This window comes from Sturnira hondurensis, unplaced genomic scaffold (genome assembly GCF_014824575.4).
Source record: "Sturnira hondurensis isolate 20B ecotype Veracruz unplaced genomic scaffold, ASM1482457v3 Scaffold0010128, whole genome shotgun sequence".
NCBI lineage: Eukaryota > Metazoa > Chordata > Mammalia > Chiroptera > Phyllostomidae > Sturnira > Sturnira hondurensis.
This window is the reverse complement of record NW_028082759.1, coordinates 40,538,609-40,826,966: the sequence shown is the minus strand read 5'-3', so window position 1 is coordinate 40,826,966 and position 288,358 is coordinate 40,538,609. Positions and strand designations below refer to the sequence as shown.

Below are 288,358 nucleotides of genomic sequence, written 5' to 3'. Positions count from 1 at the left end.
GTCCACCCAAAATTCATGTGTTGGAATCTGAACTCCTAATGCGACTACCTGGAGACAGGGCCTTGAAGGGGGGTAATCAGAGTTCCATAAAGTAATAAGAATGTGCCCTAATCCAATAATACTGTTGTCCTTACAAGAAGAAGAAGAGATACCAGAGATCTCTCCCCCCCAACTCCACCCTCTACCCCTCCACACAGAGAAGGGGCCGCAGGAGGATATAGCCAGAAGGTGCAGTGTGCAAGCCAGGAAGGGAGGCCTAATCAGAAGCCAACCTTGCTGGCATCTCAATCTTGAACTTCCAGTCTCCAGAACTGTGAGAAAATACATGTGTGCTGCTGAATGACCCAGTCTGTGTCATTCCGTTATGGCAGCCCAAGCAAACAAATACCATGGCTATAATTTTTAAAATGGAACATAGTAAGTGTTGGTGAGGGTGTGGAAAAATTGGAACTCACCCTAAAGCAAGAAGAAGAGAAAGGGAGGTGAGGGTGGTGAGAAATTGAGGGGATTCAGTTCTTTCTGTGAAGCAGAAGGCGAGCTCCACCAGCTGGATGTAGCAGGGGAGTGAGAGGGGACACAGAGGTTTAAAGGAGCAGAAAGGATTTGAAAGAATCACGTGGAAAACTCAACAGAGGAGCGAAGGTGGAATGTCAGGCCTGTTGAGGGGTTGTTGGAAATTGGCCATCTTGACTTCATCTTGCGCCACTTTGCCCCGGAGTGTGACTTTCTGCAACACTGCTCAGCTCCCGGAGCCAGATACAGAGAGGGCACAGAGAGAGGGTCTCCCTGGGTCAGCGCTTTGCTGGGTGGTAGGAAACTAGAGATGCCGGAGAGTTTGAAACTGAAGAGGCAGGGGCCACAGCAGGGTCCAAGGGTGCCCAGGCTTCTGGAGGTCGGGGAGGAGTGCCCGGCAGGGGCAGGGTCAGTGAGTAGAGAGCATCACTGTGTGCCACACACACTTGTCAGGGGAGCTTCATTAAGGCCCAGTTCCAATCATGGCCTTCCCTTTGAACTCACCGGCACGACAAAGGCTGAGCTTGTATTAAAAGCCTTCCCCAGTAGGGCCCAGAGACATTGCTTGGACACATCTCCAAAACCTTCTCCATCATCTTCTGTTCCTCCTATTCCTCGTGGTGTACCTACCTGGCATGGAAACAAATTGAACCACAAGTATGTCCACTGCCTTCTCACCTTTGTGCCATTGCCTATGTATTTAGCTCCCTCTGAAATGCCCTCTGCAGGACATAAATCACTCCTTTACCAGTGTTCTTACGGTACTTAATGTACATTTCTATTCTTCCCTTGTCACATTCTGTTATAACTTTGTGTTTATTTTTATACAGGGTGTCTGTATTATTCATCTGCCCAGCATCCCTTCCTCCATGGCCCCTCCTGTCTTTTGGTAATGGGTTCCCTCTGAAGTTAGAGAATTGCCCTCATTGTGGATCTCATGCGGCTCCTAAATGTGGCTCCAGGGTTGCCTGGCTGTAATTATGGGCATATGACCCACATCCAGCCAATCAGTGTCTCTTCTCGGCATCCTATATTTGGAAAGTAAAAAGGTCTCTCTTGCTTCAGGTCTCCTGAGGTGATGTAAGCCAGAAGTTGTCCGCGTCCGGTTTGCACACCACGACTCTAACCACGACCACAGAGAGGAAGCCCGATTGTCATTAGGAAAAAAGAGGAGGCTGAAGCAGGGATCCCATTATGTCACCTCTGAGATCTACTCGTGCCTAATGCCACTTACCTTCCTGCACCTTGCCACTGCACAACTCATTTAAGTGACTCTTTTGCTTAAGCCAGCAGGAGTTGGTTTTGTTTACTTGTCTCCGAGAGGGTTCTCGATGAATGCATGTTATCTCCTCTGCTAGACTCTAAGCCCTCGACTGGACTCAGGCACTTTGCATCACAACATTGAGCTTTGTGGGTGCTCAGTAACGTGAACTAAATGCTGAAATCCTAACAATCACTCTAGGTCTAATTTCATTTACTTCTATAAAAATTTTACTGAACCGCCAAACCAATTAGGATCCTTCGCAGAACTTGAAAGCACTTGCCTGTGACTTCCTGGTGGCACTTTATAGATTCAGCTTCTCATTTTAGTTGTTTATGCTCTTGGCCATCTCTCCCTACCAGATAACAAGCTGCAGGGTTTATGTCCCTTTAGTAGGTGCTCAATAAAAGTTAACTGTTCTAAATTGTGCTCCTATGTGCCAATTGTGCAGAGGGCAAAATAGTTGAGACTGTGCTTTTGGTCTCAATGTGTTTGCTGCACCAGTTCAACAAATAATGTTGCAAATTGCCTTGGCCTGAATAGAAAATGAATAAAGGAGAAAGAAAGTAACATATATCCCTTTTGGAAAAACAAAGCTCTAGACTGAGAGCAAAAGATATTTTTATCAGGAAGTGTCAAAAGAATGCAGAACCATTTTATAAATAGATCAGGAACCAAATATACTGGATATGTAAAACCCTCACAAGTAATGTCAAAACAACATTTGCCTAAACATAACTTAGCAACTGTAGGAGTCACTAAGTCCTCTCTCCATTTTCTTTACAACTAAATAAGGGTAAGTTAATTTGATCCCCTGTGTGTCTAACCCTGGTAAACACAAGGACTATAAAACACCCTGCTTCTCCAGAGAATGCTCAATGAAGCTATTTCCGTTCTATGTTAAACATGGTGGAAGAACTCTGTTCAACTCTGAGGCCCCCCCTAGCCACTCACACAGAAACTTGCAATGTGCAGATATTCTGGGAATGTCTGTTGAATGAACGCAAAGCAAATCTCCCTGAAGGTTGATCACATCCAACTCCTTCACATTGTTCCCTCTTCAGCCCCCATCACAAGTTTGAGTCCTGCCCTGGTGAGCCAAACTGAAGCAAACGTTCATGCAAGAATCCAGGAATCTTAGTCTAATCTCTAGCAGTCTTGGGGGGATAGGGCAAAGAACATCCAGGGAAGGATGCCCACATCGATTATGTCATCTCAGCAGTAATGGCCTCAGTGAACTCAGTCACCTGAAAGTTTGCCCATTGCAGTTCAGAGACAGAGAGACCAGCAGGCTGGCTGCTCAGTTGGATGTCTTCACAAAGCGGCATAACCAACGGGAGGCTCCAAAAGGCTTAGAACTTCAGCTTTAATGGATGAGAAACTTGATTAGACCTACTCTCTCCAGATAGGTATATTGAGTCAGGGTTTTCCAGAGAAAGAGAACCAGTAGGACATACAGAGACATGTAAGAGGGGATTTATTCTAGAAAGTGGCTCCAGTGGTTATGGAAGCTGAGAAGTCCCACAATCTGCAAGATGGAGAACCAGGAAATCTGTTGGTGTCGTTCCGAGTGCAAAAGCCTGAGGATGGGGGAGAGGAAGTGGTGCTCCCGTCTCCCTCTGAGTCAGGAAGCACAAGAGCAAGAATCCTCGGGACCCGGGGTCAGGAAAAGATAAATGTGGAGGGAGCAACCTTGACTTGAGGGAGCAAGTCACTCCTCCTCTGCCTTTTTATCCTAGTCAGGCGCTCAGCCGACTGGATGATGCCCGCTGCATGGATGAGGGCACTCTTTCTCTACTCCGTCTACTGATTCCAGTGCTAATCTCTTCCAGGGACATTTCCACAGACACACCCAGAACTACGTTTTGTTTTGTTTTTCTAACCAGCTATGTGGGCATCCCTTATCCCAGTCAAGCTGATACATAAAACCAACCATCGCAGTAGGGGTGATCAGACTCCGGGAAACTGAACTGTACGCCCCTTAAAAACACTTCCCAAGGGGTCAGAGATTCAGCCAACCTGAAATTCAGTCCTTCTGTACTAGGGAAATAAATACAGAAACTCTATGCACAACAAGGTAAGGGGATATTTTTTGTGTGCTTATAAGAAGAGGGGATTGGTATGGTATGCTTTTACATAGTTTAAATTTTATAAGTCTTATTTTTATATTAAAATATCACTTTTTTATTATTGCATCAAACCACTCATCGGTGCGATCAGCTTTTGGTGCTGCGAAGGTACAGACCATGTCTTGTGCTGCCCGGCCCCTGTGCCTCCAGCAGGCAGCAGAGTATCTAAACCACTGCAGGTGCCAAATAAATACCCAGAGAAGCGTGTTTTGCCAACCTATCCTAAACAAAAAAGTGGTCACCTTCCTGTTAGTCAGGAAAAGGCCAACTATGTGCAGACCAACAGAGTCTTCAGACACTACATGGTCCATAATTTCCCAACTTGCAGATGGTGGCTATGAGTGGTGTGTGAAATCAACATAGTAAGTCACAACTGGCTCTTTAAAAAGTAGAATTCAGTAGGAAAAAAAAACCAGTGTACATTTAATAAGGGTATTGTTTCATGAAATTTTGTTTCCGTTTTGCACATACTGTGGTGATGTAAAACGTATTTCTTAACTCTAGGTTGTGGTAAAACAAAAAAAAAATTGAGAGCCACTAATCTTGTCTAACACACACAAACCCTGGCTCTCCAGCCAGAAAACAAACCACTTTCAGTTCCTCAGAACACATGCATTCTCTGCTGTAGAGGACTTGGCACTTCCTGTTCCCTTTACCTGAAATGTACTTTCTCTCCTTGTCTGGGGGCGGGGGCGGGGCAGCGGGGGCGCGGGAAGCTGGCTTACTCTTCAAGATGCTGCTCAAGCACCTTGCCTGCGAGCCCTCTGTGACCCTTCTGAGCAAAGCCAGACTCCTTCCTGCTTGCTTCCACCTCCCCTTCCACCCGATTCACCCCAGTGCTGCACACTGGGCAGTGGTCACTTCCACGGGGGGACTGCCTCTTCTACTGGTGTGGCTCCTGTGAGCAAGGGCTTTGTGGTCCTCCATCTTGGTGTTGCCAGACCTCACATGATGCCTGTAGCACTCAGTGCATGATTTTGAAATAATTGCCAAGGAAAGCCTTTATGATAAAGAAGGCAGCTCTTTATGTAATGAAGTAGAATAGCCTCCAAATTTGAGCATTCAAGTTTTTCAGCAGTAAGTAAAAAAAAAAAAAAAGCAAGGTGCAGTGCTTATGCACAACCTGACATCATGCACATGTGTGTGTGTGTGTGTGTGTGTTTGATCACAGGGAATAGCTTTGGAAGCATACACAGGAGACTGTTAACAATGGTTTACTTAGGACGTGCACAGAAGGGAGACTAATATTTCGCTATCTGCCTCTTCATTTTTGTGCGATNTAAAAAAAAAAAAAAAGCAAGGTGCAGTGCCTATGCACAACCTGACATCATGCACGTGTGTGTGTGTGTGTGTGTGTGTTTGATCACAGGGAATAGCTTTGGAAGCATACACAGGAGACTGTTAACAATGGTTTACTTAGGACGTGCACAGAAGGGAGACTAATATTTCGCTATCTGCCTCTTCATTTTTGTGCGATGTGCATGGGCCACCTATCACTGAAATTAATTAGTAAATATTTCTCCAAAATATTGTATAGGCAATGAATGTAAGAAAGACAAGATTTATGGCTTCCAAATATCCCATCACGTATCACTAGAAAGACATAGTTGTTTTCTATTGACTGATTTTTTAAAGAGCCTTTACTGTCTATGAAACTTAAAGGTAAACATAGACTTTTTCTGATTTATAGCAAAAAGGAGAAGTGGCCTCTTCCTCTAACCGGGAGAGCAGCCTGGGTGTAAGGAGATGGGGGTGGATAGAGCTGTAGTTTCTAAGAAATAAGCAAACCTCCCGTCTTTATGGAAAACCACACATTATTAGGAAGGCCTGGCTAATGAACGCTTGGCAGTTGTCAAAGAAGGCAACTGTAACAAAGGATGAGCTAATTTTGTAACCATTTGGAGAACAAGGTTCTTCCTCTGACAGTCCTCTGGCTGGGCTCTCCAAATACTTCACTTCATTAAAACATTCTTTTATATAAGCCTAATTGTTGGAATTAAAAGCACTGCTTATTACAGACCTGGGTTTCTATAGCAACAGTAAAATAAAAGCCAAAGTGTCTGAAGCATTGAGTAAAATAATATACACTAATAATAGGTAGCCCTGTGAATCCCTTAATAAAACAACTCATTGGGAGTCAGCTACTCTACGTGTTGTAACAAGAACGGCTGAGGAGCTCTGCAAATTTTTAAAAACCCAGCAAAATGTCTCCTGTTAGTCACTGAAATGTTTTAAGTCAAAAAATATTCATGGCTACTTTAAGGATATCATCAGGATGTGCTAAGCATATCTGTTAGTAGAAGCAAAGATCATTTTCTCTTTTACAGTTTATGCTCAAAATCTGTCTCTTGAATTCTCTCTCTCTCAAGTGCCTACTGAAATGCTGGCAGGTGACCTTGGCCCTGGACCAGGACCTGCCCTGGGGCTGCCTCTGACAGCACAGGGGAGCTTGCTCCCTTCGGCTGCATCTGCGGTGTTGCTCTCGTTGGAACAGAGGGTGAATCGGCAGCCAGCCCTCAGATGGGCCCTTTCTGATTCATGTATTCAAGCACATGTTCTTTTCTGAAATAAGTTCTTTTTTTGATGTATTGTAAAGCAAATGGCATAATCCTTTATATTAGTTTGCTAAGGCTGCTGTAACAAAGTATCACAGACTTGGTGGCTTAAACAACAGACACTTATTTTCTCCCAGTTCTGGAGGCTAGAAGTCAAAGATAATGACATTGGCAGGGTTGCTTTTGTTACTGGTAGGACACCTTCTGTTATCAGTGAAAGTGGGCCTCTTGCGGTATTTAAAGGAAAAGAAGTCCCTGAGACCCATGTGGGAAGATGTGGCTCTGTGGTACGTGTACTGATGACATAAAACTAAGGGGGTTCCCCTCCTGGCTTCCCAGGGTCCCACCTCCATTCTTCTCGCTCTAGAAAACACCCACATCTTATCTTCAGTACAGCCAGGATGAAAGCCACTGCCCAGAGTTTATGCTCCATGTTAAAGTCCAGGCCAGCCCAGCATCCAGCTGGCTTGGTGTGTGTTTCCAGCAGCAGTCCATCTCAGGCTCCCTCTGAGCCTGCGCGGGGAGTTGCACGGCCATGGGCCATGTGGCTGCCAGGAGGACTACGTGGCCATTGAGAGAAGACACACGAATGCACGGTACAAGTGAGAGCAAGCTCTCCAGGCAAGAGAGAGCTTAGAGCTTTTTGCAGCCACATCATCTGCTGTGGGCCCGGAGCTGCCAGGCCCACATCGTGGCATGCTCGCCGGTGAGAGAGCCCCTGAACAAACCGATGAACCCATCACCAGTGGGCAAAAGAGGGTGAGCTTCTCTCTTCCTCTGGGGTTATATTAGCCTGAGTGTGGGACGGAACAGGTGTTTTCTCAAAATGACCAATCAAATCCCCAAATTTTCACAGGATCCACGTGGTTCCACCTCCCAACCAATCCCTTCTTTCCCCAAGCCAGACTGGCAGGCCTCTCTGATCCAGCGTGTCCCCTGTGCTATTTTGAGTTCTGTTGTCATAGTGCCTGCATTCCCCTGCTCCCACTGGTCACCAGGTACCTGAGGGGAGAAGGGAGGAGTGTAAATCCTTGTGGCAGAGAAATGCTGGGATCCCCGGAGGCGTGAAGCTGTAGCTTCCGGGCTTCTGCTTCCCAGTTTATTAAACTCAATGTCTAGCTCCCTTTGCTCCCCTTTCCCAGCTAAATACCAGCAGTAACAGTTTCTCCTGAAGCCTCTCTCTTTGGCTGCTGATAGCCATTGGGGGGGGGAGGAAGAAACTTTCCTCTGCCTTCACATTTCTTTCTGCTGGTGGAATAATGAACTAAACCTGAAACAGATTAATGAGCGAAAATAGCCCAATCAAATCACATACATATATGTGAAAACTCTGCCCACAGGAGAGACCCCCACATGCACGAGAGGTCTGGAGACAGACAGGGAAAACGGAGACCTAGACATTTTGACTAGGGACTGAGGTAGTGCACCCCCCGGGGCCTCCAGAGGTCATTGCTGGGAGAGCACAAGTTCAGTAATTAGTAATTTTCCCTGCCCTAAAACGGTTATACCTGGTAATCTCTTATTAAGGGCGAGGCCCCTAGTTCAAGTTCTAGGTAGATAAGGGAGGGGCAGAAGTTCCTCTTGAGCCTGCAGCTTAAGTTACCTTTTTTTTTTCCACTGGATTTTCTCAGTTCTAAAGTTACCTTTAACTCAGAAAAATCTGCATACCACAGAGGCACATCTTGGGGTGACTCGTTCTGAACCCCCACACCATCTTCTCCTCCCTGAGTTTTTACATTATCTTCCCTCTGTGTATATCCCATTTCCCTCTTTTTATAAAGCCACAAATCCTGTTGGACTAGAACCCACCCTAATGACCTCATTTTCATTTAATTGCCTCTTTAAAGACCCTGTCTCGGACCTGTGAATTGGAAGGGCAGGGCACACCTCAGCTTCTTTACAATACGGCTTTGTTGTCCTTCCCTTCATGGTGAGCCCCACCCAACGTAACTGGTGTCTTCATGAGAAGTCGAGGTTAGTCGAGGTTAGATAGACAAGGAGGCATAACACCCCTGGAGATGACTGTCTACAAGCCAAGGAGAAGGGATTGGCCCAAGAAGAAATCAGTCTTGTCAACATCTTGATCTTGGACTGATCACCTCCAGAATTGTGAGAAAAAGCTTTCTGTTAAACCACTCATCTGTGGTATGTTGTTATGGCTGCCCACACAGACCAATACACTTAGGGAGCGGGGAGAGACTGTTACAGCTACTTTTTTCCACAACCTGCCTTAACCCCAAGACCTTAAGCCCCTTGTGGGTTGGAGTTCTGTTGTTCTTGTGCATCGTCAGCATTCAAAAAAATATTGCTTGTTATTAGACCTGGTTTTCAAGGCAAGAGAAAAAAGGGAAGGTAGAGATGATGGTGAAGGATCAGAGAAATAACAAGGGAACCAGACAAATGTTTATGTCATGGTGTCACCCACAGTGTTGGCAGCGAAATCGGACTTCGGTTCTTGAGTTCAGCAAAGAAATATTTCAGAGCCGAGAACCCAGTTATAAGAGAAAGTTTATTTAGAAAGTTACAGAGGTAGTAGAAGGGAACCAGCTGGGCTGCGTGGGGTCAGGAAACAAGTTACAGAAGCAAAAGAAGGGCCTTTGGGGGCTTAGGAGAGGGAAGGGCAAAGGTGAGGGGGAAGGGAAGGTGCCCTGTGCTCCCAGGAGGGAGCGCCACGCTGGGTCCTTTGTCTTGCCAATTTTAAAGGCTGGCAGATTAGGGGAGGATTGGGGGAGGATCTCAACAGTATAGTCACCAGCTTTCTGCTGAGATTTATTCCCCTGATTTCATCCACCCTTGTGTCCTTGCGGTTGGTTGGGACAAATGGCACGAACTGGACTTTTGTTATCTATTTCCCTGAGTAAGGTGATTTAAGCTATTTACTCTCCGGTTGGGGAGGACAAGTTGAACATTTGCTCTTAGGTGTCCTTGGTTAGGGAAGATAGGACTTGGCATCCACCAGATGGCCGTAAACTGCCTGGCCATCCAACTATCTGTTTCAGTTTCCCTCTTCCACTTGCTCTGCCTGACTAGCTTGTCTCAATGGAAGCCAAAGGCAGAGAGAATCTTGGGGAAGAGGTCTTTGACGATTTCCAATCTGAAGGAGGTTGGGGACTGAGAAGGATGTGAAAGCCCAACATTCCACCTTGTGGGAGGGAGGGGCTGGGATTGATTGCAGGGTAGAAGTCAGTGTGGGTCAAGACCTTTATATTTTTACCATATATTTCTACTGCCTGAAATAATTTACCATAAGACTATATCCACATGTAAAAGTTTTGTTAATAGAGTAATTTTTAAAGGAAGCAAGTCGAAATCCTTTCTGGGCCCCCTTTTGGAAGTACCCACTCTTAGGGGAGGTTTAGGGCCCATTCTCGTATATTGCTGGGAGGGCAAAATGGCACAACCCCATCAGAGGGCAATTTTGGGGGAAAAACTATCAAAATTACAAACACAGTAAATTATACCTCAGTAAAGTTGTTTAAAAATATTACAGATGCATGACCCTCTTAGATATACTCACACATGCAAAAAGGACAATATATGCAAAGATATTTACTACAACTGTATTTGTTATAGAAAAAAATCTGGGAATAATCCAAGAGTCTCATAATAAGGGCTGGTTAAATAAACTGTGCTACAGCCACACAATGGGATCTTGTGTCATTAAAAAAGAAAAAAGAAAAAAAAAAGAATGAGGAAGCTGTCCTTGTACTGATATGGAAAGATTTCCAAGATAGATTAAGTGGGGAAAAAACAAGGTCCAGAGTGGTTGTATGCTCTGCTTATATAAACAAGGAGGCAAAAGAATACACCTAAGTATAATGTATATACAATATATTTTTAATTCACTTACATTTGTATAAGAAAACTTTGGAGGGATAAGAAGCAAATAGAATTGGTTATCTAGAGAGAATGGTGTAGATAGGGTGTGATTATTCAAATGACTTTTTCATTTATATAACCATTACATTCTGCAGTAAATCTGAGGCAAATATTCTTTCATACGTGTGAAGACTAGAAGGACTAAGTCACTTGCTTGCCCCGTTTACCAACTTACACAGCTGGTGACTATGGAGCCTGATCCCAGCCTAGCTCTGCCTACCTCCGAAGTCTATGTCGTAACTGCACTCACACTGTCCTCTGAATAAACGTGGGCCCTGGTCTTCGTATTTATGATCTAAAATAAATAACATCAAAGACAGAATAATCAAAAGTCATAGCCAAATATATCTTTACCGTGTTTATACAAATACAGGGAACTAGAGACTGGGAGATATTTTTTATTGTCTGGGCTGGTTTTACTGGCGGTTTGTGTTTATTTGTTCCTTCGTTGACTTCCTGGATTTTTTAGATGTCTGTTTGGAAGAAATATGTGGAGGAGGGGATGGAAAAACGATCTACTTCGTATGGTACATACAGTTCCCTTAGGCAAGTAATTTTTTTAGTGGGGATTTTGAAGTGTAGAGTTTTTGCTGTTTAGCTCCAAGATATGTTGTCCAAGAAAGTGACTAGAGATACAGGAAGGGAAATAAAAGGCAAAGCAAAGCCCCTTCCTGGACAAGGCTTTTGCTCTCCCTGCTGCCAAGTCTCCCAGGTGGGAAGGGGCTTCTGCCTGAGCACCTGCAGAAAAATCTGGAGTCCATCCATCTGCGAGAAGGCTTCGACACCCAGTTGAACTCCTAGATCTCTTCTTAACTAACTGTGTTTGTCACTGTCATGTGGAAATCTCTTTTAAGCCAGACTTATTTTCCAAACGGAAATATCCAGGCTTTGAACAAAGCAGTTCTTGCTCTGAGCAGTACAGACCCTAAGTTCCATCAGTTACATATACATGGTTGTTACTCATGTGTCCCTCAGAGAAGTTCCAATGAGACCTCTGCACACGACAAAGATGTTTATTAAACCATTGAGTGAGAGAGTCTCAAGAACCCACAGTAGAAAATAGAGAGTCCTCTCCTTGGATTACTCCCTGCGCTCATTTCAGAGGCCGTGGCACTGGTTCACCATAATGCCAGCTTGGGCCAAACTCTTAAGTCCTTTCCCAGATGGAAAAAATAGGGAGCAGTTGCCTCTTCCTGAGGTCGGTGACTCCTGTCCCCATCACAGTGACTTACAGTGCCAGGACCACACAAAATTATTGTCCTCATTTCAAACCACCTTATGAATGATTTGCCTTTGTGTCGCAGCAAAGCTGACCTCCCAGCTTGTCCCACAGGCCCTCCGTGCTCCCAGCATGACCAGACCAGGCCTTATGATGCCTTTGCTCTCAAAGCCATGCCTCTCCTTGGCTCACCACAACTTACAGACACGACGTCAATCTTAGCCATGACACTGATAAAGTCACAACAGAGTAAAACTTTCCCTCTTTGCACTCTTTTTAAAAAATTGCTTTTATTTGTTTTCATTACCATTTAGTGCCCTCCCTCTTTGCACTCTTAAGGAGAATCAAGAACCATTGTGATCTGCAACACTGAGGGAGAATTAGCTCTCCCTTGGTGGTGGAATAAGTATAACAACAAAATCCCCTACTCACTATTAGCATAAATGCAAGACCTGACCATGTTGGCTGGTAAAATGGTTTATTGGCTGGGTGAAGGCGTCTCATCATTCTTACTAGTTAACCCCCAGTTAATTAGTTTCACCACTTATCCGTTCATTATTCATTCTCACTTAGGGAGGCAGACATTGGATTCAGCACTGAGATTACAAAACAGAACAAGACAGAAACAATCTGTGAGCTCAAGAAGCTGACGACAGTCCAGCTATTTTTCCCACCCCCTGTCATTCTCAGGGACTTTAAAAATACAGTTATCAGACCTGTTATCAGACCTGCACGCACACAGCTATAAGCAGCTCTGCCTCTCTGGTCTGTATAAATGGCAGTCATCACTGGAGAACTCTTAGTATATCAGCTTTCAACTCAAGGAAGTAATGAAATCTAAAAATAATTATCACTGTATGGTTTGAAATACTTCTGTTACTTGAAAAGCAACTTGTTTGAAAGCCACGGCATATCTGGGCGGGGAAGGAATTATTTCTTTTCATTTCTTTTTTCAATGACAGTTTTATTGATATATAATTCACTCACTGTACAACTTACTACCGTCAATGGTTTTTAGTATATTCACAGATTTGTGAATATAGCCACATCACAGGCAATTTTAGAACATTTTCATCATTCCAGAAAGAAACCCCATCCATACCCATTAGCTAACATATCAGTCCACTTTCTGTCCTTATAGATTTAGCTGGTCTGTACTTTCCATGCAAATAAAATCATATATCACACGATCTGTTGTGTTTGGCTCCTTTCACTTAGCACACTCTTTTCAGGGCTGGTTGGGGTTGTGCACGTGTCAGTACTTCAACCCTTCTGTGGCCGAGTAATATTCTGTTATGTGGATACTTCAGATCTTAATTACCCATTTGTTACTAGATGGTATGTTTCATTTTATATGTGAACAAGCTAAAGCAATAAAGGGCTGAGGCGAGAGCATTTAAAGCCAGGTTTCAAGTGCTCATTCCATTTAATCCATTAAGTCCCAAAACTTAAAAGGACATGTTCACGTCCACTTTTGAAACGCATACCTAAAAAAAATTCTGCAATAGTAATGAAGCTAAGAAATACAACATAGCTTCTAAGACTGCCTCCTAGGTGACTTAGGAAGTTTCCTCATTATTTGCTATTGTTATTTAAGAGCTTTTCCCATTTTCTACAGAAAAAAGAAGTTTGAGGGTGAAACAAGTCAATTTAAAAAATGGTTCTGGCCTGGCTGGTGTGGCTTAGTGGATTGAGCACCAACTTGTGAACCAAGGGGTGGCTGACTCAATTCCCAGTCAGGGCACATGCCTGAGCCAAGTCCCCGGTGGGGTGCACGTGAAAGGCAACCACACATTGATGCTTCTCTTTGTCTCTTTCTCCCACCCTTCCCCTCTGTCTAATAATAAATAAATAAAATCTTTAAAAATTTTTTCTTTGTGGAACATAGCCCTCACCATTGCCCCTGCCCATTTCTCCAATTCTATGTCTCTCTTCTCTATTGTTGTCTGTGTCCAAGCCATAGGTTATTAGAATGGGCTTCTGGGAGTTGAAAGAGAGAGGGGATACATTCCTGATCAAAAGGAGTACATTAGAGGCCAAAAACTGTCTCCATTCAACTTCAGTTTACCAAGGCACAAACTCCAGGCTTCATAGGCCATATGCAAATGTTATGAAATTCATTCTGATTACTCTTGCCTCCCTAACAGTTTTACACATTTAGATGAGGTGGAGGAATATCATAGTAGTATTTACTCTAATAACTTTTTCTGTATTCAGAGATTTTACTTAAGAAAATGGTGTTAGATAAAGATTTGACCACATGGCAAAGCAAATCTGTTCAGCTTAACAGCAAATTCTAGGAGCAGCCAATTTCTGCCCTTGCTGGTGCAGCTCAGTGAATTGAGTACCAGCCTGCAAACTGAAAGGTTGCTGGTTCAATGCCTGGGGTGTGGGTGAGGTCCCCAGTTGGGAGCATATGACAGGCAACCAATTGATGTTTCTCTCACACATAGATGTTTCTCTCCCACTCTTTTTCCCTCTCTTCTCCTCTCTCTAAAAACATAACTACCATATTTTTCAGACTGTGAGACACTTTTTTACCACATTTTTTGCTTCAAAAAATTTTCCCCTATTTTCCTCCTCCAAAACCTAGGTTTTGCATCTGGGGTCTGCACCATAAGACCTACCTAGGTTTTAGAGGAAGAAAATAGGGGAAAATTTTTTGAAGCAAAAAATGTGGGAACAAGCTGTGTCTTTTTAGTCCCAAAAATATGGTAGATAAAACTAAATAAAATCTTTTTTAAAAGTAGCCAACTTCTATTTTTCAGCAGCTGGCAGGAACACCCTTAATGAGCTCTACCAACATTTCTGTTTTCTTCATCCCACATGGCATCAAGACAAAACCAATCAAGGCTCCTAGGTGCCATTAAGTTTTACTCTTGCATTTACTTCTGGCAAAAAAAAAGTGCTAGTGTAGTGTGTGAACATCTACCAGCTCATGGGTGTGTTAAAGTTCTTAATTGTTGACATGCACTAGTTTTCTTTCCGTTGGATTCTTCTGTAGCCATGTTGATTCTTTGTCAGATGGGTCCCAAACTGGATTTCATTAAAAAATAATAATAATAACTTTGACTCAGCTAATACAAAATTTTGGCAACAGTTAACCAGGAGAAAAATTAACTGAAATTCTTTTAGGTGAGAAAGCAACTTTACTGTTTAAGTGGTCTTAGTAAATGTCTATTTCAACTCACAAACAAAGAACTACAGGGGTTGTTGCATTTCATCACTTTTTTGTACAAGATAAAAACAGTGGAGTTTCTGCTCTTGGTTCCTCTTTGCAAAGTTTTGTCAGTTTTCCTCGTTAGTTTAAATTCTGCCTCCTTTGTAAAAACCTCAAGATTGAAGTTTCTATTATAATAAAAACAATTTTTATAACAATCTTAGCCATCCTGTATTGAACTCCTTATATGGAGACAACAGGTTGAAGAGCAATGTGGTAGCTCTGAGTCGAACCCTGGAATCTGGACTTTCACAGGGGACCCCTGGTGATTCTTCATCTGAGGCAAGATGCAAGTTTGGGAAAGCAGACAAATAATTAAGCCATGGGTGCTAGACACCACTCAGATGCAGACTGCTTGAGTTGGAATCCTGACTCCACCACACACAGTGTGGTGTTAGGAAAGTTTTCCATTTGTATGATGATAACAATCCCTATTCCACAGCATTGTGGTGATATTAAAATAAAATAATATCTCTACGAGATTTGGGGGACCTGGTGTCAGAAAAATAATTGCAAAAATATCTTAAATTTACAAAACTTACAGAAACATATGACCATGTGACAACATTGCTAGGGCCCTGAAGTTTCATTAGCTTTATGGAAACTCCACTGCTAAGTAGCTGTTAATTTATTGTGAGCAGGATTGGTGGACATTGTTCCATGCAGTTCTGCAACCAACTCATGAGAAAAGGGTTAGCTCCACTTTATAATGGAAGAATCAAATCAGAGGCCTAGGGAGAAGGTGGACTGTCCAAGACTATACCTAAAACAGTGGCGGTGCAAACCCAGGTCTCTCGTGTCCCAAAGCCAACTAGGGTTGCCAAGACTACATACCGAATATGCAGATTGCCTTGATTAACCCTCTTTTTATATGAATGACTGTGTCAAAATCAATATGCATGGTTCAGTTTCTCTACCCATTAGACAGAAAGAATACACTTTTAAAATATACATAAAATATAAAAATATATAAAAAACAAACCATTTATCTACAGTCTCATCATGTAATACTGATTTAATGGTGATGAATTCCTTTAAGCCTTTTATTATCTGGGAAGCTCCTTATCTGTCCTTTGATTCTAAATAATATCGTTCATGGGTAGAATAGTCTTGGTTATAGGTCCTTACTTTTCATGACTTTGAATATTTTGCCCCAATCCCTCCTGGCCTTCAAAGTTTCTGTTGAAAAACCAGCTGATAGTCTTATGGGAGCTCCTTTGTAGGTAACTAACTTCTTTTCTCTTGCTGCTTTTAAGATGTTCTCTCTGTCTTTATCTTTTTTTTAAGATTTTATTTATTTTCTTTTTAGAGAGAGAAGAAGTGGAGGAAAAAGAATGGGAGAGAAACATCAATGTGTGGTTGCCTCTCACGCACCTCCCACTGGGGACCTGGCCCACAGCCCAGGCATGTGCCCTGACTGGGAATCAAACCTACAACCCTTTGGTTTGCAAGCCAGCACTCAATCCACTGAGTCACACCAGCCAGGGCCCTCTCTGTCTTTAAACTTTTGCATTTAAATTATGATGTGTCTTGGTGTGGACCTCTTTGGGTTTATCTTGTTTGGAATGCTCTGTGCTTCCTGGACTTGTGTGTCTATTTCCTTAGCCAGATTAAGGACATTTTTTGTCATTTTTTTCAAATAAGTTTTTAATTTCTTCCTCTTTTTCTTTGTCTAGCACCTTAATGATGTGTATGTTGGTATGCATGAAGTTGTCCCAGAAGCTCCTTAAGCTACTATCCTCATGTTTTGGATTCTTTTCTCTTTTTGCTCTTCTGATTGAGTGTTCTCTGCTTCCTTATCTTCCAAATCACTGAACTATTCTATTACTTGTTTCCATCTGATCTACTGTCGATGGCCTGTAATACAGTCTTCATTTCAGTTATTGTATTCTTCATTTCTGACTGTTTTATGTTTTCTATGTCCTTTTTTTATGCTTATTATATCTTTGTTGTAGTTCTCACTGAGACCATCAGTTCTCCCCCTAAGTTCTGCTCAAATCCTTATAACCAGTGTTTTGAACTCTATAACTGGTAGATTGTTTATCTCCATTTTCTTTAGTTCCTTTTCTGGAGTTTTGTCCTTTTCTTTTATTTGGGACATGTTTCCTGGTCTCCACATTCAGGTTGCCTTCTTGTGTTTGTTTCTATTCATTAGGTTAGAGCTGTTATGTCACCCAGTCTCAGCAGCCTTATGTAGTAGGTGTCCTCTATGGCCCAGCAGTGCAGCCTCTTCAGACACCCTAACTACGTGCTCCAGGTGGAACTCCCCATTTCGTGTGGGCTGTGTGCTCCCTTCTGTTGTAGTTGAGACTTAATTGCTTTTGGTACATCGATGGGAGGGATTTACTCCCAGGCCAATGAACTGCAAAGACTGACCATGACCACTGTGGAGCATCTCTGTGCAGAGGCTGACCCCATGGAGCAGGACTCACTTTAATGAGGCTCTGGTGCCCACTGAGTCCGCCCTTTGAGTGTATTACTCATGGTGGTGGTTGTGGTGTTTCTCCCTGGCCCGAAGCCATCCACCAGGTACGCTGATTCTGGGGTCTCCTGGAAAGTGCAGACTAAGGTCAGCTAACCTGGCCAGGTTCTAGCATGAGCTAGAAAGTGATCTGGAGATGGCTGCTCTTTGTGCTGTGCTTGGAGGTGCCTGGGAGAGGCCAAGCTACAAATCAACTGGCTGCTGCTAGTACCAGGCCTGGGGCCACTTAGCAAAAGGTACAGGGTATGCAGAGGCCAGATACAGCTTGTTTGAGAGATGTTAGGAACTCCACAGCATGAGCCAAGACAGACCATTATTTGGACAAGCCACTAGAAAAGGCCTGAGTGGGCCTGAAAGTTGGGTGGGGCACAGTCTCAGGGAATTACCAGAGCAGGGCGAAGAGTGTGAGCCAGGTTAATGAAGACTAAGATACAGCACTTGCCTGCCAGCTCTGTGGGCTAAGGGATCAGCAAAGGTGCCCTCTGAGCTGCTGCTCAAGTGCTGGAGCTCAGAGCAAGTATGTTTGACTAAGTCCATGCGGGCCCTTTAGGAGCAACACCTGGGACTCCAGATGCCCTCCATCTCACTCGCCCACAATCCCCACTGGTTTTTACAGCGAAAAGTTATAGGGACTTTTCTCTCCAGCATTGGAAATATGGGCTGGGACCCATTGCTTTTTAGGGGGGACCTCCATGGCCAAGATATCCCTCCTAATTTTTAATAGGAGGGATTATGCCACAAGTGGGTGTGGGGCCAGCTCGTTCTGCTTCTTTGTCCCTCCTACTAGTCTCCAAGTGACTTCTTCTGTTTATTCTTAGTTACAGGACTTCTGTTCAGGTAGATTGCAGGCAGTTCTGAAGGATGGTTGTTCTGCAGTTTAGTTGTAATACTGATGTGGTTGTGCGAGGGTGTATAAAGTTAAACAGTAAAATTACCAGGCTTTAAGAATGTGAACTAAATTCATGCTGAAAAACTCTGCTTTCTTATTAGGCTCTGAGAAGAGATTTTAAAGACACAAAAAGGAAAGGAAGGGAAGGGAAGGGAAGGGAAGGGGAAGGGGAGTAATTTCAACTCCTTAACAGTTAAGGAGTAGTTGCATTTATACAGTCTTAAAATGATTTTGGCCCTTTGAAGGCACCCATGAGGCTGATATGGCCCCCAGTGGAAATGAGTTTGACACCCCTGCAGTAGGGACTCAAGTTCATGAAATAAGAGGAGGTTATAACACAACAATATATAATCATAAGAAAGAATCCACTAAAGATGCTGAAAATAAAATATATATCATTGTTGACAGCAAAAATATAATGATGGTCTGATATTAAACTGGGCTTGACCTTGACATCAGTCTCTTTAGATGAGTCACTTCCCAGCATTGGTTCAGCCTCTTTCCTCCCCTCTCTTATTCCCGGTCCTAGATTCTGTAAATATAGTCAAAAGAGCACTACACAAAAATCTAGCAAACAAGAGCAACAGAGTTTCTGGGAGACCAGCAATTGCAGGTCACAGGAGTTTCTGCAAATGCGCCTTCTGACCACCCTGGCTCTCATCTGTCTGAGCCCTGGCAGGATCTGAACTTGGGGAGGCACACCGGAACTTTCCATGAGAACATGTGTGGAGGGGCCCTGGAAGATGAAATATGTCTCACTGTGTCATCCTCTACCTCCCTTCCAGAACACTAAAACTTGGTTAACACGAACAATGGGACCACTTGAAAGGAAAAAAATGCATTGAAGAAAGCCACCGGCAAGGTATGAACAAAAGGGGTCCTCCACCCCACCCACGGCCCCTCTTCATCTCCACCTGGTCTCAGCAGCCAGCGGTAGGGAGGGTAGAAGGACTTGCTCTATCCTAGGGGCAGCTCTGCGTTTGTATGACACTGATGGGGCTGGCAAACAAGTGACAGTGCAAGCATGTGACAGACAAGGCAGCAGTGAAGAGATGACCTGCGTTGACTTCCTGGCTGCCACTTACTCACTGAGGCCCTAGAATGCCTTGGGTTTAAATCTCAGGTCAATACTTGAGGCAAATGTCTTCACCAAGGTATTCAAAGCTTCAGTGTCTGCGCCAGGGGTCACTACCTACTCCCACTATAGGGCCAGCAATTAAACTGAATAAGGTAAAGGCCCTAGTGCAGGGGAGGTGCCCAACAGAAGGTCAGTCAGTCTCCCTCCTGAGGGAACCAACCACTACAACTGAGTCTTAGCTACTCTCAGAACTGCAGGAGCCGAGAGCTGAAACAGGCGGTGTCTGTAATGCGCCCCAGACTGTCTCATAAGCGTGTGTTCTTACTACGCACGTATATGTCACATAACACAATGCCAGTTTGATGCCTATTTTAAGGCTGCAAAGGCATCTGGAACTACACAACTTTCTCCAGATGTTTTTCTATACACTGGATTTAATTTTTCCCATGATAAAGGGAGTAAATTTACCTTCGGGGGCCATTAGCACTTTCAAACTACCAAGACCTTTGGGGGGTGTGGGAAACTTCTACCAGTAAACTCGCACCTGAGGGCCATTGGGCCAGGGCCTTGTTTAATAACCTATTAACCTGCATGACACTTTTCCCTGGAAGTATATCAGACTTTCCTTGTAATCACTGTTAATTAAACTCTTGCTGTGAGATCACTGTAGATTCACACACAGCGTTAAGAAGTTGCAAAGAGAACCCATGTGCCCTTCCCCACTTTCCTCCCATGGCAGTGTCTGACAAAACTATAGCAAATGTCCGACCGGCATGCTGACAGTGAGACAATCAAGATATAGAACTTTTCCATCACTGCACGGGTCATTCTTGTTGTTCTTTCATAGCCTTACCCACCTGTACCACCGCCTTACCACTGGCACCTACTGCTGTGCTCTCCACATGTATAAGTTCACTCTTGTCATTTCGACAGTGTTATGTAAATGGGATTCTACAGTACATGATCTTTTTGGGGGTTGTTTTTTTCATTCAAGCCTAATTCTCTGGAGATTCATGCAGAGCATTGCCTGTATCAACGGTTTGGTCCTTTTTTTTTGCTGAGTAGTATTCTTCAGTAAGATTGGACCACAAACATTTTTTTACTTTTTAAAAATAACTTGTTAAAATTACAGTTGACATACAATATTATATTAGTTTCATATATACAACAGTGATTAGGCATTTATATAACTTATGAGTGATCACACCCAGAAGTCTAGTGCCCATTTCACGACACAGGCATTACCATATTACTATGTTCCCTGTGCTGTATTTTGCATCCTGTGACCATTTTGTAACTACCAAATTGTACTTCTTAATTCTTTCCCCCCTTTTGCCCATCCCCCAACCACCTATCCCATCTGGCACCCATCAAAATGTTCTCTGTGTCTATGAATTTGTTTCTACTTTGTTTGTTCGTTTATTTGGCATTTGTCTTTCAAATGTTTAGATTCACTTGGCATTTGTCTTTCTCTGACTTATTTCATTCAGCATAATACCCTCTAGGTCTATCCATGTTGTTGCAGATGGCAAGATTTCTTTGTTATGGCTCAGTCATATTCCATTGTGTGTAAGACAAGGACTGCCCGGGAAAAGTCCAGCCATTGTTATAATGACAATGGTTTGTGTGACATCAGTGTAACCTGGCAACCCAGGAAAGTGGACTGGAATGTGCATGCATGAACAATGATGACTTCAGTCTACTAGTCAGTGGGGCAGTAGATGCTGTTGAGAGAGTTATGTGTACTGTGTGACTGTCGCATTCAAAATGACTGAGCAAATAAAGCCAATGGATCTGCAACAAATTTTGTGTTAAACTTGAACATTCATCCACGGAAACTATTCAGATGATTCAGAAGGCTGCAGCTCTGGGCAACTGGTGATTGGCAGCATCATCACAACAATGTACCTGTTCATGTGGCTCGTGCAGAGTTTTTTAGTGAAATATGAAGTCACCCAGGCAACTCAGCCCCCGTACAGCCCAGATTTGTTGCCCTATGACTTCTGCCTTTTCCCAAAACTAGAATCACCTTTGAAAGGGAAGAGATTTCAGACCACTGATGACATTCATGAAAATACAATGGGGCAGCTGATGGTGATTAGCAGACCTGTGTGAGGTCCCAAGCTGCCTACTTTGAAGGGGACTGAGGCATCATTGTCCTATGTGCAAAGTTTCTTGTATTTTGTATCTTCTTCAATAAATGTCCCTGTTTTTCATAGTACAAGGCTGGATGCCTTCTGGACAGAATTCATATGTACCACTTCTTGATCCATTCATGTATTGATGGACTTCCATATCTTGGCTATTTTGAATAATGCCACAATTAATATAGGAATGCATATATCTTTTCAAATTAGTGTTTTGGGTTTCCTCAGATAAACACCTAGAAGTGGAATCGCTGGGCCCTTTTTTGTCTCGTGTTTTAAAGTCTATTTTGTCTGATATAAGTATTGCTGCTCTAGCTTTTTTAAAATTTCTACTTTGATAAATATCTTTTTCCATTTTTTCACTTTCAGTCTGGACCTTTTGATCTGACATGAATATCTGGTACACAGCGTATGTAAGGGTCCTGTTTTCTTATCCACTCAGCCACTGTATGTCTTTTGATTGGAGCATTTAATCTATTTGCATTTAAAGTTATTATTGATAGATATGTATTTATTGCCATTTTATTGTTCATACTTTTTATCTCTTTTTTCTTCTTCTTCAAGAAGACCCTTTAAAATATCTTGTAACACTAGTTTGGTGGTGATTAACTCTTCTAGCTTTTCCTTGTCTGGGTGTTTTCTGCTTCCTTATCTTTCAAATTACTGATTTGATCCTCTGCTTCATCTACATCTCTTCCACTAATGATTCCCTGTAGTATATTCTTCATTTCAGTTTTATATCTTCATTTCTGAGTGGGTTTGTTTTATGTTTTCTATCTCCATTTTTATGCTTCCTATCTCTTTGTCTCTGAGACCATCATTTCTTCCCCTAAGTTCATTGAGCATCCTTATAACCAGTGTTCTGAACTCTGCATCTGGTAGATTGCTTGTCTTCATTTTGTTTAGTTCTTTTTCTGGAGTTTGGTTCTGTTCTTTCATTTGGGATGTGTTTCTTTGTCTCTTCATTGAGACTGCCTCCCTGTGTTTGTTTCTATGTAGGTAGAGCTGCTTCATCTCCTGGTAGAATTGTCTTATGTAACAGCTATCCTTTGGGGCCCAGTGGTGCAGTCTTCCTGGTCACATGAGCCAGGTGCTTCAGGTACGTCCCTTGTGAAGATTCTGTGCACCTTTCTATTACAGTTGAGCCTTGACATCTGTTGGCACACAATAGGATGGATTGACCCTCAGGCTGATTTTTGTGAGGACTGGCCATGACGATAGTGGAGGAGCTATTGTGCAAGAGCTAAGCTTACAAAGCAGGATTCACTCTAACAGTCTCTGCTGCCTGTCATCTCTGGAGGTAGTTTGATGTAGACCTTGCTGTGGTCTGAAGCTGGCCAATGGGTGTGTTGATTTGGGGCCCCTTGGGAAGGACCCTCATGAGGCCAATGTCAGCTACTGCCTGTGCCCTGCCTGGGGTCCTGGCATGAGCTACAAAGTGATTTGTGGATGGTTGCCATTTATGAGGGGCTTGTAGGTGCCTGGAAGAGGCTAAGCTGTGAACTCAGACCAGCTGCCACTTGTGCCAGGCTTGGGGATGCTTAGTAAGAGGTACAGGGCATGCTGAGGCTGATGCTACTTGTTTGGGTTTTGTGAACCCTAGAGAGATTCTAGGAGAGTCTGCATCAAGAGCCAAGACAGGCTGTTAAGGAAAAGATACTGGAAGCAGTTTTGGTAGGCCTGCAAGCTAGGTAGGTGGGGACTCAGGGAATTATGGGTAGGGTGAACAGTGTTAGTAGCCAGGTTGATAGAGACTCAGATGTGGTGTCTGCCTGTGCTGACAGGGGGAGGGCTCACCAAAGGAACAATGGCCTCTGCCAGTACTTCTGTATTGAAGAAAGCTTCCCCTCTAGCCCTCACCCTGAAGCCAAACAATTAAATTCCTCCCCATATTTCCCTGGTGCTTTTCGGGTTTTGCCCAAGAGCTGGAGCTCAAAGCAAGCAAGTCCATCAGCAAGTAAATCTGTATGTGGGCCCTTTAAAAGGAATACCTGGTTCTCCAGAAGCCCTCCATATAACTCAGCCACAGTCTCCACTGGGTTTCACAGCCAGAAGTTGGAGAGAGACTTCTCCTCTTGGCACTGGAACCCATGGCACTGGAGGCTGGTGTAAGACTGAGACCACTCACCCTTTAGGGGAGACTTCCACAGCCAACATATCCCTCCCAATTTTTAATCCCAGCCCATTTCACATGTCAGTACCTCCTACCAGTCTCCATGTGGCTTCTTCTTTATACCCTTAGTTATAGGATTTCTGTTTAGCTAGATTTCAGGCAATTCTGAATAATGGTTGTTCTTCCATCTGCATTTTGGATTCATTTCCTAGAATTCCCTGAACTGGAATTACTGGGTTAAAGGATATGAATGGCTTTTTGCTAATTTGATAGTTTAAAATCCATCATTTTGTGGTTTTAATCTGTATTCTTCCCTTACTAGTGGTGCTGGACATTTCTCTTTATCTTTGTTTACTAGTTGTATTTTCTCCTTTATGAATTGTCTATTCATGTTCTTGGTCTATTTACCTATTAGGGACTTAGTATTTTTCTTACTGATTTGGAATCCAATCACTTTTCCTCACTTTCACACAGTGTAACACTCCATCACCTCTCACCTGAGACGCTGCAGTAGAATTCCAACCTGTCTTCCCATGTGCGCTGTTTGCCCTTGTATCAACTTGGAATAATGCAGCCTTTTCAAAGTAAAGTAGATCAGGTCACACCATTGCTCAGAACCTCTCAAAGTTTTTACCATGTTCTACCAGTCTATATGTAATCTATTTCCCACCCAACCTCTCTGACTTTCTTTCCTCCTTTGCTAACCCAGCTCCAGCCATGTTGGTGGTATGATTTGTTAAAGATGCCAAGCATGCCCCTGCCTCAAAGAGTTTGCACCCACTTAGTGCTGCAGACCTGGAATGCTTTTCCATAGATACCCCCATGACATGTTGTCTCATCTGCTAAATATGTTTCATTCTCTCATCTTCATCACCCATCTCCACCCTCTGCCAATATGACTGCCATCTTCTGTCTTCTCATCTTCAGATAGGCAAATGGATTTACCAAGTACTCAGTCTTACAAGCTAGAAAGCTTGGAATTTGCTTCAACTTCTCTCCCTCTCTTTCTCTGTCATTCCCCCATAGCTAATCAAGGACCAAATCCTGTTTATTTTATCTCAGAACTGAACCATGTTTTTCTACCTCCATTATTATTCTCTGGTTTGAACTCGTACTAGCCCTTGTATTGCTTATTTCTGTGGCTAGCAACAGGCTCTTCATGACTTGTCCTTCCACCCTTCTATCGGAGTTTTCCCTTAAAAAAAAAAAACAACCAAAAAACCCAGATCTTGTCTCAACATAGCTTACTGACCTTTTCTGAATTCTGTTGCCAATTCCCACAAACAGTCATGCCAGGCTGTCCTGCTGCCACCCCTGCCCCGCCCCCGCCCCGCAGCCTCTTTCTCCTCCTTCCCCAGGTACTCACCATTCTCCAAACACACCAGGCCCATTCCTGCCTCTGTTTCACACCTGTTGGGATGTGTGTTTTACCTCCGATACCTTTAAACTGAAACATCACCATCAATAGGTGGCCAAATAAGTATTTGAAAGATTAAACTCTTTCTTTCCCCTGCATTTCCCTCTTTTCCTGGGCCCATTCTAGGAGAGTCTGTTCTCAGTCTCAGAGGAGGTTGGGCAGGTGGATAGCAGAGTTGGCCTGGAGACACTTCCCTCCCTGGCTCATACGTCCCGGATCCTAATCTGGTTGGGCTGAAGAGCACTTGAGGTTAGAGACTATGTCCCTGGTAGAAACAGGGCTAGAGGGAAGGATTTCCCCCAAACCAAGAAGAGAGGTGTGAGCCTGTAAAGGAAAAGAGGTCTCTGGGACCCAGCAGTATCAGAGATCTGTGTCCTGCTTTCTGGAGTCACCAAAGGATGCATCAGGTGCTTGGTGGAAATACCCATGATACACTGGGAAGATGGGACCCTACAGCCAGAGTTCCTGTGTCACAGAAAGAGCAGCACATGGGACTGAAGAGGTCTGCTAGCTGAGTACCACGCCAGGTTTTTAGCACAGCCCTGAGTGCAGGGGGAAGCCCCGGCAAGGACTAAACCTGAATTTCCTACAAGGTTAACAGGATGGGGGCTGAGAGTAAAAATGAAACTGGATGAGAAGAAAGAATGAAATGGGTTGTTTAGTTCACTGACTTTTTTACCTGCTTGAGAAGCAACTGCACCCATCTTCTCAGGCTCCTCCCCTGCCCCATGTACCTTCTGATCTCCTGTTCTTGCCTTTTGGCCCCCAGATTTCTGGTTCACTCGACCTGCTCTCAGGACTATGCACCCACCTTCACAACTTCCCTCCTGCTTCTTTGGACTTTGGGTTTCCATTGGAGCCGTTGACCCTGTTGGCATCTTGAGTTTGAAATTCCTCTGTTGTAGAAGGAAGTCCTGCTATAGGGGAGTCCCAACACACCCCAAGCTGGACCAACCTCTGGCCCCCAAGGCTAGGAGTGAGCAGGAACACAAGTGCAGAAAGTTCTTCCTCTCTTCTCTACCTGACAGCACTTTACTCATCCTCTAGGACCTTGCTCAAATGTCACCACCTAGGAGCCTTCCCAGGGGGTGACTCCCTATGCAGGGCTTCTTCTTGGGGTATCCACAGTATTTTGCTTATACCTCTGCACTTATCACAATATATTATTATGTGTTTACATGGTGTCCTTTTCACCTTGACTATGAACACCTTGGGGGCAGTAACCATATCTCATTCACCTGGCACAATGTCAGCTACAGAACAGGGCCTCACCCTAAACGCTGTTTCTCCAAGAGTGCCTCAGACCCTCATATGCCATTCTATGCTTTTTCTCTGTATCAGGTAGAAATGCATTGGCTGTAAGTAACAGAGAACCTGACTACAGTGGCTTAAATAGCGTCTTATTTTTTCTCACACAAAAAGAAGTTTGAAGGTAAGCCACTCAGGGCTGAGACACCCAGCCTCTCCCCATCTTTCTATCCTGCCAATTTTAACGCAGTGGTCATAAGATGACTGCTATACTTATAAGTTCACATATGTACTTAGAAACACATAGAAGTTCTAGGCAGGAAGATATGAGAAGAGTAAAGAGTCACATTTCTCCTATTTCATCAGGAAAGCACAGGTTTTGCCGAAATACTTCTGTTTACATATCATTGGTTGGAACTATATAACATGACCACCCCTAGATGCAAGGGAAGCTTAAAAAGGGAAGGCAAGGGGGAATATGGTGGAGCATGGGTATGAATAAGAACATTCTTGGACCCCGCCTCAGATCTACTGAATCAGAAATGCTAGGGATAGGGCCCAGTGGTCTGTACTGTAACAAGCCCTCTAAGTGATTCTGATTCAGCTGAAGTTAGAGAATCACAGTCATATCTAACAGCTAGTATTATGGCAGGGGAAAATCCTGGGCTAGAATTCAAATTGCATGTTTTTGTGAAATGATGCCCAACCAACTGAGCCACACTAGTCAGGGCAGAAATCACATATATTTTTTTTTTACTGCAAGCTTTGTTACTTGCCAGCCATGGGGCTTAGTTTTCTGATTTCTAAAATGGAAAGGAGAGAGAGAGACATCGATGTGAGAGAAAACATTGATTGGTTACCTTCTCATATGTACCTGACGAGGGATAGAACCTGGGTATATGCCCTGACTGAGAATCAAACCTGTGACCTGTTGGTCTATGGGACGCTGCTCCAACCAGCTGAGCCACACTGGCCAGGGTGCACTGATTTTAAAATTATAAAAATTCTTGATAAATAAATAAGTTGACTGGTGCTGAGAAAGAATTTCCATATGAGGTGACTCCTAGAGTTCAGAGACAAAAGTAAAATTTAAGTGAGTATGATAGTTAATTTCATGTGTGGATGGAGAACCCTGACTAATACAGAGGGGAAAATTTCGAACTAGGACTGAGTGCTTTATTTTATTGTGCTCCTCTGTTTTGTATTGTAGGTCAACATCCCAGAAACGGGATATTCTCTTGGCACCATTACTAGTGTTTGGGATGATTGTATATAATCACTACAAGACTAAAAATTCTGTGTGTTAGGCTCTTAGAGTCTTGCTGTCTTTCACAAGACCTTTTCTGGGGGTAATAATGACAGAGGAATCTTGCAATAGGCTGATCACAGTTATGTAGCTGACGCATTCAGCTGAGTGCAAAACACCCTGGAAAAGCAAAGCAACCTATAAAAGTATAAAGAGATCAAAAAAGTTACGACAGTAAGGGACAAAAATAGAAACTGAAACCCCAGACATTCAAAATACACTTATCAAAAACAAATGTTTGTATCAGCCACAGCGGTTGCTGCTACAGGTGGTTTCCATGAGAGGAAAGAGGACAAATGTGGTTTCAAAACAAATACTTTAGACAGAGGATAATGAAATGGAGCATTTGGGGGAACAGTTTGTAAAAAGATGTGAAACAAATGGATTTGGTGTCCTGCCATTTGGATTGAAAATACCGAGACGCCATGGTCTGAGCACAAAGTAGCGTGTCCATCCCTCAGTGTAGTAAAACCTGCTCTCTCAGTTCTGTGTTTCTTCATTCCAAAACAGACACCCACATAACAGGTGCTGAGAAGTTTTCATAAGTGAACTTGGACAACTCACCAGCTGCACACTAGGCACCAGGAAAGTCACAGTCAGATCTACATTAGTCTCCACCTAACCGTCTCAGGTTTGGAAATTGCCATGGCTGAAACAGCAAAGCCGTACCAACATCGGGAGATTGACCTGTCTACTCAGGCGAAATGGCAGTGTCAAGAAAAGTAGACAATGCTAAGAATACACGCAAAACCAGTGAAGTGTGCACTTTAAATGGGTGGATTGTATGCTGTGTGAATTATATCTCAGTAAACCTGTTACCTGCTATGGCTTAGCAGATTGAGCACCGGCCCACGAACCCCAAAGGTCACTGGTTCTATTCCTAGTCAAAGCATATGCCTGGGGTGGGGGCCAGGTCGCCAGTTGGGGGAGAGAGGCAACCGATTGATGTTTCTCTCCCTCTCGTTCTTCCTCCCTTCCCTTCTCTCTAAAAATAATAAAACATTTTTTTAAAGTAAAGCTTTTACCAAAAAAAAAAAAAAAGGAGGAAGAGGAGGAAGGGTTTGCAGGCAAAGATTCCATGACACAGAGACTGTGCTGCAGCAAAGAAACTGTGTCTGTGTCCATTAAATTTGTCTGTACAAAATGTGAAGCCAAGGCTTATTTATTGATTGATTTGTTTGACATCTGGGCTCCAACACGCAAGTACTGTGATAAGAGAGTTTGTAGAAGCAAAATCAGGAAGTCACGTGTGTCCTTGGTGCTGATGAAAGAGTAGCAATCCGCATATGAAAAGTCTGAAACTGGAGCTGACCTGAAGCCAAGCTCTGGTCAAAAAAATAGGCCAATGCAGATTGGCCTAACAATGTAATCCGTTAGGGATTACAGATTCGAAATGTTAACCACTTTGGGAACTGGATTTCTGGGGCAGGGTGGGGGGTTAGTTCATCAATCAATCACATGGAGCCTCACCTATTTCTTTTCCTTCCCGTTCCATGAACCCATGACCTCCCTCCCTCACCCCACCTGAGCCCTGAGTGCAGTGGTGATAGGCAGCTGGGACAGCTATAATCCCATGTGTGGCCGTGTTTCCTCTGCTTCCTTCCTGGGGAATTGTTATGGTGATTACTGTTCCCAAGAACAGGTACTGAAATGCAGTTGATGGGATAGAGAGCCTCAGAGTTAGAATTCCTGTGGTCAAGTGCAGGCCCTACAACTCACAAGTTAGTGACCCCTGAGTCATTTAACACCTCTTGGTCCCATTCTCTCAGGCATTCGAGGACTTTGCTACTGTAACGACCCCTCTCTCTCCTGCAGCCAGTTTCAGCTTCTCCACCACGCCGTTCTCACCAATAGCACCAGCCGCTGAAGTTTCTCACCCAGTAAAATTTCTAAACAAAAACAAAACCTCCCTCTCTCCCCCATTTGCCGCTAGTTCCATCGCAATCGTTTGCTCTCCCTCCCAGCAAAATTCCTAACAAAGAATTTCTTGTGTTATGAGTTGCATTGTGCCCCCACCCCATTCATATATTGAAGCCCTAACCCCAAGAATGTGACTGTATTTGAAGGGGGGCCCTTAAAGGGGTGATTAGGTCACCAGAACAGGAGATTAGAACACAGCACCGACAGAGGGAAGACCTCTCTGTGAGGACACAGGCAGAAGGCCTCCATCCGCGAGCCAAAGAAAGAGGTCACAGGAGAAACCAACCCTGTGGGCACCTCGATCTTGGACTTCCAGCCTCTAGAACTGTGAGAAAAGTAATGCTTCTTGTTTAAGCCACCCGGTCCACGGTGCTTTGTGATGGCAGCCTTAGCAAACTAATAGACTTAGACTCTCTCCATTTTCTCACCTCTGAGGCTCTCCTTCTTGCAATTTTCTTTTCTCTTGTTAACCCACTCTAGTCAGGACTGCATAGCCACCCACCCACCAAACTTCTCATCCAAGATCACCGCTGACCGCCGTCCTGCCAGACCCAGAGCCCACTTTGCTGACCTCCTCACGGTCAGCTTCCCCACAGTTGGTCACGCTTCCCTTCTCGAGGACAGTTCAGCACTTGGATTTTGTTATCCCACTAAGTCGTCAACTCACCTCATGAACTGTTTGTTCCTGCTCAGGCTTTTTAGCTGAATATTCCTTATCCCTTTTTCTCCTAAGTGTCAGAGCTCTAGGCCCAGGTCTCAGTCCTCTTCTCTGCCCACAGTCTGTCCTCAGGTCATTCCATCCAGTTCTATGGATTTAAATATTATTAAAAAGCTGATAAGTTACACATTTATATACCAGCTCCAACCTGTCCCTTGAGCTCCAGGCTCAAGGATATTCAAATATTCAATTGTCCAAACATTTCCTCCTGCGTATCCAAAAAGCATTTCAGTTCAACATGTCTAAAATGGCAGACTACTGGCTCTAATTTCCCACCCCATTTAGAGTGAAATCCAAACTTCTCACCCTGCTCCCAAGTTCCCTTGTGACCAGCGCCCGGCCTGCCTCTCTGAATAGTCTCCTCCCACTGCCCCCTCTCCTCACTGCCCTCCAGCTGCACTGCTGGTCCTCTAGTGCACACCCGGCAGTTCCTACGGCTCCTGGAGTCACTGGTTAGAGCTTTGCAGAGCTACTTACTCCATTACATCACTCAGGGCGTGGCTCAGAAATTCCCCTTCTGGAGAGGACTTCCTTGACCCCTGTCTTGCATATCACTCTCCTGAAGGCTGTAGAACTCCGTACACTTAAGTTGCAGTTAAAATATTTTAGTAACCTTATACCTCGCATTATATTAAGAGCTCTATATGCATGATCTCATTTAATCCTCAGAACAGCGTAATAAGGCATTCTAATCACCCCCATTTTACAGATGAGGCAGCTGAGGCTAAGAGAAGTCACATAGCTTACACTGAGGCCTGATTCCAGAACTAGTGTTCCTAATCATTAGGTTCAGCTGTTTCTCAGTGTAAATGCTGTTCTTAATTATGAACAATATGGCTTCCAGAGTTTACTTTTCAGGATTGATTGGTTTCAACTGCACGTGTGTTTGAGCAGGCGCAGTAACTCAGGTGTACCAGTGTGTGCTAGGGAAGGGCTTGTTTAAACATTTAGATAGTACAAAATGCAAATGACCTAAGGACAAATTCAAACATGGCTCTAGACCACCTCTGTGGTTCTTGCTTACAGACTTATTAAAGATGAGGCTATTTTATTTTTAACCTTGTGTTTTCTGGGCTCAAGTGCTCGGCAGTGATTGAAAATTTTAAACTTTAGGGTTTTCTTTTTCCTTTAAAAAAATCCTGTTTTCACAATGTGATTAGAAATAAAATCCTTAGACAAAATTTGGTGTGGTGGTAAGAACAAATATTTATCGAACACCTACATGTCCCAGACACTTTTCTGCTTTTACTGCCTCTCTGAGTGGGATTCGTTTGCCTCTCTTTCAGTTGAGGAAACTGAGGCATCAGGAGCTCAGGGACTGTCCTGTCTCAGAGCGGGACTCTCTAACCCCCTACCCCCTCCTCACCAGACAGCACACGCTCCAAAGTGGTTTTGCCTTCCCATCATGGAATACACTTGATTCCCTGAGGCCCAATCTGTGAGGCCTATTCTCAGGGCTACAAAATTTAGTCCCATGATACAATAATAAATATGAAAAGTTACTTATCAGGGACCTACATGCCATTCTGCAAAGGCATATACCCAAAAACAAAAGGCAAAAAAAAACAAAAAACAAAAGAATGCAAAGGAGTTCCAAGTTCCGTGGCCAGTCTTCTTCGACCTGTAGACGGATGGGTCTGCTCAGGTAACCAGCAGATACTAGATCGCACCAAATTCTCAGTGACACCGTTTAGCACAGGAACAGTGCTAGTCCCTGAGCACAAGGACTCTTTGCCTCTGCCCTCTGCGCTGGCTCTTCTGGCTGCCTGGGCTCACACCCTTCCATTCCTGCTGCACCAGTGCCACCTCCTCAGGAAAGTCCTCCTGACTGTCTTACCTCTCCACCAGCCTCTCTCTAACCCTTTATACCCAGCTCTGTTTTTTTTTTCACAGCACTTATTACATTATATATTTACTTGCTTATTGTATTTTGCTTATCTTCTCCAATAGATGGAAGCTTCCTGAGGGCTGAGACTTTGTCTGTTTTATGCCTGGATTAGAGTAGGTGCTTATTAAATAATTATTGAATGAATGAACGGATGCTATGAAAAGAGTTGCTGTGGACGAATGGGTGGATGGCGTTCAACCGTTACAGGGCTATGCTATTTATATCCTCCTTCTGTCTGATCTACAAAGGGAAAGACATGACTACAACCACCAAAGAGGAGTAAAGCAGGAGAGGCCCCGAAAGACGAGAAATCCAAAACCTCCTGCCTCAGATTATCAGCATGCTTAGGTCTGGCTTTGCCAAAACCATGAAAACCCTGGACATTTAAGAACACAAATTAATCTTGCAAAATGGAATGGATATGTAAGGTGGTTAATTCCAGAGAAAAGAATAATCCAATAAACAAGTTTTCCTTAAACAGGCAGACTAGGGTTACATAAGTAGCAATCATGTTGTCAGCGTCATCCTTTTGAGAACGGCAGAAAGACATGTTCTACTCAAGCTGTCCCCACAATAGAGTGATTCATGGTTACAGACCCCACCTGGGGCTGCTTCTGGCACCTGCAGACTGCTGGGCAGTGACCCGGAAGTGGCTCTGTGAGTCAAGAGGTAGCTTTGGCAGTGGGAGCTTTGCTCACACACTTGAGATAATGCTGTGACTGCCCCAGAAACGGGCTGGCCTGCCACACACAGTGGGTCTCTTCAAGCTTATGAAGGCACATCCTATGTCATGTTCTAGGCCACATCCCTTTAGGGTGGCTTTCTCTCTGCTCCACTGTCAGGGTGGGTTTTCATATAATTTTAAATAATGGTGTACTTTGTGCATTCACCTAGAAACTGAATAGCCTTTAAAGCAGGACTTGACAGAAACTGGAGAAAGCACCCTGAGTCTGGGGAACTCGTGGCTCACTCACCTTCCCGCCTATGCTACCACAGCCCCTGAGGGCTCTTATCCCCACACACCGGCTGCTGCTTGAGGGGATCCCACCTCCCTTCTCCTTTCTGGTGCCTCAGCCAGCACACAGGCCCCTTTTCATTTTCAGGATTTTCTTTCTTTTCTTTCCTTCTTTTTTAAATCTTCACCTAAGAACATGGTTTTTGATTTTAGAGAGAGGGGAAAGGAGAGAGAGAAAGAGAAGGAAGCACTGATGCTAGAAACATCGATCGGTTGCTTTATGAACTGACTGAGCACCAAACCTGCAACCTAGGCATGTGCCCTGGGGAATCGAACCCACGACCTTTCTGTTTATAGGACAACACTCCAACCAACTGAGCTACACGGTCCAGGGCATCAGGATTTTATTTCTAATCACCATGTGGACATAGGATTAAAAAAACTAATACGTGAGACTACAATGTTTCCAGGATCTTCAAAAGCTATTACACTTATGGCCTTGGTATCACTTCTGACTTCTTCCGAAGATGGTAACCAGCAGCCCAGTTGGATTTCTGTTTTCTGCTTTTATTTCAGAAATTGGGAGTTCACCAAACCTCTTGCTTCCTTTTGTTTCAGGTTTTCTGGAGACAAAGACAGATCCTTTCTTCCCTTTCTTAGGACAACAGGTTTCACTGGAATTCCAAGTGATTGTTCTTCTAAATTAAAAACAAACCCTGAGCCCTGGCTGGTGTGGCTCAGTGGATTGAGCAGCAACCCTGTGAACCAAAGAGTAGCTGGTTCGATTTCCAGTCAGGGCACATGCCTGGGTTGCAGGCCAGGTCCCTTGAGAGGGGGCATGCCTGAGGCAACCACACATTGATGTTTCTCTTCCTCTCTTTCTCCCTCCCTTCCCTTCTCTAAAAATAAATAAATACATACATACATAAATACAACCCCCAAACACCTGACAACATGCTGGCTGGATGGCAGAGGTTCAGAAGACTGTATTTATTGATGGGCAGATTCAAAATAACCTGGGCTGGCTTCACGTTCGGGTTCTCCTCAGTACAGACAGGATGACTTGTTGTTTCTTGTCCTGAGGTTGCCCCGAGTAGCTGCCCTACGGGGTTCCCCACCTGCAGTTTGGTCAGAAACAACATTCTTTAGCAGCCTTGATGCAGCTGGCAGGGTAGTGCCACAGCCTGCCTTTGTAAGCAGGAGGCAGTGGCATCAGCTGCATCGTTTCTGGGTGTTGGCATAAATGTGGCCCTGCCCCATGGTCCTTCAGAACAAAAAAAACTTGAGGTTGAATCCCTTTTGTTGGGGTAGATAAGGGAGTGTATTGAGCTTCATGGAAGACAGACAGAGGACTGACAGATGGGGAAAGGGTCGCCCCCGCAGCTGGGGGTTGGCCTGGAAGTGGGTACTATGGCAACCCACTGAGAATTATCCTTCGAATTAAAGGATGGTTGGATTCACTGGGTCTGCCCAGGCGGGGAACCTGGCTGGGTCTTTGTCAGCTGACAGATGAGCGGCTGCTTTGCAGCTGTGTGACTTGACGGTTGGGTTGTGTTCAGACAGCTCTCTGCTGTGAAGATGACATCACTCTGAGTTTCACTGCATGAGTGTATATAAACCTGTGGTAGACCAGGAGGGGACGCAGTGGGGAAGGCTGACCCCAGGCACAGGCAATAAGCAGTGGATTTCTGTGTGTGTGTACAGAGAATATTAAAACTGACTAAAAGTAAATTTGTTTATTTTTTTATTGTATTGGTTTTAGAAAGGAGGGGGGAGAGAGAAAGATCCATTTGTTGTTGCACTTATTTATGAATTCACTGTTGCTTCTTGTATGTGCCCTGACCAGGAATCAAACCCACAACCTGATGTATCAGGACAACACTCTAACCAACTGAACTACCCGGCCAGTGCTTGTTTTTTATTAGTTTCAGGCTCAAACAGTTCCAAATAATGTCAGTGATAAAATACTTCTCTCTCACAGGAGCAGACTTCTCCCACACCCCCACCACCACTACCTTCGTAGACCACTGGGATAAACAAGCACCAGGTGGGAAAATTATAAATCAGCAACAGAGTAAACAGAAAGCAAATGATGCCTAAGATAAGATAAAACATGTTTTTACACCCAAAACTCCACTTTGTGTGATGGGCCTTCCTGTTGTTTAGCCTTGCATTTCAGTTACTTATTGCTGCTTTTAAAACCACCCCAACATTCAGTGCCTTAGAACAGCAATCATTCACGTGCTCAGAATTCTGCAACTTGGGCAAGTCTCAGTGAGAATGCCTCATCTCAGCTCCTTCGAGGGCTGGCACTTCCTGGTGGGCATTTTTAATCCTATGTCTGGTGTCTCAGCTGGAATGGGCTAAATATCTAGGGGTGGCCAAGCACCTAGTTCTGTGTGATCCTTCCAGAGGTAGGTTAGGCTTTCTCACAGCATGGTGGTCTCTCCTTATGTGGCAGCTGGCTTTTCCCAGAGTGCAAAGCAGTGGTCAGGCCTTCTTAATGTCTGGTCTTAGAAGTCCTAGAACATGATTTCTGCTACCTTCCATTGGTCAAATCAGTCACAGGGCCAGCCCCAATTCGAGGGGAAGAATAAGACTCCACTCTGTGATGAAGGAGACATTGTTGTGACCATCTTGGGAAACACTGTGTCCCTCATATTGTTTTCTCAATCATAACAAAGCATTGAGTGCTTTCACATTCTGCCTTTAATGGTGATAAAACTTAAATCAAGTTGGAAGAGATAAGTCGAGACTTAACTTCTACAAATTAAGACCCTTGCAATCCTCATGCAGTGGTTCTGATGGAAAGATGGCTTCTTCATGCATTACTAAGAAACAAGAGATGATAGGACTCCAAGCACAGCAGTGGCATTTGAGAGAAAATATTAAGATAGGCCTGGTTTGCCCAAACCTAAAATCCAAAGCATGCTCAGTTCTAGGAGATTGTCTAGTTCACAGGTTACAGGTTTGGTCTACCTCCTGAGAAAACCTCAGATGGCCACCATATTTTGGTTATTATTCCTGGGTGTCAGATAATCCTCTGCGCTTTGCTTTACATCCATCAAAACCAGTATTGTTGGAAATAGAATGACCACAGACAGGATTCTTCTGAGCATCAGAATATGAGTCTTCCAGACACTGTAATGTATGCTATAAATACCTGCTGAAGGTTGCTATAAATTCCACCCCAGGCCAGAGAACTGCATCTCTGCCCAAACAGGATCCACATGAGAGCTGATCTGCATCAACTGATTCCCTGGTCTTTTCCAGGCACAGCTAATCCATCTCTAAACATACAGAGCTTCGGTTTGGAAAGCATTTTCAAACCCACTGTCTCATTTTCCTCTCACTATAAATAATCGGGTGAGTAGGTGGGTCCTGTGTAGATGCCCACAGTTTGCACTTATAATAGTAGAAGAGAGGTCATAACCTCCTTGGGACACCAGAGAGCTCCCATGCAGAGCCTGGGGAAGAAGCAGCTCTCCTAACTCTTCTTCCCCCAGGGTTTTTCCAGGGTTCTTGTCACCTGCTGGAGCAGAAGGCTCTTCAGCTCCTGTCCTCTTGGCTTTCGGGCCTGGTCTGATGGCCTCTTCTGCCTTGCCCTTCCATAGGCTGAATCCTGAGCCTGTGGGCAAGTGCAACCAGCCTGACACAGCAAGGTGGGGTCTGGCTCCTTACCTTTAAAAGGAGGTTGGGTAACCCTGCATTCCCCGTATCTGGAGCCCAGACTTTCCATGCAAGAAAGCCAGGAAGTGGGCCTGCCAGATAGTTCTATGTCTGTGGTTTTACCCTACATTGGCCTGAAGGGGCCTCTTGGGGTCATTAGGCTCTATAACTCTAAATGTCCACAATCTTCCTCTCGCAGTAAAAAAACAGTTAAAAAAATTTTGAGTCCTTTTGTGCCACATATTCTTGGCCAAAGGAATAACAGGGGTCCGGGATCTCCCTTTCGCCCTTCGCGTTCTTTCTCACACTCCTGCAGGCTCCCGTTTGTGTGCCCTGGCCCTTCCTCTACTGTCCCCCAGTCGCCCCAGTACCAGGCTGGCCAACCCCCCACTCTCTCTCCCTTCCGCTCGCCCCTACGGTCTCCTCCCGGCGCCCGGCTTTTGTTGCCCTGGCTTGTTTCTAACTTGAGAGTGTTGCCGGGCTCGGCGCCAGGTCACGTGCGTTAGTGACAACCTCTCGCAGGGTGGCCCCGGGGCCCCGGCGCTCCCGATTGGTGGAGCCAGTGCTGGCGCGGCCCCGGGGCGGGGCCCGCGGCGGGCGGGGCAGTGGATCAGCTGTTCCGAGAGCCGCACAACAACAAAAGGAGCGAGCGGGGCCGGCGGCGGCCAGCGGCGCAGCTACTGGAGGGCCGGCCCGGCCCCGCGCCCGCTATCCCAGGACCCGCAGCTACCTCAGCAGCCCCGCGCCCGCCCGTCCCCGTGGAGCGAGGCGCTGTTGCTTCGCCGCCGTCCGCGCTGCAGGTCAGGCCCACGTAAGTGCAGGCGGGGCCGGGGCCGCGTCCGCTTGTCCCGGCCGCCGCGGCAGCGCTGCTCAGACCCGCGCGCAGCGCCCTCGGACCGGCCTGCGAGCCGCCACCCGCGAGCTCCCCGGCCCCCGGCTTCCGCCCGGCGGCGCCGCCCCGGGCCGCTCCCGCTTTCGGCCGGCCTGGGGTACCTGGGGAGGGCCGAGCCCGGGCACGGGGCGGCCGTTGGGTGTTTGGTTTCTGCCTCCTCCCCCGAGCCTGCCGGTTCCCTCGGCCGCGGCGGGACCTCCTCCTCCTCACTCCCCTCCTCTCCATCCCGCTCCTGCCCCCGGCCGTCCAGCCGGGACTGAGCGCCCGGGGGCTCCTGGCCTCCGCCCTGCGACTCATCCCTCCGGGGCCGCGGCCCAGCGCCAGGCACCCCCTCCGCCAAACACCAGGCCCTGGGTCACGCTCCGTGGCACCGTGGGCCCTCCGCTCCCGGAACCCGGCGACCGCAGCCTACGCGGTGGATCTTACACACCACTCTTTGAGGTCGCACCTGTAGAGCACTCACTTTACTTGCCCACAACTTAGACATCCTTATGATTTTACGAGTAATCCACGCTGAGGGCTTATGATATGCCATGTAGTATAATGCATGCTTTACCGTATTATTTCGTGAATAGGAAACCCGAGGTCCAGAGAGATTGAGTCATTTAGACAAGGCCACACAACCAATTAAAAGGACAGGGTATTTTCTCTTTTAAGGACGGAGATGCATTGTAAGCGACAGTTCCTGTTCTTATTGTATTTCCCAATTATGTCTGCTTATCCTCTATGTTAATTCCGAATCGGGCAGATTAAAGAAGAGCCCCTTTCCGTCCGTAACTTCCAAGGACTTGGGCATACATTGCTAAAAGTAAACGTTTTTTAAATACAAAGTAGTTTTAGGAAAGGGGGGAGGGGAGTCACCCTGGGAGTCATTGAACAGAAGTTATGAGGTGCCCCAAGATCCTGACATCACTTGCCTGGTAATTGAAATACATTTCTCATTGCAGATGTGAAAAGCACTTGGGAAGCTTTTGGTTTTAAGTCTCAGACACCGTTGGTTCTGAACTGGCAGCATAATTTTCAAAGGCCCCTGCCTGGAACCAGGGTCTTACAAATTTCTATGACCAAAGTCTCTTGGTTTTTTCCTCTTATCTTTTGTTCTTTTCTGTGAGTGCTCTCTTATGTTTCTCTTGGGAATGGCCCTACTCTCAAAATTCAAGGTTAACAGGCTATGAATTACCACCTATTTCTGTCTTTGTCCACTGTCATTCAGCCTCAGGGCTGATATCCGTGGGTCCCTGGGAGAGTAACTCTCCTGCAGCTAGTTGAATAAAGGTCAAAGTGGAACAGGCAAAGACTACTTTCTTGCTTGTTTTTTCTGCAGTTTAAAATAGATTTTAAATTACCCAAATCAGCATGTTTTTTTCCCCTAAACAAGTGAGGGGGACAGGATATAAAGAGATAATGTTGAGGCTGCTTTTCATTGATGACGTGGTTTGTTGAGCCACCTGGTATTTCGAAACTGTCAAGAAGCCACAAGTATACATGAAGTTAGATCATCAAAGTTGTGGGATTTTTATTTTTTAATGTTGTTTTTGGAGCCGCCTACTGGCAGCCAACACCAGCTGAAACAGAGCTGTTCTCTGAGGTTCACAGAGCCACAGTTGAGGCTGGAGGGAGCCTGAGAGATCATGTGCAGGGAAAAGCAAAGTACTTGGAGCCAGACAGACTGAGGCTGTAATGCCAGCTCCACCCCTGAGCAGCTGTGTCATTTTTGAGCAAATTACTTAATATCTGAGCCTCAGTTTCCTTATTAGTACAATGGGGCAAATAAGTACCTCAGGTCCCTGTCTCATAAAATAAGCATTCAGTAAATCGTAGCTCTAATTATTATATAAACATTTTTGCAGGTAAAGACACTCAGACCCAAAGATGCTAACTTACTTGCTCATAGTCAGTCAACAGTTGCTTTGGAATGAACTTGTGGTTAATATTTTCCTGCTATGTGCCATGTGCTATTAAGTGATATACACTTAATACTCATGTTGACACCACCACCCCCAATGCTTAAGGGTAAGAAAACTGAGGCACCAAGAAGTGACTAAATATCTTAAGTTCAAACAAGATGCAAATAGCAGAGCCAAGATTTCAAACACAATTAGCCAGAATTAGCTGGCTAATTCCAGAGCCATACTCCCTTTAGGTTGGTACAGTCTCAAAAAATGAGAAGCTAACAAGCTCTTCCAGACCAGCAACTCCTTTTCTAAGTTCTTGAATGCTCCTCCCCATAAATATCAACTCAGCCACCTTTCTCTGCTCACAGAGCATTTCTACTCATGTAATATAATATGCAAAACGTTGATGAAGAAATGTTAAGTAACAAAGCAGGGTACAAAATTGTGCATTCACTAGACTACAACCAACGATTAAAAAAACTGCATTGTAGAAAAAGCTAGAGGAAAATGTACAATATACTAACAGCGGCTGCAACAGAACATGGAGTAATACCTATTTTCTAAACTTTTTTTATAATGTGATTTCATTCATTTTATAATGAAAAAGACATTTTTTAAAGGGAGGTATTTTGAACCAGGATTACAAAGCTGCCTTCTTGAAATGCTGGGGTGCAGACAGACAGTTGGTTTCTTTTCTCCACTGGGGTGAGACTGCTCGGCTGAGGTTTAATGCTGAAAGCTTGCAGGTGCCCCAGACAAAGGCAGCACTACACACCTAGGCTTCTTTGCCTCTACTTCTATACTAAATTCTAGGTGTGTTTGTAAATTTGTCCTCTTAGGAATTTTCATTTTAGGTTTATCATTGCCCTCCAGTTACCAGTATCAAAAAGTCAGTGACATGCAGGGAGGAGTGAAGTCTATTTTGCCTTGCCCTTTAGCCCCACATAGAACCAGCCTGGTGGAGAACCTCTGTTCCTCAGTAGGAGCCAAGGTCAAGAGTAGCAGTGACTGGGTTGGGACAGTCTTTGAGTCATTGGCAGGATAGGCAAGACTCCATTCCGTATCCTTCCCTCTGAGCTTCAACAGGTGTGTTATATAAATACTAACAGTGACTTGGAAAGATGAGCTCTTCTCTTGACTGGCTGGGCTCCTGATCACTGCACCCAAGGCTGGTTGCCCTTGCAGGAGGCATGGGACACCTGGAGACAGCCCCTGACTACAGGAAACCAGAAGATTGACTTGCACTGCCAGGTGGAAAGCCCCACTGGAGACACCTTTCCTGTGATGTAGTTGTGCCTGTGGCAGGATAAGCTGGCTGTCCTCATGTGGGTTTGGAGCTGTAGCCAGAAGGGGCCCTCTGCAGCTGGAAACCCACCGTTGTCCCAGCCTTGTAGGTGGTGCCCAGCCTAATGTTCTCTGCCTTGTAGCTGCCACTGATCTGGCCTGGACCCCATGTGACATCACAGTTAGGGAACAAGATGCTCATTTAGGAGGAGCAAGGGTCTCCCTGTGGGGCATGTTCTGTCCCTCCCCTGGCCCCCCACTGCCAGCTTCCTATCTGGTGCAGAGCCTGCACCCAACCCAGTGCTCTAGGGAACTGGGATTAGACTCTCAACTGGTTCAGCAGACACAGAAATATACTTGGGGCCAATATCTGCCTCCAGTTTAAGAGAAATGAGGAAAAGATTTTGAGAATATTTTCTCTCCTTTCTAGTTTATATATTCAAAACCTTTATATCAAACCCTGTGGTAGTTCTTCTTTCAGGATATGTGTCATACCACAGTAGGTTAAGCAAATTACACAGCCCACCTCTCTTCTGACTTCTCTTTCGTGGAACATAGAGCCGAATTTGAATTCTTATGTTAGAGCTCCAAGCCTTCATGATTTGGCCATGTTGCAGGAATACTGGTTATGCAAGTGACACATCCTGTTTACCTACCTTCAATATTTAATGGCTGAGGGTAATGGATTGTGACCACGAAAGTATTCAAATGTCAGTGATATGAAGACACATTAGTAGTACTACACAGTTGTAGCAGCACGCCAAACAACCGTCTTAACCCAATTTTCACATAAAGAATTGAACCAGAATCTAACCAACTACAGATTCTAACTACATTTACAGCTGAAGATGGCTGCTTTGAAAGTGAAATGTCAAAAGTCTGGAGTTATATCATCAGGTCAGATAATCCTTCCCTATTCCTCCTTTTAGAGGACAGATTGGAATATGATGATGGTTCACATGACTTGCAATTAGCATTTCTGCATAACCAGGACTTGCAACATCCAGATTGTTCCTGATTCTTTAAAACAAAAAAGTCTGAAGTTATGGGTTAAAGCCTTATGCTCATTAGAAGAAGAAGTGTTGTTTAGTGAGGAGCCTTTCATCCTCCCTGGATGGTCTCATCCACTCCCAAGTTGTGGTCTCATCCACAACTCCCAAGTCTGCCCCCCTGAGCTGAGACCATGCCCTTGAACTCCACAGCCCTATATTTAACCACCCACTAGACATCTCCAGGTGCATGACTTGCAGATATCCCAAATTCAGCCTCTAAAGTGCCCAAACTACACCTCCTGTGGTACTCCTGTTCCATTACATAGTCTCACTATCCTCCCAATTGGCCAGACCACAAACTTGGGTCATCCTTGCCTGTCCCTCCCCTTAACTTCTGCCCCAGCCTGCCCTCACAACTGTCCATCTGAGTCGAGCCATATTGCAGGTGCTTCATTCCTAATTTCAGGTTTCCACAGTGTTCCTTCTGCCCCTTCAATCTTGATCTTCCCAACCACCCAAGATTAAAATCATTTATGTTCCCTGACCTCCACCTGCATAGGTCTGAGGGACACCCAGTAGTTCTTCCACAGCACTTAGCACATAGGTTGTTACCTGGCCACAGGAGAGCTTTATCTGACTGCCTTTCCCCCTGCACTTAGCACTACACCTGATGCATAATAGGTGCTTATAAATATTTGTAGAATAATATTTGACACTGACTGAGAACTTTGTGCCAAATGCCTTGCCAAGTAGGTTGCCTGCCTTATCTCATTTTACAAGTATAGGGTCCAGGAGACCATCTAGGAGGTGGTGACTGGCAGAATCTGGAGAAACACCAGGAAGGTTGGCTTCTACTAGGGTGAGAGTGGTAGAGGGAAGTAGGTGGAATCGAGCCACACAAGCAGCTAGAGTCAGGAGGAGTTGCTGGTAGCTTGGAGGAGGGGTGGGGTAGGAAGGAGGGAGCATGGTAGGGCTTATAAGAAGCCAAGGGTAACTGCTAGGTGTGGGGCCTGAATAACTGCTGGGTGCTGCTGCTGCTCCATACTGAGAAGGGATAAAGGAAAGTATGTAAGTTTGTGGTGGTGGTGGGGGGGGAATTAAGTTCTCTTTGATATGGGGTAGGCTTGATACGCCCATCAGGCTACCAGGAAGATGTGAATATATAAATCTGGAACAAGACCAGATGAGGGTAGTCCCTCATTTTGAACTCACCAGAACTCCATGAGGTGAAACTACTGAAATAGGGTAACTCCGTAGCTCGGAGAGGGCAGAAGCAGCGGGGCCAGCACTGAGCCCAGGCACCCTGACCACTGCTCAGTGGATGGCTGGTCCCAGTTCTAGTTGCTGTCCCTAGTTTTCTCCAGTGCACGTTTTCCCATGCCACCTGTAGGAACTGTTTTGAAGGTCAAAGTATGCTGTCCTTACAGATTTTAAAAGGAATTAGGTATGCTTATAGTTAACATACAAGAGATGCAGAGCACAAGAGAAAATGAGCCAGAGAAGAGTAAATGCCTAGCATAGGGTAGTCACTGGGTACTGTTGCTGGGTTCATTTGGCAGCTTCTGGCAGTTGACTGTTACATAGAACAACTGTTAATACCTGGCTTTTACTCCTCTACTTACAAAAAAGCAATACTGCAGTCTGAAATTATTTAAATTTATAAATTTTATTCAAATTTATCCCTTATTGTAAAAGTACAGATGTGAAAGAGAACCAACTCCTTCCTCCTTTTCTTTTGCAATTCTCCAATAATGTTGTTATTCACAATGCTGTATCTTTTTTAAAATGTGAATTCTAGAATGAATTATAATTTTATTTAAAATAAATAGTTCGTCTCCTCTCTGGTATGGCTTTGTGGATTGAGCATTGGCCTGCCAAGCAAAAAGTTGCTGGTTCAGTTCCTGGTTAGGGCACATGCCTGGGTTGTGGGCCCGGTCCCCAGTTCAGGGCATGCAGGAGGCAACCAGTCGATGTCTCTCCACAACAGTGTTTTCCTCTCTTACTCCCTCCCTCCCTCCCCTCTCTCTAAATAAATAAGTAAAATCTTTTTTAAAAGTTCCTAATTCATATGGCTTGTCATGCTTTGGTGTTTTTAGTTGAACATTTGAATTTCTATTTTGGATTTGATGCTACACTAAGTGCTAAGGCAACTAAAGTGAATGGTATGGTCCCTGCCCTCAAGGAGTTCTTCTGTACCAGGGCATGTCTGAGTGAGAGGGGCCATGGGTACTCTCCAGGCCAGGGGTATGTCTGAAGTGAGTTGTGAAAGTAAACTCTTCAATCACTGACCCCACATTTGGAGTTTTTACATTTTATTTTTCAATTACAGTTGACACTCAATATTAAATACACGTTTCAGGTATACAGTGTAGTGGTTAGTCAGTCATACTTTACAGAGTGGTCCTCTAGATATTTCAAGTACCCACCTGGTAGCACACAGCTACTACAGTATTATTGACTGTGTTCCCTATGCTGTACTTGTATCTCCATGACTGTTTTGTAGCTGCCAATTTGTACTTCGTAAGCCCTTCCCCTTTGTTAGCCAGTCCTCTAGTCCCCCTGCCCTCTGGCAACCATCCGCCTGTTCTCTACATCTATGCCAACTCCTTTTTGTCTCACATTTTGAGATATGTACAAGTTGTGTTTCAGTAGCCACTCATGCTTTGTAAATACCAGATACTGCAGTTCGTACATTTGGCTCCTGCAGGAAAGGAAGAGCTGTGACAGAAGGCTAAGGCCTGTGCTTTCTTCAAAGGGTGCACACGTGTGTGTGTGCACTTTCAAAACCACACACACAATAGGTGAAGACATGCTGGTTTGGAATAACCTGATTTTTCTGTTTTATTTTAGGGATAATGACTGTTCTTCTGGCCCAAGTTGAATAAGCACTGAGTGCACTTTACTCTCCTGTCAGTGCTGTCAGGCTGACTGAAGACAGAGGGCTTTGGATCTCAGCTGTAAAAACATCCAGCCAAAGTCTCAATCTTGCCTTAAAAATGTTCCAGAGATTGAATAAAATGTTTGTAGGTGAAAGCAACACTTCTTCTAACCAAGAACCAGAATTTAGTGAGAAAGAAGATGATGAATGGATTCTTGTTGATTTCATAGGTAAGGTATCCTCCACCATTAATCATCACAGCAAAAGTGCAAACACATCTCAAAGTTTTAACATAAGTAAATCAGTAACTTTAAAGGTTTTTTGGCCTTAGAAGTAAATAAACAAGAATTTGTATTAAAAAAATTGCAGGAAACAGCCTATGCCAGGTGATCAGCTCATGAAATTGACTGACTTCAGACCTGCCAGTTTTGCAGCCCATCAGGTCGGGGCACTTCAATAGCAAACCCTCAGGCTAGACAAGCAGCAACATATGGCTTGTTATACATTGACTCAGTAGAACAGAAACAGTCTGAAAACCTTCTCACAAAGCCAGAATAATCCATCCCATACAGTGATACATCACACATGTATACACAGTGCTCAGAAATTATTTTATACTCATTATCGGTGAATATAAATGTTTTTTTCTGACCTAAATGAAGGAATGTGGACGTCAGCTAATAGCAGTGTCTCTCTGGTTTTTAAGACACTTGCACTGGTTTGTCAGCAGCAGAAGATGAGGAAGAAGACATTAGTGAAGATTCACCTACCAAGCATCCTTCAGTCTTCTCCTGTTTACCTGCATCTCTTGAGTGCTTGGCTGATACAAGTGATTCCTGCTTCCTCCAGTTTGAATCCTGTCCGATGGAGGAGAGCTGGTTTATCACTCCTCCCCCGTGTTTCACTGCGGGTGGATTAACCACTATCAAGGTGGAAACCAGTCCTATGGAAAATCTTCTCATCGAACATCCCAGCATGTCTGTCTATGCTGTGCATAATTCCTGCCCTGGTCTCAGTGAGACCAGCTGTGGGACTGATGAACTTCATAACCCAGGTAGTCCAAGGTATGTCATAAGTATTTGACTCTTTCTACAGGCATTCTGTTTAGCATGTGGTTTATTTTTTTTCCCCCACCATTCAAAGCTGTTTTTAGAAGATGCAAAAGTAATTTTGTTAGAGATTTATGAGGGTATACGCATAGTGCACAAGGAAGTTGATGGTATTTAAAAAACTTGTTCATTTTAGATTTTAAAAATCTAAAATACATATCTTCCTATTTTTTATTGTCTTCAAAGCCCTTGTTAACATTTTACCACATTTATTCTCTCTGCATATGTATATATGTGTGTATACATCCATACATAGATGTTATCATTTTGCAGAACCTTTTAAAAGGTAGCTTACATGCTGAGCGATTTTCAGCAGTAAACACATAAGAAAAGATGATGATTTTGTAGGAAACAAATGACATTCAAATATGAGACACTTTGAAAAAGAAGAAAAAGTATAATATGCCCAAGGTATTTAATGGAGAGCTAATCCACTTATAATATGCTGCTAATGAATGGAAAGAAAAGACTGGCATTTCTGTTAAGTATTTTAGAATATAACTCTGGCACTGTAAGACTGGATTATTTGAGGGTATCAAATTCAATAAGAACATTATGTCTTAAAACATAACTCTTATCTTCTTACAAGTAGTCCTAGCTAAGTCACCTTGAAAACCTGAAAATCTTAACATGAAGTAAAATGGCAGCTTTACCAAAACATTTTGCTCTGAGTTATTTTCTGCCTCACAAAGGAAAGATTTCATACCCAAACAGTGTTTTGTTGATACATGGGGGTCCCAAGTGGTCTGAAAGGCTAGTGCCAGGCTGGGGGAGGGCCTGGAGAGATTCGAGGAGAGGCCTGGTCAGTAAAGTTTGGTGTGTTCCAAAGCCAGTTGAGAAACATTGTGTAGCCTTTGTCTAGGGAACATATTCAGGATTGTGCTCTCCCACTAAAAGCCTGCGACAGCATTAATTGTCCCAAAGTCTGACTAGGCCATGATGCGCACTCGTGGAAGGTTCCCTGTGGTATTGAAGTGTTGTGGGGTGCTGGCACTGCCGTAATTCTTTTCGTGCCTGTCCCGGGTACAGGTGATTGATTCCTTGCAGCAGTTTGGGTATTCCTGTAGTTAGTGCTGTTGTCCAAAGGGCCTCTCTGTGGATTGTCCAGGCTCCTGACACTACAAATTAGACCATTGTATTTATCTTCCATTTCCTGTTTGCCAAGTATAAACAAAGCCCAGGCAGCTCATTAATTTAACTTTACCAGAGTTTACTGCACTGTCAAGTCTCAACATTGTAGCTTATCTCGATGAATGTAGACATATGCTTGTATCAAATTGAAAAAGTTTGCTTAAATAGTTCCCTGGGCTTTCTACTAGGTAAGCTTTTTGATGGGAAATGTTACTTTAACTGGCACTTTATTCAGCCCTGTAAGCTTATCAAGAGGTCAGTGAGGCACTCCAACATAAATTTACAATACAAGTTTTTGGAGTTAATATTGCTTTATATTTGATTCAAATTAATTTCTTCAGTTCTTAAAAATTCTTCCTGAATCTTTTTTTATTGTTGTTTAAGTACAGTTGTCTCCATTCCCCTCTACCACTGTCCTCCGCCCCACCCACTCCCACCTCCATCTTTACAGGCTTTGGCTTTGTCCCTGGGTCCTTTAACAAGTTCCTTGAAAACCTTTTCCCTTCTTTCCCCCATTACCTCCCTACCCTCTGGTTACTGTCAGTTTGTTCTGTATTTCAATGTCTGTGGTTATATTTTACTTATTTTGTCAGTTAGGCTCCACTTATAGATGAGATCATATGGTATTTGTATTTCATGCCTGGCTTATTTTCATAGCATAATACTCTCCAGTTCCAGCCATGCTGTCATGAAAGGTAGGAGGTCCTTCTTTCTGCTGCATAGTATTCCATTGTGTAAATGTACCACAGTGTTCTGATCCACTCATTTACTGATGGGCACTTAGGTTGCTTCCAGCACTTGCCTATTGTAAATTGTGCTGCTATGAACATTGGGGTGCATAAATTCTTTTGAATTGGTGTTTTAGGATTCTTAGAGTATGATCCCAGCAGTGGAATTACTGGGTCAAAAGGCAGTTCCCTTTTCAGTTTTCTGAAGAAATGCCATACTGTTTTCCACAGTGGCTGCACTAGTCAGCATTTCCACCAAAAGTGCACTAGGGTTCCCTTTTCTTCACATCCTCCCCAGCACTTGTTGATTTGTTTATGATGACCATTCTGACTAGTGTAAAGTGGTATCTTATGGTAAATTCTTTTCTTTTTTCTAATCTCACCTCTGAGAAATTCCATTTTAAACTTACTGGCATTCGTATATTTTTTTTTCAGTATTTAAAGTGTGTGTGTGTGTATTATATATGTATGTGTGTGTATATTCAGCTTTGTAAATAACATTAGAAAAATACTGCATATGCATTGCAGCAAATTAGAAAATGCAAATATGTAGAAATTTAAAATGACATTTTTATTTCCCAGTGGTGAATACTATTGAGACCCTAGGGTATATCCTTCCAGATTGTTTTGCTGTATGTACCCAAACGTGCATGTGTGGGTACATATCATTTTTAACCTAAACGGGATCAAGTTGCATATACTGTTTTATAACCTGTTTCTTAGGCAATGATGTCCACCTTTCTTTTTTTAGTAAAATTTCACTTCACAAACCATGTTCCGATTTCCTCATTGGAGCCCAGAATATTTCATCTGTGTACAATATTTCATTTGTACACAGCAGTGTCCAGTTCAGGACCTTGTGCTGCATCTGGTTCTGTTTGCAGTTTTGAAGCAGTGAAAATGTCATTTGTCAGTATCTCATTTGTTTTTTTGTATCTTGTATGTTTTGATATAACAATAGGGAAGTTGCATAAGTACTTTTCCATATATAACATCAAGAGAACACATTTAATGTTATATAAATTCTTTCTGAACATAAGAAAGTACTGCAAATTATTATAACCAAAATCTTATTTACTGTCCTCATTTTTGGACTTGAAATTCTTATAAGTAAGGCCCACTAAATCAAGGTAGAAATTAAATGTTACCAAAATTAGGAGAATGGCTATGTAGTAAATAAGTGTCTGTATTTTTTGAGCAGGAGATAAATCATGTCTTTCAAAAGTTAGATCATTTCCATCCTATCTATCCTTGGAGGTATTACCACAGGGCACATAAAAGTAAGGTGTTTTATAATTACAGGTGAACTTCAGAGTATGTGTTTTACTGTGTTTCAACCTTTATAAACACCACAATCTTAAATAATATATGTGTAATTTAACGACCCGTAATAAACCAGTTAAAGTTGACCTCCTAACAGTAAAATTAAATAGCATTTTAAATCTTGCTAGTGATTTACTAGTTCACCACTTAACATCTGTAGGGCCAGGGGAAGCTGCTTGTGAGACTCACTGGCACAGAGTAAGTCCATCCCTTTGGGACTGTGTTATCAGTCAGGGCAGGAAGTTAAGGACTCAAAGTGCCCACCTTTTAAAAACTAGGCTTGCCCTGGCTGGTGTAGCTCAGTAGATTGAATGTGGGCCTGTGAACCAAAGGATCTCGGTTCAATTCCCAGTCAGGGCACAAGCCTGGGTTGCAGGCCAGTTCCCAGCAGGGGACTCATGAAAGGCAACCATACATTGCGATTTCTCTCCCTCTCTCCTTCCCTTCCCCTCTAAAGATAAATAAATAAAATCTTTAAAAACATCTTAAAATTCCTCTTGTGTTATGTTACTATAGTTTGGATATATCCTACTTAATGATTAGCTTTTACTATAGAAAACAATACATCATATGGTTTGTAGCCAAAGGTCTTCATGACATCGCTGTGCACATACCACTCCAACATGTGCCCTGTCGTGATATAAATAAGGAGCCGGTAGCTTCTTAATAGAAAGGTGTTAAGTAAGTAGATTTTCCTTATATAAAGTTTTATTAAATACAATTGTAAACCTTGCTTCCTAGGACATTTCACTTACAGACAGCAAATGTCTGTGAAGGTGCTGTTGCCACAGTGCGTCACTACTCACCTTGCTGCATAACCATGGTCCTCTAGAGTGAGGCCTGTGTTAGAATCCTGGTTGAGTCAGTTAATAATTGGGACCTAAATGCATCTTTGAGCTGTAGGTTTCTGATCAGTAAAACTTGGGAATTAAAATATTGTCCTATTAAGATCATGGCAAGAATTAAAATACATAATATTTGCAAAATAGTTGGCAAATGCAGATACTTAGTAAATGTCAGTTTCCCTCTTAGAAAAGCACATACGTGTTTGCTTTGTAATTGAAATTTACTCAAAGTGTAAAGCATTTTTTTTATTGTTTCAAATATGGCCTACTTAATTAACCACCTGTTGATTATTATATGACATGTTTCTATTAAAAGTTGACTGCTTCTTTCTACCACTTCTTTTCTGTCAGTCAGGAAAGTCACAAAATACAAACTTGTCTGTCAGCCATGAGACACTAGCTCTCATTCAGCCATAAGTTAGTGTGGCAGATTGGACTGCTAAGTAACTTTGCAATTTTCATTAGTAACATACTCTATTTAACACAGACCCATTTTCTTCTGTTCCAGAGTGGAAGTTCAAAATGAAGTGGGGCAGCACATTCACTGCTATGTTGCAGCTGTTGCTGCTCACACGGCTTTTCTGGAACAACCTAAGAGCTTTCGCCCTTCCCAGTGGATAAAAGAACACAGTGAAAGACAGTCTCTTAACAGAAATAGCCTTCGTCGCCAAAATCTTACCAGGGATTGCCACTCTCGGCAAGTCAAGCACAGTAGCTGGGCTGTCCATCAGCCCTGCCCACGTCAGTACAATTACTAAGAATTTTAAGTTTGGTTGGTTTGTTTCTCTTGGTTTGTACATGTGTGTGGATGTGTGTGTTTGGATGATGAAGATGCTGTCTCTCTACAGCTAGTTGATGACCAATCATGTAATTTTATCAGTGTGTTTAGACACTATCTTGAAAACCAGATTTACATGCTGTGTATCACATAATGCCTTGCTCTTAACAGTTACTTTTTTGTAAATTTTTTTCAGAGTATTCTTTGAAACATATCAATACAGTTATAGTGTTTGGTGTTTGGGGATGTCTTTAAATCTAGTAAAGTGTATATAAGTTAGTACTTATAAAGACATTTCTTGTCAAGTATGAAAATAGGCGTCTTTCAGCTTCACTTTATTTTGTATTACTTAATTGATCTTTTGAGTAAGTAAAAATTTATTCTCAGGGTCAGCCACACACTTTATTGACCAGTACTTGATAATCTTTTCTGTATATAACATACATTTTTACACACTAACATGAGCATTAACAGGTTATAGTTGCCATGGTTATAATGGAATTATGGCTGAATTCTCTTTTGAAAGAAACTTGATATATTTTTGTGTGTATTGGTTCCCCCTGCCCCCAATTAGCCATGGAGTTCATTTTGGAATTCAGGTACATTAAGTGTTAGTGAACAGTACATTCACTGATTCCGACGTGACTGTGTGACGTGGTACAGACATTACAGGCCTTGTGGGACAAAAACACTTGTCTCATGTGCAGAGGGATTCAATTAGACCTGTGAAATAGTCCACTATTTAAGTTGTTTGAATTCTTTCCTGCCAGCTCTGCTCACTCACCACCTTACATCATCTGTAAGTTCAGAAGTCCTTGTCCAGGCACTTGAGTGACTTCGTATTTCTATCTGCCCCAGGGAAAAGCAATAGGCTTTGTATTTCTGATACAGTGATCAATCCTCTGCAATGGATGGAGCCTGTCCTGCCAAGTGGCAAGCAAGCAAATTCCTGGCGATTGCCTTTCGTGACGTCTAAATGAAGAGGGACAGGTTGGCTTCCTTGAGCTTTCATTTTTTGTTTTAAGTCAGGCTTCAGGCAGAATCTTTAACCACTTTGGCCTCTGTCTCCTCCACCACCAGGGGAGCAGTAGTAGTTACCTCACTCACAGCTGTTGTGAGAACCGTGTCCTGATTCGAAGTGGGGCTTTCTAGAACTGCACCTGTGGGGGATTCCAAGGGTCTCCACTGGATCCAGTGATGAGGGTGAGGCCTGTGGCAATTTTTCTGCCACAATTGTTCTTCAGAGTGTTGGTGCTAATGAGGTCAGGGTGCAGGGTTCGATGCCTACAGGGGCCAGGTCACTTGACACAGAGAAGGTCTACTTCTTACCTCTAGTCAGTCACTTTATTTTTTAGCAGTTGTGATGGGTTTTGCTGAGCCATCCAGACTCTGAAATCTTCTGAAATTAAATTAAGCACATTTACAATCCAAAGCACATTCTGCTTACAGAGCAGTAGTATCACCTTCATAATCAACTAGCTTATTTTTCCATCTTCTTTGCCACCCTCATTAAATAAGTACACGTCTCTACAATGTTTCAAGGGAAAAAGCAGCACGTAGTTACATAAAGTATTATATTTCTCAGTAACTCTGTAGCAGCTTGATGTGGGCAAGCATGGGATACTTTTTTTTTTTTTAAAGTGAAGAGCTGTGCTCTTCTGACCAGACTGGGATGTTTAGAGTCTGAAACAGTCAAGTAGTATAGTTACATGGTGGTGGTAGGTGGTTCTTATGCTGGCGTTGATGAAGTGCCAGGAATGTCTCTTTAGAACAAGAGTTTAGATCCCCCTTCTCTCCTTACTCCCCTTCCATTTCAGCCACCCCTTTATTTATTTGTTTTCTGTTAGGGGCCAAGTCTGTAAAGTTTTGTCAAACTGAGCTAGAAGTTTGTTTCTATTTGTGTTTACTTGGGTTGGGAGATAAGGTAGAGTTTTCATGAAGGTGTGTATGTTTTACATCATGTTTGTTACAGGGCCATATATTGGTAACTTGAAAATAGACCAGCTAAATGTTTTCTTGACGTAAGCCTCTGAATACATTGCATGCAAGTTGTTAGTACCTCACAAGCTATAGAAGTTCAGCCAGGAGAATTTATTTGGCAGCATGGACAGATTTCAATATATAAGTACAATGGTCTTTTTTCACATTTTTTTTCTTCTTCGGATTTCCTGATACTTTATATACATTTACATCTCCATTAGTTACTGCCTTTTTGTTTCCTTATCTAGGTCTAGTTTTTTATGCTTGTTCCTGGAAGACAAATAATTTCAGTCTTTGGGATGTTTTTTCAGGGTAAGGGCTACCACACCATCTGTGATATTATATTGTGGTTTCTGAAATTGGCACATGTAAGAATCGGAGAAAGTAGTTACATAACTCAGTTGAAGTTCTTGGTCACTAGATGTTGTTAGGCATCTACTATGTGCAAGACACAAGACCACTAATAACACAATGATATTAACATGTTAAGTATTCTTTGAAACATGGCCAAAACACAACTTATTATAAATTATTTTTGCTGTTGTAAATATTAGTGGTTTACAATGTGCTTTAATGCATATTCCTTAAAAATTCAAGCTGGGAGAGATAAGACCCCTTTGAAGTCAGTGCTCTGTTTCTAAACTGATAATACAGAATGTTACTTGGAAGAAGTCTGGAATGTGTGGTGCACAGAAGCAGGTCTCATGAATAAGTTTCTTAGTTTTTCTAATGCACCATGTTTCTCAAAGTTTGTGTTTTTGTTAATAAAACATTTTGTAGTGTATATTCTATGTTTATTTTTCTTCCTCAAGTAATTGAATTATGTACTGCACTGTAAGTTGAAGATTAACCATTTATTATTTATCTTTTGTGGCAATGCATTTCATGCTTGGCTGGGTGGGGAACTGTTTACAGAACGTGCAAAGTGATTGGATTTTTGACTTCCTATTCCAGGGAGCTTTTTTATTTACATTAATTTTCTGTTCATTTTTCCAGTTTCTAGGCAAACTGTTGCTTTTTACATGTCTTCTCTCTTGTATCAGTACCTTGATCCTAGTAAGACAGTTTACCTAAAACTTGAGAGGGCTGTTAAGCATTGCCCATTGGTTTTCCTTCTCAAATCTGTGCAGCACACTGGTGGGTAACCTTTAAGTCTTCATTGAATCTGTTTGCTATTTCTCTTCCTGCTCAAGGAAATATATTGTCTTTATGTCTTCTTAAGAGAAAAAGAGCAAAGAAGAATGAATATCTTTCTTATCCTCATTTTCTTTGAGTTAGAAACAAAAAAAATGAAGGACTCCAACTAGAAGATAGACATTTAAACTTAGATTAATGGAGAACGTTTAAGAGTTTCCAAGTGTTAGCTTTTGTTTTTAGAATCAGTTTAGAGACTGCTCCTTGTATTGGAGATACTAGCATATGTTACCTTAAAATTATAAGGCACGTACACAGATTAAGTTCTCTTAAAAGTAGGGTTCCTGTCATGGATGGTTTCACTGCCATCACTCATGTTGATGCGTTATAAATGGCATCCTTATCTACTTCTTTTAATGCTTAAAATTTATGTAAAATGCTTTAGTTAGAAAACCAACTTAATGCAGTGGTGTCAGCCTTGCTATGTAACAGTTTCACTTGAAATTTGACACCAATGTTGGTGGTTTGGGTGGAGAAAGGTGCTGGAAGGGATACAGATAAAGATACCTTTTTCTGTTTGCAACAGTATCCTATATGTGGGAGAAGTTACTATTCAAAGGAAGGCAGCTTAAGTGGATCATGTTTTGTATGTCATTGAGATTTCCCTTACACCACTTTTAAAACTTGTATACAATTGTTAAATGCCCAGTTTTGCTCTGTATTTGCCTTAGGCGTTAGTATTTGTTTTCTAGGTGGACTTCTGAAAACTAAACCAGGACTTGGGGAGGTTAGATGTGTATGTTTCCTGGCTTGGTGTGTGTGAGTGGTTTTGCTTGCTTTTTGGTTGCATTTTCCCCCAGAGGTTTGGAACTTTAATCAATAATTGTGTGTGTTATTCAAAGAAAAAAAGTGGCTTTGTTTTTTTTTTTTCTCAAGTAAAATTGTGAATTGTACACTTGCTTTTCAAGGGCAGGGCATCAGTTGTAGAGACTGAAGAGTATCGTAGATTGTACTATGTGCCTTCTTGATGTGTTTCTGGACACAAACTTTTTAACAACTTGAAAACTACAAAGGGACATTTGGTTAGGTTCTATACTGTACATCAATCTATGCATAAATGGCAGCTTGTTTTTCTTGAGCCACTGTCTAAATTTTTTCTGTTTTTATAGAAATTTTTATACTGATTAGTTCATAGCTGGTCAGTTTTATACACAGACTAAACAATACAGCACTTTGCCAAAAATAAGTGTAGCATTGCTTAAAAATTGTGTATTAACACCAGTTCTTTGTAATTGGGTTCAGTGGTGCAGTTAGCACCATCTGGAGTTACGGTTTTTAATCTGTCAGTAAATAAAATGTCCTTTAACTTCACATTTGTCAGTTTCTTTTATTTTTTTGTCTTTATGGTCATTAGTCTTAAAACTAGGAACATCTTAAAATATTTGCTGTTTAGTTTTTACTTGTCCAAAAGATGTGTTTAATATACACTTTAAATACTTTAAAAAACTTGTGTAAAATAAGTGTATTATATTACAATAACCACTTAAGTAAAGATGAATTTGAGGGTAACTCCAAACCAGTACTTTTTCCAACTAATCTTTGTTAAAATATATATATATATATAAAATATATATATTATATTATATATAATACTTTTTCCTTCCAACTAATCTTTGTTAAAATATATATATATATTAAATATATATATATTTAATACATTGGTTCTTAGACTTTTTAAAGCTGTTGTAATGAATTCTCAGTGGCTCTTCTCCCACATGAATGCAGACACAATCTTTAAAAACATTTTAGGGCAGTATGGACATACCCTGTGTCTATTAATGCCCCCTGTTAGGGACCTCTAGTCTGAATAGTCCAGTGAATATTCAAAATGCTTGAACAGGTAGCTCAAAGAACTCTTGTGTTAAGGAATCCTTGGGGAAGATCAGTATTCAAGTACTATAGCTATTTCAAGATGAATTTTTAAAAATATTTTATTTATTGATTTTTAGAGAGAGGGAGAGAAACACTGATTGGTTGCCTCTCCCACACCCCCAACCCAGGACCTGCAACCCAGGCATGTGCCCTGACTAGGAAACCAGCAACCTTTCAGTCTGTAGGCAGACACTCCATCCACTGAGCCACACCAGCCAGGGTTCGAGTCAGATTTTTATTGTCTCTCAGACTCTCCACTGAAATGACAAGATAAAGAGCAGAGGTGAGGAGGGTCCGCCCAAAGATGAAAATGAAATCATGAAAGTTGATTTGGGAAGAAGCAACTTGAAAGAGAAGAGTCTACCGTGGAATAGCAGGCGAGGGGCCTACATACACAGTAACCAGAGTGGCTGAAGAATCAAGTGGCTTGATCATATCCCCAGGGCAGTGACAGCATGAAGTCTGAAAGTGGGTGCATCAGAGTGAAGGTGTTCTGTGGAGATGGGCACATCCCTGCTTCCCAGTTTGGCATGTGACCTAAGATAATTCAGCTCCTTAGAACTTATACTGACAACAAGGTTATTCATTGCAGTGTCATCTGTAAATGCAAAACATTGGAAACAACCTAAATGCTTAAATGTAGGAGCATGGTTGAAATATCCTGTCATATCCACACAATGGAGGTCTGTGCACATCTAAACAGACACACAAACCATGAGGACAAGCTCTGTGCACTGATTCAGAGAAACTTCTAAAACTCCTAAGTGAAAAATGTAACAAAGGAATATAAGAAAACACATTTATCTGCTCATCTGTGCAAAAGATAGTAAGAATAAACCACAAACTAAAAAGACTGGTTACATACAGAGGATGGATAAAAAGGAGATGGAAAGGAGAGAGGAACTGAAGCAGGATGAGGGGGATGAGGATGGAGCAACATTTCTCTGTGTAGCTTTGGCTTTTAGAACTATATTAATGCTTCCAACAACTCCCAAAATAAAAGTAATTAACTAGCATGGCAACAAGGAGAGTCAAAACAGGAAACAATTAACAATCTAATGTAACTATTGCAAATGAATACATATGCACGCTGAAAGGAAAGAGGAGAACTAACCTAGTAGCTGGAATGAGTATTTTGACTGGCTAGGACAGCAAACTGCACAAATACATGAATTAGTAAGTGTTTCTCACAGAGGTATGAGTTAGCAATTCTGTCATTTTATGCACACACTAGGACTAAGCATGTGGCTCCGTGGTAGGGATGGAGAGACAGATTCCACACACTGTGTGGCAGGTACACTCTAAGGTGACCCCTAGGGAGGCACAGCTTCTCTCCCACCCTCCCCCTTCAGTGAAGGCTGCCCCCTGACCACTTCTAACGAACAGAATATGGCAAATGTGATTAGGTTACATGGTAAGGCCAAGGTTGGGATTTTGCATATGTAATTCAAGTCCCTAATCAGTTGATTTTGAGAGAGTCTAGAGGCCAGGGTCATGAAGCACTCAAGACTCTCCATTGCTCCACTGCAGGAATTGAAACAGAAAGCTGCCATGAATTCACAGCTGCTAGGAGATGAATCTGCCCAAACCTGAGGCAACAAGACAGCCCATCCTCCTTCTTCGTCAAGCTCTGAATGAGAAGGGAGCAGAGAACCCAGCTGTGCTGTGCACACGGATAACCAAAACCCGAAGAGAATACGTGGAGGGTGTTCTCCAAGCCACTGCACGTGTAGGAGCTTATGTAGCATTGAAAATTAGACTGTCAGAGAAAGAAGTTATGACTCCGGAAGTGGAGTTTTTTTGTAAAAATGGAATAGTATTGGGGTAAACATAATTTTAATATGTACAGATAGGTGTGGAAGTGAATACTGATGTGTGTGTGCATGAGTATGCGCACACACTTCACTGAGAGGACCTGCGAGAGTACCAGCAGCAGCCCCGAGAGCCCAGAGCTGGTTCCTCAATATCATCTCTCCAGTAAGAGAAACCAGACAGAGCTCCTTGAAGAAGTGGTTCATCCAGAGTTGTGCAGGAAGTACATAAGATGATCTTCAAACATCTTGTGGAGCCAGAAAATGAAGTTCTTGAGAAAGGATGGGGCATGTCAAAGAGATAGGAACCGAATGATGCAGTGCTAATGGAGAAAAGCCGGAATCATCTGAACAACAACATAAAAAAATTACAGTACTGAATTATCACTCATGGAATGAAATATCCATGGCTCTATATCAATATAAATTAATACATGGGGGAGAAGAGTGAACTCTTCTTTACAGAAGAATTCCAGTTAATAAGTAGAGCAAGGAAAATGTAAAGTCACCTTTAGGCAAACACCATGGTATTCTCACCAACAAACTGGAGGAGATTTGAAAAGAAATGTGGCACCAACATCACAAAGCATCTCCTTTAACATACTTGTCAATTACAAAGGTGGAAACAGTAGCTCCATAGTAAAGAAGCCAGCAGATAGCTCTCTAACACAGTGATGGAGGTTACCATTACCAGCAATAAGGCACTGACCTCATGTGACATTAAAATGTAATACACTGAGGACACCTCGCTTCTGTGGCCCTCTGGTCAAAATACCTAAACCTGGCCCTCAATAAAACATCAGACACATCCAGAAGGAGGGACATTCTACAATATACCTGACCAGCACTCATCGTTAAGTGTCAAGGTCATGAAAAATGACTGTGATAATTATACTGTGGTGAAAAAAGTTGTTAATATTTGGGGAAGCTAAATGAAGGGTATTATTTTTGTAACTTTTCTGTAAGTCTAAAATTATTTCAAAATAAGAAAGTCTCCAAGAATGAAGAGATAAGCCACAGTGGGAGATGTCCACAACACATAGTCAACAAAGGCCTCATATTAAGAATATGTAAAGAAATCTTACAAAATAGTACAAATAAAAAAGTTTAGAGGAAGCCTCAAATGACCAATTAATATTTGAAAAAAATGCTCAGCCTCATTACTAAGCAAAAGAGTGCAAATTAAAATGATGTTCAAAAATGATGATTTTTGCCAGTCAATGGCAAAAATTAAAGACTAACGATATGAAGTGTGTGTGTATTCTGTTGTCATGTACTCCCAGTAACCTAGCAATTCCATTCTAGGTGTGCACCACACGGAAACATGTGCTTCTGTGCACCAGAACTCCTATACCAGCACTTTCACTAGCCAGGAGCTGGAAAGAACCCAGATGTGTGCACCACTGATTGACTGGACAAATTGTGGCACATTCATATAACAGACTACTAAATAAAGTGAAAATGAACAATCTGCAGACCTACACTTCAAAATCCATACTTCCCAAAGTGCTGTGTGAAAGAGGAAAGTCACAGAATACTGCTCCTTGATATCAACTACATAAAATTCAACAGTAGGCTGAGCTACTTGCACCCTGGGTGTCCCTCTTGGGGTGCAGACCAGGCTGTCCCTCTTGGCTGCATTCAGGGTGCCCGCCGTAGCTTCCTCTGTAATGTGCCTGGGCTGAAAAAGCTCGTTTGGGTTACCTGAGTAAGAGTAAATGATCTGGCGAAGTGAAAACTTTTAGGCATCTGTTTTGGCCCTCTTCCTTCCTTCCTACTTCTCATGTGGGTTATTTGTAACTGAGGTACCAGGTAACCCCCAGAGGCTGAGGCACCAGTGCATATTAATTCTTACTTTGTCTCTGTAAGAATTAAGGAGGAAATGGAGATTATCTCCTGGATATATATTTTTTTTCATAGAGACTTCTTTGGTAGGTCAATGCCAAGTTGAGAATATCAGGGTAACACACGCCAGTGGCATAGGCAACACATTTTGAGTGTTTTAATATTCTCCAAATTGTGTAGAAGGAAAAAACACCTAACATTTATAGAAGGATTACATTATACGACATGCTTTACACTTCCACTTCCTATAACCAAGCACCCTGAGGTAGGCATTTCCCCTTTTACAGATGAGGACAGAGCCTAAGTATCTTACCAAACCTCTCACAACTATTGTGTGACAGAAAGTAGATTATAATCCATCTATCTCTCAAACCCATTCTCTCGAAAAATTTTCACTAAAAAATCACATCATTGCATGCTTGTTGTACCAAGACAAACAACACAGATGTATTAACGTCTCCTTCGCCATCCCAATGCTACCCTCCAGGAGACAAATTCTGTCAGCCACGATGGTATCCTGCCCCTTCTTTCTCCAGACTCACAGTCACATATGCGCACCTGTAGATTTCCTCATTTTTCTCAAAGTAACATCACCCCCATTAACATTAGTCTGCAACTTTTGTCACTATATTCACATATAGTGACAAAGAGAGCTCTCCAAGAGAGCTCTCCAAGTCCATACATGTAACCTCAACTCATCTTTTTTAAAAAATTACACAATAGATTCTGTATTACAAACCATAATTTATTCAACACTTCCTGAAATTCAAAACAAAAATGCAAATTGCTTTTTGGGGTTTTGCAATTACAACAAAGCTATGTCAACTCTCTTGAACATACAACCTTATAAACTGGAATCCTGATTTCTCCAGGATAAATGAACAAAGATGACATTACTGAACATAATCTCCATATTTTTTTAGTTTAAGAGAGAGCAGGCTGCATTCCTGGTACAACTCGGTATTTTTACAGCAGCAACGTATGAGAGCTTATTTTCTCTCTCTCTTGCCAGCATGAAATAGCATCAACCTCCATAATTTTTTGCCTCTGTGATGGCTGAAAAGTGGTTTTTCACTGCATTTCTTTGATTGTTGGTAAAAAGTAGGTTTGTGCTCTTCTGTTGTTGGGTTTTGACTCATAAAGAGATGCGAGGCCAAACAATGGAATGTACCTTCTCGGAGACCTGGGGAGATCATTCCTGTCGGGCAGAGGTGAGGCTCCATTAGATTCCGGACGGCATGACCCCTCCGTGAGCCGGTGGTGTCTGTACCGTGGGCATCAGAGACAGAAACACAAAACTGGGCTTTGAGTGGTGAACACTTCAAAACCAGACTGCATGGGGAGGAAGTAGGGAACCTTGGCCAGACACCTCTTCCCTACCCTCATCCTTCACCTTCAAGGTAACCAAGAAAGAAGGGAGGGGCGGGGGGACAGAAAGAGGGAGAGGGGAAAACCGAGTGTCCTTTAGCAAGGGTCATGATCCTTCAGAAAGAGGCGAGGCTTTTATGAGTCGACTGTGCAGGAAAGCAGAGGGCAGGCAGCATGGTTTCGAGCTGGCTCAGTCCCCTCTCTCAAGCTGAGAGGGTCTGAGGCAGGAAGTGGAAGAGCCAGTTCAGTGAGATTACTTCTTAGCTGGGGGCTGTGCCTTTGGATACATAGTAGAAATTCTCCAAACCTTATTTTTGTATTTTGAAAAATAAGAGAGAGGTTTGGAATTTGTGATGTATAAGGCTACTACCAACTCTAAGGTTCTATAATTCCAATAATAAAATCTTGATAGCTTTCTATTAATTTCATCTCACTGTCCAGGTATCCATGAAAAAGAAATCTGGAATCAAGCCTGGGGTTCGAGTCCAAACCTGTAAGCTATGTAATCTTAGCCCAGCCCTTTCGTGCTTCCGAGCCTTTTTCTCATCTATAAAACTGACGAAATTAACTCCACAGGATTGTTGCTAGACTCAGGTGAAGGGAAATTGGTGGAAGCACTTTTATAAACTCTAAAGATGTTAAAACAAAAGCAGTACAACATTCTAGTTTCTTTTGTTTGCTCAACTTAAACTTCACTAATCATTCATTCCATAAATATTGACATTGTCTACTGTTGTAGGCACTAGAGATACCTTAGTGAATAAGATATGGAGGTCACTGACGTCATGGAACTTGGACTTGAAAATGTTCTTTTAACATTGGATAGCACTGGATAAGGAAATTTAAATATACACACTTTAGCAAGATACACGCAAGGTAATAAAGCTGGATCCAGTATTGTAGAGAATTCAATAAATACGTGTGCAGCTCCCCCTATGGCCCCACACACAAGGACCAGGCACTGCGTTAGGTTTTGGGAGACTGAGTATAGAATAGGACAGACCAAGTCTCTGGCTCCAGAGCTTACGCCCTATCAGAAAAGTTATATCGGTCCAACTATTACTAATCACATAAGGAACACCCAGCAAAAAAAAAAGGAGGAGGCTGACATGAGAGGTGTGAAACCTAGCTCTGGACCCAGAGCTCCTGGCCTCTTCTCTTGGGAACACTCAGTGTCCACTCCTCAGAACTGAAGGCACTGTAAACTCTCACCCACGCTCCTCATGCCTCATTTCTCATCCCAGTGATTCAGCTTGGACAATTTCACAGCCTTCACCAAGGGGTAAGACGTTTGGACAAAGGGGATAACACAGCTATTTCTCAGCTGTGGTCAGTTGTTATGGCTTCATTAGATTTTCAAACAGCATTCATACATTCTGCAAAAGTACGGTTCAGCTTTACCCTTTCTGCAGGCTCCTTTCCACCCCATGATTCACTGCATATGTGGACTTGCGCAGCCAGTAATGGGCGGGCAACCAGCCTCCACCTCATCCCTCTCGAGTACTGGTCACTGTGCATCCAGCCATTCACTCCACAACTGCAGATTCTTCTGTGCAAGGCCTGTGCTTCCTGGCACTTACTGCCGCATTTATAAACTTAAAAGAGAGATGCAAATAACACCAAGGTAAGACAGTATGAGGAGATGCCACTTGATTAAATGAGATATGGAAGCACCAAGGCGGAAGACATCACTTCTGACTCTAGAGCAAGAAGCTAGAGTAAGAAGGAGGCAGCTGCGAGGACAGCCTGCTTCATGCCAGGCACAGTCCTGGACACTGGGCACAGCCCCTCTCACTGGACGTGGAAGGCATCATGAAGGACTTTGCATTTAAGGTGCGATGCTAGGTGTTCGGCACCAAGTGGTAAACCAGGGCGGGTCCTGAAGTGAAGGGCTTTCAATGGGGGATACAGGAAAATACACAGGCAACTACAATCGCTGTCTGGTGTGGTACATGTTACAGCAGTAAGTTGCACAAGATAACACTGACTCAGAATTTCTTGAGCTAAACTGTGAGGACTGGCTTATGTTACTAGGAACCTCAGGGTGGGTCCAGGACTTCAAGGAAGCTCTCTTCCCCTGCTCTCTGTGTCCCCAAATCCTTTAATTTTACAAACAAGGTATTCCTCCAGATAGACATTCTTTAACACAGTGACCCCAAAGGCAGGAGGCTGACTTCTCAGCTAGCTCTCGCAGACAGAAGACTCAGGGAGGGACTCTGACCCTGCCTGGACCACCCAGCTTTCCCAGAAACTGGTGCCAGAGAAGGGGCACCCTGATTCACAAACTGGGATTACATGCCTGTCGGTGGGTGGTGGGTGGGTAGGTTCTGACACCAGGAGAAAGGGAGAGGCAGAAGTATGTGCTGGGTGACCAGAAATAACAGCCAGCATGAAGAAGCCCCTGGAGGGACCGGTGCAGACGTGAAGAACGGCAGGCACACAGAGAAGCGATGTGCACGGTGAGTTCCCGGGGTGGGGTTAAACTAATATGGCTGGGGCAGTGGTCGCACCTGAGAGCCCAGAGTACAACCAAGGCCGCTCTGAATGCCTGGCAAGGGACTCTGCACCAGCCTGATGGGGGCATGGTGACAACTCTGTTCAGAATTTTTCTAACTTTCCTGAAAACTGGAGGAACAAGAACAAAGGTGTAAAACACCTACTAACTTGCATCTTCAGTGAAACAAGTTAGTGAGAAAGTACACAAATCACACACTGTGTGTAGTGTCACCTCTGGACCAGCACAGTAAGCCATGACCTGTGCTTTACCAGGAGCCACGGGAAAGACCAGACATTGCACAAGAGTCCAGGTGGTGTTGATCCCAGCAATGCCCAGAGAAAACTCAGCTCCAAGGGGAGAGAATTCAGCTGTGAGCAGGACAGGACGGAGAAGGGAGAGCGCAGGAACGCTGGGAGAGGAAGAAAAAAACCCTAGGTACCTGAAGGACTCATAGATACGGCTTAGGAAAGGGAAGCACACTGGCAGAAAGGGGCAGGAGGCCTCAGAACTAGTGGCTGAGGAAGGAACTGGCCTAGTTGTAAGAGCCCACCTAAGCCAGGTTAGGATCCTAAATTCAGAGGAGGCCTGGCTACACCGAGGTGCCAGGTGGTGAAGTATACATCCCTGTACTGACAGAGGAGGGAACCCTTGAGCTGAGAAACAAGAAATGCTTCCTCACTCCCATCACAGGATTCTCTTGCTAATAATTGCTTTACAAAATCCAACTCATTCAGAAATAAATGAGTCGTAACTCAACATCCAATCAAACACCCTGTAGAAAAAACATCCATACGAAAGTACCATCAGAAAAAGATCTGAAAAGGGGTAACAAAACTTCCCTGCAGACTATGAAAACTCACCAGAGAAATGTGGCCACAAAGCAGAAGAAAATGTTAACCCAACATCCTATTGTACAGTTTAAAAAATGTAATGAGGTAGTGGCAGCTGTGCAGAAAGATGACAAAGCAGAAATAAAGAACTCAACGAAGGGATGGTCACGCAACAGAAGGTGACAAACAAGTGGACACAGGACAGAAAAGGAGGAGAGTTAGAAAGTAAGTATAAGAAAAATAAAGAAACATTTCAAAAACAACCAAAAAATGACAAGAAACACAAGAGAGAGGAGATACCACTCACAGTAAGGGACTCTGGGAGTCATAACAAGAGAGATAAAAGTGAGAAAGACAAAACAGAAATTAAGAAAAATCATTAGAGAGGGAGTGATAGGAAGACAAGCAAAGGAAATTGCGCAAATGTAAAGTTAGTGCCCCTGAAGAAAAATCCAAAGCAATGGACCAGAATAAATATTTTTAAATATAGCTCCATTTTAAGTAAGGTTTGGGCCTGGGGCTGAAGGGAAAACTTGGCCTGGATCCCTGGCCTGAGCTCAGGAACTCGGTGAGGAAGGAAGGCTGGGAAGCCGTCTGCAGGGTGGGCAGGAGCAGGTCAGAGGTGCTATCTGCCCCTGCCGCCTCCCTGGCGGTCTAAGGGGCTTCTCCTGAACTGTGGCAGGCACGAGAGGGAGGCTCAGAAGTTGGGGTTCAGCCCAGTTTCAATTGCCTATAGACGTGGGGCAATGGTGCAAAGTGAGTAAATGAAATAAACACATCAGAAGCTCCTTACACAAGTTTGCAATAAAAGAACCAAACACTTGAGAGATTAATATAATAAACATGTATCCATCACCCAACTCTACAGAATCTTAACATTTTACCATATTTGTTTCAGACGCTTTTAAGGAAATACAACGTTACTGATACAGTGGAAACCTATTACGAACCCCTCAGATCCCATTCATCTCCCCCACCCTAAGACACCACTATCCTGAAACTGATGATTATTTTTGCAAAGCATGCTTTTATACTGTTACTTACACAAGTATCCATAACTGTGTGTAATATTTGCTTCACATGCTTTCAAGTTTTATATGAATATCACACTGAATGTTGTGATCTAAAATTTGTTTCCTCCGCCTTAAACATTATTTCTGAAATTCATCGATATTGATGCACATGGCTCCACCTCACCTCACCTCCAGCACAGCACTCCATGGCACGGCTCTGCCACAAGGTTCCTTTGTCAGGGGGCTGGCACCCAGCCTACGGCGCAGCAGTTCCACTCTCAGGTATGTGCCCAAAAGAAATGAATGTGTTGGTTCACAAAATGACTTTTCTGTGGACATACAGCACCTTTATTCATAAAAGTTAAAAACTAAAAAGTCACAAATGGTCCTATTCCTACAATGAAATACTACTCGGAAATAAAAAGAAACAAAGTGCTGATATATGCAACAGCATGGATAAAAGTCAGAAACACTGTCAAGTGAATGAGGCAAGACACAAAGGGTATGTATGTATATAATTCCATATATCTATATATAGAGAGAATATATACACACGTATATAGAATATACATATATTCTGTATTATATAACTAGTAAAACCAATCTATAGTGGAAAAAATCAAAACAGTGGCTCCCTCAGGAATGTGGAAATGGGGTTACTAGGGAAAGAAAACTTTTCTGGGAGTGATAGTAATGCTCTACAACTTGACAGGAGTTTGCATGACACTGTGTACCCATTAAGAATGTATATTTAAACTTGTATTCTTCATTGAAAGTACACTTTATCTCAAAAGGAAAAAACTAAACAGATATTAAAGTTTGTTAATGTTACGCATGATAAAGTATTCAGGAGGTGTGTACTAATATCTCCATTTTTGGGGAAATGCATAAAAAATAAGATGGAATGATAGATAGATGAGGGATAGATGTATGGAGAGATCTATGATAAAGTAAGCACAGCCAAATGTCGCTGGAATTTAGGTGGTGGGTATATACGAGTTCATTAGAAGTCCCTTCTGTTTTGTTGAACATTTTAAGTTTTCATAATAAAACGTAGGGAGAAATTTAACATTTGACCTGTGGGAAAACGGCTCTATTTCATTCCGCTCTAAAACCACCCCTCCCTTCCCCTTCCCCATCCCGGTGAACCACTGGTCTAGTTGCTCACCTGTGAGCTGTCTCTGTCCCGTCTATCCAGTCCAACAGCACCTGCTTTCAGCTCTACCTCCAACAATATCCCGAATGCATCCACTTCTCCTCAACCCCAGCACACCACCCTGTTCCAGGCCACCATCACCTTCCCTCCGGACCACACTACCTGCTCTCCCTGCTGGCGCCTGTTCCCCACACAGCCCACACAATGATCTTTTTAAAAAAAATTATTGATTTTAGAGGGAGGGGGAGAGATAGTGACAGGGAAATATGAGGCAGAGAAACATTGATTTTGTTCTTCCACCCATCTGTGCATTTGCTGGTTGATTCTTGTATGTGCCCTGACGGGATGGAAGCTGCAACCTTGATGTATCAGATGACATTCTCAGCCACTGAGCTCCCCAGCCAGGGCTACACAAGGATCTTTTAAACAGCTCCCTCCTGTTGCCTCTCCTCCTCCTCTCTCCCTTGTTCACTACATTCCAGCCATATTGACTTCTTTGTTGTTCATTAATGCCCAGCTCCTCCAGAGGCACTATCCCCCTGCCTGGAATGCTCTTCCTCCCTGAACATCTAGCACAGCACTTCCCATCGCATCTCTATGCTGCTTCTATTTTCCCTCTTCCTTCTTATTACTCTCTGACACACATTTCTTTGTTTCCTATGCCCCTTCACCAGAACTAAGCTCTGAGGAGGGCAGAAATTTTTGTTTGCTTCACTACTGTGTCCTAGTGTGCACTAAATTACTACATGAACTAGGTAAAATATCCTCTGAGTCCTTCCCAGATCACTCCCTATCCTCTACAGCTAAAGTAGTCCCCTCTCTCTTGCTGCCTTATTTGACCTCTTCCATGGTGCTTAATGATAGTTACTTGTTACACATATATCCTCTGCCCTCTACCTCAACAGAACGCAAGGTCTTCTGAACAGGGCCCATTTCTTGTTACTGCCATGTCCCTCAGTGAACAATCACAGTGCCTGCTCCAGAGCTGGCTGACCCACCTTGCAACCTCCTGCCTGTTTTAGCCTCTACCCAGAGCTTCTGGATTTCCAGAACCGCCCATTTATCCCTGTTCTTTCTCCACACAGTGGAGCATCATGAACCCTGAAGGTGCTGGACCTACCATGTCAAGCGTGCACTATAGTTTTCATATCCTAAGAGACCTTCTGTCTGAAGCCCTTACCCTTACCCCTCCAGCCATGGTGGCCTAGGCTGCTTGGTGTCCCAGAAGCGAGGGACTGCTCTCACCCTAAAAAGAAGTGCTCAGCTGTGACCCTGCTGAGCCCTCCAAGGTGCCAGCTGCAAAGCTCTTCCAAGGATCCAGTTATAAGAGCCACCCCAGTGAGCACAACTCTGTGGTCTTCCATTTGTCCCACAAAGGGAGCTGTGGTCACCCAGGCATGAGAGTCCCAGTGATGAATGAGACAGCCCCAGCCCTTGAAGCTCCCTGCAGCCTGGTAAGGGCAGTGGGAGAGGCATGCATGGTGCCAGGAGGGGAGCAGTAGTGGAGGAAGGGGTATAAAGGAGAGTCCTACCTCAGTGTGGGGCAGGACAGCTTTCTAGAGAAGGTGGTGTTTGAGTATTAATGGGTACATCGGAGTTAGCTGGGTGGAGAATGAGAGGTGCAGGTGCAAAGGTCCCGGTGAGCAGGGCAGGGGTGTGGAAAAGAGCAGGCAGTTGGACTTCCTGGGTGCAAGAGGCTTTGTGTGTTCAGGGGTTTGGCCTTTAACCCCAGGTACCATTACTGCACTAACTGAAGAAAGATTGGAGTCCTGAACTAAGGCAGAGGGGGAAAAATAGATAATTCATCTGGAAATACCATGGTAATGGGAGACAGCACAGCACAGGGGTGCCACAGTCAGACTGCCAGTGTGGGTCTCCAGCAAATTACATTTGTGCCTCAGCTTCCTCATCGGAAGAGTGGGGATGACGGCAATCAAACCCATCTCCCGGTATTGGTGGAGTGCATGCACTGTAAAAGCTTCAAGTGGAGCGCAGCGCATCATCTTACTCAGGAAGTGCTAGCTACGATTATGGAGCTCAGGAAAAAAGAAGACAGACACAGTTAAGATGACTTCCAGCATTCTAGTTTGGAAAGCAGATCTGCAGTTCTCAAAGTGTAGACCTCTGGGGGTCCCAAAGACTCTTTTGGGGGACCACAAGGCCCAAACTATTTTGGCAGTAAAATTAAGACGGCTGTGTGTTTCACTGTGTTATCGGTGCTGTGACACTGCAAATGCAGGGTAGTTCAAACTGCTGGTGCCCAGCATAGACCAAGGTGGCAGCTCCACACTGTATTAGTAGTCACTGTCCCGTCACTCACCATTGGAAAAAAAAAGACAGAAAAATGTTTACTGAAAAATGTTTTTGATGAGTCAATAAAAGGAATAATCTAATGGGTAATTAAAATTTGGAAGAATTTTTTCTATAAATGTATTTTAGGTAAGGTGGATGATAAGCAAGTTTAACCAAATGGGAAAAGAACATAACTTTCACCCCTTAGGTATGGGCTGTGCAGCGACTTCTTTCCAAAAAGTATAAAATGGAAAGAGGGGGAATCACTTTGCAATGGAGAAGCCTGGCAAACACCAGAAGCTGATCAAGGTCAACATCAACTGTCATAAACCATGTCGATAGCATGTAAACGTGATAGAAAGTGATGAAAATGGTACTTCGCCTCTGTGATCGTCCTTCTACAAACCTGTAACCTCAGTATAATCAGGAGAAAAACATCAAATTTCAGTAGAAAGAAATCCTACAAAATACTTGGCCAGCACTCCTCAAAACTGTCACTGATGTCAAAAACAAGGGAAACCCAAGAAACTGTCACAGCCAAGAAACTCCCCCTTAGGGAGACAGGACTTCTAAGTGTGATGTTTGGATCCTGGAGCAGCAAGAAGACATTAGGGTAAGAATAGGAAAGGGGAACAAAGTATGGACTTTTGTTAATCATGCATCAACACTGACCCACATGGTACGAACTGCAGCACACTGATGAAAGATGCCAGGAATAGGAGAGACTGTGAAGTGTTGGGGGAGGGTGGAAAAGTGTATGGAAGCTCTGGTCTGCCTGCTCCATATCACTGTAAATCTAAAACTTTTCTAAAAAAATAGTTAACTAATTAAAAAACCCTACTACTAATTAGGAATAATTCTACCATCCATGACTCTAACCATAGAGAATGAAAAGTTCCATTACAGGATACCCTATGCATCACTCAACTCGGTATTTACCAGGGTCCTACTATGTATGCCTCTGACCTGCTGGGTCCTGGCCATTAAAAGATGGACAAAATGAGGTCCAAGGCCTAGTTGGAAATAAGAGACATTTTAATAGGTAATTATTGCCCGGTGAGGTGATCATAACTACAGAGGAAGCAGTCTGGGGAGGCTTCACAGGAGAGGTAAAAATGCACAGAAGCAAGAAATAAATGGGCTGGGCCTAATTTTTAAAAAATTGGTGCCCCTAAGAATGTTCCAGGATTTTTTCCCCCTTTCTTATGAAAATGAAAGCACTAGTTATATACCACAGTGTTTTAACTTTGCTTGTATAATGGAGAAAATGTACTTTAGAAAAATGCCAAAATTTCCATAATTATTACAAGTATACAGGAACTTCATACATTTCAAAGTAAATTAATTTTAAAACTGAAATGAGTGGTAAAAGAGGGAACTAAAAATAAACGTATAAAAATATATAAAACAAAGATAACATACTGAATGATGATGCCTAAAGTAGATACTGAAAAGGCTGACTACATGAACAAAACTCTGGAAAACAGCAACTTTAAAACTCAGCTTTCTGTTTTTTCTGAATTTCTAAGGGTATAAACCAGTAACCGGGGTGGACAGGAGAGCCAAGGGTTCCCACTGAGCATCTGCTCTGTGACAGGCAGACATGAAAGAATCTCTATATACATGATCAAATGCAATCTTAAAAGCAACCCTTGAAGTGAGTGTGTTGTTATATATTTTTTAGAGTAAACCCATGCTCGGAAAAATTGGTAACTTGCAGCAGAGCAGGATTATAACCTCAATCCAACCGACAGGCAAGCCCATGTTCTGTTATGTCTCACCTGACCACTGACCAGGTACTTGTAACAGGGAAGAAGTCACCTGTTGGGGATGTTTCTAATTTCTCCTTTCCTATGATTGCACTACACTTCATAGTCAAGGGCATTGACCAAAGTACATTTCTAATTCCCACGTATTGTATTCAAGTAATTTACTAGTTAGCCCAACGCTGGGCATACAGTACTCCAAGATTAATCCTACAAATGTTACTCAACATCCCTGGTGTTCAGAATATCAAATTCACTCATTCAGATGGGCAGTTCTGCTTATGTTCAGCGTGAAAACCTCCTTTTTCTTTTTTAAGACTTTTTGAGAGGGGGGATGGGAGGATGAAAGAGAAGTGAACGTGATGTTAGAAACAGATCCGTTGCCTCTCCTACGTGCCCCCGCCCTCCCACCGCCAACCGGGACCAAACCAAAAAGCAGGCAGGCGCCCTGACCGGGAATCAAACCGGTGCCCTTTCGCGTCAGGGTCCCTGTATTTTTCTTAACATCACGCAATCAGATCTCTAAGTTCAACACCGTAACAGCGTTTTCGGCGACTGTAAAAGGGATGCAACTCCTTCCCGAACAACAGAGCCATCGTAAGAATTACAAATGGTATGAAGTTTCTTGGGTCTGACAAGATTCTGGGTATCTTCCGATGCTGTCACCTTGGTCAAGACTCCCTATTTCCCCATTCGTAAATTTGGGGAAAAGCCCATCACTTTGCCGGTGTCACTAGACTGTTGAAAGACGCGAAAAAGGAAATGGGAAAAAGGAGAGCTGTCCCTGGCTTAAAGGCCCAAAAGCACTCGTTATTTCTAGGCTCCAAGGCCGGCACACAGCGTGGAGCGGGGAGGAGACCCCGGGCGGGTCCCGGCCGCCGCCTCCTGGTGCATCTCCGGAAGGGCTCCCGCCTCGGCCTCGAACCCCGGCCGCCCCAGAGGCTCCGTCTCCCTGGCCCTCTCCCGCAGCTCACTCGCAGCCAGGGCGCAGAGACGAACGCGGCTGGCCCTGGTCTGCCCGGAGCTGCCTGGGTTCCGGGGAGCCTTCGCACAGCTCCTGCACCCCGAGTCTTTGTTCCTGTTGGCAACTCCTGCCCCACAGGTCCCGCCTCAAACCCTGTTTGCGAAGTATCATCTACACGTCCTCCTCGGAGACGTCCAGTAGTCGGGAGTGCTGGGGCGGGGGCGTTAACAGAGGCTCCTGGGGGACCCTAGGGGTCCCGAAGAGAACGAAATGCGTCGGACCCGCCTCCTCCCATTATAGCTCTGAGGCGGGCTGCCTCCCGCGCTGGCCGCTCGCGCGGGCTCCGCAGGGCGCGAAGACGGCGGTGGGGCGGGGCGGGTAAGACCGGAGCCTGCACGTGGTGAGACCGCTCTGCGCTCCGGCCCGGGTCTGGGAGAGAAACCGCGCTCGTGGAAAAGGGAGAATACTACCCCAGGCCCCGCTCCGGAGGGGTGTTTTACCCTTGGGAGTCCCGGAATTGGAGAGTGGGAAAAAAGGAAGGGAGGGCGTGACAAGGCGCGAACATTTCCTACGCGGGGCCCATAGCGTGGGAGGGCGCCGAACAGGGTGAGGGCGGCAGGGTACAGAGGGACTCAACCACCGGGAGGATGAGCTAGTCTGCTGAGGGGGGAGCGGGAAAAGAGGGTTGAGCCATACCTGGGTCGGCGGGCTGGAGCAAGGTGCAAGATAGGCATCCCTGAGCAGGGTTGCCCAGGGTGGCCACTGGCGGCCCCGGGCGGGCCCCGGGGCCAGGTGGGTGGCGCGCCGGGCCACGGGTGGCGCGTGGGGACTAGTGGCCCGCCGCGCGCCGGTTGTGTTTACATTCTGCAGCCGCTCCACGTTGTGCTGGCGTCCTCGCCTCCCATTGGCCCGCTCTCCAGCCAGCGACGCGCCCCTCCCCCAGGGGCGGTCCTTTCAGTCTCCGCGTCTCTTAGGAACGAACCGCGTTCCTCTTGGCTTTGGCCGAATGGCCTGCGTGCGCCACAGGATGGCCAAATCCTAGCCACTCTGTGTTTGTTAACTTGCTTCCACTTGGTCTTTCGCCAGGGCTGAGCCACATCCTGACACCCTTAGAATCTGGGAGTTGAGGGCGGGAGGGAGCGGGGACAGATTGGCGGGAGGTTGTGGAAGCCTAGCGGCGGGGAGCCTGGCCACGAAGGAGGAGCTTCTGACAGACACCCTCCCGCCGGCAGGCCGCGCAAGCAGGTGAAGTGGGGCGCAGGTAGCCGCAGACTGAAAGTCTGGGCAACATCTGCGCCCGCCTAGGAAGGGCGGACGCAGGCCGAGCGCGCGCGCGGGCCTGAGGGGCAGCCGCGAGGGCGCGCGGGGGAGGGAAGCGCGCTGGCTGAAGTGTCAGTCTACAGCGCATGCGTGCGGGGCGGGCCTCGCCCGGCCTATATATTGGGTTGGCGCCGGCGCCAGCTGAGAGCCGAGCAGTAGCGAGTTTGGCGGTGAGGAATCGCTGGGCTTAGCGGCGGGGATGCGGGAGGGAAGAAAGCAGCCCCCGGCCCCTGCTGCTCCATTCCGCGGGCGGGAGCCTGAGGGAGGAAACGTGGGAGGAGACGTGGGAGGGCTGAGATCTAGACGGCTGGTGAGGAAGGGTCCCCGCCGTTCGTTCCTGTCAGGACCTTTGGCAGGGGGTCGGGGAAGCGAAGCGGGACAGAGGGCTGCCCCCGAGTGCCCGGCCACGGAAAAGTCGCTCCTCCTACGGGCTTCTCTCTCCCGCCCTCGTTTCGGGAGCTATCCTGCGGGACAGGATGGGTGTCTGGGACCCCTCTACGGGGAGTCAAGTTCCCCGACCAGAAGTTCCCTCGTCTTTAGCCGCCTTTCTTTCATCGCCACCCTCATCTGGAGCTAGGGTCCTGGTGCCCCCTCTAAGCGACGAGCAGGGCCCGGTGGGGCAGGGAAGGAGGGAAAGGAGACTGAAGGACGTGACACAAGTGTCAGTTCCCTCCGCCCCCTGCTTCCCCGCCACTGCTGTTCTCCAAATTGGCGCGGAACCGGCTTCTCCACGGCATTTTGCCTCCACAACCCCCTCGCTCCGCGGCTCATCCAGGATACAGGGTGTGGAGAGTGGGGGCGCTGTCACCCCCACTCGAGGGCCCGGTGGAGAAGGTGGAGGATGCGGAGAAGACCCACTTAGGGGAGATCTCCTTCCATGCGCACTCGGGATACTGGGGTGTACTTTGTGACTATTTGAAAACTCGCGTCCTGGCTGCACAGTAAGTTGAGGAAACGCAAGCATGGGTCCAAAGTTAATACCATTAGATAACTAATATATTGCCAGACGGCATGGTAGAATGGCTCAGGCCATCTCCTGGGAGGCTTAGCTGTAACCTCTGAATCAGCGTCTGATCGGCACTGGGGGAACATGGATGGCAGTGTACTTGACTCCGGTTTCCTCTCTCCCTTCCAGACGTTTCATACACTTGAAGAGAATGTCAAGACGCAGGTAACGTTATTTGTCTTGGAGATATGTTTACTGTTAGCTTCTGCCTTTGAAAGGCATGACTTACTAAACTTTATTTTTAAAAATCCACCACAGTAGCCGTTTGCAAGCTAAGCAGCGGCCCCGGCCCAGCCGGACTGATTCCCCGCAAGAGGCCCAGATAATTCAGGCCAAGAAGAGAAAAACAGCCCAGGTGAGTTAAGGGGAGAGAGGGAGGAGAGAGAGGAAATTGCTTGCTGGGACCTTAGTTTAACAGTAGTCTTTTCTGTTTCTCAGGATGTCAAAAAAAGAAAAGAGGAGAAGGTCGCCAAGAAACAACAGTATGAGATTAGGGTAATGCAGAACTGGCCTCGGCGGGTTTGGGGAAAAGAGGCAGTACGAGGAAGACTAGGATTGGCTTTGCACTCACTAGAAGAAGGTCCTTCTGGGCACTTTTACTTTTGATGCCCCTAGAGGTCAGCAGGGAGAGGGCGCCTATCTTAAGGGTGGTTTGTTATGTGCCCTCATCCTACTTGCAGCTGCAGAGTAGTTTGCCATGAAGCAGCTGGTTCCTCTTTGTAAATTTTCTCCCTCTTAGAGCTGCCTAGCGCACCAGGGCGTGCCAAGTCTGTCCAATGCACTGCTCTTTGTTCCCCCGCTCACTGTAGTGGAGGGCCCTAATAGCTGCTCCTTGGGGCATAAATAGGATGTGAGGTCACTGACAGACTGGCTCCCCAGCCCTGGCTACCTAGTTCTCTTATGGGCTGTAAATAAAACACTTTAGACAGTGGTTCTCTTTGAAACCTGCACCGATTGGGGAAAGGGTCCTTTAGGTAGTAGTTAAGTAATTGATTCCACTTGATTCTATTTTTAAGGTGTTGCCCACAAGTAATCTAAAGTATCAGAACAGGATTAACTAGAGGGGGGGGGGTTTATACAACAAGGTGCCCTTGCCACTACTGATAAATACAGGGAAAGCACTTCAATTTTATAATTCTAAAAGTTATTAGTATCTGACCACAAATGTATTGATTCCTTCCCTCGCCCAATATCTGATATCTTGTATTTTGTCTAAAACATCCTGTTCTTTTAAAAAAAGACATTTATTTTTTAGATAGAGGGGAAAGGAGGGAGAAGGAGAGGGAAAGAAACATCAGTATGTGGTTGCCTCTCACACGCCCCCAGCTGGGGACCTGGCCCACAACCCAGGCATGTGCCCTGACTGGGAATCAAACTGGAGACCCTTTGGTTCACAGGCCAGTGCTCAGTCCACCAAGCCACACCAGCCAGGGCTGTTCCTTTTTTAAAAGATTTTTAAAACTGTATTCATTTCTAGAAAGAGGGGGAGGGATGGGGGAAGAGAGGGAGAGGAACTTTGATGTTCAAGAGAAATATCAATCTGTTGCCTCTCCCATGCCCCCTACTGAGGACCTGGCCTGCAACTCAGGCATGTGCCCTGACTGAGAATTGAACCCGAGACCTTTCAGTTCACAGGCTGGCTCTCAACCCACTGAACCACACCAGCCAGCACTGTTACAAAAGAGGAAGAGGAAAAACATTGATATGTTGTTCCATTTATTAATGCACTCTTGTATATTTCCATTTATTTATACATTCATTGGCTGACTTGTATGTGTACCCTAAATAGGGATAGAACCAACCATCTTGGCATATAGGGCAATGCTCTAACCAACTGAGCTACCTGGCCAGAGTTCCTCTTTATGAAGATTGATATGAGCTATATGGCTGATTTATAAAACACAAATGTCAACTTGTTAAACTACATTGTCAGCACATTAGCTAACAGTGTTTGGGGAAAATTACAGACTGTTTAGAAATATTAGCTTCCATTTATGAAAGATCTCAGACAAAAGCTGGTTTCCTTTTGTACAAATATTCTTTTTATTTTTTTAAAATGACAGAATTGTTGGCCACCTGTATTATCTGGGGGGATCAGTCCTTGCATTATCATTGAAACACCCCACAAAGAAATAGGAACAAGTGACTTCTCCAGATTTACAAATTACAGATTTAAAAATCTTTTTATTGATCCTTCACCTTTGCCTGATTTAAGGTAAGAAAAATTTCAGTAATTTAATGTCAGATTAAAATTGTACTAATGTCATATATGGCACTACTTTATTTTTTGTCTTCATTAGAAAAACCTGTAAAAATGCTTTCTTTAGTAATATTTAAGCATATATATAATCTGAGTAGTGCTATTTGCAAATGATAGGGGAATTTAAAACATTGACTCTATACAATTATTTTCATTTGCCTGCTGAGTACTGTAAGCCTTATAAGAACTGAACTACCTCTTTAAAGGAGTTTAAAGAATTTATCTAAATTCTTAAGACAGAAACATTTTAATATGTACAGCATTACCACTTGATATATCAATACCATTTATTTTTTACCAAGCTTAGTAAGGTCTATGCATCTTTTTTCTAGTTAATGACTAGGACTAGGAAGTACAGCTTGTACAAAACATCTAGTGTAATAATTTATATTTGGCTTTAATAAGCAAATTAATTCAAACTTACCAATCCTTCCCTTCCCCCATACTCCGTCCTACCTTACCCCCACTATAGGTGACTACTGTTGACCTATGTGGAGGTGATTTGAGACTTGTTTCTACTGGAATCATATGCTTTAAATACTTACCTTTTTAGTATTGCTCTTGAGAAAACATGGTTATCTTAAACAGGAACCTTATAAATTATAAACAAATGGGGACTAAAAAACATTCTTGAAATCTATCAATGTAGTTTATCATAATCCAAGTTTTTGCTGTATAATTTCAGGCTTCTATTTTTTCACACTAAATGTCTCTTAAAAGTTAAAGTAACAATTTTTCCTTAAAGAGCTTCTCCTTCCAAGTTCTAATTGAAAGTTAGACTTTAGCATCTTAAAGAGTTTTTTTCTATGTAAAACAGTTAGCTTAATTATTTCTTTCAATCTCTTTCCTATAGCTGGGGATGTTCAAAGGATGTTTGGCTAAACATGTTAAAGAAAGAGAGCCGGTATGTTCATGACAAACATTTTCAAGTTCTGCATTCTGACCTGGAACCACAGATGAGGTCCATACTTCTAGACTGGCTTTTAGAGGTATGTTCCAGCAATATGAATTTCTTGTCTCTGTATGATGGAAGAAAATATATAGACATAAACGTGTTTTCCATGGCAGCAGCCATCTTTTTGGGGGGAAGGTGGTATTTGCTGTTGTTGATGGTACCAAAATAGAAAATGACTGTCTCTAAGAGTAAAGTCATGAGGACATAGCCACTTTGTCCCACACAACCCAAACCCAATTCAGAATTTGAGGTATCTGGTATTGCTGTGTACCGGGCATCATTCTAGGTGCTGAGGATATTCAAGATGAACAGAATATATGGTTGACAAGGTTTTGAATTCTGCTCTGCAAAATGGAAGAACCAGGACTAGGCTTCAGAGACTTCAGAAGTCCTTTTCAGTATCACCAAAGTCAGATTATGATTTTGAACACTGATATCTTTGTCCTAAACAATTCGGCTTTGAATATCCAGAAGCCCTAAGCCCTCTAGGCTCTGTGTAGAATTTACGGGAGATCTTTCTTGCCCGATCCCCACTCCGCTGCTGGCTCTGACCCTCTTATCGGTCTGCCTGAACGGTTCGTTGTTGTCGGACTTCCATATAGTTCAATTTTCTGTGTTTTGGCTGCGTTTTGGTTACTGAAACTTTGTTGACTTTAAACTTGGTTGTGAGAGGAGGCACAGTGGTTCCATCTATGCCTCCATCTTGGTGGAAGTCCCTTCCCCATTCAGTTTTCTTCTACAAGTTTAGCCAGTGCAATAAAACATGAGATATAAATGACATAAAAGCATTGAAACGGGAACATTATTGTAGTTTTTTTTTTAGTTAAATGTCTACCTGTAATGATGAAGAAAATCAGTTGGAACTATTAAAATTAATATGAATATAAACTAAGTAAGAAAACTTACCCATTTGTCAGCAACAAACAATTCGAAAATTAATAGAAAAAGGTTCTCAAAAGGGACTTGCAGCCAAGATGGAGGTGTAGGTAGACACACTGTGTCTGCTCGCACAATCAAAAGGACAACAACAATTTAAAACAAAAAACAACCAGAACTTACAGAACTCTGAACTGTATGGAAGTCCGACAACCAAGGAGTTAAGGAAGACACATTCATCCAGACCAGTAGGAGGGGAGGAAACAGGCAGCCAGGCAGAGAGGATTTGAGGCAAGGTGGTGGCTGGCGGACCCAGTGAGGCAGCAGATTGTAGAGTGGGGTATGTGGCGTGCAAGGCTGCAGCTGGTTGGCAAGGCAGCAGTGGGCAGATCCACTGAGGCGGCGGATTGAGGACTGGGCAGTACCACATTCATGCGCAGATAAACTGGGAGAAACAACTGGGGAGCCAGGGACTGTGCACCCAGGGCCCCAGCACAGGGAAATAAAGCCTCAAAACTCTTATTGAAAACACCTGTGTGGGTTGAGGCAGCTGAAGAAACTCCCAAACTCACAGGAGAGTTCATTGGAGAGACCCACAGGGTCCTAAAACGTACACTAACCCACCCACGCGGGAAGCAGCACCAGAAGGGCCCAATTTGCTGGTGGGAAGTGAGGAAGTGACTGAAAGTCAGCAGAGAGTGGAACAAGAGCCATTGTTCCCTCATACATTGGGGACCCCTTCCCCACATACAGCATCACAACACAGCAATGTGGCTTACCCCACCCAGATGAACACCTAAGGTTCCACCCCTCACTATGTAACAAGCACATCAAGACAAAAAAAAAAGGCCTAAATAAAAGAACAGATGAAAGCTCCAGAAAAAATACACCTAAGCGATGAAGAGACAGCCAACCTATCAGATGCAAAGTTCAAAACACTGGTAATCAGGATGCTCACAGAACTGGTTAAATTTCATTGCAAATTACATGAAAAAAATGAAAGCTACACTAAGTGAAATAAAGGAAAATTTACAGGGAACCAATAGTGATGGGAAGGAAACTGGAACTCAAATCAACAGTGTGGACCAGAAGGAAGAAAGAAACATCCAACCAGAAAAGAATGAAGAAACAAGAATTTTTTTAAAAATCAGGAGAGGCTGAGAAACCTCCAGGACATCTTTAAACATTCCGACATCCAAATTATAGGGGTACCAGAAGGGGAAGAGGAAGAGCAACAAGTGCAAAAGTTATTTGAACAAATAATAAAGGAGAACTTCGCCAATCTGGCAAAGGAAATAGACTTCCAGGAAGTCCAGGGAACTTCCAGGAAGTTGGACTCAAGGAGGAACACAGCAAGGCACATCATAATTACCTTAGCCAACATGAAAGAGGAAGAGAGAATCTTAAAAACAGCAAGAGAAAAGGAGACAGTTACATACAAAGGAGTTCCCATAAGACAATCAGCTGATTTCTCGAAAGAGATGTTACAGGCAAGGAGGGGCTGGAAAGAAGTATTCCAAGTCATGAAATCCAAAGACCTACATTCAAGATTACTCTATCCAGCAAAGCTTACATTTAGAATGGAAGGGCAGATAAAGTGTTTCCCAGATAAGGTCAAATTCAAGGAGTTCATCATCACCAAGCCCTTACTTTATGAAATGTTAAAGGGACTTATCTAAGAAAAAGATGATCAAAAACATGAACAGTAAAGCCCTGCCTGGTGTAGCTCAGTGGATTGAGCATGGGCCTGCAAACCACACGATCACAGTTCAGTTCCCAGTCAGAGCACATGCCTGGGTTGCAGGCCAGTTCCCAGCAGGGGACTCACGAGAGGCAACCATACATTGATATTTCTCTCCTTCTCTCCTTCCCTTCCCCTCTAAAGATAGATAAAATCTTTTAAAAATATATGAACAGTAAAAGGACAGCAAACTCAGTTATTAACAACTACACCTAAAACAAAAACACAAACTAAGCAAACAACTAGAACAGGAACACAACCACAGAAATGGAGATCACAAGGAGGGTTATTAACAGGGGAATGGGAGGGGGAGAGAAGGGGAAAAGTTACAGAGAATAGGTAGCATAGATGGTAGGTAGAAAATAGAAAGGGGGAGGGTAAGAATAGTATAGGATATGTAGAAGCCAAAGAACTTACATATGACACGTGGACATGAACTAAAGGGGGGGAATGTGGGTGGGAGGGGGTGTGCAGGGTGGAGGGGAATGAAGGGGGGGAAATGGGACAACTGTAATAGCATAATCAACATAACATATTAAAAAAGAAAAATATCAATCATAGTAAAAGTGTACATAGGAATAAATACAGTAATTAAGTCCGTGTGAAAAAAAAACTATAAAATGAGGATGCTAGTAAGATTTATCCTATCTGTGCATGTCATTTTTACCCCCATGCTTAGCTTTGGTAAGTTGGGCTTATGAATGCATTTTGAAGTCTGAGAATGCTAAAATATAACTTTCTAATTTTGAGAAATTCATGCAATAATATTTAAATCTTTGGATTCTTGTCTAGGTATGTGAAGTATACACACTTCATAGAGAAACATTTTATCTTGCACAAGACTTTTTTGATAGGTTTATGTTGACACAAAAGGATATAAATAAAAATATGCTTCAACTCATTGGAATTACCTCATTATTCATTGCTTCCAAACTTGAGGTAAGTTCTCAAAGTTTATCTAGAGACATATTTTCCTATCTGGTTTTTAAAATCAACACATTAATTCCAGAAAACCCTACTTTGGTATTAACTCCTTCAGAAAGATGAGTATTTTTTAATACATTTTTATTCATTACGATTTGGATACAAAGATAAATATCATAGTTCCATTTTTGTAGCTAAGCCTATTATAAGTCTCTGGGATAAATGCCTAGGTGCAACATTCGATGGCTCATTCTGCCAAATTAAATAGACTGATATTGTCTCCATATACTTAATTACGGCTCTTGGATTCAATAGGAAACAGACTAACCAGTCAAATGAAATGCTTTTTGGGTTAGAATATTGGTCTATATGCAGCCTAATATTTTTGCATCTGATAGTGATGCTGGGATAGAAGGCAACCCTTTTACTGCCTGAGATTTTCCTTCATACAATCTCACTATTCTTTTCTTAATGCATTATGAATATCATTAGTACCTCCATATGTGGAAAACAGAAGGAGTGAATCATGCCTTAATTTCCTTAAGTGTATTCTTTTTCTCCCAAATTTACCTTCTGAGCTTTCAGGGCTATCCCCCAAATCTGCCAAATTTGGTGAATAAGTTTGTCTTCAGTCTGTTCTTACTTGAAATCATACTTTGCTTTAGAGAGTCTTCCTAGACAATCTATTTTTTAATAACTTTTAAATTTTGATTATTTTTTAATCCTCACCTGAGGATATGTTTGCTGATTTTAGAGAGAGGAAGGGAGAAAGTGAAACATCAATTGGTTGCCTCCCGTAAACGTCCTGACTGGAAATCAAACCCTCAACCTAGGGATGTGCCCTGACCTGGGATCAAACCTGCAGTCTTGGTGCTGGGAATGACGCTCCAATCAGCTGAGCCACCCGGCCAGGACACTAGACTGAAATCTTGATCTTTAGCCTGTTCTCATCTGTGGCAGGCTTTCCTCCTGCTCCTTTGATCATTTTAGTAGTTGTTCTTTGGACTGTTAAAGCAGACCTGTCAAACTGTACAAAGCATCTTTTGATAAACCATACATTTGTATTAGGGTAAAGGAAATGTTTTCAGTTTCTGCAACTTAATAAGTGTTTTACTTTGTTCTGACCAGCATACTAGGCAATCTTAAAACAAGTTTGGCATTTTGTGTTTCAACTGAAATGACTCATTAAATAGTGTTTATTAACTAAAATTCAAGATCAATTCTTTGAAAAATAAGTCTTAAAAAAAAAGTCAAACAATATAGTTGGCTAATTTAGACCTACAAATGAAAAATATCTTTAAATGTAAGGTTGCTTTGACCATTGTAGAATTTTTACTGAGATTTATAATCACTTTGTGAAGCTATCCTTAAAAATAAAGACTGTAGGTGGTTTGTTTATAAATGTTTTGTTTTAATCTCAATCTCAATTGTGCTTAATATTAATGTTAAAATTCATTTTAAAGGAAATCTATGCTCCTAAGCTCCAAGAGTTTGCTTATGTCACTGATGGCGCTTGCAGTGAAGAGGATATCTTAAGGATGGAACTCATTATATTAAAGGTAATAATTATATTTTTATTATTTCTAGTTGCAATTCAGTAACAGTAATCATCACTGAATCTCAAAGACTACAATGCAAGTAATCAAAACTGATGTTTTAGTATTAGGACGTAGTCTTAAGAGGCTAATGCAAAATACTGACAATGGTATGGGTAAGAAAGGAATTTATTTAACCTGTAAACTCTATTTCTCTTCATCTTTCAAGTTTATATATTAAGAATATACTACTTTGTTAATTTAAAAGTGATTAAGGACACTTTCAAAACATGTAAGTAGTTGGTAGTTAGCATATCTTGTACATATAAGTGAATTCTCAAAACTTAGTTAACTTCCCCCTCCTTCCAACAGACAAAGAGAATGAGAATTATTTCACTGTCTTTTTTCTATATGCAGAGAAAGAGCTGTTAATAGAAAAGTAGAGGAGAGAAACATAAAAGTATGTAATCAAGCGTTCAGTTAGAGATTAAAGAGTGAATGCAAGCTACAAGAAAGCATGTTAATAAATATGAACATCATGGATTTATTAATAGGACATATAAGAAAACCCAATCAATATGACTTTAATTTATAAATTACAAACTGTACACATTATAAGTTATAAGAGGATGTAAAGAGAAGATGGAATTATCTGGGCAGTTCTACAGGTGTTAAGACCCTCTGTTCTCTCAATTATTTCGGATTTCTTAGAAGGAAAGATATCAATTAGGATTTGTTTTGTTTGTTTTTTTATTTTTTACTTTTACGTTTGACCAGAAGTCACTGGAGATCACAGAAACGAAGAAAAAGTCTTGAAGCAATTGTTGTAAGATCTGAAAGGAATTAGTGTGGTTACTGAACATAACTAAAAGGGCAGTTGTAATAGAATAGAGAACAAATTTGGAACACCGTGGGCTGCAAGAAATGACAATTAGGAATGAATAATAGGCTAAGCACTTTGTAAATGACTAAGACAACCAGAAAATAATAAAGGGGTCTATGTTACTAATATACTATAAAACACAAACAACTTTAGATTGTGAGGTTATCTATAAATACCTACAATAAAAATAAAAGGGGTCAGAATAATAAAATTTCCTAAGAAGATATAAGCCAAAAACAGAATGTTTCTGAAATGACTAGTAAAGAAAGTAGCTACATAATGTGGTGTTTGTGTACCTACATTTAATAACAAGCATTTTAATTTCATTAACAGGCTTTAAAATGGGAACTTTGTCCTGTAACAGTCATCTCCTGGCTAAATCTCTTCCTCCAAGTTGATGCTCTTAAAGATGCTCCAAAAGTTCTTCTACCTCAGTATTCTCAGGAAAAGTTCATTCAGATAGCTCAGGTATTGTTATTGACATTGTTATTGTTAATTACAGGGGTTTTTTGCATTTATAATCTTAAGTAGGCCAATCAACAAAATGATAGCATGCCGAATTAAATTTACTCCTTAACCGACTAGAACAAAACTTCTGCAGCATAAAATTCTGTCCCCAATATTTATTTTGCTTAATAATTCTAGAAAACAAGTTCTTAAAGTATGAGTCCAAAATAGACAGTTAAATACCTCTTTTGGATATAAAATGGGGAAAGGTATTTTTTTTAAAGAAAAGGGAAGGAGAGAGGGAGAGAAATATCAATGTATGGTTGCCTCTCATGCGTCCCCTGCTGGGAACTGGCCTGCAACCCAGGCATGTGCCCTGACTGGGAATCGAAGTGGGATCCTTTGGTTCCCAGGCCCGTGCTCAATCCACTGAGCTACACCAGCCAGGGTGGGATAGGTACTTTTAAGTCAGTTGTCTTTAGGGTTTATAATGGTATGAAATTATTCTACATGATTCTTTTATATTTGAATACACAGGATACCTATTTTATGCATTAGAATTAAAATCTTATTTAGTTACAACTTAAAAAAATTTAGGTTCAAACTGAACTTTCCTAGGCCAGCATATAACAGATATTCTAAAACAGTAATTAAAGGAGGGTACCATTCTCTCCTGTCTACTTCTCAACAGTACCTTAAGGCTGCTGTAACTGCCATACATAAATGGAGGAAATCTACATTCTTATTCTATGTAGGATGTGAAAATCTAGCCAAAACACTGTGAACATTAACACTGGATAACCAGTAAATATATTGAAATTCATTCCTTTCATATCATAAAACTTTTTAATGAAGGCTAAATATCTTTGTCAGAATTCCCAACACCCCAGGTTCTCATAAGCAGCTATAGATGACTCTTTTGATAGAGGGCAAATTTTTGATAAGCTGATAAAAAATGTAGAAACCACTTCTAGAGGTATACAATTCATTTCCAGCTCTTCTACTCATTTTTCTACCATGTCAATTGGGGCAGCAAACAATTTAAGTTTTATTCCACTGGAGAGGTATCACCTCAGGCCTCTGAAAAACTAACTTTTATAACTCTTATTGCCTGGATTATACTGCCTCTTAACTAATCTGTTTAGAAACTTGGTTTTTTGTATATCTACTTCGCTGTAGTCTAACATAGTTCTTAAAATGTAACTTTCCTGATTTAAAATCTTCTTGTAATTTCTATAATCAGAAATCTAGAAGTTCTGACTTCTTAAAGACCCTTTATGATCTAATCTAGGCTGTACCTCTGCAGCTATCCCCCACCCTTTTTAAAATAAGGAATGAAGGAAAGGTACTCCTTCTTTATTTCATTTTTACTATGGGTGTTCTGAACTACTTGAGTTCAAATGGGAAGTAATACTTTCTCACTGATACTTGCAAATGCTCTTTTCTATACATTGAACACTCTCTACCTCCTCATCTTCCTGGCTACCTTGTCCTTAAGATTCATTTAAGCAGCAGAGGTCTCCCCTGTCTTCCCCACTCTGGATTAGGTGCCCTTCCTACTCCTATACATGACCATGTGTAACAATCTCATGAATTCACTTTTGACCTACAATCCCAAGACTTCCTTCAGTTCAGGGTAGTGGCTTATTTATCTGTAGATCTCTTAAATTTTAGTTCTTGGCATGTGGTCCATATCATAAACTCTAAAATGTTAGCTGATACTTGGTAGCCATATGTAGTACTTATCCTTGTCCTAAATACTTGTATGTTTGCTTTTTCCTTTGTTAGCTTTTAGATCTGTGCATTCTCACCACTGATTCATTAGAGTTCCACTACAGAATACTGGCTGCTGCTGCCTTATGCCATTTTACCTCTATTGATGTCGTTAAGAAGGCCTCAGGTAAGGCTTTATTTACCTTCTTACCTGTTCACAACCCTAAAGAGGCTACTGTGAACTTAGCATGCTGATAAACAGCAATTTAAAATTTCAATGGACAACACTTAGCAGTGGAGTGACTACCTTCCTGTTACTTCTTTCTGATCTTCAATGTATATCCACAAACAAAAAAGATCAAATGGAATTTAAACCCATTTGAGGTTAACATGATTATAGCTCTGCTGTAAGAGTTCTTGGGTTTTGGCAATTTTAATTTCATGTGTAGGAAGTACTGGTTAAGAAGCTCTAAGTCTTTTTCTCCCTCAGAGTAGCCACATTATAAATATGGTTTGAGTGTCACCTGTTTCGACTTGCTAAAACTTTTTTAAATGAGTTTTAAAATAATTATCTTTAAATTTGGAAGGAACAAGTTCATTAGGCATATGTTAGATACTTTCTGGTGTGACCTTCACATTCTGCTAACCCTTTTATGTCTAGGTTTGGAATGGGACAGCATTTCTGAATGCGTAGATTGGATGGTGCCTTTTGTCAATGTAGTTAAAAGTACTAGTCCAGTGAAGCTGAAGATTTTTAAGAAGATTTCTGTGGAAGACAGACACAATATCCAGACACATACAAATTATCTGGCTATGCTGGTATGTTTCTTGTGGGGGGGTTTGGTCTTACCATCTAGCAAGTCACTGACACAATAAGGATGCTATGGGATAATACTGCAGGCAGTTATAGAGGGAATAGTAAGGGAACAGACAGTAATGGGCACTATGATTTCAAAATGCAGAAAACTTAATAAAGTATAGTAACTCGGAGGTCAAAGCAAGATTTGTGAAGTTTCTTAACGTCAATGCCAGTAGTTCAGGTTAAGTTTTAAGAAACAGTTACAGCAGTTCATATTGCTGAACCTCTAGAATACGACTAGTCAAGCTGTAAAGATATGAGAGAGACCATTGTATTAGGCCTAAGTATCCTCAAATTAGTATCAAAAAGTCTAGTTTGACTTATTTTACTAAATCAGTACTTTACCTTAGCTGTTAATCTCCACATGATTTCTCCACATGTGTAGGATGAAGTAAATTACATAAACACCTTCAGGAAGGTGGGACAGTTGTCACCAGTGTGCAGTGGAGGTATTATGACACCACCGAAGAGCACTGAAAAGCCACCGGGAAAACATAAAGAAGCTAACTAATCAGACAAGTATTGACTGAATACTGGGTAGAATTTCCTAAAAATGAACTACTAAATTTTACAGGAAAATAGTGCTGACTATCCTAGCCAATTCAGAAATTTCACTGCCCTTCTTTGAAAAAACTAAAGTTGGCACGAAGGGAGAAATGTATTCCATTCCTATGCTGTGTAAAGCAACAGCAAGACTTGTTTACATAGATGAATTCATTCCCAAGGTGACTAAACAGAAGCCAGCTACGACTTATGCTATAAAAATATTTTGATCCAGTGTTACTACATTTATCTTGATAAACCAGGAATTTTATCATTATAGTTTTGGACAAGTGCTACCTTTAAGGGTACATTAAGTGATAGAGTACTCTGAATCTAGAGTTTAGATTCCCAAGATTGATATACTCTTGCTTAGTGCAATTTGGTTCTTGAAAATAAAATTTAAATGTGTTTACAAAAGTTTAGTTTTGTAATAAAGTGAGTAATTTATCCATAGCTGCTATAGCAAGCTATTATAAAACTTGACTTTTTATAAATGGTAAGGCTTAATGTTTTTTAACTAGAGTGTTTGCCTTACCATAACATATTTAACCTGTAAGGCTTAGAAGAACATGGTGTTTGAATTGTGCTCTAAACAGTGGGAATACCAAAGAAGTTATAAATGCTGTGGCGCTCCTACTTGGGTCTTTGACATACAGGTTGCTTTATAGTAACTTTTTTGTACATCACAGTTTGAGTGGAAAAAACCTTAGGAACCCTTTGAAACTATTTATATGAGAAAGTCACTTTATTACTCTAAGGCATCCGTGAGGATTTTAAAAAACATTTAGTGTTACTAAGGCTTTATTTATGTTTGCAAAACTGTTAAGGTCCTTTTGGAATTTTCCACATGAGTTAAGGACAGTGTCAAAGTGATAAAGCTTAACACCTGACCTAAACTATTAAGGTGGAAAAGTATTAAATGTATACTTCCTCCCAGCAACCTATTTATTTTTTAAAAAAGCAAAATAAACTTCACAGAACTTGCTATATATAGAATACCTAATTCTATATAAATATTTGGGTTTTTTAAGTGAAATTTCAGCCTTAGAAGTGAATTAGAAAATTATACTAGACTTAGTTTATTCTGTTATTAGACATGTGCATCTCTTCTTTGAAGAATTATAAATTTAAGCTATTATGGAACAAAGTCTTTTGTATAGTTTTTGTTTTTGAACTGTTTCGGTATTTTGTCTGAAAAGAGAACACCACTAAGTATGTACATATGTATTATATATTTCATCTTTTAATACTGTTTATATTTAGCCTATTGTTTAAAAAATAAAAGTTAAGAAATTTTAACTAAATGCTTAAAAGTAAAGCTTTGCCATTGCTTGGAGAAACTTTTTTTTCCTTCTCTGCGCCGCCAGCTGTAACACTTCTTCTGGGTTGCTCGCGTTCAATTCTGTCTGGCCAATGGCTTTGATCTTCCAAAACAGAAAAGGGATGTTATTAGAGGTCTGGTAAAAATAAATAAAGTCTTGCTAATATACACAATGTAAAACTACATACATGCTAACTCTAATTGTAAATACTAAGAGATGTGGAAGAAATTACCATAAAAACACTTTTTTTTAAATTTAAAGTCACCTTTGAGGGAAAGGGTGATTTCTGAAGAGGGTAGGATGAGTTTGAGGTGCTTATGGACATCTAGTGGGGGGTGTTCATCAGGCCTTGAGATCTTGTTTTGTTTTTTAAGATTTTATTATTCTTAAAGAGAAGGGGAGGGAGGGAGGGAGGGACAGGGACATCCATCAGTTGCCTCTTGTACATTCCGGCCAGGGATCGGCTGCAACACAGGTACATGCCGTGGTAGGGAATCCAAGCTGTAACCTTTGGCTTCGCCAGACAACACCCCACCGAGCCACACCAGTCAGGGCTGACTACAACCACTCTTAAGGAAAAGGTTAATTGCTGAGCCAGTTTATGGAATTAATTTAATGTTACTGAAGATAAGTTTGTCTAAAATACTAGTAAATAAACTATATAATTGAATGATGACTTTTTAGTTAAATTAAGCCTTCTACCAAACAGTATGAAAAAATTAAAATTCTTGTTTCAGGACTTCACTTTTTAAACATTTCTAAAAAGTTTAAAAATGCCTCTCATACTCACCCCACCTGGGAACCGACCCAACCTAGACATGCACAATGACTGGGAATCAAACCGGCAACCTTTTGCTTTTTGGGATGACACCCAATGGAGCCATAATGACCAAGGCAGGCCTTCACTTTTTAATGTGCAAAAATAGCTACTTGCTCAGTGCTGTACCATGTAGTGACTCATTTCTTCCATGATTAAAAACACCTCAGCCTACTAAAAATGCATAGTATTCTTCCATGCAGTGTTTTGTGACATCATTTGTTAGGCCATTAGGATTACCTTTAGATTATAAAGTAATCTATCTCTAGATTTTTTTTTATAAAAACAGAACTTTAACAAAACATATAGCTTGAAGGGAGACAAGACTATTCAAAAATGATCTTCAATTATGTTAGGGAGTAGGCAATATGAATGAATACATGTGGGGAGTATAATGAGTTATTTCAACAAAATAATCCTTAAGACGACTGGCTATAAAATTCTGAAGTATAACACAAGTGGGAAGAAGAGCCAAATATTTAAGAGAAATGATACACCCTATCTGAGTAAGTAATGAATGAGATTACCTATAGGGCAATCAGAAAATAACCAAGGGCTTGGGAAAACCAAGTTTAAGGGGTAGGCAGAGGAAGACACTGGCAAAGAAGAAAAGGTAGATCATTTGGACAAAGAACTGAATAAAAACGATGTCAGGGAAGTCAAAGGAATAAAGGACTTCAAGAAGGAAGGAGAAATAGGATAAGGATTAAAAAGTACCCAGTGGCTATGGCATTTGATGACCCAAGAGAAGAGTTAAGAATTGTGACAGCTGAAGTCAAATTGCATTTGGGTGAAGAGCCTCAAAACATGAGGCAGAAACAGGATTAAAGGGATGTGGAGACAGTCAAAAAAGTTTATGAATGAGAGAGTTAATGGGCTATGGGAGAAACCGCTGACAATACAGAAGATAACTGATTAAAAGGTCAATGGAGGGACAGAATCAAAAGCATAGAAACTTGCCTTCATCAGGAGTAGCACAACCTTTTACTGACTAAAAGACTGGACTTGATGAGTACAGATGTAGATTATTTGAAAGACAGAATGCAGGGCTTGAAATAGGAATTTGAAGCTGGCACTCACAGGGCCACAATTCCCAAGATTGTAACTTCCATGAGGATAAGAGCTGGTAGTCTCTTTTCTCATCTATTCCAAACACAGGCAAGGAAGTTACTGAAAACTGAAAAAGGAGACAGAGGATGGGGGCTTAATAGGAAGAACATCTAAAATAGTCCCTAAAAATAACTGCATACCACTGACTACTGACAGATTTAAAGAGAGAGATGAGGGTCTAGCTACGGTTGGGGACCACGGTTTAGTACTGGCACCGATTTACATGGTTGTAGGACTTTCCGACAGTATGCAATGCCTCGGAGGGAGGGAAGTACAAATATTTGAACTGATTCAGAGTTGGGACTTTTCCAGGCGAGATGAAGAACAAAAAAGCAAAGATACTGAAAGTATTATCAAAGAATAGTTCTGACCGTCTGTCATAGCTTTCCCAAATCTGATCAGTCATTAGAATAATGTGAGAACTTAAAAATTAGATTCCAGGGTCTCATCTCAAACCTGTCAGGATCTCTGAGGTGCAGAGACTGGTATTTGCTGTGTTCAAAGTGAGCAGGTAAGAAAGGGAAGCTGGGAAGAGGCTGACAGACTAGGGAAAAATTGGCCATAAACCTGAACATCTTACTGATCATGAGGAACGAAGCAGCTAAGAAGTAAGAGAATAAGGTATTACTGGCAGAGATCTTATGCAGAATAATTCTGAGACATAGCTATGGGTGTGAGTGGCTGATGCATAGTAATTGTGACAGTGGACTTCTAATGCTAGGGGTGTAGGGTTCCTCGATCACCTCTTTTCATGCATGTAGAGGTTGGTTAGATAAGCAAGTAAGGAGGTTGGTATAAGCTTTGAAGGAGAAAGGATTTTAAAAATATTAAGTAGAGATGGTTTGAAAATAGCATAAGAGAACTGGAAAAGTTTGAGTATTACCTTCTAGACCTAGATGAACTGGAAATGGGAGACTCAGTAGCCTCCAGTCACACAGAGCTGCCCTCCTATTTTTTTTTCTTCCTTCCTCCTCGCCCCCCCTCCCCCCGTCCCTGTCCCTTCCTCCCTTTCTTTCTTTTTTCTTAAAGATGCTGTTATCATTCTATTTCCTCTAACCAGTGGCCACACAATTTGGTCCAAGAACAAAAGCTTCAAAAGACACTTAATAAACAGTATTTACTTTTATTAATATAAGTGAAAATATCTACAGTAGTAATGCAGCAAATGTTAGGCAAGTAAAAATGGCCATTAAAATGTGTAATGTTTTGGCTTGTAAGTCAAATTCGAATTAGTAATTTGTCTAATCAGTTATTATTGAGCATCTGTTATGTGCCAGGAACTATTCTAGGTATCAGCTATGACAAAACCAAGTCTGCCCTCATGGAGAAATAGCCAGTAAGTAAATAAATATATACAGAGGTGAGCAAAAGTAAGGTTTACAGTTGTTTGTATAGGAAATACAATAATACATAATACAAGAATAAACTGTTACACATACAACTGTAACCTTACTTTTGCCCATCCTATAGTATATCAGATGTAGATAATTGCTATTGAGCAAATACTTTAAAGAGAAATGAGAATAAAAGTACTAGAAAAGGGAGAGAGACATTGCTATTTTAGAAGATGGTTAGGAAAGAATTACTAAGAAACTAACATATGAGGAGAGACCTGAGGGAACTTAAAGAACTGTTCCTGGAACAGGCAATTCTCAAACCCTTCAGTGATCAATGTTCTTGGTATTTTATTGGTGTAGCAGAAGTTAGCAAGTGGGAGGCAGATGGGAAAATCAGAGATGACCTTACAGGTCACTGTATGGACTTCGACATTGTGTGAAACGGAAACCACTTAAAAGGTTTGGAGTAGAGAAATATGATCTAATGTTGTAATACAAAATAAACTAGATATAAAAACTCATTTTACCAAAATAGGATCTTTTAAAAAGTGAATACTAATCAACTTCTTGCAGTAACTAGGCACACAAAATCTTTTTTTTTTTGTCGGTCAAATTCTTAACAATGGTTTCAACATTAAGGAAATTAAGTATGTTACTGAAGAAAGGCACAAAGTAACTTACCGCAATTTGTCTTTTATCTGTTTCTCCTCTTTTATGATGAAGATCTAAATGAATCAGTTAAGAATAATAAACCTAATACTATTAAATACCATAACAGAATCTCAACTGTTTTTCAGGTTTGGTTTAGAAAATACACAATATTAAATACTTCTTTAATTTACAGAAATGAACTTTTTTAAAGCATTTTGTAATTTAATTATTGTTCAAGTACAGTTTTCTGTCTTTTACTCCCATCCCAGCCCACTCCCCAGAAATGAACTGTTCTAATATCACATGTGATACTGGGCGAAAGGATACAAGTTAAGTATTCCAAAATGGTAACATCCCATATGTAGTCATAGTAGGAGTCCATAGCATCATGACTGAAAGACAGATTTTGGTTAGTTCCTCTTTCTTAAGCAGAAAAAGTACAACTTCATTTTATTTTAAAAATCATTCATACCTGTTTTGTTCCTGCAGGGACTTAAAGGCTGTTTTGTAGTCAATTTCTCTAAGGAACTGACATAAAATTGCCACCTACATAAACAAATAAAGATTTTAAAATGGTTTCATGTAACTAGTGTCAACAATGACTCTCCCAATTTTGGAGGGGAAATTTTTAATGATCCTTATATCAAGAATATATCATTTAAGTGGCTTTGCAGATCACGTGCAGTGGACCAGCTCGTACTGATGGCTTCCATCCAATTTTAATTGCAAGCCCAATATTTTCTTCATCAGTGAACCAATGTTTTCAGAGCTGCTTATTTAAATGACAAGTTGGCAAAAAGCCAGTTCAGAACATTGAAGGGAATGGAAAACTGCCAAACAAAAGTGTCGTGACACTCAAGGACATACAGAACATGCTAAAACCTTTCACTGCTGGCAAATACAGAAGCTCATTGTTGGCAAGATTTAGGCTGCCAGTCTGCTTAACACAGAAAACAGATCCATTTCAATCAGGTATGTGGGTCATAATGCTTATTTCTTTTAAAAGTATTTTTAATTTTTAAAAATATAATTCATAAACCGTAAAATTCACCATTTTAGAGTACACAGTTCAGTGGCTTTTAGTATATTCATGAAGTGGTAAAATTATTACCACTACCAAATTCCAAAATATCTTCACCGTCCTTTCCCCTCTCCCTGCACAAACTCCATACCTATGACTCCATTCTGACTCTATAGATTCGCCTATGCTAAACATTTCATATTAATGGTATCATGTAATAGCCTTCTGTATCTGGCTTTCTTCACTCAACATAATACTTGTAAGATTCATCCCTGTTTTAGCATGCATCAGTACTTCGTTCCTTTTTATGGGTGAATAATATTCCACTGTACACATAATATAAAATTTTGTTTATCCATTCATCAGCTGATGAACACACTGTTGTTTCCAACTTTCTAGCAATTATGACTAATGCTGCTGTGAACATTCATGTACAAATTTTTGTGTGGACATGTTTTCTATTTTCTTGGTTATATACCTAGGAGCGGAATTGCTGGATCATATGATAATTCTATTTTTAACTTTTTAATGATATACTCAACCATTTTCCCAAAAAGGTTGCCTTTTTTATATTTCTATCAGCATTATTTCTCCACATCTTTACCAACACTGGTTGCTCTCTGCCTTTGAGTTACAGCCATCTTAGTGTGAAGTGGTATCTTACTGTGGTATTGGTCTTCATTTCCCTAATAACTAATGTACATATTTACTCTTAAATAAAAGAAAACATACTTGAGAATGCTTCTTTTCCATTTAAAAAACAATCTTTTCTAATTCATACTTTCATTTTAGTTGAAATTCTATAAAGTAGTGAAAAAAACTTACACAATATGCCAAATTCTTAAATACCATAAACATAAGCAATTATAAGGAAAATAAAAGCTATTTCCCAGTCCAATGCTTTATATTTACTATAAACTCTAATATACAGAAAAATAAACCAACATCAAAATAAACTAACCTGTGTGTGGCAATTCAGCAAAGAACAACACTTTATCATTCTTTTTATTACCTATAAAAACAATTATGATTATTTTAAGAAATTAACATCAATTGTAACAAGTGCACCACTTTGACCTGGGATGTCGACAGTGGGGTAGGTTGCGCATGTGCAGGGATTGTACATTTTTACAAAACTTCTCTCAACCACAGCACAATACACTCTTTCTAAAGTACGTAAGAAACATTTACTAAGATATACCATAGCTGGTACACAAGGTAATAATTTTTGCCTGACTTTGCTGTGAATCTAAAACCTCTATAACAAGGTTTATTAATTTTAAAAAACTAGTTATTAAAAATTTTTAAATCTTACTTCAAAAGCTATTTATTGTAAGTATTGAAATGCCATTTATTTTAAATTATGATACTGGTAGACTAAACCAGAGGAAAGAGCAATGCATAGCAACAGAAAAGAAACAAAATTCAAGAGTTCAGAGATAGAATCAACATGCCTTGAATGCTCATTGGGTGGTTTGTGGTGTGGGAGGGTCTGTCAAGAAAAGAACATGAGACTCAGGATTTAGGCTTAGTCAACTCAAACAGTTATACAAAGGTGTTTGGTATTTTGGTGGGCTGTTTATTTGTTTGTCTGTTTTGGAGGGAGCAGACATTAGGAGGAGAGACTAGTAAAGCAAAAGGCTGAAATCAGTTTTGGACAAGCTGAGTGTGAGGTGTTGAGGAACATCAAAGCATCAATGGACTACGGGCACTAGAACAATCTTGTCTAAAGCAATCAATTTGGGAGTCACCACCACGAACATGGCGGCAATGAAAACTCACCCAAAAGGGACCCAGAAAGAAGAACATTTAAAAGCAGACAAGGAAAAAAGCTAACAAAAACAACTTACCTGGTCTGTATAAACATCTGGGGGTACAGCCTTATTAAAGAAATCAGAACATACAGCTCCCGCCTGGAGGTAATAGTGAAGAGCTGCTGAATACTGATTTGTTGCTGGAGTAGAAAATGGATATAAAGTATTACCTATCATTAGACATATCAGTTGGAAAAACAGAGCCTCTTTTGTAGAGTCAGGTATTAATTCACCAGTTGACAAAAGCATATTCAAACATTAGACCTAGGGATAATACATAATCAAGGATAACACTAATAAACTGCCTTTATATTTTTAAACTACTTTTAAAATTTGCAATTTGCTTCAAAAATAATGTGAGAGACAGATATAATGTAGGTGAGGGTACAGATAAAACGAGACTGGCATAAGTTATTACTATTAGAGTGAGATGGCACACAGGTGGATTCACTATACTATCTTCTCTACTCTTATAATATTTGAGAACTTTTCTTTAAAAAAACCAACTCTTGGCTCTAGCTGGTGTAGCTCAGTGGATTGAGAGCAGGCCTGTAAACCAAACAACCGTGGTTCGATTCCCAGTCAGGGCACATGCATGGGTTGCAGGCCAGTTCCCAGCAGGGGACGCACGAGAGGCAACCATACATTGATATTTCTCTCCCTCTCTCTCCTTCCCTTCCCCTCTAAAGATAAATAAATAAAAATCTTAAAAAAAAATTAAAAAATAAAAAAATAAAAAAACCAACTCCTGAAAAACTGATTATGAAATGATACCAGTCAGAAATTTTTTTTACCTGTGTAGTAACAGAAATATTATCAAGTTGAAAAGATCTATCAGTATCCATGTATTACCAACAATACAAATAATTATCAAGAGTGCCTGGACAGCCCAAACTGGTGTGGCTCAGTGGGTTGGGTGTTGTCTTGCAAACCTAAATGTGGCTGGTTCAATTCTTAGGGCAGATGCCTGGGTTGCAGAAGTAACCAACACGAGAAGTAACCAATGTTTCTCTCACACACAGATGTTTCGCTCCCTCTCTTTTTCCCTCCCTCCCCCTCTCTTCAAAAATAAATAAATTAAAAAAAAAATAAAAACAAAACGGAAGAATACCTGGACAGCTTTTAGAACCTTTAAATAGCAATTCTGAAAGCTAATTTTAACCTCTTTCCTTCAAACTATTTTACCAACTTACCAGATAAATATTCACTATTAAAAAAAAAACCAGAAATAAGGTAGTCAACATAAAATCAAAAGCATCTGAACCAGCCCTGGTTGGTGTGGCTCAGTAGATTGAGTGCCGGCCTATGAACTTGAAGATCACCAGTTCGATTCCCACTTGGGGCACATGCCTGGGTTTTGGGCCAGGTCCCCAGTTGCAGGGAGTGCAAGAGGCCACCTATCAATCTATCTCTCACACATCCATGTTTCTCTCCCTCTTTTTCTCTCTCCCTTCCCCTCTCTCTAAAAAATGATATAAAAAATAAATAAAATCTTTAAAAAGCATCTGAACCAAAGGCTCTACACAGCAAAATGCATACATATGACAATTAGAGTTTCACTCTTAATGTTATCTAGGAAGGCATCTGTCAAAAACAAGGCACGTTTAATCAAATACTGAAATAAAATGTGTAATATAATTATTTTCACTTCTAAAAGTCCTAGAAAACAAAACACCAAGCAACCACACATCCCACTTACCAAAGTAAATGTCTGCCTGAATAATTAACCAGGAGTGGTTGTTTGGATTTATACTGCGGGCGTACCGAACTAGCTCTTTAACTGTGATCGCTACAGCTTCAAAGTCCACCGACTGGAGGCTGAAAGAAAAACAATGCACAGTAATCTCTATTTTAAGAAACAACTTCAAATTCCATACACACATTTATTAAAGACAAAAAGGCTTAGCCAAAATTTCGGTGATCATAAATGTGCTAAATATTACTAGGAATATACAAAAATTATCAAAATATCTAAGTCTGAGAAAGTGTGATAAGCTAACTTTTTATAAGGGGTTGAAAACAATCTGATTTTTGTTTCCTTTTCCCCCATAAAAATGTCAAAGAAAGCTACTATTAAAAAGTATCTTCAAATATTTTATAATAAAAAGCATATCAAAGTGGTAGGATAAACACCTAGCTCCGCTTTTTAGGCATATTTATAGGTAATAAAATTAAAGAGACAGACTCATAAATTTTCCCCAAATGATTTTTAAGTTTTATTATTTAGAAACCATAGAAAACAAGAGCTCAAATACTAGCAATATGTAAATCCACCTTGTGGCTTCTTCTAAGAGTAACTAACTCCTCTGGATTAGATATTTCATTGCCCATCATAGGATTAGGGACTAGATGTGGCAAATGTACCATTTAAATGCATTTGGTAGCAATAAGGGAATGAAAAAGGGTAGGTAGGGAACAGGATCAGCTGCTCTGAGCCTAGTTAAACCCAGAAGTCTTGAGATACAGAATTAGGAGATAGAACTGTGAAGATAAAAACCTGGCCAGTACCCAATTAACACAGCAGATAGCTTTTTATCTCCCTGGAGCAGTAAGACACAATGATCATGTTTTATTTTCTCCAAGTCAATTTGTATTAATTTTATCATGAAGATAATAGTAAAGCCTACTATGCACCAGTCCTGATGTTAAACAATTAGCTTGGAAAATGTACTAATTTATTTAATCCTCACAATTCTGAGAGGGGTACTATTCACCTACCCACTTTTCAGATGAGGAAACTGGCGTAAGGTCATATGCCTGAAAAGTGGAGTGGCTGGGACTCCAACCCTAAGAGTCTGGCTCAGACCCTCTATGGTAAATCTTTCTCTCTGTTCATTTATAATAAACACAACTGAAAACCAATCATTAGTTTACAGTCTAATGACAGGAACAAAGTAACACCAAAGAGGTGTGACAACCATTAATTAAAAAGGCAAAATGATCTCTACCTGATTCTTGGACTATCTAATCAACTAATTTTATGTAAAATCTGCAATTAGAAAACTGTGGAACATGCACATTTGCTTCATAAAGCATGGTGCTCCTTTGGAAAAGAAGCCTCAGTAAGTGGAGGGAAGGGTCACTACCCACTTTTGACCCTCCAATCTCCATATGAGATACACAGTTGCTTCCAATCTCAAAGACTGGGATGAAAGCAAATTACTCTTTTTATTGCCTGCTTCCTACCTACTGAAATCTTTTCTTCTTCACAGATGCCACTAAGAGCAATAAAATGAGGCCTAGGACTACACTCAGGTAGAAAGTAAGAAGTCTGGGGGGAAGTGAGGAAAAGAAAGTAACTTTTGTGAGGAAATAAACATGGACTCTCCTGACTGAGAAGTTTCTTACTACATGTAGAAACAGAAAAAATGTAAAAGGTTTCTTCCAGAAAAATACTTTTTTGCCCCTAAAAATATTCCCCCATCATCTCACTGTGATTCTCAGGTAATAAAAGGAAGGGTGAAGATTTCTTAAAGTCATTAAAGAGCTCATTAAGGCAACAAAAAGAGTTTGGAAGCCTCTGATAATCACAGAGTTAGATGAGACCTACAAAGAATTATTCTTTAAAAAATATTTTCTTATAGATACTTGTAAAAGAGATAATATGCTAGAAACCTGATAAAAAGTCATTCTTTTTTAGCCTCAATTTTCTAATTCTTCACACTGACAAGGCATCAGGACCACTTGGAAATCTTTTGCTCTACCTAAAGCTGGTAGACCTCAGCTCTTTCTCAGAGTTATGCCTTATCTGTAATTTTCAGAGATAATCACTGTAATAGAGAAGCACAAAGTTGGCTACAGAATGCTAACCTTGTAGCCTTTTAATCAAGTTATTCAAAGTTATCTATGCCAGTCAGGATAGTTCTAAATACAGAAATAATTTAATGAAATGTAAGCTATAATACTTCTTACTTGGGGATGGAGGATGGCCAAATAGAAATGTGTTCAGCTGTAATATCATTCACAATGTCCTCCTTAAAAAAAAAAAAAAAAACCCTGTGATTTAAATGAAAAATTCTTTCAAAAAATTTTTAAATGAAATTATGAAATACTGACCCGAACATTATGAAGTTTCACAAAGAGTGATAAAATAATAGACAAAACCAATGGTTCCTATGAGAAAGAAAACACAGAATCCTTAAATATTATATGTATTTTAATATTTCTCCCATCAACCCCAGGGATACCAAATATTTTCTTCCAAAAAAAAATTATGAAATTTATCATCTACTTTAGTGTAAAACACAGTAAAAATCAACTTTATCTTTAATGATATGGAAGAAATCATGGTGCAAAATTTCCACAATAATTATATTTACGTGTCCAGTTTATAATACTCAAATCCTATGATTTCTGAAACTGAATAAGTAAACCTCTTCCCAACTAGTACTTCCAGCTACCTCAAAAAAATGACTTTTATTTCTTAAAATAATAAAAAATGGAATCTCAGTTATGTCCAATAAACATGATATTAACAGTATCAAACCAAAATTAAAGCTAGACTTCACACATCTAGCTCTACTATGCAGGCTTCTTTATAACTTAAAATATACCTGTTTCTAGTCACCAAAACATAGTTAAGTAAATGCTAAATTTCTCCATTCAGACTATCCCATACTCAACAATGAAGCACATTAATAAATCACTTGAATAATCATTTAAGCACGCAATATTTTACAGTTATACAAGAGGGACTCCCCCAAAAACTCGAATTATCCTCTGGAGTGCGAGCCCCTTGTAGTACAGGCTTCTCCCACTAGGTGAGTGTTCTAGGAACCCAGCTGTATCAGTACACCAGCTGGCATTATTGTGAGAGGCTGCATTTGATTTCAGTGAATTTTTTTTAAAGATTCTTTCGACGCATTTTCCCATTTCATGCAGGCTGATTAAAGAGCACACCTGCCCACACGGTGCTGTATTCAGCAGTTTTTGACCAAAAAATGGCATGACCCTCATGTCCCACCTTCCCTATTCACCTGATCTCGCCCTGAGAGACTCTTTTTGGTTTTCCCAGATGGAAAAAGTCCTCAAAGGAAAAGGTTATGCTGATGTGGAAGAGGTGAAACAAAAAATGGCAGAAGCACTAAAAGGTATCAAAACTGATGAGTTCAAAGACTATTTCGAGCAGTGGGAAGACGTCTCAATAGATATAGTGCATAAAATGGATAGTACTTTGAAGATGACTGAAGTTTCAAAAATGTAAGAATACACAATTTTTTATAAATAAGTTCCAGGTTTTGGGGGGTCCCCCTTGTAGTCTATGAAAATCAGCAATAGTAATTAATTAGATTAACTTTCAATAAAACGTACCCGTAATTTTTTGATAAAAGAGAGCAATTCACTCCTACAAAAAAAATTTGTATATACATTAAATATCGGAAATTAAAATTAAATCAAGAAAGTAAATTATAGGTGAAGATTTATTCCTAACTCTCCAGTTCTGCATATATAAAAGAGCACAATATTCTATTGCCATATCAGTGATAAAATTTCTTCTCTGTTTTAATCGCACTGACATCTTCTGTACTATCCAACTGTAAAGTTTCATTGATTATGTTAAATGTTCAACAGTCTCTTAAAATAACAAACAAGGTATTTCCAAATGTGGTCAAGTCAGCCAAGTTCATCAGGTATCAGTGCTGGAGAATTCCTACACCGTCCCTCTTTATGATATGTAAGGATAATGACAGATGTTCTTGAAACAGTACAAGTAGTATAAATAATAATATAACTCAAAAAATAAACTGATCAAAACATACCGATACATTATACCTAATGTAGATTCCCTCTGCTTTATCAAACTAACTCTACCATCGTTTCCGCGTTTGTGCTGACTGGACACACTACAGATCTGAACCACCACTTCCCAAAGGTCTTTAGCAGTCCGTCTGCTTTCTTTAGGGCCTGGAAGTTCTTTGATTGTAGCCGCTAAAAGCTGTCCAAGCTGTAACACACACACACAAAAAAACAGAAAACACACAAGAAATAATCTGTAAGATCATACATGCCAGTACTATCATTAAGGCACACTCAAAGGAAAATGTGTCACTGCCAAGAACACCGAGTGCAGTATTTTAAGCTGTGCCTTTTATCCAACAACAGAGGAATTTGGAGCTCACTGTCTACTGAAAGGTCTGCCTCTGCTCAGGAAAGAGAATCCTCTGACTTTACAATATTATAAACTTCACTGTTTCTAAACAATTACAGTCTAATGAAAACAAAAATAAGTATAGTGTAATGAGAACAAATTGAGAAAATGCATAGAGGCTTGTGATTTATTAAGTGGGGAAAAAAACAAGTTGCCATATATATAGTCTAATCCTGCTTTAAAAAGGGGGGGCTGTTAACTGTGGTAAAAACCCAGAGAGGAGATTAAAATAGTGCTTTAAAAACTTCCAGGCAAGATGGCAGGGAAGGTAAAAACGTAGTCACCTCTTCCCACAACCACATCAAAATTATAACTAAACTACAGAATAACCATCATTCAGAACTACCTAAAATCTGGCTGAATGGAAGTCCTACAACTAGGGAATTAAAGGAGAATCCACATCAAGACTGGTAGGAGGTGAAGAGATGTGGGATGAGCCAGTCCCACACCCACATGTATATAAAAACTGGGTGGGATATCTTGGCTACAGAGGCCCTCCCGGAAGAGTAAGCCTACATGGGGGACCCACCTCAAAGGCCCAGCCTAGGCGATGGGGAAGGCTGTGCCACTGGACCCTACAGAATACCTACTACATGATGCCACTCTACCACACCTAGGAGACTAACAGCTCTACCTAAGACAAACACACACACGTGGTTGCCAAAGTGAGGAAACAAAGAGACATGTCCCAAATGGAAGAACAGAACAAAACACCTGGAAAAGAACTAAACAAAACAGAGACAAGCAATCTACTAGGTTCAGAGTGCAAAACAATGGTTACATGGTTACCAAATGAACTTAGTGAAAACCTCAAAAGCATAAAAAAAAGGACCAGTTATAAATGAAAGATATGCTAACTGAAATGAAGAATAATTAACAAGGTCCTGGCCCATGTGGCCCAGTTGGTTAGGCATCAACACACAAAGCAAAGGTCACCAGTTTGATTCCTGGCCAGGGCACACGCCCTGGGTTGTGAGCCAGAGCGCCAACTGGGGTGCATAAGAGAAGCAAACTGATCGATGTTTCTCTTCCTCTCATTCTCCCTCCCTTCTCCTCTCTAAAAAATGGGGGCATGCAAGAGACAACCAACTGATGTGTCTCTCGCACACTGATGTTTCTCTCCCTTTTTCCCTCCCTTTCCCCTCTCTAAAAATAAATAAAATCTTTAAAAACAATCATTCTTTAAAAAGAAACTAAACAAATAAGAACAAAACCAGACTCATAGAACACTCTGACGGTTACCAGATAGATGGCAGGGGGTTGGAAAAGGTGAAGTGATTAGGAAGCACTACCTGGTTGTTACAGAAGTCATGGGGATATCAAGTACAGCATAAGGAACACAGTCAATAATATTCTAACAACTATATGATGTCAGATGGGTGTGAGATTTAGCAGGATAATCACTTGTTAAGTTATGTAGTACCTACTCACTAGGATGTACACCTGAAACTAATATAATACCCGTCAACTGTAATTGAAAAATAAAAAACTATTTTTAAAAAACAGTGCTTAAATTTCACACACAGACTTTTATTAAGCATTAAAAAAATTCTTGGGGAAAAAATATGGAAACTGAAGTTGGCAGAATAGAAAACAAGATTCAGAACAACTTTTCTGTAAGAAAAAGTAGCAACTGGGAATATAGCTACTGCTGATGAGAGGAGGCAAAATTAAGGAAGGACAAAAGAAGAACAGATTACTGAAAGTGACTGATCAGAATTAAGCCACTTAAGGAACAAAGATGTAGGAAGGACCCATAAATAATAAAAGAGTGAAAGGGCTGAAAGCAAACAGCAGAGAAAAGACAGGCCCATAATACAGAGAAAAAAGTGAGGCTAATAATACCAAATTCAGCATTTCTTTTCCTCTATAATTTCAAAGCAAGAAAGGGCCCCCTATACCTTGTTCTTATTAAATCTTATACATCACTGCTCTATTAGAGAGTGAAATGGCAAGAATAATTTAAATTCCATCAGGAAACCCCAGGTCCCTAACTAGACCTAAAAAATATTAATAATGGGGTCCCACTGTGTAAGGTAGCATTTTTAAGAAGGAGGTAGTATTGTGACAAAGATTAAAACTCATGCCTCTCCCACAAATTTTTATAATAAAATTTTTTTAAAAATATAAAGAATATTTCGATAATCACCTGTACACTTGACTAATGGTGAATATTCTGCCATATTTGCTTTATATAGCTATCTACACATATTGTTTGTTAAACTATTTTTAAAGATTAAAAAAAATTATATTTAGAGAGAGAGGAAGGGAAAGAGAAAGGGAGAAAAACATCAATGTGTGGTTGTTTCTGCTGTGCCCCCAAGTGGGGACTTGGCCTGCAACCCAGGCATGTGCCTGGACTGGGAATTGAACCAGGAAGACCTTAGTTCGCAGCCTGTGCTCAACCCACTGAGCTACGCCAGCCAGGGCTGTTAAACTACATTAAAGTTGCAGACACAACATTTCATCCCTAAATACTTCATTACGCATCCTCAAGGACACTCTCCTACATAATACAACTCCATGATCATACCTAAAATAATTTACAAGAACACAGGTGCTTCGTAAAGCTAAAGAAAACCATGTCAAAACACTGGCTCTGCCATGTGAATGGAGATCAACGGTCCACGGTGGAGCATGCCATCCTGTGCACCTAGTGAACGCAGTCTTCTCTGACCACAAGGATTACTACATACACAGCCATTTACTGCAGTGCAATGCGCGGCTACTGCAGCTGCCTGTCTCCCATTCAGTTTCTGTTGTCAGGGACCACATGCACGGGTGAAGGTTGCTACATTAAGTTTACTTAAAAGTGAGAATATATCAAGTCAATTGACTTAGGCCCCAAGTCACTTGAATTCCACAAACATTCCTGAGCATCTATTACATGCTGAGTGTCAGGTAAAGCACTGAGAGTGTAAAAATCAACTATTTTCAAGAAGCTCACTGTTTTATAGAGAAGACAAATGAACAAATAATTGTACAGTATAAGCACAATAAAAGAAATACGGCCACAGTACAATGGTAGGGAGACAAGTACAAAGATAACAAAAGAAGAAAGTGATTTGTTTGCAAAGAAAGTAATATAGGAAAGCTTCAAAGAAACAATATAGAGGCAAAAGTAGATAGGGCATCCAGCTAAGCAAACAAATAGCACATGCATGACTGCGGCAACGTGAAAAACATGATGTGCACAGAGACCTGTGATTACTCCAGTAGTGCCTGCAGAGCTGGCGTGACAGGAGGGAGTAGGAAAGCACTAGGCAGGTGGCTCAGTTGGTTGGAGCACTGTCCCATACACCAAAAGGTTGTGGGTTCGATTCCCGGTCAGGGCACATACCTAGATTGTGGATTTGATCCCCAGTTGGGGTACATGTGGGAGGCAACCAATGGATGTTTCTCTCTCACGTGGATGTCTATCTCTCTCCCTTCCTGTCTAAAATCAATAAACATATCCTCAGGTGAAGATTTTTTTAAAAAGAGCAGGGGAGAGGAAAAGGAGAAGTGCCTGCACTTTAAAAGAGTTTATAAGCCATATTAATAACTTTGGTCTTTATCTTATACTACCACCACCAAACCCTTTTCCTCTTTTATAACCCAGGTGCCCATAAACCCTGCAAAATTTCCGATGCACTACATTGCCTCCCACCCCAATCCAAGGAGGAGGGTGGAGAGTTTTGTGTTATCTCAAAAAGTCCTATTTTAGTCATACGCTTAAGATTTTTTCCTTTCTTTTTTTTGTGATTATATACTAGGTATTCAAATAAATTTGAAAATATGTAATAGGATGGAAAATGATATTGATTAAAATCAGCTAAAATCCCACTACCCACAGATAGTAACTGTTAATATCCTCCCAGACTTTCTCCTACACACCAAATTCAAAGTTACTAACTTCACTGTTTTCAAAATACAGTCCCTTACTCTAGACTTCTTTGATTCCTTTTTCCCGACATTAACAAGGGAGCAAGGGGCCAAACAGGGAAAGGAATACATAAAATTCTAACTCAGGAAAGACAATGATCTACCTCAGGGACCCTAGGCAAGATCACCATCCATCTTCCTCTTCCTGAGCCAGATCTGGGGAACCACAGGAAGCAGTCTAGCCCAAGGCCAGACACCCTACAACTCAAGATCCTGTGCCCTTCCACATTACAGGCTCTCAAGCATGCACCCAGCTCTCCTGGCACACAGCTCCATGGAACTGATCACTTACAGAAGCGAAGAGAGAAGCTACTACACTGCCTTAAAACTGAGCAACAGCTACAGTTCTAAGTGGAAATTACAGTCTTGGAACAAAATGTCTCTCTCATCTGAAAGATAACTAAAGACTAAGATGAGAATGTTAGGAATAACCCTAGACATTAACAAACTCGTAGCTCAGAAAGTTCAGTAGGAAAAAAGATATAATCCAGTGCCTAAAATTCCAACAGAAGGAGGATATATGATAAATTTTTATAAACAATTGTCAAAAAAAACAAAAAAGAGGGCAAAACAAACCAATAAATCTTCAAAAGGTTAAAGTAAAATGAGCTCAGTTTTTAAAGAACATGAAATAAGAAACAAATAACCAAAGACAAAAGTAAGAAAGTGGTAGTCTTGCAAGAGTTCCCAGATAACCATAAAATGTACACTAGAAATGAGATAAGGAAAGATGAAGAATAACAAAAGGTAATATAAACAATAAAAAAAGAGTAAGAAAATCTGAAGGATCAAATGTACACCAAAAATATTATATCTACTAAATGTTTTTAAGACTTTTAAGTTTTTATTTATTGATGAGAAACAGAGAGAGAGATTGATTTATTGTTCTACTTATTAATGCATTCGTTGGCTGATTCTTGTACGTGACCTACCCAGGCATAAAAACCACAACCTCAGCATACAGGGACAATGATCCAACCGACTAAGCCACCTGGCCAGGACTCTCTTGTTTTTTGTAACAACAACACCAGAAAGGCTGAAAAGCTCACTGCAAATCAGGGTATACATAATATTAACACATGAAAGGAAGAAGAATCTTGGGGAAAACCTCTAATCCCCCTTTATTTCTGATGTCTCCTTCATCTAGAAGCATTTTCAGTTATACAAGGAAGATAATCAAGGAAGGAGAATAAACCACTTATAGGCAGTTCAGTGAACCCTCACATGGGTGTAACTACTGATAACAAACATGTACATTAATAAGAATCAGGCATGCCCTGGCTGGTGTGGCTCAGTGGACTGAACGCTGGCCTGTGAACCAGAGGGTCACCAGTTCAATTCCTAGTCAGGTCACATGCCTTGGTTTCAGGCTAGGTAAGAGGCAACCACACACCGATGTTTCTCTCCCTCTTTCTCTTTTCCTTCCCCTCTCTCTAAAAATAAATAAATAAAATCTTTAAAAAAAAGGATCAGGCACATCAAACTTACAGAAGTAAAAAGACTCTAAAGAAGGGTGAGGTGCTCAAATGAAAAATAGGCACCACCAATTTAAGTGTGTATTCCAGAGCTTTCATACTAAAGTTTGATTTTCTCATTCAAAGCAAGAAAACTCGGCTCACCTCTCATTAGCTTAGGATTATAACAAAATTTTATCTAACTACAAAATTTTTGCTTGCATTCTCATTGAACCATTGGGTATTAGAAAAAAATATTAGAGAAGGCAAACTCAAGTGCCTGAATTATCAAAAAACTGTATTTTAAACTACAAACCAATGAACATTTGTCCAACCTTAAACTGTATTCCAGAAATTTGACAAGTTGCTTAAGTAGTATACATCTAAAACAAAAAAATTAGGGCCCTGGCTGATGTGGCTCAGTTGGTTGGGGCGTCACCCCATAAACTGGTCAAGGCACATGCCCGTGTTGTGGGTTTGGTCTGCCATCAGGGTGTGTACCAGAAGGAACTAATTGATTATTTCTCTTTCACACTAGTCTCTGTGTTCCTCTCTCCCTACCTTCTCCTCTCTCTCATGCCCTCAGGTGAGAATTCGGAAAAAAAAGAGAGAAAATTAGGCCCAATAATTCCTCCCTGGTAATTCTTTCATTTAGATTAAACATGAATTACCTTTACATATGGATTATTCTGAAGCAGAAAGGCAGGAACTTGAAGTGTAAGGTATTCATTTTCCTTCCAGTTTAACATAAAAGCAACACACTCCTCAGCAATAACTTGACGAAGAGGAATATCTAAAAAGCAAAAATGAAAAGAGTTGGAATTACCATCATAACTTGAGAACATAGCAAAATTTACTCAAAGTTCAGTTAAACATATTAAAAACAACTGTTGTAGGTGGAAAATAGAAACATACTAATATTTTACACTTTTCTCTATAAAGTTTAAGGTTTCCATATAGACTACCATGCTCCCCACTATTAATCAACAAAAGTATGCTTTTAAGAATACCTCAGATGTTCAACATTCTATGAATATTTATATTTCAAATGAGCATCAGAGAATAAACAGACAAATGAAGCAAGTACAAAGTGGTACAGTATAAACTTTTAGTACTTTTAAACAGTAATAGCTAAACCACATAGTAAAAATGTAATAAATCTTTTTTTTCTGATTAAAATGTAATAAACAGGGAAGTCATACACTGTTTTGAAATATATTACTATGCCAGAAGCAACTGTTCTAAACATTTCCTTTGAAAAATTACTAAATGTACCTTAATATTCTATGTGAATTTTTATAGCTCAAAGTATATAATATTCAGGTTTTAATGTACTGCAGCAAAAAAGAAAAAGAAATCCCAATGAATGCTACAGAACAATGTTATGTACGACTTTAAATGGGAAGTGATATGAAACCTACGTGACTATATTTTTCAGTCTTTCTAAAAAGACTGTGTCTGTGGCTACTTAATCTGTTTATATCTCATCTTATTTTTGAAAAGGATCTGAGATGACAAAAAGCAGCACAGAAGACAGCAAAATAAAAATTCATTACTTAAATTATCTTCTTAAAAAGTGAACGAAGCCCTGGCTGGTGTAGCTCAGTGGACTGAGTGCGGGCCTGCGAACCAGACGATTGTGGTTCAATCCCCAGTCAGGGCACATGCCTGGGCTGGTTCAATCCCCAGTCAGGGCACATTCCTGGGTTACAGGCCAATTCCCAGCAGGGGACGCATGAGAGGCAACCATACATTGATATTTCTCTCCCTCTCTCCTTCCCTTCCCCTCTACAGATAAATAAATAAAATCTTTAAAAAAAGTGAATGAAGACAGTGGAATTAGTACCCCAAATGCATGCATGTCACTGGGTCCCATACGGTTTGCCAAAGGTAGGCTACACAGCAATTGGCTCCTGTGTCTGACCTATGTAATGGGCACTCCCCACCAGTAACACAACCACCACTCTTAAAAATGAATCAGAACCTAGAGACTGGAGGACTGATACAGCCTGAGAGGCAGTGATCTGAAGAGTAAACTTCCCTTTAAGCATCTGCATTACAATTATTCATTATCAAAAAGTATGGAGTCATATGCTGTAACAGCCAGCCATAGTAGGCCTAACATTCAATTCTGCTGAACTCCAAGGAACATAACAAGGACAAGTTTCAACAGAAAGCTGCTACCTTTTAATACAAAGGTATTAAAAGTTAAGGGAGCTCTCCCAAAAGAGATGGTATTAGAATAATTAATCTGCAGCTTTTAATTACATTATAACTGAAAGGTTGGATCTGTTGTCTGTTAAGATCACTTCTTGTTCCTGATAGAAAAGCCAGGTCAATCAATGTAAAAGAGAATTTCCTTCTGTGTTCCACAGAGGGCATGCATCTAACTCATTCAAAATTGGCCCAATATCAGCAGGGAACATTTTTTTTTCCTTTATAAGGGAGGGAGTAGTACTTCTTGAGAAGCAGGAGTGGCCAGGCAGCTCAGCTTCGCAAAGGGTCTTGGCAAGCACTGTGGCCGCAGGCACCTGTGTCTGCCCCACCGCCGAGATGCCCTAGAGGAGATCCAGGAGGTTGCTGGCTAAACCTACTCCTGAAAGAATAGAAACAAAGCAAAAAAAGAAAAAAAGCAGCAGGGAGGGATAACTCTTCAGACAAAAAAGTGCAAACAAAAGGGAAAAAGGAAACAGAGAATGCAGGCCAAAGTGGTTAACTAGGAAAATAAAGATGATTTACCCCGGGAAAAACGTACGAACTAAAAAGGAGGCAAGTCCAATCTCTGATGAAGCAGGAGAGAAAGAAGCCAAGTCTGTTTAGTATCACACACCATGTTTTATATGTGGTCCATCTTCCTTCTTGTACAATGAAAAGTAATATTTTTGGCCTGGCTGGTGTGGCTCAGTGGACTGAGTGCCAGCCTGCAAACCAAAGGGTTGTGGATTCGATTCCCAGTCCAGGGCACATGCCTGGGTTGCGGTCCAAGTCCACAGTAGGGGCATATGAAAAGCAACCACACATTGATATTCCCCTCCCTCCCTTTCTCTCTCTGTGAAAATAAATCTTTTTTTAGTAATATTTTTATCAACTGTTTTATAAATGCAAGTTTTTTAGTAGCTCTGGAAACATTTTTAAGGAGGTAATTTCACATCACCCCATTTTTTAAGTGTAAATGCTTTTTTAAAAGAGGTGAAATCATTTACTCATTTATTTTTTGGTACAACCAGAAAATAGTGGGATATTGAATATGGGAGACTGTCTTGGATATAAGCTTAACATTCCACAGATGGGGGTAGTTTTTAATGTTCTATAATACAAAGCATAAAAAATGGCAATTGGGAGTCAGTCATGCATTTAACATGTCTTGTACATCTTAAATTACTTCTATTACCATGTTTTTGCTAAAACTGTTTCCTAAAGAAAACCACTCCTTGATGCTGGCTCTCCCTGTCAGAATTTTGCGCACTCTGTAATATCTTTGGTGTAGCAGCCCAGTTTTTCCCTAGCAACTTTTTAAGTATGCTGTGAAAGATTGAAAATCTGATTATGGTAAGTCGTGAATTAGTGGGACTTTGATATAATAGCATATCGACATTGAAAGATACTGGTACTTGATATTCTATTAATGAAAATTAACCTCCAAAATTTTAAGCTGGAAAGTTACTGAACTAGAAAAAAATCACAACTACATGACTTTTTTAGGTTTTTGGTATGTGTGTTAAGAGAAGCCTACAAATTGAAATAACTGTGTACTTATCCTCAAAACAATCAATAAAATCTCAGTTAGAAAAATAAAAGAGGGAGGAGAAAGTGGCAGAAGACACCTGTACACGCTTCCCCCAATTCTGACCCATGGAAAGACCATACTACCATCTGCACCTCACATAGTGATACTGGAGTGCAGACCGGGAGAGCATGGGGGCCAAGAGTCTATGCCACACTCGGGTAAGTTAGTCTGGAACTGAGGCTCAAAGTCAAAGACAAGGAATTGTGCCCGGCGGCCGNGGGGGGGGGGGGGGGGGTGGAACTTTTTATTCCTCCTAACAACCCATTACATCCTTTCCTTCTCATTGTAAACACTATTTATAACACAAGCTATGGGACAAGTAGCTAAACAAGCAGCTTGGAATTTACACAAACTATGTGCATAGCTATGAGTCTGAGACCACAAAAAAGTAATATGAACTCCAATTTAAATGCCGTAAGGTATAATTAAATGCCTGATATACTGTAATTATTTAGAGGCATTTCCAGCCATTCCAAAGAGTAAGAGCACAGGCTTAAGTTGAGCTGATGGATTCAAATAACTGCATGACTTTGGCCAAATTCCTTATTCTCTCTGCACCTCAGTTTCCTGATTTACAAAATGGGAATAGTAACTACTTACTTCACAGAGCTGCCATGAAGACCGAGTTATGCGCCTAGGCTCTTAGAACAGTATCTGACATGTAGTTAGCATTCAATAAATGTTAGGTTTTTTCAATTCCTTTTGCTTTTAATTTTTGAGAAACCATTTAGGGAAACCCCTTTACCAGAACACATTGGCACAGTAGCAAATGTCAGTCAACAGTTCACTGCCAGCGTATTAGACCAATTTTCATGATACTAAAAGGCACTGATTTATTAAAGCTCAAAAGTATTCTATCCAGCCCTGTCTGGTGTAGGCTGAGTGGATTGAGCACGGGCCTGTGAACCAAACAACCACGGTTCGATTCCCAGTCAGGGCACATGCCTGGGTTGCAGGCCAGCTCCCTGGTGCGGGGTGTGTGAGAAGCAGCCACACACCGATGTTTCTCTCCCTCTCTCCTTCCGTTCTCTTCTAAAAATAAATAAATAAAATCGTTTAAAAAAGTATTCTATCCCTAGAGTGCTAAAATGTTGTAATTTCTGCTATAAATTAAAATGTAATAATAATTAAATTAATTCAAAAGACACCAGAGGACCAGCAGCCATTTGTTTTAGCACATTATCAGCACCTGCCTTTACACTTCAATTTTACTGTTTACAATATTAAATGTGTACAGTATGATTTAACTGCTCTAAATACTCATAAACTTTCAATGTGTTCCTTCAAGGACACTGACTGTTTTAACTGAGTATCTTCAAACTGCAATGTAGTTTCTGTAGTGAACCCTCAACATTCATATCCACCTGAAACCTCAGAAAGTGACCTGACTTAGACACAGGGTCTTTGCACATGTACTTAGTTAAGGCAAGGTCACAGTGCATTAGGATAGACCCTAGAGTCCCATTACTGGTACCTTATAACAAGACAAGACACACATACACAAGAATGCCATACGAAGAAAAAGGCAAAGGTCTGAGTGACAAAGCTACAAGCTAAGAAGAAGCAAGGAAGGATTCTTCCCTAGAGCTATCAGAAGGAGCATGGCCATGCAGACACCTTGATTTCAGATGTCTAGTTTCCAAACTATGAGAGACTAAATTTCATGGTTTTAAATCATCTGTCTGTGGTACTTGGTCATAGCAATCTTAGGAAATGAATCGTTTCCTCCATTTTCTCCAATGTTCTCAAGTGAAGTCTGTATCTGAATTTTGTTTTAGGAGAGAAATACCATTTTTACAGATGGTAAAAGTCAAGTAAATAGTCTTTTAGACTTTCCCCAGAGTTACTTGAGTAATGAATTTATGAAATGCAGCCTTGTGAAACAGTCTTACCGGGAAGCCTCATCTCCAGATACCCCCGCACCCTACTAATAAGATCAGAGGGAGGTCTCTCTCCTGATTGCCCTGTTCCAGCTTCATGTGTATAAATATCCAAAAGCAGCATCTCATTCAGCATGACCTGACGAAGTTTTGGTGAGAACTCTGTTACCAACTCCAAACAAGCAGCAAATAGCTGTTTAGCATGAGAAAAGTCCTATTAAAAAAAAATAACAAAATAGCCTGGATCACCTTTCCTCTTCAGTCAAAGAAATATACAATTTTATGAGCAGAGAACAAAGAGAAAAATTAATTCAAATTATTAACACTTGATCATCTCAAGGAATGAGGCTAAATTACCTTGTTCTTTATCTCTACATTGTTGGCTTATTCTAATAAATAATTCTTTCATAAATTTTTAAAAATCCAATAATCAATATAAAACACATGCCATGTTACTAAACAAGTTTTACATCAATTACAAGTTTTAACATAAATTATATGTATTATATGCATATATTATACAGCTATAAAATTCCATGATAAGCATGCTTTTCCATTCACCTAGATGTGTTCAGAATTAGACCTTACATCCTTCAGCAAGGTTCCACACTCTAAAATCTTTGCACATTAACACTATTAATCTACACAATTGTCTAATAAATCAAATCAGCTACAATCTAAGCCTCTGTCTAATTTTTCCAAAGAGTAGTCTTCCCTCGTCACTCTCCCCACAGGCCTCCTAGAGTCCTACAATCTGGCTTCTACTTCCTCACCTGCCACCGTAATGAACATGATGAACTCACTAAACAAAGACTCCTAACTGTCCAATCTACTGAACAGTTTTCAGTTACCTTACTGAACAGTTTTCAGTTACCTTACTGAACAACTTCTAGACATTCTCTATTATGACTCCTCATGGACCTGATCCCCACACCCATCACACCACTCTTTCTTGGACCCAATGTTGCACACCCCACCCCCCCAGGCCCTGTATATTCTCCCTGGGTGATCTTCCTTGACTCCCAAATCTGTTATCTCCAGCCCAGACCACCACCTAAGCTTCAGGCTCATGTGTCCAACTACAGGCCCAAATTAAATACTGCAAAAATGACCTCATAATCTACCCTTCAAAAATGTTTGTCTTTGCATATTAACTTCTTGGCACTTCAGTTTGTTCTCTGACACCCAAAGCACAAATCTGAGGATCATCCTCAATCCTTTTCTTCCTCTTGCCTCCACAGCAAATCACTTAGCAATCAATTCTAGATTTTACCTCTCAAAGATTTCTCTAATATGTTCTCTTCTATCTTTTCCAGCATTTGTGCCACTTACTAGCTGTGTGACCTTGCACAATTTAATGCCTGAGTCTCTGATTTCTGACCTATAAAAATGAGAAAAACACTTTCTGCACAGTTGGGGTTTGGGGGTTTTTTTGAAGAAAAAATGAATATGAAAATTGCAGAACAGGCTCTGAGCCCAATAAATGTTAGTTATTTTAGGAGTAGAAGGAGAAAAGTTCCCAATGAGTTCCCAAGTGCTCCCTATTATAAACTTCACCTATTATAAGTCTCATTATCTGCTTCACCTCACATAATAGGTATTTGTACACTATTCCCATTCTACTCCTATACCACCCTATTTCTTACCTTTGAGCTTTTCCTCATGGCACCAACTTCTTCATCTAGCTAACTTACTTAGGCCTCAAGTTTAGCACAGGATTTCTGCCTTCCAAATGCTACCCTCAACCCTCCTATAGAATTTACTGTACTATTAGTTGTGCAATTATACCATCTTACATCATTTAACACCTCATCTATGTCTCATCTTTCCAAATAGATTGCTAACTCCTTACGTAAATAAGTTACAAAAAGTAATTATAAGGATTTTGTTTTGTTTTTATAGCTTGGAACAGAATCTTTAATAAATAAATCCTAAAGATATAAACAGTAACTTTTCATATCCTCTAGATATTTAAAAAGGAATGGAGTATTATCCATATGTCCTAGATCAGTCTGGTACACTTAAGAGGGTAAAGAAAAAGAGAACCAAAATACATTTTCAAATATTGTTTTACGCCTATGACTATCACTTTAAAATCAGGAAAACATAACAGCCCCAGCCGGGAGGCTCAGTTAGTTGGAGCACTGTCCCGTACACCAAAAGGTTGTGGGCTCAGTCCCTGACTGGAACAAGTAGGGGAGGCAACCCATCGATGTTTCTCTGCCCCTCACTCCCTCCCCACCGTTCTCTCTCTAAAGTCAATAAACATATCTTCAATAAGGATTTAAATTTTTTAAAAATGAAATACATACCAGATTCCGATTCTTGACCTTGATACTAAAATTAATATATTCTTTTATTTTTTTATTTATCCTCACCTGAGGAGATGTTTTTTTAACTAATTTTAGAGGGAGAAAAATGTCGATGTGAGAAAGAAACATCGATCCCCTGCCTCCCATACATACCCTGACCCCCAACTTAGGTATGTGCTGTGACCAGGAATTGAACCTGCAGTGTTTTGGTATATGGGACGATGCTCCAATCAAGTCACCTGGCCAGGGCAGTAAAGCATACTCTTAATTAGTAGTTGATGTACACTTTTACTCACCTTAACAGTACTGCAGTGTAAACCTTTGGCCATGAGGATATACACCAAATCCCTTGTTAAACTATCTTTAATTCCAAGGATAACACCACTATAGACAGAAGGTACTTCCCACTAGAAGAAATATAAATATATAAATATACACACTTACAGAAAGCCAAATCTAGATGAGAATCTTTCAATAATCTTCAATTACACTTAAAGACTCATTCAAAGGTCATTAAAAAAAGACAGCCATAATGAAATGCTAATCAAAATTAAAATATGATGAGCCAGTAATAAATATTTAAATTGAGTGGAAGTTTCTAAAGGATACAGAAAAAGGAAAACAAAAGGGTGTATGAACTAACTTATGTAATATTCACAATACAATGAAGTAGGTAGTTACTCCCCTTTTATAGATGAAAAAACTGAGGCACACAGATGTTAAATAATTGGCTCAAGATTATACAGCTAATAAGTACAGAACTGAGCTTCAAACTCAAGCAATCAGTATCAGAACTCCCTCTTAAATATTATGCTAGACTTCCTCATCTATAAAAGTGAACACTAATAGCAATGTCAATACTAATGAAGCCCAACTAATGCTCACAGCAATCTTCTATTTCACTGCACTTGCATGTTCAAGTCCCATAAAACAGACCATACATGTCTGACTGCTTTTCTACCACATTTTCAGCAGAGGAAGAGTATCCAGTTATTGGAAGCACTCCCATAATACTTTAATTTCTTCCTTATGTGGGGGCTTTCCCCCCTGTATTTTTAGCTACATTCCACTGAAATGGTGTTTTAAAAGCTACTTTCATTTGCACTTCTATGCAGAAAAGCTTTTAAATAACCTCAGAAACAAGCAAATACATTAGCTGGGTGTTTGGATGTTGCTGTTGTTTTTTTTTTAATCCAGGATTAATTTTTTTTTAAGATTTTATTTATTTATCTTCAGAGGGGAAGGGAAGGAGAGGAGAGAAACATCAATGTATGGTTGCCTCTCATGAGTCCTTTGCTGGGAACTGGCCTGCAACCTAGGCATGTGCCCTGACTGGGAATCAAACCACGATCATGTGGTTCACAGGCCTGCTCTCAATCCACTGAGCTACACCAGCCAGGGCAAAATCCAGGACTAATTTAAAAACTAAACGCAAGCTATCGATTCACTCTTTTCAACTTAACCGGACAGTCTACCTGTGGTGTACCTGTCAGGTAAAAACATACTTCTCTACAACTTCATGGTCTCAAGATTTTTTAAAGAACCATTTCACAGAAAAAAAAAGGAAAGAATATAAAAAGAGCTTCAGAAATACACTAACAAACGAAAATATAAAGGGAAAGAAGAACACGGAGTTCTGACTTTAAGAAACTGAGAGGAGACTGGTCTACGGAGGAAAATGTACATCCCAGAAGTCAGGTGTGAAGAGTTTAGAGTAGGAATTTATATGACTTGCATCTCCACTAATTCCTGAATAAAAATGACATCTTGCAGTCCTTGTACTTCATGGTTCAGACACTTACCTCACTTGATTCTACTCCTTACTTACTTCTGGCCTTTTCTTAAAAATGAGTCTGATGATCTTAGGGATGTAGCATAAGAAAAATAAAATAAGCACTCACAATACTGCCCTTTCAGTAGCTACTTTAAAGCTTTGTTACTAGAAAATACCTAAAGAAAATTTAAATGTAAGTCTGTGGCTTTGCTGAATCAAGTCCCCCAGTTAATATTTAGTCCCCCCTTGGGCTAACAGCATTGTTGACGGAACTATTATGGAGGGATAGCTGAATAATCCCGGGGTTGAGAGGGGACAAAAGGGGAGTCTAAAATCACAAGTGCACACCCTTGTTCTTTTGGAGTCACACCTCCTCCAGGGTCCTCATCACTGTAAGTGTTCCCTGCCATTTGCCACGCTTGCATATTACCTTGGGATTCCAGGAGAAATCAGGTATCTTGGCAGTGTGACCACCATGACTTAACAACTCCAGTGGCCCACCTTCTGCACCTTCCAGGGTTCCTCTTCAATTTTACTTAAATCCCAGACATTGAGTCTGCGATCAGTACCACTGAAAGCCTCTCACTGTGAGGCAATCACTGAATCTGGAATATTTCATCCTTATTTTATTCAAAGGAATGCAACGTAAGTTTCAGATTTCTCAGATCCCACAAGGCCAACATTCTTAACAGCTGACCCTGTGGCAAGAATGAACTCACTACAAGGAACAAAAGGTAGTATACCTTAGAAGTCTAAGCATCAACTGAGTGGTTTGGTATGGAAGTACTGTTTGAATGAGTGCCCCAGATCATAAGTTTCTCATCATGAGGAAATGACCCAAACAGAGATTCATGGAACAGATGCCAGGAAACATCTCCTGCTACTGCTGGTGCCCTGTTAAGATGGTCTTCACAGCCACAACTTTTCCTTCCTTTAGAACAGCACTGATGTCCCACAGGAAGTTGGTGTGGTCCTCTGAAGCACTAAGTAAGTACCCAGCAAGATTTGGTTTCCAAGAAAGCCCACAGCCTTCCTTCTGAGGTCCACGAAGATGCAAGTCTGGGTTGCACTGACCAGAAGGATCTGGTTTAGAAGGATGTTTTGTGTAGTCAGAAACAAGAACAACACATGCAAGGGTTCTCTGGCATATAGTATGACCTGTTTACTGCTCCTTCATGGCTGATCTTGATTTCTATTTCAATTTTCCTACTAACAGAGCCCAAACCTCCGAGTTCTCCTCTCACTGACATGTCATGAAGCATCCAACTGAGCATCATCATAAGAAGCTGCACACTGGCTACCACAAGGCAGTCTTGTTCATCCAATGTGTACGTCCTGGGACAAGTCAATGAATGCTGAAATTTTTCCCTTCTGGGCTGGTTACAACTGGAAGCCACTGTGCAGTCATGCTGGGCCACTCCAGAGCATGGGTCATCACCAAATCATGAAGAAAAGGGATGTTCTTTTTCCATGTTTTATACTCTTCACTGATCACATGTTCTTCTACTGCATCATCAAAGGCTGCTCTCTTGTCAGCCATGGCAGGCAGGCAGGCAAGCCCCTGGGGATCCCAGGGGCTAACTTTGGGGGAGTGCTGGAGAGGGTGAGGGCACTTGTTCTGCCTAGCTGGGTGTTTCTAAATGAGTATCTAAAGACAAACATGTCTATAAAGAGGTTTTAATGAACTAGTTCCAAGCTGTAGGCTTTAGACCTTAAGAAGGTACTAAAAAACAAAACACAAGTACTCTATGAAGCACATAGCAAGTATTAGCTAACCTGCATAAAAAATATACCTTACACATACAATTACAACTACATTTAAAGTGTGTGCAAATGCTGTAACAAAAAGTGGAATATAAACTTATTGTTAGAGGTTACTGATTTAATAGTATCTTTTTTGGCATTTTTTATTTCTGTCAATGGATGTTCAAAATGCAATTATTGTCATGTGAAGGTCCTAAAATTATCGACCAAAAAAGGAGTACTTATTTTCAGAAGTATCAGGCAACAACTCTATTAAACTATATCAGAAAACGGTATCTTATGTTTTTTTTTAATGCTACAGAATTGTTCACTTTTTAACAAAGTTTTTTAAAGATTCTGTTTATTATTTAGAGAGAAGGGGAAGTGAGGGAGAAAGAAAGGCAGAGAAACATAGATCGTCTGTCCCAATCAGTGACCCGGCCTACAACCCAGACATGTGCCCTGACCAGGAATCAAACTGTTGACCTTTCGGTTCCCAGTCCAATGCTTAGTCCACTGAGCCAAACAGTGCTCTTGACAGAGGGATTCTTACCTTATTAGACACCGTCCAGAACTGACACTCTGATGTCATACCATGTAATTCAATTAAAATCTGTCGAATCCTCCAAGGATCTACTGATAATATCAGCTGATGCTCCAACTGGCCAATGTTGACACTTGCTGAGGCTAAGAAAGGAAGAGATTTATATTTCAGTAATGACTTAAGGGCATACGTAATCCTTTAACTATGAGAATGGTAATTTACTGAGAGGAATTATGTATGTTTGTATTATATCTATGTTAAAAACAGTTCCCATCTTGAGAACTGATTCATTAACATATTTTACTGTTAACTTTATCCTCAGAGAAAACCTAATACAATTTTGTCTGCATTTAAGAGATAAAGATGATGAAACATAAACAAAGGTAAAAATCAGTTAACTGTTTCATGGAAAAAATTGTGTTATATGTGGAAAAAATTAACTTACATAGACAATCTCCTACTTTTGAACATAATGTGTTAACAAAAACATGTACAAATAAAATAAAATGTTAATTTTGAGTGATATTTAGAATGTATTTGTTGAAGGGTGAGAAGGAGGAGGCACTGCCTTCTCAAAGATGCAAGAAATGATCATTAAAATTCCTAATTATAACTCAGCTTTCAGACACAGTCTTCAATACTCCATTGCCAGCATTTGAAGTATTAATGTTACTCGTTTCCTTTACAGCTTAACAGTAAACCAGTTTAAATCTAGTGAGCTTCAAAGCAGCTAAAATTTTGCCTTTTTAACCAACTGAATTCTGTCTCACCTATACTAAGTTTTGAAGCTTATGTTTTTTATTAATGAAAAACACTATAGGCCCTGGCTGGTGTAGCTCAGTGGATTGAGCACGGGCCTGCGAACCAGATGATCGCGGTTCAATTCCCAGTCAGGGCACATGCTTGGGTTGCAGGCCAGTTTCCTGCAGGGGCCAGTTCCCTGCAGGGGCCAGTTCCCTGCAGGGGATGCACAAGAAGCAACCATACATTGATGTTTCTTTCCTCTCTCCTTCCCCTCCCCTCTAAAAAGATAAATAAATAAAATATTTTTTAAAAAAAGAAAAACACTATAGTGTCTGCTTATAAATATAAAACAAGAGCAAAAAAGGAAGAAATTAAATAAATAAGGAAAAAATGGAAACAGTGCTAAAGCTAAATGTTTAGCCAGTAGGCAGTATCATAGTCACACAGGCTGAAATGCATGAAAGCCTGTACAGTACATTTTTCTGGTCTTAGCACACTCTACCAGTCCCCTCCCACCACTTACTGTTACCTCCCAAGAACACATTACCAGCCAAGATACCTTGGTTTATTTCCCTAGCTAAAATCCTTTGTGTATCTAAGCCTAATGCTCCATTAACCATACACTCCGCAGAGCCCCAGCATGTAACTGCTTAGATAAAAATATAATTACGGAAGACAGGTATATTTCTACTAATTAACATCAAAACAATTGAAGAATTTAAGAGGGCATCCTCAAATAAATAAAATGTGCCAACGTTTTAGCTAGCAGACTAGAGAGCTGACCTGGGATATCGTAAAACGAAGTCACGGGTTTAATGCACAGATTAATCCTAGGGGACCTCTTCCTCATCTGATCAACAAGTAGCTTTCGTTCTTCATCTTTCAACAATGTAATGAAAAGCTCATGTGAAGAAATCATGAAAACGTATTGCAGATCTTCCAACCCCAGACACACATTCCTGGATCAGTAAAAAATGTTGTTAAAACAAAATAGTACATAATTTAGTTGGGGAAAAAACCGTACTAATCAATATTTATTAATAAACCATTTCACAAAGTACCATTTCATAAACTACATAATACTATTTTGAAATAGATTTTAAAATTTCACTTTGGTACTTAAAAGTGCGATGTCAATGACACAATATAAGAGTAATTGATATATTAAGATTTGTAAGGCTGCACTAATCTCAAATTATCCCTGTTTCTCAAATATCTGCCTGTTTACAAAACATGCAGTTCCAATACAAAAAAATTAATAAAAGATACTTTCCTCACAGGACTAAATGCAAAGGGAAAAAAATACTTACTTTAGAAAAGCAGCCATGTTTTCTTCCAAAGAATCTGAATGTTTTTCTAGATTTATTGATCTTGAACAAACCTAGAAATTTGAGTATTTGTTATGAGTATGGGCACTTTAAAAAATAATACACTACAGTATGAAAAGTTATCATTCAAAAACAAATGAATTTTCCTTTCTCAGCCATATATCAATCACAGATATAATTAAGTAATTTTAAAAATACCAAAAATTGCCCTGGCTGGTGTAGCTCAGTGGATTGAGCGCGGGCTGTGAACCACATAGTTGCCAGTTTGATTCCCAGTCGGGGCACATGCCTCGGTTGAGGGCTGGGTCCCTAGTGGGGGCCACGTGGGAGGCAACCACACATTGATGTTTTTCTCTCTCTCTTCCTCCCTCCCTCCCCCTCTCTCTAGAAATAAAATCTTAAAAATAATTAAAATCCATTATGGGGAGAGGGAATAGAATCAGCCCATTTAGATTACTGCAGGTATTACTAAGAATATATTTAGCATGGCAGAGAGTTCTCCCAGAATTTATTATGTTACCAATTATATGTAATGATAAACTGTAAGAATCAATAGCTACTATCAGAAAAGATTTACCTTGGTGGCAAACAAGCAGTAATAGCTAAGATACATAAAACCAATGGTTAAGAAATTAACCAAGGTTTAGAAAATAAACAATAAAAATAAAGAATGATAGAAACTAGTTATGAAAATACTACTTATCTACAAATGTTCTAATAATATTATTCTGAGTTTATTAGGTTAGGATTACAAGCCAAAATAAAATATAATTAGTATAAAAGTCCCTAACCTCAAGAAATTGTCAAATAGTCTCTAATAAGACAAATGATAGAGTGTTTACAGCTGCACTGTTCATAGTTGCAAAGAAGTGGGAACAATTCTGAAAGTCCATGAACTCATGAAGGGACACACAAATGAACACTGAATAGTACACCCACTCGGTGGAATTATTATTCAACCATAAAAAGCAATGAAGTGCTAACACAAGCTACAACATGAACATTGAAAGTATTAAGAAGCCAGTTATAAAGAACAACATATTTTATAATTTTGTTTATACAAAATGTATAGAATATGCAAATCTACAGAGACAAAGAGATTAGGGTTGAGGGGACTAAGGGAAAATCAGGGATGAGCGCTCACAGATAAGAGGTTCTGTGCAGGCTTGGGGTGCAAGGAGCAATAAAAATGTTCTAAAGCTGAGGCGATGGTTGTATAACTCTGAATATACTAAAAATTATCAAATTATACACTTTAAATGGGTAAACACTATGGTATGTGGATATTTTCAAGCAAATGTTATGAAACGGTAAAAACTAACAGTATTATGAAAGTACTATCCTCAGATGAATAGGTTACCTCTGCAGTGTATATCCCACTCGAGTATCCTGGTGTAGGCAGAATGTATTTACATCTAATAATTTTGCTCTGTGAAAAATTAATTTTTTAATTCTATTTTATTGTTTATGCTATTACAGTTGTCCCAACTCTTTCCCCTTTTGCCCATCTCTACCTATCCCTCCCTTCCTTCAGGCAATCCATGAGACCAATGAATGCATAAATAAGTGGAACAACAAATTGATGTTTTTCTCCCTCTCTCTTCACCCCCCTCCCTCCCTCTAAAAATAAATAAATAACATAACATAACATAACTCCAAACAAAAATCCATCAGATTATTTGTGGAGCCTAACAATCTGAGTCTATTGTTGACAACAAAAAGCGAAGGACAAGCATACAAATACAACTCTGAAAAACAGTTATGTTTGTATTTTAGATATCAAGACATGGAAACACTAACATATGATTAGACAAACAGAAAAGTGGTACAGAATAGAGGCCAGAAACGAGCCCCACACACTTGACATTTGATAAAGATAGCATTGGAGATTGGTAGAAAAAAGACGGACCACTTAGTAAATGGTACAGGAACAAACAAATAGTCACGTGATGAAAAGAATGACATCCAACGCCCTACTTGACATGATACACAAAATATCAATTGTAGGTGGATTAAAGACCTAAATGTGAAAGAAAAGCTAGGCTCAAAAACTTTTACACAATAAACTGTAAGATTATCTTCATGACCACAGGATAGGAAAGGCTCTTTTTTAAAACATTTTATTTATTTTTAGAGAGAGGGAGAGAAGAAACATAACGTGAAAGAGAAACACTGATGGGTGGCCACTTGCACACCTCCAACCAGAGACCTGGCCTGCATCCCAGGCATGTGCCTGGACCGGGAATTGAACCAGTGACCTTTTGGTTTGCCAGACAATGCCCAACCCACTGAGCTTTTTCAGGGCAGGAAAAGCTTTCTTAAGTAAGACACAGAAAACATGAATCTTTTCTTTTATGAAAGGATTGATAAATTTTACATTATAATTAAGAACTTTTAAAATAATAAAAAAATTAAAAGAGAAGTCAAACTCAAAAAAGATACTTGCAATATATAAAACTGGTAAGGGACAGAGGCTATAAACAACTACCAAAAAATTTCTGCAAAAATTAATACATACACATATCCAACAGAAAAATTAGGCATATCACTTAGAACAGATACCTCAAAAGACAAAAATCTATGAGAACAACAAAAAAAAGTAAAGCTGGTAAATTTCATAGTTTTAGGGAAATGGAAATTTACAACTCAGTAAGATAGCATTATACAATAACCTGATAGGCAAATCTGAAAATACCAAGTATTAGTGAGGATGCTGAGCAATGAGAATTCTTATGCATGCTGGTGGCAAAAAAAATCTTTGATATTATAAAGCAGTATTTCAGATACATTTTTTCTCTAAGTGTATAAACAGGCAAACAGTACATGTATGCTCCAGGATATATATCAATATATAAGTATGTTCCAAGCAGCACAGTAGCCAAGAACTATAAACACAGGTGTCTATCACCATGAGAATGGATAAATTGCGGCATAGTCATATAATGTTAAAACGCAGCAATGGAACCTATTTTACTATTAGTGTTTAAACATCTGCCCTGGCTGGTATGGCTCAGTAAACTTAGTGCCAGCCTGTGAACCAAAGGGTTGCCAGTTCAATTCCCAGTCGGGGCACATGCCTGGGTTTAGGGCCAGGTCTTCTGTGGGGGGCACATAAGAGGCAACCACACATTGATGTTTCTCTCCCTTCTTTTCTAAAAATAAGTAAGTAAAATCTTAAAAATAGAAATTTAAAAAAATCTGCTACATGCCAAACTGTAGACCTGCACTGTCCAGAGCCACAGCTAGCTGATTATCTGAAATATGGCTAGTACAGATTGAGATCTATAGTAAATGCAAAATACACAGGCTGTGAAAACTTAAGTGTAAAAAAATTATAAAATGTCTTGTTCACTTTTATACTAATTTTATGTTGAAATGATTGTTTTGGATATATAAAATATAGGATTAAAATTAATTCCACCTTTTGTGAGGAGGGGGTTATAAGGAAACTGAATGGTAATGGGGAAAAAATACAATAAAGATTAAATTAAAAAATTAAATTTAAAAAACTAAATTCCACTTTCAAAAAAAACTTACAGCAATGTGGAGAAAAAATTATATCTGCATTACACAACTTGAAAAAATCTCACAAATATATTTAGTGACAGAAAATAAATATATTTTATATGATCTCATTTATAAAATTCAAAACAGAAAACTAAAAAATATTCTGAGTGTGCACACAAAGGTGATATAAGTGCAAAAGAAAGGCAAGGAAATGATTATTATCAAAGGCAGGACAGGGTTTCCTCAAGGGAAGGCTGAGAGGGTCCGTAAGAAGGACTTTTAGAGTGTTGTCAATGCTGCACCTGTGGAGCTAAGTGGTATTATGCTTTATGTACTTCTCTCAATGTCTATTACATTAAAACTATTAAAGAAAGAGGCTGAAAGACCCAACAGTAACAGAGACTCTAGAACTCACATGAGAGGCTAGAGGTGTGATATGAGGGTTTTCAGTAGACAGGTGATTTACACTTTGGATAAGAATAACAAATGACCTGAGAAGATGAGAGAGCCAAGGATAACACTTTCATAAACAAAAACACTAAAGGGAGGGCAAAACAAAAATCGATGAAGGAGCAAGGAAAATCCAGTAACGGAGGAGAACTAGGAAAGAGACAATGTAGGAGAGTGTTACCTGCCATTAATATCAATTATCAGCCAGAGACGCAGGTCAGATGAAGTCAGAAAAGAGGGCACTGTATTTGACAACTACAAGGTCACTGGTAACTTAAGGTAAAATTATAAGTCAAAGGGGGATATAATGTCTTACCTCAAGAAGAAAGTCTATTTTCTCTTTATTAGGTCTAAGAAATAGCTGGTTAAATTGAATACTAATTGTTCTACCTTCCAATATATCACGAACTGTGTTACAGGCACAGACTTTAAAACAGATTTCATCTAGAGCTTCATTTCTGTAGAATACAAAAGTAAATTCACTAATATTTTTTAAATAAAAAAAGGTCTATATTACAAAACTAAATTCACATGAATGAGCCATTTATTCCTAAGAAATTCGGATTTTAGTATATTCAGGGACATTAAGTAAACACCCAAGTCAGAGAGGGAAAAGCAGAACAGAAAGGTTTTGAATTTATCAAGGGACAATTTAGTTATACAAATTAGGTAACAGAATCAAATTCTGCTATGCAGAATTTTTTCTGCCAAGTGCTTTTAAAACAGATTAGAAGAACAATGAAGTGGTTCCTCTGACTATCTTACCTTAATTTCTGTATACTAACAAAAGCAGAAGTGTTGTCACAGACTTACAGGGAATTTGGAAGTATGTTTTTGATGAACGTGAAATGCACACTTGCTCTTTTACTCAAAAATCAAGATTTCTTGGATTTACTTACCCCTGTTGAGCTTTCTGAAAAAGTTCTCTTAGTACTGACTGTCGGAACTGGACAGGTAAATTGAAGGTTAAGTTATCTTCAATGAAAATCTTTATTACATCCTAGAACACAGACACAGAAGTGCATCCATTTCAAAAATCATGACAAAGTTTCTTTACTTTAAAAGTCTTTCCCTCCCCAAAAATTCAAAAATAAATTTTAATAGAAGTCTTTCTATAACAAAAATACACATTGAAGAAAAATCATAAAAATATCTTACTAGAGCCCTGAATGGTGTGGCACACTGAAAGGCCGAGGGTTCCAGTCCTGTTCAGGGCACACACCTAGGCTGCAGGTTCGATCCCCAGTGAGGTCCCATACAAGAGGCAACCAACTGATGTTTCTCTCTCTCTCTCTCTCTCTCCCCCTTTCCCTCTCTCTAAAACCAGTAAGCATGTCCTCAGGTAAGGATTTTAAAAAATAACCTTACTAGAAAAAATTTCTCTTTCTAAATTTTTAAAATTAGATTAAGAATAAAAATAAAATAGCCCCCTCCCCCATCTTGAGAGAGGAGATTTATGAATGAGAATTTGAGTAAGTTATTTGAGTAAACTGCCCACACATGCTAGGGTGCAAGATCTCAGTTGCTCCCTCTCCCACCTTTTTTAATTTAAAGATCATGGACCAAAAATGAGAAATGAGAGAAGAATCCATCAGTAGAAAGCAACACAGCTATATTATTAGAAGTTTTAAAAAACTCACCTCATTCATTTTAAACAAACTTTATACATTTTAAACAAAGTTCATACAACAAACTTTTTAAAATATTAAAACTATTAATTTAAAATTCATCTGGGAAAAAAACATGCTAAAAAACTATCCTAATAAATTTAAATGGTTTAAAATACATTATTTACTGAATTACAGAAAACCCCCATGTTACTACATACAGACTTTCTCAGCTCTTTATCAAGCAGTGGAAGAGAAAACAGGCCGACAGTGTGGGGCGACCGGGAAGAGGCTTTTAGAAACAGTTGAAGCTGATCCGCTGTTACCACCAAAGTACTGACAAAAGTGGTTTCAGAACCAAACGGCAACCACTGTCCACTCCACAGACATAAGCAAGGGAGGGGTACACAGGGCTGAACAGTCCTTGCCAAACATGTAAAGACACATTTGCTACAGTGGCTCAACTATTTGATCAGCACAAAACCAAAACTGGGTAGTTCGCATAGAGAATGCTATTCAAATACGAAAATGCTAAATATGATTTCTAAGATACTCCTGTGTACATAATTAAAGTGATAAACTTCAGAGTTATGGCAAAATCACTATTTTCCCCTTCCTAGTTATTCAATTACACCAGACTTGGATTTACACATTTGGCACTTTGTTATATTCACAATAACATGTGCCTATCAATGAGTGATATTTCTAAGTTCTTATTTGCATAGGTCTTACTCCAGGGAGCATCTTATAGATTCTGTATCTTAATCATAATGGATCCCCACCTTCCACAGCCTCAGTTGGGACATGCAACTGAAAGATCCTCAGTCTTTATTAAATCCATCTCTATAGTCCATCCTCAAGAAACTTTTTCTTCCCTAGAGCAGAGTAGAATTTGTATAAGGGGGGCCACAGGTAAGGGGAACCAGTACTAGTCCCTCCCTTCTTCTATTTTTTGTTTAAAGAAAAAATAACTCTAGTTAACAAGAGTGAACTAAAAGCTGGACTAAAGCCCATTTGGAGACACATAACTAAAGGTATGCCATAGCCATTCCATTTCACGATTCCAATTTTGAATTAAACAACATGAAGGCACTGTTCACTTTCTAGAATAAGGGCTTTCCAACTTTAAAATTCTAATTCCCAGAGATTTTCACTACAAAACTAAAGGTATATACCCCCAGGGGTATAATAAAAATATCAACAGATTACTTTAAGCTCCTTTCATAAGTAAAATTGAAATGATGACCATGCTCACTGGCAAAGTGGACTCTGTAACGTACCATTCAAACTCATCAAAACTGCTCTCTCTGTTCACTTTCTCCTCCAGTCTTAGTATGTGCAGTGGCTAACAAGGCTGGGCTACAAGTCTATACTTTCAAATCACACACAAAACTTTAGCCTCTACATAGAGGGTATGGTGCTAAGTGAAATAAGTCAGACAAAGAAAAGACAAATACCATATGATCTCACTTATACGTGGTATCTGATGAACAAAATAAATGAAGCAAGACAGAAGCAAACTCACAGATGTAGAACAAACTGATGACTGCCAGGTGGGAGGGAGGCTGGAGTACTGGGTGACAAAGGTAAAAGGACTAAGTACAATTTGACAGTTACAAAATAGCTATGGGGATGTAAAGTACAGATTAAGGGATATAGTCAGTAATACTGTAATAATTACACATGGTGACAGGTGGGTGCAAGATTTACTGGGGCAATCACTTTGTAAGTTACATACTGTAGAACCACTGTGCTGTACAGCTGAAACTAATATTGATTGTTGACCGTATTCAAAAATTTTTTTTAAAAAGCCCTGGCTGGTGTAGCTCAGTGGATTGAGTGTGAGCCTGCGAACCACACAATCAAGGTTCGATTCCCAGTCAGGGCACATGCCTGGATTGCAAGGGCCAGTTCCCAGCAGGGGACTCACGAGAGGCAAGCATATATCAATACTTCTCTCCTTCCCTTCCCCTCTAAAGATAAATAAAATCTTAAAAAAAATTTTTTTTAAAAACTGCAGGCTCCATAAAACTAGGCTCTCTCTCTATAATTTTAAAAGTTAGAGCCCTGGCTGGTGTAGCTCAGTGGATTGAGTGCGGGCCTGTGAACCAGATGATCGCAGTTCAATTCCCAGTCAGGGCACATGCCTGGGTTGCAGGCCAGTTCCCAGCAAGGGGCGCATGAGAGGCAACCCTACATTGATATTTCTCTCCCTCTCTCCTTCCCTTCCCCTCTAAAGATAAATAAGTAAAATCTATAAAAAAAATAAAAGTTAGGAGTTCTGCTTGTGAATTTTCTTACAAAATTTACTTACGATGGGCAAACTCTACACCTTCAAAAAAGAGTAATATTGATAATAAAGAGTTAACACCTATACAGTGCCTTGCCTTACAGTTTATAAACTAACTTCTCACTTGATTCTCACAAGAAGCTTACAAAATGGGGAAATTATTACCACTTTTATAGGCCAGGCTCTCCACAAACCACACAACTGGCAAATGATAAGCCCAGGATTCAAACTCAGTTCTATATCTGGCTTTCAAAACTCTTCAACTACACCACTGCAGCCACATTGCAAGTCTTACCTGATAATTGCCAGACCTCAAACAAATATGGACTTGACTATAGGGAGTTAACTGTTGAGACGTACTATCAAAAGAAGATACGAGAACATCGCATGCTTGACAATAGCCAGCTAACCGCTTCTCATCTATGGTACAATGAAGAGATAATGAACCTATCTGTAAAGTAAGAGATATATATCATTATCCATCAGTGTAATACAAACAACAGTCCAACCTCCACTTACTGTGTTTGCACTACAAGAAAATGCTGAAGAAAAATTCAGGCTGGAGGAAAAATGAAATAACATAAATATTAAAGTTCTATACCAGACATCAGCAAAACCTGCTCACAGGCCAAATCTAGCCTGTGGCCTGTTGTTTTTTCTACAGCCCTTCAGTTAAGAACGATTCTTAGGGTCATAAAGGAAAATCAACAACAAATGAGAATATGCAACAAAAACTGTGTAAGGTACACAAAGTTAAAATATCTGGCACCTGGCCTTTTACAAAAATGTTTGCTGACTCCTGGTTTAGAGGTTTCATGCCGACATATAGAAGGCAGACATTATTATCACAATAAGTAGGTATGACAACTAGAAATTGATTAACAAAGATTGAACACTGTTAAAAAACAAGCTAAAAGCCCTGGCTGGTGTAGCTCAGTGGATTGAGCACAGGCCTGCAAACCAGAGGATCTCGGTTCGATTCCCAGTCAGGGCACATGCCTGGGTTGCAGGCTGGTTCCCTGCAGGCCAACTCCCAGCAGGGGATGCACAAAAGGCAACCATACATTGATGTTTCTCTCCCTCTCTCCTTTCCCTCTAAAGATAAATAAATTAATAAAATATTTTTTAAAAAAACAAGCTAAAAATATTTTTAAAATACATATACTTGGCAGAGACTTATGGGGGACTAAGACTCCCCCCCTTAGTTTATAACCACGTGTCTCAAGTTCTTTAGATTCTATATTTCCCCCACTATTCTCGCCCTCCCCCTATCTATTTTCTACCTACCATCTATGCTATTTTCTGTGCCTTCTCCCCCCTTCTCCTTCTCCCACCCCCCTGTTTCTAACCCTCCATGTGTTCTTCATTTCTATGGTTCCACTCCTGATCTAGAATATACTTTTTTTTAAATTCAAGTTTTAAATTACTCTACCTGAAATGCCATGAAATTAGAAATCTGATGAGTTGCCCAGGCAAAGTAAAAATGAGAATTTCCAATGGGTCCAGAGTAGATTTAAAGTAAATCTCCAGAGCATTTAAATTTTTTTCTCTGGTGCAGAAAGGAAACTAAAGTGGGACTTTTTCTAGACATCAGGCATACAAAAACTTAGTTATACACTTAAATTTCAGGTGTCTGAACCATAAAAAGAAAAATGCAAATGATAAATACTTTAATACCTTTATCCTTATTAAGAATTAAGAAAATGCAAAATTCTTAAAGATACTAGATTTCACTCATCAAATAAGCAATTAAAAACAAGGAAACAAACAAACAACTGCCCTGGCTCGGTGGACTGAGTGGACTGAGGACCAACCTGCAAACTGAAAGGTCGCAGGTTCGATTCTCAGTCAGGGCACATGCCTGGGTTGTATTCCAGGTCCCTGGTTGGGGCATTTGAGAGGCAACCAATGAATGTTTCTCTTGCACAACAATGTTTCTCTCCCTCTCTGTCTTCCTCCTTTCCCCTCTCTCTAAAAATAAATAAATAAAATCTTAAAAAAAAAAAAAACCCTCCGCTGATTAGAGTACCCTCAGAGAAAGGTACCTAAATTGGTTTATAGCCTTTAAAAAACTAAGAACCACTGGAAATGGCAATTCTACCTATAGGACTTTCACTTGAAAGTATCTAAAATCCAAAAAAGTTTTTTTACTTGGAGATAAAAATATTGCAGCTTTATTATAAATAAAACCAGTAAACAACCTAAATGCTCAAGCATGAAGGAAATAAAACAAATCACAATTGAACATAATACATTTAAAATGTCTTTTCGAAGATTTAAGCAATATATTAAGTAGTGAGCACATATGTGTATATATACATAAAATGAATTTAACTGTATAAAAACATGTAGAAAGAATAAAAGCCGTAAGAAAATAAGCTACAATGGCAAAAAGCGTTACTTCCAGGCAGTGGTAGTATGGACTTTTTTTTTTAATGTTTTCAGTACTTTTTTGAAACTTTTAGAGTTACTACTACAATAAACACTGTTCATCAAAAAAATTTAAGCAAAAAAAATGTACAGATGTTATAAAGGATTGATGTTATGTGCCTGTTATGACCATATTTACCTCTGCAATTAGTTCTTTGGTTCTAAAAAATTTTTCTCTGGCTTTTTCATAGACAGCTGAATTTGTAGAGCCTTGCTGGAAGTACGCTGCTCCCAAATCATAACACACCTAAAATGGCAACGAACACCAGTTTGCTTAGACTTTTTCATGTACTTAAAAAGTTAACAAAACCCCAAATTAGCTTATCTCAGCAAAACACAGGTACGTATATAGGAAAAAAACATTTCAATGAGCAGTGAACCTACCAATGATTTTAGTCACATCAGAAACCAACTCTGATGAAGCAGAAAACAGATTTACTGGTAAGATTTCAGGTGGCCTACAGAATTATTAGTAAGGTCAAAGAATCAGGCTTGAAGAACAAAAGGGGCAAGGGAGGCAAGCGGTCAGGACAGCCACGGCCGGTCTAATGAGATCCCACGGAGCAGCCATCTCAACACTAGACTCCACAACGCGCATCACTCTTAGCCACCAGCGCTCGACACAGGAAGCAGCAGCTACATACACCCTTACTAGTGCCTCCCCGGAGACTAGATTTTTGTTGTCACTGTTGTTGCTACTCATTATCACAATGGATTCTCTATCATCCCCACTTCACTGACTTACCAAATCTCGATTCACAGTCTCAACTAAATGTATGTCTGTAAAACCTATGTGACATGCCTGCCCTCAAGCAGGATAAGGCTACAGAAAGCTAGTTTTCAGAGTTTCCAGTTCTATAGGAAGCAAGCTCTGCCTCCTACATCTTAGAAAGTAGAGAGTTCTTTTAAAACAGAAGAGGAGAACAGATACTAAAGAGTCTCTCCAAAAGTGCGGAGAGGGGAGGGAGCATATGTCTACTCCTAGAATGTAACAGGACTGGCCAAATTAAAACATTGAGAAATTTGAATTAATGACTATAAAACAATAGTACATTTCCAGTTGTCTTTTTCTAATAGAATCTGTATGTATTTCCCAACACTTTCTTAAATTGATGCCTAGATTAACTGAATACAGAACTCAAAGACTCAGGTTGTTAAGCCTGGCCATTTTATGGACAAGATTTCTAAAGACCCAGAAACTGACATACCTGCTTAAAAGTATATAACCAAGTACTGGCAGAGTCCAGGCTTGAACCCAGATCCCCAGGCTCCCAATATTCTGTCTCAAGTTTATTCTATAGATGGGTGATAGATCAGTCTTCTTGATCTTTTTCTTTAAAAGTGAATTATTGCAAGTAGGAGAAAGTTCAATCCTCTTGACCTGATCTTCAAGGATCTCAGGAACTGGACTAATTTCTCTCTACCAACATCTCTTTCTCCTCTACTTCAATCTTCCCAGTCTCCTCAATTCCCCAATCATATCAGATCCTATAAATAAACCTTCACTCCATACTCCTTATTTCTGTTTACACTAGATCAACCTCAGCCAACAAATACTTATTCCTCCTCCAAATTCCTAAGCCATATAGCCTCTGGTACTCATTATGGAGCTCCTCCTCACTTACATGCATTATAGCCATTATTCCGTCCTGCTCAACTAGTCAGAAGTAAGGCTTCTCAGCCTCTAGAATTCAGATTTGTATTATGTAGTCTGCACTAAATGTTTGGCCATTTTTCATTCTAGAAAGCTTCCTCCCTTCTACGGTAAAGGAGTGCTAAAAAAATTAAAATATATAGAGAAAGAGACGAAGACAGAGGAGAGTGGAAGGAGGGAAACGGGAAAAAGTTTATACACACAACCACACAAACATACATATGTGTGCATATGTATTATTTACATATAATCCCCCCTTTCAGGCAACCAAACATAGAATACAAGATTTCAAAATGTTTTCAAGTATTATTATACTAGCTAAATAGCCATTAAAATGAGTTTAAATTCTGTAGTGAAGAGGTAATCGATAGTCCTGGCCAGGTGGCTCAGCTAGTTGCATCATTACCCCATACACCAGAGGGTTGTGGGTTCAATCCCTAGTTGGGTTGTGTAGAGGAGGCAAACTATCAATGCTTCTCTCTCACACTGATGCGTTTCTCTCTCTCTCAAGCCCTCCTGTCTGCCCCCTTCTTCCTTTCCTCTCTCCCTCTCAAAAATCAACAACAAACCAAAATACTAGGATGATCTCATATAAGATTTTCCATGCATTGACTAAATATTGAAATAAATACCTGGCATTGCATCTCCTCAGTTTTGATTTTCAGTCCCGCAGTAGAACTCTCAGTTTCTCCATTTACCATGCCTGGCTCCATGGCCAAGAGATCTAGTGTTCTCATCGTGTGGACATAGAGATCCTTGTTCAATTTAAGGGCTGCCTCTAGCACCAAAATAGAATCAGAAGCTTGTTCTTTTAGCTATAAGAATTCAATAAACAAATTATTAAAATACAAAAATGGCAGCAAAGGACTGTCTGAACCAAAATGTATTTGCAGGATACTTAGTAGCTTAGTGTACTAAGCTATTTAAAAAACTTTTTAACACCATAGGAATACAATTCAATTTGTTGAAATGAAATTATCTTAAAATTAAAAAAATTTTTTTCCATGTTCCTACTGTGAAATTAGAATATACACATTTGAAAAAAATATCTTTCTTCAACAGAAAAGTTAATGAAGTGCTTTTAAAATGTGCTGTTCCATTGATTTAGTCAAGAGATGTTTGTATGCTTCAATGTGCCAGGCATTTTAATAAGCACTAGATAACAAAAAAAATTGCAGGGTTTTTGCTTCCACATTCACAACACTACAGTGTATCTGTTTGATACAGATGCAGATTGTTTCTTATCTTCCCACTCCTCTTCCAGCCCCTGCACATTACACGGTATCTCTGGCACACTGCACACGTTAAATATAGAATTAAAGAAATCAGCCCTGGCTGGTGTAGCTCAGTGGACTGAGCGCAGGCTTGCGAACCAAAGGATGGAGGTTCGATTCCCAGTCAGGGCACATGCCTGGGCTGCAGGCCAATTCCCAGCAGGGGACCCACGGGAGGCAACCATACACTGATATTTCTCTCCTTCTCTCCTTCCCTTCCCCTCTAAAGATAAATAAATAAAATCTTTTAAAAAAATCAATAAATAAAGTAGAACTGATGCTGAGACTCACCACTTTCAAGATATTTTCTGTTAGCTCTTTCTCCTGTTGCATCTGATTCATACTAAAAGAGAAATGATTTCAGAGTATCAAATGTTACTCAAAAGACAGAAAATTCAAAACTTCAGAGCACCATTCTTGAATTTAAATAAAGTTTTTAATGGTATTTCTTTTCATGCTTTAAAAAAGAAAAACTCAATTTAAATGTTCATTTATTTACCATTATTTTTTCATTTGCTTCGCCTTAAAAAACCAAAGACTCTCCTAAGTTTTTAGGAATAAAATTTACTGTCAGCAAAAGATCACTGATTTCAAGTTGGAAACTATACTCTCCAGCTCCAAATTTGGGTAAACTGCTACATGGAATTTACGAATTAGGTTTAAGACTCCAGATACGATCAAGCTTTTGTAACGGCTTTTATACTATGAAATAATATTTACACATATTAAAATAACTTTCCACCATAGAGAATACGTCTTCCAAGTACACGCAATTAAATGGAAAAAAAAATCTTAGTATTTTGAAGGTCAGCTTATACTTGTTAAGATGAAGGGCACAATTCACAAAACACTCCTTTTGGGGGGCTTTTACTTTAAATACCCAGAGTGCTACCTGATCCTCTCACCCCCTACGTCCTCCAAATCCAGCTTCGGAGGAAGGCCTTCTGCCCTCCCATTTTTGCTCTAATCCTTCTGTACCCAGAACTTATTAAAAACTTGCAAATATTTTCAGTATCTGATGAAAACAGTTCTAAGTAAGGGTCACATAAAAAAAGTGCCAGGTAAGGGTCATGTCTGCCAACTTACACACTTAACTGAGGAGGTCCGGGCTTTGCCTGTTTGACAGGAAAACTACTTTGAACAATCGTCCTAATTGCCCTGAATAAAACACAAGAAAAGGAAAATTTAATATATTACAAAAGTCACTTCAATTATTTTTTCAAGTATTCTTTAGAAAATTCATATTATAAATTATCTGGAGTTTGACTTAACATGTCATAAACTTTCTAAATCACCCACAGTTTCTTTTTATCTAGCAGTCGCAAGTTTTCTCCATTAGACTCACTGTTCCCAAGTCCTCTGAGAGCTCTGGAGTGTGAGGAGCCCCTGAAAGCCAGAGTGCAATTAAACAGAGGCTGCCCAACACATTTTAGATTTATGAAAAAAAGGTACCATCTATTGTAGAGAAGGATAGCCATGGCAGTGGTTGGAGGTAAAGTGGCCATATCCATGTCCACATGCTTTGTCCCAGGAGGAACTTTACTGATGCACAGCAGTTCATTCAGCAGCATATTCAACACTGGAACAGACAAACTTAAAAGAAGCAAAAGAGACATGTCCGCATGTTAGCTGCCTAACATGCACAAAATACACAATTCAGTATCTTCACTAAAAATAATTACATTGCTAAAGCGCTGAACCTACAGGGCCATTTTATTAATCTGGTTCAACTTATATGAAAATATCAAATTTTAAGACTTGAAAAACTTTTATTATGAAAACAATTTAAACAAAGTAGACAGAATATTACAATGAATACCCATATGCACATCATCCAGCTTCAACAATTATCAACTGACAGCCAGTCTTGTTGCTCTTTGCTCTTACCCTCTTCCCTCCTTCCCATGTTACTGTAAAGCACATTTCCAATATTGCATTATTTATTCCCTAAGTATTTCAGAAGAGCTCCCCAAAACTAACTCTTAACATATTCACAGTATTAATTTCACATCTAAAAAATTTTTAATTGCTTATTATCATCAAATATCTAATTGGTGCTCAATTTTCCAACTGTAGCATAAACATACTTTATTGTAGACACTGCTATCTGCTGCTATGCCTCTTGTTAACAGATTAATAAGTTTCAGATTAAAGAATATTTTTTTAATTTTAATATTTAATACTGAAGAATGGGTGTTTAAAAAAATATATTTAAATACTACCTAATGAGAGTTATAAACTAGTACAACTCTCCTGCCCTGGCTGGTGTAGCTGCTCAGTGGATTAAGTGGGGGCCTGCGAACCAAAGGATCATGGTTCAATTCCCAGTCAGGGCACATGCCTGGGTTGCAGGCCAGTTCCCAGTGGGGGTCACAGGAGAGGCAACCATACACTGATATTTCTCTCCCTCTCTCCTTCCCCTTTTCCCTAAAGATAAATGAATAAAATCTTTAAAAAAATGTTTATACTACCTTGACCCAGTAATTTAATAATCTAAACTAAGTATGTGAATGAAAATTCAGATAAAGTTTAAGGATAAAGATATTTAAGGCTTTGTGATGTATAAAAGTGAAAAACTAGAAAACAAAATGATTGTCAATGAAGGAAAAGTTAATAAATTATCCATACAATGGAATTATCTTCAAAATATATAAAATGAAAAAATGTTCATGATATTCTGCTACATGAAGAAAAAAGGTATCAAAACAATACATAGGGTATGATAACACTTTGTTTAAAAAATAAAGAGAAAAACAACAACAATTACATAAAAATATTAAAAATACTTCTCTCTCTTCCCCTATTATTTCCTATTTTGAGTTTTTCTGTAAGGTATTTTCCTTTAAATTGTGAGGAGAAAGGGATGAAAACAAATCATCTTTGCCCTGGCTGGTGTGGCTCAGTGGATTGGGGGCCGGCCTGTGAATTGATTCCCAGTCAGGGCACACACCTGAGGTAATGGGCAGGTGGTGCAAAGGGCAACCAATTGATGTTTCTCTCCCTCTCTTGCTCTCTCCCTTCTGCTCTAACTAAAAACAATAAATAAAACCTTCTTTAAAAGTTAAAAATATATAAATGATTTTCTAAGCATAGCTTTGAAAGTAATCACTAGTAAACAAGTATGCACTGATTCTAGTAAGATATTTTAATAATTTAGGAGGTAGTGATTGTTCTGTGACCAGTAAAATTAACTAAAGTATTATTCGACAGCAAATTATCCATAATATTATGCAGCACCTATCATTAATTTTTATCCATTTTCTTGAGATATGTAAAAGTACAGTGAAACATTTAAAACTGTTTAGGTGAGGATTTCTCTAGTTACCACATCAAATCATCCTCATCAACTGCCTGAATACTGGTAACATCAAGTTTTTACTATAAAAGGTAATTTAAATTCATAAAATTCATATTTTTATATCTTTTAAAAATACTTGCATATTTTAACTAGAATATACAAAACTTAATTTTTATTTTAAAGGCTGATAACATAAAAGCATACATAAAAATTAACCAAGATATCTACATAGCACTTCAAAATAAATGTCTTAAATAAATAAAAATAAATAAGTAAATTTAAATATCTTTAGAGAGAGGTTAAGGGAGGGTAAGAGAGGGAGAGAAACATCAATGTGTGATTGCCTCTCACACACCCCCTACTGGGAACCCAGCAGGTATGTGCCCTGACTGGGAATTGAACCGGTGACCGTTTGGTTCTGAGGCAGGTACTCAACCCACTGAGCCACACCAGCCTGAGCTATTTTTCATTTTTGGTATCACACCATTATACTGAAGGCCTTTGGGTGAGGGTAGAAGGTTGGGAGGACAATGAGATCTGATGCCCTCCACCTGGCCAGGATCTCCCCAGCTTCACAGCCACCAAAAGCAGTGAGTTTCATTTAAATCTTGTGTACCTTTTCTCTAATATGTCCAAGTCCCACTTCAAATGTGCAGCAACCTTAAGAGCAAGTAGTTTTAAAATACGATTTCTCTTGTTATCAGGTGGAGGTTGAACTTGGTTTTGTTCATTAACTGAAGGTTTAGAAGCCTGTTCCAAAAACTGAACTATAAGTTCAACTGGTGTAGGATCTAGAATTTAAAAGAAAATATAAGTTTAAGTTTTAATTATGAATATGCAAAAGGATTCACTGTATTGGTTTATGACAACAAAAGGAACCCCAAACAAATGTGTAGTTATGACGAAGGAACATGATCTATAAAAAGCGTATTGGGGGAAAAAAGGGAAGATCAGGATGGGTAGTAAGGAGGACGAGATAACAGATTCCTGTAGAAGCATCTAAGAGATAAGAACAGAATGGCTATACATTTCCAGTTCAGCAAACACCAGTGGCAATTAGAGGAAAGAGATGAAACAATTAGTTTTAAAACTTAATTGGTGGTACTTGCATCAACTTACCTCTCTACCCCTGTTTCAATCAGTGCACAACAGCGGTAATATCACTACCCACAGGGTTATTTCAAAGACTGAATTCAATGAGATGACATGTGAAGCATTAAGCACAGTGCCTGGCACCCAGAAAGTACTTAATAAACATTTGTAAAAAGCAATGAATTAAAAGAATATAATATAGCTGGTAAAACCACCTAAGTCTATAAAATACAGTAACTTCTTACACAGTGGTCGCCATCAGTTAAAGCCAGTCTATTTAAGACTGAACAAGCCACATCTGGATTCGAATTCTACCAACAAAATCCTATTCAAGGAACTTACCTTTTCATTCTAATACCTTTCCAGAAATACCTGGAAATCTTCCTTCTGTAATAGCACCCATTAACCAGAATATTAATCATTAGCAACACTACACAATAACCACCTTGATATAGCATTTCAAGTTGTATAGCAAGCATTTCCCCTTTTCAAAGATTTTTCTCATTTTAATTTATAGCCCAACTTTGTAATATATACTGGCAATTAAGAGTCAGTAAAAATCTCGTTGAGGAACAAAACAATTAAATAATAACCTAAAACATAACTAATTAACGACAAAATTAGCACCAGAACAGCTGATTTCGCCCCAATTCCCCAAATTGATCACAGCCAGGGTTCTGGCTCCTAAAGAGGAGTGTTCGAGCTAGGCTCCCCAACCCAAGCAATCGCAGAAGACCACCTCGCAGGTGCTAAGACCCCAAAGAGTCAAGGACCAAAAAGTGGGGGTCAAAGGGTCTGTTTTGCGTTTTTTAGGGGGGTCCGCCACGGCGGTGCCCCGGCCCGGCTTGAACTAGTCTCCTGTCCGCGGTTCCCGGGCCGAAACTTCACAGCCGAGAAGGCGCGGGGGCCTGGAAGCGCTGGTGGACTGCGTCCCGCTCCCTACGGGCTGCGAGCACCGAGCTTACCCGGGCAGGACTTGCGTAGATGTTTCTCTAACAGCGACTCCTCCAGCAAGAACTCGAACCAGCAGGTCTGCGGCGGGGTGCAGGGCCGACTGGAGGTGGCCGCCTCCCGGTCCGCCGCCTCCGCGCTCATCCTGCCCCCGCCGCCGCTACCCCCAGGGACGCTTCCCGGCTCCAACCTGACACTGGGACGCGGGCCCCGGGCCTGTGATCTTCGGAACCGCTTGGAACAAAGCCTTACTCGGACCTTATCAGAAAACCACCCAAAATGGCGGCACGGCCCGCCTCCCACCCGCCTCCACGCCAGCGAGAGCTCTTGGACCCACCTCCCTGCGCTGCCACGCCTCCGACCAATCGCTTCCAGTCAGAGAGAAAGAAGGCGGGACCAGTCTGTAGGCCACGCCTCCCCCAGTTCCCCGGGAAATGATTGGGAGGGAACTAGGTCGCAGCTTCTTTCCCGTTTTCGTCTGTTTCGCAGCTAGCAAGAGAAGCGAACTCCTCAAGGGTTGCAGCGAGCCTCAATGTCTTCATAAAAGATAATGAACACTATATGTTCATACTGTGAGTCAGGACCTGTTACGGAGGCACCAGTGGTAGCAGCTGCTCTTCGAGTTTTGCTATGCCGTCCGAGGACAAGAAGAAGAAAGATGCTGGGAAGTCCGCCAAGAAAGACAAAGACCTAGTGAACAACTCTGGGGACAAGGCCAAAAAGCGGTGCAAAGGGAAAGTTCGAGACAAACTCAATAACAGGAATAGCTTTCAATATTTAGCGCCTAATTAAGCCTCTTGATATTCCCGCTAGAGGTACTTGTTAACCTTATTTTACATTTAGCTCTATTTGGAAATATTCTTATGGGGTTTTCTTAGATTAATAAATAAAATGGGGAGAAAAGTTTTAGATCGTACACACTCTACTGCAACTCTAGCTTAAGCTACTTAACCTTAGTTTTCACATTTATAAAACGGGAATAATAATAGTACCTAATCTTAGGGGTGGTAAGAAAATTAAAGGCAGAAGTTGGTATAATACAGGTAAAAGAGATAACGCAGGTAAGCTTTTTAAACAGGGCCCGACACCTCGTAATATCGACAATCAGAAACTAACATTGTATAGTGCCTTTAAATCTGCAAATTATTTTCATATACATGCTTCTAATTTTCTCCTGTAAACAAACCCTGTTACACACCTTCTAACCAATGAAGAAAGTGAGGTTCCAGAGTTGTGATTTGCCCAAGGTTTCCCAACAGGAGGCTGAGCCAGGGCTTTGGTGACATTCCCAATGTACCCAGGCTGCTTCCAACTCTGGATAGAGCGGAGAAGAATGATGGCTATGGTCTTTTTCAGAGGGAAGAGGGAAGACTTTGAAAGTTATAGAAAAAATGAATGGAAATAGCTCTTCCATTTGTGAAAGTAAATTGAGTATGTCAATGGCGGCCATTGCCTTGTTCTTCTCTTCCTGCACGTTTTTCTGAGCGGTGCACTGCCTCTCCCCACTCTTTCATTTTGGTACTTACTGGGGGTCCTATTCTTAGTTCTCTTCTCATTGTAAAAACCATCCTGGTCACTCCCTGCCCTGCTCTTACAATTCTAGCTCTTGAGCACAACTATTCTCCAAACTCTCAGTGTCCGCTGGACATTTCCATTTTGAACCTCACAAGCGGTGCATACTATTTCCAATATGAATTTCAAACCTGTCCCTTAGCTGTGCTCTATTTTGATAGAGGATGGAGACACAGGTCATCTACCCCTGTCACTGGAGTCAGAAATGTGGGAACCATTCTTTCTCCCCTTCTTCTTTTATGCCTAATGTGAATAAAGCATGCCAAATCTTTACAAAAATAATGATTTAATCTCCCTATTGATATTTATTAGTTTAGGCCCTCATGTTTTTATTAGTATAATACATGATTTCCAAACCATGTTCTTTACAGTCCAAGGGGTTCCTTGGAGCCCCTTTAGAAGAGAAAAAAACCTCTTTGGGGTGAGTGTATCTGGAAAGGTTGCACATAGCACTCTGAGCTGACCACCCTATGTTTCAACCATAACTTAATCTATTTTATCATTTACATAACCTAACTCTTCCCTAGCTGCTCATACCTCTTCATTTCCCTATTCTGACCTCCTCCCACAATTATTTTAAAGTTAATTTTATCACCCTGGCTGGTGTGCCTCAGTGGATTGAGCCCTGGCCTGGGAACCAAAAGGTTGACAGTTTGATTTCCAGTTAGGGTACATGCCTGGGTTGCAGGCCAGTTCCTCAGCTGGGGCATGTGAGAGGCAACAGATTGATGTATCTCTTGCACTTTGATGTTTCTCTCCCTCTCTCCCTCCCTTCCTCTCTCTCTAAAAATAAATAAATAAAGTCTTAAGTTTATCTTGGGTGATTATATTTATGTAAACTACTTCAAAATAAGAAGGGGAAATACATATGTACATGAAGCCCTTTATCTGGTTTATGCCACAACACCTTTGCATAGAAGTCATTACTTTTTTGAAAAGGAAAGATTTATAAAAGAGAAACTATTCCTTCTACTTGAATCTCTGTACCTCTCATCAAATTCTTGTTCATCCTCTAACCTGGGTACTTTCCAAATTTGGCTGAAGGAAGTTTCAGGAAAATTAGGAAGTCTCTCTGTTCTTTCAGGTAACACTTATCAGAATTCATTAATGATCCTGATGTGTTAATGTACTAATGAAACATATTAATGACTTATTTATATACTTGCCTTATAAACCAGACTAGAAAAATAAAGGACATTTTTCTTCCTTCCTCCCTGCTTCCTTTGCCCCAGATTTACTTCCTGAGATCTACTCTGTGGTGGGATATAAAATGGGAATGAGAACAGTACTGCTCTCGGAGAATTTGTTAGGATATAGGTATGACACTCCTGTCATATGAGATTTGTCCAGAACGTATCCAACCATGTAATATGAAAATGGAGACCTTTATTGAAGAAGGTACAACATATAAGAAACATTGTATATAGGACAATGACGCCTCAGTCCCCTTCAAAGTAGGCACATGGGGACCTCACATAGTTCTTCCAGCATCTCTTCCACTGTTCAAAACACTTTGCAAAACCTTTTGTTGTAAATAGCTGCCCTGTCATATTTTCCTGACTTTCATCGAAACTCTGAAATCTCTTTCCTTTCAAAGGTGATTTTAGTTTTGGCAAAAGCCAGAGGTCACAGGGTGCCAAATCTGGCCTGGGGGTTGGGGGGCTGAGTCCCCTGTGTGGTTTGATGTTTTGCCAAAAATTTCTGCACGAGAAGTGATGCATGATCAAGCACATTGTTATGATGAAGCTGCCAGTTACCAGTTGCCATAGCTGCAGCTGTTTTCATCATATTGCATCTGTCAACCAACGAAGAACATTGAGGGAGTACTCCTTATCCACATCCAGGTTTGGCCTGGAGTGACATATCCGTGATACACAACACCTTCCTAATCAAAAAACACAGTTAACCTGGTCTTGATCTTCCCGAAACTTTGCTGCACCTTCTTTGGGTGTGGAGAACCAGACAACTTCCATTGGGACAACTGGGCCCTCATTTCCAAACCATAACCATAGACCCATGATTCAACTCCAGTTATTATGACCTTCTTGAGGAAATCTGGTTCATTGGTAGCAATTTGAATCAAGTCATTAGGGGCATGATGTTCCTTCTGCTCTGGAGGCAGAAACTGTGGAAATGAATTTTGCCACATTTTCTTCCAAGATCCTGTGTCAAAATCTTGGACACAGGAGTTTTCGGAATCTCCAGATCAGCTTCTGGTTCTCACACTGTCAGTCACTGATCTTTGTTGATTGCAACCCATACACCACCAACATTCTCAGGTGTTCTGATTATTGCAGTCTTTCCAGAATGTGGATCACTTTCAGCAGATTCTCAACCATCTCTGATGCATCTGTGTCACACTTTTATTTGCACTGCACTCATTGCATTGTCCCAAAAAACCTGAATCATCCGAATAGTTTCTGTGGAGGAATGTTCAAGTGTAATGCAAAATTTGATGCAGATTCATTGCTCTACTTATTCAGTTATTTTTAATGCAATGGCCACATGGTACACATACTCACACAACAGTGATGTTGTCATTGTTCACACATGTGCATTCTGGTCCACTCTCCTTGGCTGCCAGGTCACATCTATGTTGCCAAAACCATTCTCATTATATTTAACAATGACTGAACTCTTTCCAGACAGACCTTATATGACCCTCATTCCACAAACATTTACTGATTAAATGAAATTTCAAACAACTCGTATCTGCCCTGCCCATGTGAATCTATGAATATGGTGTGACACTCATTGGTATCTCTACATACTGCAGTTCCCATGCAGACTACCTTGGGCACCTTAAAAAATCATGCAATTATTCCACTTAGAATAATACTCTCTTGTGGGGGGCTCCACCCACAGGGCTCCCCCCTTCCCCCTGCCACCATAGATGAGAATAAGTCTACCAAGTCATGATCTGCTTGGGGAGGAAAGGTGGCCAATCTCTCAAAGGAGAAAGGCCAAGACCTTTTCCTCAATGGGCTTTTATTGGGTTCAATTTGCACAGGAATACAGGTAAAGTTCATCAATCATTGTCAGGCAGTAAGGATTAAACAATAGATAACATACAAATAACTAATAGGGCTTATTCTGAGTCAGGGTCTGTTAGCTAAAAAGTTACAAAACTTTGGGAAACAAACTCATCCTGCTCAGAACCTTATCAGAAAATTGAGAGCATTCTTAGTAAAGCAGGTTTCACAGGATTTTTATGTATTCTTTTCTAGGCCCAATCGCCCCACAGAACCCGCCCCTTCCATTACAGGGTTGCACCACCCTCTGTCATTATTTCAGGCTTAAGTCAGGCAGGAGAAGTAAAGCAGCCAAGAGATTAGGAGACTACTCACAGAATGAGGACTCAGGCTATGTCAAAGCTGAGGGGGCAGGGTGCATCATCTCCTTTTGCTATAGCCCCCCAAGTCTTTCCCTGGGGGCCCTCATGATCATGCCTGTCTTAGGTCATCCCACCCTTGAAGAACCTTACCCATCATTGGCTAACCAATCATGCATTGGGGGCCAAGCAGGGTGAAGTAAAAGGGGTCCTGCCAGGGAGATGAGCTTTGTCTCCTTAGTTGCTTATGGTCCGAAGGTTACTCACTCTGCCTTAGCCATGGGGTGGGCACCAGGCAGGGCGGTTCCCAACACTCTCTCCAGGTCCATCCATGCTCTCACAAAAGAAAAGATGGCATTCTTTTTTATGGCAGAGTAGTATTCCATTGTGTATTCCAACACCCCCGAGGGAAGAGGTGTTGCGTAGCTAAGTGGAAAAGGTGAAGGGTAAAAATGTAAAAAGCAAAGGAAAAAAACCTCATAGATGCAGACAACAGTGTAATGATTGCCAGAGGGAAAGAGGGTGAGGTGGATAGAAGAGGGAAAGGGGCCAAATGGTGATGGGAGGAGACTTGACGCTGGGCGGTGAACACACAATATAATATACAGATGATGTACTATAGAATTGTACACCTGAAACGTATATAATTTTGTTAACCAATACACATGTTTTTCTTTAAATCGTACAGTTAGAGTCCCGGAGCTGTCACAGCTATTGTTAGCCTAACTCAGTGGGCAAGACAGCATTTACCTGCTGGCTCCCTGAAAGAAAATAAGGGCGTACTGCTCTGAAAATTAGGTCTCCCAAATCCTGATTCTGAACCTGGCACCAGGGCGCAGGGAGAGAGCTGCAGGAGCAGAACCCCCAACCTTCCCGGGGCCACATTCCACCGCTACACTCTACTTCCATCTACCTTTTGGCTGAGTCTCGCCCAGGTTTGCCCCTTCCTCTCTTCAGAGTGCCTTGAACTAACTCTTCAGCAGGTCGTTCCTGGCTCCCAAGAAAGTGACAAATATCCCCGCCCACACTTAGAAAACTTCAAGAGCGCCAATTTAAGGGTATCAAGATCTTCTCTCCCCCGACTCTCTATCGCCCCTGCAGTTCTCAGTACTTCCGGTCGCCTTAGTATCAGAAAAGACCGAGTCTACCAGGATAGTCCCGGAGAGGGCAGCAGTGAATGAGAGCACTCAAGAGGGAGGGTTCCTATCCCTTCGGGTAGAGTCTGCGGGCTGAGTGAGTGCTCCGGCGGAGAAGAGACTGGGACCTTCACTCCACTTTTATTTGTTTGTAACTGTGCCCAGACTCCGGCTACTCCCATTCGCCTCCCAGTGCGAGCGAACGTTAGTGCCTCTGGACGAGATTCAAAGAAAGGGCGTGGGCATCTCCCACAGGACTCAGGACTCCTCGGGCCGCCTCCCCCGAGGCTCTCCCTCTCCACTTCCTCCGCTTCGCCGGAGGCCGCGGAGCTGGGACGACGCGCTGCCACCTGGAGCTCCGCGCGCTCACTCGGGACCGGTCAGCCGCCCGCAGGTTGCTGTGCCCACGAGGCGGGTGTACCTTGACCCACTTCTGCAGAACCCCGCGCGACTTACACGGGTGCCGCGGCTGGGACGCCTCTGGGTGGTTGGAATCTGCCTCTGTCCCCCAAGGAGCGCGGGTCTGGAGGCATACACACCAGTAGCACCGGGTGCGACGCCCTCCAAGGGCCAGGCGGCATGGGCCGGAAGGAGCGGGCACCATGTGACATTGCGAGGTAGTCTAGGTAGGAGAGGGCTCTCTAAGGCCCAGACCTAGAGGAAAGAACCCGGCACCGGGGCAGAAGCAGGCTGAGCAAAACCCGCTGCGGACACCCACCCCCCGGGGGCTGGTGATGACTCCGCCCCACCTCCCCAGCAGCCAATCCTCTCAATGGGCGTCGGCCCCGCCTTCTCCATTTGCTACCTCTGCAGTTGGCAACCTCGCAGCGGCAGGTGTCCGCTGGGCACCGGGAGGGCTTCCCTTCACTTGGTCAACTCGGCTTACATTAAGTCGTGGCCAAAAGCATTCTCTTCTAAATAACTCGCCAGAGTCAGGAAGCCTCCCTGCGGGAAATGCCTCCAGAAACAGGGTCTCAGCGCAGTCCACCCACGCCCAACCTTGCCGCAGTGGCCGAATTGGTACTGTGCACCCCGCTCTCAGCAGGCGTGGAGGCTCTAGGCACTAAGCCTTCACGTCAGCAGCTATCGCTTGGCCTTTTGGCTCCGTGACTCCTCGGACAAAGCTAGCGCAGCTGAGAATGATCAGGGGCAGCTTCTGGCGGAAGCAACTGCTCAGTTCTGCTAGAGGTTCCCATTTCTAGATCTCCCATTTCCACAGATCCAGGTAAATGTCAGAAACCACTCAGGGGAGCAAGCCAAAATTCAAATCCCAGTTACAAGACTTAATTGTTGTATAACAACGAATTAATTGTTGTGTAATGCTAACTATAGAGTTGTTAAAGGATTAAATGAATTATATCAAATCACATAGCACAGTGACTAGTACAAAGAAAATGCTCAGTGTTTGCTATTCAATAGAGCCAGTGGCCTAATCTAAAAACTCAAGCTGGTCCAGATCCTCAGGAATTTGAAATAAGTGATAACAGAGCAAAAATAATAAATAAAAGAGAGTTGAAGCCAAAAAGATGCCATGACCCAGATTTCAAAATGGGCCAAGTCAAAGTAATAGTAACGATGCAGGAAATTAGTAGGCAGAGGTAATAAGATGCAGACAACTGTGTGAGGTCCCCAGGTGCCTAGTTTGAAGGGGACTGAGACCTCATTGTCCTATGTACAATGTTTCTTGTATCTTCTTCAATGAATGGCTGTTTTTCATATTAAATGGTTGGATACCTTCTGGACAGACCTCATATGTTGCTCACTTTTTTTGCTTATAATAAATATAATTCCTTAGAATCATGTAAATGTATATTGCTAATTACTTAGTCCAGTATTATTTTTATTTAATAAGCCAACCCTTAGGGTTGTCTTGCAGAATTCCTAATGCAATACTTAACAATTAAAAAATACTGTATAGGAGCTGTGTAAGTGCTTACATTGCTATCTATGAGGAATTGGACAAAAACTTGATATTGAGATAATGATAGCTTACATTTGCAAAACATTTGCTCTGTGGCAGGAACTGAAAATACTTTACTTAAAATCAATTTTTTATTTCTCACCAGTTAACCTGTGGATTAAATATTATCCTCACTTTATTGTACTTTGTCACTGTGATTATGAAGTCCATTAAGTAATATTAAAACTGAATAATGGCAGCAATTACTTGAGCTTGTTTTTTATTTCTACAAGACATTCAATTTATCAGACTGACAAATAGCCATTCAGTAGGTCCAGTCACAATTTTCCAGGTAAGCAATAGCTATTAATACTATTTCCTTACCAATGATAGTACCAAGAGAGAAAGCTGATTAGTAATTACTGCAAATGATCAGCTACATTTTTCTGGTTAATAGCCTTAAATGGCATTATAAAGAGACATCTGTAAAACAAATCTGATAATAAGTTCCAAGGAAGGGGGAGGTAGGGTGTGTATTGATATCCACAGTGATTATAAACAGAAAGTATAGAAAGTATAGAAAGTATAGAAAGTAAAGAGATAAATATGATTTTTTTAAAAAGAACCAAATGGAAATTCTTTTTTTTCCAAATGGAAATTCTGAAGTTGAAAAGTATAACTGAAATGAAAAATATACCAGAAGGGCTCAACAGATGGAAGCTGAAGAAAGAACTAGCAAACTTGAAGATCAATAGAAACAATGCAATTCGAAGAACAAAGAGAAAGAAGATGGAAGAAAATTTAACACAGCCACAGAGAAATGTGCGTCACTATTAAGCACATCAATGTATGTGCAGTGGGAATACAAAAATTCCAAGTTTGATTTTTAAGAAATTCTGAAGGTAGCTCAACAAACCCCAAGTAGAATACATGCATGTAAATCCACCTGAAACACACCAGAGTAAAAATGCTTTATTGGTAACATCGAATGTGAGTAACAACACAATCAAAATTAAAAGCATCTATGTTTCAAAGGACACATCAAGGAAGTGAAGGAAACACACTTAATGGGAAAACAATGTGAATGAACATTACTCCAAAGAAGATATATAAATGACCATTAAGCATACAAAATGATGCTCAACATCATTTGTCATGATGGAAATGTGGATTAAAACCACAGTAATGTACCACTGCACACCTACCAGGATAGTTATACTCAAGAAAAAAGATAATAGCAAGTGTTGATGAAGGTGTGAAGAAATTGGAAACCTCGTTCCTGTTGGGGAGATTGTAAAATGGTAGTCACTTTGAAAGGCGGTCTTGAAGCTTCTCAAATAGTTACCACAGTTATCATATGACCCAGAAATTCTACTCCTAGACATATACCCAAGAAAAATGAAAACGTATGTCCACCCAAAAGCTTATACACGAATGTTCATAGCAGCATTATAGCAATATAATACCCAAAAAGTAAAAATAACCCAAACATTGATGAATGAACAAATAAACCATGGTATACCCATAAAATGCAGTATTATTTGGAGATAAGAAAGGATACATGCAATATGAATGAACTTTGAAAACATTATGCTAAATGAAAGAAACCAGCCACGAAAGACCAAGTATACATAATATTATATGATCTCATTTACATGAAATGTCCAGAATAGGCAACTGCAGAAACAGGAAGCCTATTGGTAGGAGTTCCCCAAGAATGGCATGGTTGCGGGTGAGAGCCACAAGGCATGCAGCTTCTTTATAAGGTGATAAAAATGTTCTAAAGTTGTTTGTTGTGTAATTGCACAACTCTGTGAATATACTAAAAACTGTGCAACTGTACACTTTAAATGGGTGCACGGTATGGTATGTAAATTATATATCAATAAAGATGTAACAAAAACAGTCTAAATATAAATGAAAATAGCTTTAAAAATTTTTTAAGAATTTTATTTTGGAAATATAACAAGGAGTGTAATTAAGCATGAAATAATTTCACTCTTGATAACAGGTACACATTACAAATATGTGAAGTAAACTAGTTGGCATCTCAACTCTTTTAAAGGATTAATATTTATTGAAATTATCTTTTATTCTTTTGCAAAGATATAACCTTACTTACAGGAGGAATACATTTAACCTAAATGTTCATTGTTATAGATATGATTCAGAAGCCAACATACATAAAACCAGTTGTATTTAACTTTGTTAAACAGCTGTACAAAGCTATTCACATAAAAAATAAAAGATTTTTTTAGGAAATATTTCAAACTATCAGGTTGGAATGCATGTTTCTTTCTGATACTATTATGCCACTAAATACAACGGTAAGATATTCTTATAGAACTGTACATAGGATTATATATGCTAAGCTTCAAATATTGCAATTTCTAAGAAACTCATAAACAGAAATGATTCAAAGATTTCTTGATGCTAAATCCAGCAAATGTTGTTCTACAATGCCCTTTTTATTATGAAAAAGTTTAATGTTTAGAAACCTTGATGGATGAAACATAGTCAAATCAAATATATTCTTTTGCAATTTTCACATCTAATTATTTAAATTGTTAACTCTACACATTAAAAAAACGTAATAATAAGCTATTGTTTCAATAATTGTTCAATTTTATTTGCAAATTTTCAGAGCTTTAATTTTAAGACATATTGGCATCTAAAAGTGTTAGCAAATAGCAAAAACTATTTATTTTAAAAACTGGGCAAATAAAGAGAATATTTTGAAGTATAAATCAGGAAGTAGTTATTTGTTTTATAGAAGGTTCTTAAATATACAGAATAATTCATAACATATGCCCTTTAAATATTAACACATTTAAAATAAACACACCAAAAAAATCAAGTGACATATAACTTTTAGAAGCCCTACAAATTTATAAGAGAGACATCATAAAGGACATCAAAATATTTTGACAGTTCAAAATAGAAAGGGCCAAAAAAGTTTTTAAAAAATGAAACAGTTGAATCAGATGGCTATTTACTGTGCCCGTCAAGAAATTCATAATTTTTAAAACATATTTTTCGGCCCTAACTTGTAACATACTTTGACCTCCATTTCTACTTTTCCTGGAATCATTCTGGACTATGTGGAAGAGTAACAACATAGAGGCAATTGGTGATTTGGGTTAATATCCTGAAAAAACATGCCATCTGTATGTACAAAGTAATAAAGAAAACCATTTTGAAGGATGATGCATACTCCCTAGGTTGTAAAACTGAACAGTCTAACAAAAAGCACCAAGATACAGAAGCCAAAAGATAGAAAAAATATAAACCAGCACATACTTTATCACATACCTTATCAGGTAAGTTTTATTTGTTGGCCTGTTTGGCATTTGGGAGCTAAATAAATGAATATAGCAAGCTAAAAATCCCATTGCTGCCATGATAAAGATTTGTTCTCAGTAAAAATAGAGTAGTGAGGACACTCTTGTGCTTATCCATGAGAAAAAAGTTACCATGATTTTCTTATGGGAAAGAAAGAAATGGATAATACTTTTTGGAAAATAAGAAGTAAACTTTGAAATGAAGAGGCTAAGGCACTTATTTCAATGATTTTGCAATAGCAAGGGCAAAATATGCTCTATTCTTCAAGAAATTCCTTCCACACAAAAACCATAAAGTTGCTCCTTACATAGATCTTTATTGTCAAACCTAACAACTTGTAAGTTACACAAGTAGAATTACTTGCAGACTTCTTAATCATTTGTTACTCTATCAAGAAGTTAATTATGTGCTCCTCCATCAAAGTTTTCTAGTACTATTGTTTTAACTACAGTTAAAATAGAAACAAATAATAGTATATCTCACATCCAGTATTATTATTTCTATGTTAAAGCTCACATTTTCCTTTTCAAATGATGCTGAATGAAAAATTCATTATTTAGAAAATTCATTTAAAAGTTTCTCCAAATTTATTTTATTTAACAAGTTGACAGAAGCAAAAACTACTAATATGCCAAGAACAAAAATAAAACAAAAAACATACAATAATTCAGTATCTTTGATCATAATGTAAATCAATAAAAAATAATGAAACATTTCATAGTAGAAAATAGGCTGTTCGATTCCCCTTTCAAAACATGCAAGCTGACTTTTTAATCACAAGGTTTACATGCTCTACTCATAAGTATTACCATGTGACTATTCACTATGTACTTAGGTAACTATGATAATATTTTCCTAAGGCTTGAAGCTAAACATTAGTGACTCATTAAGATGTACAGAGAACCTGAAATATCCTGCCTACAGCTATCTTAATAGAATTGTTAAAAAATTACATAAAAGCATGAAATGAGAACCAATGAAACTATTGCCCCGGATATATGATGCAGCCATCGCACAATTCTTAGGCTCCGAAAGAGCAAAGCAACCTAGAGCTAGCCTAAGAATGATGTGCTTCTGTACTTTTAAAATGTTACAGAAAATAAAGATAAGGAAATGATGCTCCCTTCTAGTATAGAGTAGCAAAACTGCAATTTTTACAGACTCTAAAAAGTGAAATTTTGGAAACTCATCCACTAAACTGATATATAAAACTAAACATGCATACCATCTTATTAAAGGGACATATTTATCCAGAATCTGTTTATAAAGCCAAATAAATCATTTTAGATTTTCTTTTAATAAATGGTAAAAATATGAAAACATTTAACTTAAAGGAACAGAGCATTTAGCCTGTGAAACTGTGCTGTGAATTTTATTATAACTGTCATTTTGTTATGTTGAAGACTGTGTCAGACGTTCATAAATAATAGCACTTGTTTTATAATAAATACACCTGTACGCAGAGGTATGTTTAACAGCATCTACACATATCTCCAGAAGTTGTTGCTCATTTTAGTGTACATGTATTCATTTTGCTAAAGATTTTTTTAACCTAATTTTCAGTAGAAAACATGTGAATAGACTGTATGGTCCATATCCATATTTTTATTTATTTTTTAAAATATTTTATTTGTTTATTTTTAGAGAGAGGGTAAGGGAGGGAGGAAGAGAGGGAGAGAAACATCAATGTGTGGTTGCCTCTCATGGGACCCCTACTGGGAACCTGACCCCCAACCCAGGCATGTGCCCTGACCAGGAATCGACCACATCAGTGACCCTTTGCTTTGCAAGCAAGGCACTCAGTCCACTGAGCCTCACCAGCCAGGGCTCCATATCCACATTTTTTAAAAACCTGAACATTCTTGTAAATGTCTGTTTTAAAAAATATATAGGTAATAAGAGTTACTGTTTTATAATGGTTAGATTGGTATCAAATTTATGAGCATAAGTAACAAGAGGTAACCACTTAATAGTCATAAAATAATAAAATGCAATATCATGCACCATATATTACTAAGAAAGTGCTCACTTATATAAGCATTAGACAATAAAAACAGTATCATGGAAAATCTGGATATATTTTTATATATATCCTTAAGAAATCACTTTCTTTTATATCATTTCCATTTTAATTTAAATGCCACGTTTTCACCTAACATTTAAATTAGTTTTTTATTGTTAACATTTCTGTTCTATTCTAAGCCATAAACTACCTTTAGAAACTGCCTTGAGGGTAAGAATAATTCTCTCCTCTATAATTATATCACATTTAAGTGTATATTAAATGTTATGTTTGAGAAATACGCTGAGACCTTGAACATATTTAAATTCAAGATCAATATCATGATAAAGTGAAGATTTATAACGAAAGTTTTAAATAGTTTAGAAGGAGACATCTTTAAAGACCATATACCAATAAGAAAATCCCTGGCTGGAAGGCTGCAAGCAGTGCGATTTGACATTTTACCAAAGGACAGTAAGGCGTAACCTTCTACTCCCCACAGAACTCCGGATCCCACTAGTGGCGGGGGCGGGGAAAGCAGCAGCAGCAGCAGCAGCTCTTCAAATGTCCACGCTCTGACCCCCAAAGCATACCACACTGGTAGAAGAAAATCACGTTTTACGTCAGATGGTGTAAGTCTTTGAAGGGAGGGCTCTGCTATTTTCAAGACTGAAAGGATATCACAGTGTTGATTTTATAGACAAAGTAGGATCTGTTCCAGTATACTCTAGTGAAGTAATTCACATACGGAGAATAGTTAATTTTGACCTCATGACAAAATCGCCCATATTTTGAGTAGGTTAACTTGTCATCATCCTCTTCGCAAACCACCTGTCAAAAGATATGAAACGTAGTGTTAAAAAAGCTTATTAAGCCTATGGGAGAAATGCAGTCAGTGTACAAATGACTACGTTTCTATGGAAATATATTATGCTACACATGGACAACCTCACATCATTCAGCAAACCGTAAGAGCCACCACGTGTACTAGACTTCTGAGCTTCCTGCTGCGATTAAGACACTAGTACAAAGTGTTTCCAATTTTAAAAGATTTAATCCTAAGATTTAGAAGCCTATGTTCCCATAGTGCCCTATTGTTCCTCTTAAGAACTTTATCATGGAGCCTACCAAGGCTAAGAAATAAATGTACAGGGTGGGGCAAAAGTAGGTTTACAGTATGCGTATGGAAAAGAGTACAATAATTAATAAATAATAATATAAGAATAAACTCTGTGAGGGGAAGAAACATCGACTTATTTTTCCATTTATCCATGCATTCATTGGTTGATTCTCATATGTGTACTCAAAAATGTAAACCTACTTTGCCCCACCTTGTATTATATCCTTAATGTATATTTAAACGCTTACCTGGTGTAGAATTGATTTACAATGATCTAGTAAGCAAGTAAATTTTGGGGACTTATCCAGGGCAAACCTTTACATTCCCACCTCGATGATGCTCGCTAAAGTAGCTTACCTAGCTTGAAGGATTTCCTATAAAACACTAAATGTTACTCTAATGCCTAAGAAAGATGTCAGAGAGCCAACTTTAATCAGTGTAAAAGCATAGATAAGCTTTAAGTCTGTGCCTGGCATTATATGAAAGTAACCTGATTTTCAAAATGGAGCAAAAAGGTAGCCAAAAGTAGATTATAAAAAGGGTCAAGATAGCAGATACCAATACAGCAGCAATTACTAAATACTTATGATGGTTTTTGTTAACTCCTTTTTTTAGAATATGTTTATTGATTTGATAGAGAGATATCAATGAGGGGGGAGAGAGAGAGAAGTGAGAGAGAAATATTAACCTGTTGCCTCTCATAAGCACTCCCCTGTAATTTAGGTATGTGCTCTGACCGGGAATCGAACCCTCAACCTTTCAGTGCATGGGACGACGCTCAAGCCAACTGAGTCACCTGGCCAGGTCCCAGTTAGCTTCAGTAAAATTCCATTTTGGCACCAATTAAGCCAAAGAAGATCACAGATATCAAGTATGATATTTTCTCTCTTCAAGTATGAAGAGAGAAAATTCAAAACACATGCAGCAGAAAACAGTGTTTATATTATAAGTTTAAGGAGTCATGAAAAAAGAAAAAGGCGAAAATCAGAAAAACTAACTTCTCAGCTCCAAACTAGTCTGGGATGGTAAGACAAAGAGCTAATTATTTAGGAAGGGACCAAAAAAAATCTTGGTTGCAACCTGAATAGACTAGGCATTCCAACCTAGGGTGATCTAATGAACTTTGCTAAGGTCCTCCGCCCCGACTTTCATAGGAGTAAAGGTGCCCTTTCCAGACAACGCTCTCCCCCGACGTTCTTTCCGGCTGCTAGACATACAATATGCACTGCAGGCTGAGAGGTAAGATGTTTGGTAAAACAGCTCAAATTAATGAAAAATCAAGATGCAACTAAGTCCTAACGACTAAAGTGGCTCTGAATATACTAATTGTTGTGGATAATAGGGACTCACTGTAAGAACTGCTATAATTTAGTAAGCAATTTTCCTAGATATGTATTAAATTACAATAACTTTCTTAATATAATATAACATTGCAACCAAATGTTCTATAGATTATTATCAGTTTAAAATCATCATTCAAATCCTATTATGCCATCTTGGTTTTTTTTAAATGCTCATTTTTTCCCCAGCATTATTTTGTATTGGTTTCACCTGAAAGTACAGCCTATCCTTTACAAAGTGTTCCCCTTGATATTTCCAGTACCCACCTGGCACCATACATATTTATTGTCATACACTTAGTGACTATATTCCCTATGCTGTACTTTACATCCCTGGCCAGCTTTTGTTTATAAATGTTGAACATACGTAGGAAATGGGTAATACGAAATCCATGTATTGGTAAAAAAATTTTTTTGCAAAAATACCCAACTTTTCTTTTGTACATTGAAAAAATACTTCAAACTACTTTTAATAAGTTCCCCCCCATCATTATATAACTTTTAATTATATTCTTAGTTAAGTTCCAAAAATAAAGTTTGCAGATTACAAATTTAAACAAAGTCATTTTTCTCAAATGGTTACTTACATGGCCATTCGCAATGTCTAATAAATCTTTAACTCTACAGCCTCGCATGGTTCCCACCTCATTGCAGATGGCATCCTCTACAATTAGGTAATTAGCTTTGTAAGATGTCAGTATTTTATAAATATCCTCAGCTGATCGCTTTGAATAGATCTGATAGATCTGAAAGAATACAATTAAAAGTTATTTTAAAAGACATTTAAAACTTTTATGAATCAAAACTATACATTAAGCATCTACCATGTTTGATATTCACTAAGTCTTGATTCCTGCCCTCAGAGAGCTTATAGTCATATGCAATTAGCCATTTGTATATCTTCCTTGGAGAAATGTACATTTAAGTCTTTGGTTCATTTTCCCCCTAGCTTTATTGGAATATAAACAACATATAGAATGGGAGGCAGGGAGGGGTGGAAGTGGAAGAGAGCTAAATGGTAATGGAAAAATGCAATAAAAATAAACTATTAAAAAACATATAACACTGTGTAAGTTTAAAGTGTACAATTTGTTCATTTAATACATTTAAATATGGTAAAATGATTACCACCATAATGTTAGCTAACACCTCCATCATGTCACATAATTATCATTTATTTTTTGTGGTAAGAACATTCAACACCTACTCCCTTAGCAACTTTCAAGTATATAACACAGCATTAACAACTATAATTGCCATTGTGTGTATTAGATCCCCAGAATTTGTCCATCTCATAACTGGAAGTTTATGCTCTGTCACCAACATCTCCCAATTCCCCACCAACCAGATGCTGGCAAGCACCACTCCCTGTTTCTATGAATTCGACTTTTAAAAATTCAATATACAAGTGACATCACACAGTATTTTTCTTCTCTGTCTGACTTATTTCACTTCACATAGTGCCCTCAAGATTCATCCCTGTTTTTGCAAATGGCCTTTGCCCATTTTTAAATTGATTTGTCTTTTTATTATTGAGATGTAGTAGTTCTTTAATCTTTTTTATTACCATATATCAAAGGTTTTTTTATGCTCATTTTATACATGGAAGAGAGTCAGAAAGGTTAAAAATAATTCAACCATTGTAACAAAATACTAAATGAGACAATGATATTTAAAACTCAAGCCTTGATTCCATGACATGTTTCATTGCAACTTTCCTGACCTTATCAGGTAATGACTCCAGACACTGGCCAATGTCCCCAAGGGGCACAACTGTCCCAGGTTTGAGAATCACTGCCACAGGCGATCACAAAACAATCCATCACATGTCATGAATTATAGATAGTGTCTAATTCAAATGATAGTCTCTCATTTATGGAGTTCGGTTTGAATTTTAGTTTGACAACAAACTTACTCAGTGTTTGCTATGTACCGGACACCAGAGAGAAAGGCAAAGGTTTGAAAAACATTGTTCCTGTTCTCAAAGCCAAGTCATACAAAGCTTAAGACTCTAAAATGTTTAAATTTAATTACCATGTAATTAAAATTCTGAGCTAATTATAAGAGATTCTAAAATTCTCTATTAGTAAAAAGACCAACCAAAAAACCCCTACAAAGTCATGTCAGAACTGGCTGGTTCAAATCCACAAAAAAGTAAAGTTCAGGAATATGCTGCGTATATTCTGTCTAAGCAACACGACCTTTGCAAAGTGTAGCAAAGGCTAATTAGAGACAGCTGTTGTCTCCCAGGTAAGTCACTCTCAGGATCTCCCCATCTCTGATTTTCTCCCGCTTCATCTGTTCTCTCTGCTATGATCATCATGAACTCTCTAAAGGAGGTCTAAGCATTCAATTCTCAGGCTTATTAGAGGCTTTTGATAACTCCCAAATACCCCAAGGGCAAGTCTAAACTCTATTGCATGACATTCCAGGCCCTTCAGAATTTGTCCTCTATTTTCTAGTTTCATGACCATACAAATTTCATGGCTCATGTTACTTTTTCAGACTCAAATCATACACATTTTCCCCCCAAGGAAGTTTCTACTCATCCTTTGAAAACCAGATCAAGAGAATGTCCTTTATGGATTTCTGTAGGCTGAATTGATTGCTACTGCTTCTGAACTCTCTTTGTACTCTGTGTGTTTATATATGTTCATGTGCATACACATACAATTATAACTTAATAGTATAAGATAGTAACATAATAATGGCTAATATTTAGATTTTACTATGTTTCAAGCAAAGCACATCCTCTCATAGAATTTTCACAACTAGGAGGTAAGAACTATTATTTCCAGATTCAGACCCTTGCTCAAAATTAAAGAAATTGAAGAAGACACAAATAAATGGAAAGATACTCAGTCGTCATGGCTTGCGAGAATTAATACTGTTTAAATGCCCATACCTAAAGCAATCTATTGATTCAATGCAATTCCTATCAAGATTACAATGGCATTTTTTTGCATAACTAGAACAAATAATTCTAAAATTTGTATGGAACCACAAAAGATCCCAAATAGCCAAAATAATCTGTTGTCTGTCTGTTTGTTTAGAGGTGGGGGGAAGAAACATCGACTAATTTTTCCATTTATCCATGCATTCATTGGTTGATTCTCATATGGGCCCTGATGGGGGACAGAACCACACCTTGGTGTATGACACTCCAACCAACCTAGCTACCTGGCCAGGTAACAAACAATACAATCTTGAGAAAGAACAGCAAAGTTGGAGGCATCACACTCCCTGATTTCAAAGAATACTACTAAGCAATAGTAATCAGATCAGTCTGGTAGTGGAATAAAAACAGACACACAGATTAATGGAACAGAACAGAGAGCCCAGAAATAAGCCTGCACATATATATAGGCAACTAATTTACAACAAAAGAGTCAAGAATATACAACAGGGCTCTCTTTCCACAAGATGGCCAGACCAGCAGTACTGGCGAGTGTTCCTCTTGCCACTCCAGCCCCGGCTGAAGCCCCCACCTCAGCTCCAAACCCAGCCCAAGCTCACCTCCAGCATCTGTCCCAGCTCCAATCCCAGCTCCACTCTCATCCCCAGATCCAGTGGCAGTAGTAGCTATGACTGTGGCTCTGGCCCAGACTCTGGCCTCAGCACGGGCCCCAGGGCAGACCTCCGCGCAGGCACAGGCCAATCCTACTCTACCAGGCCCCTTCCCCAGCAGTCAGGTGGTCTGGCTGCACCAGGTCGTTTTGGCCTCCCTCACGAACAGCTCTGAGCGACACAACAAGGCCACTGCCCAAGATATTGGGCTGGGAACCATGGACAATCACTCAGTGGAAGTCACCAACTGCTTTTCAATGCCACACAATGAATCAGAAGATGAGGTAGCTGTTAACATGGAATTTGCTTAGAACAATGTATGAATTACACAGGAAAGTCTCTTCAAATGAGCACATTCTGAGCTGGAAAGCTATAGGCCATGACGTCACAGAGTACTCTGTGCTGATCCATGAGGGCTACAGTTGGGAAGCCCCAACCCCATTCACCTCACTATGCTTCCAGTACGGTCACATGAGCACCGGGGCTTACATCAGCACTTCAGTGGGTGTCCCTAGCAGGACCATGGGGGTGATGCTCATACCTGTGACAGTGAAGTGTATGTACTATGACACTCAACCCACTGGAGCTGACCTTATCATGACAACATGTTTGAGCCCTAACTGAGTGATCGGATTCTCAGGTGACTTGCAGTGAGCAGTAGGTCATAGGCTCACAACCAGGATGCCCTAGGCACAGTGTGGAAGCATGCAGACGATGTATGGTCAACCCACTGGAGTTGACCTTATCATGACAACAGGTTTGAGCCCTAACTGAGTGATCGGATTCTCAGGTGACTTGCAGTGAGCAGTAGGTCATGGGCTCACAACCAGGGTGCCCTAGGCACAGTGTGGAAGCATGCAGAAGATGTATGGTCTGGAAAGGTTCCAGCCGACAATACTGTGGGCCACTTCTTGATGAGTTGGTTAATCAAGCACCCAAGACAGTTGGTTACTTGGGTGCTGGTAACCAAATATCCAAGACCATACTCAATAGCAATATCAATGATCACTGATGATGACCTTCCTAGCCAATGTCACAGAGTCACAGATGAGGAACTTGTAAACCTGTGAATGTGCCCCAAGCAGCACTCCTTCCATTCTGGCCCCAACTCTAGGATTTAGAATGGACTGAAATGGAAATGGCTTCTTGTGGTTTGAGTCATGCCCAGTGAGTCAACTGCAGGTAACCTAAATAAACATAGCCTACTTTTTGTACATGAAAAAAAAAGAATATACAATGGGAAAAGGACAATCTTTACAATATATGGTGTGAGGAAAACCAGACAGCCACATGCAAAAGAATGAAACTAGACCACCATCTTATACAATACACAAAAATTAATTCAAAATGGGTTAAAAACTTGAATATAAGACCTAAAACCATACCATTTCTGTAAGAAAACATAGGTGGTAAGCTCCTTGACATTGCTCTTGGCAATGTCTTTTGGGATCTGACTCTGAAGGCAAGGGAAACAAAAGCAAAATTAAACAAACCGAACTATATCAAATTAAAAAAGCTTCTGTAAAGTAAAGAAAGGCATCAACAAAACAAAAGGACAATCTACTGAGAGAGGATATTCGTAAATAATACAATGGATATGGGGTTAATATCCAAAATACATCAAGAATTCATACAATTCAACATCAACCAAAAAAACAACTTGATTAAAAAATGGGCAGGGGATCTAAATAGACATTTTTCCAAAGAAGATATACAGATGCCCAACAGGGACATGAAAAGATGCTCAACATCGTCAGTCATCAAGGAAATGCGTATTTAAACCACAATGTGGTATCACCTCACACCTGTCTGCATAGCTATCATCAGAAATGGGAAAAACAATGTGTTGGTGAGCATGTCAAGAAATGAAAATCCTTGTGCACTGTTGGTGGGACTGTCAATTGGTTCAGTCACTATGGAAAACAACATGGAGATTCCTCAAAAAATTAAAAATAGAACTGCTATATGATCCAGCAATTCCGCCTCTGGGTATTTATTTAAAGAAAATTAAAACACGAATTCAAAAAGATATCTGCAACCCCATGTTCATTACAGCATTACTTACAACAGCCAAGACATGGAAACAACCTAAATGTCAATCAATAGATAAACAGTTAAAGAAAATGTTGTGCACATATATAATGGAATACTACTCAGCCACAAAAAGGATGAAATCTTGCCATTGCAATAACATGGATGGACCTTGAGAATATTATACTAAGTGAAATAAGTCAGATGGAGAAAGACAAATGCCATAAAACTTCACTTACATGTGCAATGTAAAATTAACAACACACACACAGAGAACAGACAGTGGTTGGTGGGCAAATGGGTGAAGGGAGTCAAAAGGCACAAACTTGCAGTAATAAAACAAATAAGGCACGGGGGTGTAATGTACAGAATGGTGACTATAGTTCATAATACTGTTCTACATACTTGAAAGTTGCTAAGACAGTAGATCTTTTAAGTTTTCATCACAAGAAAAAAAAATTTGGCAGCTCAGTATGGTGAGATGTTAACTAAACTTACTGTGGTGATCAGTTTGCGATACACGTAGATATCAAGTCATTATTTTATACACCTGAAGCTAAAATAATTCTATATGCCAATTATGCCTCAATTCTGTAAAAAAAGGCATTGTGGAAATGCCCCCATCCAAAGAAAGAAACTTGCTTGAAGCAACAAAGCCAGTGTGCGGCAGAGGCAGCGTTTCAGTCCAGACACTCTAATTTCAGAGTCTGCATTCTGAGAATCTAACATTATAGTTTAACTTCCACGCTGCGGTATTTCCTCCTTAGCTTAGAGTATACGTAAAAACCATGTGAAGTTCTCTTAACACAGTCATCAATTGGAAAACAGAATGTTTGGAACTCAGGTTTACTCAGTCATTGTCTCCACATGCAAAGTTACCACTTATATCCATATCAAACACTCAAAATAATAGCTTCTCTTGACATTAAGTAACTAGATGCCCTTCTAATGTTATACTAAATATAATAGCCCATACTGAAAAATAAAGCACAGTGTAATAGAATTTTAGCTTAGAAATACAGAGTATATCAAGACCTTAATCGACAGCGTTCCTTCGATAATTTGATTGAGAACAATATTTTCAAAATTATGTTACTTTTTGTGAAATGTTACACATTAGTTCCCTTGAAACTTGGTGGAAAATTAAATGTTTCTCCAACAAACATACCTATACTGTTCATAAAACCTTTAATATTTTAATTTTGGCTCTCCTCTTGCTTAAATGCATTATGAAGCTTTTAAAAAACTAAAGCTAATTAACCTCTCTAAAATTATTTGGATTTCCCTAGCTAACTAGGAACATATGCATCATTACAAAACTATATTAAATAGTGATGTTAAAAGAGATCCAAATGTAGAATCTAAAATGTCTTACATTTTCATCCCTTCTCGGCCTTTTGGCTAAGATCAAGTATAAAATGTCTTACGTTTTCTTCTTTTAAAAAGATTTTAATTAATTTATTATTTTTGGAGAGAGCAAAGGGATGGAGAGAGAGGGAAAGAATCATACATTGGCTGCCTCTTGCATGCCCACAACTGGGGGCCTGGCCGGCAGCCCAGGCATGTGCCCTGGCAGGAAATTGAACCAGTGGCCTTTGGCTTTATGGGACAATGCCCAACCCACTGAGCCACATCAGCCAGGGCATAAAATGCCTTACATTTTCATTTCTCTTGAGAAGATCATCATCATTGTAAAGAGGCAAGCTTGTTACCATCCATCCAGTGCATAATTTAATTGCGCCCATTAACTGTGGACTCCCTGCAAACACAGCTGCAACTGGAGCTTGCCTTCTGCAAAGAAGCACACAGATTTAGACCCTGGAAAAGTAAATATACTATTTAGATCACTTGTCTATATCAATTCTGAACTGCCAGGCAACGTACAACGTGTATTATATACTTAAGTTTCAATGTCAGTTTTCACTTCATTTCACTTATGGATTCATTCAAAACAATTAAGCACCTATTATGTACCAAGAATGGTTGAGTGCTGAAGATACAGAAATTTTTTAAAGGGGGAGTGGAGATAAGATCCTTGCTTGAAGATAATAAATATCTAAGTCAGGTGGTAATAATGCTATTAAAAAACAATACAGAGTAATGGGACATGGTGACAGGAAAATACCATTTATACAGTGTGATCAATTCAATGGTGATACTGTAAATTCTCAAATATATCTTCTTTACAAATATTAACCACCACAATTAAACTCCTTACAGATCCACCTATCTTCCTGCTCCTTCTCTACCTTTACCTTCTCCACCCTGAGCCATGACTCAAAGTCCCAGATGGATGCTACTTGCAAGTCTAGGACACCCAGAAACAGCTCCCAAAGGTCTACCCTATTGCCTTCACTTATCTGTTCACTCCCTGTGTTCAGCACCCACCCACTACATGTTAGGGTTAGTGCCAAACTCTGGAAATAAAGAGATGGCACATAGCCGTTGTCCTCCAGGAGCACCCAGTAATGGGGAAACAAAGATAAAACTGAATAATCAAACAACAGTAACATACATGTCCAACTGTTTGATATAAAATGTCCTATATTCAGGCCTTTGCTGTTTTTTAAAATACGTATTATGATAAATCACACACATAGATGTAACTCTCCCTTTTGTTAATGACAACACAGAGATAAATAGTTCGTGTTCTACAATGGTAAACACAAGTCTTAAAAAGTATTAATGGGCAATAGTTAAGGGTGATCTAAAGGAAACAAATTTTATGCATATGAGGAGTGTCATTACAGCATGGCCTTATAATAAGATCTAGTCTCATTTCTATATAACTACTCTATAAACATACCCCTCATTTCTAGAACCATTTTTGTCCCCTCTCCCCCTGGTCCTGATCTTTTTTTATAGTGTTTCCTTCCTTTTCATGTTTCAGTTTCTTCCTCTATGTGTTCAAATTTTTTTCAATGTAACTATTTCAGTCTCTCTCCAGGGCACAGACTGGGTGCAGAATGACCGCAGTGATCCTTCTTCCTATAGCTACTCTCTAGGAGGGTATGCTGATCTTGGCTATGTGACTTGCTTTGGCCAACAAACATAATGTGAGCAGAGACAAAACACGCTTGGCATTTAGACTTGCCCTCTCTTGCCGCTCTTGGGAACTCTACAGCTACTACTTTGTAAATGAGCCCAGGCTAACAAGGGCCAGATGATGAGAGGCACGTGGCCTAGTGAATTCTATCCCCATCTCTGCAGCTGGTACCTACCCAAAACCAAACATGTGAGAGAGGCCATGCCAAGCTACTCAATCCCAGCTGAGCTGGTCCAGACCAGAAGAGTCCTCCCCACTGCTAAACCTCAAAATATGCAAAATAACACATTTACTATTTGTAAGCCACTAAATTTTATGGTAGTCAATTATGCAACAAAACTGACACAAATTTTATCATGAGAAATTACTAGAGGTCTAATTCGAGAGAGCTGATTCTTACTGTGTTAGACTGTTTCCTCGTGTGTTTTGTAAGTTTAGAATTTACTCTCACAAAGTTTTATTTGTAGAATACTTCAATCCTGGGTTGATGGTATGTTAGCCACTCCAGACTACCCTAGGGCCACTTTTTATGCTGATTTCTTGATTTGAGGTTTCCTGGATTAGTCAAGTATAATTTCACACTACAAACTCATACAAATTGAGATCCATTGCTACAAATTCATGGGAAACAGTTTTTGTTTTTGTTTTTTAACCAAGAAACAGCTTTTTTTTCCCTATCATCTTTCTCTGTCACTGGATTGATCTTTTGTTGGACTACCCTTTCACTGATAGTGTTACCCTTGAAGGTTCCTTAGTTATTTACGTGTGTGTTGAGAGAGGGAAAAAGTTGTCTTGATTATAAATCTCTGCTTCCATAGGCCTAGGACCACATCTCTTGTCTTGAATGGACATTAAAATTAAAATTAAAAACCTTGATAACCTTAGTTATCAAGACTAGCAATCCACCTCTCACCCATCTCACCATCTTGCGCCCAGGGCACAAGAAGCACCCCCTGGTATCTAAAGAAAAGGATATTTGTTCCTTTTTACTCCCCACTTCTAGGTGTTTGATGACAGAGAGTCTCAAACCTCAAATTTATCAATGGCACATTTTCTTCTTCTTCTTTTTAAGATTTTATTTATTTATCTTCAGAGGGGAAGGGAAGGAGAGAGGGAGAGAAACATCAATGTACGGTTGCCTCTGGTGTGTCCCCTGCTGGGAACTGACCTGCAACCCAGGCATGTGCCCTGACTGGGAATCGAACTGCGACCTCTGGTTCGCAGGCCCGCGCTCAATCCACTGAGCTACGCCAGTCAGTGCCAATGGTACATTTTCAAAGAAGCCAAGTTCTATTACCAAATTAGAATTATAATTCCAATAAAAGATTAAATATTCTTTAAAACACAGTGAGAATTTAAAACCTTCTTTAAAATCTTTGTAAGAATTTGAAAAAAAACACTAATTTATCATTTCCCTTGAATCCATTAGATAGCATGCAATGGTTAATTAACATAGTTTAATTAAACTATGTTAATTAAGTATGTTAATTAATTAACATAGTTTAACAACAGTATTGGGCAGTTCAGTTCTTACTTTATCCAGGTCATAAGTTCCACTGTATCTGGGTCATAGAATTCTTGTAGTTCAGTTAATTCGGTCATTAATCTTGGAAAAAACTAAAATGCAAAAACAAAATCCACCCAAAGTATAAGTATCTAGAAAGTTGAAAACTGTTCCAAAGTATTTCAAAAGAGATTGATATAAATCAAACAATTTTACAATGTTGTTCTTATTTTTAAAATATTATAGCTCTCTTTACTTTCTTTCAGCAACCTGCTCGTTCTTCTCAATCCAAATTCTTTCATGGTTAATTTACTTCCTACACTCAATAAATTTCATAATTACCAAACAATTAATCACCAGTTGTATCTTTATGCACACACACGATAGTTAATTAATTAGTTAATTTTGGGGTCAAATAATTCACATGTTTGTTGGCAATTAGTTTCATGTTATATTATAAGCCAAAAAAGTTATATTATTTTATAGATATTTAAATTTTGGAACTGCCAAAATACTACTTAACATTAAGAACTTAACATTAAGACTGATTTATTTGGCAATTTCCTTTGCCAATTATAAATTGAATTAATGACAGTATTAGACAACAGAAAATTGCATCAGATGGCATTCTAAGAATGTTTTAGCCTAATGATTAAAAAAAGTAAGTATAACCAAGAATACCGCCCTTTATTTTGTTAGAACAGTATTTCCATGTAAATATCCTACACACACATATCTACCTTGTAGATAAAGAATATTTTAATACAAAAATATGAATTTCTTACCTCCTTCCATAAGCTGAGACCTATTATAGTGGGCATAGCCATGCTCAGAATAAGAGCCTAGAATATTAAGCAAAAGGGTTACAAATAAATACATTTCAGAATTTACTTTAAAGTATACTGACTCTATGATACAGCTCATATTAATATAGTTATACAAATTTCATTCAGAGAAATTTAAGTTAGCATGAAACAGAGTTCATGAATTGAGGTGGGTGAAGACTAATGATAAGTTTAAGACATCAAAGTTAAGGTAAAATGAGATATATGTTTACTATATAAATTTAAGGCAGAACATAACAATGGTAATACTCATGCAATATTTCAAATAGCAAATCTGTATTTGACAATTCTCCCAGGAATTTAAGTTAGGAAGAACACACAAAGGTTACTAAACTGCTACCTAAAACACGAGCAACAACAAAAAGACAAAGATAGCTAATATATGTTGATCAATAGCAATATATTTGTATACTAAAATAAGAATGTATAAATTCCTCTGGAAAAAGATTGGCAGCTCTGACTGGTGTGGCTCAATGGATTGAGTGCCAGCCTGAGAACCAAGGGATCACTGGTTCGATTCCTAGTCAAGGCGCATGCCTGGGTTGCGTGCCAGGTCCCTGGTTGTGGGTGTGCAAGGGGCAACTGATCTTTCACACAGCAATGTTTCTCTCACTCTCTTTCTCCCCCCCCCCTTACCCTCTAAAAGTAAAGAAATAAAATTTTTTTAAAAGACTGGCAAAATACATGACTAATATTAAAGATAATTATTTATTATCTTCCTTCCAAAACCTTTCTTCTCATTGTCCTGCGTTCAGTGGTGACCCATGACCCACAGTCATACACACCAGAAACACAGGAAACATCTATGATTTCTCCCTCTTCCTCACTCTCCCCTGCTTAATCAAGCACCAAGTCTTATTCATCTTCTAACTAGTTTTTTCACTCCAGTACAGTATTAATTGAATGAGCTTTGAAGCTAGAAAAACCTGGGTGTGAATCATGATTTCCAGACTTACAAGCTATGTGATCTCAGGGAAATTATTTAACCAGTTTAAACTTTAGTTTCTCTGTCTATAAAATACTTACAATGAAAGTTAGCCAACATGGTGTTTTTAAAGGCTGAACAGCATGTGAAATGCTTGGAAAAGTACCTGACACATAGTAAGCACTCATGAAATTCAAGTTTTCATTACTTTTTTTTTAGAAATTAATTTTTAAAAATATTTTATTCATTTATCTCTAGAGGGGAAGGGAAGGAGAGAGGGAGAGAAATACCAATGTATGATTACCTCTTGTGTGTCTCCTGCTGGGAACTGGCCTGCAACCCAGGCATTTGCCCTGACTGGGAATCGAACTGCGATCCCTTGGTTCACAGGCCTGCGCTCAATCCACTGCGCTACACCAGCCAGGGCTAGTTTTCATTACTTTCATCCACCATGGCCTGAACCCAACTGAGAGCATCCTTCCTGGCTCCAGTCTGTAACCCAGAAGCCTATCATTCATAGAACTGTAAGGGAGAGGCACTGGCCAGGTACTCAGTTGGTTAGAGTGTTGTCCTAATGCGCCAAGGTTGCAGGTTCGATCCCCAGTCAGGGTACATACAAGAACCAACCAATGAATGCATGAATAAGTGGAATGACAAATCAATGTTTTCCTCTCTCTCTCTTCCTTTCTCTCTCTAAAAATTAATCAATACAGAAAAAACTTGAGCTGAGAGGAAAATGGAAGTCTGACTCATACCTCTGCCTAAACATCTAAGTGCCTTCCTACTGCCGGTAAGATGAGTGCCACAGCATGACACTCCAAGGCTTCTGTGCCCTTGTCCTCAACTTCGCCAGTCGAATTTCCTGACCACCCCTACCTCACATTTTATGTGCTGACAAAACTAAATATACCATGTTTTTTCTTTGCCTCTGTTTTCATTCTCTTTGATTACGTCATTCTTTCCCTGCCTGTGTTTATTCTTTATATCATAAATGCCCTTTCTTTCTCCTTCATTTGCCTAATAGCTACCATCTTTCAAATGTCACACAGAAAAGTCTTAAAAACTGAATTGAGTAGCCCATCTACGTGTTTCAATAGCACTATGTCAATACTTTCTATTATGTTTTTATGACCAGGAGACTGTAATCATGTTTTATTTATTTTTGTATTCCAAGTACATTGTACACAGCAGGAACAGTGTAAATGTTTCATTCACACTGAAAATACAGCCAAGTTCTAAATCAAACCAAGAAAGATATAAAAATTAATTCTTGATAGCCTCTCATATCATTAAATCCCTTTCTTTACCTTTTCTGTTTTAAGTTGTCTTCATTAAAATGCCTTTCTTGCCCTGGCTAGTGTAGCTCAGAGGATTGAGTGCTGGCCTGCGAACCAAAGGGTCACTGGTTCGATTCCCAGTCAGGGCACATGCCTGGGTTTCAGGCCAAGTCCCCAGCAAGGGGCCCATGAGAGGCAACCACACACTGATGTTTCTCTCCCTCTCTTTCTCCCTCCCTTCCCCTCTCTAGAATAAATAAATAAAATATTAAAAATAAATAAATAAAATGGCTTTCTTTTATAATCAGAAATTACTCAAAAATGTTTTCCACAGGATCTTTTTCTACTCTTAAGTCATAATGTGATGTACTGGTGGTATTTCAATGGTATTCAATATGCTTTCCATTTACATAACTAGAAGAGAAATGAGTACTTAACCAAAAATAACAATGACTCACCAATAGTACTGGGTGCACGGTTCGTAATCGAAGCCACTTGAAAAGTGTTGTCCACAGCTCAGGGGAACAGACACCAAACGCTGCTAACATGCATACGTAAGGCATCCAGAGGTATTTCAACCTGGAAAAGACAAAAGGAACCACATATGAGACACCCCATGAACAGGATTATTCTTGGATTTCTCTTTTCTGAGTTCTTTCCTACTATCCACGAAAATGCCACATTATTCTGGAAGAATGAAAAGGTTTAGCCTCTAATTTTCAGTAACAGATTATTATTCATTTCTGAAATAATCAAGAATACATGTGGGTCACTAAAATCAGGATGAAATAGCATTAATACAGTGATGGTACAGCAAAACTGTACTCTTGGAGGAAACATAAACTTACAAATTTTCAGAAGGCTATTTGGTAGAAACCATATTTTAAATACCTCAAGACAACTGCATATCTTGTAGTCTAGTTTATAGATACGTTACTGTAAACGTAGAAAGATATACATCCAAGGGTTTCAAGTGCAGTATGTTTTAACAGGAAAAAATTAGAGCCCTAACTATCTTCGATAGGTATTCATTAAATAAATTAAAAACAAAAAAGCTAAACATAAAATTTCATGTATACTGTTTGCCCTTTTTGTTTTTAAAGATTTTATTTATTTATCTTTAGAGGGGAGGAGAGAAGGAGAGAAAAATCAATGTATGGTTGCCTCTAGTGAGTCCCCTGCTGGGAACTGGCCTGCAACCCAGGCATGTGCCCTGACTGGGAATCGAACTGCAATCGTGTGGTTCACAGGCCCACACTCAATCCACTGAGCTACACCAGCCAGGGCCTGTTTGCCCTTTTAATGTAGATATATGCTACAGTCAAAAGTAACATCTGGACTTCTGGTCAAGATGGAAGCATAGGTAAACATGCTTCACCTCCTCACAGAACCACAGAAAGAATTACAATAGATCTCAAAATAAATACCACCCAGAACCATCAGAAAATGAAGCTGTACAGAAGTCCAACAACCCAGGACATAAAGAAGCTCCATTCATCTGGATGGGTAGGAGGTGCAGAGACCTGGAGATGGACGGGAGGTGTGGAGAGTCAATGGATGGGCAGTTACACATTCAGGTGCAGTGGATAAAAACTAGGAGTGATACTTTGGGAGCAAGCGATCCCAGCCCTAGGCAAGACCGAAAAGCCCAGGATTCCAGTACCAGGAAGATAAATTCCCATTATTTCTAGCTGTAACAACCAGTAGGGTTGAGGTAGCACAAGAAACTTCCAGATTTTCAGCAGACTCAGCATAAAGGGCCAGCATGTACTTAAAATGTATCAGATGCACCCCCATCTGGGATTCACCACCAGGGCAATAGCTGGAGGGCACCAGTCACACAGGGTAAGTGCCAAGCAAACCTTCAGAAGCCAGGCAGTAGTACTGTCCCCTCTCTGAGCCTTCCCCCTACATGGAGCCATAAGTGGTGACTGCCCTGGCAATCACCTAAGGCTCTGTCTCACACAATTTACAGGTCGCTTTTCTACAACAGGCCACAATACTAAGACAGGGAGTCAAAGCAGCTCTACCTAATACACTGAAACAAACACAGGGAGGCTGCCAAATTAAGGAGACAAAGAAATATGACCCAAATGAAAGAACAGAACCCCAGATAAAGAACTAAAAAAAAATAGAGATAACCAACCTATCAGACGCAGAGTTCAAAACACTCACTGGTGATGAAGATGCTCAAAAAACTCATTTAAATGAAGGTTACATGAAGTGATATAAAGAAAAATGTTCAGGGAACCAATAGTGGAGGGGTTGAAGCCAGGATTCAAATAAATAATTTGGAACATAAGGAAGAAATAAGCATTTATCTAAAACAGCAAGAAAAAAAAGAATTCAATGCCCTGGCTGGTGTAGCTCAGTGGATTGAGCACGGGCCTGTGAAGCAAAGGGTTGCTGCTTCGATTCCCAGTCAGGGCACATGCCTGGGTTGCAGGCCAGGTCCTCAGTAGGGGACACATGAGAGGCAACCACACATTGATGTTTCTCTCCCACTCTTTCTCCTTCCTGTCCCCTCTTTCTAAAAATAAATAAATAAAATATTTTTAAAAAAAGAATTCAAAATAATGAGGATAATATAAGAAGACTTAAGGACATCACCAAACATACCAACATCTAAATCATACGGATGTTAGAAGGAGAAGAGGAAGAGCAAGAAATTGAAAACTTATTTGAAAAAATAATGAAAGAAAACTTCCCTAATTTGGTGAAGGAAATAGACACATAAGTCCAGGAAGCACAGACAGTCTTAAACAAGTTGAACTCACAGAGAACCATGCCAAGACATATTATAATTAAAACACCAAAGGTTAAAGATAAAGAGAGAATCTTAAGAGCAGCAAGGGAAAAGCAGACAGTTACCTACAAAGGAGTTCCCATAAGACTGCCAAGTGACTTCTCAAAAGAAACTTTGCAGGCAAGAATGGAGTGTCAAGAAGTATTCAAAGTGATGAAAAGCAAGGACCTACAACCCAGATTACGCTATCCAGCAAAGCTATTATTTAGAATGAGAGGGCAGATAAAGAGCTTCCCAGATGAGGTAAAGCTGAAGGAATTCACCATCACCAAGCCATTATTACATGAAATGTTAAAGGGTCTTATTTAAGAACAAGATCAGTCCTCGCTGGTGTAGCTCAGTGGTTGAGTGCCTACCTCCAAATCAAGGGGTCACTGGTTCAATTCCCAGTCTAGGGTGCATGCCTGGGTTCCAGACTGGGTCTGTAGTAAGGGGCTTGTGGGAGGCAACCACACATTGATGTTTCTCTCCCTCTCTTTCTCCCTCCCTTCCTCTCTCTAAAAAATAAATAAATAAAATCTTTTAAAAAAATGGAAAAGAAGATCACCTGGCTGGTGTGGCTCAATGGATTGAGTGCCAGCCTGAAAACAAAGGGTCGCCAGTTAGATTTCCAGTCAGGGCACATGCCCCAGTTATGGGCTAGGGCCCTTGTTGGGGGCCTGCAAGAGGTAGCCAATCTACATATCTCTCACACATCAATATTTCTCTCCTCTTTCTCTCTCCCTCCCCCTTCTCTCTCTAAGATGGTAAATTTTATGCTATATGCTTTCTACCATGATAATAAAAAAATAACTTAAACATAATGATCCACATGCTTTAAGCATTCATTTTGTATACAAGTAATTTGTCTAATAAAGAGACTGTTAAAAACTACAAATTTCTAATGATAACACTACCATCTTTCATCTAGAAAATGAAGGAGGAATATTCTGGTGTGAATTACAATTTCAGATTAACTAATTAATATTCAGAAACTCAAATACTGCTTTTTATTATATTTATTTTCATGCATCTTATTTACTGTCCAGTAAAGGATTAAGCTTTCCAAAAGAGAAATTTGGCCCTACCCCCAACTCCTGGGAGATAACTTCTAAGCCCCCAGAAGTCTGGTGACAAGAGTATCTTCATTTACCTAGGTTGATGCCTGATAATCTATGCTAAGAATGTGATTTATCATTCTTAGCATAGAATGATAAATCTATGATAATCTACGTTAAGAATCCATAAATCTATGATAATCTATGCTAAGAATGCCTCCAAGGCCCTCATGGTTATTGGTTAAACCTCTGGGAGAGGCTGGAGACTAAGGTCAGCCATGCGGGTGGTCATCCACTTATACATACAAGACTGAGCCCCAGTAAAAACTATGAACACCAAAGCTCAGGTGAGCTTCCCTAGTTGGCAATCCTCCACGCATACTGCTACACATCATTCCTGAGAGAACTGGGTGACCCCACTGGGAGGGGACAACCAGACGTTCTGTGCCTGATTTCTCCTGGACCTTTTCCTGTGTGCCTCTCCCCTCCTCCCATTTTAATCTCCATCCTTTCAATGTAATAAACCACAACAGTGAGTATAACAACCATTCTGAGTGCTGTGAATCCTAGTGAGTTATTGAACCTAAGGGTGATTTGGGGAACCCCAAACTTGCAACTGGTGTCAGAAGTGAGGGTGGTGTTGGAGACTCCTGTGAGCTTCTGGAGAAGGGGAATCCTATTCTGTAGATTTTCATAATTCCCACCATTGTTAAAATAGTGACATAAGAAAGAACTAAAAACTGCTGCTGAATAAATATATTTTATGAAGTTTATTAATAAGGTGGTATGATTTTGTGTAGAAGCAGGAACAAAAGAAATTTGAAAACTAAAGACTTAAAAGGATTCACACTCCCTAAACAACTACAGCTAATCTGGATATTAATATGTGAATATGCATTTTGCTTATACATTTAAGAAGGAATAGAGAGCATTAAAATGATCAAGCAAATGAAACAGAAAAATCTGACCTTATTGAACACTAAATGGCATCCCACATGTACTTGGCAAGAGATCAAATGTCATTTAAAGCAATAAAATAAATGAAGTGACAGAAAGGTTGAAAGAACAACTACTCCGAAATCCTTAACAAGACTTACCAGGTGCTATGCATGCTCTTTGCCCTTCAGCCAGACTGAGCTCATTTCATCCCTCACAACAAATCCCTCCCCAGATGAACCACACTTCTTTCTGTCACAGGCCTTGTCATATGTGTATCTTCTACCTGTAATACTCTTCCTTCTTCTGTTAACCTAGCTCACTCCTACCCACCCTTTAGGTCTCAACTCAAGTGTCTTTTCCTTAGAAAGCCTTTCTGAAAGATTTCTTCAATCAGATTCCATTTTATATGTTCTCATAGTGCCACTGCTTCTCCTTCACTTATCAAAGTTATAATTTTATTTCTGTGTGATCAACATCTGTCACCTCCATTAGGCCATATGTCACATAAGGTTAAAGATTGTGTTCACCACTTCCTCCAGCATCTTGCACAATGTCTGGGCCTTGGAAGACATTCAGTAGTTTTTGAACAAATGAATGAATCAGTAAATGTCAATTCACTATATTATGCCTTTGTAAACTCCAGTCAGATTAAGAAAATGTATAGATTTTGACTTTTTATACAGTTTTACAAATGTATTCTTGAAAGTATCCACCTATTACCATTAGAAAGGACAATTCCTTATACATATAAATAGATTAAATATATATATTTACCCTTCTATAATCATTGCAAGAGAACCCAATAAAATACTGTGAATCACATGATAAATTATTTCTGGCCTTTCTCCAATTCGTCCATCTTCAAGAGTAACATTTTCTTTCAGGGACTCACCACTACAGAAAGAAAACATGATTTTTATTAAAATATGTTTTTGAAAAAATCAAAGATCTTCAATTTCTTCATAGAAAGACATATAGGTGTTCTTACTATTTCAAAGTATATTCTACTCATCAAATACTAACTTTTCTGTCCCCAAGTCTTTGAAATTGGCTTTTAGAACCTGAATGTAACTGACTCAGGAAAGACCGAAAATAAAAGTTCAAAAATACAATTTAAAAGTATTTTAGAATCCTTTCTAAGATCAATTATCAGTCAACTAGTGATTGCTAAATCAATATAGTTAAATCATAATCTAAAGAACAAATTCTCAAAACCATGATACTAGATACAATCTCCTTTCAAACATGATAAACATACTTAAAATAGTCAAACATTATAATTTAAAATCGCTTATACTACTAGCTTCCTTGAGGTTAAATAGAAGAAATTACTCTTATGTTAAAGTACACATTTGAATGAATTACTGAGTTTGTGTAAGTTTAATTGATTATTTAAATATTACTCCTACACTAAATCTGGACATTACATTTTTAGATATATGAACTTAAATTTAAATTTTATCTAGTTCACTTATAATTATGTTTTACATATTAATGAAGACAGAATGAAATTAGAAGCTCTAAAACAAATATACAAATATTTGAAGAATATTAAAAGTAAGAATTTTACATACTTTCATAAAATATTAGTAATGTGGTTGATTTTCATAGGTACTCACTTAATTCTCCTAAAAATAACTTGCATCATAGAAAAAAAACAAATGATTAACACTAATATATAGAAAGGTAATAAAGAAGATTGTGTCAATCGCAAAAAAAATTCTTGAGATGGTGACTGCAGAGATTCTTGACATAGGAGCCAATTCATTGTAAAATTCCTATAGAAGACAAAAAGCATATCAAAATGACAGGTGTTTTAAACTACTGTTACAGGTGTTTTTACCATAAGAGTATTTTTAAGTATCTCAGTATAAATTTAGATAGAACAAAGCACATTTCTCAAACCCATTCACTATGACAGCCAGACCCTGCCTTTTACAAATGAAGATGGTAGCATTAGTAACCTATCCTCAACAAGGTGCTCTAACAAACACAGAACTGCTGCGTTTTGTTACCAAGTAATGTTACCATTTCTAGAGCCCAATAAAGCTTTAAGAGAGTTTCCCTCTCTATTTTTATATGGAAGACAATACGAAATTTAGCTAAGCTCTACATCTGCACCGTCCAATATGTTAACTACTAGGTAACATTGGTACCTGGAATGTAGCCAGAACAAATGGAGATAAACTTTCAGAGCAAAATACACCCTAGATTTCAAAGATAAAAAAGAATTTTAAAAATCTCAATAATTTTTATATTGTTGACACATTAGTATTTTTGATATATTAGATTAAATAACATATTATTAAAATTAAATTCACTTACTTCTCTTTACTTTTCAATTGTGGCTACTAGAAAATTACATATGTGGCTCACAGTATTATTAGATAGCCCTGATTACTACTGGTAAATGTAACTCAACTGACACCTCTTTTAAAAAGAGATATCTAGCCCTGGCTGGTGTGGCTCAGTGGATTGAGCTCGGGCCTGCAAATTAGAGGATTGTGGTTCGATTCCCAGTCAGGACACATGCCTGGGTTGCAAGCCAGTTCCCAGCGGGGGACACATGAGAGGCAACCATACATTGATGTTCCTCTCCCTCTCTCCTTCCCTTCCCCTCTAAAGATAGATAGATGAAATCTTAAAAAATAAATAAATAAAAAGAAGAAGAACAGAGAGATATCTAGCCCTGGCTGGTGTAGCTCAGTGGACTGAGCAGGGGCCTGTGAAGCAGGGGGCCACTGGTTTGATTCCTGGTTGGGACACGTTCCTGGGTTTCAGGCCAGGTCCCCAGTGGGGGACACCTGGGGGGGCAGCCACACATTGATGTTTCTCTTCCACTTTCTCCTTCCCTTCCCCTCTATCTAAAAATAAATAAAAAAATTATTTTTTTTAAAAAGAGATACCTAATTACTAAGGCAGAAATCATACAATTTGAAATGTAAAACTTTCAAGCTATAAGAATCAGGATATCTGTTTTCTACCCCAGGCTAAATATGAGCAAAAAGACTCCTCGATGCACGCAGCTGTAGTGCGCTCTCTCCCAGTCCATCTCCTACTTCCAGTTTATCCTTGCTCCCCAGCCCTGGGGCCGGAGGTGAGAGATGGAGGGAAGTTCAGGAGTGCTCATGAACTGACAGACAGTGCCTGCTTCACAAATCACTAGATATAGAATAAAAGGTGAAAGTTGTACGTGTTAAACAGCAATACAGCTGTATCAAGGAGGCTGCCACCAAAATATCTTATACCTACAACAAATGCAGTTCTTTTGAAAATCTGCCTATTAAAGGTGTTAATTCTATAAAGGTCTAATTCAAATCCCAATTTAACAAGTTGGAGGTATTCTTTCCATATCCCCCATCTCAACCTTTCCTTCCCGACAGTCCCACAGCACTTTACTTATCCCTCAATTACAGTCCTCAACGTAATCCACCCTGTGTTAGACTGTAGTCATTTCTGTATCCCCCCGAGTATATGGCCTAGTATCCAACACACCCAACAAATATTTACTAACATTCCTTTAGTGGTTCCTGAAAGTGTGTCTCAAAAGAAATGTTTCCTGAAATTCTGGTGAGCTCCAAATCCTAAGACCCACTTGGCACACTTGGGCATCAGGCATTTGCCATTTATACCGCACATGTCATCAACTGTACGAAAACTATCTTATGAGATGGCAATATTCTTAAGGACAGGGACCATGTTTTATTCTTAAAACACATAGTGCATTATTTTGTAAAGTAAATCCAGTACCTGACATACTGAATAATGAGGCACTACATAGTATCAACTAAGGAACTCTGGAAAAAACAGCCCTCAATGCCAGGCTCATTCTAGAGTTGTCCATGGTTAAAGGGAAAGTCAGTGAAAAGGGCAGGCAATTTACAGGCAATTATTAAAGTCTACAACAATTTTTACTAATGGCCTGCTATGTGTCAGACCTACCCCTGAAAAAGACATTGTCCCTACCCTTAGGAAGTCCATGGCCTTTAAAGGACCCAATTATCTTAGACATAGGTATATGACTTATACTTCAGATTTCTGCAGCGTTTAAACCATGTCATATACTTTGTTAACTGTGATGTGTCACAACACGAAATTCCATGCACAGTATCTAAAATCCCATGTAATTAAGGTATATTATATGAACTAAAGAAATGTGTAGATAAAATATTTCCTGCCCTGGCTGGTATAGCTCAGTGGATTGAGTGCTGGCCTGTGAACCAAAGGGTCGCTGGTTTGATTCCCAGTCAGGGCACATGCCTGAGTTGCAAGCCAGGTCCCCCCCTACTTGGGGGCACGAGAGAGGCAACTACATGTTGATGCTTCTCTCCATCTTTTTCTCCCTCATTTCCATTCTCTAAAAATAAATAAATAAAATCTTAAATATATATATATTTCCTGTTATGCAAATAGACTCTGTCAGTACATAAAATCATGTATTTCATTTTAGGTTTTAAAAATGCATTTAACAAACACACAAAAAAAGGCACAATGCTGTTTGTGAACTTAAAAAGTCAGCTTCTTCTCCAGTCCACTATATAACCCCAGGAGGAGATTCTTTGCTATGACATAAATAAATATCTTGTTGCCTCACCATTTTTGTGCCCATACCCTTTTTTAAAAAAGATTTAATTCATTTATCTTTATAGGGGAAGGGAAGGAAAGAGGGAGAGAAATAGCAATGTATGGTTGCCTCTCTTGTGTCCCCTGCTGGGAACTGACCTGCAATCCAGGCATGTGCCTTGACTGGGAATTGAACCATGATCCTTTGGTTCACAGGCTTGCGCTCAATCCACTGAGCTACACCAGCCAGGCCAATAATACCTTTTTAATGTAAGCATTTTGCTGATGTAGTGGTTAACATTACCTTGGTTCTTTATTCATTTTAAATCTTTCATTTATTTTGACCTTAGATGACATCATTGTTCCTCCTCAAGGGAGAAAGTAACCTCAAAATACTTTGATGCTACCAAGGCTTAGGTATATCTAATTTCTGAAAGACCTAAATGAGATCTTTTTTTTTTANAAGGAGAGAGGGAGAGAAATAGCAATGTATGGTTGCCTCTCTTGTGTCCCCTGCTGGGAACTGACCTGCAATCCAGGCATGTGCCTTGACTGGGAATTGAACCACGATCCTTTGGTTCACAGGCTTGCGCTCAATCCACTGAGCTACACCAGCCAGGCCAATAATACCCTTTTTAATGTAAGCATTTTAGTGATGTAGTGGTTAACATTACCTTGGTTCTTTATTCATTTTAAATCTTTCATTTATTTTGACCTTAGATGACATCATTGTTCCTCCTCAAGGGAGAAAGTAACCTCAAAATACTTTGATGCTACCAAGGCTTAGGTATATCTAATTTCTGAAAGACCTAAATGAGATCTTTTTTTTTAATGAGAGAAAATATTAAAGTCAGATATCTTCTAGATATATCCCAAATTATTTATTTTCTAAGTGGAATTTAATTAGGTGTATACTTCCTCCTTTGATTATTTTTGTTCTTTATCTTCTAAGTGATACAAAGTTAGGTAAACATACATAATCTAAAACTTACTTAGTCATATTTAGTCCAAATTTTACTTCAAGGAATTTCAGCATGTGCCCATTTTCTTTGTGTGGAACAAACATCTAGAGGAAAAAAGATTGATTAGCTATACTTATAGCAATACACTACTGTCCAATACTACAAACCGAAAACAGCAAGACTACCAAATGAAAAATATGAATGAAATAATACATGGTGTAACTGTGAGGCAAAGAGATCCATTGGCACAAGTGCATCACACTACCCTGTATCCACATACAAAACTACGATGCGGTAATGAGAATATTTCAACATTACCCCCTGCGTAAAGGAACTTACCCACTCTTCCAAATACCTTTGACTCATCTCAATTTATCCCATATATTACTCAATGTTAATTGCATAATAATGACAATAATAATAACTTTAAATTAAATGGAAAATAAAGTAGATATATTTTAAAGTATATGTAGAAAAGAAGCATAATCCTATTTTCTTTTTTTTTAAATATATTTTATTGATTATACCATTACAGTTGTTCTATTCCCCCCTTCATTCCCCTCCACCCGCACACACCCTCCCCCACCCTTCTCCCCCCCCTTAGTTTATAACCACGTGTCTCAAGTTCTTTAGGTTCTATATTTCCCCCACTATTCTCACCCTCCCCCCTATCTATTTTCTACCTACCATCTATGCTATTTTCTGTGCCTTCTCCCCCCTTCTCCTCCTCCCGCTCCCCTGTTTCTAACCCTCCATGTGTTCTTCATTTCTATGGTTCCACTCCTGATCTAGCTGTCCTCTTGGTTTGCTTTTGTTTTAGGTGTGGTTGTTAATAACTGTGTGTTTGCTGTCCTTTCACTGTTAATATTTTTCATCATCTCTTTCTTATATAAGTCCCTTTAGCATTTCATATAATAAGGGCTTGGTGATGATGAACTCCTTGAACTTGACCTTATCTGAGAAGCACTTTATCTGTCCTTCCATTCTAAATGAAAGTTTTGCTGGATAAAGCAATCTTGGCTGTAGGTCTTTGGATTTCATGACTTGGAATACTTCTTTCCAGCCCCTTCTTGCCTGTAAGGTCTCTTTTGAGAAATCCGCTGACAGTCTGATGGGTACTCCTTTGTAGGTGACTGTCCCCTTATCCCTTGCTGCTTCTAGGATTCTCTCCTTCATTTTAGTCTTGGCTAATGTAATTATGATGTGCCTTGGTGTGTTCCTTCTTGGGTCCAACTTCTTTGGCACTCTCTGAGCTTCCTGGATTTCCTGGAAGTCTATTTCCTTTGCCAGACTGGGGAAGTTCTCCTTTATTATTTGTTCAAATACGTTTTCCACTCGTGGCTGTTTCTTTCCCCCTTCTGGTACCCCTATAATCCGGATGTTGGAACGTTTAAAGATGTCCTGGAGGTTCCTAAGCCTCTCCTCATTTTTTTGAATTCTCATTTCTTCATTCCTTTCTGGTGGGATGTTTTGTTCTTCCTTCTGGTCCATTCCATTGATTTGAGTCCCAGTTTCCTTTCCATCGCTATTGGTTTCCTGGATATCTCCCTTCATTTCAATTAGTTTAGCCTTCATATGTTCCTCCAATTTGTGACTGTACTCTACCAATTCTGTGAGCATCCTGATAAATAGTGTTTTAAATTGGGCTTCTGAGAGCCTGGCAATCTGTTGGTCGCTTAGAGTTATTGGCTCTGGGACTTTGAGTTCTTCTTGAGCCATCCTTTGGGCTACTTGTGCCTGTTAAGTAGCAGGAACGGAGCCCTAGGTTTTCACGGGAGCAGGGCAACTCAGTCGCTGGGTTGTGATGTCGTATGTGGGGGCGGGGTCAAAGAGGGACAATGGCTTCCCTCTGGCGCCCGCCGCCGCTGCCGCCACCGAGACCCCCACCAGCACCGCAGCCACCACCGTCACCAGGGCCACGCGCCCCGCTCCACTGCACTCGAGTGTGCCACCACTGTCAGCCCTCCACCACTGGGTTTGCCCCCTGGGGCCTGTGTGGTCCGTCTCACTGCACGCGAATGTGCAACTTTGGTCAGTCTGTTCCGCACCCCGATTAGGTCCAGGCTGCCTGCGCTCCTAGGTCTGCCCTGCCTGACCCAGCTCCGCTGCTGGCTCCACCTCTTACCGTCCTCGTTGAACGGTTTGTAGCTGTCGGACTTCCGTATAATTCGGTTTTCTGGCTTCTGGGTGTGTGTTAGTTCACCAAAACTTTTGTTGTATCCAAACTTGGTTGTGGGAGAAGGCACAGTGTTTCCACCTATGCCTCCATCTTGGCGGAAGTCCCCCTATTTTCTTACTTAATATGCTAGGCATCATCATTGGTCAACACTGGTCAACTAAAAATTTTATGGTACAAACTCTATGGTCTTGTTAACTCATTACTCTCATCAAAATTTAATTCACTAGCCCTATCGGGGCACCTCAGTTGGTTAGAGCATTGTCCTGATACACCAAAATTGTATATTTGATCTCTGGTCAGGGCACACACAAAGAAGCAACCAAGGAATTCATAAATAAGTGAAACAACAAACTGATGTTTGTTTCTCTCTTTCTCTAAAATCAATAAATAAAATTTAAAAAAATTAAATGACTTCCTTCCCTTCCTCACCTTTAAGAAAATAAATAAAAATTAAATAAAACTGAGTCCACTAGCCAGTGTATGAATCTCAGACACAGAGTCACTTACCTTCATTACAATATTCAATGTCACTGTCAGAGCACACACCAGATAAAAATTAATAAACTTCATTATTTTAGCAGCAAAAGTTCCTTCCTTCACAGTTAGCTGTGGGGGGAAATCAAATGAACAAAGAAGTGAAGTATAAAAAATTAACCATTAAAAAATTCACCATAAGAATGATAAAGGGCAATTCTGATTACCTGAAGGTACTTCACAAACATTAAGGCTACTATTAAACTCAATAAAGGAGATACCAATAAAGCTGAATTCTCAAACTGCAGTAAATATCCCAGAAAGAGAGAAAATATATAGATTTTATAAACTTCATGAACCTGTTGGGACAAAAAAAAAAGAAGAATATAGTGAACTTTATTGTATATATTTTCATTAGTTTTATTTAGAATTTGACTACAATTACAAGGTAAACACTCTGCAATAATTTAGGACAATATTGTGCATAACTTCAATCCATTTTTTAATAATATATTTTTTAAAGATTTTATTTATTTATCTTTAGAGGGGAAGGGAAGAAGAGAAGGAGAGAAATCAATGTATGGTTGCTTCTTGTGAGTCCCCGCTGGGAACTGGCCTGCAACCCAGGCATATGCCCTGACTGGGAATTGAATCAATCCATTTTTTAATGATATAACACATAATTAATCACTTCCTTCTCAGAATGCTTGCATACAAAGCTAAAAGCTTTAAAATGATGGATGTCTAAATCAGACTGCAAGAACTTTCTGTAGTCCCAGGCTCTGACTTATTCCACTTAGCTTACCTTGTTATTAAATCCAAAATCATAATCTTTAGCAGTAGTTTCCAAAATCTACCTGGTGAAAATATAAGAGCTTCTGTCTGGAAAAAGTCCAGCCATTGTTAATATAATAAGAGCAATTCACAGGACATCAATGTAACTGGCAGTCAAGGAGAGTGAACTAGACCACAGAGGCATGAACAATGATGACTTCACTATACTACTCAGTGTGGGCAGTAGATGCCACTGAGTGTGCATGTGTACTGTGTGGCCACCACATTTAAAATGACTGAGGAAGTAGAGCAACAAATCTGCAACAAATTTTGCATCAAACTTGAACATTCCTCTGCAGAAACTATTTGGATGATTCGGAAGGATTTGGGGAACGGTGCAATGAGTGCAGCGCAAATAAAAGTGTGGTACAAAGGCTTCAGAAATGGTCAAGAACCTTTCAAAGTGATCCACATTCTGGAAGGCCTGCAACAAGCAGAACACCTGTATGGGCCACTATCAACAAAGATCAGCAACTGACAGTGTGAAAACTAGAAGCTGATCAGGAGAATGATTCCAAAAACGACTGTGCCTGAGATTTTCATGCAGGATCTTGGCATAAAATGTGTTGCGGCAGAATTCCTTTCCACAGCTTCTGCTACCAGAGCAGAAAAAACATTGTGCTGCAGTAGTTGGTTACTTGATTCAAACCGCTACTAGTGAACCAGATTTCCTCAAGAAGACCGTACTGGAGATGAATCATGGGTCTATAACTATGATCCAGAAATGAAGGCTCAGTCTCCCAGGGGAAGTTGCCTGGTTCTCCAGGCCCAAAGGGGTGGCAATGTTGAAGCAAGACAAGACCATGTTAACTGTGTTTTTCGATTGGGCAGGTATAGTGCATCACGAGTACATCCCTCTAGGACAAACAGTAAGGAGTACTCCCCTAATGTTCCTCACTGGTTGATAGATGTAACATGACAACAATGGCCACAGCTATGGGCAACTGCTGACTTGCAGCTTCATCATAACAACATGCCCACTCATGTGTCACATCTCGTGCAGAGTTTTTTGGAGACACATCAAATCACCCACGTGACTTAGACTCCCTACAGCCAAGATGTGGTGCCCTGGGACTTCTGGCTTTTCTCAAAACTAAAATCACCTTTGAAAGGGAAGAGATTTCAGACCTTCGAAGAGATTCTGGAAAATATGACGAGGCAGCTGCTGGGGATTCCAGCAAAGGGTTTGCAGAGTGTTCTGAACAATGGAAGAGACACTGGGGAAACTGTGTGAGGCCCCAAAGTGTCTAATTTGAAGGAATCTGAGGCATCCTATGTACAATATTTCTTGTATTTTCAGTAAATGTCTCCATTTTTCATATTGCATGGCTGGATACTTTCCAGACAGACCATTCTTATACAGCCATAAGATGTACCCAGAGAGAAGTATTTTTGTATTTGCTCTATTTAACAATAAGCATAAGAAAGTTAAAGTCAATATCCTAATAGAAGATCTCCAAGGAAAGTTATGTCTTAGTAATTTTATTTTCTAAAATAGTATAATAATTTAATCTATCATGAAGTTAATTCATTTTAGAAAGGGAAACTAAGATAAAACATAGGCAATAGCAGGAAAAATGAAAAGGCAGAGTGTTAAAAGCAAAAAAAAATTTTTTTTAAAGCAGAAAGAAAAAAGTCCCTAAGAGGCCAGACCATTGGAGGAAAAAAGATATCTCACTGTTTGGAGACTAAAGTAATGACTGGGAGAGTGCACACTGGGATCTCCTGAGTGCTGATAATATTCTTTTTTGGGGGGATGCTGGTTCTAGTTATTGAGTAATTCTCTCTTGGCTCCAAACTTTTCTCTCCATCCCCTGCCTCGTAATGCTGGGGCTGGTACTCTGAAATCTGCATTTCCACTTTTCTGGTTGACTCCCTATAAAGATCAGTTAATATGAAATATAAGAGAGATTACAAGGTTGGATGAGAAAAAAGGAACTTGTTCCTTCCTAGCACTTCCTGTCTGCTTGCAGTTCCTGTGTCACCTCAGCGATGCTTCTGCACTCTGACAGAGCAATTCCCTCCTGTTGAAGCCACTGCATGCCACCGAAGTTTTTCCAGCCCTTGAAGAACCAGCCTTATAGCATCCTTCTGCCCCAGAGAGGAGCTCCAGTCTCAGAGATCTGGGTCTTATTTCCACAGGGCCCTTCTTTCCAGTTTAGAGACACCAATAAAGCTGAGTTGTGGTCCCTCTTCAGAGGCCGAGTTCAGCTCCACAGGGTTGCTCCTCTAAGTTTAAGTTTTAGTAATTCCAAATTCCTCCTTTGTTTCCTTGGCTCTAGGGTGGTAACTGCTTCCTGCAGTTGCTACTCCTATGATACTTTCAGGTTCTTACTACCCTTTCAATTCGCAAGTGAATGACTTTATACTTGGTTAATGATTCTTCATTTTAAAATTTCTCTATTCTAATAACCTAAGTGTTGGTACTAATCAGGATTTTGGACCACGTGAGTATATGGGATGGAGAAAGGAAGAGAAGAGCCAGAAGATTCCTAAAATCTGACTTGGTCAACATTTTAAATACTTAATTATTAAGTTTTAAAATTAAAAAAGATATGAAATGCTGAAAAAGATAAAGAAGAAGGAACAGAGTGTTGATGGGAACATTTAACGACCTCTGGCAACAGTATAAACTGACAGAGCTGTTCTGTGGGAAGGCTTGGCATTTAGTTGGGCTGTGCACGTATCCTTCGGTGATTCATGGGCAGGTATATATACGCTCTGCTGAAATGTTGCCTTACATGCCACGTGACATGCATAAGAATGCTTGTAGCAGCACATGAACAATAAACTGAAAAGAACTAAAATGTCCTTCAACAACAGAATGTATAAATAAAACACAAATGAATGAAATACAGCTCAGCACGGACGAATCTCAAAAGCAAATCAGGCAAAAGTACACAACACGTTATTTTCAACATATTTTTTAGGAATACAGAGACGGGGGGCAAAACTGTAAAGAAAAGGAGGAAAGAACTGAGAAGACTGGGGACAGCCAGCCTCTGTCGGGGAGGGAACTGGACGTGACTGGGGAAGAGTGAGAAAGCGACTTCTCCGGCACTCAAATGCGCCACTTCCTGGCCTGGGCGGTCAAATGCTCATATTTTATTCTAGTACTGTATACACAGTGGACACATACTCTTTTGCACATGCCCTACTTTTCTTTCTGTTTTAAACAAAAATGGAAGAAGGGGAAATGGCTAGAAAAGCAGAAGCCACACTGGATGACTCTGGTCAAGCAGATCGTGTTTAAAGGGATTTCACAGCTCTGAAAAGGATAGAGACAAATTTAGCAATCTCTTGAGAAGTATAAATCAGGTCCAACTGAAACATTTAAAAATAAAGCTTAAAAGCTAATTGGTTTTAAGATACAAGACTATCAAAACATTCATTCCCTGGATTTAAAAATAGCAATTTCGAAATGCCATAATACCTTGTCACTTAGCTTCTGTGAAAAACTGTTTAGCAAGAACAGAGATATTGCTTGAAGAAATAAGAGGTAGTGGCTGTACTCCCACATCATCATGAACGTGTAAGTTGAGGCACTCATCAACAAGTAGCAAAACCTCTAGGGAAAACAAAAGAAAGAAACTAAATATCAATAGCTTTATTACTGTAAAAACCTATGAAGTTGTTACTTCAAAGTAGAGCTCTGTAGTGGTTCAACTTTAAAGTAATTCTTAAAAATTTGTTTTAAAGTAACATAATTACTAGTAAATTCGAACATAAATAATAAGATCTTCAAGTGCTCTAGAGAGAAATCAATGACATCCTTCAAAGTTCAACATCATACTGAGGACTGCAAGAAGACAAAGGAAAAAATAAAATAAAATTCAGTGCAATTTTCTTTCATCCTTAAAGAGGTAAAGTAACAAATATAAGAAAATTGTGGCCTTTACTAGATTTGGCTCTGGCGAGCTTTTGTTACTGTGAAAATAACTCCTTTCACCCAAGAATACATTGTCACTTCCATGGCGCTTCATATTTTCATAAGAGCTTCCATTTTATTAGTATGTTTACATCTCAGCCTACTGCACAGCCCATGGAAAAAGTCCATTGGTTTTTAAATTTCTTCTCAGCAAAGCTGTAGCCTTACCTTTCCCCAATGTTTACACCATCAACCATATAATACCCTTAGTTGTTTTCCTCTACTGAAGAACTAAACACATGGATTTCATTGCCTTAATATGCTTGGCTAAAGTCCATTATGTCCTCCCAAATGTCATCTCTAAGTGATCCCTTAGTGAGAAACCAAATCTGCAAGAAATTCCCTGTCCCTTAGCATATTTCTAACAAAAGCCTCTACTTCTTCCAGGGATCTACTTTTTCATTTCCAATTCCTCCATCAGCAATGGTGTCAAATGACTCAGTTCTCATAAGAACAGTGAAGGAGAAGGTCAAGTCAAGAAACCTAACATAAGAATCATGTTCTCTAAAACTAGAAAGGTTTAGTCAGACTTGGCTGACTATATTCAATGATACATTCCGGAGTCTTAAATAACTCAGGCCATCAGCAGATATAAGACTTTTCCAGCATCCTGAATAAGATTAAGACCAGAGAACAAAATGTAAGAGATGTAAAATTTCCACCAGTCGGTCAAAGAATACCAACTGCAAGACCCAGAAGGACTCAGCACTGCAGAACACACAAGTTTCTTTCCTTCCTATCGCAACAACTATAAGAGGAAGTGTTCTGGAAACCTTCTAATGCTGGGGTTTCTAATGCTGTAATAACCAGGCCTGAAACCGTCATCCCCAGAGAACCCAGTTACAGAAACCAATGAAGGCTCGGATGCAGGCTCAGCCTACCCAACCTACTGGCCATTGGAGAATATTTTGGGCATGCTGGAGAAAAGTTACACTGTAATAAACCCTTGCTAAATCCAAGGGTTTATTCTCATACTTAAGAACATGCAGTGAAAGGGAGACAGAAATACAAGTCAAACACAATCTGGACAATTAGCTAAGTTCTTCCTTCCTCTGAACATATTCAAAATTCTGTGCACTCCTGTCTACTACCCCTTACTTTGCTCACTTCATTTTCAATTATGCCTTTATCATGAAACCTTTCATACGTATAACTTAAGTGACACATTAAATGGGTTTCAGTAATCAACCCCAGATGTCTCTGGATGACTCCAGATGACGGCACAAAAGATCTGAGCTTGGATATGCTGATGCTACTGGGACCATGCCTCAAGAATGCGATATATGTGATTACAATATGCATGTTGCTGGAACATAAAAGCAATAAAAAAAAGCAAACTATTGAACATGTGACATCTTGGATGGATATTAAGGGCATTAGGCTGAAGAGAAAAAAGACAAAGGATAACATACTATATAATTCCATTATATAAACCTAAGTGACAAAATTATAGTGATAGATATCAGACCAGTGGTTGCCAGAGGTCAGGACTGAGGGAAAAATGTGACTATTAAGAAGTAATATAGGGAGTTTCTTTGTAGTGATGGAACAGTTTTTTTAAAATCCTCATCCAAGGATATCTTTATTGATTTTAAAGAGAAAGAGCAAGAGAGAGAGAAACATCAGTCAGGTGTCTCACATATACACCCTGACCAGCAATCAGCCTGCAACCTAGGCACATGATCTGACCAGGGTTTGAACCTGCAACCCTCTGGTGTATGGGGCAATGCTTCAACCAACTGAGCCACCCATCCAGGGCATGACGGAACACTTCTATATCTTGATTATGATGATGGTTACTCGAATCTATACATGTGATAAAAATTCATATGACTATATATCCCCCTCATCCTGAAAAAAGCAGTACATGTAAAAAATTAGAAAAGAAAATACATATGTATATTTAGAATTAGTTTAAGATTCATTAAGAATTTGCAAAAATAATAGAGCAAATTCCCTCACCCAGTTTCCCCCAATGACAATATCTTACGTGATCACAATACAGTGTCAAAACCAGGAAACTGACATTGACACAATACTATTAATTCAGGTAGTATTGTTACCTGAATTAGAGTTTAAAACACATATACACATGGATGTATGTACATGCAGGATGGTGAGGGGCACACATAACTGAAGGACTGAGCAGTTTGTGTTTTGAAAAAATTGAATTAAGCTGAAGGGTCAAGAATACACCATGGTTAACCTGACCAGGTAGCTCAGCTGGTTGGAACACTGTCCAGATGTACTAGGGTTAAGGGTTCAATCCCTGGTCAGGGCACATACAGAAATTGACCAGTGAATGTATACAAGGGGGGACACAAACCACCCCCCCCCCAGAATTTATTTATAAAACATGGTGTATTTGCCTTGGCTGGTGTGGCTCAGTGGATTGAGTGCCAGCCTGTGAACCAAAGGGGCCCTGGTTAGATTCCCAGTCAGGGCACATGCCTGGGTTGTGGACCAGGTCCCCAGTGGGGGGCACATGAGAGGCAACTACACATTGATGTTTCTCTCCCATTCTTTCTCCTTCCTTTCCCCTGTCTCTAAAAGTAAAAAAAAAAAATTTTAATTGGGTATTTATTCTTACATGTTTAAACTTCAGTCACCTTCAAAGTACTCTCCATTTGATGCAATACACCTATTGAGATATTTTTTCCACTGAACTGTCAGTTTTGATGCCTTTGAGTGCTTTTGCCATTTTTTGTTTCACATCTTCCACATTGGCAAAATGTTTCCCTTTGAGGAATTTTTTCACCGAGGGAAATGAAAAAAAAAAGTCCTCTTGGGGTGAGACCTGGTGAATGGGGCAGGTGTGGCATGGGGGTCATGCTGTTTTTTTGGCCAAAAACTATAGACACTCAGCATGGTGTGGGCAGGTGCACTTGTAAATCACCCTTTGTGAAATGGGCAAGCACACTGAGAGTCTCAAAAAAAAATTTACTGAAGCCAAACAGCCTCTCACAACAACCTAGCTGGTACACTGATACAGATGGGTTCCTAGATCACTGGCCTAGTGGGGGAAGCCAGTACTACAAGGGGCTTACCCCCCAGAAGATAATTCTGTTTCCTGAGGGTTCCCCCTAGTGGAACAAAAGTTAAAAAAACTTTTAACTTCTGTTTTGTTCCCCCTTAAGTGGAACAAAAGTTTAAAAAAAGGAGATCTGACTGATGTAGCTCAGTGGATTGAGCACCAGCCTATGAACCAAAGGGTTGCCAGTTTGATTCCCAGTCAGAGCACATGCCTGGGTTTCAGGCCAGGTCCCCTGTAAGGGGTGGAGGGCGGGGGTGCGAAAGACAACCGATGAATGTACCTCTCATACATTGATGTTTCTTTCCCTGTCTTTCTCCTTCCTCTCCTCTTTCTAAAAACAAATAAAATCTTCAAAAATGAAAAGATTAATAAAAAAGAATACACACCATGGTTAGCTTGCCTTTTTTCTGCCATTTTAAAAAAAATTTTAATTTATTTTTAGAGAGAGGAGAGGGGAAGGAGAAAGAGAGGGAGAGAAACATCAACGTATGGTTGCCTCTCACCCATCCCCCACTGGGGACCTGGCCTGCAACCCAGGTATATGCCCTGACTGGGAATCAAACCAGTGATCCTTTGGTTCACAGCCTGCACTCAATCCACTGAGCTATACCAGCCAGGCTTTTCTGCCATTTTTTAAAATAAAATTCTTAATGTTGTTATCCCTGTAATATTTGTATATAGATAGATGGTTTGTTCTTGTTGCATACTGCTGAGTACCACCAGGTGAATGGCTAGTTATAAATAATTAAATAACTTATAAATATGATTTTACCCCTTTATCTTAATATTAACAGAGAAAGAGATAGGGAGGGAGAGAAGAGAGGATGTTATGAGTACTTTAAAAATAGAGGAAGATAATTGTAGTCAAATAAAGGAGAAACAAAATACAATCTAAAATGAGAGTGAAAACTATTCTCAGATCCCTTCAAAAAGTACAGGATCCTTACTAAAGAGTGAACGGGATGGAGATAAACTTTTTCATTATATCCATTAGCACCTACAATATTTTTTTACCACATGTGTGTGTAATGTGTATGTATTACTTTTCCATTTTAACAAAAGTTAAAATAAAAACATATTAGAATAAAGAATATACACATAACGCAGCAGTGAAGGGAGATGGCAAAATACCAAACACAGTATAGAAGGGAAAATATAACCGCACCTTCCACTATCTTTTCCAACAGTCCTTCTTTTAAAATAAATAATGATTTTATTAAAAAGATGATTAAACCTTTTTTATGCAACAAAAGTTCCGTTTTATTTCACATGGTGATATATACAAAGAAGATCAGGCAGTTCATTTTACTCTAGTAAGCTCTTTAATTCAAAAGTTGGAGAACTGGTCTTCCCTGGGAGAAGGCTGTGCAATCCAACAGGGGATGCTGGATCGCAGGCTCCCTGGCTACTGAAGGAAATATTCCTGCTCAGAAAGCTCTTTATACAAACACAGCAAAAGGAACTTACAATTCTGAAATGTGTTGGTGTTATTTTACAAAAAAGGGGAAATACTAGTGTTATACTATGCTCAGAACATTTGTCATCACTGAAATAAAAGAGAACAGTCCATTTTTCTGAGCTTTCTAAAAGAAACCATATGACCACCTTATTTCCAGCTGACCAGGTTCCACAGAAGCCTTTCCTTGATCTCTGTAATTGCTTTTTATAGCTAGGAGTTCTTAGCCCCAGATAGACTGTCAAAAGATTGCTCCATTTCAGTTAATTTCAACATAATTGGTTGCCTTTATAGTCACTTATTTTATACATTTAAAATCCTCATTCTGCCCTGGCTGGCGTAGCTCAGTGGATTGAGCGCGGGCCTGCGAACCAGACGATCGCGGTTCGATTCCCAGTCAGGGCACATGCCTGGGTTGCAAACCGGTTCCTTGCAGGCTAACTACCAGCAGGGNTTTTTATAGCTAGGAGTTCTTAGCCCCAGATAGACTGTCAAAAGATTGCTCCATTTCAGTTAATTTCAACATAATTGGTTGCCTTTGTAGTCACTTATTTTATACATTTAAAATCCTCATTCTGAGACAGAGTCTGTAAACTTCATCTGACTATCAAAGGAGTTTATGGCTACAACCACAACAAAAAGAAGACAAAATCTAAACTATCTAGGACAGTCTCCTAAAACTCACTAAACTGTCCTGGCTGGTGTGGCTCAGTGGACTGAGTGCAGGCTGTGAACCAAGGGGTCGCCAGGTTAATTCCCAGTCAGGGCACATGCCTGGGCTGTGGATCAGGCCCCCAGTACTGGGCACTAAAGAGGCAACCACAGACCGATTTTTCACTCTCTCTTTCTCCTGCTCTTCCCCTCTGTCTAAAAATGAATAAATAAAATCTTTAAAAAATAAAAATAAAACTCACTAAACTACCTATACCTCAATCACAGAAAACATAAAGGTAAACAGAAAAATATGCAGTGCTACCACAAAAGTTAACATTGCTGTCATTTATAGTCACTCTTTATATTTCATTAATATTTAATTTGTGATGACTTAAGGCCATCAGTCACATCAGAAGTGAGAGAAATGGTAAAATAACACTGAGATATTAATTTTCAAAATAAGATATTATTCATACATTTATAAAATAACTGCACTAAAACAATATAACATCTCTTTTCTCCTAAAAATACTTTACTGTCAATCAAAGCGCAGAATAACAGTGCTATTTACAAGACTACCTAACTATATCCTTTATTATGTAGTAACTAGGCTTCACTGGCTTTAAATTGATATGATTAGCTTTAAAATTATGTACCAGATTTGCAGTACGTCAGAATTGTGAAAAATAAATTTGTATCTTTCCCTAAAATTATTTGCATGATTAATAAAAATAAAACACAACTTATAGCAGAAAAAAATTGTATCTTACCTCTCCATAAGCATTTAAGTTACTTTTTAAATAGCCTGTAAGTGCAGCAACTTGGCATGCAAAATATGGTAGTGCCCAGTTTTCTCGCAAAGGAATGGAGTATTCGATTCTTGTTGTATCTACCCTAAAATAAACCATAGATGGAGCAAAAGAGGAAGACATTACATTTGTATAATACTATACTTTTCCTAGCAATTACACACACATCTCATTGTTCTCCATAACAGTCCCGTGACGTAGGCATAGACAGAGCCAACCACTGCCTATATAGCATCTTGGAGCAAAGTAATCGTGTCTCACCCACAGCCCCTTGGAAGACTTGGTGCTGTTGTGCATTCCTGATAAATAGATGGGCCTCTGTGAGCACTTGGGGGAAAAAAGGCATCCCTGCTCTGGCAGATAGAGCCTCGTGCTACAGCACACAGCTTGCTCCAGAATACGCTGGATTTCAGCACGATGTACACCACACACGGTTAGCAGGCCTGGCAGATCCAAAGTTCTTAACGCTCCTTATGTGTGGAATATAAAGTGCAGAAAGGCAATATGCCTTAAGCAAGTCACATAGTTAATATGTGGCACAAGCAGACTTACAATGCATATCCTCTAATATTAGTTGAATAATCTTTTCAATCAGTAGATTACCCAGAATTAACACAGTTCCTAATGTTGTGTATCCAGAGATCTCTGAAATTCTCATAATCACACATAAAGAATGTCTTTTTAATCTCCTCCTTAGTTTCTCAATCAATTCTCATTGAGAACCTATTTTCCTCTGCATAGCCTCACACCACATAAAACTACCTTTTCAACATTCATTAAATTTGGATTTAGTACTCTCAGTGATTATTTCCCACCCATACACACACACAAAAAGAAAACCCAAGATACTATTGCTTTAAAAACTTTATGTAAACTGCTGTATAACTCTCCTAGGTAACAAAGATAGACATGCCTGCATGTAATTTAGTTCAATCAAATTAGGTAAAGCCATAAAACAGGACAGTGATTTTCAACCTTTTTCATCTCATGGCACACATAAACCAATTATTAAAATTCTGCAGCACACCAAACAATATATTTTTGCCCATCTGTCAAAAAAATTGGTATATTGCCCCAGCTGGTGTAGCTCAGTGGATTGAGCGCAAGCCTGTGAACCAAAGGATCGCGGTTCAATTCCCAGTCAGGGCACATGCCTGGGTTGCAGGCCAGTTCCCAGCAGGGGATGCACAAGAGGCAACCATACATTGATATTTCTCTCCCTCTCTCCTTCCCTTCCCCTCTAAAGATAAATGAATAAAATCTTTTAAAAAATATGTATAATTTTGCTTCATTCACACTATTGTGTTGGCTGCTGTTGTGTTGGCTGCAGTCATTTTTCTATCTGGCAATCTAAGGTAAAAGAAGTCAGTGCCCTTGACTAAATACTCAGGTATTTCATGTCTTAAAAATTCTTGAGGCACACCGGTTGAAAATTGCTGCCAATAGGATAACTTAGCAATAAAAAGAAATAAAGTACTGATGCACCCAACATATATGAATCTCAAAATAATTATGCTAGGCCCCGGCTGGTGCAGCTCGGTGGACTGAGCGCAGGCCTGCGAACCAAAGCATCGCCGGTTTGATTCCCAGTCAGGGCACAAGCCTGGGCTGCAGGCCATATCCCCAGTATGGGATGTGGTAGAGGCAACCATACACTGATGTTTCACTCCCTTTCTTTCTCCCTCCCTTCCCCAACTCTCTAAAATAAATAAATAAAATGTTTAAAAAATAATTATGCTGAGTGAAAAACATCAGACCGAAAAAAGGCGTATGTTGTCCTGGCCGGGTAGCTCAGTTGGTTTGAGTGTTGTCCCAATACACCAAGGCTGTGGGTTCAATCCCTGGTCAGGCACACACAAGAAGCAACCAATGAATGCATAAATAAGTGGAAAGACAAATCTCTCTCTCAAAAAAAATCAATAAAATAAAAAAAATTTAAGGTGCATGCTGCATGACTCCATTTATATAAAATTCTAGAAAATGGAAACTAATTTAAAGTGACAGAAAACAGATCACTGGTTTCCTGGGGATTGTAGGGAAAGAGGAAGAAAGAGGGAGGGATTAACAAGGTACACAGTAAACTTTTGGGGGTGATAGATGTTTATTATATTGATTTTGCTGATGGTTCCATGGGTGTGTTTACAAAATGCCCAAATTGATCAAAGTGTACACTTTAAATATGTACAGCTTATTCTATGTCAATTATACCTAAATAAAACTATTAAAAGTATTAGAAAAAACCTGTCTTCTATAAATGCATATGTAATTGAACATATATATTAGAAACAGGATCACATGTGAGAATGAAATGAAATAAAAGCCATAAAAAGAACTGAGCACAATGTGTCCAACCTAGTAATAGTATTAGAGCTCAGCTCTCGTATAATTCTGTAATGAACTATTTTTTAACTTAACCATGAATTATGAGCATCTTTCCATAATATACACTGCCAATCAATAGACTTCAAGAACACTTGATGACCATGGCACACCACTGTACAGATCTATCCAAACCCCACCAATTCCTTCTTGTTAAATACTTACTTTGTTTCTGACTTTATATCTATTACAAAGTTTTTAAAATACCTGAACCAATGTTTTTGTGCAGTAATCATTGGTTTCATTGTTTCCTTTAATCAATTTGTAATTTATTTTAGTATGTGTGCATTATCTCTTTTCCAGATTTGGTTGTTCTAATAACGTTTATCGAACATCATGTATTCAAAAGACCACCTATTTCATACAATTTTATTTCTGAAAAATTGTTGTGAAAATTAACTTTGTAAGAGACAAACATGAGACTCACGTGTCATAGTCAGGAAGGAGGAGGAAGGAGAGGATGTCTAGTGTCATCAATTCAGGACTGTGCCAACCCCTCATCAGCCCAAAACCACGAAATGTAACCAGCAATCCCTGTTGCAAACGGCCACACACCGCCCCTACCCACCTCACAGAGGAGTGCAGAGAAATCTTCAAAATGCTGTTCCAGAGGACACTCTCTGGAGAAAGGGAGAAAGGGATCCTCCTCCTCTAGTCACTATGGCACAAAGTAGAATCTGGGGCAATTATTCTCTACACCTCGACAAGCCTTCCTAAAAAGCTGTGCTATTCGCACTCTTCCCCCTCACCCTCCTTGGTGGTGGTGAGGCTCAGGAGGCTAACAGTGAGATGTGACAAAGTCAAGTGAGACCCACTTTTTCTCCCCAGTGACGGAGTCTAACAGATAGCAGCACAAACCAGCAGTTCAAAATAATACGTGTTAGATCAAATGAGGTTCACAGACCTGCAGATATATTCAGAGACTGGCACACTCTGAGTTTGTGTTTTTATTTTAAACACATCATAGTTTAAGCACAATCTAAATTACCTGGATGACTAACTTGTAACTCATTATTGCCAAAAGATCTCAGAACTCACTTTCATGTTTGTATTAACAATAGAGCTGGCAACAAAGTACTACTTCAACTGGCTTGGGTTAATCAGGAAAAAAAATGAGATGGCCCTAATACTAAAGGATGTATTCCAAATAAAAACAATGTCCTAATCATGGTGGTAAAAAAAGATCTCACAGGGGATGGAACAGAGCAACATGATGAGAACGGAGTCACCCCACAGTACCCAACTGTGCAGGTTTGTCATATTCAAAAGAACCCGCTGGGCTGACACCATATTTACACTGACAATAGAAATTTGGCTTCAGCCAAACCCAGTTAATATTCTATTGTTTTGTTATTTCACTAGTAAAGTTGCTTCAATAGTAGCACAACTGCTTTTAAGCACAGGAGCTTTACCTAGTTGTACATGTAAGAAACATTATAATTTAAATTGTTTAAGCCAACAAACAGAATCTAATAGAAGTTTTAAATATACATAACTGAAGTGTGAGAAACTGATCACATGTAAAATAGTGTGGCCTGTCAACGTATGTGAGAAAGCTGAAAAACACTTATATAATAAATGTATAATATATAATATCAGTATCACTTCTAATGTCTGCATGTTCTCTTGCATTGGTGTATTACAATTTACCTAACCAATCTCTTATTTTTAAATGGTTTTCTAATTTTTCATATTATTACTAATAATACAATAATCAGTCAGTTAAAGTAACTGACTTTAACTGACTCTTCTTTTTTGGATGCCTTCCTAGGAATAAAATGGAATTTTGAAAACCTGCCACCTAAAATTGAAAAAACACACCTCCGCGAGCACCCTGAATATGCCAATACCCCCACAACAAACCAGCCCAACATTGCTTTCTGTGAACTGCGGCTCCAGGACACGTGCATTCTCTGCATCTTACTTCCTTATTATTATCAACGTTCTGTTTCCTTTCATCTTTGCCAGAGATTAAATTTACTATAGACCTTTAATCATATCGCTTTTTCACTTTTTGGCTAAGGTCAAATGTAGACCTTTAAATCATATATATTTGCTTGTCAAATACAAAGATGTTTCCAGTGACAGTGATACCCATATCAATTCTGGTAGATGAGAAGATCGGTGGGGACAAAGAGCAATTCCCGCATTGTTTATGTGTGAAACTGGATCCAGGTTAGCCCACTTTGATGATAACCTGTTCAAAGAGAGTCAGCTGCCTCTGAACCCCCGCCACTACTGTCTGTACACGCTGTTTCTTGAAATGCCCTTGAATTTTCTAGTGTGCCTCCATCCTTTGGTTTGATCAAACAGGAGCTAGTTTTAAGAAACAAGTAACACAAACTACCATTAAGAACACTATTAATGATCATAATAGAATGACTGAAATTTTTCATGCTTTTGTAGGCAATTTATAAGCTCTAAAACTGATAAATAAAAAGGACAGAGCATATTCTTTCCTGGCATTAAAATATATCTTGCAATAAAGTTGACCTTTGAACAAAGCAGGGTTAGGGGTGCAGATCCAGCACAGTTGAAAGTCCACACATAACTTTTGACTCTCCAAAGACTTATGTCGTACCTTGGCATCTGCAAGGGACTGGTTTCTGGACACCTCTCCCCCATGAATACCAAAATCCAAGGCTGGTCAAGTTACTCATATAAAATGGCACAGAATAATGCATACCATCGGCCCTACACCCATTGATTCTCACCCATGGATGGGGAAATACAGTTTTCAATTCAAGGTTGGCTGAATCCATAGACGGGAAACCTGGGATAAGCAGGGTTATTGGAATAACTGCAGAGTTATTGGAAAAATCCACATAGAAGTGGGCCGACACAGATCACACCCTTGTTGTTCAAAGGTCAACTGTATAAAATATATACCAGTAAAAATAAACAAAATGCAAAACAAAGCTGGGGGTGGAGATTGGGGGAAAGTGGGGGATATCCATAGTAGTATCAACAAAAAAAAGAATATTGCAATTGAATTCTTTTGCACTATTAAAAATTGTCATTTTATATTAATAATGAATTGATAATCATTAAAAAATGCAAAACAAACACATTTTTAAAAGCTACTTACTAAGAATGTTTCAATTGCCAAAAACACATTTTAGCAGAAGACACCAGGTTAATACTTCTACCTAACTCCTGCTCGAGGTACCTAGGATATACTGTGTCATTAAATAAGACAATTTCCTTACAATTCTCACTAAGTTCTCTAAAATGTTTGACAGGGAATCTTATTATTCTTTATTGCTGTTATTTTTACATAGAAAGGTTGCCTGGGCTTCCTCTTCAAACTTATGATTAAGATAGGTGTAGGGACAAAATGAAATTAATATTAAAAGTTCATTGAGCCCACTGAACAGTCCCAGCTTCCTGATGTCAACACCCTGTGCAGTCACTTTCACACTGCACCCGTCCGCCTGGGTGATGAACAGTACCGGAGTTGGCAAAGTGGGTTTACAGTTGTGAGTATGTAAAACACAGTTTATTCTTGTATTATATATTTTTCCATATGAACAACTGTAAACCTACTTTTGCCCACCCCTGTGTATGGCAGAGTGATGGTATATCATTTCTGAGATTGGGTTATAAAATATACCTGGCTTGAACTGCGGCACACTCAGTCTGCACTCTCTTGGATCACACTCTCTAAAGGAAGCCAGCGGCCAAGTCGTGTACTTTCATGTGGAGAGGCACAGCTGGTGAGCAACTAAGGCCTTCCAGGCCAACAGCCAGCAGAGAAGTGCAGCTTCTTGCAAACAGCCACCTGAGTGAGCTCGGGGGTTAGTGGCCCAGGCCAGTCAACTGGCAGGTGACTAGAGCCCCAAGGACTCCTGCCTGCAAACTCCTGAGATATCCTGAGCCATAACTACCCAGCAAACCACTCGAGATCCCTGGCCCTCAAAAGCCATGTGAGATAATGTTGTTGTTAGCTGTTATGTTTTGGAATGATCTGTTATACAGCAATAACTAATACACTAGATAATCAAGAAAGCAATCCTTTTAGAAGGTCTATATTAAGAATAATTTTTGTTTTATGGCAAACACAGTTTCACTCTGAAAAAGCAGGACTTTCTAGACCTAGTCTATGAATACTGAAATAACTTTCTGTGAATGTGCTGTTAAATTTCTAAGAATGAATTCTAACAGAATTTTAGAAAAGTACTTGGCAACTTAAAACATTCTCTAACAGGCACTTTCCGACATAACAAGAAATCATCTTATCACCCTAGCATCCACACCACATTCTTTAATACTATTATTATTTTTTCTAATACTATTCTACTGAAAACAACCAGGGCTCCAAAGAGACATGGCCAATTCTAAATCTTCCATAGGGAATGCATAAGGTGAGCTTGCTTGTCCAGCCAAAAAACAAGAAAGCTTTCAAAGATTGAATATGTGTTAAAAAAAAACAAAAACAAACAAACAAACTCAGAAGCCAGCTTGATGGACTGCTACTGACAAAAGATATGACAATTTGAGCAACAACAACAACAAAAACAATAATGGTAATGGATTTATTCTACTGAGTCAAAGCAAATCTATAAGTAGAGAAAGGCATTTTAAGTTTCTTATCACTACTAAAGATAGCTACTAAGGCAATCTGTTACTTAGAAATTGGTAATTAGCCCTGACTGGTGTGGCTCAGTAGATTGAGTGCTGGCCTGAGAGGCTATAGAGTCACTGGTTCAATTCCTAGTTGGGGCACATACCTGGGTTACAGGCTAGGTCCCCAGTTGGGGTGAGTGAGAGGCAAGCACACAGTGATGTTTCTCTTCTTCTCTTTCTCCCTCCCTTCCCCTCTTTCTAAAAATAAATAAATAAACTATCTAAAAGAAAAAATTGGTAATTAAAGTAAGCATTTGTCTGATTTCTTAACAGTTAAGTGAATTTCTTTTTTTCTTTTTGCTGATTCCAGGGAGAGAAGTAGGGAAGAGAAAGAGAGGGAGAGGAACACTGGTGCAAGAGAGAAACATTGATTGTTTTCCTCTTGCATGGGCCCCAAATGAGGAATGAAACTGCAACCCACACATGTGCCCTGACTGGGAATTGAACCCACAACCTTTGACTTATGGAATGACATCCAACCAACTGAGCCACACTGAACAGAGTTAATAGTAACTAAATTTAAAGATAACCAAAGAATCATGTTCAATAAAGAAAAATTCTATCTTTGAAGAATGAAGAATATAACTAATAAATACAGGAAAATAGAATTTTATAAACTTGAGTGAAATCACTAATTCCAGCAAAGATTACTAACTGGAGCTACAGCCATTAAGTAAACAGTTAATGGTGACCAGCAAATTCACTTGGTGCCCCAAACACCAGAGATTATCTTCTAGTCTTAAGAGAAAACCTGACTGTTCGATGCAGAGATCAGCCTGTCATCCCCTGAACTAGCAGTCAACCTCAATTCACTCAGGGTAGGCCAAACTAAACACCACGTTCTTCTAATGTCATGGAACATAAAACAACATTATCATCTACAATATGTTCCAACCAGAAATGTTTGTCTTGAATCCATCAAGCCTTTAAATATAACTTCTAGTTTGTGGAAACACAGAAATAAAGGATAAAGCCAGATAACACCACAAGGAAACAAGAGAAATCCATACTGTGTGACATTCTGTGGCACAACTGAGTCAGTCCCTTCAACAATCCATTGCCATAAAAAAAGGGACAATGTTGGATTCAATGAGAATTAGGGAACATAACAACCACATGCAATATGTGATCCTAGATTAAATACTTGCTTGAATAAACTAGCTATGTAGGACATTTTGGGACCGATGGAGAAAATTATAACATAGATTGGGTGTTAACTACGATACAAAGTTTATTGAAATGAAAAGGTAGCAATTGCCAAATAAAGAAAGCAGCACATAAGCCCTGGCTGGTGTAGCTCAGTGTATTGAGCGCGGGCCTGCGAACCAGAGGATCGCGGTTCGATTCCCAGTCAGGGCACATGCTTGGGTTGCAGACTGATTCCCTGCAGGCCAACTCCCAGCAGGGGATGCACGAAAGGCAACCATACATTGATGTTTCTCTCCCTCTCCTTCCCCTCTAAAGATAAATAAATAAAATATTAAAAAAAAAAGAAAGCAGCACATAAAACAACATGTGCGATATATATTGTCTTGGACAAAAAAATATACAAATACATGCATACACATATATACATAAACACATACAAATGCATATAGAAAAAGACCCAAAATAATATAGGCACTGAGGTATAAAAAATGCTAGGTGATCTCTAGATGATGGAAATGTGAAGCTATTATTTTATTTTTGCTGGTTTTAATTTTCCACAGTATACATATTTTGCTTTTGTGATAATAAAGATTGGTTCCTTCCTGTATTTTTTGAAGATTTTATTTATTTTTAGAGATAGGGCAAGGGAGGGAGGAAGAGAGGCAGAGAAACTTCAATGGGTTGCCTCTCGCACCCAACATGGAATTGACCTGGCGACCCCGCATCTTGAGGGACGCCACCCAACCAGCTGATGCCCAACCACTTGAGCCACACCAGCCAGGGAGTCATCCCTGTATTGTAAAGACAAAATTCACTTAACCCACAAACTGAATCTCTATATTCAAAAACTTCTAAGATTTAAAAAATTCTTTATATCAAATTGTTCCAGCATGTAACTCTAAATACAAAGAAAACCCAGTAAGAGACAATAGCCTTTAATGCTGATTCTCAGTAACTTGAGAGTATGAGGGGGGACCTCCAACACCCCCAGATTATGTTCTGGAGGGCCAGCCTCTTGTTACAGGCTTCCCTCTCTAGGTAAGTATTCTAGAACTTTTGTTTCCCCAGATGAAAAAATTCCTCAAAGGGAAATGTTTTGCTGGTGTGGAAGAGGCGAAACAAAAAACAGCAGAAACACTAAAAGGCATCATAACTGATGAGTCCAAAAACTCTTTTGAGCAGTGGAAAAAAACATCTCAACAGTTGTATTACATCAAATGGAGAGTATTTTGAAGGTGACTGAAGTTTAAACATGTTGGAATAAATACCCAATTTTTTATTTAAAATGCCAGGGTTTTTTGGATCCCCCTTAGTATTATCATATTTTTCACTTGGCAGTTGCTGAAATAAATGTGTAACAGAAGTAGTTTCATTTTGAATTACTTAATCATAGTAAGTGTTATGGTGAGAGGGGCAGAATACTATGAGAAGGAAGGAGAATGCCATCATTCAAAGAATACATTTTTGACACTGACCAATGTCAAGAAAAAATTTTTTAAATATTTTACTTATTTATCTTTAGAGGGGAAGGGAAGGAGAGAGGGAGAGAAATATCAATGTATGGTTGCCTCTCATGCATCCCCTGCTGGGAACTGGCCTGCAAACCAGGCTTGTGCCCTGACCGGGAATCGAACCGCAATATTTTGTTTTGCAGGACCGCACTCAATCCACTGAGCTATGCCAGCCAGGGCAAGAAAATTTTTATGACATGTTTCCAATTGCCCATCCATTTCAAAGAAGTCCTATCTGTTAGTACAGAACTGAGACTGGTCCTGGCTAGGTAGCTCAATTGGTTAGAACACTGTTCTGATACACCAAGGTTGCAGGTTTGATCCCTGGTCAGGGCACATACAAAAACCAACTAATGAATGCATGAATAAGTGGAACAACAAACTGACGTTTCTCTCTCCTTTCCCATCTCTAAAATCAATAATTAAAAAAATAAATTAAAAAAACAACTGAGGTTGCTTTGATCATCAAAAAGGATAGGCTTATTAATTCAAAGCATACTGTCATAGAGTAGCATTGAATCATTATCTGTGGTGGTGGTGGTGGTGAACTTAATAGTAACGTATCTGATGCCCCTTCTTTTTATGAAGTGTATGTTACCAATTTTAAACAAAAGAAGAAAGAAAATGTATATCCATATATGCCAATGTCTCTATGTCAGAAAAATGAGAGATACAAGGTAGGTATATTATTTTCCATTTGCTGCATGACAAATGACCACTAATGTAGTGGCTTAAAACAGCACAGATTTATTAGCTCATAAACCCATCAGAGGACGGCTGGATTCTCTACTCAGGGGCTCTTATGCTAAAATCAGAAGCATCAGCAAGGGCTGCAGTTCTCATACAGATTTGCAGTCCTTTTATGAGCTCACTGGTTATTGGGAGAAGTCAGTTCCTCCTCACTCCAATCCAGCAAGAGAACAGCAAACTCTTCTCTGCTTTGAGTATCTCTAACTTTCCCTTCTACACACACTGGAGAAAGCTGTCCACTTTTACCATTAGGCTTTACCATTAGATCAGGCCCCCACGTACTCTTCCTACCTTAAGGTCAACCATGCCACATAAAATAATATAATCACGGGAGAGTATTTCATCATATTCCCAGGAATAATGCGGATAGGGGAGGGGGGAGCAATTTTAGAACCATCAACCACAGACACAAAAAGTTGTAAAACTTAGTTTAAAACATCTCTTACCTGTTAATGATGAACCATGCAACAGTAAGCATTCCTGCTAGCCAGGTTCCACTCATCAGCCAACTTGTAACAAACAAAGCAGTAACATATATTCCTTGCAATCCAAAAACAATACCAATATAAAAATATACTGGCTCAATAATCTCCTAATCAGAAAAAAATAGAGAAGAGGAGATAACAGAACGACATTAGTAATTTTAAGGATTCATAAGTATGTGAGATAATAAATAGTATAGTCAAAAGAAAAACACATACGTTGCTACCAGTTGCTTGATATAAAGCACTGGCTATAAGTTCTGGATATAGAGACATCTGCTGCACTGCATTTATAGTCTTCAGAGATACAGTTTTGTTATTATGTGTCAGTTCATAAACACCTAAAGATAAAAAATATTTCTCTACATTATTTATTCTACTTTTACAATAACTAAGTATGTTATTAAAAGCCATTAAATATTTAAATTATTATCAAGTCAGACCCCAAAATAATACTCTGTGCCTCATTTTCCCCATTAGTTTGTTAAGTACAAGATAGAGCAATACCTATATTCTGAGAAATCCCCACCTTCAAAGGTTCCCATGTAAAAGAATAATGTTTTATTTTTAATTATTTATTTATTTTTAGAGAAAGAGGAAAGAAGGGAGAAAGGGAGAGAAACATCAATCTGAGAAAGAAAGTTGCTTCTCATGCACCCCAACGGGAGACCAAACCTGCAACCCAGGCATGTGCCCTGACTGGGAATCAAACTGGTGACCTTCCACTCTGTGGGATGACACCCAGCTGAGCCACACCAGTCAGGGCCAATGATTTGTTTTAGAAAACTATTGTTAGTTAAAATCCAAATGTAGTTATCATACCTCTTTCAAATGAAGGTGCCTTTAACATATCTTTATAATAAGAGTAATAAATGCCACTGTCACCCTGGAATGTGATTTCTCGTTCAAGTTCCTAAAAGAAAATATAACAATTATTGAAATACCGGTGTCCTACATTTCAACTGCTATCTTCCTTCTTCTCTCTCATCATCTAAACTAATGCTATTTATTTACTCCTTTATTCAAAGATGTGTTTGAATTTTCCTTTATCTACTACTGGTCATGTTAATGAGGTTAAACTTTTTAATAATCTGGTAATCATTTTAATATAACATCTAAGGTTTAAAATGAATTGTAACTTATTAAGTCATTTACCTATTATATACAAGGAAAATCTAGAAGGAAATCAAAAGAAATGCCCTAAGGACAGCAAAAATAGTAAGGCAGAAAAGAAAAAATAATGGTTGAGGTGTTAGAAGTCCATAACAAAAAGATATGTATTCCATTTCCCTATGTATCCAGACCAGCAAGCAGTTAATTAGTACTTCTCAAGAGCAGCCAGTACTTAATCAGTACTTTTCAAATGAACTTCCAGAAACAGAAATCTGAAAATCCAGAAAATTAGGCTATACAGAACCAACAATGTGGGTAGTCAAAAACATTAGGAAATCTTGTGCTTTCCTGCTGAATTGGGGTTTCACAAATCTAATCTTTTAGAGAGGTCCAAGACACCAGGGGCATAGGAGGACACTGAACTTGCCCCCTTCCACAAGCAAACTCTTAACATAGATGTATATAGAGAGAGTAATTATTCCTGTGAGACAACTGAGGACTGAATGAACAGCTTCTGAACAAGAGAAAGTGATATAAAGAGGCCGGGAAACTTAAGTGCCAGTGAGCGCCACTGTTTACATCCCCCTCCACCTCCACAGACTGGGCAGGTGCCCTAGCCAGGTGCTGTGGCCCGCCTGCAAGGTCGCTGTAACATGTTTCCCCACACATCACCAGGACCCACTCTGGCCTCAGACAAACAAACCTGCTCCTGCTCCACAGGACACTGCCCTGGACACCCACCATAAGCACCTGCTCAGTTCCTATCAGCCTGCCAAACTAGTGTGGCACACACAGCCTACACAGAAGCCACTTCTATATAAGGTCAACATGAATGGACCTACAATTCTATGCTAAGTGAAATAAGTCAGAGGAGAAAGACAAATACTGTATGATTTGGCTCATATGTGAAATCTAAAAAAATAAACGATAGAACAAGATAGAAACAGACCCACAGACAGAGAACAACAGGGTGGTTGCCAAAGTGCAGAGGTGGTGGTTCGGGGGATGAAATAAAATTTATTTTCATGTATAATATTTATAAATTAATAGAAAAACAAAAGCTGTAAGAGCAGTTTCCCCAAAGTGTGATCAACAGAACTTCCTAAGATATAAATGGATGTTACCTAAAAAGAGTTCTATAGCTGGATGACTGATAAGCTGGCTATATTAACAAAGTTAAATGGGTTTCTTTGGAAGACTTTTCAGTTTCAGTATTTTATGCACTGTAACCAGTGAACATTTTTTTCTCATTTAGACCATGTTAATCTAAATAAATTTCCTTAAAATGATTTATGAATGGAAACAGATGTTTCTAAGATCTCAAAGATGTAAACTCTTAATCAGTGCTTCTCAAATTTAATGTGCATATGAAAGTCCTAGAGATCTTATTAAAATGTAAATTCTGATTATTGAGCAGGCCTGAGACTCTGCAATTCTGAAAAAGTGGCCAGATAATGCCAATGCTCCTGGCTTATACACGATGCTTTGAAAACACAGTTCTTGGTGAATAACCTCTATGTTTTCCTTTCCTTTCCTTTTCCCTCTCCTTTCCTTTCTTCCCCTCTCCTCTCTTCTCTGCTCCTCTCCTCTCCTTCTGTTCCTTTCCTTCTTTCTTTCTTTGGTGTGTGCATGTATGTGTCTGAGAATAAAGCAAGTTTCATTCAGGCAGAGAAAAAGAAAGAGGCCCAGGCCCAGGCACAGCTGTGAAGGAAGCAAGACGGGTGCGTCTGAGTGGAGATGGGCCAACTCGAGAGTGACTTGCATCTCCCTCTATATTTTCAAACCTCTAGTTGTTTCAAATCTCATTGTTGCCTACACACAGAACTGCTTAGAAATACTTTGTTCCATACTGATCCCAGACACTCCCTGCCTCCTCACCTCCACTTACAAATCTGTGAGGGAGATTATTTTTTGAAACCTCCTAGATGATTTTATTGTACATTCAGTACTGAGAACTACTAATAGTTAATCTGTTTAACATTTTTAAGGAAATAGGATATGCTACAGTGTTTAATAATAGCTCTCGTCCAATACAGGCAATTTTTCAGATAAATGTTTTGGTTATACTGGGTAAATCAATGGCTTAAAAACATTAGTCAGCTTGATTACTTGCTCAAAAATAAGAACGGCTAAAATAATAAACCCTTTAGTGTCAAGAGGTAAGGCCGTGAACTTTGTATAATATAGATATGTATGATTATGAAGGTAAGTTGAAAACAAACTTATCAAAGGCCAAATGAATTATGAATTATAGTAACTAAAGAGTCTGTGTGGAATATACGTGATTTAAAACCAAATATTAAACATACTAGCATGAAGCAACATCTTTTATGTAAATTTTTATTAACTTTAGAGAGAGGGAGGGAGAGAGACATCAATTTGTTATTCTACTTATTTATGTATTCATTGGTTGAGTTTTGTGGAGGCCCTGATGAAACCCACAACCTTGGCGTATGGGGATGGCGCTCTAACCAACTGAGCTACTGGGTCAGGTCAAGGTCACATTTTAATAAATACTATCATGCTTGTTAATCATCCCCACCGCACCCCCAAAAAGCATTCTAATCATGTAATCTAAAAATACAGGGTCCAGCAGAAGTAACACCTTGAGTGAGGTTGGTAGTGTACGTGAATGTCTCACAGGAAAGGGAAAGCAGTTTGAACATTTCACATAAAAAGTCATATGATGTCCTTGAGTGTGATAATGTTATGTTACAGAGTCACATGCTTATGGTTTTGTAATCTTTTTATTACATAATAATTACATTATTACAAATAATGGGCATTATTTGTGCCAGACCGTGTATATTTTGATGTTGAAATTTTCTCATTGTTTCTAAAAACTAAAAAGCTGACTAAACTCCCTACCATTTTGCTGTCACCAAAAATCCCTGATAAATTAATTGCACAAAGGAAAGCTCTCACATAGTTGCTACTCTATGGCCTTAAAATATATCCCATTAAAATCTCAAGTTCATACTGTGAGTGTTCTCAAGGCAGTTTTTATATCGTTTTGTTTCTAATGGCTGTAAATGAGAAGCACTTGTCACACTTATCATACACATAGCATTTGGCTCCCTGGAAAGCACATTATTTAAATTAATATTAAATTCTGAAACAACTTCCATATGCTCAGAAGGCTTTCTTCTTACCTGCCTGTTGGAAAACCAGAATTTCCGCTCATGGTATGCTGACAAATAGAGAGCATACATCATACCACTAGTAACTGCAGCAAGACAGCCAATGAAAATCTTTGCAAAGCGATGAAATAATACATCTGAAAAAGCATATTAAAAGCAATCAGATGTAGATGATATTTATATTTACACTCTTCTATTAAAAAAGAAAAAGTAGTCAAAAGGTATGTAGCCTTGATATGACATGGTGAAAATGGCATTCTAACTCCGTGGTCTTCCCCGAGAACCATCGCCTGAGTCTAATCCTGGGAGAAACAGCCAACAAAGTCCAGTAGGGGGCCTCCTACCACACGGCTGCCCAGCACCCCTCAGAACTGCCAGGTCCTCCTGCTGGAGGAGAGCCTGAGAAGCTGTCACAGCCAAGAGGAGTCTAAGGAGACAGGACAACTGAATGTTATGTGGTGTCCTGAATGAGACCCTGGAACAGGAAAACGACATGAGGTTAAAGGTAAAGAAATCTGAATAAAATATGGACTTTAGTTTAAAATAATGTATCAGTATTGGTTCATTAATTTTAACAAGTGTACCATACTAATATTAAAAAAGAAGACAAGCTCTGTGTGTATATGGTGGGGGTGGTAACATGGGAACTCTGTACGATCTGCTCATTTCATCTACAAATTGAACCTATTTTTAAAATTAAAGCCTATTAATTTAAAAAAGGAATAAGTGACATGTACTACCAAATATCTAAAAAAAAAGGTTCATTCAGAATTACTACTGATATTTTTTTCCTTATCAAGAAATTTTTCCTTGTTAAGGAATAATTTACATAGTACAAACTACAGACATTTAAAAGGTACAATTCAGTGACTTGATGATTACGTATTTAAAATATCATATACAACTGTTGTGTGTATATAACAAATTCTTTTTTTTAAAAGATTTATTTATTTATTATTTTTAGAGGGGAAGGGAAGGAGAGAAGGAGAGAAATATCAATGTATGGTTGCCTCTCGTGCATTCCCTGCTGGGAACTGGCCTGCAACCCAGGCATGCGCTCCGACTGGGAATTGAACCACGATCCTTTGGTTCGAAGGCCCGTGCTCAATCCACTGAGCTACACCAGCCAGGGCTATATAACAAATTCTTGATGAAGTGACAAAAATGATTTGGATTTTTTATACACAGGAGGATTTGGCCCCGCTATGGCCATTAAGTACAAACACAGGCCTGAGGGTCCAAAGCCCAGTGTTCTGTTACTGAATCACTGGAAGTGTATAAAAGTCAACTTGTTGACTTATTAGTTTAGCTAAACTGAAATCTTAGCTATTTTTAAGGCATTATTTTATACATGTTAGCTTGTGTAGTATACTAGAAACATTAGAGACTAGTTAGGTATTACTAAATTATTATGAATTATATTCTAAATGCTTGAAAAACACTATCCCATACATACAATATTAGTATTGGTATGATAAAATTGTTTTACAATTACTGTTTCCAATAGCATCTGTAAACTATCCTACCAGGCAGATAGTAAGAGCTCAGTAAAAAAACAACAGCAAACTTATTTATGGTGGCAGTTTGGCAAAAGTTCTTCAAAATTTCTAAACATGGATCTTTTCCTGCTTTTTTTTTTTCATTAAGTCTCATATAACAGCAAACTAATCCTAATTATCAGGTGCTATTAGAAAAAATATATTCAACCAAATCTCATATAGACACTCCCTGACTTACAATGTTTCTACTTACAATTTGACTTTAGAATGGTGCAGAAGTGATAACGCATTCAGTAGAAACCACACTGTGAATTCTGAAACGGATGTTGTCCAGTGCTAGAGATACCTGGCGTGATGCTCGCTCGTGGTGCTGGGCAGCGGCAGGGAGCCTCTGCTCCCAGCCAGGCACCCGCTCTCGAGGGTAAACAACCGATGCTCTACAGTGTGGTATCAAATGCATTTTCTAGTTATGGTATTTTTAACTCATGATGGGTTTATGGGATATTACCTCATGGTAAGTTGAGGAGCAGCTCTGTATAAATGCCCTACTTTAACACTAAGTATTTTGTTTCTGAAAGCTTTTGGAAAAAGTAAAAGATGGAGTCAGGTTATCAGTGTTCAACCTATGTGTGTATATTTTAGAGAAAATAAAGAGCTCTGGGCCCTGAAACTTATGGCCTTAAAAATTATCATTTTAATTGGAAAACTGAAAAGTAAACAATTTGACTTCTAATTAAGTTCTGCTATTCATAAACCATCCTAAATGGTTAATTTCTGTATACTTTAGTACCTTCATTTGTAAAATGCTGAAAAGAAAAAGAACACTACATAAATATCAATAGCAATAATAAAGGGCAAAGTTAAGTAATATTTAAAGCACAGGAAAAGGCTAAAGACATGTTAAGAAAAGATATGTAGGCTTCAATTTTACAAAAAAGTACATTGAAAAATATAAGTAATTCTTGTCAAACTTTTAAGAGTAGTTATATCTATTGCAATTATTCATTCATTTTTTAAAATTTTATTATTGTTCAATTACAGTTGCTCTCCCCTGCCCCACCCATCCCCCCTCTCCCCACCCTGCTGTCCATGTCCATGGACTCTTTATACATGTTATTCATATATTTTTTATTGCACTTTTCTCTTTTTCCATATTTTCTTTCCTAAATACATTTTTGTAGACACAGTTAAAATACTATTTCATAGTAGTTATATCTGGATTGTTTAATATTCTTTCTTATCCTGTATTTTTCCAAATGTTTTAAATGACCACTCTATTAGTCAAGCTTTGCTGGGAGAAAAAAAAGTGACCCTAAACTACCAGTGGCTTACAGAACAAAGGTTTCTTTCTCACTCTCGTTACTTGTGGGTTTCAGGTCAGCTGTAACTTTCCACCCAACTCCAAGACTTCAAATTTGTTGTGCATCTTCTACTTGAAACTTCTTCAGAGTTCCAAACCGGGATCAATCCTTATTTGGGACATGTTGTTCCCATGACAGGGGAAAAGAGGAGAGCTGGCAGAATCATACAACGCCTCTTACAGTTTCTGGTCAGAACAGCACACCGCCACTTCCCTTCTCATTCTTTCGGCCCAGATACATCTCACTGATAAGCCTGACAATGGGGTAGGAAAATAGTCTCTGCTTCAGAGAGACACTCCAAATCACATGGCAATAGGAAGGAATTAGCCATTTTTAGCAAAGGGAGCACATTTCTGGGAGCAATATCACCAGGGTCAGCCTCATTAATCACAGATATTCACTTCCCTCCCAAAGGCAAAAAACATTCACTCCTTCTCAAAAAAGATATTCCCCTAAGAGCCTGTTTCCTGCATGAAGGAAGTTAGGGACGTCACATCATTTTAAGACCTGAAGAGCTGTGTCTTTTTTCATCTAGGCTGGCAGTGCTTTGACACTATGTGTCTCTCAAAAGCTCAGCTGACAATTCTCCTAGGTGTTTACCTGACTTGCAGTGATGTCCAACCCACAGCCGGTGGGCCATATGCAGCCCAGGATGGGTACGAACGTGGCCCAACACAAAATTGTAAATTTACTTAAAAACTTTCTTTTGCTCATCAGTTTTCACTAGTGTTGTGTATTTAATGTGTTGGCCCAAGACAACTCTTGTTCCAGCGTGGCCCAGAGATACCAAACGGTTGGACACCCCTGAATGAGACATAAAAACAGATGCCCACAAAAAGACTGTATATTCATAGCAGTGTTTTTCATAATAGGTAAATACTGGAAACTACTCAAATGTTCAAGAAGAAGAGAAGGGATAGGCATTCACAGCATTATGAATGAATCTCAAAATCATTGTACAAGTTAACATACTAAGCTAAGTGAAAGAATCCAGACACAAAAGTATACATGTCTTATGATTCCATTTATATGACATTGTAAACATGCAGTTAATCAACATTGAAAAATACCAGAAGACTGGTTGTCTTGTGTGTTACAGAGGAAACCTACTGGAAAAAAATACAAAGGAAATTTCTGGGATAATAGAAATGTTCTGTATCTTTTTTCAGCTGTATTCAAGTGTCAAAGCTCATTTATTTAATTAAGCACCTAAGACTGTGCATTTTACTGTATGTCAATTATAGCTTAATTTTTTAAAATTAAATTACTCATTTTTACAAAGATAAGAACAATTCTGTTGGCTTTTTACTTATTTGATCCCAACCAACTTCATATTCCAATAATTATACCCACAATTTTTCCTACATACGCCTCTTCCAAGGATTTAACTACATATATTTTGAGTTTATCAAGCTTCTGTGTGACCATACCCTTTGTTATTTTTCCCTGAGTGCTTTATCCAACTTATTAGAAACTACCTTAACCCACACATACTATTGAGTAAACTGTGTGAAAACCATGCCCTTGATTTGGTCATTGCACTGGTAATTCATCTTACACCGCCTCTGCTACTCAAAGTATTTCTCAATTTTATTTTTTTACTGGTTGAAAAAGACACATGGTTCTAACTTCAACACTACAAGTCCCCCAAATTTTGGATTCTCTAATTTTCCTTTTCATTCCTGCTTGTAAATAGGTCAAGTCTATTCTAAATTCCTCTTTCCTGTGGTCAAATGCAGCTGATAACCAAGGCTCTAATAACATTCTATCTTGCAATATTGTTACCTGAAATAATAAAAAGTTAGTATTAAGACAACTACAGGAAAGTTTTGCTTACAGGGAAGTTTTATAAAATGTTTTGTCACTGCGTAATATGGATCATTATTTTTCCAGCTTCCAAAAACGTTTTCTCCCTGCTAGCCCCTGAACTATATATGTAGGCGACCTACTGCCTTTATCTTATTTGAGAAAATATAGACAAATGGGCCTGTATGGGCAGGAAGGAATTTGAGAAAGCTCAACTCCTAATGATGGCATATTCTCCAAAGCCATCTTCAGATATTGCAGCTCAGGAGGACAACGGGAAAGGAAGAACCTCTGGAGAGTGGGGCCACAGAGAACAATAAACTGGGAAGCTACCGCCAAGGAAAACAATCGGGGCCTAATCAAGGAACACTCCCTACCTCACAGTAAGGAGAACTCATGTTTACCGCACAGGATTTCAGAACTGCCGTAGACCCGTGGCCCATGCGTGCTCCCCTCTTCCTCTTCCTGAATGAAAGGATTTGGGTTATCTGGTCTCTGTCCAACAACATGAACTGGGAAAGGGGCATGGGCAGTAAAGAATGAGCACAGAAGGCCTGCCACTGCTTTGCTAAGAAAGGCCTGTTTGCCCAGGCTGGGTGGCTCAGTTGGGTGGAGCACTGCCCCATACACCAAGAGGCTGCAGGTTCAATCCCTGGCCAGGACACATACCTAGGTTGCAGGTTTGATTCCTGGCTGGGGCATTAACAGGAGGCAATCAATCAATGTTTCTTTCTCTCTTGTCTCGATAAAATCAATGAACATGTATTTGTTCACTGTAAGAAATCATAGCTGTGGTAATAATCATAGATATCAATGACTCTATTCCGAGACCTGTGAGTCCTTCAACTAATCTCGGAACATGGAGGTGGTCTTGGGAACCCATGACACAAAACAGATAACTTGTTATTTTAATAGGTCTCTGGATCAGAGTGAGTCATCATGAATCCTGATATAGACAAGACGACCTTGGGCTTCAAGACTGATATTATGACTGGGTAAGTGTCTGCTTGGGGTAGTGAGGGTGGCAAATATTCTTTGTCTGAGAGAGAGAAGAAAATATTTATGGCCAAAAAGACAGAATATGGTAGACTGCTATTATTGCAAACTATCTGGCCTTTCCTATAAAAGGATTCCTCATCCCTGCCTACTACCTAGTGACTTGCGATGCTTCCCTGTAGTCAGAGTATACCTACTTCTCCATTCCATTTTCTGGACTGATTATATGACTTGCTTGGGCCAATTAAATATGAATACAAGTGTCAGTGTGCCAATTCAGCAGAAACTTCAAGAGGCACTACACGGCCCTGGCCAGTTAGCTCAGTTGGTCAGGGCATTATCTCGATGAGCCAAGGTTACTGGTTCAATTCCCGGTCAAAGCACATACAGGAATCAACCAATGAGTGAATGGATGAGTGTGGAACAAGTTGTTTCTCTTTCTCTCTCTCTCTCTCTCTCTCTCTCTCCCCCCCCCCACCCCCTACACTTCCTTTCTCTATAACATCAATGAAAACTTTTTTTAAGTTGAAAAAAAATACCAAGACTCTCTAGTATATTTAAAATATGCTTTCATTAAAAGAAAAAACACTTGCCCTGGCTGGTGTGACTCAGTGGATTGAGTGCTGGTCTGCAAACCAAAAGGTCTCTGGTTTGATTCCCAGTCAAGGCACATGCCTGGGTTGTGAGCCAGGTCCCCAGTAGGGGGCACACAAGAGGCAACCACACATTGATGTTTCTCTCCCTCTTTCCTTCCCTTCTCCTCTCTCTAAAAAGAAATGAATATTTTTAAATAAATAAAAAAATTTTAAAAACCCACTTAATTAAAAAAGAGGCACTGCATGACTCTGCCTGTTCTCCTGCTCTTTCCCTTGGTCATAAGAAACACGTCCTGCACAGGGGTTGCTCCCTTGTGACACATAAGGCTCCATCAGCCTACTGCAGCCACACATGCGTGGCTGTAAATGAGTGAGATTTAGAGACTGTTCTACAGTAAACCCTAATGAAAGGTGACTGGTATTACCACATCTTAATTAGAAAACTGTTTATGCATTTAAAATAATATGAAACACATTCCTCAGCATAACTGTATTTTTGCAGTATCATTAAAACTCCAACCAATCAATCTGACTTACATTTTGGAGCTCTTTCAGGAATTGAAGTGTTATTAATTTTCTCTTCTTTGGCAGAGTCTTTATTTTCTGAAGACTTTGGTTTTTTTCTTTGGCGCAGTTCTGTAGCTGGTCCTTAAAATATTTGAAAAGTTATTGCAACATGTATCACATCATTGTCTGTATCCCAAATGATTTACTTTTATTATACTAAGGCAAAAGTCACACAAAGACCAAAGATAGCATTTTCCATAATTTGAGCACTCACCACAAAACTATTTTTCCTACAAACCAAAAGACAACATAGGTTCTGCCTCCAGCTTGTGCTTTCAGAGTCCCATCAATAAACTAATGAACTCTTCTCCTGAAATGACACTAATTTGAAAATATCCCCAAATAAGTAAACTCTTTTCCATAATGATTGAAAAACAAACTATTCTATAATAAGTTAGCTTATTATTCTAGTTACCTACAAGCTACATGCACAATTCATGGGTTGAAAATATAAAATACAATTCATCATAAAGCTGTATTTTTTTATTGTTGACACTGTTGGTGCCCCCCATTTCTCCTTTGATCCCCTCCACCAGCTCCCACCCCCAGCATTCATCACATTGTTGTCTGTATCCATGGGTTATGCACATGTGCATGTATGTTCTCTGGCTAATGTCTTCCAGTCCCCCCACTGTCCTCCGCTCTGAGATCTGTCAGTCTGTTCCATGTATCCATGCCTCTGGTTTTATTTTATCAGTTTATTTTGTTTGTTAGATTTCACACCATACTAGGGCAAGGGAAACGAGAAAAAAAAATTTTAAATGGGACCACATCCAACTAAAAAGCTATGCACAGCAAAAGAAACCATCAACAAAATGAAAATGGAACCCACTGTATAGGAGAATATATTCACCAATGATACATCTAATAAGGGGTTAATTACCAAAACATATAAAGAACTTATATGGGGTGGAGGAGTAAAGAGGTGGAGGAATCAAGCAAAAAAGAAAAAGAATTCATGGCCATGGACAACAATATAGAGATTGTGGGGGGTGGAGTTGGGTAGAGGGGGAATGGGTAAAGGGGGGGATAAATGGTAATGGAACAAAATACACAGAAAAATGAACTATTCAAAAAAAGTTTATACAACCCAACAGGAGGAATACAAATAGCCAAATTTAAAAATGGGTGAAGTGCCCTGGCCAGTGTAGCTCAGTTGTTTAGAGCATCATCCCACACATCAAAAGGTCGAGAGTTGGATTCCTGGTCAGAGCACATGCCGGGGTTGTGACTCGATCCCCAGTGAGGGCACATACAAAAGAAAAGCCCATCAATGTTTCTCTCTCACATCAATATTTTTTTCTCTCTCTCCCTTCCCCTCTTCCTAAAATCAACAAGCATGTCTTCAGGTGAGGATTAAAAAAAACAGGCAAAGGACCTGAATAGACACTTCTCCAAAGAAGGCATACAAATGGCCAATAGACATATGAAAAAATGAATAATGTCACTAATCATCACAGAGATGCACATTAAAACTACAGTGAGGTATTATCTCACACCTGCCAGAATGGCAACCATCAATAAATCAACAAACAAGTGCTGGTGAGGATGTGGAGAAAAGGGAACCCTAGTGTACTACTGGTGGGAATGCAGACTGGTGCAGCCATTGTGGAAAACAGTACGGAGTTTCCTCAAAAAACTAAAAATCACACTGCTGTTTGACCCAGTAATCCCACTTCTGGGAATATATCCTGAGAATCCTGAAACACCATTCAGAAAGAATACATACACCATTATGTGTATAGCATCATTATTTACAACAGCCAAGATCTGGAAACAGCCCAAGTGCCCATCAATAGATGAGTAGATAAAAAAGATATGGTACATTTACACAATGGAATACTACACAGCTCTAAAAAACAAAGGAACTCTTATCCTTTGCAACAGCATGGATGACATGGAGATTATGCTAAGCAAAAATAAACCAGTCAGAGGAAGACAAATACCACATGATCTCACTCATATACTTCACTTTTTTAATGATCCTTAAAGTTCTGCAGAATTTTGCATTGCTGTGGTGTCATTTTCATTCAGTAGCCTTATAGGTCTAAGTATGAGAAAGTAGGCTGAACCCTGACTAGTATGGCTCAGTTGGATGGGCATAATCACACAAAGTAGAAAGGTCACCAGTTCACTTCCCAGTCAGGGCAAATGGCCGGGACTGGGTTGTGCATTCATTCCCTGGATGGAGTGTGTACGAAAGGTAATTGACCAATGTTTCTATCCCTCTTTCTCCCTTCCCCTCTCTCTAAAAATAAAGTTAAAAAAAAGAAAATAGGCTGAGCCTATAAATATTTCTTTATTTGGGAAATCTCAGAAAATTTCCCAATATTAGACTATCTACTCTTGATATATCCAATACAAAAAATGTAATGCAGAAACTACTTTCAAGCCAGTAAACTAAATCCCAAACTAAACAGGAATGTACAATATTCAATGTAACTACTCTTCTTCCTTAGAATTCTCTTATGGGGTAGACTTTGCTATTATGCAGTTATAGAGTGTCCTGTCAAGTTTATAAGGTGGTACAAGAACTTATCTCCTTCTTAGAGAAATAAAGGAGAGTTTTTCTTTCTGTGATGACTTTAGGCTATGAAATATGGACCTAAAGAGGAGTAAAAAAAAAAGGAAAAATGAATTAGCTACTGTTGCTAATTAAATGGATTGTTCTCTGACTGTAGAAAATGAATAAAATAAATGCACTTTAAAATAGCATCAAAGTAAACGTATGTTTGCCACAATATCTTTAAATGCTGGCATAGTGGAAAAAATACTGTGTATTTTGTGGATTAAGTTTGACTAGTCTAGGGATTTAGAAGAACATACATAAAGGATACATGGACAACAACTGAGAAGGGTGGAAATGGGAGGGAGGGATGAGCACAAGGGTGGGATGGGATGGGAGTAATAGACAGAAAACTATACTTGAAAAATAATTTTTTAAAAATCATAAAATGTAAAAAAAAGTTTGACTAGTCTAATTTTTAACCATTTCTGTATTATTGTTTATTGTGTAGTCATGTTAAGTAACAAAGCTACTGAATACACTAGAAAATGACATTAGTAGAAAAACCACACTGTGAATTGAGGTTTTTTGCATACAAATCTGAGTCAAAAATTAGTATTATATTCCTTCTTCATGCTGCCCCTCTAATTTTCACTTTGTTGGGGTTAAAGCAAAAATTAGAATTGGTCAACAAGAATGAAGATTTATGTAAAGCCAAATAAAGTCTTCAGATGCAAGTTATTATTTTTAATTTTATTCAGCAAGCACACAAGGAAAAAATAACCACAAGAAGTTTACTTAGTAGTTACACATGCATGTTAAACACATTAATAGTATTAGAGTTAAAAATTTTAATTGGGTAATTCCAGAAATCAAATTAACAGATACATTGAGGTAGTTCACAAATGAATGTGACCAATGTGTTAGGTAGGTCTTCTTTATTAGACAGAGTCTAAAAGCACACATTTAACATAAAGATAAAATGAGAAGGGGGTATTCACATAAAAAAGTGTTCTTTGCAAAAAGCTATAATTTTTCTTCTCTTTATTTATTCCTTAAAAAATAAGTCACATTACAGGGACTTTAATAAGGTATTCTCTGTGCACACAAATGGGTTTTTATTTGTACAAGTACAGTTTATACAAAAATTTTCCAAATCTCAATTTCCAAAATAATTTATGAAATACGCAAATCTTAACAGTCATCTCTCAAGAATCTATATTAATAATAATAAAGTGCATACAAATAAATACACTTAAAGGATCTATAATGCTTTATTTTTCTATATTCTAAAATGCCTTACATTTTAGGATATTATTTAATAAGTTTTCCAAAGGGAAAAACATTACCATATGAAATGCACACACTGATATAAACACATGCCAATTTCAATGAAATTAAGTTGTAAAAACAAAAAGTACAACTTGGGAAATACAGCATTCATTTTAACCAATCGCTTCAACCTGGTCCCTAAAACTAGTTTTGTTGCCTGTCACAAAGTAACAAATATGATTAGATGCCACTTGCACCTTGTTTTCTTTATATTGACCTCATAACTTAATGATTGATAAGCAAAGCCAAGACTCTATAAATGGATAACAAAGGCTCACGCAGTGGACAAACTAGATGATTAATTCCGATAGAAAAGCTCTAGCATAGAATTCAAGTTTTCTCTCACTACTTCATATTTTCAGCATGGCAAAGAAAAAGTCAAACTAAATGAAAATGACAACATAGCCACAAAAATAACTCACCAGAATTCTGGTCCAGTGATCTGCACATGAGACAGTAGGGCTACAAAGAGCCTTGCAAATGCCTATCCAGTTTATACACAGCAATTTCCAAGAGAAGTTGCTCTATTCAAGGTTGTCACTTCTTTCTTTGCTCTACCATTTCTTTCAGGAAGCATATACATCCTGACCCTCTATATCATCAAGGAAGACATTTTGGGGGGAGATAAGATTCCTAAACATTATTTACTTAAGAGAAAAACTGGGACAATGAAGAGGATCCAAGTGAACATTAATAAGCAAAAAGGAATTTAGAGAACATGTAGAAACAAGTAAAATTAGTCTGATTTTAATACAGTGAATACAAGAGAACATGTATATTTTAAAAAGTATTATCACATAAATGTAAAACATTCAGAATGCCTGGCACACAGACATGCTTGCTATAAATATCATTACTAGAATTATTATAATAGCTGAGAATTTAATTATTCATTCTTCACCATTACATCCCTGTACCTACCATAGTAGGGGCCCAAATATTTATGGAACTTTAAAATGTGTTGAATAAAACTATATTTTAAATAAACTGCAATACATTATGTTTCATATAAGATGTACTTAATTGCTTTGAAATATCTGTAATTCTATAACCAAAAATCATTTTTCACTTTTTATCACATGAGTAAACTTCACAAAATGGTATGGTTTTATTAACTGATTCTACATCATATCTATTTAATTAGGTATAACTATAATATCCTAAAACAATTCTTATTTTATATGATATATAATATTAAAAACTTTTAATACCCTGGATTAATGTTTCTAGGCTTTAACTTAGAGATTTTCAACCTTTTTCATCTCATAGCACACGTAAACTAATTACTAAAATTCTGCAACACCAAAAATATATTTTTTTCAATCTTACAAAAAAATTAAGTATAATTTGAACCCACGCACACTGGACAGCTAATGTGTTGGCATTGTCATTTTTTTTATTTGACCATCTAAAGGAAAAGAGGTCAGTGCTCCTAACTAAATAGTCAGGTATTGTATATTTTAAAAATTCTAACAGGCTGACAGTGACCAGAGGGGAGAGGAGAGGGAATTTAAGGGGAAATAGGGGAGGGATTTAGAGGACCATATATAAAGGATACATGGACAACAACTGAGAAGGGTGGAAATGGGAGGGAGGGGGGAGCACGGGGGTGGGATGGGATTGGAGTAATAGACAGAAAACTGTACTTGAAAAATAATTAAATTAAAAAATTGGAAAAAAAATTCTCACAGCACATCGGTTGAAAATCGCTGATTTAACTTAAGCATGGAAGCACACACGTGAGGTTATCAACCTACCCCCACAGATTTGCAATTTGTCAGAAAAAGGAAAAAAATCAAGAAATGTTTTAAATAATATGCTGCAACCAAAGTTAAAACCAAGGCAACAAATGGAATGACATTCTTCCTTACCAACCACATACAGTTTTTCTAAAATAAGATTTTATTTATTTATCTTTAGAGGGGAAGGGAAGGAGAGAGGAAGAGAAATAGCAATGTATGGTTGTTTCTCCTGTGTCCCCTGCTGGGAACTGTCCTGCAGCCGAGGCCTGTGCCCTGACTGGGAATCCAACCGTGATCCTTTGGTTCGCAGGCCCATGCTGAATACACTGAGCTACACCAGCCAGGGCCAGTTTTATTTTTGAAGCTGCTTTTACGTAGAGCGTCTTAAATTTGGATCAGTTTTAACACTGAAAACTCAAGGGAGAGAAGGCAAATGTGAAGCCAGTGTGAGCATAGGGACCAGACAGTTGTTGCAGAGCAGCAAACACTGCTTACAATCAACTTTTTTTAAAAATTTTTATTTCTTTTTAGAGAGGGGGGAAGGGTAGGAGAAAGAGAGGGAGTGAAACATCAGTGTGTGGATGCCTCTCACATGGCCCCTACTGGGGACCTTGCCCCGCAACCCAGGCATATGCCCTGACTGGGAATCCAACCGCGATCCTTTGGTTCACAGCCCACGCCCAATTCACTGAGCTACACCAGCCAGGGCATACAATCAACTTTTTAAAATTTGCTTTCCACTAAACATTTTTGGCTATGAAACAAAAGAAATTTTATTTCCGAATATCACATGAATGTAAAAGAAAGACCAGGCATCTGATTATTACACTTTCTTCTTGCACTTTTGGTTCAATAAAGCTTCAATCTAAATACGGCATATTCAAAACTACATTCAATAGGGTAAAGTCATATTTTCCACCAAAATGAAAACTGTTTAGTCAAGTGACACCATCATATAAACCTATCTGTTCCTGAAACTAGTACAGGTATCATTGTTATTATGCCATGCATGCTTCCTATAATAGCTATCACTAAGTTCTTTCCAATGCCCCATTTTTCTCTCGTATCTATCATTTTGTATGAGTAAATACTGCTGAAAAGGATTAATTTCTTTGCCCTGCAGGGGCATGGAAAAGCTTTCTCCACCTCACCCACTTTCACACTCAAAGCACTCCTGGTCTCCTAATTCCCAACTATTTAGCCCTTCTACTTTTGCCATCTCCACCTACCGTGTAAGTGAACTTGGCCTTCTTCAGTTTCTGCTAGTTCACCCCCTCCCAATTCACCTTCCCACGTTTATTCCACATCGCTGCCTCTTTTTTGCGATGTGGAATAAACGTGGGAAGATCCCCCACCCTCCGCGTGGGGGTCCGCTCACCCGGTGATTTTGTCTGTATCCAAAGCCCCCTATAGAGCGCACTCAGAATGAAGCGCATCTGGTTAGACAACTATCACTTTCAAACAGGCACTCAGTGCTTAAACCTTCACCCTCTAAAACTTTGTCCCCCCACCCCGTGCATTCGCTGCTCACAGCCCCCACTCTCAACCACTCCAACAGCTTTTGCTTTTCCTACCCGATTCCAAACTTTCTTGCCACCTCTGCCAACAAAACTTGGGGTCATCCACTCCGCTTCCTCTGAATTTCTCCACACCTCCCTTCTTCGCCCCGCTCTTTCCCGCCCGCCCGGCGCGGCCGCCAGCAGCCCAGAGGGTCCCCCTTGCGCCCCTGGCCTGTCACCTTCTTCCTCCGCCATCGCTTCTGCGGGGCCCGGGGCTTCGGCGCGTCGGTGATCACCCGCCCTCCGCGTCGTCGAACCCCTGGGTCACCCAGGGCCCACTCCCAGCCACCGCCGCCGCGCCCCCACTTCCTGACCCGGCCCCCTCCGGTGTCTCCGCCAACCGCGTCCCCCACGGGCGGCCCGGGAACCAGAGTGCCGGGAGTGCAGAGCGGCGGGCGTGTTAGACTGATGCGCACGAGCCTGCGCCGGCAGGAAGGTGACTAGACGCTCGGGCACCGCCCACCGCCGGCGCTGCCTGCCGGCTCGGGAGACTAGGAGGCTAGTGGCCCTGCGGCAGCCCCTCCCCCTGACGTCCTTACCAAAAGGGTAGGAGCTCCAGCGTGCTTTCCGACTTTTGGGATTGGGTGCGGGGAGGCAGAGTATATTGTCCAGATCCTTCCGGATCCAGCCTTCGTTTCCGCCCCGGGTTACAGAAAGGGAATAGGTCCAGCAGGGTGTAGGTCGTAAGCGTGGTTATAGATAAAACTGGAACCGCGGACTCCTGCCTTCTGAGCGCAGCAGAACACTCATTATGGGTTGGAACTTAGGTTTAGTAGGCCGCTTGACCACCACAAGAAAGAAGTGTGTTCTTGGACCTTAGTGTTTTTAACCACCCAAACTTGTTAACCAAGTACATTTGCATTTTGTGATATTAGTTTTTAAAACAATACTATCGTTTATGCAGGCGGGAAGGTGCTTTTAGATATTCCACAGCAATGGAACATACTTCGAACTTGTTAAACTGTTTATGCCTTCACTTTTATTATATATGATCTTCTCAGACAAATACCAGGACCTTCCCCCCAACAGTACTTCGAAATAAATTTAGGGATTGACAAAATGCCCATTTTAGACCAAGAGAAAAAAAAGCATAAGAACTCACTGGGGTCATGGGGTAATTCTGAATGGACCATTCTTAGGCAGCAAAATTCTCCTAATAGCACCTTTGTCAAGATAGGATATTTGGGGAGCAAGCTATCAGTTTTCAGTACTGTGCAAAAACAGTTCCAGGAACTTTTTTTTTTTATGCCTCTGGTTGCCTGCAAATATGTTGTCTTGCTCTCAAGCAACATTTAGCACGAGTTAGGGACACCGTGAAGTAATAGTGTCAACAATAAAAGAAAGGGAGAAAGAAAAGAAACATCGTGGCAGTGTTTTCAGAAAATACCCCAGTTCAAAAGCAGAGCGAACAACGTATGGGCGTTGAAAACTCCAAAACATGACAGGGCCCATAGACGTGAGCAGAAGATACCAGTGTCCTGCTTATCAGATAAGCTACGGCAAGAGCTCCACCTCATGGGAGAACAACACAGTGGCCACTGAGGACCACTGTCTTCCAACTCAAGGGTCTTAGGGTGATGTCCATTCCTCCTATAGTTCCTTCATAATCACCTCAAGGTGTCTGATGGACTTAATTATAAATTTGCCTTTTCTATACAGTAATGGCTGAAGAGAACAAATAGCTTCTCATGAAAATATGAAAGAGACAATTATCCAGTCTTTAGACAGAAATCGGTGGAATGGTGATTGTATTCCCTAGTAGACACATTCTTGCTTTGACCCCAAAACCTCCACATAAGGGTAAGAGACTGGATCCTTCTATTCCTGGACCAGTATAATTTTGATATGAGAGGTAATAGGCCATTTTTTATTCAAAATATGTACTTCATTCAAAAATACAGAATCCTAACTGTTCATGGCATTGCCTTGCATTAAGCATTATAGCTGACATTTCCGTAGGCTATCCCATAATTCCAAATGACCAACTGCTCCCAGATGGTAATGCATATAGCTAGTGGACACGTGGTCATGAGATACCTTCTGATTATAACGTGGCTGTCACTGCAAACCATGGGCTTCTAGTTTCCAGTCCAAGTTTTGAAGGGTCATTTTATTACCCTTTACCACATCTTGACCAATCCTAACACCTCACATTTTCTCAAATGGTCTTTTATTGAAAAGAACAATATGCTTTCTGCTCCCTTTAGAAGTTTGAGGAGCCCTTCTGGGTGCTGTGGATAGTTTTAGGAAGTGTTATGAAATGTTCTTTAAGAAGTTAAGTCTTTAGAAAATGTAAGTTAAGAGGTTGTTGTGGTAAACTGGGTAAGAGATGAAGCTTGGCATAAGACAGTAGAAATAAAAATGTTCAAGGAGAGTGAACTCAAAAATTGCTGGAGGTAAAAATCTACAAGTCCTGATGACAAACTGGTTGTGATAAATGAGTTGAAGATGATTCTTGAGGTTCCTATCTTAAAATTAATCGTGTGCTTTCTGTCACAATGCATTGCCAGGGTACAAGAAGAATATAAAGCTACAGAGGACTTAACTACTTGAAACCAAAAAAATACAGGCAAAGGCTCTTTCAAATATATTCTGCTGTCAAAGGCTTCATCTCATCAGTAACGAGATGATTAATGTGAAATCCTTGTATAGTTCAGTTTTGCTTCTATTAAAGATAAGGAATTTTGCTTCATCTTTATTATGTGATAAAATCTTAATTATTCATTGGTTAACAACACCTTTATATTATTTTTCAATCTCCTGTGTGAAGTCTGAACCAAATGTGATTTGTCTTTGAAAACTCGTAACACCCTTACCGCCCTTACATTCCAGCTTGTATTTTGGTCATGTTTTTTCTTCATTCTTTTAACTCTTTGAAAACACACTGTAGGCAAGTACTTTGAGAACTGACTTAAGTTGTTGATAATAGTAAACATTAGCTGTGGGTGCGGCTTAGAAGACCAACATGATAAGTTGTATACTTTCCACTATCCATGAGAACTATCGTTTGATTTGAGGCTATTTTGTTTTAGTTTGTCGCTAGTTCTAATTATGACTATGGGTTAATGGGGCTTTTCCCCTATACCTTTTCTGCAAAAAGGCGGGTAAAGGGTACATTGTAATTGCTCCCACCAAGCAGGCCTCACTTGTTCCTCATTATTTGAAGCTGTGTTTCAGTGCCTCCTGAATACATTTGCCCTATTACCACACATCATAAGAGTCTGCTGTCTTCCTTTTCCACTGACTGGGAGGGCTACAAGTATACAAACCGAGTCAGCCTTGGACTACGTAATCTTCCCAATGTGCATTCTATTTAAATATTTTTGTCAAACATCGGTGGCATTTTATTAAGGAAGTTTCTATGTATTACATAGGTATTAACTTTCCTTCTCTCATCACCCCCCTAAAAAAGTCAAAATGAGTTCTAAAAAACTTAACATATAGAATCCCTTAGTTCTTCTAAAATCCTATGTTTTAAAAAAGTTTAAGTGGTACTTCTTTATGAGAATACTGCTTTTTAAGGCGAATTTATAGTCTGTTCTTATACTCACTAGATTTCTACTTGCTGGGGGGGAAATGGTCAGTGCTTCTGCTTGCTTTTAGTAAATTCATTTCTTTTTTTAAAATTTATTTATCTTTAGAGGGGAAAGGAAGGAGAGAAGGAGAGAAATAGCAATGTATGGTTGCCTCTCGTGAGTCCCGTGTTGGCAACTGGCCTGCAACCCAGGCATGTGCCCTGACTGGGAATGGAACCGTGATCATGTGGTTCGCAGGCCTGTGCTCAATCCACTGAGCTACACCAGCCAGGGCAGTAAATTCATTTCTTGATTATCACATGGTACCATTCCCCATTTGACACCTTCTTAGAAACTTGACTGTTGAATGTGTTTTTTATTTGGCAAAAACCCAATGAGGCTTTGCGTGAGATATCTAAGGGTCAGAAACAGCAGTATTGTATGTACTAGTTGGGAAGGAAAATATGTAGAGAGATGCAGACATTCCCAGGATAAACAAATGTAGGAGACTGAAATAGGGTGTGCCCAGAGTTCAGAAGGCTGATAGATACTACTTGATTTTGAATTCTGCAGCAGTCAGCCACCAAAGACTGCAATGTACTGAATATAAACCTCTGTAAAAAGAAGTTTGGTTGGGCACAGCAAAATGATGGAGTTGGCTTCATTTTGTTCCAAGTGTATCAGACACACAAGAAGGAGCAGTATGGGTTGTCTGCAGTGAGCAGTAACCTGAGTATGACCATGCATGGGCATTTCTGCAAATGTTCTGTCCACTTAGGCTCTCAGAGAAAAGAAGCATCATATTAAAACACACCTCCATCTCTAAAACACCTCCTAAGCTTCACGATTTGCCAGGCCAAATGAAGTTTAGAGTTATGTGCCCTTCTAGGTCATCTGGAAGCTGATTTGCTGGGACATTCCAGGAGAACTTGTGTGCCCAAGAGAACAGCAACACTACCCAGAAGTGTATGCCTTGATGATCTTCACATCATCCGCAGGGCGGGCCTGGGAGTTTGTTCCCACAATTCCTACTCGATACACCATTCCTATACCCTGACACACATGGCCAAAATGGTGCGTTTGCCATCAAGCCACTGGATGGGAGCTAGGGTCACAAAGAACTGGCTTCCACTGGTGTCTGTCCCTGCATTGGCCACTGTGAGAGTTCCAGCCTCTGTGAAGTTCATCTTCGAACCGCTTGCAAAAGGTAGATGTACCACTTTAACCAGTCCCTGTTGCATCACCAGCCTGGATCATGAAGTCTTCAATAGTTCTGTGGGATTTGGTACCATTGTAGTAACCTCCATGAGCTAACTCCACAAAGTTCTTACAGGTCTTTGGAGCATGCCTCCAGTACAGCCCCAACACAATGGCCCCCAAAGCTGGGCTCCAAGTATACATTGGGCAGGGGGCGGAGGTGGAGGGGTTGGGGAGTGAAGTAGGTGAGGGGTGAGGTAGGGGTAGGGGAGAGCCGGTGGAATCTTTCTCCAGCCAGGACATTTTCTTAAGTAGAGGTTTCCTAGAGTTAAAACTCCTCTAGGAAAAGATTTTTAGCCAGATTTCTCATATGAAATAATACTCATAAATAAAGCAAAGCATTATTGGTACTAAGTGGCCTGTAACTGAGATTTTCCCAGGCAAAGATTCCATTTTAGTACCAAGTCCTTCTTCTTCTTTCAGAGAGCAAGCCCTCCAAATATTTATGAAAGTGAGTTGAGTTGAATTGAATTATATTAGAGTTGCCAAATAAAACATAAAACACTTTGCTATAAAATATCCCATGCAACATTTGGACCATATTTATACTAAAAATTATTTGTTATTTATCTGAAATTCCCATTAAATTGAGTATCCTATTTTTCCTTTTGGTTTATTTATTTTTGCTAATTCTGTCAACCCTATTTGTAGATTGAGATTGCCCCAGTGGAAGCCACTTAGCATTGATTACTCTCAGGCCTTTTGGGCACAGGTAAATAAAAGATTTAATTCTTTCTTATGACAGAGGGAAGGCAGTTAGACAGCAGGTGGACCCTTGGTACCGTCCTGGAGCAGCCAGTGCAGATGACTTACCAGGCATATCGATACCTGCGCTGGTGGGGACTAGTTACACTTCCAAATTAAAGGTCTCATGTGTGTGTATGTATGTATGTATGTATATATATATATATATATATATATATATATATATATATAATTTATTTATTTTTAGACAGAGGGGAAGGGGGGAGAGAGGGAGAGAAACATCAATGTGTGATCAATGTGTAGTTGCAGGCCTGCAACCCAGGCATGCGCCCTGACTGGGAATCGAACCAGTGACCCTTTGGTTTGCAGGCCAGTGCTCAATCCACTGAGGTACACCAGCCAGGGCTGTACCTTAAATTTAAGGTATCTTAAAACCAAAATAGCACAATGATTTTGGAGGAAAAATGTTTCCCACCAAAATTATGCCTTATCAACAACAATTTCTGTGTAACCAATTTTAAAAAGTTTTTTTAATGTAATATAGTTTAAAAACTAATTTATGTGTAAGGGACATTGCTATGATTTTTTTTAATACAGTAAAAAAAAAAAACCTTGTGCATCAACTATGTCAATTCAAAAGTAATTAAAAATTTTTTTTAAATGTATCTTTTAGAGGGGAAGGGAAGGAGAGAGAGGGAGAAATATCAATGTATGGTTGCCTCTGGTGTGTCCCCTGCTGGGAACTGGCCTGCAACCCAGGCACGTGCCCTGACTGGGAATCTAACCTCGATCGTGTGGTTCACAGGCCCGTGCTCAATCCACTGAGCTACACCAGCCAGGGCTTCAAAAGTAATTTTTAAAAATCTTGTGAAAATCCTGGATAAGCACTTTGACTGAGAATAGGCCCCAAGAAACTATACTACATATCCAGTAGATGGCAGAAGCTGAAATCATCATGCTTAGGTAAGTTTCAGCCAACTCTCTTTGGATAAGTACAATGTTAAATTTTGAATATTTTTTTTTAAATATTTTATTTATTTATTTATTTTTAGACGGGAAGGAGAGAGGGAGAGAAACATCAATGTATGGTTGCCTTTTGTGCATCCCCTGCTGGTAGTTAGCCTGCAAGGAACCGGTTTGCAACCCAGGCATGTGCCCTGACTGGGAATCGAACCGCGATCGTCTGGTTCGCAGGCTCGCACTCAATCCACTGAGCTACGCCAGCCAGGGCAAATTTTGAATATTTTAAAAATAATGCTAAAGAAAAACAAATTTTACTCTTTAATAACATTTAAACTTATAAAAAATTTTAAAAGAAAACTATAGAATCACATTAGATTTCACCTGCAGGAACAAATATAAATTTATTTGTTCAACACATGTCACATATATTGCAAGCCCTGGCGAGTCACTAAGGATACAGTGGGAAGGAAGGTACTGTGGGAGCTGAAAAAAAAATTAGAAAATTTTTCTCCCACCTTCTAAGTTCTAGCTGGGCTAATAGTCATATTAACAGAGACAAACGAGAAAAATCAGAAACTTAAAAATGTGCATGGGAATTCACATAAGCATGAAAATTCCAAAGACAGGCAACATTGGGTATATAGGACATTTTGGGCAAAGGGGGAAATGAGGCATTAGAGTTCAGAAGTGAGAACAGGTGATTTACAGGTGACTGAGGAAGAGCAGAACATACATGGCAAAAAAAATTCTTCTAGGCAACTCAGAAACAGTGGGACACAGGGAGACCTCGCTAACTGGCCCCCGCCCAAAGCCCTCTTATTTACCTTACTTACTTCAAATTAGGCTAAGGCATTCATCCTAAGATTAAGAAGCAGGTTTTTCTATTTGAATCTCTGGGGCAGGGAAGTGGGGAGGGCCAACGGTTCTTTGAGTCTTGTTTCTTTGCGAACAGCTTAAAATCAATATCCCAAAAGGCAGCTTTGGTTCCTTTCAATACACACTGCCCTGAAGGGAGTTACAATATGGGGAAGTTGTTTACAGGGAGATCTTACTGAGTCCAGTGAGTCAGAAGAGGCCTTCGTCAGAAAAAATAAGGTTTCTGAGTAGCAGTTAGTGAAAAGGAGTAACGGGGATGGGGCAGAATGATGTTTCAGGCAGAGGACACGAAGACTAAAACACTCATTCCTGCAAAAAAACTGGAAAAAGTACAAAAAAGTGTAGAGCATGAGGGTAAGAGTGCCTTGGAAAAAGCTAAAAAACATAGATAGGAGTCAGCTCATGCAATATCATGCAGTCAGAGACGTGGATTTTTTCCTACAGCAAATGGGAAGCTTTAATATTGTGTTGTGTTCTCATCACACATACAAAAAAGGGCAGGAAGACATTTTTGGAGGCGATGAACGCTTGTGGCATCGATTGTGGCGAGGGTTTCACTGGTGCATACTTATCTCCCAACTCAGCGAGTTGTGTGCAGAAATACTTGGTGTTTTGTATCTCAATCACACCTCAATAAAGTGGTTAAAAAGAAAATGACATATAATCAAGTCTGTGTTTTTAACTTAAAAAAGCATGCTGGCAATAAAGGAAAAGAGAATTTGATGCAAGGAGTCCAATATTGAGGGGGGAAAGAAAAACTGGCGAGATGTTGGCGACTAGCATGGCGAGGAGAGCAATCATGAGTTTATCCTGGACCCGTGGCAGTATGTGGTGCTGGTTCCTGAAGTAAAGAGAGCACAAGAAGTTGCTGGTGTAAGGACCTAGAAAGGTAAGTTTTATTTGAAGTATGTTGAATTTTAAATGCCTGGGGAATGTCTGAATGAAAATGTCCATTACATTGTTGAATTTAAACATTCCTTGCTCAGCTGAGGCGTATGGAAGTCAATGAATGAGTTTGCCCAGCAAATGAATAGATGGAGAAGGTGGCTGAGGAAGGAACCATGAGAAACAGGGATGAAACACAAAGGAGGCTGAGAGTTCCACATTTTTAATAATATTCTTTTAGTGTTTAACTCTATCACACAGGGTTTAGTTGTGAAACATTGGCTCAAATTCCAGTAACAGCAGCTTTGTAACCCACTTACAAACATTCACTTTTATAACAGCAACAATATGGAGCTACTAAATAATTCAGCTTCTGAAGTAATGGCATGCTGGTAATAAAGTGAAATGCAGACCAAAGGAACACTACGAAGCCTGACTCTGTGACACAGCAAACAATGAACTACATGTGGGCAGTGCTAGGAAGAGGCAGAGCAGATAAAGGAGCAGCTATGAGGGTACTAACCACATCAACTGGTCTCCCAATCTTGCTTTACCTTCCAGATCCCTTCCTTTACTTTCTGTAGTACCTACTATAATACGTTGTTGTGAAGATTCATTTAACCAGTGCAATGCTTATTACTATGGAGCATACATGTTCTCAGTGGTTTTGTTGTAGCTTCCAGTGTAATGATTACCAGCTTGGGTTTGGGCCCCAAATAACCCTCCACCTTTCACATGAATGAATTGTGCTGAACTACATTGAATAAGGACAGCTGCCCTTTAACATAGGTGTAAGCCAGGGGGAAGTCCAGTAGTTTGATTGTGAACCTTTTTTCCTAGGCCCGCATCTTGCCCTTCAAGAACTCAACCAAAAGGAGAAAGCCAGCCCTGACCAGGATGGCTTGGTTGGTTGGTTGGGCATCCTCTCACAAGGCGAAAGGTCACCAGTTTAATTACAATCAGGGAACATTCCTGGGTTGTAGGTTCCGTCACCAGTTGGGGTACATGCAAGATTGATGTTTTTCTCCATTTTTCTTCCTCCCTTCCACATCTCTCAAATATTTAAAGAAAAAGAAAGGAAGCAGCAAAAATGTAGATAGAAAAACAATTTTTTCCCCAAAGGCTCACACTTTGTGCTCTTATTCCTAAATTTCATCCTGGTAGTTTTGTAGTCCTCAAACTTAAATTCTTTTGTCTGGCCTGTGTTCCTATTAGCATGTGGACTAGAGAATGAAGTAGAACATAGTTGTATTGATTCAGCCTTAAACACAAGACATTCATAAATAGAATATTCTACCAGTTCAGTTCTGTTCTTCTACTATTCTCATTAAGAGCCTCACCTCCTACAGTGGCTCAACTTTAAACTTGACCCAAAGAACTTGCTTTGAAATAATACACTGTGTGGAAAGGAAGCAAGATTGGACTGGAATTAGTGATTGCTGAAGCTGGGTAAAAATACACGGTGTTCTTAGTCTATCTACTTTTGTATATATTTTAAAAAATGACTTTCCCAAGAGCTAAGGAAAACACAGAGAAATTGTATAATTAATTATAAACCTAAAAGATGGACCTTGAAAGTCTTTTTATATATTCCAATCTTCTTTATTCCCATTCTCTCACCCTTCCCTATCACCCTTACTCCACAATCTCCCGAGTGCCTATTTTTCTTTTCTGCTATGTGAAGAGCAGCCACCAAGGTACTACCTCAGGGTGCTAAATAGAAAAACCAGTTTAGCTCAGCCAACTGTTTTTGGTGAAGGCAGGGAAGACCTGAGTGACATTAAAAGCCTGACAGACATTGAAGGGGAACATGGGTCAGCTCACTGTGCCCGCAGAACTGTCATTTCCTTGCAGATGATGGCAGAGAACAAAAGCTGAGGCACAAATGTGAAAACAATTGTCTCATTTTTTAAAAGATTTTATTTATCTATCTTTAGAGGGGAAGGGGAGAGGGAAATATCAATGTATGGTTGCCTCTCGTGTGCCCCCTGCTGGGAATTGCATCCCCTGCTGTGAACTGGCCCACAACCCAGGCATGTGCCCCAACTGGGAATTGAACCGCGATCCTCTGGTTCGAAGGCCCGTGCTCAATCCACTGAGCTACACCAGCCAGAGCAATTGTTCCATTTTTATAAATGACAATAGCAAGGACAGACTGGAAAAGTTCCCCAGGTGAAATTAACTTTGTTCAGTGAATGCTTATCAAGAGTAAATTGAGAGAACAGAAATGTACCTGACATTGAGAAATGCATGCATACTTCCTGCCTTTCCAGTTATAACAGAAATCCAGAATTGATACATTTGCACTTTTTTTTAGATGTTATTTATTTTTAGAGAGAAGTAGAGAGGTAGAGAAACATCAATGTCTGGTTGCCTCTCAAACATCCTGCACTTTTTAGATGTTATTATTAGAGAGAGGGGAAGTAGAGGTCGAGAAACATCAACATGTGGTTGCCTCTCAAGCATCCTCCACTGGGCACCTGGCCTGTACCCCAGGCATGTGCCCCTCCTGGGAATCAAACCAGCGACCCTTTGGATCACAGGCTTGCACTCAATCAACTGAGCTACCATCAGCCAGGGCCTGCACTCTTCTTTTAAAGAAATTTTAAATTGATTTTTGGAGAGAGAAAAGGAAACATCAATTTGTCATTCCACTTATGCATCTGTTGGGTCTTTCTTGTATGTGCCCTCACTGAGGATTGAACTCACAACCTTGGCGTATTGGTTTGATGCTCTAACCAACTGGGCTTACTTGGTCAGGGTCAATACATTTGAGTTCTTTAACAAAAATATGTAATACTTACAAGAAAACTATACTTGAAAAATAATTAAATAAAAAAATTGAAAAAAAAATGTAATACTTACAATATATATAGCTCCAAAATGGGTAAGTCTGTTAAGGCTTAACTATGGTCCAAAAAACGGACAGAATTTGGACTATGATATTAGAGAACTCAGGAAGGACAGTGACTGGAAAAAAGGAGTATGTGAAGGTCTGAAAATACTAAAGATCCATGGGTGCCCAACCATGAAGCCCAGGATGGCTATGAATACAGCCCCACACAAAATTGTGAATTTACCTAAAACCTTTTTTCTTGCTCATCAGTTTTCATTAGTGTTTGTGTATTTAATGTGTGGCCCAAGGCAACTTTTCTTCTTCTTCCAGTGTGGCCCAGAGACCCCAAAAGGTTGGACACCCCTGTTAGGCCTTATTAGTTTTATGTGACTTAAGTAGGTTTTCAAGTTGTTTTAGATTTCCAGGAAATGCAAGGACCAAATATTAAGAGCTAACTGCATAACAGTTTAAAATGTCATAAAGTTTCAATAATTCACCCCTTAAGGACAGTTGTACTGTACCTGATGATAGGTTTTACAAATATTATACTTACGGTAAACTTAGGGAAAAATCTTACCGCCCCAGGAAAAGATAGCTTACCTATGCCTTTCTCCATTATTGTAGCTCTTTACTAACAAAAAAGAATGGAAACATTGAGATTGAACAGGCCAGTTTTATTACCAAATGTAAATATTCTACAAAACTCAGTAATATTGTAAGTATTATTGCCTATCAAAGTCTTTCAGAGCTTTGGGCAGACAGCATCTTAAGGCATCAAGTATTAAGAACTTTTTTCTGATCTTAAGTGCCAGTTATCCCCGGTTTTCACACAAAATGGTTTTGTTTTTTTTATTTGTTTTTCTACTGTAGTTACCGAGCCATTCCTGGGCAGCTGAAGAGGGGATGTTTGTTTTTCCAAGGTGTTAGTCAAAGTAAATAAAATTAACAGCCATGGAAATCTGCATGGCATTGCATTCAAGCAAAGGACAAGATGAGTAACTTAAATGTGCACTAAGTTAATTAAATCCTACTTTCCTCCTTGGAGTAACATGAGGCAGCTGTACTAGCTAGCTAGTGTCTAATATTGCACTTCTGTAGCAAGCATAAACACAGCTAAACACATAGTGCTAAATACCGACAGTATCAGTACCTGCTCTAACCGCATCAGTGTTTACCTCTCGGTCTAGCATGCTGACTGTAATCCTATGCTTTAAAAAGTTTTCATTATCTGACAGTTAAGGAGTTAGAGGTAAGGCTATCTTAATATACACAAGTTCACTTCAGTTAGTACACTGCTTTCTAGAATACACTGTTCAAATATTCTCATTTCTGTCATATTTAAAACTATGGAATTTCTCTTATTAAGGTCCAAACCATCAATAATGGGAAAAGTACAATATAAAATAATACATATGAAGCCACAATATTCAGTAACAGATCAAACTAGAAATCACTAACTACATGCAGCTGCTTCATTTTTGGTTTTGCATTTTGGCCCCTAGTTCATTTATTTACAATTCATACCTGCTGAGAAAAAGGGTCCAACTTTTAAACTATGCATGTTTTGTGGTGGGTGCACTATTTCTAATTTATTCCAACTTGTTTAAAATTTGTTTTGTTTTTTTTTTTAACTGTAAGACATCATGATGGCCAAGAGACTGAGAAAATATTAGTTTTATTTCTAAAGTTTGGGATTCAAGTATTCCAAGAACTTATTCTTGAATTACTTCATAATAGGGCATGATTGTATAGAAAGTAGGGAGATGGAGAGAGAACAGTGGGACACACGAAAATGAAGTTTCCATAACAGAGTTCCTGGTGGAGATAGTAGACATAAGTGGAGTATTTTTCCCCCCCAAGACCTCAAACTTAAGAAATACCTATGATGCCATGTTGGCTGGAAGTAATAGAGACATCCAATTTTCAATTCACATTTGAAATGCAACCAGCAGGGAGCTAGGCATGCTGCTTGCTGTAAGGATTTGGCTTCACTGGCTCAAATTTTTCACTCCACCAAAAGATAGGGCCCAGGCCCCTGTCCAATCACGTTTGCTGAAAATACTGCCTCCTGAGTGTAGACAAACTTCCCCTGATGTTGCTAGACGTTGTCTTGTGCCTGATGGTTGCAGCATCACCAGACAGCTTTCAAACACTGAAAAAAATGAAAAGGAAATATTATAGTCTCTAAAGTTGTCAATTCTTAACAGCCATAAAAAATTATTTTGAATTCTAAAAGATCTAAGAGCCTTCAGGTAGCCCATATTTTTATTTTACACACGGTTGGCATTTACACAGCAAATTCTTGGGGAGTACTGTGTTGGCACATGAAGGTTATGTGATGACTTGCATTTCAACTTCCTACCCTTTGGATTATTGTGCATAGAATAATGTGTGTGTTCCTACCTCTCTACGTGACTCAGCCTATTAGTGGAGAGACTATTTTATTTGTTCTTAAGTCTGGGTCCCCCGGTTATCACAGCATTCCTCTGATATTAGACATTTAATATCATTAAAATTAATATTTATTTTATTATCAAAATGAATATATAACATTGAATTTCAATAATTTCAAGCAAAAATATTTTAATAAGAAGTGCTGAGGCATGACACTATAGCACACATAAGCTCTCCATGCCAATGACTACTTGATTAGCAACATTCAGGCGGGTTAATTTATTTCACCCTCACAACTACCCTATTGGATACTTTCCTGATGAGAAAATTGAGGCAAAGAGCAAGTAAACCAATAATTGGCAGATTCAGTATGTGAATGCAGTGTCTCACTCATTCCCCACACAAAAACTTTAAAATAAAAGTATTGTGCATACTTCCACATGTGAATGAAAATCCAAGTAAAAATAGTTCTTCAGAATTCAGTCCTGCTCATGTGCCCAGTTTGCAATTGTGGTCAAGAATAGATTTGGTTTAATAACAGATCCGAAAAATCAGTACGAAAATTAGAATCAAGTAATTAAAAATAGTGAAATACTAACTTCTGGTCAAGATGGAGCCATAGGTAAACATGGCTTGCCTCCTTGTACAACCAGAGCAAAAATTACAACTACACCACGAAACAAATACTACCCAGAATCATCAGAAAATCAAGCTGTGTGGAAGTCTGACAACAAAGGAATTAAAGCCACATTTACCCACACTTGAAGGAGGGGCAGAGACATGGAGACAAGGAACGGGTGATCCCACACCTGTGTGTGGTGGATAAAAACAGGGAGGGATACCTTGGGAGGGAGGGATCCCAGTCCAACACCATCCCACGCAGACCAGAGTTCCAGTGGCAGGAAGGTAAGTCCCCATAACTTCTGGCTATAAAAACCAGTGAGGGTTGGGGCTGTGGGATTCTTAGGCATCTCCTCTTAAAGTGCCTACAATGAACTTAGGACTTTGTGCAGACTCACTCACTCAGGGCTTCAGTACCAGGGCAGCAGCTGGAAGGGTACCAGTATATACTGAAGTATCTGGCATCAGGGTGAGTGCCAGGAGACAGCTTCCTCCAGGACAAAACTCCAGAGGTCAGGTAGCAGCACTGTTCCCTCTCTGAGCCCTCCCCCACACAGAGCCACAGAACAGTGACTCAGGTTGACCCATGCTGGTGATAACCTAAGGTTCCACCCCATCCAACTTAATGGTGCCCTTTTCTACAATAGGCTATGCTACTAAGACAGGGAGTCAAAGCAGCTCTATCTAATACTTAGAAACAAACACAGGGAGACTGCTAAACTGAGGAGACAAGAAGATATGCCTCAAATGAAAGAACAATTCAAAACTCCAGAAAAAGAGCTAAATAAAATGGGATAAACAATCTATCAGATGCCGAGTTCAAAACACTGGTTATTAGGATGCTCAAAGAACTTACTGGGTTCTTCAACAGCACAAAAAAGACCCAGGAAGAAATGAAGGTTATGCTAAGTGAAATAAAGAAAATCTACAGGGAACCAACAGTGAAGTGAATAAAGCTGAGAGTCAAATCAGTGGAACATAAGGGATTTGGAACATAAGGGAGAAAAAAAAACACATTCAATCAGAACAGCAAGATAAAAGAATCAAAAACAAAAAACAAAACAAAACAAAAAACAAAACACAGGAAAGGCTAAGGAGCCTCTGGGACATCTCCAAACATACCAACATCCAAATCATAGGGATGCCAGAAGGAGAAGAGCAAGAACAAGAAATCGAAAACTTATTTGATAATAATAATGAAAGAAAACTTCCCTAATTTGGTGATAAAAATAGACATACAAGTCCAGGAAGCTCAGAGAGTCCCCAAAAAGTTGGACCCAAAGAGGACCACACCAAGACATCATAATTAAAATGTCAAAGATTAAGGATAAATAAAAGCAGCAAGAGAAAAGCAGAGCTACCTACAAAGGAGTTAGTTCCCTTAAGACTGCTAGCTGATTTCTCAAAAGAAACTTTGCAGGCTAGAAGGGACTGGCAAGAAGTGTTCAAAGAGATGAAAAGCAAGGACCTACAACCTATTCTATATAGCAGAGCTATCATTTAGAATGGAAGGGCAGATAAAGTGCTACCCAGACAAGGTAAAGCTAAAAGAGTTCATCATCACCAAGCCATTATTATTTGAAATGTTAAATAGACTTATTTAAAAAAAAAGATCAAAACTATGAACACTAAAATGGCAATAAATTTACAACTATCAACAACTTAATCTAAAAAAAACCCAGAAAAACTAACCAAACAAGCAGAACAGAGACTGAATCATAGATATAGAGAGCTTTTGGAAAGTTATCACTTGGTAGGGAGAAAGGGGAGAATTTGTGAAAGGGGGAAGGATTAAGAAGTACAAATTGTAGGTACAAAATAGACAGGGGGATGTTAAGAAGAGTATAGGAAATGGAGAAGCCAAAAAACTTATATGCATGACCAATGGACATGAACTAAGCGGCGGCATGAACTAATGCTTGTAAGATAACCGAATTTCACCAACTGCTGTTATGTCCTTGGGAATGAGCCTAAACCCTTTAGGAAGCCTGAAATCCTGATTATTTCCTTACAGTAATTTTGACATATCTTTTCCGAAAAGACATTTGAGAGATTTTTTTGTTAGGACAGAGGAACAGTTTCTTCTGCCTTATATAAAAAGTAAAATCCATAACTCAGATTCTTCAATCAAATAAAGTTTTTTTTTAAAAAAAGATTTTATTTATTTGTCTTTAGAGGGGAAGGGAAGAGAGGAAGAGAAACATCAATGTGTGGTTGCCTCTGATGCACACCCCCGCTGGGAACTGGCCTGCAACCCAGGCACGTGCCCTGATTGGGAATCCAACTGGCACCCTTTGGTTCGCAGGCCTGCACTCAATCCACTGAGCTACACCAGGGCTCAAAAAAAGTTTTTTGATAGCCTTTTTGTCATTTAAATCAATAGACTCAACCCTTATTCAGTTGTTCTTACCCACTATTAAAAAATACTGTTTAGCCCTGGCTGATGAGACTAATGTGTTCTCACCACTATGAACTCCACTATGGAAATACCCGGTTCCCACTGCTAAATGCCTGGGCATGGTGCTCTCTGATAGTACCAAGATATCTTGACACCTCACTGAAAATGGCAGAAAATCATCACTCCCAAAACTGGAGTTTCTACAACTTCACAATGAGAGGATGGGCCCCAACGGTCATTTCTCAAGGCTAACATTGTATTGGCAACCGTGTTTTCCATTTAGAATCCGTATGGTTAAAGTCTGCAGGGTTCTCAGCCATGAAGGTGTTGACAAAATTTGAAAATGACATGCCAGGATTCCAATTTCAGCAAAACCAGTAATACAATAAAAAAGAAATAGGCCACACCAGTTCCGGGACATGTCCCTATAACTACACTTCTCCAGGAGCCTCACCCAGAATGCAGTGTTCTTAAGGGAAAAAATAAAACAACTCATTTCAGAGACACTTTATCAGGGTTCCTTTCCTCTAGATTTAGTTTTAGAAGAAGAAAAGGTATGCAACAAAAACCTTGCAATCACTTTGGAATAAATCACATTCAAAGTATATCCACATGAATCTTAAAAACATTACACTACTCATGAAAGGAAAAATACTGTGTTATTCCACTTATGAGGTACCTAGTATTGTCAAATTCATAAAAACAGAGGAATGGTAGTTGCCAGGGGCTGGGAGAAGAGGAAAATGGCAATTTATTGTAAATAGAGTTTGAGAAGATAAAAAAGTTCTGGAGTTAGACCAAGTGGTGGTTACACAACACTGTGAAATGTACTTCATGCCACTGAACTGTACATTTAAGATAGTAAATTTTATGTATATTTTACTGCATTAAAAAAAAAACAAAAGAAAGAAAACTGGAAAAGAGTACACCCACCTCAGTACATTACTATACTCGGAATTACTATATGACTCAGTGACTCCACTCAAGAATACACTCCCCCAAATTAAAAACAGGTACTTAAATTTACTTGTACATAAATGCTAGTATCAGTACTATTCACAATAGCCTGAAGGTGGAAACAACGCAAATGCCTACCAGTGGATAAACGCATAAACAAAATGTATTATCCCTGTACAATGGAATATTATGCAGCCATAAAAAGGAATAAAGTAATGATACATGCCACAATACAGATGAACCTCAAAAATGAGAAGTGAAAGAAGCCAGATACAAAGAGGTCATATTTTATATGAAATATCCAGAACAGGCAAATCCATACAGATAGGAAGTAGATTAGATTACTTGCCAGGATTTATGAGATGGGAAAATAGGGAGCTAAAAATGTTTTGGAACTAGACAGAGATGGTTGATGTGCAATGTTGTGAATACACTAAATACCACTGAATTATATACTTTAAAATGATAAATTTTACGTTGCTTTTTACCTCAATTTTTTGAACTCTCTTTTATTCAATTTTTTTTATTGTTTATTCCATTACAGTTGTCCCAATTTTTCCCCTTTTGCCTTCCTCCAATCAGCCCACTCCTCTTTCTCTTAGGCATCCCCTCTCCGTTGTCCATGCCCATGGGTCATTCATACATGTTCTTTGATTAATCCCCTCCTCTTCCTTCCACCATTTCCCCTTCTTTCCTCCCCGCCTACAGCTGTCAGTCTGTTCCACGTTTCCATGGCTCTGACTATATTTTTCTCATTAGTTTATATTGTTCATTAGATTTTAGTTATAAGTGAGGTCATATGGTATTTGTCTTTTGCTGACTGGCTGATTTCACTTAGTACAATATACCTATTTTTTTTTAAAACATTCCTAACTTATAGTCCACATGACTATAGGCAAGTGAATTTCCAAATAAAAAGGTTTCCACTAATCCCAAACAACATACTATGGTGCATAAATGTTGCTTAGATACTATGTACTTAGATGACAACCTTAACTGCAGCCTCCATCCCCTCCGGCCCCAGGATTTCTGACACCCTTACATCACACTAAAGAAAAGAGGAAACCTCATACCTGATTCCTTAAAAACACTTTCAGATTCTTCACTTCTATTTGTTTGGCCCTTTATAATTTACCTTTCATATCACAGAGCCTTACCTTCTTCTCTGAGGACGGTCTAACTGGTGGGGCCCTTAAATACAAACCCATTCTTTGGGCAGAGTCCTGGCCTGGTCATTTGTGTGTACAAGTCCATCCTCGGTTGCATACTAAAATGCAAGTTAAAACAAACAGGATCAAAAGATGGACAAACTGTCACTATGGATGCTTAGAATCTCAACTGAATATGTCTACCAACAGAACTACAGGACATTTAGATGATAGAAAACAAGTTAACACTGGTACAAGCCATACACATAACTGTTAGTTCCGAGCCTTCATTTGTTACTTAACATGTCTAAATACCTTAAAAATCCCTTCTAGGAGGAATGTTAGATTGAATGCATGGATTAAAAGTAAATAAATAAATACAGAGAGAGAGAGAGAGAAAGAACACCAAACCACAATAAATATCACCAAAACTTCAGATCCTGTGGACAAGTAGTTTCCATGATACCACAGGTATGACTACATATCAAATATTTGAGCAGCAACTATTTGCAAGGTATTGTAAAATAAGCCCATTTTGTCCAAACAACTCTGAACTTTAAATGGCATAGATGTTATTTGTAATACTGATCTAATTTCTCTGTAGGACAGCAAGTAAAAATCTTAGCAGTAAAAGGACCAAAGAGACAATGATTAAAGTCAGTACTTAGAGAAACAAAAATTAGCACTTAATGAAAATGCAAAATCACTGACAGTAAAATATAACGCAAAGAGCTAATGAAAAACTTAAAGGGAATTATCTAAGGATTCCTGAGAATCCATTTCAGACTAACAGACCCATCAACTAGAATATAAAGACAGGTCTATTTTCATTACTAGAATGATATTTTCATAACCAAATATTTTCATGGTAGTCTGTCTTCATAAATTCAGTCCTCATTCTACTGATTCCACTGATCAAAACAGGCCTAACGCAGGTACCTGACTTTGTGAGACTGCAGATTCACTAGCAGAACCCATGTCCTGCATCTTGCTTATTAGGCCACCATAAGTCTTCGCTTTGTGGAAATCCTGCCCTTTTCAGCTTTGTACTCCCCAAACCCCTAATGAAGTATCAAAAATTTAAATTGGAGTCATTTTATAGAAGGAATTTTGCAGAGGGTAGGGAAAATATACATCCAAAAATTGTATTAAAAGATAATATATGTATAGAGAATGACATACAACTATAATATTAATATATTTTATTAATCTTTAAAAAGAGAGAGAAACATTGATTTGCTGTTTCACTCATTTATACATTCATTGGTTGCTCCTTGCATGTGCCCTGATCGGAGATTGATTCCTTCAACCCTGGCTTATTGGGATGATGCTCTAACCAGCTGAGCTACCTGGCTAGGCCAAGATGTATGAACACAGAATCAAACCATCAAGAGATTTCATTCTCTCAACCAATTAGTACTAAGGATTTACATAATATGAATATATAATGCACAATTATATAATTATGTAAAATGAAAGATAACCAGAAATCGGTGAAAGCCTTCCGTTACATCAGCAACAGCAATAAATACATAGTAGTTAAAGATAAAAAATTCAGCCTCTGAATTGGTCTTCTGACAAAATGTTATCTAAAGAATCTGGAATACCATGGCTAGTGGCTAGTTTCTTCTCACAAAATAACTGAGAACAGTAAATAGTAAAAAAGCATGAAGTCTTAGAGACAATAGAAAACATGAGCTTTTATGTAATAGTGATATGACATTAGTTTAGATACAAATAATTTTGAATGTGTATTGTAACTAATTTAAAGGTCAAATTACTGAAGACACTGGAATAAACTGACATATTGAATTGAAGAACTGAGGTCCCTACATAATCCTAATTCATTGGGTCAGTTTATAAATTCCAAGCACTTCAGAAATGAAGGCCAAATGCCTTGAGATAAAATCATTTTGCACAGACACCAGATAACTCTACCCCAACCTCGAGTGGTTCCTAGGAGCTACTGGGAGATAAACTGCTACAGACTGAAGTCATTTTATCTCAGTTTAGAAGCATGTCAATCTTTTAGCCACAAATCCAGAAATAATTGATATTACTTATTTGTGGTAGAATAAATACCCACAGAAGCCAACTCATATGTATGACTGCTTAATTCCATTCAGTGTGAATGTAAAGGTTGATTAGTCAAAATACATAAGAAATGAATTCAGCGGACCACTAAAATCTAAAACTTTGCTTGTACTTTCTAGAACAAAAAAACAATGGGGGAGAATACAACACTCAAATGTTTACTCCACAAGATTAAGCAACCTTTTAAGTAGGCTTTGATAAAATTCTCAATTTCTTTTATAATCTAATAAATCAGTCTGGAAAGTAACTTAAAAAAAATATCTCTGCAAGGGCTTCCAATAGGCAGCTTCTTTGTTTAGGGATGAAGCAAAGTAGCTACTGATCTCTGAAAAAGCAAAACAAAACAAAACAAAACATTGTACTTCTGGTAAGAATGTCCACTTTCATTTAGTTTTTCACCAACAGACATAGATTTCCTTCATTTGTCAGAAAATACCCTTTGTATGTTAAATGCCCTCAAAGACCATTATGGCAACTTGGTAGATCTGGTGCAGTCCCAGGGAGGTAACTTTAGCTGAGCTCCACAACCCTCCATGATTCATGGACACCAAGCCTGTAAAATCATTCTCATAGTGAGACAGCCTCTGCAGGCACAGCCCTTAAAATGCCCAACTCTAAATGACCAAGGGCTGTTTTAGGATTTGACAATGATGCCTATAAAAGCTTCTCAACTCTGAAGATTCAACAGAAGTTCAGCTCCAGGAAGACAGACATTGGTGCAGTTAAAAGACCATGTGATAACCATTTTTAGATATCGCAAGGAAGCATTGTTCGGAGTTTGGATATTATGTGATTTGAGGAAGGAAGTGTGTCCACTCAGATGAGATGGCCATGAGATTTTGCTCACCGTTAAAGAGCTCTTTACCAAGAAACAGCTCTTTTTTTTTGCTTAAGTCAGAAAACAACTGATGGACACAGGTAGTGCTGACAAGAATAATGACCAGTTTCACAAGAATTAACTGCAAATCATTACATAAAAGGCTCATTGAGTATCCTCCAGCGTGTTATAAGGAGTTACCATCTCCTTTGTTTCTTCCCAGATAGGCAGAGAGCCCTCTAACTACTTTTTAAATACTCAACTTCAACACCATGTTTAAATATTTTTGTGTTAGCCAATAACTGACTTTGAGAAAAACTCCTTAGCCAATCGTATTCTAGATGGCAAGACCCATGCAGCTGTGTGCCCCAAAGACCTTTTCCAAAACAACACCAACAGATTAAGTTTGAAACAATAAGAAGAGTGTGGAAAACCCCTAATCTTGTCAAAGGGATGAGTTGGAAGCGAGCACTCACACTAGTCCTCCTGACGCTGACTCCCTGGTTCTTTTTGCCTCCGTAAACAATCTAGGAGCACTTGGACAAACATGAGTTTCAGAGAATCGGCTTCTTTCCTGGCTGCAATCTTAGGCAAATCAATTTAAGTATTAAGGGCACTGAATATTTTTCTTCTTCAAGCTACTGACCTGGTAACCTTGGAAGAAGTTAAGAATTTCCTTAACTCCAGTATTGTAGGCCAGGCCCTGCATTCTGACCACCGTGCCAGGCTGTGGAAGGACACTGCTAAGATTAGCAGCTGTAGGGAAGTAGCCAAGATTATTGGGCGAACCTGGGGGGCTAAAGGGAGAGAAAGTACAGTGAACCAATAGGAATAGACAATGTCGAATATTTACTCTAAAAACATTAGTTACTTAAGGAAACAGAACTCTTTCAAGGTGATCTTAGAATTCTCAGAGTTATATCTCCCAAGCCAAGTGAGAACTATCACAGCTGTTTTAGAAAAGCCAAAAGTTGAAATGTAGAAGGGTTAGTGCAGAGGTGAATGCAGGGCTTCCCCAGTTCTCTCTGAGCTTCTTAAAGGGACAAGAAGGAGAGAATTAGCCTTCGAGGTCACTCAACCACAAAGCACCACTTCCAAAGCCCAGCTCATTGATGATTAACTGGCTAGTCACCAGGAATACTAGGGAAGAGTAAATGCAAAGGACTAAGAAGCACCATAGCCACAGAGACCAAAAGTATTTGGAGTAATTTCTCCAAGGAACAGACTGTTCTACCCATATACACAAGCAAAGGTACAGCAGTGAGTGTAGATCAATAATACAGTAAAGTACTATAGCACCTGTGAGTTATTTCTTCCAACCTGACTGAAAAGAGGCGGCGGTGGGTAAATTGGAAAGGATTCACAACAAATTAAAATCAATCACCATTAGTGCAAGGGGAAAATTGACCCGTAAATCCCTCTTGGTATATCTACAACTATTACCCTCAAGGAGCACAAACCAATTGAATTCCCAATTATTCTTTATATGGCAACTCAAGTGATGACCTACCATATTATACAATTAGTCTCACCCTGTCCCCCACCCAATCCATTTTTCACCACAATTAGTGTGGCCAGAAACCCACAACTGAAAATATAGGCAAAATTTTTAAAATAAGTAATCAGCTTAAAGAACAATTAAAGACCCACAGTTTTGTATTATTAACCCTAAAAAGGGCCTATATTATTAACACTTTTAAATCTCTCTTGGTAGGTAATTATCCTGTTTCAAAGACAAGTAAACACAAAATGAAAGGGACTAAAAATATCTTTGAGACTATCTATCCTACACAGTCCTAACTGAAGGGTTAACAGGAATGGCATCAGATGTCTAGCTACTTCCAGACTCCTTTTTTTATTACTCAGTAAACTTGAGCAAGTCACTGAATTTCTTTGAACTTCAATTATATCATTTGCTAAATGGGGATGATAGCACCTCTCAAGTTCCACAGAATTGTTCTTCAGATTCAATGACTAAACACAGCAAATGATTCCATAAACCATAAAGTGCAATAATTTGTTATTTCACTTTTGCTATTTCCTTGACCTCCATTCTATTGAATCATTTTAAAAATATGGGAGCCTGAAAATATTACTTGACATCAAGCTGCGCTTAACCTTTTCAGTTTCTACAGCAGTGATCCTGAACGTGTTTGCCTGTTACAGAGTCACCTGGAGACATTTTCACCTCTCCCTCTGAGGAGTGCCTGTCTAGAGACTAAAAGTCAATCTGTGTGCAACTGGGAGGGAATGCTGTTTAAGCCTGAACAGAACTTTAGTCATCGCCCAGCCTCACCTCCTCATTTTTACAGAGGAAGAAACAGAAAGTAGGAAGTTAAATAACTTCTCAAAGGTCAAGTGCTTCACCAAACCAGAAGCACCCAGACCTCTCAAATCCTAGTTCAGTGCTTTCCTCCATACAACTACCATTCATCCGAAGATAATATACGCTCATGTCAAATGGCTGACAAATACTAACTCAAATACTCCAAGTCCATGAAGACTTTGTATATTTTATTATGACTTACTCAAACTGGATATGAAAGCAGTTCATTTCTACAATATACAATTTATGTCTATGGCTCTGTCCTGGTATATTCTATTCCTTTGGCTAAAGACTGCCTATAAATTAAATGTAGGTATCTAATGACTTCAGACTCTAACTGAGATAAAATAAAAAGATAAAAGTTTGGATAATTTAATGTTATAAAATGACAGTTACAAGGTACACATATTTTGATTAAGCCTAAATACAACAAAACCTGGAATCATATCCTTATTCTCTGCACTAGGATTACCTGTTGTACACAAAGCATCTTCAGGACATTTAAGTAATCTGTGTAACTACCTAACAGGGCATGAAAATAAGAATTTTTTTATTGACCTAAATTCCAATGTCTTTCATATTACTGAAATAACAATCAGCAAAAATGAAGTAATTTAGGCCTGTGAACCAGAGGATCACGGTTCAATTCCCAGTCAGGGCACATGCCTGGGTTGTAGGCCGGTTCTCTGCAGGCCAACTCCCAGCAGGGGACACACGAAAGGCAACCATACATTGATGTTTCTCTCCCTCTCTCCTTCCCCTCTAAAGATAAGTAAATAAATAAAATCCTTTAAAAAAATGAAGTAATTCATATAGAAAAAATGACAGGACAGAGACAAGGTAAACTTATAGAAAATTAAAAAGAACTTACTAAGTAACTACTAGAACTAATAAACCAGTTCAAAAAGGTTCAAGATAAATATACAAAATAAGTCCATTGCATTTCTATACACTACAATGTACTACCCAGAAATAAAATTAATAAAGTATTTCCATTCACAATAGCATCACAAAGAATATTTAGGGAAAAAATGTAGGACTACCTGTATACTGAAAACTACAAAACACTATTAAAAAATAAAAGATCATCTAAATAAATGGAAAGGAAGCCCAGGTTTATAAACTCTCTAAATCGTACAGATTCAATGCAATAGCTATCAAAATTCCAACTGGCCGCCCTGGCTGGCGTAGCTCAGTGGATTGAGCACGGGCCTGTGAACCACACAATCGCGGTTCCACTCCCAGTCAGGGCACATGCCTGGGTTGCAGGCCAGTTCCCAGCAGGGGACGCATGAGAAGCAACCATACATTGATATTTCTCTCTCTCTCCTTCCCTTCCTCTCTAAAGATAAATAAATAAAATTTAAAAAAAAGAGCCATCTTAAAAAAAAATTCCAACTGGCCTTTCTGCAGAATTGATGAAACTGAACCTAAAACATGGAAATTTATGGGTCCTTGGGGACCCAAAAAAGTCAAACTCTCTTAAAAAAGAACCAAGTAGGAGGACTCAACATTTACAAAATTTAAAATTTCCTACAAAATGACAGCAATTGGAATGGTGTGGTACTCCCTTAATGATAGGCGCTGATCCATGGAATAGAATTGAGAGGCCAGAAATAAACTCCTACATTTACTGTCAATTGATTTTTGACAAGGGTTCTAAGGCAATCTGATGAGGAAAGAAAACTCTCTTCAATAAATGGTGCTGAAACAATGAAATATACACAACACATGTAAAAGGCTGAATTTGGACCTCTTCCTTAAACTACATAGAAGATTAATTTGAATTAGGTAATATTATCTAAATATGAACTAAAATTACAAAACTCTTACAACAATATGTAGTAATAAATCTTGGTGAACTTGGGTTGTATGTGATAAAGTATAAATGACAAAAGGGTAAAAATACATAGGACTTCATTAAAAGTGAAAATGTTTGGTTTTTAGCCCTGGCTGGTGTAGCTCAGTAGGTTGAACATGGAACTGTGAACCAAAGAGTTGATGGTTCAATCCCAGCCAGGGCACATGCCTGGGTTGCAGGACAGGTCCCTGGTGTAGGGGGCATGCAAGAGGCAACCACACTTTGATGTTTCTCTCCCTTCCCTGTTCTCTAAAAATAAGTAAAACCATTTAAAAAATGTTTATTTTTTAAAAGGAAACTATTGGGAAAATTAAAAGGCAACTCAAAAGCTGGGAGAAAGTATTTGTAAATCATGTTATAACATCTGTTATCTAGAATATAAAGAAATTTTACAACTAAAAAATTTTATAGTAAGAGCCCTGGCTGGTGTAGCTCAGTGGATTGAGCTCGGGTCTGCGAACCACATGATTGTGGTTTGATTCCCAGTCAGGGCACATGCCTGGGTTGCAGGCCAGTTGCCCGCAAAGGACTCACAAGAGGCAACCATACATTGATATTTCTCTCTTTCTCTCCTTCTTTTCCCCTCTAAAGGTAAATAAATAAAATCTTAAAAAAGAAATTTTACAGTAAGAAAAATTACATAATTTTAAAAAGTGCAAAAATGTAAAGATTTCTTCAAAGAGAAAAAATGGCTAATAAGTACATATAAATATTATAAAAATAGTAATTAAGGAAATGCAAATCAATCCATAACAAATCCACTCATAAAAAACAGTTAAAATGAAAGTTAAGAGCTGAAAAGAATGTAGAGGAACTGGAAACCCTGTACATTGCTAGTGAGAAAAAATTTGGTTGTTTCTTAAAAGTTAAACAAGGAGAGAGGTACATGTAAAAAAAAGGAAGAAGAAAGAAACTAGACCACCTTTTTTTTAATAAAAATTTTTTAAAAATTTAATTAATTTTTTTTGAGAGGGTCAGAGAGGGAAAAAGAGAGAGAAACATCAATCTGTGGTTTCTTTTCCTGCACCCTCTACTGGGGCCTGGCCTATAACCCAGGTGTTTGCCTTGACTGGGAATTGAACCAGCAACCCTTTTATTCATAGGCTGGCACTCAATCCACTAAGCCATACCAGCCAGGGCCAGACCACCTTCTAACACCATATACAGGAATAAACTCAAAATGGATTTAAAAACTTAAAATGTAAACCCTGACCGGCGTGGCTCAGTTGGTTGGGTGTTATCCTGCAAAGCAAAAGGATGCTTGTTTGATTCCCTGTGAGGGAACATGCCTGGGTTGCAGGTTCCAGCCTAGGTTGGGGGATGTACATGTGGCAACCGATTGATATTCTCTCTCATATTGATATTTCTTTTTCTTTCTTTCTCCCTCCCTTCCCCCTCTCTAAGTAAGTGAACACATAATTTTTAGAAATCCTTAAATGTAAGACTCAAAACCATAAAACTTGTAGAAGAAAACATAGGCAGTAAATCTCTGATATTTCTCTTACCAGTATTTTTCTGATATTTCTCTCCTAATAAGGGAAACAAAAATAAATAAACTAACAAATGAAGCTCTGTCAAACTAAAAAGATTTTGCACAGCAAAGGAAACCACCTCTCCAAAGAGGACATACAGATGGCTAATAGACATATAAAAAGGTGCTCAATGTCACTAATCATCAGGGAAATGAAGAATTAAAACCAAAATGAGATACCACCTCACACTTGTCCAAAGGACTGTCATTAATCAATTAACAAACAAGTCTTAGTGAGGATGCTGAGAAAAGGGAACCCCTCATGGACTGTTGGTGGGAATGCAGATCAGTGCAGCCAATGTGGAAAGCAGTGTGGAGATACCTCACAAAGATTAAAAATGGAGTTGCCTTGCCCTGGCTGGTGTAGCTCAGTGGATTGAGCACGGGTCTGCGAACCACACAATCGCGGTTCGATTCCCAGTCAGGGCACATGTCTGGGTTGCAGGCCAGTTCCCAGCAGGGGACTCACGAGAGGCAACCATACATTGATATTTCTCTCCTCTCCTTCCCTTCCCCTCTAAAGATAAATAAATAAAATCTTTAAAGAAATGGAGTTGCCTTATGACCCAGCAATGCTATTTCTGGGTATATATCTGAGGAAAACCAGAACACTAATTTAAAAAAATATATGCACCCCCATGTTCATTGCACCATTACTGACAATAACCAAAACTTGGAAGCAGCCCAGTGCCCATCAGTAGATGAGTAAATTAAAAAGCTGGGGTACATTTATGCAATGGAATACTACTTGGCTACAAAAAAAAATTATGTTTTGCAACAACATGAATGGATCTAGAAAATATTATGCTAAGTAAAATAAGCCAGTCAGAGAAAAACAAGTACCATATGATTTCACTTATATGCAGAATCTAATGAACAAAACAAACTACCAACAAAATAGAAACAGGCTCTTTCTTAGATAAAGAGAGAGACAAGGCTGACGGTTGTCAGAGGGGAGGAAGATCTAAGGGCTGGGTGAAAAAGGTGAAAGGATTGAGCAAAACAACAAAAAGAGAAAGAAAAACAAACAAACAAACAAACCCACACAGCCCTAGTCAGTGTGGCTCAGTTGCTTGGAGCATAGTCCTGTAAACTGAAAGGTGATGGGTTCAATTCCCAGCAAGGCATGTCTAGGCTGTGGGTTCGGGCCCTGGTCAGAGTGCATGCAAGAGGCAACCAATCGATGTTTCTCTCTCATATCAATGTTTCTCTCTCTCTTTCTCCTTCCCTTCCCCTCTCTCTATGATCAACAAACAGAGAGACCCGAGATGGCAGAGGAGTAAGTGGAAGTTAAACTATCTTCCTCCCAGGACTAAACTGGAATTACAACTAAATTATAAAAAAATCACCTTGAATAGCCAACTGAATGCTAGCTGGAGAGAAGCCTTATACCCATAGATGGAAGAAGCCACATCACCATAATGTGACTGGTAGGGAGTGTGGAAAAGGCGTGAGAGGGCTGACTGGGCTCACACAGGTAGCAGCTGAAGTGAGGGAGAGATATTTCAGTGGCTGAGGGCATCCCTTGTGAACTATGAGGTCTAAACCCCAAGCTGGGCTCCTCAGCCAATAGCACCAGAACTATGGGAAAGGAATCCATATGACAAATGACTGGGAAAAGCAGCAGGGTTTCTGTCTGCCAGGGAGAGACAGCTGGATACACGGAGAGCATCTTAAAGGGCCAACACACAAAATTCGATTTGTAGCCACTAACGCCACCCAGGCTCTGGCAAAGGGAGGCAGAGTGGACTAGAGACACAAGGAGAGTCTGAGGAAGTGGCTCTGGGGAGAGAGCTGAAGGAACACCTGCCAGAATCCCTGTGCTGAGTTATGCCCCATACTGCAGGAGCCATTCTTCTCAGGCAGAGCTCTCTTTTCCAAGTGGTGTCAACCTGAGAGGAATCAATAGCCCCACCTGCAGGAATTACTCTGCCCTACCCTGTGGTGCGTAAGACCTCCTGCTGAGGAGTACAGTTGGAACACTTTCACTCTTCAAGCCTAACAAAAAAGCCTGCAGACAGAGGCAGATGTCTGGGAGCGCAGCTGGGTTCTTTCTGCACACAAACAAGCCCAGCAGAGGGAACCACAAGCTGTGGATTGCTGATAGCTCCAAACAGGTTACCGAGGGCCAGTCACAGCATGTGACCTAGGCCTGAAACAGTCTTGCAGATCTACCTAATACACAGAAAAAAAAACACGAAGGTGAAGCCAAAGAAACAGGGACATTCTCCAGAAGAACTAGATGAAATGGAGGCAAACATTTATCAGTGTTTAGATTAATGATTATAAGGATATTGAACAGCATGAAAAAAGAGATAGAAACTATACAAAAAGGACAAGTTGGACCCAAAGAGGCCTACACCCAGGCACATCATGATAAAAATGGCAAGGCTTAAAGACAAGAAGAGAATCCTAAAAGCCACAAGAGAAGAGCAGGCACTTACATACAAGGAAGCACCCATTAAACTATCAACTGATTTCTTAACAGAAACATTTCAGGCCAGAAGGGAGTGGTGTGAAAAACTCGAGGTGATGAAAAGCAAAGACCTTCAACCAAGGTACTTTATACATACTTTTCAAGTGTATACGGAACATTTTCAAGGATAGACCACATGTTAGGACATAAAATAAATCTCAATAAATTTAAGAAAATTGAAATCGACTTCCGCCAAGATGGAGGCATAGGTGGAAACACTATGCCTTCTCCCACAACCAAGTCTGAATACAACAAAGGTTTGGAGAACAAAGACACAGCCAAAAAACAGAAAATTGAATTGTACAGAAGTCCCACAAAAATGAACCATTCAACTGGGGTGGTAAGAGGGGCGAAGCCAGCAGCGGAGCAGGGTCGGGCAGGAAAGATTCCCCAACCTAGCCACACAGGTAGCCTGGACCCAGTCAGGGTGTGGGGCAGACTGACCGAGGTCACACATTCGAGCACAGTGAGACGGACCACGCAGGCCCCAGAGGGCAAACCCAGTGGTGGAGGACTGATGGCGGTGGCACACTCGAGTGCAGTGGGACGAAATGCGCGGGCCCCGGTGACGGTGGCAGCTGTGGCACCTGCGGCGGGAGGCGGCAGACGGGACGCCATTGCTCCTCTCTGACCCCACCCCCACATATAGCGTCACAACCCAGGGACTGCGTTGCCCTGCTCTGGTGAACACCTAGGGCTCCGATCCTGCTACATAACAGGCACAAACAGCCCAAAAGATGGCGCAAGAAGAACTCAAAGTCCCAGAGCTGATAACTCTAAGCAACCAAGAGATTGCCAACCTCTCAGATGCACAGTTCAAAACACTAGTCATCAGGATGCGCACAGAACTTGTTGATTACAGTCACAAATTAGAGGAACAAATGAAGGCTAAACTAATTGAAATGAAGGGAGATGCATAGGAAACCAATAGTGATGGAAAGGAAACTGGGACTCAAATCAATGGAATGGACCAGAAGGAAGAACGAAACATCCGACCAGAAAAGAATGAAGAAATGAGAATTCAAAAAAATGAGGAGAGGCTTAGGAACCTCCAGGACATCTTTAAACCTTCCAACATCTGGACTATAGGGATACCAGAAGGGGGAAAGAAACAGCCATGAGTGGAACACTTATTTGAACAAATAATAAAGGAGAACTTCCCCAGTCTGGCAAAGGAAATAGACTTCCAGGAAATCCAGGAAGCTCAGAGAGTCCCAAAGAAGTTGGACCCAAGAAGGAACACACCAAGGCACATCATAATTACATTAGCCAAGACTAAAATGAAGGAGAGAATCCTAGAAGCAGCAAGGGATAAGGGGACAGTCACCTACAAAGGAGTACCCATCAGACTGTCAGCGGATTTCTCAAAAGAGACCTTACAGGCAAGAAGGGGCTGGAAAGAAGTATTCCAAGTCATGAAATCCAAAGACCTACAGCCAAGATTGCTTTATCCAGCAAAGCTTTCATTTAGAATGGAAGGACAGATAAAGTGCTTCTCAGATAAGGTCAAGTTCAAGGAGTTCATCATCACCAAGCCCTTATTATATGAAATGCTAAAGGGACTTGTATAAGAAAAAGACGATGGATGGGATGGGAGTAATAGACAGAAAACTGTACTTGAAAAATAATTAAATAAAAAAAATTGGAAAAAAAAAAGAAGAAGACGATGAAGAATATTAGCAGTGAAAGGACAGTAAAGTCACAGTTATTAACAACCACACCTAAAACAAAAGCAAACCAAGAGGACAGCTAGATCAGGAGTGGAACCATAGAAATGAAGAACACATGGAGGGTTAGCAACAGGGGGGTGGGAGGAGGAGAAGGGGGAGAAGGTACAAAAAATAGCATAGACAGTAGGTAGAAAACAGATAGGGGGGAGGGCAAGAATAGTGGGGGAAATATAGAATCTAAAGAACTTGAGACACGTGGTTATAAACTAAGGGGGGGAATGGTGGGGGAGGGAGTGTGTGGGTGGAGGGGAATGAAGGGGGGAATAGAACAACTGTAATGGTATAATCAATAAAATATATTTAAAAAAAAGAAAATTGAAATTATATCAAGCATCTTCCTTGATCACAATGCTATGAAACTAGAAATCAATCACAAGAAGAACACTGAAAAACACACAAAGGCATGGAAGCTAATTAATATGTTATTAAACAATGAATGGGTCAACAATGAGCTCAAAGAAGATACCTAAAGATACCTTGAAACAAATGAAAATGAGAACACAAAAACCAAGAATCTGTGGAACAGACATAAAGCAATCCCAAAAGTGAAATTCACAGCATTATAGGCAGATCCCCAAAACAAGAAAAAGCTCAAATAAACCAATCTAACTTTGAATGTGCTAAGTGAAATAAGCCAGGTGTAAAAGACAAATACCATATGATCTCACCTATAAGTGGAACCTAAACAACAAAACAAATGAGTGAGCAAAATATAACCAGAGACAATGAAACAAAGAACAAGCTGACAGTAACCAGAGGGGAGGTGGGATGGGACAATGCATGGAAAAGGAGGAAGGGTCATCAAGGAACATGTATAAAGGACACAAGGGCAAAGCCAAAGTGGGGTAGGATTGAGGGTGAGAGGTGGGAATGGATTGGGTGGGGAAAGTAGTGCTGGGAAAATGGAGACAACTGTACTTGAACAACAATAAAATATTTTTTTAATCAAAAAAAAAAAAGGAGGAACTTGAAAAAGAACAACAAACAAAGCACAAAGTGAGTAGATGGAAGGAAATCATTAAGATCAAGGAAGATATAAATGAACTAGGATCTAAAAAAATAATACAGAAGATCAATTAATCCAAGACCTGGTTCTTTAAAAAGATAAACAAGATTGGCAAACCTTTGGCCCTGGCTGGTGTGGCTCCAAAGGGTCAGTGGTTTGACTTCCAGCCATGGCACATCCTGGGCTGTGGGCCAGGTCCCCAGTGGGGGGTGTGCAAGAGACAACCACACATTGATGTTTCTCTTCGTCTCTTTCTGCCTCCCTTCCTCCCTTCCCCTGTCTCTAAAATTAAATAAATAAAATCTTAAGGGGAAAAAAAATAGATTGACAAACTTTTAACCAACTCATCAAGAAAAAAAGAGAGGACCCAAATAATAAAATCAGAAATGAATGAGGAGAAGTAATAACTGACACCAAACAAATACAAAGGATTGTAAGAAAATATTATGAACTAGGCCAAGAATATTATGCCAATATTATGCCAAGAAACTGGACAATCTAGATGAAATAGATGAATTCTTAGAAACATATAATCTTCCAAAAATAAATCAGGAAGAATCAGCGAATCTGAATAGATAGATTACACCTAATAAAATTGAGACAGTAATCAAAAAAACTCCAAAAAAACATAAGCCATGGACTAGATGGCTTCACAAGTTAATTTTAGCAAACATTTTTAACACCTCTCCATCTCGCAAACCGAATACAGCAACACATCAAAAAGATCGTACACCATGATCAAATGGTATTTATTCTGTGGATGAAAGGTTGGTACAATATCCGCAAATCAATAAATGTGAGTCACCGCATAAACAAAATGAGGATAAAAACCATATGATCATATCAATAGATGCAGAAAAAGCATTTGATAAAGTCCAACACCCATTTATGATAAAACCTCTCATCAGAGTGATAATAGAGGGAACACAATTCAATATAATAAAGGCCACGTATGACAAACCCACTGCCAGTAGCATAGTCAACAGGCAAAATGAGCCATGCCGATCAGGGAGAAATGCTTTTTTTTAAGACCAGGAACACCACAATGATGTCCACTTTTACTCTTTTTAACCTATATAGTATTGAAAGTCCCAGCCACAGCAATGAGACAAGAAAAACAAATAGTTATCTGAATTTGAAAGGGAAGATGTAAACTTGTCATTATTTTCAGATGACATTATACTATACATAGATAACTAAAGATTCCACCATGATTTGTGTGGCTCAGTTTGTTGGGTGTTGCCTCACAAAGTGAAAGGTCGCCGGTTCGATTATTGGTCAGGGCACGTGACCAGGTTTTGGGTTCAGTCCCTGGCAAGGCATCTACGAGAAGCAAACCACTCATGTTTCTCTTCAAATCAATATTTCTCTTCCTCTCTTCTCCCTCCCTTCCACTCCCTCTTAAAATAATTTTTTTTAAAAAGAAAGATTTCACTAAAAACGTATTAGAACTGACAATTTAATAAAATAGCAGGATACAAACTTAATATTCTGAAATCAGTTGCATTTATACACACCAATAACTATCAGAAAGACAAATTAAGGAAACAATCCCATGTATAATTGCATCCAAAGAAAACCCCTCTTAAAAATACATGTAACCAAGGATGTAAAAAGACTATACTTGAAAAATTATGACAATGAAAAAATAAACTGAAGATACCTATAAATAGAAGCTATATACCATGCTCATGGACAGGAAGAATTAACATAGTTAAAATGTCTACAATACCTGAGGCAGACTACAAATTCAATGCAATTTGAGGTAAAATATCAATAGCATTTTGTATAGGACTTGAACAAATAATCCTAACTATATACATAAGAAACTAAAATAATATTGTGTCAGCAATAATTAAAAAAAATTTTCCCTAGAAAACCAGGGAATATAGTTGATTCTAATAAAGCTTTAAATAAATTTTATCTGAAGTTGTTTTTAAAGATTTAGGGGAGAAAGGATACAGGTTGTGCATGATTTAAAACAACTGTGTTTATTTACTGTGAGGTGATATGAATTAATGCTATTTATAAATATAATTGTTATTAACGATTTTCCTGTTTTTAAATTCATTCACAAGGTATTGCCACCCTATTGCAATAATTACAGTGCCCCTCACTTATGGTTCTAAGATGGGAGAAGCTAAAAAAGTAGAACTGTACACAAAAATAGCTTGAAAGATTCTGTTAATACATGATTAAAAATAAACATACTTTGGTTACCTTGAAACAACCTCACTTTGAGATATGACAGAAGCAGCTGTCTACCATGCTAACTTTGAATATGGCAGAGAATATTCTTCTGTGAACTCGGGCACTGGCCTTCGAAGGAGGCCTCTGTTTTTGTCCCTCATGTCCACGTCCATCAGAGCCTTACCTGGGGTAGTACGCTGTGTAGTTCATGAAGAGCTGAGTGCCTGCTGGGTAGTATGCTGTGGAAGGCTGCAGTGCCCGTGGATTCAAAAGTAGAGAGGGCTGATAAATGGCAGCTTCAGTAGGAATAACTGCTGCAGGAGCTGGAAATGTGTAGGAAGGAGGAGACAGGCCTAAATAAGCAGAGAGAGAGAGAGAGGGAGAGACTTTGAAACATTTGTAAGAGCTGACACACACGTGCAGCACTAAAGCCGTAACATTATTACACATACACATTTTAAAGTAAAAGCAATTCTTTCTACTACCCTATCAACTTTCTTTTGCCTAAACAGACAAAATCTGAAGTAATCTCAGATCTCATACTCCAATTTAAAGAGACATTCTTGGTTTGAAATTTGGAGAAAACGGTATCATCAAAAGTCTTCTGAAACATTTCATGACATGTGACATTTCCCTTCCATGCCTGAGTGCCAGTTACCACAAGTAAACACTGAGGAAAGGAACATGGGACTGACATTCAGCCTAACTTCCTGTTAAAAGCTGTTATTCCATCAGTGTGAAATGAAAATGGTGATGCTGAAACACTCTTCACCAGTATCATGTATTGTGTCAGATTATAGGGTTTCTGAATGAACTGACATAAAAGAAGTAAATTAACACTGCATTATTCCCACTAGGAGATGGGCTTTGAAGCTAATCTACACCTTCAAACCTGGGGAGGGGGTTGGGGGGGAATCCAACCTGGAAAGTAGTCCCGAGAAATAGAAGCACCAGTCTTCCTGAGAGTCAGCTCAGAAACTGTGGACTCAGATTATATAGAAAATAGGAAGAATGAAATTGCTTTGTCTTCTGGTTATCCAACTTCAGCCAGACCACCTCATGGTCCCAACTTTGACATGTGAGATGAATACAATTCTCCAAGCCACGGGTACCCACCAAAAGAGGTGACTGAGAGGCTGTCTGAATTTACGGCTCCTAACTTTAATGGTCACACCTAAAACAACCTAATTTATTTTGTGAATAGCAGAGGGCCAAGGGATCATTTTCGCATGAAAATCTCTGATTTCGGCAATTCTTATGAGTTTTGACATGTCTATGGAGAACAGTAGGGCGGTCACCTGAATATGGGTCCACAGGGCAAAAGCCTCATGTAGTTACACATACTGACTTCATAGTCACCTTTGCGGTACCTTGTTCATACTGCCTGAAAACTGAGCTACGTGTAGATACCTAACAGGTAGGTGAGTTTTAAAATTATGGAGAGTCCACATATGGGCAATTAGGATACATTGGGGCATCAGGGTCATATAGAAAAGTAAAGCCTGTGTTCATACTCTGCTTTCAAAACTATCAAGCAATTCATTAAATGAGAGTATCTCATACCAATCAGACATCTATAGTAGGTACACATCTGTTCTGCCTCAAAACAAAGTAGAAAGTTTTAACAACTCAACAGAGTAGGCAGCTCAGATTTGTGTATGCAAATGACCGTACAGCCATTCTCACATTCCTAAAAAAGAGCAAGATGTACATATTCGTAGACTAGAAAAATAGAGGTGACCCTAAAACTTTTTGAACAGTTAAATTTCAAAAAACAAAGAAAAGTTTACAACTTTAAAACAATGAGACTTTAGCAGAATTTCTTGCTCAAACTCAGTTAAGAAATTCCTCAGTGAGTCATGACTAGTCACTATTTTAACTGTATTAATTCTTGAGATTATATAAAAATCAATGCAGTTTCTGTGAATTTTTTGGTTCTTGTATAAATAAGCAATCACCTAAAGTGAGTTGACAAGAAAAAATCAGTCCAATAGAACAGGCATAATATTATCATTTACAAAATCAAAATTCTGATTTGAATGAAAAAATAAATAAATTCTTCTATTAAAATAGTAAGTGGCCAAATTTAGTTATAATTTTTGGAAAGTATTAAAAGTAAAGATATGGAAATATATTTTATATAAAAAATAAATTTCAAATTATTATTTTAGGGCATGTGAGGGAGAAAGGAGACGAAATGAAAAGTCTTATGAAGAAAGTGTAATAACCAGTTTTGTACCAGGAAGAGAGAAGTAAAATGATCACAGCAGAATTTTGGTTACACATGAAGGAAAAATTCCCTTATCCATAATGCTTGATAGATTATCACTTAAGAAAATTATGAAAGTTACTGACATTATCAATGACTTATGGACACAATACATAGGACTAAGATTACTTTAAGATAACCACTTAAACCCAATCATAGATTCTCAAAACTTAATACTTATTACCGACCAACTCTTAGATATTCATTTGCCAACAGCAAGCAGCGGATAAATAGAATATTAGCATTAGGAATTCCAAGGGAAAAAAAGGATTAAGCCCCACTGAATATTCTATAAATAATCCTTATTCAAATAGGTCTATTGGTACAGATTTCTCTTTACTAGAAAGTCATGTCCTATGCTCCCCCTTTTATTGGAATCAAGCACAAAATCCAGTTTACCGTCTCAGTTCTCTCTGGACTGTATTCCAAGCACTACGTTCTTTAAACATACCCAACACACCTCCTAATAAGCTATGACTTATTCAAAAGTGAAAACTGTGTGAAAAGATTCAGCTTTTAACATTAGATCCCCAGTGTTCCTTAGTCACTAACCAGAACTTGGTCTTCAGACTAAAGGGCTTATTCCTCTCAAACAAGATTCCAGATGGCTTGCACCCAGATGCCAATGAGCAAGAGCATGGCTTGAAATTAAGCACTGATCCTGCGATCCAATGGAAACTTTGGCTAATTTATTTACGCATTCATATTTTTTACTCACTTGCTCATTCCAGATATCTTGGAGAGCAAGACGAATGCTCCCCAGGTTATCCTACCCAAAAAATACTTAATGCTCAGTAACTTAACGATGCAAAATGGACATCGAATCAAATGTGTTATAGAAGAAAAAAAAAGACCCAGCCATATGTATTTTCCCTTTAAATGCGTATTAAAATATCTACATAGCCAGGTTGCCTCCCAGAGTCAGTGCTTATCTTGAGCACACTAAGCTTCAGAAATCAAGGGCTTATCACGGGAAAAGCAAGAATATAATTTGAAAGGAGGTATTTGTAGCATATCTCTAATTATGGATGTCCACAACCAGAATCTCACACGATTACCAGATACTACCGATTTCAGATGGGAAAGCCTTATGTAACCACCTTCCTGCCTCAGAAAGAACCAGGGACACAGAAAGTTGTGAAAGCAGCTTAAGCACCTACCAGCACACAGCGTAGAATAGCGCCAAGACCCAAGAAAAACTTACATGGTAACTTACATGGCGGTGGGGACAAGCCATTTCGATTTAAAGTGCCCCCCATTAACACAAAGTTCATCTCCTCAGCTGAACACTGAAAGACTTCAACATATCTGTCCTTCATGGTTTTTTTATGACACTTCTGTGCAGCCATAAACGCTCTGTCCGCAGACTTCATCTGGATAAAGGCATCTCCTGATGGGCGGCCCTGAGCGTGTGGGGGAAGAATAAAAACAAAAGGAGACTGTCTCCTTCAACAAGGAAATGGTTGCTTTCAAAACATGCAAAGTGACAATCACCCAAAGTACAGACATTTTAGCCACAAAATCTGGGTGACCATGTGATCTACTGAAATCTGACTTGGCATTTCATCACCTCATCAATCACCAGAATAGCCACAAAAAGTGGAAGAAACAATTTTGAGAGCTCACAGCTGAAAGAGATTCTTTTTGGTTTCTATTTGTATCAGATTGACAAGGTTCTGAAAAGGTCTGTCTCCTTGCGACTGTGGTCTCAAAGTACAGGGTTGTGGAGTGGGTTTTGCATTTCTGAAAAATATGACTAGAACATACTAGATTGAGAAAAGCTGGTAACAGAACCAGCATTTGAGTTTTATGTATCCTCCTATGGGAAAGTGAATAAAAGCAGTGTTCTCCTTTAGCTCTTGGTTCTGTCCATCAGTGCCCTGCAATATCCCTTTCCGTTCTCCCTGCAGCCTAGGTTGGAATGTGGCTTGGGGACAGGAAGGGGAGACCGCACTGGCAGGTGCAAAGCACGGGGAAGGCTGGCGATAGCTGTTATCATCAGCCTTCCAGGGAAGCCCTTCTCTCACCTTCACCCATGCACCTCCATCTTAAATCTTGGCCCAACAGGCATTGATAGTCATTTCTTCTGTTACTAACAGTTAGCTAAAAATCTGCTGTTCAAAACGAAGCTGATAGATCTGTGTTCCACAGAACCAAAATGACAATTTTATTTAGCATCAACATTTTATGGGGGAGAAAAAAAATACAATCAGCTTGTAAGATTTTCTTATTCATGGATGTCTTTAAAAGTCCCTAAGGGACTATTTAATGCAAATTATTACCATGCAAGTTACCATACGAGTTACCATACCAGGGAAATTAGGGACACCAGGGAAACCCAGTCCAAGATGGAAACCTGACATCTCTGAGACAGCTCAGAGCTTGTCCATCATCTAAGAAGCATTTCACCCAAGTGCAATCGCAATAGGTCATGTGGGTCAATGATAGGTAAACCTGTCTACTGTTGTTAATTAAAGAGTAATAATAGCCCCTACATTATTAGAAATGGTGACCCAAAGAGAAACCAAACTAATCCCTGGAGGGAGTTTATGAGGAATTATGGGGAATTTTATTCGAAAGGACTCTGATGAAGCATGCTGAGAGGGTACCTATTCAGATAAAAAGTTGCATAGCTTAACATGAACATAAGAGTTAGAATGAGCATATGCTGGCATGGAAAACCAGGCAGGGTTCAGGAGGTTTCAGATCGCCTGTACCCAAGGGCATGCATTTTCCAGTGAGACAGGATCATGGTCACGAACATGACCAAACCTCCATGTGAAAAGACAAAGTGGAATACTAGCAATTTAGAAAAACACTGGCATTCCAATACAAAGTTATGTTCAATCCATTATTCATCAAAAACATCTCATTTTCAAAAATTAAAACAACCTTGCTTTTAATAAAAGAGTTCCAAAACTTTAATTGGGATTCTCGGTTTACAGGTTTTTAGAATTCTGTCCTGTTGGATAGCAAAAAATACTGGCATATTGTCCAGTAACAAAGATGATTTTACTCAACCCAAATCAAGGGAACTAAGTCAGGAACTGCTTTACCAATGCTTAGAATATATACCTCTGCACATCACAGAACTCAGTTACATTTTTACAGAGGTTTCTACTAAACAAGTAATTCATAGTACCTTTGAGTGCCTGTTATAAACACAGTGTTCTGGGTGGTGCAGATACTAGTCCTTATTGAGTTTACACTTCACTGAAAGTAATTTGGTGTCTAACTTACATCTAAATATATATAAACACATACATATGAAATAGAATAAGCTGTTTCTAAACAGCCTGTGGGCAGGAACTACTCTGGAACAGAGACAATGTCATTGGTTTACACATTGTCCAGGTTTGCTTTCACACCATGATGGCAGAGCTCAGTAGCTGCACCACTAGGATGTACTAGACTGATAACGTCCAATGATGCTATTGAGAATTTGATAGATACATGTGATGACAGAGTCAGAGCCAAATTCAAATTATCATACCCACGACAACATTCTTTCTGGAGTTCATCTTAAATACCTCTAGCATTTATAGTTATATCACCCTTCCAAGGCTTACGGTACAACTGATCAACCTCTGTATTCTTCTACTGTATGAGACTCTTTGATAATAAGAATACGCAAATCAGTTTCCCAGTAAGCAACTTTCTTACCTGGTGATTCAATACCATGTGAACCCCGTGAGTTCGAATATCTGTGGAAAACTCCCCCAGAAAGTCCAGGATGTCCTCAATTGTGGCCACATAGGGAAGACCTCGAAGGCGAATACAGTCTCTAACATTGGTGGGGGGCACAAATTGCTGAGGTAGTACTGGAATAATGGGAGGGGTTGGAAGTGGAATGAGAGGGGCCGAGGAGAATCGATTCAGCACCTGCACTCAAAGCAAAAGGGAAGTGATTTAGAGCCTTGCTATGCCAATGCTGTCAGCACTGGCATTGCTAGGGGGCCTGTTAGAAATGCACAATCTCAGCTCTACCCCAGACCTAGTAAGTAGAAATCTGCACTTTAACAAGACCCCCAGGTGATGCATAGCATATTAAGGTTTGCGAAGCACTCATGGAGCCAGGGACTCATGCTTTTCAGCTGCGCGGGCATGATACCCACTTTAGCCAAATGCATGCTGGGGATACACCACACACAACGCAAATGCGCTTAGATTAAGGACTTGTCTACTAGACAACGCACCACTATCTGCCTTGGGGCAAATATCCTTAAAGTTGCAACTTTCACAAATATCTGGAATTGCTAATCGTGGACTGTTTTATCAATTTATTAGATCTCATTTTTCTAATCCAATAATCCCCTCAATATTGCTTCACAGTCCACCTTCCAATCCAAGAAGCATAAAGGCAATAACCCAGTAATGGAGCCAAAGGTAAAACAAGGATTACGGATTATATTACAATACAATGTCACATTTATAAAGCAAATAATATTCAAAGCAAAAAAGATAGAATGGCAGAATAATGTAACACTGGAAAAATAATTTAGTGAACATAAAAACAATCAGTTAGTGTCCAAGTGAATTTTTAGACACTGGCAAGACACAGGATCTTGACTCTTAAATAGAATAGAATTTGGGTATCTTGAGAATGAATAAGGCCAAGTACCTTTTGAAGAAAAAAAATGCTCCCAGGCAATTCAAAGTTCTTGCCTATTTTTGTCTTAGTTTAGAACACAGCCACTAGCTGATAATAGGGAGTCCTTGGGCAAATGCCATGTGTGGTATCCCTGGGTTTTCTGAACAACTGACCCATGCAAACTTTATCATTCCATAAACTGAAAATATAAAACAACTGAACTTGCGAATATGTGCCCTAATTTCCTTATTCACAACCTGTCCAGTTGCTATTTGAGTACGAGGTGACCAAACAACAACAAAATCAAAAATAAACACAACAAAGAAACTGTAACCACAAGATAGCAAGGTTTCCAAAAATTATACAATCCAGACACAGCATAAATGTTAGAAAAAGAACACAATAGAAAATAAACATGGTTATAGACAAACTCGAGGCAGGAAATGGTCTAGCACCTACAGAACCTGACAAATAGGTGGTGAGCGAATAGTTATTGAATGAAATATTAGGAATGAAAAGACACTGCAGAGCCAATGATTACTTCAAATCTTATTACATAAATCGGTAGAACTAGGGGGCTGGAGCGGAAGCTCACCCACACACGAAACTACCTTATGTTAGAGTCCCACAGAGGTAGCGTACTCTACACCCAAACAAATCAATAGAAAGAAGCCAAGGCGGTGGGGTAGTCCATTTTCAGTTATGATTTACATGAAACTGTTCTTCCAATGAAAAAATCTTATATTCCCCCTCTAGTTTGGGAAAGATGTCTGTAATATTTGAATCCCAAAGAATGTACAGCTTATTTTAGATTCAGGATTTGATATTCATGTTCAACAAGGTACAGACTTGTTTTAAATCATAATATACAATGGGCTTTGTAGAAGCTACACAAAATCATTTCATAAACTCACAGACATAACAGTGGAGTCAATGTCCTAACCGCTTGCAAAAAAAGTCCAAAAGAATCACTAACTATGTTCTACTACAGGGCTCAAATAGGATAATTGAAAGGGCCTTGTGAAGCAGTCTACTGTGATCTCAGATACCGAGGAAACACTCACTGACCCTGGAAGGGAAAGGTTCAGCTGGTAAATCGAGAAGAAAGCCAAAAGCCCTGAGACCCTGGAGATGGTTCCATGCCTAGGTCTTAGAATGTTTTTAGGAACTGATTTGTGCCTCGAAACAACTCTGAATTCCGAAAGTAAGAGGGCATAAGAAAACTTTGCCACTAACAGCACGGAACTGATCAAGCTTGCTGGAAAATAAATTTGGCAAGACATCAAAATTAAAAACCTTAAAAGCTCACGCCCTATATTCAGTTCTAAAGAAATCAGTCAGAAATTAAGAGCTTTATAAGAATGTTTATCTAGAAATCCCCTATGGCAGGGGAAAAAAATCCAAATGTATAGTAGAAATTTAAATTATGTAACTCTATGAGACATATTAACTTAAGTATAAATTTTTTCAGACTTGAGTATACTTTCAAGATACTGTTTTGAAACAGAATACAAAAAAACACATGGTCTGTGTTCTGTGTGTATACAAGCTAACGTGCTTGTTATCATTTGGTTAAGAAACAAGTTTTTTTTTATTCACTTACACTTTCTGTATTTTCCAAATTTCATGTTAACAATGAATAATGGAGGGTTGTTTTCAGAAATTAGAAGAAAACACAAAAAAACAGGAGTAATGCAAAACTGCCACCAATTTACTGAAAACCAACCTGCTGAACTTCAGCTGCTGTGCTCCTGAAGAGTTCAATGTATCTTTTACCCAACAAATCCTTATGCTTCCTCAGTGCGTTCTGTGCATACTCCTCACAAGCAAAGAGGACGAAAGCATCCCCTGTTGGCCTGCCATCTGGGTAGGTCACAAACAGGATTCCCTCCTTTCCCCCCGTGATGGGGCAATGCTGTCCAAAGAAGGCCACCACTTCATCAGCTGTGGCTGTGAATGGCAGCCCCCGCATGCGGACAATGACTTGATTTTCCTTGGAGAGAAACTGGGCTACCTCATTGGATGTACCTAGGAAAGACAAATATTAGGAAGCATGGGGAGAAATGATTAAGACATCAACTTTACCAAATTCAAAATGGTAAAATTCTAGGCAATGCCTTGAATTCAAAATTAAGACTCAAACACTCCCACCCAAATTTACAGTAACATCCCAGGAAAAACAGAATTCTCTTCCCACAGACTTAAAAGTTTTCCTTTACCATTTTCATAAAACACCTCCCAATTAGAGGGGTAACCAGACAACTAAATTATGGACCAACCACCATATTCTTCTCATGGAGAGGCAATTAATCACCCTGGTGGTTAAAGGCGAGTGCTGAAGCTAGAATGTCTGGGCCTAGTCCTGGCTTTATCATTTTACTAGGGCACTACTTTAGTGAAGTTTAACTTCCGTGACGTAGTTTCCTCATCTGCTAAATGAGGGGAAAATTACCTACCTTATAAATTATGAGAATAAGTCATTACATCTAAAGTACTTTAGTGATTTTTGTTATTATTTTTCTGATTACTTCTTATTAAGATTCAAACATACTCAAGTAGAGAGAACAGTGAAATAAATATGCTTAGCAGTCAGTTTCAACACTTATCCATACTCTGCCTAACACAAAGCATGTAGTACAGTACGGCCACAGAGCAAATATTCCAATGCACATAATTCAAGCTCATACACTAGTAACATTGTCCCTTAATCCTACTGCCCACATACCATGAAATCCCAGACATTAGCCCGAACATTAATTAACTTTGCCACCTTCAATTCACAATGTTATCTAGCATGGAAACTCAGGATCATCTAGCAATTCAAAATATACTTTACCCATAATTAACATCAAGTATTACTTTGGGAACTCTGGAAATACTATTAAACTTGAAGCTGTGAATTTGGAAGCCCTGGTTTATCTCAAGAAATAAGAGCCAGAACAGAATTACACCAGACAATTATGTAAACAGGCTGCTGTTACTAAAGTTCTAAAACTACAAAGGTTTTTTTACCAGTCTATACTACAATGCAGGGATAAAAATGTTCTTTGTATTTAGGTGAAAGTCAACCTAGTATATTTTGGCAGTGGTGTCAACAGTCTCTTAATAGGTCCATCAACATTCTTTGATTCAGCTACGTGTAGACACTCATCCTAATGCGCAGCACATACAGAGATACAAAATATTCACTGCAACATACTTAGAGTGAAGAGTTGGAAATAAGCTCTAAAATGCCCAACAGGCATGTTTGATAAAAATTTATGGTACATCTATTACTCAACAGCAGTGAATGTTTAAGAAAACAGAGTGACATAGGAAGATGCTCATTATACTAAAAGGAGCAAGGGAAAACTTGCAATAAAAACTTACAAAGTATTTAGTTACAGGTATAGGAAAAAAATCAATTGGACAAATCATGGTTCACGTTTTTATGTACCTGTTATTTTTAGGTTTTAAGGTTGTAAATCACTCAAGAATTAGATTGAGACTTTTTATATTCCTGCTTCTTTCAGACCATATTACTGAGAACACTACACATCCTCAAATACTAGAAGGCAGAAGGTTACCATATTCATGGTCATTGATGAATTAAGGAAATTTTAGAAAAACTACAAGCAGACATGCAACAATTCCAGGGATTCTAATGTGGCTTTTTGAAAGTAGTTTTCAGACTATTTTCTTTCAAGAACTACTCTTTTCCTGTGTACGTGACTTTATATGACCTTTTCACCTTTGGATAATACTATTTTTAACAGCTATTTAACTACAGTTGATTGACTTAAACCTTAGGGCCAGTGTTATGCATTATACTTACTGATACTATTGGACATTTTCTTCCTCTTATCAAAAAAATAAGGTTGATTCCTATATTTTCCTGGGAAACAAAAACCATTCAAGACTATTTATCTACCCTTAATATTTAAGGAAAATTTTAGAATCTTATTATAGCCACATTGTATAAGAGGCACTCACCACCAGCGATTTTAAGAAAATCTTCACCTGTTGCTTTGTAAACCTAAGGAAAGAAAGGGAAATGTAAATAGTTTCTGAGCCTTCTGATGATCATACTGAAGATGCCAAGGACCCCGGGCTGGGAGGCTATACCTCAATGTAGCGGGTTCCCATGTGGTGTTTGTGCCTCTGCAGCGCAAGGTCTCTGTGCTCCTCACTCACAAACCGAACCAGGGCCTCTCCATTTCTGCGACCCTGGGCATTCAGGCAAAGTGCTGCGCCTCCCCTTTGGAAAGAACAGAACAGAGAGCAGTAGGAAAAATAATACAGTCGGGGGGAAAAATGAGAGGAAACCCACTCTCCCTTTGGGATTGTTAAGTAAACTAGAGATGAAAGAAAACCAACTTGGCAATATTGAGCCCTTTGAAGAATCTTGCAATATCTTGATCTGAAGACTGCCATGGCAAACCTCGGGCCCTGACTACCGTGTTGTCATCAATCAGCTCCATCTTGCTGCTGTGGATCAAGCATAATTTCAGGTTGCACGATTAATGCTAGTGACCCTGACCTATCATCCCCTGGAAGACAATTTGCTTATTTGCCCATGTGGTATTATTTATTTGGTGTTCAGATAAGACTTTTAATACTGCCTGTTTTCACTCTGGAACCTCAAAAATCACCTGGGCCCAATTCAAAGCTACATTTTTAAGTGCTTCACTATAGAAAGACAACTGGCTATGCAGATCCAACACAGCCGGCTCACCCAGCACTTCATCTATCAGGTGAGTCGCTGCTTGCTTGCCATAAACTCAGAAGGCCCAGTATCAGTTCACAGGAAGCAGAGGTCTCCCAATATGCTGGCAGCTGTTAAGTTCTAGAACCAAGAAGGATAAGTTCAAATTCCTTCTCCAGACTGGCTGGTATGTATACCAGTAGGTTCTAAACCCAGTTTGACAGCAAAGTTTAAGATCTCCGTGAAGCCGGCAGTTAACCCACACCAGGAGTATGCGTGCACACTCACAGCCTGCCATTAAATCATCTCCTCTATCAAATGGGAACCATCACAGAGAGTGTTTATGGAAATGCCTGGGAGTGCCCACACCTTAATGAGTCATTGGCAAATCACATACGATATATTTTGACACCTTTAATGTTCTATTCCTTCTATATTGATATTTTTGATACTCCTAGGACATATTCCTAATGACTCACTTTATCCACAACTAAATAGGCCTCAGAGGCTCTCTGTGGGCAAAGATGTCAGAAGTTTCTGTTCACGTCAGGCACCAGGCAATCTCACGGAATTCACTACAGTGATTTACAAACCCAAGCAGGTCTACCTGTGATCACAAACAGAGATACCACCATTTCATACTCCTCCCCAGTTATTTCCTTTGCTTTGAAGTAGAAGCTGATAGAGCATACTTTAAATTATCTCAGTAAAGATCTTGTGAACTCTTTTAAAGCCTATGATTTTTCCTTTGGAAGTTTTCCAGTGAGAGGATGGACAGTTCAGAGACTAAAATAAAAACCATAGACACAAACATATAATGTAGTTAACGTCATAGTGACTAAGGATGTGCATATTTCATTAAATGTTAATCCCGACATCCAAGCACACTGTAAGATATAACATTCTTATGTAAATGACCTAATATTGAAAAATGGATAGCCAAAAATACAAAGGGAGTTAAATATCGCAAAGTGAGTAAAATAAATCAAAAGGCTCAAATGGAATAGTACTCAAGTACTTACCAAGTGCCACTTTCAAATTTGTAATTCACTCTTTCTGGATCTGAAAACCTGTGATCTAAAAATGAGAACAGAACACACAAGTCATTTTTGCTCTTAGGGAGACGAAGCTGTGAAAGAAGTTCAAAGGTCTGGGTGAGGGAAGGTGGGTGGGGTCAAATTCTAGGCCTGTGCTGTTGCTGCAGTGATACTTACTGTAAGGCTCTGAAATCATGGCTAAAATGATATCCCCCATATCTTCAACTTGAGAGGCTCCATACCGGGAGGCTGAACTATTCTTCTCTAAATTTAAACCTGGGAGATCAAGTCAAGGAAACATTTTGGGGAGGTAAAATGAGGTTGCTTCTAACCTCAAATTAAACTCACACAGATCTAAGAAGCCGAGTAAAATGTATCTCAAAGGACAGTTTTTTTTTTTTTCTTTCATCTTCTTTTTTTAAAAGATTTTATTTATTTAGAGAGGGGAAGGGAGGAAAGGAGAGAAACATCAATGCATGGATGACTCTCGCACGCCCCCTACTACGGGCCTGGCCTGCAACCCAGGCATGTGTCCCCACTGGGATTCAAACTGGCAACCCTTTGCTGGCCAGCACTCAACCACTGAGCCACACCAGCCAGGGCTCAACCAACAATTCTTTGAAATCTCAGCATGGCTGTGTCCCATCAGTCTGGCCTTCACCCACACTTCCTGCAGTCTCTAATGCTCTTAGGTAAAACGACCACATCGACCCTGTCCTGACATTCTATTGGCAACAAAAATTTGTTGAGTAATAGTAAATACATGAATACTAAGACTTTGTTTAGTTTCAAACCATGAAGTAGTCAACAAAGTTAACAGAATCCTTTATTCTATACATTGTTACAGCATGCACAAGGCAATGACCATGCTGGCTTAAAGACACGGTTACATCAGTTAAGACCATAACGTACTAAATGACATTTTTTAGCCTACCATTCGAAAAAGACACCCCAAATTACTGGTGACACTATTTTTGTGATGCCACCCCTACTCAGAACTTCCCTTAGAGCCCCATAGTACGGCCATCTTGGATGGCAACAAATGCTTGTTCTCTGAGAGTAAATTTGTGAGGAACAATTCAAGCCCTCAGAGACAACATTGGCCAACATAGCTCTTAATCAACAGAGGGCATTGTTTTTTAAGCCAGGAATAAGAAATGCATGTCTCCAATTGGGTTTGAGGGTGAAACCCAAAAGAGTTTCACCAAGTTTTATGAATTTGCAATTTCTCTAAAATAAGCATGTACTTTTGTTAAGATAGTTTACCTTAGGAAGCTAACAGTCATTGAAGTTTTTAAGTTTCAATGCTGTAGTAACACTTTGTCTTGAGTATAAATTTGCATCAATTTTATAATGTAGTATAATGCATACGACAACACTGACTGGCCCCACGTTCCAGCCAGCCCACTGAACCTCCCATACCTCCAGCAAAGACCTCACCAAAACGCTGTATCCAATATCTACGCTGTACACCGTAGAAATCATGATGTTCACATCTCACAAATTTGCTGAGAATAAAGCCTACTTAACAAAGAAGGACTGACAGTACTCATGGGAAAGGAGTTCCTTGGATTTAGAAAATCAAAAATGTTGTGAACAAAATAATGGAACTGGACAGGGGCCAAGCTGGCAGACTGGGCTCCAGGGCTTCTGAGTGCTGGGCTTGCCACTGCATACGACGCCTGCTCTGTAGCACACGTGCAGCAGAAGGGAAAGGAGCTGGGAGCACTGAGCAGTTGCTCCTGCCCTGACTGCGTTCTCCCAATGGGCCATTTAAGGAATAGGTGCCCCATAGCTTCCCCCTATTTAAGGATTTCATGAGCTGATTGATTGAGATTCTTAAAACACATGCAAGTAAAACCCCACCCCCCATTTCACAAGAGGAAGAAAAGCCAATTGAAGCCAAAGAAGCATTCTATTTTTATATTTCTTGCCTCCTCTTGCTCTCAATATGCAAATTTCTTAAAAACAAACAAACAAACAAACAAAAATAATACTATGGACTGTATATTTTCTCAACTTTAAAATGAAAACAAGGATGTTCAATATTAGTAATCATTGGACAGATGGAAATCAAAACCATAATGATCACCTCATGTCTATCAGAATAGCTATTGTCAAAAAGATAACTAAGTGTTGGAAAGGATGTGAAGAGGGAACATTCATACTCTGATGGTGGGAATATAAACCAGTGCAGCCACTATGTAAAACTATTTGGAAATTCCTCAAAAACTGAGAATAGAGCTATCATATAACCTACCCATTCTACTTCTGGGTAGTTACCCAAAGAATACAAAAACACTAATTCAAAAAGACATATACAACCCTGTGTTCAATGCAACATTATTTACAATAACCAAAATGTGGAAGCAGCCGAGAATGAATGGATAAAGATGTGGTACACACAGGGGTAGACCAGAGTAGGTCTAACATTGTGACACGAATAATAAATGTTTCATGTACTCACAACTATAAACCTTCTTTGCCCACCCCTGTATACACAATGGAATATTATTCAGCCATAACAAAGATGGAAATCTTGCCCTCTGCAACATGGGGGAACACGGAGGATACCATGCTAAGTGAAATAAATAAGATGAAGAAAGACAAGTACCAGATGATGTCACTCATATGTGGAATCTTAAAAAATAAAATAAATGAACAAAAGAACTCATAGATCACAGAGAACAGACTGGAGGGGAAGGGGTTGGGAGGAGGGCAAAAGGGGTGAAGGGAATCAATTGTATTGTGATGGATGGTGAACAGACTTACAGTGGAAAACACTTTCCAGTACATATAAATAATGAATTATAATGTTGTACCCTGAAATAAACATGGGCTTGTACACCACGTTTCCCACAATTTGAAAAATAAAATGAATAGCCATCGGGGTGGTGGTTATTAGCACGTTTGCCTTATTTTACAGTTTTCTGACTGGTAGAAGGATAAAAAATGAAGGAATGTATCTTTACAAGTTTGTAAGTAGTATTTTATTTAAATGAGGATGTACAATGTTCAAGCATTTCTGAGAGCTCCCTTCCATCAAGCTTACGGCCAATCACCAGAAGAGTCAATTTAACAAATAATATCCCTTTCCAGCCTCAATGCAAAATTCCTTTCCATTTCACCCCTCCCCCTGCCTCCTCTCTCCTTCCCCCAACAGACACCTTGCGTCACTTTCTCACTGTGCCAGGCATATCTACGTTGTGCTGTCCTTCACAAACCCCATGACTCTGCAGTTAAACATACCACATGTACAAATGCGGCCATATGTTCCTTGGCAAACCACTTAATCACTAAATTTCAGCTTATCTGTAAAGCTTAAACTGTGATCATCTTTGGTTCCCTGGGGTGTACTTTGTGAAGATTAAATAACATAAAATAAGCCCAGGACACAAAACAGGCATGTAATAAGTGATGGCCTTCCCCTTCTTCCTGGAACCTTTAAGTGACCGACTTTCATAACTCATTATATAATCACACTGAGGGTCACATTTATGGCTGAAAAATCTGAATTTACCAGATGCCCATTTGTATACTCATAGGATAATCATCAGGCTGAAGTGGTAGGTAATTTCTGCAGCGCGCATACACAGACGCAGTATCGCAGCCTTTCCCTCTTCCAGTGATGAAACAAATGTGTTCATGGAAGTTTAGAAAAATCAGTCCCAGGAGATAGTCAAGCAACAGAGCAATGACAACCTGTTGGCATCGTGAAAATGGTCACTTGTAGGGAGGCTGTATTAGAACATGTTTATTAATTGTCATTTTCAAAGACTATGACAGGACAGAAAACCAGAACCAAAGGATAAACATAGTTTGGGGAAATAACTGCCCTAAATTTTCTGTGGAGGAATGGGGAGGGGACTTTTAAAGATCCATACAGAAGAAAGATTAGCTGTGACCAGGCCTAGTTTATCACACCAGCTCTCACTGCCGAATAATCGTTTGGAGCCCAGCAATTCTAGTAACATTTTCAGCTTTGTCAGGAATAAAGAGAATGGAGCAGAGAGAAACATATCCAAGAAATGGAAAACAACCCTACTGTATAAGCCTCTGCCGGCCTGTAGGGCAGTTAAGTCTTCGTTGGGAGGGGTTTTCTGTATACCATAGGACATGTTTTGTAGCATGCTGGCTCCTACCCACCCTGTTAACGATTTAAAATGTCTCTAAACATTGGTAAACGTTTCCTGGTGGGCAAAAAAAAAAAAAAAACAAACAACAAAAAACCAACCACACCCTTTGTTGAGAACCAGTGGTGAAAACGAACAGTTCCCAATAGCTTTGACTTCACCCATTAACCATCTACAGAACTGTCAGGAAACGCTCCTACGTGTAAGAGACCCTTATCCAACAGATATTTTTAAAGGTAGCTGGCAAAACACCATCTATTTCCTTCTATTTTCACAATAGTCCTGCCAATAGCAAAACCAAACAGACGAAGAAACTAGAATTCAGAAAAGCACTGTAACTCATTCAGTTTCCCAGCTGGTAAGTAATGGAGCTGGAGTCACAATACAGATCCGACTGGACTATGCGTACATAATTTCCTGCCCCAAGAAGCTCTGCCTAATTCATTTTGAGCAATACTTTGTGAAATGCTTTCTAAATGTACACATAGGAGCCAAGTAAAAGGGAGAGATCAAAAGCAAAAATGTAAAGCATCCTGTGTAGATATACGATTGTAGCTGAAGAATTATTTTTACTGAATTCTACTTTTTAATTAAGACTATGTTCTACAGCCCTGGCTGGTGTAGCTCAGTGGATTGAGCGTGGGCCTGCGAACCACACGATTGCGGTTCGATTCCCAGTCAGGGCACATGCCCGGGTTGCAGGCCAGTTCCCAGCAGGGGACACACGAGAGGCAACCATACATTGATATTTCTCTCCCTCTCTCCTTCCCTTCCCCTCTAAAGATAAATAAATAAATAAAAAATGTTAAATAAAATAAATTTTAAAAAGACTATGTTCTACAGAGCTGTAAGTTTACAGCTGTAAAATAACTACACATGGGGCCAGGTGTATAGTTGAAATATCAGGGGTACCATTCTTGAAGGTGTGTGCTTTTCTAACCACTACACTATAGACCTGAAACTAAAACAGAATATTGAAGCAAAATGTAATTTGAAAGAAATTTTTTTTAAAATATTTTATTTATTTATTTTTAGAGAGAGGGGAAGGGAAGGAGAAAGTGGGAGAGAAACATTAATGTGTGGTTGCCTCTCATGTGTCCCCCATTGGGGACCTGGCCTGCAATCCAGGCATGTGTCCCGACTGGGAATCAAATCATCGACCCCTTGCTTCACAGGCCTGTGGCTCAATCCACTGAGCTACACCAGCCAGGGCAGAAAGAAACTTTTTGAAAGAATATGTTCTAGACATTTGGCTAACTTGGCTCCATATCACGTGTCCCAACGTGTTTCTAAGTCATCACACACCAAAAGGATCAGCAGCTCTAAGCTCTTAACAACTGTTAAGTCACCTAACCTCCTTCATACCCAAACCACCCCTGTGCATACATACACACACATACACACCTCTTTAAAAGGTTTGTTCAATTCATAATCCTTACCCAAATTCAACATGAACTAATGAAAGAGAGTGAGGAAAAAAGTTTTAGTAGCCATTCTTTCCCCTATCAATTTATAATTACAGATTGAGTTACTTGCTGCACGTCTGATCTTGAGGGAAGGCAAGATGAGTCTGTGCCTCCTGATTTATGGCTCGTCATGCAACTTACTCATCCTGCCCTTGAGGCAGCCACAACAGCACCAACAGGCTCAGCCGGCTTGATAAATGAGAGGTGCCATGAGGAAATGAGGAAGGGTAAAGCCAGACAGGTGGGAACATAACTAACATTGCAGGCTACGACTGAGCAAAGTACTACAGAGTTTAGAAACTGAGAGACTTTTGCCTATATTTGAACAAGAGGAGTGTTTTCTTTAGTGCCACCGTCACTAAAACACATTTCAGGATTTAACCCACATTCTTATTAGCTGAGAGTAGAATTCACAGAAAGAAATCTTACAAAGTTCATCCCAGTTCATCAGCTTACTCACTCAAACAAGAGTTACCTTTCCCAACTGCCTGAAAATGGACACATCTGGTTCCAGAAGAACCAATTTTCACTTGTAAGCATCTTTTTAAAACCAGGTTTTTAGTTTATACCTGAGAGAATCATATATGAAATAACAAATACACTGTGGTGCAATTAAATTTAAACTATAATTTAAATATCATAAATTATAATTGCATCCCAAGTCAAAATTTCAACTTGAAGCCATTTTTTTCCTGCTTGAGACCCCTCAGATGACAAGTTTGTTTCTTCCCCTTTTATCCTGTTTACTCACTTATTTGCAGTATAACACAACTGCCTATACTGCCACACGTTACAATAAAATACCTATAGTAATGAACAAAGGAATAGCAAACAAAATATGGCAAGAAAAAAGTTTAACTAGCGCTCTACCTAATAACTGACTTTGCTACAATTACTTAAAGACAAGAAGTGGCAAATTACCCTTACATAAGTTGACAGTTTAAAAAATAGATTCTGTAAATGATCGGCTATATTTTATATTCTAAAGTGAGCTTTGAAAGAAGCCAATCAAGAATGCCTATGGGAAAGAGCATAACTAGGAGCCAAGGCAACAAAAACATTTTTATAGCAATAATAAATGCTGGAAAAAGATAAAACCATAGTTTTAATTCTATTCCTCAGAAGCTTACTCTTCCCCAAGAGGGGGAAAAAAAATCTATCCTAGCAAATATTATTGTAACGAAGTGACACATCGAATGAATGTATAACAAAACTGACAACTCAATTATACCTTAGAGCAGGGGCCCCCAACACTCAGGCCACAAACCAGTCCCAGTCCAGGCCTGTTAGGAACCAGACTGAACCGCAGGAGGTGAGCTTGAATGCAATTAGCCTGAATCATGCTGAAACTGACCCCTCCCACCCCATCCCATCCCATCCGCAGTGGAAAAAGTGTCTTCCATGAAACTGGTCCCTGGTGCCAAAAAGTTGGGGACCGCTGCCTTAGAAGAAATAAGATGGAAGTTGGGGCTAATGTGACAAAAGAGAAGTGCAGGTAGTTTCTACTTTAGAAAAAGACATTTATATGGGATAAATAAGGGAAGGGAGATTCCAGGACAATAAAACAAGCCTTCTAAAACAAAAAAAATTATCCTGGAATTCCCAACTCATAATTTAAAAGTTATAATTAAAATAAACCACACAAAATAATCAACACATCTCTGAGTGCTAGCCAAGAATATGCAGTATTTCTAGCCCTTTAACTTATTACCACGAACCAGAGTATTTGACGACTTGGCTCACATCATACGGAAATGATGCCAAAGATAATTTCTCCCCCCTCTAGCTAACGAGGTCAACCACTAGACCAGCTTTACTGTACACTCAGTAATACTTAAAATCCCTTTTATACGCACAACACACCAAGGAGGATTCAGCATTTCCACTTTTTATGCAAGGCAATGAAGCTCTGTGAGACTGCAAACGCCAAGTTCAATTAATCAAAATAAGCACACAAGAGTAGAAGGAACCACACTCACAACACACAACATTTTACAAAAGGAGAAGTGAAATTCACTTTGAAATTTACCTGTACTAACATGTAGTTGATGCTTTAAAAAGTCTATATCCAGTCTTGCACAGAGTTAAAAAAATTTTTTTAAGTGTAAAGCAGTTTAAATATTGTCCTTAAGTCAATAAGGAAGTCCTTTCTGAAGTTCTTGGCAGCTGTTTTCCTTTATCAGAGACACCCAACAACCTGGTGAGGCTTGAAGGACCACAATCAACCCTGGAGAGTGTGCAGCAGGCTGGGTACTGGCTAAGTGGTTGCAGACACTGCCTCATTATTCCTTACAATAGTCATGCCCATTTTAAGATAGGAAAACTGAGGTAAAGAGGTGCAGTAAATTGACCCTCAACATACCTGACTCTGGAGCTCATGTTCTTAAGCACTTCACTATGTATGAACATCTTTAATATACAAAAAACCAAATAAACAAAAAAGCCAACGTCACTGTGCTAGCAGCACACACACACACACACACACCATGACTAATCTTTGGATGGGCAGGTGAGAATGGTTTAGTGATTATTTTTTTAAACTTTGATAATGGAAAGGGTAAAAATGGTATTTGCTAATAATGTCAATCAGCACTTACAGATGCAATATCCTATAACTGGCTAGAAATTTTACAAAATCAATTTCCCTTTCCTGCTGAATAGTTGACTCAGTATGTGCTGAGAAAACAGAATGTAAATTTATAAGAGAGATAATCTATTTTAAATGTCAGCCCCACCCTCTAGAATATTATCCCCTAGTTAACGAGCAGGACATTCACATCAGACTCAGGATCAAAAACTGGCGCTCCTAACTAAGCTAAGACACCTGCAAGCCCGTTCCCCCAGCTGTAAAAAAAAAAAAAAAAAAAAAAAGGGTGACAGCACCTCCACTGGGCGGTTGTGAGACTATTGGTGGGATGTACGTAGGAAGCACGGCTGACAGCTCTTCCACCTGCCCTCCTTACAAGGCCAAACTTTATTAAAAATGAGTCCTTGGTGAAGGTGTGGCAAACTGGAGTTAAGTAAAACAGGACAGAGCCTGACTTATTAACAAGAAGAAATCAGTTCACAAAAATAACAAAGCTCACGAAAACAGGTCAAGAAACCAGAAGAAACTAATTCCAACCAACTTGAGAAGGATAAAATAGGATCACATACTCCATTCAAAAACTGGTTAACTCATTCATATAAATAGTCTCGTAATCAAAATGTCCTCTCATCAGGAGACAATGAGTACTAATTTCTACAAGGGATCCAAGACAATTTCTTCCTCAAAACAAACAACAACAAATCACAGGCCCCGAGCCCTGCCACCTCACCGGATTGAGTAAAGAGCTTGCAAAACACCACCCACAGCTCACCCACTGACCCAGGTCTTCTTTCAGCTGGGACTGCACAACTCACCTGCTTTTGCAGGTGACAGTGTGGACCCTGGCATAACTCAGGCCCAGCGCTGACTCCACAGGGTTTTAGAACCCACGCGATGACCCCAGAGGGAAGTAAGTGCTAAAATCACAAAATTCCTAAAACCCATTTTTTTAAAAATCAAAGTCATCACACTTCTTGGTTCCATAGCACCTGATACAAAGCTTTCACTCGGGAATACCAGAGATAAAGCTGAGGCGTAGAGAAGACAAGTGACTTTCCTAGGAAAGCACAGCTGCCTATTTTCTTCCTTGGCCCTTTCCAGGAGTTGGCAAGAGGCTCCTCCCCCTGCTGGTTTCCTGGTGGAACAGGTAATCCCCTCAGGAGCAAGTGGCTCTCCTCCTACTTGGCAAAGCCACCAAGGATGTGTAATGACCATCTTTGTGTTCTCAAATTTAGTGCCAATTCTATATTACCCAGGAAGATGATCGGGGGTCTGAAAGAATAGGACAGCTCTTCGCATCAGACACCGTAGAAATCCTTTGCATAGATAAGGATAAGTTGGTAATCAAATCTGGTACAATTGCTTTTGACCTGAGGAATTGGTTTGGTGGCCTACTCAGGGAAATAACGATTTCTCTGAATAGGAGTCATAAAACAATTGATCACAGTAGCAATATAAAACAAAAACCACTGCTAGGAAAGCTTAATGATATTGCTTACCTGCTGAATGGGAAAGAAAACATTCAAAGAAACATTAATAAAACCATTTAAGATTAAAACCCGCTTATTGATCAGCAATAAAACTATAAACCCAAGACTCTTCCTATGTAAGCCAAAAAGAAACTAGGCTTTAATTAAGCTATTTTTTAAAGAAATATAAAATTCCCTAATTTTTCAATGAACGCATTACTTAAGAGCTATGATATCCTTCATAAAATTTCAGGGGTGACAGACCTGAAATGGAGCTGACTTAGCTTTATTCACAATTCATCTGTTATATTTGATTTTCATCTCCATGACATTTGAAACAGAACTACCAACAAATAGTTATAGAACGAGGATTAAAAGGAATGACAAAAAAATAATTGGTATAGCATCCTGCCCTTTCATTTAAAGGTCAGATAATGCAATTTGTTATTTCAAAAAGTAACATACTCTGGGGTGTGTGGATAATACAGCATAGGGCAAGTAAAAAGCTCAATTTACCATCTCAAAAATGTTTAATAATAACCCGAATTCTAACATGTATAATACTCTGAAGAAACCAAGAAGGGAAAAGTAGATGAACTTTTAACGAGTTTTTCCTGAACTGTCAACATATTGAGAAAACCAAAATACCTAAATACCAAAATCTTTTGTTTGTAGCTATGGAAATTTTTACTACTACCTGACCTGTAATCACCAGGAAAAAATTTTCTTTACTATAAGAGGAAGCTGAATAGTCAGGGATAAATAATTCTTAAAATACTGACTTTACTACGCAAATTGTCTTTTTATAAATTAAGATAACTTACTAGAGTTTCCCTCCACTATCCACTGATTTATTTTTTAGACTTTTTGGTTCTCTACTTTTTACCACTGCAGCAAATAGTTTAGCATTTGTTATGGACTGAACTCCTTCCCTCCCACAAATTCATATGTTGAAACTCTAACCTCCAGTGTGACTCTATCTGGAGACAGTATTCAGGAGGCAGTTAAGGCCATAAGGAAGGGGCCGTAATTTGTTCAGCCTGTGGACAGAGAGAGGAAAAGAAAGATACTCCCTCCACTTCTCCCCCGACCCACGGGAAGGAAACACGGTGAGGAGGCAGGAAGAACCCTCACCAGAAACCGACCATGCTGCCATCCTGATCTTAGACTTCCCAGATTCCAGAACTGTGAGAAAATAAGTGTGTTCTTTAAGTCACTCAGTCTATGGTACTTGTTAGGGCAGCCTGAGCTAATTAATACAGCATTCAAACCAACAAAACAAAAAGAATTTTTCTGTTGTCCCAACCTCCTAATGAAACTCTTACAAGAATTCCCTCAAAATGTCCTTCCTCCACCCTCGTCCTGGCAGCTAAACTAGTAACTAACCAGTAGCTAAACCAGCTAATCCAAAATTGCAGCTAACTGCTTCCAATAAGAAGGTAAATAAAATGGGTTTTGACCTGCTTACAGGTGGTTAGGAAAAATATGCAAGCAACTTTTTTCAATTGAGAAATTTTGAAATAAAACAAAAATCAAGCTTTCACTCCTGAAAAAGAATGAGAAAGTTTAAGAATAAACACCCATCGTCCACAAGTTCCTGAAAGTGACTCCAATCCACCTCCAAGTCGATTCTCACAGTGGCTCTGGGTGTGTCACATAGCCCTGCTATTACTCAGTATTCCATCTGATTTGTTAGCACATGACTGCTTATTAATTAGTACTTTAAAGACTCACTGGATGAAAGATGATGGGTCACTCATGACTACAGGATTTGTGATTACTAAATTTACTTTTAAATACACAATGCATTAGATATACTACCACTATCTTGGTAAAAAAAGTTGGGGGGTAAAATCCTAATCTCACTTTATTTCAAACAATGGCCTATTGTAATCACTAGAATCTTATATATATTCCACAATCCCATGGAAAGTTAAAAGGATTATCAATGGACAGCTGTTTGTAAAGAAAATATACCCACTACTTAAAAAACAAAGCCACTCCCTTAATACAAAATTAAACTCTACTCTAGATCTATTCAACTCACAAAAATTCATCTACATAAATCACCACTAAAATTCAGCAAATTATAATTACTTTAAAAGATGCCTATAACTGGCACTGATTGGTGCGGCTCAGTGGGCTGGGCATTGTCCAGCAAACCAAAAGGGTACAGTTTGATTCCCAGTCAGGGCACATGCCTAGGTTGAGAGCCAGGTCTCAGGTTGGGCACATGAGAGATGTAATAGACTGAGATGTTTCTCCCCATCTCTTCCTACCCCCATCCCCCCAAACCCCTATAATTGTACTATTAGTTCTTCACAGCACATACACAAGTTTTAGACAGGCTATTGTCATCCATACACTGACAAAGTCAAAAATCTTTCTTCAAGAACCCTTTTCTCTGCAGCTCTTTCCAAATGTTTCTTAGGTAATCACTTAAAGGATACACTCGGTCATGGCTGCAACATCCAGTTTATCAATATCAGGTGAGCCAGGGCAGCACTTCTTGAATTCTTTTCGAAGATCAAAAAAGGAATAGAAGCATTCAGGCAATAATACATTCTGAGGGAGGACAAGGTATATATTGTTAACTAGATGAATTGAGTAGCCCGTTTCCTTAATACTTAGGAATCTAAGAAAAGTATATTTTACCACAATATTTAAATGTTTTTCAATAGAACATGAGGGTGTTTTTATTATCTGCTACAGTATTATATCTTATATGTAAGTCTCATTGGAAAAAAACATCTATTTTAAGGCAATTGATTATAATGTTTGTGTTCCACTACACAGTCCATTAAAAAGATTTCTGAAGCAATAATACGTTTTGGCTGCTGTATTGTATATTTTCTGCTTCATAAAAGTATGCTCTTTATCTAGCTATTTTAGGCTAGAAATAGTTATTCTAGCTATTTCTAGCTATTTTCTACCATTTTAGACTACTTGTACTTTCAGGCAGCAAATCAACTCTCAGTTCTCATATGCACACCTTTACCATGTCCACCTAAACACAGGATTCAGCTGCAAGACACAGCAGTTTTAAATGCTGGGTTCTAATAATGCATATTTTCTATACTAAAATCAGATTAAGATAGCAAATTCCTAATTACCCGAACAGGATTTACTTTGGGGCCAAATTGGAGTCCCACACTACTTTTTCTGACCATTATTCTGGCTATACCTTAGCAGTCAAGTTAGACTTAAAAAAACTATATATCAAAAATCTCAAAGGCAAAGGAAAAATAGTTACCTGTTGTTCTTAACTACTAGCACCACTCTCTTACAGTGATTAAACAAAGCAACTGCCTGGGCAAATATTAAACTATTGTTTCTTTTTTTTCCCCCGTGGACAAAAAAAAAACCTCTCATTGAATAACTTCCAAAGATTTTTTAAAACCGAATTTAGATTCTTAAAATTTCAAAATCTTTCATTGTATTCACTTACTGGAAATTCCTACTGATCTGTACCTTAGAAAGTCAAGGGAATAAAGACTTTTTAAAGTTTGTAATCCACAACCTTTGATGCAATAATGTCTGTATCTAAATTTCCTTTGTTGGGTTCCGTTAGGTGCAACCTGCTCGTGCTACATTACAAACAGGTATTATTCCACCATGGTCAGTTTTCCAAACAGTTACTGAAAGAATCATGCATCCTCATGATTACTGACAAACATGTTAATTTGAAAGCTATTTATAATGAAATTAACCCACATGTTCAACAATAAAAGATTGGTTGAAATAGCTGTATCCATTTAAAATAGTATTTTATTGAGTGCTTACAGAAGATACTGATGTAACAGTGAATTATTAAGTAGGCTAAAAGGTTTGTGTTGTGAATGCTCCTTGTAAAAATAAAGCTTTTCTACAAAAATCTTAAAGAAGATATCCAAATATGTTCATATTAGGGAAAAAATGCTTTCTTATTTTTTGAGTGGCAGGGTTACTTTTCTGTTTTACCATTTTCTCTAGTTTCCCTTCATAAATAGAGTTGCTTTTACTATGATACTAAATTGTTTTAGTTTCTTTTTTTATGATACTAAATTGATTGTTTCCCTTTTTCTCATCAAAATCCTAATATAAATGACTCAGGAAAATGTCTCAAATTTTTCTCTGGAGTTTTTTCCATGTGCCACGCAGCCCATCTAAAATAGCAAAACCAGCTGTTTTCCTTCAGCTCAACAGAGAAATAACTAAGTTTTATCTCTCCTCCTATGAATCTGGGGGCGGGGGGGAATCCTTATATGTGTGTGTGTGTATATATATATATTAATTAAATGCTTGACCAATTGCTATATATGCTTGATCCAGATATATCTAGATCAAGCATATATAGCAATTGGTCAAGCATATCATTAACAAAAAATACTCCCCCCTTTTAATCAAATAATTACTAAGGTTCCTATAGAGGGAGTGATCTTTTTTCAACCCTCAAGATACAGGAACTTGAGTTTCTCCTTCACACATTTTATATTATCATTATACATTTACTTTATTTCTTCCCCTTTATGCACTGGAGTAAAGAGAAAGATCTCACTGGCTACTACTCACTTGTGACATCAACTGTCATTCTAAACCTTTCACTGCAAGAACTGCTTCATACAGCTTCCCTAGAAATATTTTGCTTCCATCCTTTCAAGTTATAGCTCAAACTAATTAAGGTGATCAAATGAACTGTATTAGCAATGATTGGCTACACTAGGTCTGCGATCCATCTCTCCATTTTCCCACAGCTCCTCATCCTCCCCAGGGAGAGAAATCATGGTCTATCTACAGTAAGATCGTGTTTTTCTCACTCCATACTGTTTTCCACTATCAAAAAGATAAGAAAAGGTCAAAGAAGGGACTGACCCTGTTGTTTTGATACAGGATGCAATTAGTTTTGAAACATTTAAGTCAGACAAAGCACAGTGCACTATAATTAATGTTTCACTGGTTATGCGGCAGTCTTACTTTCCCAGCACACACTTTTAAGCGACATTATTAAAATTACAATTTAAAAGGTTTAATCGAACTTTTCTTCTTTGCTCTTTCCGTTCTAGGATAAAGCATTTTCCATACAGGTAGGAATATTATAGGATATCAAAATACAGTTCTCTCCTATTTGTAGTTATTTTTAGTGTCAAAAATTCAGCTCATATGCTTTGGAAAAGAATGTCAACCATTTCAAATGCCACATAAACAAAAAGAAAACTTTCATCAAGTCACCAAAGGGTTATTTCAAAATTACTGCAATCTCAAATATCTCTATGAAAGTGTCATGAATTTTGTATTGTGGTAAAATACACATGACACAATATTCACTTTAGCAATTCACTTTAGCAATTTAAGTGTTCGGTTCAGTGGCATTAAGTACATTATATTGTTGCACAAACATCAGCACTACCCCTTTGTCATCTTCTCAAACTGAGTCTGTACCCACAAAATAGTAACTCCCCACACACATCTATTTAAAATCGAGAAACTTAGATAAACCTTTTTTTTTTTCAAAAAGCCTCCAGCCACCCGAAAGCTCCAATCGCTTTTGGGAAGCCAGAACTCTTACCTTCTTGGAAGCCTCGGGATGCAGGATTTGCCTGACATGAAGCTGTCCGTCAGTACAAAGACAGAAAGAAGTCCCTACGCCAATGTTCAGTTCATTGCTCACTGACTGGTTAAACTGAAAAGAACAAGACACGGATGCAACTGACGCAGGAGTTACAAACTCTGCAAAGCGGTCCCACTTGGTGGTAAACCAGAGAAAACCGAGCAAAGTACAGTGAAAAAGGGAAACAGGCGCTACAAGCAACATAATTAGAAAGACCAGCCTCCTGCAAACGGTCTGAGCTTCCTTTAAAAATAGGGAAGGCTTTCCAATCGACGCGCGGTTAAGCACGGGAGAATTCAGAAAAACACATTCTAACGTCCGTCCCTATCCCCTTCTATTTCTGTGAAAAATACAAGACTTTTAAATAAAAGGTCTCGTTTCATCAGCAGATTGCCCCCACATTACATCATTCCTTGGTGTTACTTTTGTTGTAGGCTTAAGAAAGAAGCCAATTGGGCGGCGTGGGTAATGGGTATACAGACCCTCTGGAAAGCCCGGTAAACACGTTTCCCTGAAACACATCTCAAATTATGACTTTACCCTATAATTCGCAACTCGTGTGCTGGGGCAGGGACCGTGAGAGCGCCGGACACGCACCTGTGCACAGGTGTTTAGCGCCTCCTCCTAACTCCCATTTGGTCAGCACCCCGAAGCAGCCGGGTTTTAGGTCACCCTAATTCCAAAAAGGGGGTTCCACCATTTTCACAGTGACCCCATGAGCAACTCTGCACGTCCGGGGCTGCAAACCCTCCCGGGAGCTAAGACCAAGGTCACTGAAAGAAGTAATATTGGAACCGGAACCGAGCCCTCTGGAGTTCAGAATCCCGAAACCAGGCGCCGGGCGCGCGGCCCGCGGGTCTCCGCCAGAGCGCCCCCTGCCCCGGGGCTGAGCCACAGACCGAAACCCCCACAGGGTGCACGCGCCTCGGCGGTCTGCGCCAGGGGATGGGGCGCTAGGATTCAAACTCCACTCATCACTCAGTTGGTAAAAACCCGGCTGACTCTCTGGCTCAGGGAATGACTCAGGAAGCAACTCGAAAACTAGAGAATTTTGGTCCAAGACCCTGGGGTTTGGGAGATGAAGAGAAAAAGTGACCTCCCCCCAAAAGGTCCGACCCAGGCCTCTGAGCTGGGTTTCCACCCACGCCGCCGGGCGTCTCGCCCCCCACCCCGGGAATGCACGTGGACGGCGGGGCGAGGGCGTGGGGCCTGGTAAGGCTTGGCCTGCCACGGGGGACGCCAGGGCGGCCAGGCTGCGGGCGGGCGGCGCGGCCCCGGGCTGTCACCTGTCGCAGTGCTTGGTCCAGCTGCGGCGCTGAGGACAGCTTTTCGGCGTCGATCTTAGTTTCTTCTTTACAATCCTCGGTCAGCTCCAACTGATCCGGTCTAACTAGTACTTCGTGCAACTGTCCCACCTCCGACGGGAAGACACAAGAGTCAGTCTCCCCCTTCCTCAATGCGGGGGCCTCTTTCACGCCCTCCTCCCTTGCTCCCCCACCGGGGCGGCCCACGCCTCCGGAGAGGTCTGGTCACAAAAAATCAAAGCTCTCTCGTCGCCAGCGATTCCGGCGCAGGGGACCGCGCGGCCCTGCCTCCGACCCCACCCCCACCAGGATCAGGACGTAAAAGTCCTGGAAGCGGACGCCGGGGCCCCAAGGATTCCAGCCGGTCTCCGCGGGGCGTCCCCAGACTAGCCGAGAGCCTGGCTCGGCGGCGCACGGCCAGCCCACCTGAGCCAGATTTGGGAGGGCTGAAATGGCTCCAAGGCTGTTGGCCAACGAGCCTGGTTTTACTCTGGAATCCCTAGGCCCCAGGTCTCCCCTCACAAGTGAAGAAACTAGAGCACTTGTTTACCGACCCCCCCCCCGCCGCCGCCGCCAACTTCTACAACAAACTTCTTGTCCTACCCCTATCATTTGGGCAGAAATTTGGAGAAATACCTTCTTGTTGGCCAGATCCACGACTTTCCATAACAGCAAGATCAGCTCTTTCTCATCCGAGCCCAGCTTGGCCCCAGTGGCCCCAGCAGTGATTCCAAAAAGCACCACCAAGTAATCCGGAGACGCCGTCATGACGATAGGTGGGGAGGGGGGAAAAGGGGGGCCAGGAGGCGGTGAGGTGGAGTGGAAGTGAGAAGAGAAAACCTGTGCTAAAACCTCTCCTAAAAGAATGGGAAAGAGCGCCCACCCCCCTCCTCCTCGCCGCTGCTAGTGCAAAAGGCGGTAACCAACCACCCAAGCCGACACCTGGCCAGTGCTCCACACCCTGGGCGGGAAGGGGGGTGGGAAGGAGGGCGCAGCAGACCTGCCCTTTTTCTATTCAATGGCCCTAGCTTCTATGCAAAAAGACTGGAGCAGGGCTGCACCCCCCGGAGGCGCGCGCAATGGCTGAAAGCTTTTCTGTTTTGGGATGTGGCTCTACCTGCCCGCCCCTTCCCCCTCCCCCACGTGGTGCAGGTAAGAGACACCTGGCGGCGCCGGCCCATTGGCTACTTTAAACCACGACGTGGCAGCGGTGGGGGAGGAGGCCACCTGGGGAAAGAAGGAGGAGGGGGCTGGAGACAATGGCTGGATGAATGGAGAGGGGCGGGCGAGAAGGGAGGAGGGGGGAGACACACTGGCCGAGGAGGAGGCAGTCTCTACCTAGAGGGTAGCCAAGGCCAGACCGGGAAGGGTGGGGGGTGGGGGGGCGTGAAAGGTGCAGGGTAGGGGTCGGGGGTTCACGCCTTTGGAAGTAACGGAGTGTTTGGTGGGGGGGCGTCTAGGAGAAATGCAGGCTGTGGGGAACGGAGCCGGAGGTTCTAAAGGGCCGAGCGAAAAGGCCCGGCGCGGGGAGACGAAAGGAGGACAGAGGTGAGGCCCTGGGTGCGGAGCTTCCCAGGGCGCGGCGCCCCGAGAGGGCGAACAGCGGAGGGAGGGACAGCCTACCGCAGCCGGGAGGTGGCGAGGGCAATTGCCAGGCACCGGAAAAGCTGCTCCGGAGCCCAGCGCACCTTTAAGTGCAAACGGCTGGACCTGTGATCCATTTTCCCCAACACCACCGTCCCACCTCCGGCTGGAGCCTGGGTGCCTGCCTCTCCAAACCCTGAGGCGCTGCCCACCTTCGGAAGCGAAGTCCTCGCGCGCGGCAGAACCGGGCTCCGGGGGTGGACGCTTCGTCACCTAGTACGCTCGTAGAAGCAGTCGCTGCGCGCAAAGGCAGCAGGGGGTCCCCGGGAGGAAATTCAGACACAATGGACCCCACAACATTTTCTCTCAGCTACTCCCTTAATTGCTACGTCTTGTTTGGTCCTGGCTGCTAGTTCGAGACCGGACCTCCTCCAGGGCCCACTTCCTTTGATTTGCCCTGGATCCTAAATAAAATGCAGCTACCTGGAGTGCAGAATGTTTTTGTAAATTCGGTACTCTAGAGCCAGCTTTTCGTCAGTTCCCCGCCCTGACCCCACGCCCTCTACTCATACCTTTCCCTTTTTACTGCTGTCGTTTTGGCCAAGTTTCCGAGGAATGTCCCTCAGTCTAACTGGGCTAGGTCTGCCCAGGGCCGGGCTCCCACCACCGCCACCAAGTTGGACGGAAACGTGGTGGGTACTGTTGACATTTTAGAAAGAAAATTGCTAGAGGTGAAGTTTCCTTGAGTTTTGTGTTTCAAACTGACCTATTGTTGGGAACACAATTCCGTCTAAAGTATTAGTATTGCGACTCCAGGTGTCCACCCCTTTATATTCATGACAGGAAAGTCAGGCAATTTATTTTTACTTTGAAATTTCCTTAATTTATTAATCTTAGGGAAAGAGAATGGGGGCAGCGAGAGAGGGAGAAACATAGATATCGCTACAACCCACTCCGGGTATAAAACTGTGAACCTTTCAGGATGCAAGTCAAGGGAAACTGGAGATGGCGCTTTCTCGACCCGAGGAAGCGCGGTCGGAGTAGAGGGGCCTGAAGCTTAGTCCTGGAGGGCGGGGAGCAGGGGGTAGAGAGCCTGACCCTGCCGCTGCGTTTCTCGGCCGCAGCTCTGCGGTCGGCGACACCGTCGCCTGCGGCGCAGGCAGCAGCTGGAGTCCCGGAGTGCGGGTGCGGGAGTGCGGGAGGAGACCCTGCGCCGCCGGGGTCAGGCAGCGCCTCGAGGGCGGGCAGGGCACCCGGCGCCACCCTCTCCTGCAGTTCGAGTTCCAGCGGCACGCGCTTCCAACTCCCGGGCTGCACGGTGAGGGGTCGGGAAGGGTCCCTGATGTCCTAGGCTGGCTCCTAGCGGTGGCCGAGGCCCGCAGGCTCCGAGGGAGCTGGGACTGGGCGCGGAGCGAGCGGGAGCGACCTGGAACAACCCCCCCCCCCCGCGCCCCCACCGAGATTGCACTGCAGTGGGCGAGGCCGCCGGGAGGAGCCGGTTCCCCTGAGCCACCTCCCTGCCTGGCTTTCTCCCTGCGTGGTTCCCAGGTGCTCGGCCCTGCCGGGCCGGGAAGTGCCGGCGGGTGGAGGGTGCAGACCGGTTCTAAGGACTGGCTGGGCGCGGCCGGGAGGTCCTACGGCGCTCAGCTGAGAAAGTGATCAGAAAGCTTAGGAAGTCTTGCCCCACCGCTCCAGGCAGGCCTTTGGTGCTCGGATTAATCATTTGTAAAGCTCATCTGGAGAAACAGAACCTTCTTATCAGCTCACTTGCCAGGGATTCCGCAGGGTTGTCCATATTAGAATGGAATCTCAGGACTCCTTTTCAAAGAGGTTTACCTTCTTCCTGTTGAAAGAAATCAGATCCTTGGTTTCTGCTTTTTCTCATTTAAATTTTAATTTGCCTATCTAGATTACAAAGACAGGATTTTCTTTTGTTCTGTCCTCAAAGGTATTCGCGGGGCTGGGAACAGAGCCTGACGTATACTAGGCACTCAACAAATACTTGTTGATTTTAATGAACAACACCCGCCCGTTTTTGTAGTTTCTCTCCTGATTTAGCGCGTAGTTCGTCACTGCCAAAGTGAGATTCTGAAAATGGGACTCTACAGGTAATTTAAATCTCAAATACTTAAAAAGAGTAGGTGCTAATTCTTCGAGACAAACCTACTTTTGTTGAGGAAATTCAACTCATATAAGATGCAGGAATGCCAAGAAAAAATCTAGGTAGTACAAGCAGATCATTTCTGAATACAAAAATGGTTTGCATCTATCCCATCCATAAACAGTTCTGATGTAGTAAAATAATCAGTAAGAGGTGGCCGAGAGGAACCTTGAGAAGAGAGGCTTATTCTCCCTGTGGTCTTCGCTGGAAACCACCACCCCCCCTAAAACTTCCAGAACAAATGTGGGGGGTTTTTTTGTTGGTTTTTTTTTGTGTGGTTTTTTTTTTTTTTTTTAAGTAACAGATCCAAATTGAGGAACAGGCTGTGCAGTAACTGGCCTGTATTCTTAAAACTATAAAGGTCACGAAAGGCAAAGACTGAAGAACTATTCCAGATTAAAGGGATTGATGAGACATCCCAAGTAAACATGGCCACATGGATCCAGACCAGAAAAAAATATTTTTTTTCTTGCTTTAAAGGACATTGTTGGGACAGTAGGGCAATTTTGAATAAGGAAGATCTGTAGATTAAATAACAGTATTGTATCAGTGTCAATTTCCTGGTTTTTATAATATTGTGGTTTGGCAGGAGACTGTCCTTTGTTTTAGGAAGTACCCAGTATTTAGGAATAAGGGAGAATCATGTCTATAACACTCCAGTGATTCTGATAAAATATATATATGTGGAGAAAGAGAACAAAGCAAATGTGGTAAAATGTTAACACTGGGGCATCTGAGGGAAGGAATTCTTTATACTCTTCTTTGCAACTTTTAAATGTGTTTTAAAAAGTATCAGTGG

At 39.9% G+C, this 288,358-nt stretch overlaps 5 protein-coding genes, 2 long non-coding RNA genes, 1 other non-coding gene and 3 pseudogenes across 20 annotated transcripts; 5 read left to right on the top strand and 6 right to left on the bottom strand.

Moving 5' to 3' along the window:
• Window positions 1-1,022: 1,022 nt before the first annotated feature.
• On the bottom strand, window positions 1,023-30,892 carry LOC118995575 (uncharacterized). 4 transcript variants are annotated; one of them, XR_005068307.1, is made up of 4 exons: window positions 30,572-30,892; window positions 30,053-30,182; window positions 8,595-8,598; window positions 1,023-1,143 (listed from the first exon to the last, which is right to left on the bottom strand). It is a non-coding gene; the product is annotated as an uncharacterized LOC118995575 (long non-coding RNA). The 4 variants fall into 4 exon arrangements; XR_005068306.1 differs by lacking the exon at window positions 8,595-8,598 and having other exon boundaries at window positions 1,023-1,139; window positions 30,044-30,182; XR_005068305.1 differs by lacking the exons at window positions 1,023-1,143; window positions 8,595-8,598 and adding an exon at window positions 2,059-2,864 and having other exon boundaries at window positions 30,044-30,182.
• Window positions 30,893-37,227: 6,335 nt separating this feature from the next.
• On the top strand, window positions 37,228-54,946 carry TP53INP1 (tumor protein p53 inducible nuclear protein 1). The gene is made up of 4 exons (XM_037058759.1): window positions 37,228-37,417; window positions 44,520-44,777; window positions 45,254-45,611; window positions 50,192-54,946. Exons 2-4 carry the CDS (start codon window positions 44,666-44,668, stop codon window positions 50,439-50,441), a joined length of 720 nt encoding a protein of 239 aa, XP_036914654.1. The 5' UTR covers window positions 37,228-37,417; window positions 44,520-44,665; the 3' UTR covers window positions 50,442-54,946.
• On the top strand, window positions 41,568-41,696 carry LOC118995647 (U8 small nucleolar RNA). The gene has a single exon (XR_005068342.1). It is a non-coding gene; the product is annotated as a U8 small nucleolar RNA (small nucleolar RNA).
• A 17,541-nt stretch (window positions 54,947-72,487) lies between the features above and the next one.
• CCNE2 (cyclin E2) lies at window positions 72,488-87,062 on the top strand. Of its 2 annotated transcripts, none has more exons than XM_037058757.1 (12): window positions 72,488-72,539; window positions 73,505-73,540; window positions 73,634-73,730; window positions 73,814-73,870; window positions 75,439-75,590; window positions 76,489-76,624; window positions 80,000-80,146; window positions 81,595-81,690; window positions 82,883-83,017; window positions 84,785-84,896; window positions 85,371-85,528; window positions 85,954-87,062. In XM_037058757.1, the coding sequence occupies exons 2-12, from the start codon at window positions 73,527-73,529 to the stop codon at window positions 86,077-86,079; spliced, it is 1,230 nt and encodes a 409-aa protein (XP_036914652.1). In that variant the 5' UTR covers window positions 72,488-72,539; window positions 73,505-73,526; the 3' UTR covers window positions 86,080-87,062. The 2 variants fall into 2 exon arrangements, with proteins under 2 accessions (XP_036914652.1, XP_036914653.1); XM_037058758.1 differs by having other exon boundaries at window positions 72,500-72,539; window positions 73,637-73,730.
• On the bottom strand, window positions 85,485-138,694 carry INTS8 (integrator complex subunit 8). Of its 3 annotated transcripts, none has more exons than XM_037058753.1 (28): window positions 138,389-138,694; window positions 136,948-137,122; window positions 134,486-134,626; window positions 134,120-134,191; window positions 133,325-133,376; window positions 132,392-132,574; window positions 130,245-130,352; window positions 127,971-128,126; window positions 124,678-124,778; window positions 124,095-124,236; window positions 119,804-119,874; window positions 119,277-119,452; window positions 117,759-117,892; window positions 113,985-114,095; window positions 111,389-111,590; window positions 106,381-106,502; window positions 99,943-100,127; window positions 99,494-99,527; window positions 98,240-98,296; window positions 98,096-98,157; window positions 95,883-96,001; window positions 94,220-94,323; window positions 93,331-93,381; window positions 91,821-91,894; window positions 91,676-91,740; window positions 91,379-91,422; window positions 89,331-89,427; window positions 87,289-87,535 (listed from the first exon to the last, which is right to left on the bottom strand). In XM_037058753.1, the coding sequence occupies exons 1-28, from the start codon at window positions 138,516-138,518 to the stop codon at window positions 87,411-87,413; spliced, it is 3,093 nt and encodes a 1,030-aa protein (XP_036914648.1). In that variant the 5' UTR covers window positions 138,519-138,694; the 3' UTR covers window positions 87,289-87,410. The 3 variants fall into 3 exon arrangements, with proteins under 3 accessions (XP_036914649.1, XP_036914648.1, XP_036914651.1); XM_037058756.1 differs by lacking the exon at window positions 138,389-138,694 and adding an exon at window positions 136,359-136,411 and having other exon boundaries at window positions 136,948-137,036; XM_037058754.1 differs by lacking the exon at window positions 89,331-89,427 and having other exon boundaries at window positions 85,485-87,535; window positions 138,389-138,693.
• Window positions 115,109-117,173, bottom strand: LOC118995573 (histone-binding protein RBBP4-B-like; annotated as a pseudogene).
• A 4,950-nt stretch (window positions 138,695-143,644) lies between the features above and the next one.
• Window positions 143,645-144,940, bottom strand: LOC118995292 (uncharacterized). Its single transcript, XR_005068249.1, has 2 exons — window positions 144,870-144,940; window positions 143,645-143,703 (listed from the first exon to the last, which is right to left on the bottom strand). It is a non-coding gene; the product is annotated as an uncharacterized LOC118995292 (long non-coding RNA).
• Window positions 144,941-150,437: 5,497 nt separating this feature from the next.
• Window positions 150,438-220,404, bottom strand: DPY19L4 (dpy-19 like 4). 2 transcript variants are annotated; one of them, XM_037058751.1, is made up of 19 exons: window positions 220,281-220,404; window positions 212,933-213,043; window positions 206,150-206,274; window positions 202,707-202,797; window positions 202,104-202,225; window positions 201,849-201,994; window positions 190,949-191,072; window positions 184,540-184,674; window positions 180,500-180,631; window positions 180,306-180,404; window positions 177,650-177,723; window positions 173,714-173,872; window positions 172,869-172,988; window positions 167,771-167,891; window positions 165,051-165,107; window positions 164,296-164,378; window positions 161,374-161,506; window positions 154,705-154,863; window positions 150,438-152,488 (listed from the first exon to the last, which is right to left on the bottom strand). In XM_037058751.1, the coding sequence occupies exons 1-19, from the start codon at window positions 220,294-220,296 to the stop codon at window positions 152,321-152,323; spliced, it is 2,175 nt and encodes a 724-aa protein (XP_036914646.1). In that variant the 5' UTR covers window positions 220,297-220,404; the 3' UTR covers window positions 150,438-152,320. The 2 variants fall into 2 exon arrangements, with proteins under 2 accessions (XP_036914646.1, XP_036914647.1); XM_037058752.1 differs by lacking the exons at window positions 150,438-152,488; window positions 161,374-161,506 and having other exon boundaries at window positions 154,713-154,863.
• On the top strand, window positions 157,541-158,338 carry LOC118995303 (eukaryotic translation initiation factor 3 subunit F-like; annotated as a pseudogene).
• Window positions 161,097-161,273, top strand: LOC118995626 (uncharacterized; annotated as a pseudogene).
• An 11,569-nt stretch (window positions 220,405-231,973) lies between the features above and the next one.
• On the bottom strand, window positions 231,974-284,931 carry ESRP1 (epithelial splicing regulatory protein 1). 6 transcript variants are annotated; one of them, XM_037058744.1, is made up of 16 exons: window positions 284,451-284,930; window positions 283,797-283,925; window positions 282,469-282,582; window positions 279,374-279,488; window positions 267,446-267,544; window positions 267,254-267,308; window positions 265,904-266,014; window positions 265,652-265,784; window positions 265,520-265,562; window positions 263,274-263,575; window positions 260,620-260,838; window positions 258,161-258,359; window positions 254,872-255,040; window positions 242,214-242,364; window positions 238,666-238,775; window positions 231,974-233,290 (listed from the first exon to the last, which is right to left on the bottom strand). In XM_037058744.1, the coding sequence occupies exons 1-15, from the start codon at window positions 284,580-284,582 to the stop codon at window positions 238,701-238,703; spliced, it is 2,046 nt and encodes a 681-aa protein (XP_036914639.1). In that variant the 5' UTR covers window positions 284,583-284,930; the 3' UTR covers window positions 231,974-233,290; window positions 238,666-238,700. The 6 variants fall into 6 exon arrangements, with proteins under 6 accessions (XP_036914639.1, XP_036914641.1, XP_036914642.1 ...); XM_037058746.1 differs by having other exon boundaries at window positions 258,173-258,359; XM_037058747.1 differs by lacking the exon at window positions 238,666-238,775 and having other exon boundaries at window positions 284,451-284,931.
• Between the last annotated feature and the right edge of the window lie 3,427 nt (window positions 284,932-288,358).

Coding starts and splice junctions, on each gene's coding strand:
- TP53INP1 (XM_037058759.1), top strand. CDS start 44,666: ATGTTCCAGAGATTGAATAAAATGTTTGTAGGTGAAAGCAACACTTCT. Junction 44,778..45,253: donor GATTCTTGTTGATTTCATAG/GTAAGGTATCCT, acceptor CTGGTTTTTAAG/ACACTTGCACTGGTTTGTCA. Junction 45,612..50,191: donor CATAACCCAGGTAGTCCAAG/GTATGTCATAAG, acceptor CTTCTGTTCCAG/AGTGGAAGTTCAAAATGAAG.
- CCNE2 (XM_037058757.1), top strand. Junction 83,018..84,784: donor AGTTCATTCAGATAGCTCAG/GTATTGTTATTG, acceptor TTCCTTTGTTAG/CTTTTAGATCTGTGCATTCT. Junction 85,529..85,953: donor CAAATTATCTGGCTATGCTG/GTATGTTTCTTG, acceptor CCACATGTGTAG/GATGAAGTAAATTACATAAA.
- INTS8 (XM_037058753.1), bottom strand. CDS start 138,518: ATGAGCGCGGAGGCGGCGGACCGGGAGGCGGCCACCTCCAGTCGGCCC. Junction 124,779..127,970: donor TGAGGTCTGGCAATTATCAG/GTAAGACTTGCA, acceptor TCTGTGTTCTAG/GATGTAATAAAGATTTTCAT. Junction 98,158..98,239: donor TGAAACTTCATAATGTTCGG/GTCAGTATTTCA, acceptor TTTTTTTTTAAG/GAGGACATTGTGAATGATAT.
- DPY19L4 (XM_037058751.1), bottom strand. Junction 202,798..206,149: donor TCTGGTTTTCCAACAGGCAG/GTAAGAAGAAAG, acceptor ATTTTCTTTTAG/GAACTTGAACGAGAAATCAC. Junction 167,892..172,868: donor CTTGCAATGATTATAGAAGG/GTAAATATATAT, acceptor TGTCTTTTCCAG/GTTGAAATACCTCTGGATGC.
- ESRP1 (XM_037058744.1), bottom strand. CDS start 284,582: ATGACGGCGTCTCCGGATTACTTGGTGGTGCTTTTTGGAATCACTGCT. Junction 282,583..283,796: donor TGGACCAAGCACTGCGACAG/GTGACAGCCCGG, acceptor TGTTCTTTTCAG/TTTAACCAGTCAGTGAGCAA. Junction 263,576..265,519: donor TTTTCTTAAAATCGCTGGTG/GTGAGTGCCTCT, acceptor TGTCTTTCCTAG/GTACATCCAATGAGGTAGCC.